General features: G+C 41.3%; 3 protein-coding genes, 1 non-coding gene and 2 pseudogenes across 4 annotated transcripts; 3 read left to right on the top strand and 3 right to left on the bottom strand.

The window, feature by feature from the left end:
- Positions 1-9,489: 9,489 nt before the first annotated feature.
- On the top strand, positions 9,490-154,356 carry PIAS1 (protein inhibitor of activated STAT 1). The gene is made up of 14 exons (XM_066272878.1): positions 9,490-9,542; positions 52,702-53,146; positions 103,178-103,262; positions 103,512-103,559; positions 104,602-104,692; positions 105,612-105,746; positions 112,117-112,222; positions 124,952-125,025; positions 139,146-139,306; positions 142,211-142,341; positions 143,382-143,562; positions 147,894-148,036; positions 149,739-149,776; positions 150,364-154,356. Exons 1-14 carry the CDS (start codon positions 9,519-9,521, stop codon positions 150,655-150,657), a joined length of 1,956 nt encoding a protein of 651 aa, XP_066128975.1. The 5' UTR covers positions 9,490-9,518; the 3' UTR covers positions 150,658-154,356.
- On the top strand, positions 28,319-30,466 carry LOC136333875 (small ribosomal subunit protein eS1-like; annotated as a pseudogene).
- On the bottom strand, positions 121,436-121,550 carry LOC136336721 (U6atac minor spliceosomal RNA; annotated as a pseudogene).
- A 715-nt stretch (positions 154,357-155,071) lies between the features above and the next one.
- Positions 155,072-165,970, bottom strand: CALML4 (calmodulin like 4). Its single transcript, XM_066272879.1, is given in 6 exon segments — positions 155,072-157,342; positions 160,380-160,568; positions 162,518-162,658; positions 165,690-165,720; positions 165,822-165,889; positions 165,892-165,970. Coding segments are annotated over 6 exon segments (591 nt in total). The 5' UTR covers positions 165,956-165,970; the 3' UTR covers positions 155,072-157,244.
- A 3,813-nt stretch (positions 165,971-169,783) lies between these two features.
- CLN6 (CLN6 transmembrane ER protein) lies at positions 169,784-188,932 on the bottom strand. Its single transcript, XM_066276103.1, has 7 exons — positions 188,760-188,932; positions 179,930-180,044; positions 176,535-176,633; positions 175,291-175,479; positions 174,933-174,988; positions 173,136-173,258; positions 169,784-171,413 (listed from the first exon to the last, which is right to left on the bottom strand). Exons 1-7 carry the CDS (start codon positions 188,834-188,836, stop codon positions 171,143-171,145), a joined length of 930 nt encoding a protein of 309 aa, XP_066132200.1. The 5' UTR covers positions 188,837-188,932; the 3' UTR covers positions 169,784-171,142.
- On the top strand, positions 176,871-177,006 carry LOC136336650 (small nucleolar RNA SNORA42/SNORA80 family). Its single transcript, XR_010731486.1, has one exon. It is a non-coding gene; the product is annotated as a small nucleolar RNA SNORA42/SNORA80 family (small nucleolar RNA).
- Positions 188,933-221,763: the final 32,831 nt, after the last annotated feature.

Here is a 221,763-nt window from a genome sequence, read left to right as displayed (position 1 = left end):
TTTTCTATATTTATAATTATGTTATTTCATTAATATAACATAAATGGAATCATGCAATTAGGATTCTTTGGGGATTTTTTTTTTCATTCACCATAATTTCCATGAGTTTTATCTAAGTTGTGTGCATTAACAGGTGTTTTTTTTTTTCTTTTACAGAGACAGAGAGAGAGAGAGTCAGAGAGAGGGATAGACAGGCAGGAATGAAGAGACAAGAAGCATCAATCATTAGTTTTTCATTGCACGTTGCAACACCTTAGTTGTTCATTGATTGCTTTCTCATATGTGCCTTGACCACGGGCCTTCAGCAGACGGAGTAACCCCTTGCTTGAGCCAGCGACCTTGGGCTCAAGCTGGTGAGCTTTTTGCTCAAACTAGATGAGCCCGCCCTCAAGTTGGTGACCTCGGGGTCTCGAACCTGGGTCTTCCGCATCCCAGTCCAATGCTTTACCCACTGCGTCATCGCCTGGTCAGGCCAGTTTTTGTTTTTTTTAATTGCTGGGTCCATGGTATGGATATATTATGTAGCTTGTTTAGCTACTTACCCGTTAAAGGAGATTTAGATAGTTTACAGTTTGAGGAATTTATAAAAGACTCTTATATAAACTCCTGCATGAAAATATTTTCATTGCTCTGTGGTCAATGCTCAAGGATGCAATTGTTGGTTGCATGATAAATACATTTTTTAATTTTCAAAGGAACTGCCTAATTATTTTCCAAAGTGGCTATACCATTCCTAACAACAATGTATGTGTGATCCATATCTAAAATAACTATGCCTAACCCAAAGAGATTTACTCCTAAGTTTTCTTCTATGAGTTTTATAGTTTTAATTCATATTTAGGTCTATGATTCATTTGAATTAATTTTTACGTGTTGGGTGAGGACCACAATAGTATTAGGGTCCCACAAAAATGTTTTAAATCTTTTTTTTTTTTTTTTTTTCATTTTTCTGAAGCTGGAAACAGGGAGAGACAGTCAGACAGACTCCCGCATGCGCCCGACCGGGATCCACCCGGCACGCCCACCAGGTGCGACGCTCTGCCCACCAGGGGGCGATGCTCTGCCCATCCTGGGCGTCGCCATGTTGCGACCAGAGCCACTCTAGCACCTGGGGCAGAGGCCACAGAGCCATCCCCAGCGCCCGGGCCATCTTTGCTCCAATGGAGCCTTGGCTGCGGGAGGGGAAGAGAGAGACAGAGAGGAAAGCGCGGCGGAGGGGTGGAGAAGCAAATGGGCGCTTCTCCTGTGTGCCCTGGCCAGGAATCGAACCCGGGTCCTCCGCACGCTAGGCCGACGCTCTACCGCTGAGCCAACCGGCCAGGGCATGTTTTAAATCTTTAGTCAGAAAAAAAAGTATATTTGGATTACATTAATCTTTATACCAAAGCAAATGTAAAATATAACTTTAATATTTATTTAAAATTTTTTATTTATTGATTTTAAAGAGAGAGGGAGAGAAAGAGAAGGAACAAGATCTTAGTTGCTTCACTTTAGCTTTTTGTTGATTATTTCTCACATGTGCCTTGACTGGGCAAGCCTAGCGTTTTGAACTGGTGACCTCAGTGTTCCAGGTTGATGCTCTATCCACTGTGCCACCACAGGATAAGCTATATACATTTTTTAATCTTTAATTTTTTTTTAAGGAAGAAGGGGTCTCTGAGGTTCTTTCTGACATGAAATATGTGGTGTCTTTAAACACCACTTCTTCAACACCAACTGGGTATCCAACAATTCTATTTATTTTCTTCTTGTTCCAAATGAGAGGAGGGGAGAGAGACAGACTCCCGCATGTGCCCAGACCAGGATCCACCCAGCAACCTCTCTGAGGCCAATGATCTGTTTATCTGGGGCCATGCTTGCAAATGAGCTATTTTTAGTGCCTGAGGTGGAGGCTTCATGGAACCACCTCAGCACCCGGGACTAATGCACTCGAACCAATTGAACCATGGCTGCAGGAGGTGAAGAGAGAGAGAGAGAGACAGAGAGAAAGAAAGTGAGAAGAGGTGGGGGAGGGGTGGAAAAGCAGATGGTTGCTTCTCTTGGGTGCCTTGACTGGGAATTGAACCTGGGACATCCACATGACAGGCTGACGCTCTAACACTGAGTCAACTGGCCAGGGCCCCAACAATTCAATTTTGACACTGACTCTAGGAGTAAGCTCAGAACCCACAGGTTAAGGGCTTAGTCCCATAAAACTGCCCCTGTTTCACATACCACTTGTCAGCACCATGGGCCACTGGTAGTTCTGACTGACTAAATTTTGAAACTGGAAAATATATTGGAGTTCATTTTGCCCGTCACCAATTCAGATACAAAGATTGAATCTTTATGGGCACTTTATTCAGATGGCCAGCAATCTGAGGAGATGGGAGTTACATTCCCAAATCATCTCCACTCCTTTTCCCCAGCCAACCTTTTTTATAAGGGGAAGAAAAAGGTAGGTAAGAGTTTTGTGATTTCAAGGGAAAGTTAATCAGATCATACTGCAAGTTAATCGGATCATACATAGTCTGTGGGTGTTTTGTCCTTGGAGTACAAAGGTTTTGCTTGCAGTCTCCTAGGGCACAAAGATGGGCTGCTCACAGATCTCCTGGGTCACAGAAGAGTTTTGCTTGCAACCCCTGTGGCATAAAGGTGGATCACTCACAGATCATGCTAAGTCATGTAGTCCTGTTCAGGTATCCTAGTCCTTGGAACAAAGCTTTTACTTGCATTAACCATTATGCACACTGACTATAACCAAAGCCGCCATTATTCAAGCTAAAATTTAAAGTCTTGATTCCCCCTATCAATTTAAGGATTCCCACAACCCTCTCCTTAGATATGATAATTCACTGGAACAACTCACAGAAGTCACTTTACTAAGGTGACCAACTTTTTTACAATGAAAAGGAGGACAAAAATAAATTGAAGAAAACAATATAGTAAATAAAAGAAACATTTTATTTATTGCAACAGTAATACACTATAATATGATAAATGCATAATAAAAACATTTGTAACATTTTATATTGTAATTATGCTTACATGCCTATTAATTTTTAATAATAATTGTAAGAAAAAAGTACTCATTTAGTAAAACTAAATATCAAACAAAACCACTAATTTGGAGTGTGATATTCGGGTGTATTTATCATTTTCTAATTAAAAACATTGTTTTATGCAACTATTTAATCAAAATGCATTATTAATAGATATAGTTTGAGGTTAGATTTCCACTTTAAAACTCGAATTTTGGAAAAATACTTGTAAATAAAATTATACATATTTGAAAATTATTAAATAGATAATGAATTAATAAAACGTGAATTTTGCTTAACTGTCTATGATTGAATATTCACTGAGAAAGAAATAATCGTAAGCCTACAATGTTGTATGTGCTGTTGTGTTTCAGTAAGAAGTACACAAAGCCATTTGCGTGTTGGATATATTGTGTGCTATTTCAAAGTCTCCCGTGTGGAGCACTTGTGTCTCATAATTGCGTCTCAGCACACTGTACTGATCCTTGATGAATTGTCCTGTCAAATACAAATACATCACATCACATGCAATGGATTGATTCTGCATCGATTGAATATGGACATTTATAGATTAGTCTTCCAATATCAAAAAGGAGGACATGTAGGAGGACACCTTTTGAGGGAGGATGGAACTTATGAAAGAAGGACTGTCCTCCCTAAGGAGGATGATTGGTCTCCTTAACTTTACTTAATGTTTATCAATTTATTATAAAGGAAACAACTCAAGAACAGCCAAATGGAAGAGATGCATAGGGCAAGATAATGGGGGAGGAAATGCAGATTTTTCATGCTCTCTCCTGGTACCCTACCTCCCAGTACTTCCATACATTCACTAACCTCTCTGTATCCAACTGTTTGGTCTTCCCAGTGACAGCTCCCATCAGGAAGTCACCTAGGAGCCCCACCCTGATTCATTCACCTTATTAGCATAAACTCAAGCAAGTTAGCACAGGGCTTATTATGAATAACAAAAGACAATCTTATTGGGAAATTTCAAGGGTGTTAGAAGCTTTCATAAGGGGAACTAGGGACAAAGTCAAATAATAATTTTTATTATTCCACAGTCTCTAGAAAGCAAAAGTACCTAAGGCTACAGAAATCTTAATGTGGCCCTGTCAGTTGAATAGCCTTCCCAGCAGCCCATTTGTGAAACTATAGCAGCTTCGAATAGGCTGGTGGTAGTGGAGATCCAGTGAAATTGATATGTTTTAGAGCAGTGGTCCCCAACCTTTTTTGGGCCACAGACCGGTTTAATGTCAGAAAATATTTTCATGGACCAGCCTTTAGGGACGGATAAATGTATCACGTGACCAAGACAAGCGTCAAGAGTGAGTCTTAGATGAATGTAACAGAGGGAATCTGGTCATTTTTTAAAAATAAAACATTGAGCCCTGGCCGGTTGGCTCAGTGGTAGAGCGTCGGCCTGGCGTGCAGGAGTCCTGGGTTCAATTCCCAGCCAGGGCACACAGGAGAGGCACCCATCTGTTTCTCCACCCCTCCACCTCTCCTTCCTCTCTGTCTCTCTCTTCCCTTCCCGCAGCCAAGGTTCCATTAGAGCAAAGATGGCCCGGGCGCTGAGGATAGCTCCACGGCCTCTGCCTCAGGTGTTAGAGTGGCTCTGGTCGCAACAGAGCGATGCCCCGGATGGGCAGAGCATCGCCCCCTGGTGGGTGTGCCGGGTGGATCCTGGTCGGGTAATGCGGGAGTCTGTCTGACTGCCTCCCCATTTCCAACTTCAGAAAAATACAAAAAAAATAAATAAATAAAAAATTAAAATAAAACATTGTTCAGACTTAAATATAAATAAAACGGAAATAATGTAAGTTATTTATTCTTTCTCTGTGGACCAGTACCAAATGGACCACAGACCGATACCAGTCCATGGCCTGAGGGTTGGGGACCACTATTTTAGAGGCAGAGTCAGCTAGACTGGCTGATGGACTGGATGTGAGAGGTGAATGAAAGGAAACAAGAATGAGTTCCAGAATTTTGATTTGAACAACTAGGTGGATGATAGGAAAGGAGTAGGACTGAAGGTAAAATCAAGGCTGTCTTTGACATGAGTTCCAGATGACTGAGTCATGAAGTGGAGAAAGTAAGCATCAAATTGAATCTGTGAGTGTGGGTTTTGGTGGAGAGGTCTGTGCTGGACAGAAGTTGGAAAGTTGTTGTAAAGCCATAGCCATGGCCACCATCACAGCCACCTGGCCCATGCAGGTTCACATTAGATTCAGACAGACGGTAATGAAACAACGGAGCCACGAACTGGTGAGCAATTAGCTTTAATCCTAGCTTGCACCCGACAGGCAAGAAATACACACAGTGGGAAAACACTTCCCTTCCCATTCAGGGCTCCCAAAGCCACTGACTTATCCGAGTTTCCTAGAATCAAAGTTTCTAGCTCACCAGCCTTATCCACCTCTGTTCCCCATCTCCTTCTCTCTGCACAAACTCTGCACAAACTAGCTTCTCCCTCAGCACTCCACCATCTTGGCTGCTTCTCCTGGCCTCCTCCACATGGCCTTTCTCTGCTCTCCTCCAGCATGGGCTTCTCCTAGAATGTAATCACTCTTCCCCGGAACAACGTGATCTCTCTTCCTTTTAAAACCTTTTGGTGCAAAAGCCCTCCCCCAGCACATACTAACATAATTACGCCCATCCCAAGCAAGAAGGGCAACTAATATTATCGCCGGGGTGACGGGCTTCCACATGGGCAGCGCCATCTTAAACAAAGTGAGCATAATATATTTTATCTGCCCTACAGTTGTCACTTTATAAACTGTTGGTCAAATACATTTATAAATATGATGTATATGTTTGCTCGCTTGTTTGCATTGGGGGCTGGGCGAACCAGATATAGTGGTCTATGAGGTTGCAGGTTGCCTTCTTGATTGGGAGGGGCCATTGCCTTGCTAATGGTTACTGGAAAAGAGATTCTGCCTCCACCACCAAGAGGTGCAGTGTAGGAGACAATACAGGAGATTTCTTTTTTTCTCTCCTCCCTGATTCCTTGCCCTCCATGGGAAATTTTCCCTTGGCTTTTCTTGTGGCTTGCCTGTCTTGGTGAGACACCAATAACAGAATGGCCCACCATCTTCCGACTCCACTGTTTCTTTACCATCTGCCCAAATTCAATGAGAACCTTCATGTGAATGGTCACAGTAGGGGCAGTGGCTCCTGGCCTTACCTAAACTTAAAGTCAAGGAGTTGGATGACATCATCTAGGGAGAGTAAAATAGAGAAAAGAAGAGGGTAAAGACTGAGCTCTGGAACACAGCAACATTTAAAGATTGAGCCAAAGGGGAGAAATCAAGGATTCTGAAAAGGAGACATAGTGAGGTAACAGGAAAATCCCAGCAGTGAGACACTGAGGGAAGTTGGCAGTGGTGGGGTGGTTTTTAAAATAAGGAAGCTTTGAATAGAGCATCAAACTGGGATGCAGAGGACCCCAAGGTTGCCAGCTTGAGCGCGGGATCATCTGGTTTGAGCAAAAGCCCACCAGTTTGAACCCAAGGTTGCTGGCTCCAGCAAGGGGTTACTCAGTTTGCTGAAGGCTCTCGGTCAAGGCACATATGAGAAAGCAATCAATGAACAACTAAGGTGTTGCAATGCACAATGAAAAACTAATGATTGATGCTTCTCATCTCTCTCCGTTCCTGTCTGTCTGTCTCTGTCTATCCCTCTCTCTGACTCACTCTCTGTCTCTGTAAAAAATAAATAAATTAAAAAAAATAAGGAAGCTTGTTACTCATTTGTACAATAGTTCTGCTGAGAGGTCAATTTAAATAATAGAGCATTGACAATTGGCTTTGGAAGCATGGAGCTCATTAGTAATCTCCATAAGCGATCTAAGTCAAAACTGGATCAGAGTAGACTGAGAAGTGAATGTGAAGTGAGGAAGTGGGAACAAGCAATGTAGAGAAAGCTTGAAGAGCCTTTCTGAGCATTTATGCAGTGAGGAGAGCAGAGAAATAGGGCAGTTCTGGAGGGGATTTTGGAGTTAAAGGAAGTTTGATTTAGGTGGGAGAAATTTCAGTGTGTTTATATGCTGAATAGGAGTAATTGTGGGTCAAATAAGTTTGTAAATATGATATATATGTTTGCTCGCTTATAGTTTGCATTGGGTGTGGGGGACAGGCTGTAAGCAGGAAGGTCATTATAGCCTAAGGCTTAGTTTTAAGACTAAGCCTTTCCCACCCTTTTAATACTAAGATCTTCTCAACACTAAGTTTGTCCCCGCACCCTTGACTGTTGCTTGATGTGGGGTGGTGCACTCTTATGAGGAATCCCAATTATGCCTCAGATAAGTGACTTTTTATCAGAGACTTTCTTGTTTGTATATTGGATTAAAAGTTTTGATTTCTACACTATAAAATGGGGCAGAGGAGCCTATGCTGGTGGAGAGCAGAGAAAGGCCATGTGGAGGAGAGGAGAAGTAGCTGAGATGGTGGAGTGCTGAGGAGAAGCCAGTTTGTGTAGTTTGTGCAGAAAGAAGGAGATGGGGAACAGAGGTGAATGAGACTGGTGAGGAACAAACCTTTGATTCTAGGAAATTCAGGTAAGTCAGTGTCTTTGGGAGCCCTGAATGGAAAGGGAAGTGTTTTTCCACTGTGTGTATTTCTGCCCGCTGGGTGCAAACTAGGATTAAAGCTAATGGCTCACCAGTTCTTGGCTCCGTTGTTTCATTACCGTCTGTTGGTCAAATGAGTTTGTAAATATGATATATGTGTTTGCTCGCTTGTGGTTTGTGTTGGGTATGGGGGATGGACTGTGGGCAGGCGGGGTCATTGTAGCCTAGGGTTTGGTTTTGAGATTGGGCTTTTCCCCACACCCTTGACTGATTGTATGATCTGGGTGGTGCATTCTCATGAGGAATCCAATTATGCCTCTGATAAGTGGCTTTGTATCAGAGACTTCCTTGTTTTGTATATTGGATTAGGGGTTTTTGGTTTTCTACACTATAAAGTGGGACAGACCAGGAGCTGGCTCACACAGTTCCTGCGATCACAATTGCAGGGGCTTCCCTGATCTCTTGCCCTTCATGGGAAAAGCTGGTTTTCTGCTTTTCCCTTGTCTTCTTTTGTGGTTTGCTTGTCTTGGTGAGACACCAATAAATAGGATGGCCCACCATCCTCCGACTCCACCATTTCTTTATCGTCTGCCCGAATCCAATGGGAACCTGCATGTGGATGGCCACGATGGCGGTTCCTGGCCTTACACCGTCTGTTCAAATCAAATGCAAACCTGCATGGGCCAGGTGGCTGTGATGGTGGCCATGGCTACTGGCTTTACAGTAATCTAATAGAAAACAGGAAAAGTAATGATGCTGGAAGGCACAGTAATTAATTGTAGGGGTAAAATCCCTAGGAATGTGGGAGGGAAGGAAACCAAGCCCTGGTGGAGTCTACATAGGAACAGGAACACTTCACTCAGAGTTGTTTTGACAGTGAGATAAGGGTGTTTTGTTTTTGCTTGAGGTATGGAGGCAAGGTGGAGCAGCAAAAGGTAGAGTTTGGGTAGGAGGTATAGGAAACTTTTAGTAGAGGAAGAGGTGTGAAATCTTTCATCTTGTCTACTTAAATGTTTAGTGGGGAAAACCCTCCCAGGATTAAATATTCCCCTCTTTTACTCTCGCTGGATCATTTGTTCTTTTCTGGTACACATCACCGGTTGTAGAATCTTTATTGGTTCAGTTATCTGTTCCCCCATTAGAAAGTTACAATTGGGCAGGGACTTTGTGGTATTTAATTTCTCAATATATATATAACCCTCAAAAAACAGGGCCTGCACAAAGCCACTAAATAATTCTTGCTGAAACATAGTAGTTAATGAATGAATGTCTTCAGAATTTTGTCTTAGACCACCCCTGTTAAGTGCTGGTTTGGGCTAGTCACTTTTCCTCTCTGAGCTTCCATTTTTCAATACAGTACATATGTATATACAATGGGAATTGTAATCTCTTTCCTGCATACTTTTCTTGGTTTGGTATGAGGAGGATCTGAGCTAATAAACCTGGAGATGCTTCAAGTGATCTTTAAACGCAACGGATTGTTATTTGTAGCCCACAAATACCCTTGCAAGTAGCAGGTGCCGATTGAAGGAGGGGAGCATTATCGTTTCCTGCGACTGAAGCCATAGAAGCTTTGCAGAAGGGTTCCACAAACCGTGTAGGGGCGGGGCTCAGGCCAGCAGCCCTTTCGCTAAGGTCTGTCCCTGGAGGCACTAGCTCGGCCAGGATGGGGGGCAGGGAGACCGAGGGGGTAGTAACTGTCAAACCTCCCTGCTTGGCGCCATTATTTAAATAGTACGTGCCTGTTTCGCAGCTGTACGTGCCCTGGGCGGAGCTCCGAGCCCCAGGAGCGGGGCGGAGACCAGGGGCGGGCCGGAGAGGTGGAGGGGAGAGAAGGGACGGGCTCGGGCGGGGCCAGTCTGGCTAGAGGGGCGGGTCTAGCCGCGGCCCCGGGCGAGGTTCAGTGCGCTTGCGCTGACAGACGCAAGATGGCGGACAGTGCGGAACTAAAGGTAAAGCGCAGCTCGAATTCACTTCCAATATTCGGCCGCGGAGACGGCGCCACTGGTGCCGAGGGGGATGGGTCTGACCCTGGGGGGCCGCTCGGGCCTACCTCTACCCGGGTCTGGAGTTGTAGGGAGGAGCGGCGCGCCCGGCCCCAGTTGAGGGGGCCCGGCAGCGGCGGCCCGCGGGCCCCGGGTGCCTCGGGGGCGCTGACGGGTCGTCGCCGGCGTGTTATTGTTGTGGGCGCCCCTGGCGGGGGTGGCGGGGGAAGAGATCGGGAGTCGGAGGTGTAGGCTGCGGCTATCCCTGAGGCTTGGTTTTCTCCGCGTCCAGTCAGCCTCCCCGCCCCCCCCCTTTGAGGTGCGGGGGCCGGGGTAGGGTGTCCATGTCGGGGGGATTGGGAAAGCTGCCCGCCTCGGTTTCCTCTCCCTTCTTTGCAGTCCCGGGCTTCTGTCAGGCGCTCTTCTCAGACCCCCGGGAACTTGGCTCCGGCCGCCCCGCCCCTCCGTGGCTCCCTGCCGCCCCCGCCCCCGACTCGGCTCTCCCCAGCTGCCGGCTTGTCAGGAGGCTCCTGGGGTGACCCGCTCGTGGGCAGCACGATCCTGGGGTGATGGGGTGGGGATGGAAGCTCCAGTAAAGTTTAGTGAGCTCCGGGCCGGCGTTGGGGTTTGGCTGAGGGGTAACGGGGAGGTCTGCCTGGGCGGGACGTTACTCACTCTCTCTGCTTTTGGGCAACCAGGGGGAGAAACCCCCAATTTGGAAGCAGTGATGGGTGGTCGGAAGCGCCTTCTCTTCCTTTGGCTGGTGTGGAGGGTGAGAGGAGCCTTTGGGGGGGTCTCTGCACACACCATGATGGCGATGCTATAGCTGATGGAGGTGAATGGTTCGTGTTTATATCCCCCCGATGCCTTTTGTTTGTAGGGACATCTTGCTGGCCATGTTGATTTGAACGAAATTCTTCCCTCATCCTACTTCAGCCCCCAACAAATAGAACGTTCCTCCGTTCCTCTCAACTGTACAGATTACTCACGCCTCGCGAAATCGGATGAAAGGGTGCCCCCTTTGCCCCGCTTTTTCTCCCACCCCAATCTTTACCTGATGATGGCTTCTTTACCGAAGCAAATACACCACTACACAAGCAGTTGAGGGAGGAGGGTGGAACCCTCCTGATTGGATTGTGACAAATGGGGTTCCGCTCGAATAATTTTGGTTTAGTACCAAGCAGTTTTTAACTAACGCGTATTATTTCGAGGCTCGGAACGCGATATTCCCCTCTCCGTGGCTTCCTATCTGAGAACCAAACAGCTGGTTATATCCTGACCCAGAGAACTGACATCTCTATTAGTGGATATACAGTTGTAAATCTTTGACGCGTCCTCTTTTTATAATTCATGAAAGTCATAATTTTATTTTATTTTCTTGCATTATAATGAAACGACAACTTATAAACCACGCACTAGGTTAGTTTCTGGAGAGTTTTTCTGTAGAAAGCTTCGCTAAAAGATCGTTTTCCGCAATAATTTTGCAATCAATATTCTGAAATTTGTATATTCAAGCACTGTCTTAGAATGCTATTCTTTTTAAATTTACTTCTAATTACAAATTAAGGGAGAGCAGATTTAGTGGTTGTTGTTTTTTTCAGTTTCAAACTATTGACTGAAATGAAAAAGCCTCAGGAATTTGAATATTTGGAGATAATTAACTCTTGAACTAGAGTACACAGCTTTAGTTTATGTTTTCTATTGTTTTAAAATGTAGTCACTGAGTTATCTTTGCTTTCTAATATTTGTTTTGTTGGGAATCCTTTCGAATATAACTAATCAGTTCTGTTATACGTGGACCACAGAGTAAAACTGAAAATCTTGTGCTGGCTTATATGTATTGTCACTCTTGATGCTGTCCAAAGAAACTGGTATGGAAAGCACATGCTGGGAGATTTCCTCCTTTGTTCTTTCTCATTTTCAGAAAGTACCTTTGGGGATAGATAAATCAGATCCCTGGTGTGAGTTGTGTTAGGTAGTTTCTCTTTATAGAAAAGAGCCTGTATCAGATAAATGCTTAACACTTGGGGGGAAAACATTTTTCTAAAATTGATCTTTTTTGCTCTCTCCAAAATCTACTTAAGTTTTTCCAGAGGAGTTGTTTTCTACTTCTGTGGTCCTATTGTTTTATCAAACTACAGTGACTGTTTTGACATACTGGTCTATCATTGCATGTGCCCAATACTTTGAGGAGCTGTGATAAATTGCTTAGCTTGTAGCTATATCAAGTCTCGTTTATACCTGATTGGGATTAGATTTTTTGTTATTCTTATTTTTGGAAGGGAGAGATGATCTTAGGAATGCCTATCGTAGTTATTTTAGACTGCGTGTATATGTTCTGTGCAGTGATACTCTTTTTGGAAATTATATTTTCTGATTTTGTGTGTGTGTGTGTATGTATTTTTGGAGGTAAATAGCACTTATTCCTAGTAAGGTAGTCAAAGTCAAAAGTAAGAATTAAGAAAAACCCAGATTTTTTTTTCAAAGAGCTAGGTGAAAATACAGTACTTCCAATGGATTTCCAACTATGAGGCTTTGAGTAAATGCAGTGACTTTTTTGTTATCTTAGTTTACAGCCCACATTTCATTTTGCCATGGGTTCTGTTCACAACTATTTCTTCATGGCCCATTTTTGTGAGTCCTTTTAAATCTATAACAAATCTGAAAGGATCAGATGGGAAAAATGGGTAGATCTGTATCCCCTGTGTGAGCTGCAACACTTAAAGATATTGCCAATAAAAATTGGATTGTGAGCCATACATATCAAAAAAGTTTTCTGCACATTTGTTTGTGAAAGGTTTAATTTTTCATTAGGGGAGTACCCATAAATTATACTTGTGAGAATGTAGAGAGTGAACTTAAAAGCAGGAGGGTGTGATGGCTAAGATGATCTTGGAAGTTAATTTGACAGCTTCATGTGTCCCTTCTTAAAGTACTGTAAAAGAAATTACACGTTTTTTGCATTAAAACTTAAATGAAATTATATTGCCATTTTAGCTGACAAGAGGAACAGTAGGGTGGAAGAAGTTCATTATCATTTTAGTGAAGTAAATAGTGGAATTCAATGGGAAGACAAACCGCACTTTTAAAACTGGTGGGATAGCTCAGTTGGTTAGAACATCTTCCCCATATCCCAAGGTTGTGGGTTGGATCCCTGGTCAGGGCACACAAGAATCAACCAATAAATGCATAAATAAGTGAAACAGATTGGTGTTTCTCTCTCCCTCTCTTTTTCTCTAAAAATCAATAAATGGAAAAAAGTAGTATAAACATTTTGGTAAATTCTTTTGTCTTATTTTGCCTCTTTATTTTCAAGAAATAGCCACTTAATTTTTATCTCTGTGGTGTAATTTCTTATTATTTCAGATAGAAGCAAGTAAATCTGACAATTCATGGATTTGATTTAAATCTCTGTAACTTGATTTTTCTCAAAAAGTGCCTTCATTTAGGTGACTTTTGTTTTAGATCACTATTTTTATGAATGTTATTTAAGAACAATTTATAGTCACTTTAGTTTTTAAGTATTTCATATAATTGTTTTGAAATACTGCCTTTTCCTTCACTGTTTTCTCTGGGGTGATTGTATTGTCTTTATCTTCAAAGAGTCTCTTGTAATCCCTGTTGATTGCTGTAGTGCTTAGTGTTGAGTCCATAGCTGATTAACCTTGGGTTTCTCGTAGTGAACTCCATCAACATGCTGCTCCATGGTTCTTGCTGAGGCTTTTGAGTTCAGTGTAATTTGTACCCTCTCCTGCTGGTAGCTAGGGATTAAAAAAAAAAAAAGATTGTTAGTGGGAACTGGGAAGAAGTCTCTAAGTTCCTGAAAAACTGGGTGTTTATGATGAGATGGAGGATTTAAAAATAAACAAAACCCCTGTTTCATTATAGAATTGATTATAGTGTTTCCTGAAGTATTCTGCTCAGGCATTAAACTAAACACCTTGTTTTATTTTAGTTTTTATTTATTTTATTTTTAGAGAGAGGAAGGGAAAGAGAAATATTGATTCATTGTTTCACTTATTCATGCTGTCCTTGGTTGATTCTGGTATCTGCCCTGATCAGGGATTGAACCTGCAGGTACTCTCTTTTATTGATAGTGAGCCCTGAAAAGGTAAATGATTAGCCCTAGGTCTTACAAATGAAAGTGGCAAGGACTTGAACCTAGGTTTTGTAGGCTGCCTTAAAAGTGTCAGGTTGCCCTGGCCGGTTGGCTCAGTGGTAGAGCGTTGGCCTGGCATGCGGAAGTCCCAGGTTCGATTCCCGGCCAGCGCCCACCTGCTTCTCCACCCCTCCCCCTCTCCTTTCTCTCCGTCTCTCTCTTCCCCTCCCTCAGCGAGGCTCCATTGGAGCAAAGATGGCCCGGGCGCTGGGGATGGCTCCTTGGCCTCTGCCTCAGGCGCTGGAGTGGCTCTGGTCGCAACAGAGTGATGCCCCGGAGGGGCAGAGCGTCGCCCCCTGGTGGGCGTGCCGGGTGGATCCCGGTCGGGCGCATGCGGGAGTCTGACTGTCTCTCCCCGTTTCCAGCTTCAGAAAAATACAAAAAAAAAAAAAAGTGTCAGGTTAGGCCCTGGCCGATTTGCTCAGTGGTAGAGCCTCGGCCTGGCGTGCAGAAGTCCCGGGTTCGATTCCCCGCCAGGGCACACAGGAGAGGCTCCCATTTGCTTCTCCACCCCTCCCCCTCTCCTTCCTCTCTCTCTCTTCCCCTCCAGCAGCCGAGGCTCCATTGGAGCAAAGATGGCCTGGGTGCTGGGGATGGCTCCATGGCCTCTGCCTTAGGCACTAGAGTGGCTCTGGTCGCAACAGAGCGACGCCCTGGATGGGCAGAGCATCTCCCCCTGGTGGGCATGCTGGGTGGATCCCGGTCGGGTGCATGCGGGAGTCTGTCTGACTGCATCCCCGTTTCCAGCTTCAGAAAAATACAAAAAAATAAAAAAGTGTCAGGTTAGTCTAAGAATTTTAATGTAGTGGCTGGTACTTTCCCTCTTGTTCTTTTCCAGGGTATTTGGGGATGTAACTTTTTTTTTTGTTTTTTGTTTTGTTTTTTTTGCATTTTTCTGAAGCTGGAAACAGGGAGAGACAGTCAGACAGACTCCCGCATGCGACCCACCGGGATCCACCCGGCACGCCCACCAGGGGCAACGCTCTGCCCACCAGGGGGGGATGCTCTGCCCATCCTGGGCGTCGCCATGTTGCGACCAGAGCCACTCTAGCGCCTGAGGCAGAGGCCACAGAGCCATCCCCAGCGCCCGGGCCATCTTTGCTCCAGTGGAGCCTTGGCTGCGGGAGGGGAAGAGAGAGACAGAGAGGAAAGCGCGGCGGAGGGGTGGAGAAGCAAATGGGCGCTTCTCCTGTGTGCCCTGGCCGGGAATCGAACCCGGGTCCTCCGCACGCTAGGCCGACGCTCTACCGCTGAGCCAACCGGCCAGGGCTGGGGTTTTTTTGCAATGAAGATTTTGAAGTTTGTTAGTTGCAGTCATAGATGTTAATTCTTTTGTATTTTTACGAAGTGAAAAGCAGGTAGGCAGAGAGACAGACTCCCGCATGTGCCCCACCGATCTGGATCCACCCGGCATGCCCACCAGGGGGTGATGCTCTGCCCATCTGGGGCGTTGCTTTGTTGGAACCAGAGCCATTCCAGCACCTGAGGCAGGGGCCATGGAGCTATCCTCAGAGCCTGGGTCAACTTTTGCTCCAGTGGAGCCTCGGCTGCGGGAGGGGAAGAGACAGAGAGGAAGGAGAGGGGGAGGGGTGAAGAAGCAGATGGGCGCGACTCCTGTGTGCCCTGGCCGGGAATCGAACCCGGGACTTCTGCACACGCCAGGCTGACGCTCTACCACTGAGCCAACCGGCCAGGGCCTATTTTGTATCTTTCTGAAGCTGGAAATGGGGAGGCAGTCAGACAGACTCCTGCATGCGCCCGACCGGGATCCACCCAGCACACCCACCAGGGGGCGATGCTCTGCCCATCTGGGGCATCGCTCTGTTGCGACCAGAGCCACTCTAGCGCCTGAGGCAAGGGCCGTGGAGCCATCCCCAGCGCCCGGGCCATCTTTGCTCCAATGGAGCCTCGGCTGGGAGGGGGGGAGGGAAAGAAAGAGAGAGAGAGAGAGAGAAAGGAGAGGGAGAGGGATGGAGAAGCAGATGGGTGCTTCTCCTGTGTGCTCTGGCCGGGAATCGAACCTGGGACTTCTGCACGCCAGGCCGACGCTCTACCACTGAGCCTACCGGCCAGGGCCCACTTTCTTGCATTTTTAAACAATGTCTTGACAGACAGCACAATGTAAAAGTTTGCAGATGTTTTGTTCTAACTAAATATATTAATATGACAGAACTTTTGGTGCTTTAGGAAGCAAATGGTATTTTGAGATGAAATGTGAGTGAAATAAGTAATTCTTGATTTGTTCATTATCTATCCCTCTATTTGTGCTTCTATAAACCTATTAGATAAGATTATTAATTGATGGCAGAGGTAGATTTTATGCAATGTAAGTGAACATTTCTTCTCAGTCAAAACATTTGATAAAAGTACAAAATGGATTATGAAACAGTATGTATAATTTCAAATATGTTTGATTTTGGAAAATTATATTACAATAATCAGAGATTGCAAGATTATGTACCTTGTTTAGATGCTCATCTCTTTTTTTTCTTTTTTTAATTTTCCATTGATTAAGAGAAGGGAGGGAGGGAGGAAGGAGGAGAAAGAGACACACATGCGCGCGCACACACACACGCATCAACTCAGTGCTCTACTTAGTTCCATTTAGTTTTGTACTTACTGATTGCTTCTTGTATGTGCCCAGACTGGCGATCGAACCCGTGACCTCGGGGTACTGGGACGACACTTTATCCACTTAGCCACCCAGCCAGGGCCTCATCTTTTTTAACTGCATTTTAAAAAGCAGTGCTGAACATTAATCTAGAGAAAGTGGAAATAAGAATTTGCCATATCATTTTTTATTTCAGAGAAGTTTTACTGTAGTGTTAGATTGGTAGGTAACATTGTTTCCCAGAGGCTATTATACGTACAGTAGAAAGGAGATTACATAGGCAATGAAAACATTTTTCTGTTTTATGAATGAACTTTTATGGGTTAAATCAGTTAATAAATGCATATGTGAATTAAGATTATTTGTGTAACATCTGAGATATACTGCACTGTAGAAGGAACACTTGGTAAAATTAAGGATGTGAAATTGATCATACTCTAAATTTGATGTCAGATTTGGTCCTTATCTAAACCTGCATTTATGTAACAAATTTTATCATTAGAATTTTTTTTGAAATAGGTGGTAGAGAAATATAAAAGTACATATTTAGTTTTATAGTAGTAATAATTGCCATGCAGTTTTTGCTACTCTGACTACAAAATCTTTACTGTACTTCTCCTTCCATGTTAAAACTTGTGGAACTCTCATTGATTTTGATTCCCTCTACTTTTCGTTTCATTGCTATCACGTGTAAAGATGGCTCCCAATATCCTTTCTCCCTTCTGAATTTTCTGGTAAACTTTCATTCTTTGCCATGCACTTCTAAAATTCATCGAAATTAAGAAACTAGCATTTTTTTTTCTTTTCTGTTTAACCTTACATCACACAAACATAAACTCTTTGAACATTAATTAGTAACTTTGAAATATCACTAACACTCACAGGACTGTTATAAATATTCCTGTTTTTAAATTTTTCATCACTTTCTTATGTTTCCTGCTATTCTCTGCTCTCAGTTTCCCGCCTTTGGTTGCCAGGTTAATTTCCCCAAAACACTTCTTTCATCCTGTCACTCCATTGACTTTCCATCAAAAACAGAATAAAGTTTTAAGCTCTTATTTTGGTATTCAAGATTTTCTATAGGCTGATCCCAGTCTACTTTGTTGTGTTGTTTTATCTCCCCCACAGTATAGCAAAAGTCCTTAACTTAAAGCCAGAGCTGTTAGTTTGCTTCTTTTTCTTGACCAGTATTCTGTTCTGTATATCATTACCCATCCATTCCCTGTGAACACAGTAGATGCTTAAGATATAGTTGTCAAATGAACAAATTATGTTCAAGATTTCTGTTAGTGAAGGGGGCTGATGGATATGTTTGTCAGTCTAATTGTAAATGTTCTGAGATGGGGTTATAGCTTCACGATTTTTTTAAATGGCTTCTTCTTAGGTGAACTTGAATAACAATAAATCCACTATAATTTATGAAAGGCTAATTTAGGTTTATTTATGTATCTTTACTTGATATAAATAATAAATGAATACATTTCTCATTGTAATGATTAGTAAATAGTGTGAAATTTTCATGGTATTCATCATCCTTCCCCTCAACCACTTTAGTATCTATTCTTTATTAGGTGGGTAGAATTTCTCAACAGCTTTATTGAGACAATTTACATACCATACATTTCATCCATTTAAAGTGCACAGTTAAATGGTTTTTAATATATTTACAAGTTGTACAACCATCACCACAGTCAGTTTTAGAATATTTTTCTTATTCCCCAAAGAAATCACCCTTTAGCTATCACTTCCATTGCCCACATCTCACCTTACTCTCAAACCGATAATCTACTTTCTGTTTCTGTAGATATGCCTATTTCAGACATTTTATACAAATGGAATCATATAATATATAGCCTTTTGTGTTGTTGTTCATTTTTCTTCGTGGGCATTTAATGTGTGTCTGTATAATATTTGTAATTTATTGTATGTGTACATGTCTAGATCCAGAACAAACTAGGCACATAGAAGAAACTCAGTAAGTGTTTATTAAATCAATGTACTTACACCTATTTCCTAAAAACATAAATGGGATTATACTATACATAGTATCCTTTGACTTTTCACTTAGCAGCATATATTGAAGATCTTTCCATGACATTGTCCCAGAATGATGGTCTCATTCTTTTAACAGTGTAAATATTTCATATGCATACTTATAGAGGTTTACCTCTTGAACATATCAATGTATGTCTAAAAGTTCTTAACTTGTGTTGATGGTTTTGTTATACTGTTTTTTTTAAAACAGTTCCTGCATTTAATGTGATTTCTATAGTATTAATATTGGAATTTCACTTAAAAATAGGAACGAAAACTAACAGGTAAGGCTTGTTTGTCTTGAGTAGAAACGGAGTATAGGCTCTTCATGGGGTTCTGGCAGGACCCAGCTAAAACAGTTCATTTTGTATTTGGGTTTCTGAATGTAAGCATGCCTGTTTTTATCTTCATGGCATAGTGCTTAAAATAGAACTTAAAATGCTATCTTGTGCTTTGGTGAATTTTAAGACTTTTTCTTGCAGTCATGTAGGTGTGATTTTAAAAAAGATCTGAAGGATTTCAGGATAAATAATTTTCTCATTTTAAAAATCATCATTCTGGTTTATGGGCCTCTGTAAATTATCCATGAAAGGGACTTTAGATGCACCTAGCTCAGAGCCTAGCTTATGATAAGTGTTTGGTAATTATTTGTTATTTACTCAAGATGTATTTATTAGACTCAATCATTATTTGTTTGAATTCTGACAGCGTGTGAGGTACAGGGCTATCAGTTTGAGTGTATGTATCACCAAGTATGTATGTGTATTTAAACACTTGTTATTAGGGAATATTTACTAAAAGATCTTTTTTTTTTTTTTTTTTTTTAAATCATACAAGTAGTGTATCAGCTTTTAAAGTGGTTCTCCAAATCTGGTTCCCAGTTTACTGGTGATTCTCCAAACTCTTTCTGGGAGTCTCTAGGTCGAAACTATTTTTCTTTTTTTTTTTAACATTCTAAATTTTATTTAAAAAATTAACTCTTAACTTTAAACTGTTTTCCTAATAACAATAAGGCATTATTTTCTATATTGACATTTGCAAACTCGACAGTGGGTAAGATTGTGGATGCCTTAGCCAGGACTAAGGCAATGGTACTAAACTATACAGTTCTTTTTTATTTATTGATTTTAAAGAGAGAGGAAAGGAAATAGAGGAAGAGGGAGAAACATTGATTTGTTTTTCCACTTATTGATGCATTCATTGGTTAATTCTCCTGTGTGCCTTGACCAGGGATTGAACCTTGGTGTATTGGGATGATGCTCTGACCAACTGAGTGAGCTACAGGGCCCCTGTACAAATTTATCAGCTTGCACTTGGAATTAAATATATAAATGCCAGTTACACCAAATGTTTTTGGTTTGTTTTATTTTTGGTTTGTTTTTTTTTTACAGAGAGAGAGAGAGGGATAGATAGGGATAGACAGAGAGGAATGGAGAGAGATGAGAAGCATCAATCATTAGTTTTTCGTTGCGACACCTTAGTTGTTCATTGATTGCTTTCTCATATGTGCCTTGACTGTGGGCTACAGCAGACCGAGGAAGCCCTTGCTCAAGCCAGTGTCCTTGGGTCCAAGCTGCTGAGCTTTGCTCAAACCAGATGAGCCCGTGCTCAAGCTGGCGACCTTGGGGTCTTGAACCTGGGTTTTCCGCATCCCAGTCCAACGCTCTATCCACTGCGCCACTGCCTGGTCAGGCTACACTTAATGTTTTATTATTATTATTATTTATTTTATTTTTTTTGTACTTTTCCGAAGCTGGGAACGGGGAGACAGTCAGACAGACTCCCGCATGCGCCCGACCGGGTTCCACCCAGCACGCCCACCAGGGGGTGATGCTCTGCCCATCCGGGGCATCGCTCTGTTGTGACCAGAGCCACTCTAGCGCCTGAGGCAGAGGCCACGGAGCCATCCCCAGCGCCCGGGCCATCTTTGCTCCAGTGGAGCCTTGGCTGCAGGAGGGGAAGAGAGAGACAGAGAGGAAGGAGAGGGGGAGGGGTGGAGAAGCAGGTGGGCGCTTCTCCTGTGTGCCCTGGCCGGGAATTGAACCCGGGACTTCTGCATGCCAGGCTGACGCTCTACCACTGAGCCAACCAGCCAGGGCCTATACTTAATGTTTTTGATGCAACAATAAAACATACTAATTATGTTTCAGTCTTTGAATACATTTTAAAATATATTTTGTGTGATAAAATAGAAAGTACTTGTAAAGCACTTTTACTGAATACCAAATCCTATGATTGACTCAAGGGAAAGAACCTGTGCAATTGTTAGAGTTGCGTGCTGAACTAGCTGCTTTTTTCGTGGACTACCATTATTACTTGATATGATTGTATATATGAAGTTCAATAAAAGAAAGTTTTTACTGACTGCTTTTTTTTCTGGCTATGTTATTTTATTTAGTTATCATTGAAAAGAAGTTTGTCATGTGGAGGAGAGGATTGTTTAAAATGATCAGAACTGTCACAACCTGGAGGAGCCTTAGACCATGACAACTAAATGCAGTGTGTTATTGTGGAACAGGGTGGGAAAAAGGAAATCTGAATAAATTAGACTTTGATAATAAGGTATTAACATTGGTTCATCACTTGTAACAAGTATATCATGTTAATGTAAAATCTTAATTGGGGAAACTGGGTGTGGAGTATATGGGAGCTCTCAATGTCTAGAAATCTAAAACAGTTTTAAAATTAAAACATTACTAAAAAAACACAAAACAACCCCAGCAGATCAGCTTCAGAATAAAATATTCTGGGTACATCATTGCTTAATATAACCAGAACCTCAGTTTTGTAATTTTCCAACCCTAAGGTCTTCTACAGTCCCTTCTAGGGACTATCTTCATGCCTTCCCTGTAGTTCTCAGATCCCTCTTTAGGCCATCAGCTTTTGAGTTATGACTTTTCTTACTCTTTTCTGAATTTCTTTCCTGTAGTCCAGTTGTTAACAAAGTGTGTTTTGTAGACCCCTGCTGTGCCCTAAAACTATTCTAAGGTGTGAGGTCTTTCCAAACAATTTTCATAACGGTACCAATTTGCAGTTTCCCCTAGATTGCCATTTGCACTGGTGGTACAAAAGCAGTAAGGGGTAAAGCTGCTGGCACATTAGCACGAGTTAAGGCAGTGTGGCACCAAACTGTACTGGTAATCATTGCATTCCTTACCACTCTGCACTCTTTTTTTTTTTTTAAACAGATTCATTTAGAATGTCCTTGATGAATAAAAGTATTAATTTTATTAAATCTTGACTTGTGAATGCATGTCATTTTAATACTTATCTTGTATGATGAAAATGTAAAGTATGAGGAAGGATATTTCTCACAATCATTGAAGATCAATGGTTGTCTTGAGGAGAAGCATTTGTGCATTTGTTTTGAGTTACAAACTGAATTCCCCACTTTTTTCCTGAAATACCATTTTTACTTGAAAGAACTCAAGACTGACAAAATGTGGTTTATTCAGACTTGGGTATTCAGCAGATGTTTTCTCAAAACTAAAGTGAGCCTGTCAATTGCAAGAAAAACTACTGACTGTATTTGTTACTAATGATAAAATTCAAGCTTTCAAGCAAAAATAGAATTTTAGAAGACTTATATTTGCTAATGTGAGCTTGACAGCTTCCCAGTACTTGGCTTATTTATTTATTTTTAATTTTTTTTTTATAAAAATCAATGGTGGTAATAATGTGATATATTGAGGTTGTATAGTGAAAGTGTCAACATTCTGAAACAACCTGTCACTCAGTGAACCAATATTTTCTAACTAACCAGTGAATGGCACAAAACTATGTATGCATGGGTAAAAAGAGCCATTGGAAATGGAAGATAGATCAGTGGATTTCAATATATCAGTGTAGGAAATGTTCATAGATAGGGTTTCAGATTACATATTGCTGCAATAGCCTTTAAAAAACTGCTACTTGTTGAGTTTTGGTGCAAGATCAAAGAATATCCACAGTTATCTGAAACGGCGGCTATTGAAATACTCTTTTTCTAATTGTTGATCTGTAGGCGGCTAAATTTTCTTCATACAGAACTTCAATCTGAACAACCTACTGTAACAGATTGACTGCAAAAGTGGATATGAAAGTCAGACATTAAAGAGATTGCAAAGCCCTGGCCGGTTGGCTCAGCGGTAGAGCGTCGGCCTAGCGTGCGGAGGACCCGGGTTCGATTCCCGGCCAGGGCACACAGGAGAAGCGCCCATTTGCTTCTCCACCCCTCCGCTGCGCTTTCCTCTCTGTCTCTCTCTTCCCCTCCCGCAGCCAAGGCTCTATTGGAGCAAAGATGGCCCAGGCGCTGGGGATGGCTCTGTGGCCTCTGCCTCAGGCGCTAGAGTGGCTCTGGTCGCAACATGGCGACACCCAGGATGGGCAGAGCATCGCCCCCTGGTGGGCAGAGCGTAGCCCCTGGTGGGCGTGCCGGGTGGATCCCGGTCGGGCGCATGCGGGAGTCTGTCTGACTGTCTCTCCCTGTTTCCAGCTTCAGAAAAATGGAAAAAAAAAAAAAAAGATTGCAAAAATGTAAAACAGTAACAACCTTCCTATTTTTTGGTCTTGTTTTGGAATATAGTTTTTCAAATTTAATTTGTAATTTATGTTAACAGGTAATGAATTTATTTTTAAATGATAATCTTCAAAAATTTCTCAGTTTTCTAACAGCAAATATGGATAAATTTAATCAATAATGTTTTTGGGATCCTCCATTTTCTTTCTTTTTTTAATAGATTTTATTTATTGATTTTATAGAGAGAGGCGAGTGGAGGGACAAGATATAGTTGCTTCACTTTAGCTATTGGTTTCTTGTCTATATGGCTTGATAAGGCAAGCCCAAAGTTTTGAACCAGTGACCTCAGCATTCCAGGTCAGTACATTAGCCACTGTACCACCATAGTTCAGGTGGGATCCATCCTCCATTTTCAAGACTAGAAGATTCCAGAGAGCAAAACCTTTGAGAACCTGAGCAGTCTTTTTATATAAGATTCACAGTACAGGAGACTAGTTTAAAGTGGGAATCTTTTTCACCTTCTCATTCAAGGTATTTTTTATAATTTAAAAGAAAAAAATACTTTGCTTATAGATGATAGTGATTCATTCACAAGGCAGGTTTGCTAAGCAGTAATTAGTTGCTTGTGTTGCATTGAATGAATGAGATCCAAATACTTCAAATTAATAATGGAATGGGAATTGTATAACTTTATTTTTCAAGGTTATGTCTCAGTCTTTAATTGCCTTTTTTTTTTTGTAGGAGATGCAAGTAGCTAGGATAAATGAAAAATCCATACAGGTGTTCCCTAATCTAATTTTAGTCAATAATTTCCTCTTCAGATATTTTAAGATGATTGATTTTTATTCAGCCTATTTTGTTTTCTTTTCCCTCTTGTGGGATTAACATGGAACATAGAGATTATAAGATCTAGAGATTATAAGACTCTAAATGTTTTTCCGTTCCTTTCTGCCTTTCTTTAGAGTTGTATTTGAAAAATACCACCTCTGTATTTCTTTTTTTTTATAAATAAATTTTTATTTTAATGGGGTGACATCAATAAATCAGGGTACTTATATTCAAAGAAAACATTTCCAGGTTATCTTGTCATTTAGCGCCTCTGTGTTTCTTAAGCATCTTTCCTCAGAGTATCAAAGTAAGCCTGGAAAAGGAAGATTTTTGTTGCAAACGTTCCAATACGTGATTTCTAAATAAACTAGCATCTTAAACATGATAGATCTTTTTTAGGAAAACTGTGGTATTCTGTGTCTAAACAAATCTTAGTGAAAAGAATATGATTGCTGTTTTCAATCCTGAATTTTAGTTAGTAATCCCAGGAATGGTTCAGACTAAGGAAGAACAGTGAAAATTAATAACTCTTAATTTTATACTATTTTTAAAAAATTACTTCTTGGTATATGTGGCAACTCTTTTAAAAAGTTCTCCCAAGTGGCAACTCTGCTGTGCCTAATGGAAAAGAGACTAGAGAAGATTTGTAATTAGCATTTGCAAGTAAGCAAAATGTGCTTTAACTAGTGTATAGTTTGTTCTGTTGAGTAGGTTCAACTTTGCTACTTACATATTTTGGTTGATAATTGTTTCGAACATATTTGCTTGTAAGTAAACACTTCATACTCCACTGAGTTACTACTTTTCTGGAATCGGTTGATTTAACTGTTAAGTGTAGAGCATGATACTGAACATTTTGTTTTGCAAATAGATTTCAGTTTTACTTGTAGCTTTAGTAAAAAGTGGCCCTTGCTTTGTGGTTGTTCAGATATCTGTCATTTTAACTGCATAATCTATTTGAAGGAATGGGGTCTGAGGGTGGGGTGTGTGTGTGTGTGTGAATGTATGCTGTGAATGCTATTAGAATTCAAAGGGGTGACTGACTGGTTGGCTCAGTAGTAGAGTGTCACCAGCATATGGATATCCGTGTTCGATTTCTGGTCGGGGCACACAGGAGAAATGACCATATGCTTCTCTACCCCTCCCCCTCGCCTCTCTCCCCTCTCCTTTCTCTGTACCTCTATCTTCACCTCCCACAGCTATGGCTTGGTTGGAGCAAGTTGGCCTTGGGTGCTGAGGATGGCTCCATTGCCTCATCTCAGGCACTAAAATAGCTTGGTTGCCAAGCAACAGAACAACAGCCCCAGATGAGCGGGCACCTCCCAGTAGCCAGCTAGATCCCTTTTGGGGCACATGTAAGTCTGTCTCTCTGCCTCCCCGCTTCTCACGTAATTAAAAAAAAAAGGAAAGGCCCTGGCTGGTTGGCTCAGCGGTAGAGCGTCGGCCTGGCGTGTGGGGGACCCGGGTTCGATTCCCGGCCAGAGCACATAGGAGAGGCGCCCATTTGCTTCTCCACCCCCCCCTTCCTCTCTGTCTCTCTCTTCTCCTCCCGCAGCCAAGGCTCCATTGGAGCAAAGATGGCCACACACACACACACACACACACACACACACACACACACGTGCGCGCGGGCGAATTCAAAGAGGCCCTGGCCAGATATCGCTGGTGGTTAGAGCATTGTCCCATTATGTAAAAGGTTGTGGGTTCTATCCGTGGTCAGGGCACATATAGGAACAGATAAATGTTTCTGTTTATCTCTCTCTTCGTCCCTCCCTCCCTCCATTTCTCCCTCTCTCCCTTTCTCTTTCTCCCTTCCTCTAAGTAAATAAAAATAAATAAATTTTAAAAAAATTCAAAGGATTTGACCTCCATCCAATTCTACAAGTAAAAGTAACCAAGGGGAAAAGTGACATGGATGTGAAGTGCAAATAGTTAACTTGAGCTCTTAAGTACAAATAATTAGCTGTAGATTTAGGGTATTTGAAGTAGTAAATAATACCTTACTAAAATGAAAATAATTTCGTTTGATTTAAAAATGATATGATCCTTTAATATTTTCCCTTTAATAGTCTTAGCTCATTAAAAACTAGGTAATGAAGAGAAGAACCTTTTTCACTTTCTATATAATTAGGCCTTTTCATGCACTCATTTATGCAGTAAATATTTGAATATATACTGTTAGCTGATATTGTGTTATTCATCAGTATACAAAGATAGTTAAAACAATTCCTGACAGGAAGAAATTCAGTCTGGTGGACAGATAGATACATACTATCTTTCATCATAATTATCTGCTTAATACCAACAGTAATATGGGTAGTTGGTAAGTACTTTTTGCTTAACTTTGAATCTCTATATTCCTGACTTGTATTTAAGAAAATTAACTGTTTCTCTTCAGCTTTCACATATGAACATTTTATATTGATGAAAAAAATTAGTTATCATAACTTATTTATTTTTGTGACAGAGACAGAGAGAGGGACGGATAGGAACAGACAGGAAGGGAGAGAGTTGAGAGGCATCAACTCTTCGTTGTGGCACCTTAGCTGTTCATTGACTACTTTCTCATATGTGCCTTGACCAGGGGCTACAGCAGATTGAGTGACCCCTTGCTCAAGCCAACGACCTTGAGCTCAACCTGATGAGCCTTGCTCAAACCAGATGAGCCCATGCTCAAGCCAGCAACCTTGGGGTTTCGAACTTGGGTCCTCCGTGTCCCAGTCTGACGCGCTATCCACTGCGCCACCGCCTGGTCAGGCTATCATAACTTACTCTTTTGAAAAACTTATATAAAGTCTATTCTGAGATTCTTGTGTGTCTCCTATCCAGCTACCTGCCCTTTCCTTCCCTTTATGCCCCATGGTTTTAAGAAAAGTATCATTCATTTTTAAGTTACTTTGCCAAACTCAAAGTAACCAAAATCTATTGGGAACAAAAGGAGTTTAAATAAAATTAACACAGAGCACAGAACTTTAATAATTTTACTCAAAGTTGGTTTAACTGTTCGATTTTTATTTATTTATTTATTTGTATTTTTCTGAAGCTGGAAACAGGGAGAGACAGTCAGACAGACTCCCGCATGCGCCCGACTGGGATCCACCTGGCACGCCCACCAGGGGGCAATGCTCTGCCCCTCTGGGGCGTCGCTCTGTTGCGACCAGAGCCACTCTAGCGCCTGGGGCAGAGGCCAAGGAGCCATCCCCAGGGCCCGGGCCATCTTTGCTCCAGTGGAGCCTCGCTGCAGGAGGGGAAGAGAGAGACAGAGGAAGGAGAGGGGGAGGGGTGGAGAAGCAGATGGGCGCGTCTCCTGTGTGCCCTGGCCGGGATTTGAACCCGGGACTTCTGCACACCAGGCCGACGCTCTACCACTGAGCCAACCGGCCAGGGCAACTGTTCAATTTTTTAAAAACAGACAGGAATATAGGACTGTTCCTGTATGTGCCCTAACTGGGAATTGAACCTGGCATCTTCGCTTCAGGACAAAACTAACCAACTGAGCTATCTGGGCAAGGTTAACTGTTCAATTTTTGATAAATCTTAGCTTTTTAGAACAATTTTTTTTGAAGTTAGTCTTATCACTTATATGAAACTCTAGACCAGGGGTCCCCAAACTACGGCCCGCAGGCGGCATGCGGCCCCCTGAGGCCATTTATCCGGCCCCTGCCACACTTCTGGAAGGGACACCTCTTTCATTGGTGGTCAATGAGAGGAGCATAGTTCCCATTGAAATACTGGTCAGTTTGTTGATTTAAATTTACTTGGTCTTTATTTTTTTTTTATTTTTTTTTTTTTTTGGTCTTTATTTTAAATATTGTATTTGTTCCCGTTTTGTTTTTTTACTTTAAAATAAGATATATGCAGTGTGTGTAGGGATTTGTTCATAGTTTTTTTTATAGTCCGGCCCTCCAACGGTCTGAGGGACAGTGAACTGGCCCCCTGTGTAAAAAGTTTGGGGACCCCTGCTCTAGACAATTCCAAGTACTGTATGGTATAATTTTGAACGGAACAGACATTTTCTCTACTTATATTTTTTTCTTTTTTTTTTTTTTTTTTTTTTTGTTTTTTTGTAAACTAAAGATGATTTCCATGTTGTACAGGGTATATAGTGCCATTTCAGTTTTGAACCTTTACATGTAACCTGTCTGGATTTGGGATCTTTATTCCTGGTTTACTCAAACTTTAGGATGAAATGCTTTGATGTGGGTATTTTTATCACTGTGGTAAGGTACTTGGTGGCCCAGACACATGTCCTTTATTTCTAGGAAGTTTTCTGTCTTAATCTGTTAGTAATTTAGTATTTCCCTTTCATTTTCTCTTATTAGAGGATTGGACCTCTGCCTTTACTCTCCCCCCCTCTTATAATTAGTCAGTTTTTGTCTTTTGTTCTTTGTCCTCGTGAATTAATTTTTCTTTCTTTACTGTCTTTGTGTTTACTTTTAGGGAGGAAATATGGTTGATGTTTGTGTATGGTCAGGTTTTATTTAACTGATGGACATTGAAAACTTTTTTGAAGCTCATAATACAAACTATATTAATATATGATAACCATTCATAAGTAGTTACCAGAGTTGAAATAAAATTTATATGGAGCCCTTCTAACTCTGAGCAGCACCATGGTGGTGGGCAGAACACAAGTGCCTTATGAAAGGCAGCCAAAGGGAGCCAAGAAGAAAGTAGTTAATGCATTTTCTAAGAAAGATTGGTATGATGTGAAAGCACCAGCTGTGTTCAATATAAGAAAGAAATATTGGAAAAATACTAGTCACGAGACAAAATTGCTTCTGATGGTCTTAAGGGTTGTGGTTTTATTTTTTTGTATTTTTCTGGAGTTGGAAACGAGGAGGCAGTCAGATAGACTCCCACATGCGCCCGACCGGGATCCACCCAGCATGCCCACCAGGGGGCGATGCTCTGCCCATCTGGGGCTTCGCTCTGCCGCAATCAGAGCCATTCTAGCGCCTGAGGCAGAGGCCACAGAGCCATCCTCAGCGCCCGGCCAACTTTGCTCTAGTGGAGCCTTGGCTGCGGGAGGGGAAGAGAGAGACAGAGAGGAAGGAGAGGGGGAGGGGTGAAGAAACAGATAGGCGCTTCTTCTGTGTGCCCTGGCCGGGAATTGAACCCGGGACTCCTGGATGCCAGGCTGACGCTCTACCACTGAGCCAACTGGCCAGGGCCTAAGGGTTGTGTTTTTAAAGTGAGCCTAACTGATCTGCAGAATGATGAAGCTGCATTTCGAAAATTCAAGCTAATTATTGAGGATGTTCAGAACAAAACTACCTAATTTCCATGACATGGATCTTACACATGACAGAATATGCTCCATTGTCAAAAAATGGTAGACATTGATCCTGGTTAGGTAGTTCAGTTATTAGAGCATTGTCCTGATTTGCCAAAGTTACATAGTCAATCTCTGGTCAGGGCACATATAAGAATCAACCAATGAATGCATAAATAAATAGAATAATAAATCAGTTTTCTCTGCCTCTTTCTAAAATCAATCAGTAAGTAAAAAATAAAATAAAATGTGTTGAGTCCTGGCTGGATAGCTCAGTTGGTTAGGGTTGTTTTGATATGCCATGTTGTGTGTTCCATCCCTGGTCAGAGCACATTTGAGGGGGGAAAAAATGGCAGACCATGACTGGAGCTCATATTGATGTCAAGACTGCTGACAGTTATTTGCTTTGACTATTCTGTGTTGGTTTTACTAAAAAAATGCAACAGATTCAGAAGATCTTTTATGCTCAGAATCAACAGGTCCTCCAAATCCAGAGGAAGATGATGTAAATCATGACCCTGAAGGTATAGACAAATGACTTGAAAGAAGTGGTCATGGTTTGCTCGTTTGCTCAGTCGATAGAACATTGGCCTGGTGTATGGATGTCCCAGGTTCGATCCATGGTCAAAGCACACATGAGAAGTGACCATCTGCTTCTCTTCCCCTCCCTCTCCCTCTTCTCTCTCTTCCCCCCTTTTTTTCTTTTTCTTTTTTTTTTTTTTTTAACAGAGACAGAGAGAGGGATAGATAGGGACAGACAGGAACGGAGAGAGAATAGAAGTATCAATCATCAGTTTTTCGTTGCGACACCTTAGTTGTTCATTTATGGCTTTCTCATATGTGCCTTGACCGTGAGGCTACAGCAGACCGAGTAACCCCTTGGTCGAGCCAGCACCTTGGGTCCAAGCTGGTGATCTTTACTTAAACCAGATGAGCTCGCTCTCAAGCTGGCAACCTTGGGGTCTTGAACCTGGGTCCTGAGCATCCCAGTCTGACGCTCTGTCCACTGCACCACCTCCTGGTCAGGCTCTCTCTTCCCCTCTTGCAGCCAGTAGTTCAATTGGGTGAAGCATCAGGAGGATAGTTTGGTTGGTTTGAGCTCCAGCCTCAGGTACTGAGGCTAGCTCTGTTGATTCGGCCTCAGATGGGGGTTGCTGGGTAAATCCCAGTCCGGGTGCATGCAGGAGTTTGTCTATCTCCTATCCTCTCACTTAAAAATTTTTTTAAAAAAGCCAGAAGTGGTCAATAAATTGATTCCAGATAACATTGGAAAAGACATATATAGAAAAAGCTTGCCAATCTGTTTATCTGCTCTGTGATATTTTTGTTAGAAAAGTTAAAATGCTGAGGGAAGCCCAAGTTTAAATTGGGAAAACTCTTGGAGCTTCATGGTGAAATAGCAGTTCTGGAAAAGCTACTTGGGGAGAGACAGGTGCTAGTTAAATGAGCTGATGGATATGAGCCCCCAGTCCAAGAATTGGTTTAAAATTCAGAATTTAATGGTGACAAATAAAACATCCTATTTGTACTTAAAAGAGATTTATATTTGATGATAAAAGAAGTTGTGTTCTGAGACAAAGCTAGGTTGCTTTTAAAAATAAATGTACAGCCCTGGCCGGTTGGCTCAGCGGTAGAGCGTCGGCCTAGCGTGCGGAGGACCTGGGTTCGATTCCCGGCCAGGGCACATAGGGGAGGCGCCCATTTGCTTCTCCACCCCTCCGCCGCGCCTTCCTCTCTGTCTCTCTCTTCCCCTCCCGCAGCCAAGGCTCCATTGGAGCAAAGATGGCCCGGGCGCTGGGGATGGCCCTGTGGCCTCTGCCCCAGGTGCTAGAGTGGCTCTGGTCGCAACATGGCGACGCCCAGGAGGGTCGGAACATGGCGACGCCCAGGATGGGCAGAGCATCGCCCCCTGGTGGGCGTGCCGGGTGGATCCTGGTCGGGCGCATGCGGGAATCTGTCTGACTGTCTCTCCCTGTTTCCAGCTTCAGAAAAATGCAAAAAATAAAAATTAAAAATAAAAAAAATAAATGTACAGTATATGTATAATTTTTTAGAAGAATGTATAACTTAAAGAAGACTAGTAAACATAAACTTAATAGAATATTCCAAAACTTTGAGGCCTATAGTTGTGCACACTCATTTTGTCTCTCTTCCCCACTTCCTCTCAGGTAACTTGTATTTAATATGTTACTACTAAAATCAGAACTGATAGTGAAATACTAGTTTGTATATTATTTAGTTGTATGGTTGTTATTAAGCCATTCTAATTAAGCCATTTAACCATATCATAGTGTTGTAAATTACCAAATTTGATATACCATTCTTTGAAGAGGAGGATTTCATAGGTAGAGGTGGAGAGGAAAGTTTTGGAGACCTTATTTTGAAAATATGCATAACTGGCAAATATACACGCCCATAAAATCTAGCAATAATGCCTAATGATTTTGGGAAGAAGGGGCTAAATAAAGTTAATTGCTACAGTGATCCACATTTGGTTAAGTCTTGAAAAGTGCTTAGATTTATATGTGTCTATGATGTAATAAAGAAGTTGAATCAGAGTTATGAGAAAAATCTAGCTTTTTAAGCATAAACCATTAAAATCTGTTAAACTATATATTTTTGTCCATTATTTTGTTTGATACATTAAAAGAGTTATATGTAGAGTAAAAAGAATTATTTCTTTACTGGGCTATGTATATTTTTGGCTAACTCTTGAAAACAAGCACTTACTCCTCCCCATTCTTTTTGCTTATTTCATGTTGGGCCTTTCATATCACAGTTACTTAAAGCAGAGTTTATACTCATTCTGGAAGAAAAAAAGGAGGGCTGATTTTTGTGCCAGATACTGTGATAGATGTTCTATAGTTACTTGGGAATGAAGCAGATTGAGTTTTTGCCCTTGTGAAACTTATATTCTGGTATTCCGATAAGTATATATATAAAGAATAGTTTGGTTCTTGGCCCTGGCCAGTGTTATGATTTTCAGGGGCTAGTCTGAAGGCCAGTGATTGAAAACTACTGGGTTAGTGTCATGGGGAGACAGCAAAGTTTTGGGTTTCATCCTGGGTCAGGGCACATACTGAAAGTGACTCGTTAATTCAAAACTAAGTGAAACAGAAATAAATGTGTGCTCTCTTCCCCCCCCCCTTTCCCCCTCCCTCTCTTCCCCCCCTCTTTTCTCTTCCTTCCCTCTTTTCTCTTCCTCCCTCCCTCTTTCCCCCTCTTCCTTTCCCTCCCTCTCACCCTCCCTCATTTTCTCCTCCCTCCTTTCCTTCCTTCCCTCCCTTCCCTTCCCTTCCTTCTTTTCCTCCCTTTTTCTCTCTAAGGTCAATCAATTAAAAAAGTAGATGGCATCTGTATCTGAATTTTTAAAAAGATCCCATGGTTTTGTTTTTTTTTTAGATTTTTTAATTCATTTTAGAGAGAGAGAGAGAGAAAGAGAGAAAGAAAGGGGGGAGGAGCAAGAATCATCAACTCCCATATGTGCCTTGACCAGGCAAGCCCAGGGTTTTGAACTGGCGACCTCAGTGTTCCAGGTCGATGCTTTTATCTGCTACACCACCACAGGTCAGGCCCCATGTTTTTATAATTAGCAAAAAACCACTGTTTAAAAATTTTTTGAATGTCAAAAACACTCAAGTTTATGTTGAGTGTTTTATCTATGCTTTAAAAAATTATTTTTTTTGAGAGAGGAAGAGAGACAGAAACATTGATTTCTTTCACTTAACTTATGCTGTCATTGGTTGATTTTTTTTTTTTTTTAACAGAGACAGAGAGTCAGAGAGAGGGATAGATTGGGACAGACAGACAGGAATGGAGAGAGATGAGAAGCATCAGTTTTTCGTTGCAACACCTTAGCTGTTCATTGATTGCTTTCTTGTATGTGCCTTGTCCCCGGGAAGGGGGTGGGGGTGGGGGGTCTACAGCTGACCGTGTAACCCCTGGCTCAAGCCAGCGACCTCGGGTCCAAGCTGGTGAGCTTTACACAAAGCCGATGAGCCCGCGCTCAAGCTGGCGACCACGGGGTCTCGAACCTGGGTCCTCCGCATCCCAGTCCAGTCCAACGCTCTACCCACTGCGCCACCGCCTAGTCAGGCTGGTTGATTCATGTATGTGCCCTGACTGGGGATCAAACTGCAACCTCTGCATGTCAGGACAGTGCTCTAACCAACAGATCTACCTGGCCAGAGCCTGTGTATACTTTTTTTTTATATAAGATTTTGTTTATTGATATTTTAGGAGGGAAGCGAGAAGTATAGTTGCTTCACTTCAGTTGTTCATTGCTTGCTTGTTGCTTGTCATATATGCCTTGACTGGATAAGCCCAGGGTTTCAAACCTGCAACTTCAACATTCCAGGTCCATGCTTTATTCACTGCACCACCACAGTCTCTAGGTCCTGTGTATGCTTTCTAGAAATAGTTTTTGAGGAAAGAGGTGTGGGAAGAACAAGAAAAATATCTGAAATAATAATTGTAGAAATTTTGATTGCCAGTTTATTGGAAAATCTAGTGGGATGCCTGTGCCTATGAGATGAATGACTATGGATGTATAGTAACATCTGCCTGCATGTATTTATTCCTCTGTCTGCCTATGTTATAAAGTTGGAACCATTTGAATGTGGCAGGCATAGAGGAGGAAGGGAATTTTGTAAAGGAATATTCAGTGATCTATCATGAAGTCTTACTAAGCTGAACCTGAGGAGGGGGGCTGTTGGATAGAATGATAGCATTAATGAATTGGAGATATTCATAAAGTTGAATTGTTTCAGTAGAGGTACTTAAATAAGTGAAGATAGGAGATTGTATGTAGTTGGAGAATGGAGTGTACGAATTAGTGATTTTGGAAGTAGTGGGAAGGTCCAAGGTGTGGCCATGGGAGTGAGTGGCTGAGGATGAAGAGTAATGAGGAGGAGTTAAGAAATATAACCCAATGTATTGGGGTAGAGCCTGATAATTGAGGCAGGTGCTAAAACCTTCAGTGAATGACAGGGATGTTGTTTAAGAGCTGCACTTTCTAATACTGTAGCCACTAGTCTGCTTATATATAGCTGTTGAGTTTTTGAAATGTGGTTAGTTGGAATTGAAACGTGCTGTGAGTCTAAAATACAACACTGGTGCTCTGTCTGGGTAGTTCAGTTAGAGTGCCCTCCCAGTATGCCAGAGTTGTGGGTTGATCTCAGGTGGGGACACAAACAAGAATCAACCAATGCAGGAGGAGTAGATGGATGGAGCAACAGTGGATCTCTCTCCCACTCCCTCTCTCCCTCACTCCATCTCTCCCTCCCTCCCCCCCTTGCCTTCCTCCCTAAAAATAAATGAATTAAGTTTAAATATATATATACTGGATTTCAAAAGTATACTATGAAAAAAAGAATGGCCCTGACTAGTTGGCTCAGCGGTAGAGTGTCACCCGGCTTGTGGAAGTCCCAGGTTCAATTCTGGGTCAGAGCACACAGGAAAAGCAACCATCTGTTTCTCTACCCCCCCACCCCCCACCCCCACAGCCATGGCTCAAGCTGTTTGAGTGAGTTGGCCCTGGGTGCTGAGGATGGCTCCATGGCCTCTGCCTTAGGTGCTAAAAAAATGGCTCGGTTGCAAGCAATGGAGCAACTGCCCCAGATGGGTAGAGCATCGCCCCCTAGTGAGCTTGCCAGGTGGATATTGGTTGGGGTACATGCAGGAGTCTGTCTCTGCCTCTCACGTTTAAAAGGAAAAAATATATATATATATAAATATATATATACACATATACATACATATTATAATTGTTTATATTGATTATATGTTAAAATGAGAATATCTTGTATATATTGGGTTGAGTAAAATTTATTATTAATTTTACTTTTTGCTTTGTTTTGAAAAAGAGGGAGAGATGAGAAGCATCAATTCTTAGTTGCCTCACTTTAGTTCATTCATTGCTTCTCATACATGCCTTGATGTGTGTGGGGGGATGCATGCTCAAGTGGAGCCACTGACCCCTTGTTCAAGCCAGTGACCTTGGGCTTTAAGTTAGCAGCCTTTTGGCTTAAGCCAGCAAACCCAGGCTCAAGTTGGATGAGCCCACGCTCAAGGTTACATCCTTGGAATTTTGAAACTGGTACTCAACCATCTCAGGTCATTGCTTGATCCACTGTACCACCACCAGTTAGACATGTACATTTCTTTTTATTTTTTATAATATGGCTAGAAGAAAATTTAAAATTACATGTGTAGTTCGTATTTGCAACTTCCTTTATATTTCTTTGGGGCATTGATTTTATAGAAATATTGCCAATAGGGAGTATGAGGATTATGAGGAAAGATATATGTAGGGGTCTGTTGAATTCAGTATAAGAACCCTTTGGGAGAGGTAGTAGACATTTCTCAGACTTTCACTGAGTTCTCTGGTGCTTTCTTTTCTGTTCTTTGTGCTTGGAGTTTCCTTCTATGCAGCCCCTTCACACCTAACTTTGTTCCCTGTGCTCCAGAGCTGACCTCAAGGACCATGTCTTCTTGTAGGGGAGAGAAATGACTAGAACAACTGTAATAGGAAGCATTTTAAAAGAGTAATTGTGTAAATGGTTAACAAAGTATTCATTAGAAGAAAAAATACTTTTGGCTAAGTTTATTTCAAACTGGGCCTTAGAAGATTTTTGATAGTTCATGATTACAAGGACGTTATTTCAAGCATGAGCAAAGATAATGAGAGAAAGTATTGCGGTATATTTATAGATCTATGTGTGGAGATATGTAAGAGAGTAATGCAAATTCTGGGAAGTTGGGGACAAATTGTTATCAGAACTTTAAATAATGGAATTATGAGAGTCTGAAACTGTACTAAGTTCTATAAAGGAAAAGGACAAATTCTATGAGCACATATAACAAGGAGACCTGACCTAATTTGAGGGCTTAAGAAGGTTTCCTTATTTCCGAACCATGTGAACTACAAACTTCCTACACATCTAGACCTTGTCAAATCTTTCTTAATGTTATGCCCTCCTTTCCTTCCCAAGTACCACCCTCATTATTTCACACTCTCATTGTTTCTTATTGCTATTAACCAACAACCTCTAAATTGCTCTCATATCTTACTTTCTCTTTTCAATTCATTGACTCTTCAGTCAGGTTGACTTTTTCATTGTCATTCTCTTCCCTACTCTTACATTTCCTGCAATTTGAAAAGTTTTTGTATTTGTGGGAGTAATATTTCTAGTATATTAGCCCTTAATGGTTCATAAAAGAGATGCCATACTATCATTACTCATTCATTGATTATGAATAAGACATAGTATAGACAAAGCTTATAGTTTGATAGAGAACAAGTAAACAAGTAAAAATCCTCTCACATATAGCATAAGGTTTGTATTGGATTAAACTGGGGAGTATATAAAGGGTAAATTTACTAATGTTGGGGGGTAGGCGAAGGAAGGCATCCCAAAAATGATGACATTTGAGACCTGAAGTAGTTGGTGTTAGCTAGAAAAAGGTAGGGATGGGAAAGACGAGTAGTTATTTGCTGAAAGAACAGTATATTTATAAAAATCCCAGAGGATGGAGAGGTGGTTAAAGGGGTTAGTGGCAATGGCTGAGACTGGATCATGAAGTATATCTTAGGTCATACTAAGAAGTTTGACCTAGACCTGTGGTAGCACAGTGGGATAGAGCGACGACCTGGAACACTGAGGTTGCCGGTTCGAGACCTTGGGCTTGCCTGGTCAAGGCACATATGGGAGTTGATGCTTCCAGCTCCTCCCCCTTCTCTCTCTCTCTCTCCCCTCTCTCTAAAAATCAATAAGAAGTTTGACCTATATACTTAGCGCAATTGAGTAATCACGAAAGGTTAAGCAGTGATGTGATCAGACATATATTTTAGAAAGATCACTAGTAACTATGGAGAAAGAGAAAGCAGTTGAATCCCTTACAGAGATTTAGGAAAGAGTTCATGATAGTCTGAATTAAAGTGGTAGTAGGGATTTAGACATTTTAAGGTGGTAGGATTGACATGATTTGGTCAGTAGTTGTGAATGAAGGAGGAAGTGGTATAGAAATTTCTGGCTTGGACAGCTGGTTAGGTGGATGGAAGGTTTAAGAGAAGTTTGATGTGTTAGGTTTGGATGTATTGAGTAGTTCTGGGACATAGAAGTGTTTAGCAGACATGCAATTGTAAATCATGAGACAAAGACTAGGCTGGAAATAAAGATTTGAGAATTAACTTGGAAATGGCATTTTGAAGTCCTGGGATGAATGAGGTCACCCAGGAAGACTGCGCTGAGTGAAAATAGTCAAGAATTCCAAGGAACTCTCACAATTAAGGCCTGGAATAATTTTTTATAATGCGTTTTTAAACTAAATGTCTTTTATGGACTGCTTTAATCTTTTTAAGAGTTGTTCTTTCCTTACAGTTAGATACAACATAACTCTTCTTAAAATTATGCAATAACAGGTATCTTTTACTGTCTAAATCTCTTTGTGAATTCAGTTAGCAGGAATTCAGTAGTCCAGAGCATTTTGAAACTATATGTAGGATTGCTAGTAGAAAATTCTTTCAGAAGTTTGGGAAAATAGATAATGATTAATCATCATCTATATATCATTTTAACTGCATACAGTAACATTTGGTAAAGATAGCTCACATGTTTTATAATACGTGTTTAGTTTTAGAATATTAATTTTAGGGTGACTATATAATCTATCATCTAAACTGGGACACTTTTTTTTTTGTATTTTTCTGAAGTGAGAAGTGGGGAGGCAGAGACCAGGAGCCACCCGATATACCCACCAGGGGGCGATGCTCTGCCCATCTGGGTTGTTGTTCTGTTGCGACCGGAGCCATTCTGGTGCCTAAGGCAGAGGCCATGGAGGCATCCTCAGTGCCTGGGCCAACTTTGCTCCAGTGGAGCCTTGGCTGTGGGTGGGGAAGAGAGAGGGAGAGAGAAAGGAGAGGAAGAGGGGTGGAGAAGCAGATGGGCACTTCTCCTGTATGCCCTGGCCAGGAATTGAACCTGGGACTTCCACACTCCAGGCCGAGGCTCTTACCACTGAGCCAGCTGGCCAGGGCCCAAACTGGGACACTTTTAAGAGTGGGAGCACTTTTTAATAGTTTTCCTAGAACAATAGGCATAAAATGAAACTCCTGGAAAACTTGAAAATCTTGTAATTTTTTACAGAATTTTTTTGTGAAGTGCTATTTGATGATTAATAGATTAAACAGTGATAATAAAGGTTTTGTGGCCAAGTATGTTAGATGTAAAGTTAACATTTTTTTTCTGCTGGACTTTGGACCGTTATATGTTAATATGATTTGAGAGAAGGGAGGGCATAGTGGGAAATGATAGAATCTTGAATTTCATAATTCATTTTGCCACAGAACCCTATTTCTCTGATTTTCTATTAACATTATGAACCTAGTTGAAAAATGTTAATTTAGAGCGTCCTATCTTTTAAATTGGAGCTCTTTCGTGTGAGGCTCAGTCAGATTGCTTCTTAGTTGTAAGTTTTATTTTGGGATTTTGAATAGTGATGTCTAGGAAGCTAACTATATTAAAATAAGCAAAATTTGAAGTTTAAAAAAATATAACTTCATCCTGGCTGGTTGGCTTAGCAGTAGAGTGTCAGCCCGGTGTGTGGAAGTCCTGGGTTTGATTCCCAGTCAGGGCACACAGGAGAAGTGACCATCTGCTTCTCCAACCCCTCTTTTCCTCCCAAAGCCATGGCTCCGTGGAATCGCCTTAGGCACTGAAGTAGCTCAGTTGCTGAGCAATGGAGCAGGGGCCCCAGATGGGCAGAGCATCACCCTGTAGGGGACTTGCTGGGTGGATCCTGGTCAGGGTGCATGTGGGAGTGTGTCTGCCTCCCTGCCTCTGAGTAAAAGAAAATATGTATGTATGGATAGATATATATAACTTCAATTACATTTTTCTGAAAAATATTGCAGTTTTGTTATTAGGGGAACTTTGAGAATTGAATACTAGTTGATTGAAGAGATTTTTCAAAAGGCCTTTATGGTTTTGTTTCTTCCTATTTAACATTTTAGACGTAGAATTCAGTTATAGATATATTGTTTCTGTCTCCATATTTATGGATACTCAAATGCCTTTGATTTAGGAAATAAAGAATTAAATTTCTACTTTTAAGAACATTGCCTTGAGTATTTGGAGAAATGTTCTGGAATTTGATTAGTTATGTGTTTAAGGAATGACATTAAGAGTAAGTTTCTATTTAATGTTTGTTTTGATTGATTATAAGCTCATATTTTATTTCACCTTTTTTTTGACAGAGAGAGACACACAGATAGGGACAGACAGGAAAAAAAGAGATGTGAAGCATCGATTCTTCATTGCAGCATCTTAGTTGTTTGTTGATTGCTTTTTCATTGATTGCTTCCACAAATGTGCCTTGACAGGGGTCAGGGGCAGGGGTGCAGGCGGGGGGGGGGGCAGAGCTAGTGACCCCTTGCTCAAGCCAGTGACCTTGGGCTTCAAGCTAGCAACCTTTGGGCTCATTTCAGTGACCATGGAGTCATGTCTATGATCCCACGCTCAAGCCAGCAACCCTACACTCAAGCTGATGAGCCTGTGCTCAAGCCAGGGACCTCAAGGTTTCGAACCTGGGTCCTTGTCCCAGTCTGTTGCTCTATCCACTGTGCCACCACCTGGTTAGGCTTATTTCACTTTTTTAATGGGAAGAAAAACTAAAATACCCTGTTAGCACAACCATAGTGCATTTCTTAGTTTTGTTGGCTAATTTATAAATTGTCCTTTAGACACAACAATTAAACATGTCTTAGCTACTTTTGTGCTTTAAAAAAATTACTGTTTGTCAGTACCTTTGGCATTGTCCTCCCTCCCTTCCACCCTCTCTCCCTCCTTTACCTTCACCTTCACCTTCACCTTCACCTTCACCTTCACCTTCACCTTCACCTTTTCTCTTTTCCCTTTCCCCTTTCCCTTTCTCCTTCCCTTTCCCCTTCCCTCTCTCCCTGTAAAAAATTGATGCTGTTAGAGTTTTCGGCACCAAAGGTTTATGAGTAGCTCATTTTTCCTTCATAAAGTTTCAGGAAGAGTTTGTAGTGTGTTTTTATGGCTCTCATCTTGAAATTTATTTTTATGTCCATTAAATGGAGTTTTTCTAAAGAGAATATGAGCATTTCTTAAACTTGCTTTCATTACTCTAAAAACTTTTCATGCAAATATTAATCATAATCTGTTCTGGAGATTATGATCTGTGATTTGTGGTAGGTTAGCAATTTTACTTTATGTAGAATAAAGCATTTTGTTGTGAAGTTGTTTCTCTTATTCATAACTAGTAGAATAATTGGATGAACATGTTCCATTCTGTGTAGGAAAGGAAGGAGGAATATTATCATTAATAGGTTTCTGATGGAATTTAAAAGAATACCTAGGCAAGCTGTCATTGCAGGGCTTGAACAACTTTTTCCTGAAACCTATTTTTAATAATTTTTTTTTGTAGTTTGTGAAGAATTATTCTTAGGACTTTTTAGAACATTTATGTACATCTAATTCTAAACTTACTTTTCTTTGAAATCTATAAATCAAGATTGAAATGTGATCATTTTAATTATTTTTTTGTGTGTATACCCTAGACAGTGTTTAAAGATTGGGGTATCCTGGGGAAAGTCATCTGAATACTAAGTAATTAACAATCTTATTTGTAACCTTAAACTTTATTGTTAAGTGGAGGGAAATCTCTTATGATGTGCCACAGGGCTGTATAATCTTGACCCTGTTATATTCCAAGTTTTAAGAATGGCCTGTATGAATATTTAAGAGGCAAAACTCTTAAGATTTTGTAGCTGGTGGAAAACTGGGAAGCATATGTTAGATGACAGAATCTAGAGAAGTAAGTTTATCATCATCCCTTGGGTATTTGCTAGATGTCATGTACTATACTTAGCACAGGTGATAGAGAGATAAATGCTTGCCCTTGAAAAGCTCAAAGTCTGGCGGGAGGACATAGAGTAGAAAACCAACGGTTTACAACACTCTGTGATTGAGTGCTGCAATCAAGGGTGTAGGGTTCAGTTCTTCAGGTTTTGAAAGTAAATGATAATTCAAGTAAATGATGAACTGAGAAAAATGTTTAACAGTACTGAAGTTCTACTTTTAATTAAAATTTTATTGGAGAATGAGGAGGTTTAACCTAATAGAGTTCATGTGAAAAAAATAGAATAAAGATTTTAGTTTATTCAAAGTTTATACAAGCTTTTTATGAGCAACAATATGATGTGGATGCTACCCCCACTCCTGCTGAAACATACCACATCCTTCCCTTTGCCCCTAGATGAGACAAATCAATCTAGCCTAAAATGTGAATGCCTTATTAGGTTACATAGGTAGAGATACTGTTTTCATAATAAGAGAGGTAGTAATACTGTTGTATTTATTGCTGTATTAGACCACTCTCTGTGGATTATTTCATTCACTGTGTCAGATGGACTGCACAATAATGTTCAGGAAACAGTGATCAAGGTGGGAAAGAGGTCTAAAACCAGGCCAGTTGAAGAAAAAAAGCCATCTTAACACATTTTTAAAATAGACTTGTGGTACACAAATAGGAAAACCTTTTAGAATCATTGAGTGGAAATGAAAGGAATATTCATAGGTTTTTCAGTAATGTAGGTGCTGTAATATTAGTCTGTGAACTCTTAGAAGTGTTTCAGAAGAGGCTGGGATACCATCAATTGAGGTTACAGATGGAGAGTTGGACAAGAAAATTTCTAAGGTTCTGTTTTCTGTCATGATCCTATTATTTTTTAAAAAATCGTTTTTCAAATTATCTAATAGTGTCTGTCATTGTCAGTACTCTGCGACATTGCGTGCACTTTGGCATCTGAGTCTGAGCTGCACTACTTGCTAGCTCTGTAACCTTGAGTAGGTTACACCTGTTACTCTGAAATAGTTTTTTTGATACTTTCCCTCTTGGGCTTTACCTTAATCTTTATCAGGGACCCAGTTTGAAGGCTTTGATTTAAAGACTTTAACTGTAAAATGCCTTTTCCCACTCACTTTTTGTTTTGTTAATATTTTGTCTCTTCCTCCTTTTTGGCTTAACTTTCACAAAGGGCACACTATTTCTTTCATTGCTCCTTCTGTTGACACTAACTGCAAATGCAGAATTCTGTTTGGTTTTGGGGCGTCTTGGGAAAGAATACTCATCTTTTTTTTTTTTTAATTTCAGAGAGAAAAGAGGAAGTGAGAATGAGAGAGAGAGAGAGAGAGAAGCAGTCATTTGTTGTTGCATTTAGTTATTCATTCATTGGTTGCTTCCCATGTATGCCCTGACCAGGTATTGAACCTGCAAGCTTGATGTTGTGGGACAATGCTTTGACTAACTGAGCTAACTGGTCAGGGCCAAGAATACTCAATCTTTTATAATTTGATAGACAAAAAATTTTTATAGAATCTTTAAAATATTTATTTAATTTTTCATTGATTATTATTATTATTATTTTTTAGAGAGAGGGGAAGTGGGGGGTAGATAAACATCAGTTTGTTGCTCCACCCATTCATGCATTCATTGGTTAACTTATATGTGCCCTAACCAGGGATCAAACTGCAACTTGGGCATGTTGGGAGGATGCTCCAGCAACTGAGCTATCTGGTCAGGGCTGACTTAAAATTTCTTAAAGCCCTGCTTATTATATTTTTAACTAGATTTTATTTGAAAAGTAAATGAGTTTTCTTATCCATATGTCAATTTTTTACATCCATACAATGGAAATAATAGTGATCTGTCTCGGTTTTTTGTGAGCTTTAAATAAGGTAATTATATTTACTATAATTAGTATGTAATTGCCATATTGTAAGCATTTAACATATATTGGGTTTATCATTATTTTTACTCTATTAACCCAAGTAAATGACACTTAAAATTTTGATTGAAGCCTGACCAGGTGGTTGCACAGTGGATAGAGCTTCAGCCTAGGTTCAAAACTCCTAGGTCGCTGGCTTGCTCATCTGGCTTGAGTGTGGGGTCGCTGGCTTGAGCCCAGAGGTCACGGGCTTGAGTCTGAGGTCGCTGGCTTGAGCAAGGGGTTGCTTGCTGTGCTGGAGCCCCCCAGTCAAGGCACATATGAGAAAGCAATCAATGAACAACTAAGGTGCCTTAATGAGGAATTGATGCTTCTCAGCTCTCTCCCTCCCTGTCTGTCTCTCTAGCAAAAATAATTTTTTTCATTATTTGAATTGTTTGTATTTCTTTATCTATGAAGAGTAGAAAACTGAGAAGAGTTCATTTAATAGAGTTACAGCATTAGAGAATTTTGAAATTTTAAAGGAATGGTGGAGAGCCTCTAGTTAATTTCTCATTTTCTGAAGTGAGAAAACAGATCCTGGATTATGATTTAGTCAGTTAGTGGCCATCAGTACTAGATTACAGATTTTATATGTACTAGTATATTATATATTATACATAGCACATAGTAGGAGTTCAGTAACTTGAGAATTGAATTACTCTGATGATTATGTGTTTCTGTCTCTGAAGATTAGCATATCTTTATGTGTTCATTGTTCCTATATTTCCTTTTTCTGCATACTCATTTAGGACCTATGCCTTGATCCAAAAAACATTTATTGAACATCTGTTTGCAGAGCAGCTTTTTACTGAAATAAAAGTCATATTTTTCTCCCTCTGTGTGAGAAGTTTGGCAATGTGATAGAATTTTAAACTCTAAAATTTAGAAAGTTAAACTTTGTTTTTTATTAAAAAATACTTTTCCAAATTTTAAAATGCTTTGAGTTGGGCTTGTTACTTTTAGTTTTTAAATTATCACCTAGAAGGAGTTTTTTGAAGGGATATATCTATATGTTTCATGAGATGTGATAGTTTATGAGGGGAGGTAGTATTTAAATTATCAAAAAATTGAGGCCATGGTACACCATTTCAGCAGAATGTTAGATTTGTACTTTGCTTGAAGGAGAATGCAGTCTCCATATTGTCATATGTAAGAACTACAAGCCACCAGTATGATGGAATAGACTAACAGATGAGGAGGATGATCAGCTAGTGAGTGGGGTTGAAACAACAGGTTATTTTTCAGTCATCTTATATTGAAGAAAAAATAAAAGAGAAATTGGGTGGAACAAGATTATGGAGAAGTATGTAACCAACTTGATTTGCTACTTTAGTAGAAACTGTCTAACTAGGTTTTCTGGTTGAACTGGCCAATGTTGAGAAATCACTCACTAATCTAACAGCTGCTTGTTAACTATTTTAAATAGAATTTGAACTGATCTAGAAGTCAGTTTCATTGACTGAAGAATCTGACTTTGAAAATAATGAGTTAAATATGTTTGTTGTACTGTAGTACAGGCTTTAGTGTATGAAATTGTAGAATTTTTTGACAGTTTCTTTGCTTTTGTAGATAGAAAGTAAAAGTGAAATATTATGACATTGTTAGATACCTGTTTTGTCTATCTTTAGGATTCATTTTGGTTTATAATTGGCTATAAATTGAAACCAGATAAAGATTCAGAATATAAAGTCTGTTTTATAACTTATCCTTTAAATCACTGCAGTGGGATGTGTGAATTAGAGTAATTATGTTGTTTTACAGGAAGTACCTGATTCTTACTTAAAATTTCGATAAGACCTTTGCTAATGTAAGCTCATAGTTAATGAGACAATAAAACCAGTACTTTAATTGCAGAAGTACTCTGTCTACAATACTTGCTAATATTGCTTGAATATTGATTTGTAGTTACCATCTCAGAATGTGTTTCCTGCCTCTGTAGTTGGAATAGAGTTCTCATATGTGTATAAATATACATATGTGTGTAATTGTAAAATTTTACATATATGAAAAGGAGATTAAATGAAATGTCTTATTGAATTATAACCATCTCCTATTCACCTACTCTGCCCTGAGAACATTGGGAACCAGCCTTATACTGCCAAAAAAGGTGATCAGAGTATACCTTTCTGTCAAAAGTGATCAGACAAATGAAATAAAGGAATCCTCAAAATAGCTAGGTTCCTGCCTGATTTTTGTAGAATGAGGTACCGTGATCTGCTCACTTACACAGATCTTCTAATCAGCTTTTTATTGTCTTACTCTTAAATAGTATAAAATGTACAGCCAAGGATTCTCTCTCATTTGGGGAAAGACATCAAGCATGAAAGGTAGAGACCAAAGCAAATAGCAAAAAAGAAGGTTAAGAGAGTGCAGGGAGCAGAAAACAACAAAAACGTCAAACACCTAATTTATAGCCTCAGAGAGAAAAGAGAGTACATTCTATGAAAAATAAGAACAAGATGCAGGGAAAAGAGAAAAGAAAAATATGCGGCAAACTGAAAAGAGCTCATAGAAATGAAAAATTAATAGAAGAGTTAGAAGATAAAGTTGAGATCTTCCAGAAAATAGAGGTAAAAGAGCTATAAAATGCAAGGGGAAAAAATAGAGTAAAGGAAAATTAGAAAATCAGTCTAGGAAGGCCATCTACATACAGATGGTTCCTGACTTAGGATGCTTCGACTTATGAGCATTTTTTTTTAAGTGATAAAAGGGGAGATAGATTCCCAGATGCATCCCATCAGGGATCCTTCTAGCCACAGCGACCCTTAAGGCCCATGCTCACAACCAAGCTATTTTTAGCACCTGAAGCAAGGCTCCATTGAGCATGCTCAGCACCCAGAGCCAATGCTCTGAAATCAATGGAGCCATGGCTGCAGGAGGAGAAGAGAAAGAGAGAGAGAGAATAGGGAGGGGGAGAGGTAGAGAAGCAGACGGTCATTTCTCCTTTGTGCCTTGATTGGGAATCAAACCCAGGACTTCTACATGCCTGGTTGATGCTTTACCACTGAGCCAACTGGCCACTGATCATAGTTAAGGTAGTTTGGGCTAAGCTATGATGTTCAGTAGATTAGGTGTATTGAATGCATTTTTGACTTAAAATATTTTCAATTTATGATGAGTTTATCAAGAGTTAAGTCAAGGAGCCTTATAATAGACACAGGAGAAAGTAGAAAAAGGTCTAAGGAAGATTATTCTAAACAGTCTTCTCAGAACTGAAGGACATGAATCTCTAAAGGACTCAGCAATTATCATTTCAAACTATTGAAATACAAAAACAAAATAACCATCAGAGCACATAAAGAGAAGCTTCTGTAAGCTTCCTGAGGGAGATATACAGGTAGCCATGAAGGATTGGGGATCAGAGTCGTGCTAAGCTTCTTAACAGCAACACTGGAAGTTAGAGGACAATGCAGAAAGCCCTTCAGAATTTGGGCAGGACATGTTTTCCTGCCTAGAATTCTATACTGAGTCAATTTCAGTTATCAAGTGTTGGTAAGTGGAGAAGATATTTTTAGACAATGTAAGGAATAAAGAAAATTTTACTTCCCATACCCCACTCTCAGGAACTAGGCAGAAAACCCTACTAAAAGGAGAGAACCAATAAAGAAGTGAGATCAAAGTAAGAAGGGGATCCACTGTGGGAGAGAGACAAGGGAATTAACAGGGTAAGTTAAAGGGAACTTCTGTGACTATAGTTGTGTACCAGGCTTAGAAAGCAAGCTGTCCAAGTGGAAGCTAATGGAGGGGTACAGGAGGTATATAAGAAAAAAATTAAAACAGAGATTTACCTGGATATATTTGAATATGTTGAGAAGAAAGTTATACTTTCAGCAAGAATTTGCAGATGAATTAGAAAACCAAATGCAGAAATAGTGCAGTTATTACCTATAAGGAAAATAGGTTCATACAAATAACATATGAAGAGTAATGATGATAAACTTTTGGCTTAGCTGCGAATATTATTTACAGCTATAGTAATGTAAACACTGACAATCTAACATCTCAAATATGTTTAGATTTCCTCTGTGTTGTCATCACTTTACATTTGACTACTTCACGTTTCTCAGAAATTCAATGGCGTGATGCTTCAGATGTTTGTGTTACCCCACTCCCTTTTATTTAGTTTTTAAAAATACTGCATGCTTATTATAGTCCTTAAGAGTATGCAACAACTGCTCCAGTAATAACAATAGCTAGCACCTCATATTTCAGTATACCTGATTATAAGTTGCAATGGCTAATTTTGAATCTAGTTGCATTCTTTTCTTAACCACCAATTCATTTATTTATTTGTATTTTTCTGAAGTAAGAAGCAGGGAGGCAGGGAGGCAGGGAGACAGACTCCTGTATGCGCCCAACCAGCATCCACCTGGCATGCCCACCAGGGGGTGATGCCTGCACATCTGGGGCTTTGCTCCATTGCAGCCAGAGCCATTCTGGCACCTGAGGTGGAGGCCATGAAGCCATCCTCAGGACCTGGGCCAACTTTTGCTCCAATGGAGCCTTGGCTGTGGCAGGGGAAGAGAGAGATAGAAAGTAGAGGGGGAAGGGTGGAGGAGCAGATGGAGCCTTGGCTGTGGCAGGGGAAGAGAGAGATAGAAAGCAGAGGGGGAAGGGTGGAGGAGCAGATGGGCGCTTCTCCTGTGTGCAGTGGCCAGGAATCGAACCCTGGACTTCCACATGCTGGGTCAAGACTTTACCGTTAAGTTAGCTGGCCAGGGCACCACCAATTTTTTTAAAGGCCAAAACATTGAAGCTTGAAATGGATATTGAATGTTTTTTTGTTTCTGTTGTTTTTTTTTTAAATTGAGAGGTGGGAAGGCAGAGAGAGACAGACTCCCACATATGCTCCGACCAGGATCCACCTGGCAAGTCCCCTACCTGGGGGATGCTCTGCCCATCTGGGGCCACTGCTCTGTTGCTCAGCAACTGAGCTATTTTAGCGCCTGAAGCAAGGCTATGTAGCCATCCTCAGGGCCCAGGGCCAGCTTGCTTGAACCATTTGAGCCATGGCTGTGGGAGGAGGGGGGGGGAGAGAAGGGGTAGGGGTGGAAATGGTCACTTCTTCTGTGTGCCCTGACTGGGAATCAAACCCAGGACTTCCATACACCCGCTGATGCTCTACTGCTGAGCCAACCGGAGATTGAATGTTAAATAAATTAGTCTTGTTAAAAGGTTTTTCTGTTCCCTAATTAGAAGGCATGTGGTTTGTTTCCTCTAAAAAACAGTATCATAGTATGAAAGTAGAACTAGTTTTGCAACATTCAACAAATTTATTTTTTTTTAGATTATTGCAGTTTCTTTATTTTTTTTTAATTTTATTTTTTTAATGGGGCGACATCAATAAATCAGGATACATATATTCAAAGATAACAAGTCCAGGTTATCTTGTCGTTCAATTATGTTGCATACCCATCACCCAAAGTCAGATTGTCCTCTGTCACCTTCTATCTAGTTTTCTTTGTGCCCCTCCCCCTCCCCCTTTCCCTCTCCATTTCCCCCCTCCCCCCCGTAACCACCACACTCTTATCAATGTCTCTTAGTTTCACTTTTATGTCCCACCTATGTATGGAATAATGCAGTTCCTGTTTTTTTCTGATTTACTTATTTCACTTCGTATCATGTTATCAAGATCCCACCATTTTGCTGTAAATGATCCGATGTCATCATTTCTTATGGCTGAGTAGTATTCCATAGTGTATATGTGCCACATCTTCTTTATCCAGTTATCTATTCACTGGCTTTTTGGTTGTTTCCATGTCCTGGCCACTGTGAACAATGCTGCAATGAACAAGGGGCTGCATGTGTCTTTACGTATCAATGTTTCTGAGTTTTTGGGGTATATACCCAGTAGAGGGATTGCTGGGTCATAAGGTAGTTCTATTTTCAGTTTTTTGAGGAACCACCATACTTTCTTCCATAATGGTTGTACTACTTTACATTCCCACCAACAGTGTATGAGGGTTCCTTTTTCTCCACAGTCTCTCCAACATTTGCAATTACCTGTCTTGTTAATAATAGCTAATCTAACAGGTGTGAGGTGGTATCTCATTGCAGTTTTGATTTGCATTTCTCTAATAACTAAAGAAGATGAGCATCTTTTCATATATCTGTTGGCCATTTGTATTTCTTCCTGGGAGAAGTGTCTGTTCATGTCCTCTTCCCATTTTTTTATTGGATTGTTTGTTTGTTTGTTGAGTTTTATGAGTTCTTTGTATATTTTGGATATTAGGCCCTTATCTGAGCTGTTGTTTGAAAATATCATTTCCCATTTAGTTCGCTTTCTTCAACAAATTTCTTAACCTTCCCTAGGCCTCAGCTTTCCCATCTGGGAAATGAGGACAATATCTACCTCAAAATTATGATGCTTAATTATGCATACTGTGAAAACAAAAACTATACTTCTGTAATTAACATTTTTTGACTGTCAAACGAGATTTTATGTGAATTGTCAGTGTGTTCTTCCATAAAAGTAGAACAATAATATACATGTCCTGCATTTAAATCCTATATACCAACAGAATAAGGACAAAAGCTGTCATCAACGAAGAGTTTAAGATAGTTCACTGAATTTCAGTTTTTGTTTGACTTAGGAGAGGGGATGCAGTTGAACTGAAATGGCGAGATACTCTTTCTAAAATTAATGGTTTTCCCTGTAAAAAGAAGTACATTTGACCAATGCCAAGGTAAACTTATTTTTAACCTATAATCTTCGCAGCATAATTCATGTTACAGCTTCTTTAAAAGCAGAGACTAGTCCTGGCAAGTTGGCTCAGTGGTAGAGTGTTGGCCTGGTGTGTGGATGTTCTGGGTTTGATTCCCAGTCACAGCACACAGGAGAAGCACCCGTCTGCTTCTCCACTCCTCCCCCTCTCGCTTCTTTCTCTCTCTTTCTCTTTTCTCCTTCTGCAGCCATGGCTTGATTGGAGTGACTTGGCCCCAGGCACTGAAGATGGCTCCTTGGCTTCTACTTCAGGCACTAAAAAATGGCTCCTGTTGCAATGGAGCAAGGACCCCAGATGGACAGAGCATCTCTCCCTAGTGGGCTTGCCAGGTGGATCCCGGTTGGGTCACATGCAGGAGTCTTGTCTCTGCCTCTCCTTCTCTTACTAAATAAAAATAAAATAAAATAAAAGCAGAGACTTACTTATTAATATATTGCCCTTCTGTGGAAGTCCCTGTTCATTTTAAAATAAAGAATAAAAATCTTTACACTATTTTGTACTTGACATTGAATATATAGTTTTGAAAAATTGATACTTTGCTGACATATTAATAATTTGATTTCTGATGACATCTTAAAAGAGAAACACAGGCATTGGGTAGACTTTGGTTATAAATACACCCCAAATCTACACTCTATCTTTGCATGCTTTCTAGAACATAAGGGTTTGGGAGTATATTTGCATTTATGTTACAGTTACATGTAAAACTTATTGCTGTAGATTCTACTCCCATCCTTTATTTTGATTTGACTTCCTCCCCATTCCTTCCCCCTCTTTCTCCCTTCCCTGTCCCTTCCTTCCCAGTCCTCCAAGGTGTTTAAAGAGTTTCTACTGTTGTTGGTCCTAGTCTTAGATGTTGAGGATTACATTACCTTGTTGCCCTAGCAGACCTCAGTCTGGTCATGGTATCACTTGTTTAAACAGAAAATTATAATACAGCAAGATAAGCGCTAAAATAAATATAGGAAAATGGTCAGTAAAAGTAACAAGGAGAGAGTCATTAATTCTGCCAGGCCTAATGGACAGAAGCTGGACTTGGAAGAAACAAAAGCATTTTCCAGGCCAGAGAAATAGGAGAAAGGCTCATATTTCTTTGATTAAACAGCCATATTGCTTATAAAGCCCTTTATATACTCTTTTTGTCAGTACTTTATTTTTTACTTTGTTTTGCAATCCGTAAAGAACTTCTAGAGCAGTGGTTCTCAACCCTTCTAATGCTGTGACCCCGCAATACAAGTTCCTCATGTTGCAGTGACCCCAGACCAAAAAATAATTTTGGTGGCTACTTCATAACTGTAATTTTGCTACAGTTATGATTCGGAATGTAAATACCTGATATGCATTATGTATTTTCCGATGGCTTTAGGCGACCCCGCTGGGGTCGCGACCCACAGGTTGAGAACCGCTGTTCTAGAGGATTGGTTGAGGAGGCTATCCTCTCGGGGAGAGGTGGGTAATTAAGGAAGGCAGTTTAGCTTTTGTGTATTGGTATTTAGTATGAGTTGAGGCTATAAAATAGTTGGGGAGGCAGCAAACAGTAAGCTTGCATGTGTCTTCCCTCCTAAACCTCCCTGTCAGTGGTGGTAAAGTCAGGATTTTGCTCTTAATAGATATATGATAATTGGGTAAGCCATTTCTTCTTTTTGGATTCCATTTTCCTCCACATTAAAATGAGAGGGTTTGTATAGATGGACATATCTTGTTGACAGTCTCTTAGCAGTTAGCGGATAAGGAGAAACAATAACCAAATCAGTTTGGGAACACAGGGTTAAAACAAAGTTAGATCGATTTCTTTACTGTATGTAGCCTTACACATTATGGCATGTGGATTGAACACCTGGACTTTCTAGCCTGGCCTTGCCAGTGGTGTGCCTCAGCAATGTTTCTAGCTCCATCCTTTTCCTAGTGGTTTAGTGGAAAGAGCATGGGCTTTAGAATCATACATAACTGTGTTTGAATACTGACTGCTACTTAGTGGCTCTGAGCCTTAGATAAGTTATTTAACTTATTTAGCCTTTTTTTTTTTTTTGTGGTATTTCTTAAGTGAGAAGTGGGAAGGCAGAGAGACAGGCTCCCCCATGTGCCCAACCAGGATTCAGTGGGCAAACCCACTAGGGGGCGATGCTCTACCCATCTGCGGTGTTGCTCGGTTGCAACTGGATCCGCTTTCGCGCTTGAGGCAGAGGCCATGGAGCCATCATTACCCGGGCCAACTGCTTCAGTGGAGCCTTGGCTGCTGGAGGGGAAGAGAGAGATAGAAGGGAGAGGGGAAGGGTGGAGAAGCAGATGGGCACATCTTCTGTGTTCCCTGACTGGGAATCAAACCCAGGACATCCACAAACTGGACCGATGCTCAGACGCTCTACCACTGAGCAAACCAGCCAGGGCCTATTTAACGTTTCTTAACTAGTTACTTCATATGTAAAGAACACCTTGTGGAGTTGAAAAGATTTAGTGACAGCCTATGTGGCATATAATGTATTTGGCATACAATAGGTCAAAAAAGCTGTAGTTTTTAAGTCCTACAAATTCCAGAATTAATATAGAGTGTAATACTTGATGATATGTTATTTATATCCTGCATACATCTGGTGTTTGAAGAAGGGCTGTTTATATGTTTCATATATACGAACTTACATAATTTTCTCCAAGAAAACAAATGCTCTTGAGGATTCATAAGTATCTTTTGTCATCCACGCAACACTCAGCATTCTCCTGGAGACCCAGTAATTGCTTGATAAATACCTGACAGTTTCATCAAGACAGTAGGATGAGTTGAGATATGGTTAATCTTAAGATCTTTCATAACCCTGTGTAGAAGTCAGTGAATTTATGAATATTAATTCTTTTTTAATATTTCATTTATTAATTTTAGAGAGGGGAGGGGGAAGAATGGGACGCATCAACTTGTTGCTTCTCATATGTGCCTTGACTAGGCAAACCCAGGGTTTCAAATTGGGGGCCTCAGCATTCCAGCTTGACACTTTATCCATTGTGCCACCACAGGTCAGGCTGAATATTAATTTTCTTTGGTTACTTACGTTAAGTGATTAAACTAAGTATGAAATAACTAGAATTGACTGTAAATGAATTGTTTTCTAAACAAATGATAAGGAGAAAGCATTATAATAAAGTATTGTTTAATATTGTTAATTATATTCTTAGAGTACATACTAATGTTTTACATTTTGTTTTGTCTCTAAGCAAATGGTTATGAGCCTTAGAGTTTCTGAACTTCAAGTACTATTGGGCTACGCTGGGAGAAACAAGCACGGACGCAAACACGAACTTCTCACAAAAGCCCTACATTTGCTAAAGGCTGGCTGCAGTCCCGCTGTACAAATGAAAATTAAAGAACTCTATAGGCGGAGGTTCCCCCAGAAAATCATGACGCCCGCGGACTTGTCCATCCCCAGTGTACATTCAGGTCCTATGCCAGCAACTTTGTCTCCATCTACCATTCCACAACTCACTTACGATGGTCACCCTGCATCATCACCGTTGCTTCCTGTTTCTCTTCTGGGACCTAAACATGAACTGGAACTCCCACACCTTACATCAGCTCTTCATCCAGTCCATCCGGATATAAAACTTCAAAAATTACCATTTTATGATTTACTGGATGAACTGATAAAACCCACAAGTCTAGGTAAGATTATTCTATAATGGTTATTTGGTTACTTTTGGGGAATACATTTTCATTTTAGAGTTTGGATTTGACCCAGTTGATTATTCATAATAAATCTACATTTGGTAATAACATCCAGATGATAAGAATCTTTCAATTTTAGACTCAAATGTATAAAAGCTATCTTTTAGACAAAAGTATAGTCAAATTTTAGTGGTGGTTGCTGACAGTGAATATTAAAACATTTTCAAGACTCTAAACTTGGGATGCATATTTTAGATTGTTAATTAATATTTTATTATAACCCTTACAGATTAAAAAATTAAAATCCAGTAATTATTACCAGCCTCTGAATTCAGTTCTTAATTTTCAAGTGTTGATGACATCTAAAACTAATGACTTGCTAGTTTGGATTATTTAAATGAGTCTGAGTCAATGGTTTTATTTATTATAAAAGGAGATTTGAACTTTGATGTGTAGTATTTCAGTTTCAGCTGACTTTTGAAGGTGTATATATGTGCTCTGCAGGTGTATACATGATCATGGTTATATAATCCAAATATTTGAAATTTTATTTACTGTGTTTTATCATCATTTGCTTAATGTCTAGTATATTAATAGAATTTAATTTATTAACTTATAATTTTAATTGCTATAGTGCAACCTTTATTTAATGAAGAACAAAATTGACCCTATTGTGACCTTTGGTGTAATTTATTTAAATGTTAGATTTCTAGATGCATGCTTGTTATAAATCAGTGGTTGGTAAACTATAGTCAGAAAGGCAAATAAAACCTGCTGCCCTTTTTTTTTGTAGATCTGAATTAAGAATTAAAAAATATATATATTTCTAAAGAGTTATTAAAAAGAAAAAAGAGAATATGCAACAGAGACCATGTATTTCTTCAAAACCTAAAATATTTGCTGTCTAGCCTTTACAGAAAAAGTTTGCTGACCCCTGTTACAAATAATTAAACATTTCAGTTTGGAGGATTGTTGAGTGTTGAATTTTGAGAACATTTACCGAAATTCTTTGAACTGGGAAATGCTTGTTTTTAATTATGCTTTGTAGAATTTACCTGAATAAATCAAGATTATAGGAATCATTTTTCTAGGTCATTTAAAAAACTTTTTCCATTGATTTGAGAGAGAGAGAGAGAGAGGAAGTAGAGGGGGAGGGAGGGAGAGAGAGAGAGAGAGAGAGAAGCATCAGGTCATTGTCATATTTAGTTGTTCCCATTTAGTTGTATATTCATTTATTGCTTCCAGTCGTTTTCAGACAACATGAATTTTATATCACATTTTATTTTTAAAATGGCCGTAACAAGAAAACTTAATAGTTTTTTGAGAACTTCTTGTATACTTACAAAATTTATACGTGCTCATTATAAAACATGAAAGTGCCAAAGTCCCTTCCTCATTAGCAGTTTAGAAGATATAGAGAAACAAATTATGTTTCTTGTTTTTCAAGAAGGAATCATACATAGTATTCTGGGGCATGTCTTTTCCCCCCGTAATCATAGGCATCTCTTTTTGTTTTTCTCATATATAAGGCCATATATATACACACATTTATGTATGGTGTGTATATGTACATATGTGAGCATGTATATACTAGCTCATTTCTTTTTTTTGCATTTTTCCGAAGCTGGAAACCGGGAGGCAGACAGACGCCCGCATGCGCCTGACTGGGATCCACCCAGCATGCCCACCAGGGGGCGATGCTCTGCCCCTCCGGGGCTTCGCTCTGTTGCATCCAGAGCCATTCTAGCACCTGAGGCAGAGGCCACAGAGCCATCCTCAGCGCCGGGACCATCTTTGCTCCAATGGAGCCTTGGAGGGGAAGAGAGAGACAGAGAGGGAGGAGGGGGGGAGGGGTGGAAGCAGATGAGCGCTTCTCCTGTGTGCCCTGGCCAGGAATCGAACCCAGGACTCCTGCACGCCAGGCCAACGCTCTACCACTGAGCAAACCAGTCAGGGCCTAGCTCATTTCTTATTGAAGACTGTATATTATTCCATGATTTAAAGAAGTCCTTTATTAAAAGACAAAAATTTCCATTGGGTTGCTGCCAAAAACATGTTGCAATGAAATCATGTATTTAAAGGAAAAAAATGTTGGTGGCGTTTATTTGGCTTGATTCCTAGCTCTCAAATTTTTTGCTAGTCTTAATATAGCTTGCTATTTTCATTTTCACGAATTTAATTTACAAGTACCAGTATAAATGGATGTTGTTTACATATGTGTCTAAATTTTGTTATGGAGAGTAGAAATATAGACTGGATACACGTTATGGTTATGTTGAATAATATTCTTAATTAAACTTAAGAAAATTTTAAATTATTTTTATTTTACTGGGGTACCTTGCTTGAATATGTTTATTTCTAATTGTCTCTTCAGGTGTTGTAATTTAGTATATCATAATTTATATCTTATTTCTTTGATACTGCAGGCTATATCTATCTTTATGAACTTTTTAATGTGTAATAGTAATGGGTAAACATCTTGATTTTTCCCTTAAAATGATATTAGAAGCAAATAGTTCATAACGGATTATGATTATCACTCAAGTCTAGAATGTGACGGGTAAATTTAATTTTTCATTTTTTCCCTTCCATTTTGGCATTAAGTACTAGATTTAAACATTTTAGATGATCTGATGTAAGCTGAATGTTATGCGTGGTTCATATTTCTAAAAAAATCAAAATAATTGTTTTTTATTTCCCATTTTATTAGATACTTTTTATCCATTCTTATACTCATTTTATTTTTATTTCTTTAATTTCAAAGTACTTTTAAGGTCTTTATTTGTTTTGGAACCACATATTAAAGAGAATTTTTTTCATTGTCCATAGTTAACTGGAAAAATTAGGAGATAAGAAGTAAAGGTTGTTGTAAAGTAAAATGCTTGATTTACTGTGTATTTTTGCCTATTGGTATTGAAATCTGTTTATGAGCCCCATTTCAAATGCTCCTTAAAACCGTTACCGTTAATCTTTCTAAGATTACCTACTTTTTCTGTCTATTCCTCCCTCATCCAGAATCGATTTCACTTTCCTGAGTCCTCTTATAACATTGTTAGTTTCTCAAAATGGTAAGGGCTCTGCTGTATTCATTTGTATATTCCCATAATAGCTAGTTATGAATCTGTTACATGGTAGTTGTTCAGTAAACATTTATTAGCTCTCCAATTCATTTAAATACAATATTCTTTTGCTATAATTTAGTTAATTTTAACCATTTTATCATCTAAATACAACTGAGGCATACTATATCAAACAGTAGCTTATGATAAGGATGGAAAATAGAGTAGGGAAAAAAGTTATATCTTTTCCTTTATTGTTTCCATCCCCACTCTGATATATATGGTTAGTTGATGACTTGGGTATTTAATATATTCTATTTTAAAATAATTTCTGTAATTATAAAGATATATATTTAATATAGAATCCATAGACACTACATTAGAGAAAAAATTTTAGAATGTATCTATTATGTTCCTCTAGTCATTCATTATTGTGTGTGTGTGTGTGTGTGTGTGTGTGTGTGTGTGTGTGTGTATTTCTGCTTTTGTTTTAATGAGGAAGAGACTCTCAAATACTGACTTAACCCAGCAGGATCTTAGTTAGGGGATATTTTATAGCTTCATATTTATTTTAAATATCCCCTAATTTTTGTGAGAAGTATATTATTGACTCATATAAATAGTGGGGCACAGAAAAATTTTAATCTTCCAGTATATTGAGCACCATGTGTTAAAATGTATTTTGAAATATCATTTACATAGGCCCCATGAGAGTTGCAACCTGGGGAGCGATGGACAAGCAGCAGCTAGTCCCAGGCTAACCCCCTGAACTTGTCAACAAGGCCCCTTTTCTCTGACAGCAGCCTCACTTTTGGTGCTGGTGAGCTATGGAATTATGAAACTCAAATGGATAATAATTTTGGATTAAAATATTTTCTTAATGTCCATTTGGCAGCAGGATATTTCATCTCAATTCTTTAATACATTATTTAGAATAATGAAATTGTTTAGAATTTTACTGTTTAAGTTGACTTGTGTTATACAGCATAATGATAATAAAATATTTTTATAATGACTAAGAGAATAATAATTTTTTAGGATGTAGTATTTGATTTGATTCAGAATTGAAAAACCAAATCCATTAATACTCAGTTTTATATTTGTTACAAGTATAGTTATTTCTGTCTTCCTAGAATCGGGTAAATTTTCAAAGAGAAAATACATTTTTAACATTGTTCTTTTAAGTATTTTTAATATTTATAATTATTTCAAATATTTGATAATTATTTCAAAGACTAATATGTAGAGAAAAGACAGCTTTGTATTCAGTTGGAGTTTGGTTAGTCATCTTCAGGTTTGTTTTATATCAAATTTAAAACAACTTCTGTCTTCTCAAGAGATGTCTTTTCAGGTTTTTAAGTAGTATATCTGAGTAAGTCCACATTATCCATGGATTAGAGATTCCTCATAATTGCATTGAGGAATAATAATTGTTGACTTTGAGTGTTATTTCTCATGTTCTACATTGTGTTCCTCTAATTAATTACTAAAGGATACAATATTCCCTCTTTTTGGAACTAGTAGTTAAATGATAAGAATGATGAATAAAATTGACACATAATAACGTAAATATCTTTAATGTAAAACATGTTAATGTACTTTCACTTGCCAATCTTTTGATGTAGGTCAAGGCCTTTCCTTTGAGACTGCTGATTTCGCAATTTTAGATTTCTTAACACAGAGAACTGGAGGAAAAATCATTTCTGTCATTCACCTAATTCAATTGCATTTTATTTAAAGCAACTTGCTTTTATTGGGTCTTTGTAGAGCATTCAACTTAGTTTTTTAAAGACAGCACTTTTATTTAATCGGTTTTGTAATATTTCCATTTTGTAATTACAAGTGCAACTGGCATAAATAGGTTTGAGAATAAAACACCTGGTTCTTGGTAAGCATCAGTTAGTTAATCCATTTAAGAGGTTAGCTAAGAGGGCTTTACTGATTTTATTTTGTACCTTTCTTATTTAACTCTTCAAAGACAATAAAATTAGAAGTGTATTTGTTCTTTTGCATGTGAGAATAACTTAAGTGGTTTCTTTGGAGGAACAACATGGATCATAATTTGTATGGTTGAGTTTTTTTGTTTGATTTTCTATTTTTAAAGCATTTAGCTGTCACCTTTTGGAAGGATTTAATGGGAGGGGGAGATTGAGAGAAGTAGGGAGGTAAAGAAATTACTTTTATGTTTGTAGTATTTCTTTTAGAACTTATTACAGTTTAATTTTTTCTCATTGGGGACAGTGAGTGTAAATAATGAGGATAAAATAATTCACAAGGCTCTTTAAAAACTTTTTTTTTTTTAGTAAAAATGGTCATAAAAATTGGAAATTATCTGTAAAGATCATCTCTTATTTTTTTCTCCTATTTTAAAAATGTCCTAACATTTTTTGGGGAAAGTATTTGGATGCTACAGACTGAAGAACCTGGAGCACTGAGACATTTTAATTGATCACATGGGTGTCATTCTTCAATTTGTGATTAAACAGATCACTTCTTTAACTTTTCTTTTTTTTAAGTCTTGGAAGGTGATTTCTAGTTGCAAACAATCTTTTCTGTAAAACACCATAAATATATTTTGTCTGGGTTATATACAGTATTTGCATTCCTGAGCTTTGTTACAAGTAGTTCTAATTTGATGCGAGACAGTATACAGATACTTCTAGGGAAGACCGACCGACATCTTAGGTGTACTGGTTTTATAGTCTCGGTATTTTAGGAAGTTGGTTGATTACTATTATTTTATATATATATATATATATATTTTTTTTTTTCTTTTCTTTTTCTTTTTCTTTTTCTGAAGCTGGAAACGGGGAGAGACAGCCAGACAGACTCCCGCATGCGCCCGACCGGGATCCACCCGGCACTCCCACCAGGGGGCGACGCTCTGCCCCTCGGGGCGTCACTCTGCCACGACCAGAGCCACTCCAGCACCCGGGCCATCTTTGCTCCAATGGAGCCTTGGCTGCGGGAGGGGAAGAGAGAGACAGAGAGGAAGGAGGGGGTGGGGGTGGAGAAGCAAGTGGCGCTTCTCCTATGTGCCCTGGCCGGAAATTGAACCCGGGTCCCGCACGCCAGGCCGACGCTCTACCGCTGAGCCAACCGGCCAGGGCCTGGTTGATTATTTTTAAGTAGACTATTTCTATATTTTTAAAAAATCACAATTATCTTAGGCTTGGAGGATGTATGAATAATTTTTAGAAAAGGTTTGAATTTCAAAAAAATATGCATATAACCAGAGTTTTGCCATTGGAAAAAGCCACAGATGCTTCAGTACTTCTAAATAGTTAAATGATGCATCTTGTTTTGTACAGTGTGGGTGAGGTTTCTGCTACATCTTAATAATATTGGTAACCAGTGTTTTCTGCCAAGGGCTCCTTTGACACTGGATTATGTTTCATAGTTTCCTTCTCCTCTCATTTTTAATAATTGAATTTGCTTTCCTCCACTTGCCTAGTAGCTAGTGCTTGGAGATCAGGTGATGCAAATTCAAGGACTCAGTCTCTGATAAGTATTAGAAAGGGCATTCAAAGGTTTTATGATTTATTCTACTCTGCTTTTAGAAAATTTGTGTTCTAACAATTCAACAGAAGTTACAATCTTCTATACTTGACTTTTGGGAAGTCAAAAGCCATAATTTTTTCTGTAGGCATGTTGTTTACCTAGAAATTTTTTTTTCTAACTTCTTGGCAACACTGGTTTCTGACATTCAAGAAAAAATCTAAGCTATCCATTCTTTATAAATCTACATTTATTTTTGTAGATAATATTCTTTTTTTTTTTTTTTGTATTTTTCTGAAGCTATAAACGGGGAGAGACAGACAGACTCCCACATGCGCCCCACCGGGATCCACCCGGCACGCCCACCAGGGGCGATGCTCTGCCCACCAGGGGGCGTTGCTCTGCCGCGACCAGAGCCACTCTATCGCCACTCTATCGCCTGGGGCAGAGGCCAAGGAGCCATCCCCAGTGCCCAGGCCATCTTTGCTCCAATGGAGCCTTGGCCGATAATATTCTTTTTATCTGCTGAGTTTAAAGTTTTTATTACTGTTTATATGTATATAGTGACCCAGAGTCCAAAGGATTTTAGTGTTTTTAATAAATGGGAGCCTGTATCCTTGAGTGTTATCTTGGAAACCAAGAATGATAGACATTTTGGTTGGAAAGGAATCTTGACAGAATCAGTAAAGAACCCTTCGGTGGCCCTGGCCGGCTGGCTCAGTGGTAGAGCATTGGACTGGCGTGCAAGAGTCCTGGGTTCGATTCCTGGCCATGGCACACAGGAGAAGTGCCCATCTGCTTCTCCACCCCTCCCCCTCTCCTTCCTCTCTGTCTCTCTCTTCCCCTCCCGCAGCCAAGGCTCCATTGGAGCAAAGATGGCCCAGGCGCTGGGGATGGCTCTATGGCCTCTGCCTCAGGCGCTAGAATGGCTCTGGCTTATCAGAGCATCGGCCCCTGGTGGGCATGCGGAGTGGATCCCGGTCAGGCGCATGCGGGAGTCTGTCTGACTGCCTCCCTGTTTCCAACTTCAGAAAAATACAAAAAAAGAAAAAAAAAGAGCCCTTCGGTGTAACTATAAATATAAAATTAAAAAATTTTAATTGTGAGTTTAATGAGAAAGTTTAAAGATTCAGAAGCAAGTAAGTACAGTTTAACAAAGAAATCCAACATATGCCCTAGCTGGTTAGCTCAGTTGGTTAGAGTGTTGTCCCCATATACCCAAGTTGCATGTTTGATCCCTGGTCAGAGCACATATAAAAATCAACCCAGGAATGCATAAATAAGTAGAACAAATTGATTTCTCTCTCTCAAATCAATAAATAAAAATTAAAAAAAAAATCTCAGCATGTAAGATTTTACTGTTATAGAATTTAAAGATAAATGAATAGTGTATGTAGTATTGAGATGTGCATTTCAAAGTTTGCCAGTGGGTTCTGTACTGCTTTGGCTTAGTCTTCTACCAGAATTGAATTACCATAGGAGTTGCAGACTGGCTAGCTGGAGGACTTGGTTGTGGTGATCATGGGGCAGGTAGAGTGGTACAAGAAAGGGAAAATTCAATTTTGGCAATCAGTTTCTTTAAGAAATTTTGTTGATACCTAGGCCATTCCCCTTTTAAATATTTTTTATTTCTCCATTGATTTGAGATAGAGAGAGAGAGAGAAGCATGAATTCACATTCCACTTAGTTCCATTTAGTTGCATACTCACTTATTGCTTCTCATATGTGCACTGACCAGGGATCAAACCCAAAACCTCAGTGCCTAGAGGGGATGATGATTATCCACTGAGCCACCTGGCCAGGGCCCATTCCCTTTCTGTAGCCGGACTGCTTCAGTACTGCAGTGCTTGCAGAGGACCCTAGTAGTTTTCAGTGGAGATTAATCATTCTAATTCTTTCACACTATTGCTGCTAAATTTATTAAAATTAAAATGTAAATAAGCTTTAGATATTCCAAGGATGAGGATATTGCAGTGCAAAAGAAGCGGGTGTTAAATGTGGTATTAAAATTAAGTTAACTTTAAGGTAAGTAAAAATAAAAAGGCTGGATTGTATTTTAAGTAACAAATTTAATTTATAATCTCTACTTGTTCTCTGTAGTTCCTAGAATTTTGTTTCAGTGTTTAGTTTGGAGGTATATTTTTTAATATTTCTGCTCTTAAATTTTAATTTTAAAATTGACATTACTATATAATATAGTTTAGAGGGGAAATCACTTATCTATAACATACTCAATAGCGTTTTGTGCTTCTTTTCACCACTAGGTGAAGTTTAAATGTAAAGTTGGCAATTTACATTTATATACAGTTTCAGAAATCATAAAGGAAATGATGGATACACTTACATAAATATGTTAGACCTCTAGACATCAGGTTTTTGGTTTGTTTTTTAAAGCCTGAGTATAAAAGTAAAGTTGAACAGTGAAGAAGACTGATCGGAAAAAAATTGATTCATTTAAAGTATGGTGTTGGAGGAGAGCTGTATGTATAGATACTCTGGACCACCAGAAAAGATTAACAAGTGCGTCCTTGAGCACATTAATCCTGTAACATTGCTGGAGGCAAAAATGATGAAATTGAAGCTATCATACATCAGGGACATCATGAAAAGGCAGTTTAGAGGGGAAATCACTTAAAGGCAGGGTTTCTTTGAAAAAGACAATACTGTTGAGAAAAATAGAAAGAGTAGAAAAGGTGAAACTCAAATATGTATATATTTTGTTAAAATTATAGACTTCGGCTCTGTCTGGTTGGCTCAGTAGAGTGTCGGCCCAGCATGTGGCAGTCCCATGTTCAATTCCCAGTCAGGGCACACAGGAGAAGCGCCCATCTGCTTCTCCACCCCTCCCCCTCTCCTTCCTCTCTGTCACTCTCTTCCTCTCCCGCAGCCAAGGCTCCATTGGAGCAAAGTTGGCTGGGGTGCCTAGGATGGCTCCTTGGCCACCTCCTCAGGCTCTAGAATGGCTCTGGTTGCAACAGAGCAATGCTCCAGATGGGTAAAGCATCGACCCCTGGTGGGCATGGAGGGTGTATCCTGGTCGGGCGCATGCGGGAGTCTGTATCTCTCCCCCCTGCTTTTCACTTCAGAAAAATACAGTAAAAAAAAAAAAAAAAAAAAATCACATGCTTTTCATAACTCCTAAACAGTTTAAAGAAAAAGTAATTTTTTTCAGTACAGTCTTGATTTCAGGTTTCTGTAAAGATTTATTCTGCTTAAATGACATTTATGTGTAGTTAATCTAAAAAATCTTCCTGATGGTTTTCTAATATTTTGGGGGGAGCAAGACCATTTTTGCCTTAAAAATATAATGTACAATATTTTCTAAGATGTAGAGAGACCTTAAAAAATAAGGTGAAGCCTGACCAGGCGGTGGTGCAGTGGATAGTGTTGGACTAGGATAAGGGGGGCCGGGTTTGAAACCCCGAGGTTGCTGGCTAGAGCGTGGGCTCATTTGGTTTGAGCAAGGCTTACCAGCTTGAGCCCAAGGCCCCTAGCTTGAGCAAAGGGTCACTCCCTCTGCTGTAGCCCTCCCACTCAAGGCACACACGAGAAAGTAACTAAGGTGCTGCAATGCAGAATTGATGCTTCTCATCTTTCTCCCATCCTGTCTGTCTGTCCCTTTCTCTCTGTCTCTGTCACCAAAAAGAAAAAGAAAAAAGAAAAAGAAAATTGTAAGTCTCCTTAAAAATAGTAGGGAAGGAGGCAAGAACATACAGTGGGGTAAAAACCTATTTAATAAATGATTTTGGGGAAATTGAACAGACATATGCAAAAACAGTGAAACTAGACCACCTTCTTACACTATATATAAGAATAAACTCAAAATAGATTAAAGACTTAGCATATTTCCCTATGTGTAAGATGCTCCCATATATAAGATGCACCTTAATTTTGGGGCCAGAAATTTGGAGGAAAAAAAAAAGTATTACATAAAGTTATTGAACTCAATTTGGGTTTTTTTTGTTTGTTTTTGTTTTTTTTTGTATTTTTTCTGAAATGAGAAACGGGGTTGGGGGGCGAGCAGACGGACTCCCGTATGCGCCTGCCTGGGATCCACCTGACATGCCCACCAGGGGGCGATGATCAGCCTCTCTGGAGCATTGCTCCACTGCAACAGGAGCCATTCCGGCGCCTGAGGCAGAGGCCATGGAGCCATCCTCAGCGCCTGGGCCAACTTTGCTCCAATGGAGCCTTGGCTGGGGGAGGGGAAGAGAGAGACAGAGAATAAGGAGAGGGGGAGGGGTGGAGAAGCAGATGGGCGCCTCTCCTGTTGCCCTGGCTGGAATTGAATCCGGGACTTCCACACCAGGCCGACGCCTACAACCACGTTATAAGATGCACCCAGTTTTTACACCCCAAATTTTCAAAAGATAATACGTCTTATACATGGGGAAATACGGTAAATGTAAGACTCAAAACCATAAAACTCCTAGAAGAAAACACAGGCAATAAAATCTGACATTTGAGATCTTAGCAATATTTTTTTGTGATACATCTGGAAAGGAAAACAAGAAAAATAAACGTGGGACTACATCAAACGAAAATCAACAATTAAAAGGCAACCTACTGAATGGGAGGAGCTATTCACCAATGATCCACCTGATAAGGGCTTCTTATCCAAAATTTAGAAAGAACTCATCCAACTGAACACCAGAAAAAAAAAAAAAATTAAAATATGGGCAGAGGACTTTGAATAAACACTTCTCCAAAGAGGACATGCAGATGGCCAATAGATATAAAAAGATGCTTGAAATCGGTGAAATGCAAATTAAAACCACAATGAGATACCACTCATACCTGTCAGAACAGCTATCATCAGTAAATCAGCAAACATGTTGGTGAAGATTTAGAGAAAAGGGAACCATCTGCACTGTTGGGAATACAGATTGATGCAGCCATTATGGAAAACGGTGTGTAGTTTACTGAGAATATTAATAAAGGGAACTGTCTTATGACCCAGCAATTCCACTCTGGATATATATCTGAAGAAAGCCAAAGCACCAGTTCAAAAGAATATCTGCACCCCTGTGTTCATTGCAGTGATATTTACAATAGCTGAGATATGAAGGCAACCCAAGTGCCTACCAGTAGGTGAGTGGATAAAAAAGTGGTGGTACATATAAACAATGGACTATTACTTGGCCATAAAAAAAGAATGAAATCTTACCAGTTGTGACAGCATGGACCTAGAGGATATTATGCTACTCCTATGTGGTATCTAAGTAGCATATGATATACTTATATGTGGTATCTAAAGAGCAAAATAAATGAACAAACAAAACAGAAACAGACTCAGATACAAAAAAACAGATTGATGGTTGCCAAAAGAGGGTGGGGTTGGGAGGCTGGGTATAGAAGGTAAAGGGAATAAGAAATATAAATAGGTAGTCACAAAGTAGTCCCAGGGATTTAATGTACTGCATAGGGAATGTAGGCAGTAATACTGTAATCACTATGTACAGTGCCAGGTGGGTACTTGAAATATTACTTTGTAAAGTGATAAAAGGGGAAACACTTTGTAAAGTATATGTTGTCTAACCACTATGCTGTATACCTGAAACTAATACAAATTAATATTGAATGTAAACTGCAATTGAAAAATAAAGTTTTTTGAAAAAGATAAAATTAAGTAAAATTTTAAAGTTCTTTTAAAATTGCTTGAATAAAAGAGATATAAAATAGAGGATTTATCATTTATTTTATTATTTTCTTCCTTAGCTTGTTCCTGTTTTGCTGATTTTTATCCTTTCCATATGGATCAAGCCACTGTAAAACATTCCAAAAGAACAAAGATCTTAGAAAAGCATGTTTTAATTTTTATGTAAATAATCCATGGTCATGGAAGTAGAATCTTCTTCATCCTTTTCTGCTAAGAGATTTGTGACTTTGTAAACAACATATATTGTATATAAAAATAATGTACTTTTTGAATATGTTCATTCAACCAATATATATTAAGTGCATTTTTTTGTGCCAACACCGTTCTAGTTGGCAGAAAAGAACAAGACATGCAGGGAGTTCCTGATCAGGTGGAGGAATCAAACATACACTAGTTCATCTTAGAAAACACAAGGCAAAGTAAACCAGAAGGCATAACCTAGGGCAGTGGTCAGCAAACTCATTAGTCAGCAGAGCCAAATATCAACAGTACAACGATTGAAATTTCTTTTGAGAGCCAAACTTTTTAAACTTAAACTATATAGGTAGGTACATTGTTATTAACTTAATTGGGCACTCCTAAACTGGCCTTTTCTAAAAACTCAAGGGGCCAAAGAGCTGCATGTGGCTCACGAGCCGCAGTTTGCCGACCACTGACCTAAGGTAAAAATTAAAGGGATTGTATTTACCAAGGAGCACGAATTTAACATTTTTGTCTATGGAATAATCTAATCTGAATTACTGAGGGTTTTTATTGAAAATAGAGGTTTTCCCACATCCAAGATCTTCTGAATTGTATTTAAAATCCTAGGATATTATACACACCTTCCCTAGTATATCACTTCATTTCTTTGAATCCCTACAGAATGTATCATATATAATCCTTTCCATGAACATACAGGTTGTAATCATTTTTTGCTAATATACCAGTGAGCATTTTTACATATAAGAATATTTATTTTTGTACTTATGTATTTCTTTAAGTGCAAGGTAGTTTTCCTAGGTCAAAGGCTATACATACTTCTAAGTGGCTATTAAATTGCTTCCTCCATACCCTTCCAAAAATGTTTACACTCCTACCAGTGTTTTTATGAGTGTTATTACCCACAGTTCTATCAGTCACTTAAAATTTTTATAAACTGATAAAATGAAAATAGTATCTTTTAACTTGCATACCTTTGCTTACTGCTGAAGTTGGGCATTTTTATGATTATTAACCATTTGTAGTCTGTGAATTGCTCATTCATATTCTGTGCTCATTTTCCTAGTCCTTTTTTTTTCTCTTGGTTAATACTTTATATAATGCATACTAGTCAGCGCTCTTATGTTGTAAATATTTTATCCTGGCCTGTCACTTATTGTGTAATTTATAATATCTTTATTACATAATAGTTGGAATTTGTCACCCAGATCTGAGTTATTTTATGGTGTTTGAACCTTTTTTAAAAATTATTTTTATTATTTATTTTTCAGGAGAGAGATAAAGAGATAGATAGATAAATAGAGAGAGAGAGAGAGAAAGAGAGAGAGAGAGAGAGAAAAGGGGAGGAGCAGGAAGCATCAACTCCTATATGTGCCTTGACCAGGCAAGCCCAGAGTTTCGAAGCGGCATACTCAATGTTCCAGGTCAATGCTTGATCCACTGCGCCACCACAGGTCAGGTCGGTGTTTGGACTTTTAAAACAGCTTCATTGAGATAGAATTCATGTACTTTTAAATTCACCTTGTACAGTTCAGTGGTTTTTAGTATATTCATGGAGTGGTTCTTCCATCACCACTGTTGTTTTGTTGTTGTTGTTTTTATACAGAGAGAGAGTCAGAGAGAGGGATAGATAGGGACAGACAGACAGGAACGGAGAGAAACGTGAAGCATCAATCATTAGTTTTTCATTGCGACACTTTATTTGTTCATTGATTGCTTTCTCATATGTGCCTTGACTGCGGGCCTTCAGCAGACTGAGTAACCCCTTGCTGGAGCCAGCGACCTTGGGTCCAAGCTGGTGAGCTTTGCTCAAGCTGGCGACCTCAGGGTCTCAAACCCGTGTCCTCCACATCCCAGTTCGACGCTTTATCCACTGCGCCACCGCCTGGTCAGGACCATCACCACTGTTTTAACTCAAAATCTTTCTTGCCTGACCAAGTGGCAGAGTGGAGAGTGCCGACCTGGAATGCCGAAGACCCAGGCTCGAAACCCGTGGTCGCTTGCTTGAGCGTGGGATCATAAACATGACCCCATGGTTGCTGGCTTGACCCAAAGTTTGCTGTTTGAGCCAAAGGTTGCTGCCTTGAATAAGGGGTCACTGGCTCAGCTAGAGGTCACCTCCCCCCCTCCTGTCAAGGCACATACAAGAAGCAATCGGTGAATAACTAAAAAGTGCTGCAACTATGAGTTGATGCTTCTCATCTCTCTCCCTACCTGTCTGTCTCTCGCAAAAAAAAGTTTATCACCCCTAAAGAAACACTACTGATTAGTAGTCACTCTCATTTCCCCTTCCTCCCAGCCCCTAAAAACCACTAATTATCTTTCTGTCTCTATGGATTTGCCTATTCTGGATATTATATAAATGGAATCCTATAGTACATGGCCTTTTTTGTCTGGCTTCTTTTCATTTAGCATAATGTTTTTAGGGTTTATTCATGTTATAGCATGCAGCAGTGCTTTATTTTTTTAGTGGGTGAGTATAATTATTTTTAATGGGAGTGTCTAATTTCCTTTTTAGAATTTTTAATTGTGGGCAAAAAATTTACCCTCTTAATCATTTTTAAGTGTACTGTTCAGTGGTGTTAAATATATTCACATTGTTGTACAATAGACCTCTAGAACATTTTATCTTGCAAAACTGAAACTTTCCTCCTAGCCACTAGTAACCACCATTGTACTTTCTGTTTCTAAGAATTTGACTATTTTAGGTACCTCATATAAGTGGAATCATACAGTACTAACTTGTCTTTTTGTTACTGGCTTATTTCACTTGCACAATCCCGTCAAGGTTCATCTATATATATTGTAGAATGTGACAGGATTTCCTTTCCACTTTGGGCTGATTGCTATTCAATTGTATGCATGTGCCAACTACATTTGGGTAACCTTTCATCTATAGATGGACATTTAGGGTTGCTTCCATTGCTTGGCTCTGTGAGATCCTGCTTTCATTTATTTTGGATATAGATCCAAAAGTGGGAGTGCTGGATCACATATGGTAGTTCTATTTTTAATTTTTTGAGGAACCACCTTATTCTTTTCCAAAGCAGCTGAACTATTTTACATTCCCACTAAAAGTGCACACGGATTCCAGCTTTTCTGCAATCTCTCTTTTTTTTTTTTTAGTGGCCATCTTAATGAGTCTGAAGTGTGCTATCTCATTGTAGTTTTGATTTGTATTTTTTTGATGACTCATGATGTTGAACATCTATTCATTAATGTGGTTGTTGGCCTTTGTATTGTATATCTGTTCTGGAAAAATGTCTCTTCAATTCCTTTGCCACTATTTTAATTGGGTTGTTTGTATTGTAATGGTTGAATTATATAAGAGTTGTTTTTTTATTACAGGAGTTGTTTAAATACTCTGAATATTAACCCCTGATTAGATACATGAATTCCAAAAATTTCCTGCCATTTTCTAGGTTTCTGTATTGCTCTGTAAATTGTTTCTTTGATGCACAAAAACTTTTAAGTTTGGCGTAGTCCCCAGTGTCTTATTTTTGCTTTTGTTGCCTGTGCTTTTGGTGTCATAACTAAGAAGTCATGGACAGATTCAGTATTTTCTTCTAGAAGTTTTATAGTTTCAGGTCTTTAATTTATTTTGAGCTAATTTTTGTATATGCTACAAGGGAAGAGTCCCTGTTTACTATTTTGTATGTGGATATCCAGTTTCCTCAACACCATTTGTTTGAGACTGTTCTTCCCCCTTGTTGTCTTGGCACCATTATCAAAGATCTTTGGACCTTATGTATAAAGGTTTATTTCTGAGCTCTTTCTGTTCTATTGGTCTATATGGTTTTATTTATTGATTTTTTTTTTTTTTTTAAGAGAGAGGAGCGATTGGTAGTGGTGGGGGGAATGGGAAGCCTAGACAAGGCAAGCCCAGGATTTTGAACTGGCGACCTCAGCATTCCAAGTTGATGCTTTATCCACTGCATCACCACAGATTAGGTGCCATTAGTCTATGTTTTTATGCCGGTGCCACACTATTTTGGTTAATATACCTTTATTATGTGTTTTCACATTAGGAAACATTAGGCCTCTGACTTTGTTCTTTTTTTCAAGATTGTCTTGTCTACTCTTTCATATGAATTTTAAGATTTTTTTTAATTTTGCAGAACTTGATATTAGGATTTTTTTGTGTATGTGTGTTTGTGACAGAGACAGAGAGGGACAGATAGGGACAGACAGACAGGAAAGGAGAGAGATGAGAAGCATCAATTCTTCATTATAGCATCTTAGTTCAGTGGTCCCCAACCTTTTTTGGGCCATGGACCAGTTTAATGTCAGAAAATATTTTCACAGACCGACCTTTAGGGTGGGATGGGTAAATGTATCACGTGACCGAGACAAGCTTCAAGAGTGAGTCTTAGACGAATGTAACAGAGGGAATCTGGTCATTTTAAAAAAATAAAACATCATTCAGACTTAAATATAAATAAAACGGAAATAATGTAAGTTATTTATTCTTTCTCTGCGGACCAATACCAAATGGCCCACGGACCAGTACCAGTCTGCGACCCAGGGGTTGAGGACCAGTGCCTTAGTTGTTCATTGATTGCTTTCTCATATGTGCCTTGACTGGGGGCTAGACCAGACAGAGTGACCCTTTGCTCAGGCCAGCTACCTTGGGCTCACTCAAGCTGGTGAGCCTTGCTCAAACCAGATGAGCCTGTGCTCAAGCCGGTGAGCTAGGGTTTCGAACCTGGGTCCACTGGTCCTCCATGTCCCAGTCCAACTCTCTATCCACTGCGCCACTGCCTGGTCAGGTGATATTGGGATTTTGATAGGGTTTGCATTGATTCTGTAGTTTACTTTGGAAATATGGACAGTTTAATAAATCTTCCAATTTATGGCACTGGATGTGTTTTTATTTGCTTGTGTTAATTTTTTCAGCAATGCTTTGTAATTTTCAGCATACAGGTTTTTGCCTCCTTGGTTCAATATTCCTAAGTGTTTTACCTTCTTTTTTTTAAGAGGGTAGGAGGACAGACAGGAGGAAGAGAGATGAGAAGCATCAACTCATAGTTGCGACACCTTAGTTGTTCATTGATTGCTTTCTCATATGTGCCTTGACTGGGGGTTCCAATGGAGATAGTGACCCCTTGCTCAAACCGATGAATTTGGGCTTCAAGCCAGCGACCTTTGGGCTCAAGCCAGCAGCAACCATGGGATCATGTCTGTGATCCCAGGCTCAAGATGATGACACTGCACTTAAGCCAGCAATCTCAGGGTTTCGAACCTGGGTCCTCAGTGTCACTGCCACTGCCTGGTTAGGCTATCTTTTTTAATGCTATGAAAAATGGGATTGTTTTCTTAATTTCTTTCTTCATTGTTAGGGTATAGAAATGCAAATTATTTTTGTGTTGATTTTATGTTCTGCAGCTTTCCTGAATTTGTTTACTGTAATAGTTTTTTTGTGGAATTTTTAGGGTTTTCTACATATAAGTCTTGTCATCTGTGAAGAGAATTTTATTTCCTTTTAAATTAGGGTGCCATTTATTTCTTTTTCTTACCTAATTGCTCTGGCTAGGACTTCTAGTATGATTTTGAATAGAAAATTCCCTTGTTCCTGGTCTTAGGATATGCTTTCAAGTCTTTTACCATTGAGTGTGATGTTAGCTGTGTGTTTTTTATGTATATTCTTTATTATATTGAGATAGTTGCCTTCTAGTCCTAGATATTGGAGTATTTTTAATTATGAAAGAATGTTGAATTTTGTCATGCTTTTTCTGCATCAGTTTTGATGATCATGTGGTTTTCTTTGATTCTATTAATGTGGTATATTATATTTACTAATTTTCATATTTTGAACCACCCCTGTGTTCCAAAAATCCTAGTTGGTAATGCCGTATAAGCCTTTTCTTTTTCTGTTTTTCTTTTCTGAAGCTGGAAACGGGGAAAGACAGTCAGACAGACTCCCGCATGTGCCCGACCGGGATCCACCCGGCACGCCCACCAGGGGCGATGCTCTGCCCACCAGGGGGCGATGCTCTGCCCCTCCGGGCGTCGCTCTGCCACGACCAGAGCCACTCTAGCGCCTGGGGCAGAGGCCAAGGAGCCATCCCCAGCGCCCGGACCATCTTTGCTCCAATGGAGCCTTGGCTGCTGGAGGGGAAGAGAGAGACAGAGAGGAAGGAGGGAGGGGGGTGGAGAAGCAAATGGGCATTTCTCCTATGTGCCTTGGCTGGGAATCGAACCCGGGTCCCCTGCACGCCAGGCCGACACTCTACCGCTGAGCCAACCAGCCAGGGCCAAGCCTTTTCATATGCTGTTGTATCTTGCTCTTTAGAGGGAAAGCATCTAGTCCTTTACCATTGAATATGATGTTAGTAGTAGATTTTTATTATAGAGGCACTTAAGTCATTAAGGTGTTTTGGAATTTATTTAAATGCTTTTTCTCTACCTGTTGAGATAATCCCATGGTTCTTATTTTTAATTCTATTAATATGGCTTGTTGTATTGCTTTTCATATATTAAACAGTGGTTTTTGGATTTTGCCTGACTTTTGATGCCTTATCTTCAGGATGAGTAAATTAATAGTCTCTCTACATTTTTTATTTCTGACATTTTGTGGGGTTTTAAGAATCAATTCTGGATTTCATTATTATAATTTTTTTTAATATGAGAGTCAATTTCTCCCAAATGTTTTTTTTTATTTATTTTTTATTTTTTTATTTATTCATTTTAGAGAGGAGAGGGAGAGACAGGAGAGACAGAGAGAGAGAAGGGGGGGAGGAGCTGGAAGCATCAACTCCCATATGTGCCTTGACCAGGCAAGCCCAGGGTTTCGAACCGGCGACCTCAGCACTTCCAGGTCGACGCTTTATCCCACTGCACCACCACAGGTCAGGCCTCCCAAATGTTTTTTGAATGGATATTTTTCTGGATCTTATTCTGTTCCAATTACTGTTTGTATATTTCTCCACTAACATGGAATTATTGTATTTAGTTTTTTGGTTGACTTAAAAAGTTTGAATTGGCAATATTCATTTGATACAGAAATCTAAAGTTACAAAAAGAGTTTATAATGAAAAGGCAGTCCCTCTCCTCCCTTTATCTCAGCCACTGGTGGTGCTTTCAGTTCCTTTTATGTCTTTCCAGAGAGTTCTGCATAATACAAACATTGGCCTCATTATATTTTTAGCAACTACTTAGTGTGTGATTCATTGGACTATGCTTTATTAAATATTCTCTTATTGATTGACATTTAGATATCTTGCTGCTTCTGAAAACAGTTCTACAGAGAATGTTCCGTAATATATATCACTATACACATGTCAAAATATATTCAATATTTTAAAAGATAAATTCCTAGAAGTGGAATGTGCATTTAAAATTTTGATAGATGTTGACAAATTTCTCTCCAGAGGTCTGTGTTAATTTATAATCCTACTGGCTATGCAAAGTGTGTTTTTCCTCTATGCCTTCACAGTACTGTATGTTGTTAAACTTTTTGATCATTGCAAATAGGTGAATATTTATCACTCATTATAGTTTTAACTTATATTTCTCTTAATAAAGGTGGAGGGTTTTTTTATATATGCTTGAGATAATTGTATTTCTTTGAACTTTTCATGAACTTTGCCTATTTAAAAATTGGCTTATTGTGCTTTTCCCTCTGATATGTAGAATTAAGGAGTTTAGCACTTTATGGTATAAATTACCATAATTTTTTCAATATAATATCTTTTGACTCTATGGGGTTGGAAATTTACCATTAATTTCTTTTTATTGCTAAGTAGTATTTCATGGTATGGGCTGAATCATAGTTTTCTCTGTCTTTTTACTTATTGAAGGGCATTTTGCTTGTTTCCAACTGTCTTATCACAAATAATGTTATAAGTATTCATGGATAAGTTTTTTTAAGGACATAATTCTGGATGTGTACCCAGAATGCATGCTTTGAAAAAGCACCAAACTATTTTCCAAAGTCTCTATCATTTTTCATTTCCACTGGTGGTGTATGAGAAATTCATATTTTCTGCATTCTTGGCAGCATATTGTTACTTTTTTATTGTAGATATTTAAGTAGGTATATAGGGATATCTCACTGTGTTCTTAATTTGCATTTCCTTAATGGCTAATGATGTTGAGCATCTTTCTATGTGCATATTTGCCGTCTCTGTATTCTCCTTGGTGAAATATCTGTGCACATCATTCACATATTTTAATTTTATTTTGTTTTTATTATGTTGAATTTTGGAAGTTGCCTTATATATTATAAATACTAGTCCTTAGATATGTTGTTTGCATATATTTTCTTCGGGTCCTTAGGTTTTGTTTCTTTTTTTAAAACTTTTGATTTTGAAATAATTACAAGTTTATAAGAAGTTATGATGGAGTACTTCCATATAAATGAAAGAATGTCCTGTGTACTCCTTACTTACCTTCCCCATTGTTAGCAACTTTCCTAACTGCAGTGAAATATCAAAACCAGGAAATTGATGTTGGTACTATTCACAGAGCTTATTCAAATTTTACGAGTTATTTTTTGTACTCATTTGTGTGTATATAGCTCTGTGCAGTTTTATTATATGTGTAGCTTCATGTAACCACCACCACCACAATCAAAATACTTCCATGCCCTGGCCGATTACTCAGTCAAAGTGTTGACCAGAAACACCAAGGTTGTTAGTTTGATCCCTGGTTAAGGCACATAGGGAAGCAACCAATGAACGCACAAATAAATGGAACAACAAATGAATGTTTCTCTCCCCCCCTTCTTCCTCTCTCTGTCAGTCTAAAATCAGTTAAAATTAAATATATATATATATATTTAGACCCTGGACAGTTGGCTCAGTGGTAGAGCGTCGGCCTAGCGATGTGGGAGTCCCGGGTTCGATTCCTGGCCAGGGCACACAGGAGAAGCACCCATATGTTTCTCCACCCTTCCCCCTCTCCTATCTCTCTGTCTCTTTCTTCCCCTCCCACAGTTAAGGCTCCATTGGAGCAAAGTTGGCTTGGGCACTGAGAATGGTTCCATGGCCTCTGCCTCAGGTGCTAGAATGGCTCTAGTTACAACTGAGCAATGCCCCAGATGGGCAGAGCATTGCCCCCTGATGGGCATGCAGGGTGGATCCTGGTTGGGTGCATGTGGGAATCTGTCTGTCTGCCTCCCTGCTTCTCACTTGAGGGGGTGGGAATATATATTGGGGCACTTTTTGGTTGTTCCACTACCGCCCACCATGAAAGCTGGAACGCCCACTAGTGGGCGGGAGGGACCAGGTTGACCAGCACTACAAAAGTGGGCAGTTTTTATAAAATGGTTCACCATCATGACTTTAGCACTTTTGTCAAAAATCAGTTATCCATACTTATGTGGGTCTATTTCTGTGTCCTTTATTCTATTTTGCTGATCTATCTGTTGCCCATCTATATCACTTGATGTCAATTACTATAGCTATGTAAGAAATTGTTTCTCTAACTTATTTTGTTTAAAATGTTTTTGTTTTTTTTTTTTTAGCTATTCTAGTTCCTTTGTCTTTCCATACAAATTTTAGAATTATTTTGTCTAGCTCTACAAAGAATCTTACTGGAATTTTAAAATTTCATTTATTTTTTTAATTTTAGTGAAAGGAAGGGAAGTAGAGACAGACTCCCACATGTGCCCTGACCAGGATCCACCTGGCAAGCCCACTAGGGGGCGATGCTCTGCTCCTCTGGGGCCCTTGCTCCATTGCAACTGGAGCCATTTTTTAGCTCCTGAGTCAGAGGCCGTGGAGCCTTCCTCAGTGCCTGGTGCCAACTTGTTCTAATAGAGCCATGGCTGTGGGAGGGGGGAGGAGAAGAGAGAGAGAGAGAAGTGAGAAGCGAGAGGGGAAAGGGGTGGAGAAGCAGAGGGATGCTTCTCCTATGTGCCCTGGCCAGGAATCAAACACAGGACTTTCATTCAGACACTGGGGAGATGCTCTACCACAGAGCAGACTGACCAGGGCCTTATTGAAATTTTTGATAGGAATTACATAAAACCTGCATATTGATTTAGGAATAATTAATAGTTTTTAAATATTGAGTCTTCCAATATATGAACATAGTATGACTCTCCAATTGTTTAGATAATTTGTTTAGATAAATACTATCTTTAGTGCTTTACTTCAGATTATTTGAGAGACTAGTGCATAGCATTCAAAAGCTAAGAAATTCAACTCAAGGTGGGTGGAATGGGGATAAGAAAGTGTGATGAATACTTTGAGAAATGAGTTAAAACTCAACCAGGATATAACAATATTTAAAATATCAAATTGCAGTTTTAAACATCTGGCAGATTAGGAAATTCAGATTTTCAAATTCACCCAGGATGTGTATTAACTTCCTTTCTAGTAAAAATAACACATTATTGTTTTATCAGATAGCCTTGATATTATAACATATTTTTACTTAAGTTTGAAGTTTCTGTAGAATTGGTATCATAGTTACATTTATTATTTATTCATTTTCATGGTTACTTTTAGATAAAGTAAATCATGCCTTATATTTGTATTTAGTTTACATATGTGTGTATAATTTGTTTATGCTATGTAGATTATGGAATGCTTTTGAAGTCAATTTTATTTTTGAAATTTTTATTTTTAAGACGATTAATTTTGTTTTTGTTTTTTTAGGTTTTTTTTTTTTAATTTTATTTTTTTAATGGGGCGACATCAATAAATCAGGATACATATATTCAAAGATAACAAGTCCAGGTTATCTTGTCTTTCAATTTGTTGCATACCCATCACCCAAAGTCAGATTGTCCTCTGTCACCTTCTATCTAGTTTTCTTTGTGCCCCTCCCCCTCCCCCCTTCCCCCTCCCCCTGTAACCATCACACTCTTATCAATGTCTCTTAGTTTCACTTTTATGTCCCACCTACGTATGGAGTAATGCAGTTCCTGTTTTTTTTCTGATTTACTTATTTCACTTTGTATCATGTTATCAAGATCCCACCATTTTGCTGTAAATGATCCGATGTCATCATTTCTTATGGCTGAGTAGTATTCCATAGTGTATATGTGCCACATCTTCTTTATCCAGTCATCTATTGACGGGTTTTTTGGTTGTTTCCATGTCCTGGCCACTGTGAACAATGCTGCAATGAACATGGGGCTGCATGTGTCTTTACGTATCAATGTTTCTGAGTTTTTGGGGTATATACCCAGTAGAGGGATTGCTGGGTCATAAGGTAGTTCTATTTTCAGTTTTTTGAGGAACCACCATACTTTCTTCCATAATGGTTGTACTACTTTACATTCCCACCAACAGTGTATGAGGGTTCCTTTTTCTCCACAGCCTCTCCAACATTTGCTATTACCTGTCTTGTTAATAATAGCTAATCTAACAGGTGTGAGGTGGTATCTCATTGCAGTTTTGATTTGCATTTCTCTAATAACTAAAGAAGATGAGCATCTTTTCATATATCTGTTGGCCATTTGTACTTCCTCCTGAGAGAAGTGTCTGTTCATGTCCTCTTCCCATTTTTTATTGGATTGTTTGTTTGTTTGTTGTTGAGTTTTATGAGTTCTTTGTATATTTTGGATATTAGGCCCTTATCTGAGCTGTTGTTTGAAAATATCATTTCCCATTTAGTTGGCTTTCTGCTTATTTTATCAGTTTCTCTTGCTGAGCAAAAACTTCTTAGTCTGATGTAGTCCCATTCATTAATTTTTGCCTTCACTTCTCTTGCCATTGGAGTCAAATTCATAAAATGCTCTTTAAAACCCAGGTCCATGAGTTGAGTACCTATGTCTTCTTCTATGTACTTTATTGTTTCAGGTCTTATGTTTAGATCTTTGATCCATTTTGAGTTAATTTTAGTACAGGGGGACAAACTGTAGTCCAGTTTCATTCCTTTGCATGTGGCTTTCCAGTTTTCCCAGCACCATCTATTGAAGAGGCTTTCTTTTCTCCATTGTATGTTCTTGGCCCCTTTAAAACGATTAATTTTGGAGAGGAGAGAGAGAGGTTTGGGAGGAGCAGGAAGCATCAACTCCCATATGTGCCTTGATCAGGCAAGCCTAGGGTTTTAAACCGGTGACCACAGCATTCCAGATCGACGTTTTATCCCCTGCACCACCACAGGTCAAGCTGAAGTCAATTTAAAAAAAAATTATTGACTGGTCCTGGCCAGTTGGCTCAGTGGTAGAGCATCGACCTGGCATGTGGAAGTCCCGGGTACGATTCCTGGCCAGGGTACACAGGAGAAGCTCCCATCTGCTTCTCCACCCCTCCCCCCTCCTTCCTCTCTGTCTCTCTCTTCCCTTCCCGCAGCCAAGGCTCCATTGGAGCAAAGATGGCCCGGGCACTGATAATGGCTCCATGGCCTCTGCCTCAGGCGCTAGAGTGGCTCTGGTCGCAACAGAGCGATGCCCCGGATGGGCAGAGCATCGCCCCTGGTGGGCGTGTCGGGTGGGCGCATGCGGGAGTCTGTTTGCCTCCCCGTTTCCAGCTTCAGAAAAAAAATTTTTTAATAAAATAAAAAAAAATTATTGACTGATTGACTTTTTTTTTTTTTTTTTGACTGATTGACTTTTAAAGAGAGAGAAACATCAATTTGTTCCACTTCTTTGTGCATTCATTAGTTGCTTCTGGTACATGTCCTGACTGGGGATGGAACCAGCAACCTTGGCATATCAGAATGACACTCTAACCAACTGAGCTGCCTGGCCAGAACCTGAAGTCAATTTTAAGTCCAGATTATATTTATGTATAACATATATTTATGTTTTTCATGTTAATTTTCATCTTCCCATCATAAGATAAATTTGCTAAATCAAAATATTTAGAGGAAAAGGATGCTTAACTTAGTATGACTAGCATAAACTTAGTATGACATCCATGAGCTTTTATACTTCATGGATAATCTATATTAGCCTTCCTAAGTATGCAGCTTCCTTTTTGCTTTGCTTCCCAGTTTAGCATTTTTTTATCTTTGGTTTTACCTTCCTACCCTTTTAGTGTAACTTCTGAAATGTGTTTTAACTTTTTATGTAAAATGAAATTGCAGTTAGTAATGATGGTGGTTTGTTTTATCTCTTATTGCCCTACATAGATTAACTTTCTGTATAAAATTAGAGGATTGCCACTAATATTTTTTGATACTAGGAAATCACCTCACATAGTTAAAGATTTTATTTAAAAAATGGTAATTACCACTTTAATTCAGTTCTTCAACTGAGGAGTATTTGCTAAGTATACTTCTTGTTCTTTATGGCAAACTAATTTAGATACTCATTCAATTAAAGATGATTTGTTTTCCCAGTTGATTTTTATATACTCTAGTTTGTATATACATGCATTTCCTACATTAATATGTGTATATAAGACATAGTACATTCATCTGTACCCAGCAACCTTGGCATATCAGGACAACTTTTTATAAAAGTAGCTGGGAGTTCTGGCTACTCTACCACTCTAGATGAGCAAGGGAATTTATTTTAAATGCTTCACTATCTACCCTACAGAACTGAATGAAATGAAATGACTTTGCACTTAGTTTTTTCTTAAATGTACATTTTCTTTTCCTAAGTATAAACATTAACTATGATCAACCTTTTTTTCTTGTTTATAAATGTTGGCCACTTGATCTTTCATCAAACAGTATTGGTTGGATAACTGTCATTTAGATATCTAGAGTTGAGAGAAAGAGAAAGAAATGAGGATATATATATATATATTAGATATATTGAACTATTTGTATAGCCCTTTCTCCCTTATCAAGACTAAAAAATATGGTTAAACACCTGTCTGTGCTCATGAAGAAAGTAATCTATGCTTCTAGATTTTATACATTTTCTGGGGCGCTTTGTAGTACCTGAAGGTGACCTTCAGGATTAGGAAGAAGTTATTCTTTTACCTGTGTACAAAACTGGTCCAGTCCAAGTTTCATTGGGAAGTTGTTTTTGGCATCTTGCCATTTGTCTTTATACATGCTTCTCCCACCTCATACTGGCCTCTTAGGTGTCCACTGTCTTTAGCTCCTCACTGTGGTATTTTCTCCGGGCCTGCGGATGGAACCTCCTGTTAAACCACACAAAACCCGTCCATTTTCCTTCTAATTTTCTCTGTAAAACAGAAGAAAACAGTCTGATCTATAGAATGAAGGGAGTTGGTTTTGAAAGTCAAAATATTAATCTGACTGCTGAAAATTACTGAAATTGTCTATTCCAATAATTGTGCGGCGTTTAAATCGATATACAGCACAGTAAGCTGAAGCATTGGGTCAGATTGCTGATTCTTTGGCTGAACACAGATGAAGTTGACTTATATTTAGGGACATGTTGTGTGAAAAAAAGTATTACTGGATCTCTAAAAACTAGTATCAAATTCAGCATGGTGAGATGTTTTTGTTACGAGAGGTACAGAGAAATTTACTGAGAGAACCTATACTCTTCTCCTCACCTGGGGACTGTGGTAAAACAATGGCATTTTTTGTGGTTGTCACCATAAAGAACAATGAGCTCAATCTAAGAAGCTAACTTCTGTTTGAACGTTCTCCTATCTCAGCTCCATTAAATTAATTTTAATATTCATAACATTTATATTTTTGAAACTGAAAAGTTCTCTGTTTAGGGATGGGAGTTTGGGATAGTAGTAGCTGTTTGTACATGTTTGCTATAATTAGATGTTTGTCAGGGATTATCCATTAATTTACAGTTATTTTCTCTCTGATCATAGCAAGTATGCTTGGGTATGGGCTTATTTGCTACCACCTTCAACCTCATGAGTCCTTTTAATCCTTATCAGAAGGGAATTGCATCTGTTCTTGGGGGAAAGTAAATATACTAGTTGGTAAGGTTGAATTCTTTTAAACAGTATATTTCAGAAGTTTAAATCAGTATTTACTCAAATGCTTGGAATTTCTAGTTTGTTATAAATGTAAAATCAGTTATGGGTAAATGTTATTAAATGCCTGATATTTATACTTGATAATAATAGTTTTTGGAGCCTTTTCTAGGTTCATGATTTTAAGCTGCTACTCAAATTTTAATATTTTATCTTTATATTTCATTTAAGAAAGAGGGTAAAATGGACTTGAAAATGACTATTAGATGTCTAAATGGCAGTTATCCAACCAATATTGTTTGATGAAAGATCAAGTGGCCAACATTTATAAAGAAAAAAAGGTTGATCGTAGTTAATGTTTATACTTAGGTAAATAAAATGTACATTTAAGAAAAAACTAAGTGCATAGTCATTTCATTTCATTCAGTTCTGTTGGGTAGATAGTGAAGCATTTAAAATAAATTCCCTTGCTCATCTAGAGTGGTAGAATAGACAGAACTCCCAGCTACTTTTATAAAAGAACTCTTGTAGAGAAAAATTACTAGAAAACCAACTGTGAGGAAATATCAGTATTTTTTTAAAAAAACTGTGAATAATAGAAAAATCCACCTAAAACTGGCATAAACATAAAAGCTGAAATAAATTAGATTATATAAGCAAAGATGAAAGGCTTGATACTGAACACAATGAACATTACCAATATCCTTTCTTGACCTTCCACTTTTCCTGCCAGCTTCTACCCCACTGCTTTGCTCCATGTTGTGGCAAAATTCCATGAGCAAATCTTCTGTAACCTCTGTTTTACAGTTTCTCAACTTTCATTCTCCTAAAAGTCCACTCCAGTCAGGCTTTTGCTCCAGTCACTCCCCTGAACCCTCCTTTGTCAAGAAGATCTGTGATGCCAAAGCCACTGGTCCTTCTCTATCCCCAGCTTACCCAAACTATTAGGAGCATTTGTCACAATTAATCAAGTTCTCCTGCCTGCAGTGCTGTGTCACTTTCAGGGCACTACTCTCTTTCTCTTGATTTTCCTTTTATCTCACTGGTCATTTCTTCTTACACTTCTTTGCTTGTTCTTCTCTTTTCCCAGACCTCTTTTTTGTGTATATTTACTTCCTTGGTGAGTTTAGTCTCAAAGCTTTCAATAGTAATTAAATGACCTTAAATTTATATCTCTAGCTGAGATCTCTCTTATAGTTCCAGAGTCTCATCCTACTCCCTATAAAAAAATATAAAAAAAATCTCCTTTCAGATCTATTGCAAATATGTCCAGAAGTAAAGATTTGTTCTTTCTTCCAAAAAGAAATTATACCCACAGTCTTCTTTTTGATTAAGAGTATCTTCATTCTAGTGAGGCTAAAATTTTTATAGTCATCTTGGATTTTTCTCTTATGTCAAAATCCAATTAGTTTGGAAATTCTGTTAGGCTTTACCTTTAAAATATATCCAAAATTTAACCACCTCTCATAACTTCTGCTGCAGCTACTCTGATCTGAGCCACAGTCACCTCTCCTGAGTTGTTACATTGATCTCTGCTTCTACCTTTGCTCGCCCCACCCCTTTACAGTATTATCAGTGTAACAGCCAGAGTGATTCTTTTAAATGTAAGGTAATTATGTTACTTCTCTGCTTAATTAAAACTCTCCCTTGGCTTCCATTGTGACTCATAGTAACATCCAGAATTTTTATGAACTAGCCCTCTCTTCATTACCTGTCTGATATCATCATCTACTAGTATTCTTTTTGTTAACTTGACTGTTAACCACACTGGCTTTCTTGTTCTCTCAAGTATACTGTATCCTAAGGTCTGAGCATGGGTATTTTCATTACCTGAAATGCTCTTACTGCAGATATTCACATGGCTATCTCCTTCACCTCCTTTAACTCAAGATACTGATTTTTTTTTTTTTTTTTTGTATTTTTCTGAAGTTGGAAACAGGGAGGCAGTCAGACAAACTCCCGCATGCGCCTGACTGGGATCCACTCAGCATGCCCACCAGGGGGGTGATGCTCTGCCCATCTGGGGCATTGCCCTATTGTGACCAGAGCCATTCTAGCACCTGAGGCAGAGGAGACATGGAGCCATCCTCAGCGCCCAGGCCAACTTTGCTCCAATGGAGCCTTGGAGGGGAAGAGAGAGACAGAGAGGAAGGAGGGGGGAGTGGAGAAGCAGATGGGTGCTTCTCCTATGTGCCCTGGCCGGGAATCAAACCTGGGACTCCTGCACGCCAGGCCGATGCTCTACCACTGAGCCAACAGGCCAGGGCCGATACTGATCTTTTTTTAAGCCTTACCTGGACTACTCTATTTAAAATTCTGACTCTTTCTTTTAAGTCCCTATTACCCTGCCCTATTTTTTCCACAATGTTTATCACTTTCTAACGTACTTTATTATTATATTGTTTCTTATCTTTTCCAATTAGAATGTAAGGGCCATAAGGACAGAGGTTTTTGGTCTCTTGTTCATTAATTATCCCAAGAACCTAGAAATATAATAGCTTATATATATTAGGTGATCAATGAATTTTTGTTGAGTAACTATAACAAATTTATTTCATGTTCTTCATTTGTGTCTCTACTTCCTTAATGGTAGTCTAAGTTTTTTAGATGTTATATAGTTCCCAGCAGTTCCTGGAATCCTTCCAGATTCAAATTAGCCAAAAAAGGGAAAAGTTTTTGTCCCAGCATTTCCAGGAAAAGTCCTGAGCTTCACTATGATGGCACTACTTTAAAAGCCATAAGACCTTGACTAAGTAATCAATCCTGGCAAGGGAATGCAATGCACTTTTCAGCCTAGACTTAGGCCATATGCTTCATTCTGAGACTGGAAGTAAAGCCACAAACAATGACTGTTGGAGGAATAGAAAGTGCTGAATAAGTATATAGGAAATGCTTACTAGCTATATACCACTGTTTACAAAATGTGATCCTTGGATACTGGTTCAGTAGCATCCCAGCAGGTGTTCTTTGACTATTTCCCATTACATTCAAGAACTTAAATAACTTTTTCTATTGCAGAATTTCTCAGAATTTTAAATATGCTTTATGCAACAACTTTCCAAAATTCTTTGAACAGGGAACCCTTTCCCTTTAGATCATCTCAAAGTATTTTCTCAATGGACCATACTATGAGACATATTGATATGTTTGCTAAGAACTAGTTAGAAATTTGAAGAAAAATCTCATGTAACAATAAAAAATAAAATACAGAAGAATACTCCTCAAATATATAGGGCTTGTTGGAAGAAAAAAGAAATGTTTACAAACCCTCAAAACTTTAATATATAAAGACATAGTCTTTTGAAAGGTGTTTGTTCTCAGTAAATTTAGTATAGTTATAATTAAAAATCCAATTTGGTAGAGAGGGAGGTGAAGGGAGGAGTAGGAGAACTCGATCAAATTCTAATATTCCTTTGGATTATAGGCTTTTTTGATTGCAAGGAAGTCTAATACATCAGGTCACCTAAGAAAAGTTAATTGTAAGAAATTATGGGAATTAAAACCAGAATTGGAAAGCTATGATTATTATGTACTTTTTCTGACAGGTTATGTGCATTTTCTCTCTCTATGGCACCTCGATCTTTCTAAGCATCTGTTTTGTTTGTTTCTGTACAAAGAGCACTTAAAATACTCTATGTCCCACACTCCAAATTCCGGAAGAAAGTTGTTTGAATTGATTTTAGTTACTGTGTTGTTAATAGATGGATCCCTTGGGGTCTAGTCATTTAATGGGTTGCCCAGAAGTCAGTGGCTAAGCCACCCCTGGGAAAATTGTGCTCCCTGGTCCTACCAATGTGTGTTCAATACAGAAAACAGCCTGGAGTTGCTTCCCTGGTAGGAGATAGGGGCTGGAAAGGTTTAGCTAGAAGGGGAATTTAGATGCAGTGGGGGTACCATGACCAAAATGTCCAGTAGCAAGACTAGACAGAAATTCTGAAAGAGGCGTGTATGTATGCAGTACCACATATAAAATATACTATATCTATACTATATGGCAAATTGCAGTAGTTGAAACTGTGAAACTGATGCTTGAATAAGGACTTAGAGAAGTAAAAATACAATTTGAAAATAGCATAAAAGTGAACTTTCTAATTAGTGGCATGGATTAAACATTAAGTTGTTTTAGGAGTACCTAATTAAACATTAATAGGTAAGATTCCTACCATGTAATTAATCAGAATAATATGAAAACTATTTAAAGATTTAAATGCTTAAACTTGGCCTATGGTAGCACAATGGATAGAACGTTGACCTGGAGCACTGAGGTTGCCTGGTCAAGGCAAATATGACAAGCAGTCAGTGAACAGCTAGAATGAAGCAACTACTTCTTTTTACTCCCAATCACCTCTGTAAAATCAGTAAGTAAAATATTAAAAAAAATTTTAAATGCTTAAAATGAGACTAAAACAATATCAGGAAATATAGATTACATTTAAATAAATGCCTCAATAATGGATTAAAATGCATAAATAAAATTTGAATGATATTGGGGTGAGGAAGGAATTTACCCTAAGAAAGGAAGCGATATAATTTTGTGAGGACTCAAAAAAAGAAAAACACACTTTTATTACATTTAATGGCAAAATAAATAAACCAAGGGAAAAATATATGACCACATTACATATCTTTAACGTAGAAATAATTTGTGTGTGAATAAGAGTGCTTATTCCTACCCAGCCATCAGATAGTGTTGCCTAGTTCGCATATTCTCTTTGCTAGGTGACTATTTCACATCTTATTCCCACATGACATGCTATTCTCTCACAACCGTTCTTCACTGTGTTGTTGACTTAGCTTCTTATTTCTTCTGCAATGAGAATCTAGAATGAATCAAAAGTTAACTTCTGGAAGTTCCCACCATCAAAAATGCCAGTACCTACCACCTACCTACCTACCTACCTACCTACTAATCACATCTCTGACAGTATGCTATATACATTGTCTTCTGTGACCCTGGATGAATTCTTTGGACTCTGGGCTAAGGCCAGTTCTTAGGCTCATGTGTATTGGATCCCATTCGCATGCTTATTCATGGACCTTGCTTAGTAATTCTTTCCTCTCTCTTCCATATCATCAGTTATTTGCCTTTTTACCTGATGGTTCCCATTAATGTGCAACTTTAGGCTAACTTTCTCATTTTAAAAAGATTACTTTTAATTTCCCTCTAGCTGTACCTTCATTTTCTTTTCCTTTACCACATAATTCCTCGCCAGGGGTGTGTTGATTCACTGTTTCTGACTTCTTTCCTCACTTTCTCTCATGAACCTTTTCCAAGTAGGTTTGTACCTACCCTATGCTAAAGGAACTGCTATTATTTAGGTCTTTAAAGTCATTAAAAGCAGTAATCATTTCTCAGTTTTGAAGCATCAAAAGAAAAAATTAAGAGATGACTAATATAGCAGAATAGAGTAATTCACAACACAAAACCAGTAAGGGTATGAAAAATAGTCAACTTATAAAGTAGTCAAAGAAATGAAAAGTTAAGACTTAAGATATTTTTTATCTACTGCCTAGTGTTGGCAAGGAACTCTAGAACTTTAATATATATACCAGTTATGCAAAGTGAAGAACATTTTTGCAGTTTGTACAAAAGTTTAAAAAATGTGTATATCTTTGCCTGACCAGGCAGTGGCACAGTGGATAGAGTGTTGGACTGGGATGTGGAGGACCCCAGCTAGAAACCCCAAGGTCGCCGGCTTGAGCCCAAAGATCACTGGCTTAAGCCCAAGGTCGCTGGGCTTGAGCAAGGAGTAACTCGGTCAGCTGTAGCCCCCCGTCAAGGCACATATGAGAATGTAATCAATGAACAACTAAGGAGCTGCAACGAAGAATTGATGTTTCTCATTTCTCTCCCTTCCTGTCTCTCTCTCTCTTTCACACACACACACACACAAATATATATATATCTTGACCCACCCATTTTTTTTTCCTAAGAGGATATCCTAAGGAAATAAAGATTATAGAAAAACATACCCACCACACTCCTAGGGAGGGAGGACAAAGATTCATCAAGGCATTGGTTCTAGAGGGAAATATTGACAGTAACCTTAATGTCCAGAAAGAAGAAATTCATTAAATTATAGCACATCTGTATTATAGAATACCATGTAGCCACTTAAAATGGTGACAAAGATATGCTATTGACATGGAAAGTTTTTTATTATACTTAAAATTTTATTTATAGATTGATTTTAGCAATAGAAGAAGGGAGAGGGACAGAGAGAGAGAGAGAGAAAGAGAGAGAGAGAGACAGGAACACCAATCTGTTCCTGTAGGTGCCCCGATCAGGGGTCGAACAGGTAACCTCTGTGCTTCAGAAGTATGACCGAGCTATCTGGTCAGGGCTTATTATACGTTTATTTTTTATTTTTTGCATTTTTCTGAAGCTGGAAACAGGGAGAGACAGTCAGACAGACTCCCGCATGCGCCCGACCGGGATCCACCCGGCACGCCCACCAGAGGGCGATGCTCTGCCCACCAGGGGCGAAGCTCTGCCCACCAGGGGGCGATGTTCTGCCCATCCTGGGCGTCGCCATGTTGCGACCAGAGCCACTCTAGCGCCTGAGGCAGAGGCCACAGAGCCATCCCCAGTGCCCGGGCCATCTTTGCTCCAATGGAGCCTTGGCTGCGGGAGGGGAAGAGAGAGACAGAGAGGAAGGCGCGGCGGAGGGGTGGAGAAGCGCTTTTCCTGTGTGCCCTGGCCGGGAATCGAACCCGGGTCCTCCGCACGCTAGGCGCGGCGGAGGGGTGGAGAAGCGCTTCTCCTGTGTGCCCTGGCCGGGAATCGAACCCGGGTCCTCCGCACGCTAGGCCGACACTCTACCGCTGAGCCAACTGGCCAGGGCCTTATTATACGTTTTTAAGTGACAAAGTATCCAGTGCAGTTTAGTGGGAAATAATGTATGTATTACACTTGTGATGTATCAGAAAATGCCTGAAAGAATATATATCAAAATGCTTTTTAGCTGCTATCATCAGGTAACAGAATTTTAGTGTTTTTTTTCTAACTTGGAATGGTTGTATTACCTGCATCAAAATAAAGATGAGGCCCTGGCCAGTTGGCTCAGCGGTAGAGCGTTGGCCTGGCGTGCGGGGGACCCGGGTTCGATTTCCGGCCAGGGCACATAGGAGAAGCGCCCATTTGCTTCTTCACCCCCCCCCCCTTCCTCTCTGTCTCTCTCTTCCCCTCCCGCAGCCAAGGCTCCATTGGAGCAAAGATGGCCGGGCGCTGGGGATGGCTCCTTGGCCTCTGCCCCAGGCGCTAGAGTGGCTCTGGTTGCGGCAGAGCGACGCCCCAGAGGGGCAGAGCATCGCCCCCTGGTGGGCAGAGCTTGCCCCTGGTGGGCGTGCCAGGTGGATCCCGGTCGGGCGCATGCGGGAGTCTGTCTGACTGTCTCTCCCCGTTTCCAGCTTCAGAAAAATACAAAAATAAAAAAAATAAAGATGAAAATGAAAAGATATTTTTGCAAAAGAAAGAGAAAACTTCCCAATTATAATCAGTTTCCTTCTGTTTCTGCGTTGAAACATTTATCATCAGACTTAGTTCATACCTGGCTGGCTTGGTTTGACCTAGTGCTATGTCTTAACCCCGCTGGACTTAAAATAGATGGATAGCCTGCCAGCTTTGAGAGAATAGATGGGCCAGATAAAATATTTACCATACTTTTAGCTTTAAAGTTGCCAAGGAGTCTGTATAGGCTCATTCGATTAAGTCTATCAGGAGACCAGCTACTAAACCCGTAAACTGAGACATAATATAAAGACAAAGTACATAGAACAGGTAGAATTAAACTCCAGAGGAGTAAGATGATAAAAAAGCATAGACAAGTTTATTGAAAATGAGTTTAGTAACCTGCAACTAAACTGTAAAATAAAATCTAAGGGTTTTATAGAACTAGGGTCCAGAAGTATCATATATGACAGTTGTTTCTTGTTTCTTGGTATTGGTATGTTTGTTCTGTATGAGTGGAAAAATTCATGTGTGATTTTTGTTGTACTCTAAAAACTTTAGTGACATTTTATTGTGAAATATTGGCCACCATGAAAATTCTCAGAATTTAGCTGCATATTTAATGTGAGTGATAGTATTGTGGTTTTTTTAAAGATATGTAAAACAATAAAGCAATATGTCTCAATGTGAAAAAATTTTAAAGTAATTACAAAGAAATCAATTTTTGCTGCCTCTTTTTGGTCTTTTAAGGCATATATACTGCTCACAAAAATTAGGAGATATTTCAAAATGAATATGAAGGTATAAAATATCCCCTAATTTTTGTGAGCAGTTGTATATAAATGTACTTAGGTTGTACATTTCAAGTTTATATCTTGTCTTTTTTTCCCTTAATGTATTATGAGTGTTCTTATGTCATCAATATTGTTTGCTTTAAAAAGTTCCCATTTTAAAAATTGAAGTAGTTAAAACAGTGTAAATTTGTTAACAATTCAATATATGCCTTTTATTGAAAGAAATTTTCTGCAAGCTTCTGTCTTAATGATTGTTAGCAACCTAGTTGATGAAACTATCATTCAGCTATGTTTTTTAAAATTACATTGTTATCCAGGTTTTTGTTCGTGTGAATAAACCAGACCTTATTAAAGATTTTAAGGCTGACATTTGTAGATAGGTATTTTATTTTCATTTTCCCCAAGACAGCAAGAAATATTCTGTAATAGAAAAGATGACTATTTTTAGCTTTTCTTTCTGCTGGTGAGGTGGAATAGCAAATATTTTTAGAGCAGTTGAAAGTACAGCCACTTAGATTAGCTCACTGTTTCTATCATCAGAATATCAATAACCTTGTTTATTTTATGTATCTAGGTTTTACCGTCCAGTGTTTTTAATTTATGTAAATTGCAACATGATTCCTGTTTCTGTTTTTAATCTAGTGCATCTTTCTATGAGCAATATGTAAAAGGAAATTTCAAAAAACTTAACTCCCTCTGCATATTTTGTGTCTTTGAATTATAATTATGTCCTGGATATTGTGGGCAATGCTTTTCTTTCTTACAAATGAAACATTAGTAATAAATGTTTACAAGGGGTATGGTTGTTTCAAATCTCTCCCATGAACACAATAAGCCCTTAATATTCACAAGAGAATTATTTTAAACTAAGTATGATCTTTGTAAGTATACTGAATTATGAACACTACTAGAACATTTTATCTTTCCTCTAACTTGGAGCATAGAATAAGTGACAATGTGAGTGACTTCTATTTTTACCCTCAGTGAGAACTGTTGGTAAGTATACAGTTCAGGTCACATTGAGGGGCTGAGATACTTACTACTTGAGGGACACTCATCCTGCTTCCCCAAAACAGACAATATTTGAACTCCTATATTAACAAAATTTTAAATTATTGTATATTATAAAACTTTGGAGACATTCAGGATTGGTTACAGTGATTCGAACAGTATGTTAATTCACAAATCTGAGATTTTCGTGTACTTTGCTATTGCAGATAGGAAAACAGTTAAAGATCTAATATTATATTTAAGTGTCAAAATCAAGCAATGACTTAACATGACATTCACACCTGAACTTGTTGCAGTCTGGCTTTTGTTCCTACCATGCCACTGAAACATGTCCTGCTAAGATCACTTGTGACTTGCTGGTTGTTAAATCCAGCTCTCAATCCATACCATAACTGACCTCTGAGCATTTAACGCTGTCCACTCTTGCTTCGAAATTCTCTATTTTCTTGGTATCAAGAATACCATTGCCCTCTGCTTTTTTTTCTGAAATTTTAGCTAATTCTTTTTTGGCTTGAACCTTAAATGTTAGTACCAATTCACCATGGTTCTATTGTTCAGCCCTTTTCTACCTCTGCCCTTTTTTGCCATTGTTTTAGTTAAACTGTTTTTTTGGTTTTTTTTGGTATTTTTTTCCGAAGCCAGAACGGAGAGGGAGTCAGACAGACTCCCGCATGCACCCAACCTGGATCCACCTGGCATGCCCACCAGGGGGCGATGCTCTGCCCATCTTGGGGCGTTGCTCTGCCGCAATCAGAGCCATTCTAGCACCTGAGGCAGAGGCCACAGAGCCATCCTCAGCACTCGGGCAAACTTTGCTCCAATGGAGCCTTGGCTGCGGGAGGGGAAGAGAGAGACAGAGAGAAAGGAGAGAGGGAGGGGTGGAGAAGCAGATGGGTGCTTCTCCTGTGTGCCCTGGCCAGAATCGAACCTGGGACTCCTGCACGCCAGGCCGACGCTCTACCACTGAGCCAAACGGCCAGGGCCAAACTGTTTTTTGTTGTTGTTGTTGTTGTTTTGGGAGAGAGATAGACAGAGGGACAGACAGACAGGAAGGGAGGGAGAAGAGAAACATCAATTCTTTATTGTGGCACCTTAGTTGTTCATTCATTGCTTTCTTATGTGTGCCTTGCCTGGGGGGCGGCCTGCAGCAGAGAGAGTGACCCCTTTCTTGAGTCAGCGACCTTGGGCTCAAGCTATCAGCCATGGGTCATGTCTCTGATTCTATGCTCAAGCCAGTGACCCTGTGATCATGATGGTGAGCCCACGCTCAAGCCAGCGACCTCAGGGTTTCAAACTTGGGTCCTCTTCATGCCAATCTGACGCTCTATCCACTGTGCCACTGCCTGATTAGGCTGAAGTGTACAGTTTAATACATGTTGACTATGTGACATCATTACCACAATAAAAATAATGAATGTATCCATCACTACCCAGTGTCTCTTCATCCCATTAGTAATCCCTCCCTGTTATTTCTTCCATTCCCACCTAGTCCCTAGATTTGATGTATTTTCTGTCACTACAAATTAGTTTGCATTTTCTAGAATTTTATATAATGAAATCGTGGGAGTATACAGTGGTACCTTGAGATACGAGCAGACCAACATACGAATTTCTTAAGATATGAGCTGCGACTTGGTCTGTATTTTTGTTCAAGATCTGAGTGAAATTCCGATATATGAGTTGTGATTCGGCAAGCTGCCGCTAATTGGTGCATTGGCTCACGGGTCCAGTATCAGCAGCACAACACCAGCATCTTGTTCTTTCTCACATGTTACCCGCAGAATCAAGTCGAATCTCCTGCACTGTACTTGTTCTTACATCATTTTTGCATTTTTTACTAACTTTTTGTGTGTGCTGTCATGAGACCGAAGAAAGTGAGTGTAAAGGACAGTGGTGAGAAGAAGAGAATGATGTAGATAGAAGTAAAGCAAGAAATAATAGAAAAACATGAGCATGGTGTACAAGTGATTGAACTAGCATAACTGTACTACACCTACAATTTGTACCATCCTTAAATGAAAGGATGCCATCAAAAGCACAAATTCAGTGAAAGGATCTACAATTCTGTCCCAATTAAGGACAAATATCCATGAAGAAATGGAGAAGCTTCTGCTGGTGTGGGTGAAAGAGAAAGAGCTGGCAGGAGATACAGTGACGGAGACTGTAATATGCAAAAAGACACATATTATTTACGGCTACTTGAAGAAGAAAGAAACATCCACCTCAAAAGAGGCAGCAGAAGATATGTTTAAGGCAAGTCACAGCTGGTTTGAAAATTTCAAGAAGAGATCTGGCATCCACTCGGTGCTGAGGCATGGTGAAGCTGTGAGTGCTGACGTTAAGGCAGCTGAGGAGTACATCACACATTTTGCTGCGCTTATTGCAAAGGAAGGCTACATTCCCCAATAAGTATTCAACTGTGATGAAACAGGATTGTTTTGGAAAAAAATGCCCCGGAAGACCTTCATCAACGCAGAGGAGTAGAAGCTGCCAGGCCATAAACCAATGAAGGACCGTCTGACTCTTGAACTGTGTGCAAATGCTAGCAGTGACTGTAAAGCAGGGGTCGGGAACCTTTTTGGCTGAAAGAGCCATGAACGCCACGTATTTTAAAATGTAATTCCGTGAGAGCCATACAACGACCCGTGTACTTTATACATTATCCAATAAAAATTTGGTATTGTCCCTGAGGACAGCTGTGATTGGCTCCAGCCACCCACAACCATGAACATGAGTGGTAGGAAATGAATCGATTGTAATACATGAGAATGTTTTATATTTTTAATGTTACTTTTTTTTTTTTTAAGATTTCTCTGCAAGTCAGATGCAGCCCTCAAAAGAGCCACATCTGGCTTACGAGACATAGGTTCCCGACCCCTGCTATAAAGTAAAGCCGCTGCTAGTGTATCATTCTGAAAATCCTCGAGCCTTTAAGACTCACAAGATTCTTAAAAACTGCATGTTATGTGGCGCGGCAATGCTAGGGCATGGGTTACATAGCAGTTTTTTATTGGATGGGTAAATCTCATCTTTGGTTCTGCAGTGAAGAAATAGCTTCAAGAAAATAAACTCCTGATGAAAATATTACTATTCCTTGATAATGCTCCAGCCCGCCCACCTGGTCTTGAAGATGACATTCTCAGTGAGTTCAAATTTGTGAAAGTCCTCTACCTCCCACCCAACACAACTTCAATCTTGCAATCTATGGATCGGCAGGTCATTTCCAACTTTAAAAAGGTTTACACAAAGTACTTGTTCCGCCGCTGCTTTTGAGGTGACTGAGAATACAGTTCTAACCCTTAGAGAGCTTTGAAAAGATCACTACAACATCGTGATATGTTTACACATTATTGACTTGGCACGACAATAGGTTACAAGAAGAACCTTGAACTCAGCATGGAAAAAGTTATGGCCTGATGTTGTTGCAGACAGGGACTTCAAAGGATTCGAACCAGAAACCGAGACCGAGGTAGAAGCGTTGGAGGAGATTGTGGTCTGGAGGTAGATGAGGGTGACATAAACGAGCTCGTCGAGGAACATGAGGAGGAACTCTCAACTGAGGAGTTGAAGGAGCTACAGATGATGCAATATACGGAGCTTCTGCAAGAGATTAGTAGTGTTGGTAGAGGTAGTAGAGGTAGAGTTGGAGGAAGTGATTCCTACAAGTGAAGTTAAAGACATGCTGGCAATGTGGGAGAAGCTTTCAAGTTTCACTGAAAAGAAACACCCAGAAAAAGTTTCAACTGGTCTGCTTCAGCACTTTTTAATAACACTTGTTTGTCACATTTCTGTAACATTTTAAAAGGCAGGCTAAAGCAGGCCTTTTTGGATAGATTTTTATTCAAAAGTCCTGCAAGTGAAAGTGCCGAAAGTACAGCTAAAAAGGCAAAAACAGGTGATGATTAAATGAAAAATACATAATGTTAAGCTTAGGTTAAGTTTAAAGTTAAAGTGCATTTCTTTACAATTAAGTTTTTGTGGTTTCATTTTAAGTAAAGAAAGTGCAGTTTTAGTTTTGTTTAAAATAAAATGCAGCTTTAGTTTACATTTAGTGTTAAGAAAGTACAGTTTTAGTTTCCGTGTCTACAGTGCCTGCATCCCTTCCTCCCTCCCTCCTCCTCTGCCATTCACCTCCGTTAGCCTCACTCGTCTGTCTCCAAGGTAAGAACACAGTACTAAATAACACTTTTTTCTTTTATTTCATATATTTTGTTTTGCATTGGTAAAGTATACATGTGTGTTTCTTAATTAAAAACATGTTTTTCATAATTTAGGATGGTTTGGGGATGTTTCACAGGGCTGGAACGGATTAAATCTATTTCAGTTTTTTTAAATGTGAGAAATTTGTTTGATATATGAGTTGACTGACTTACGAGCTCGGTTATAGAGTGAATTAAACTTACATCTCTAGGTCCACTGTATACGCTTTGGGAGTGGAAGGAGATCTAGCTTCTTTTACATAAAATTATAATCTAAGATTTATCTGTTATGTGTGTATTTATTCCTTTTTATTGCTGTATTTTATTTTATGGCTATAACACTATTCATTCACCTATTGATACACATTTGGGTTGTTTCCAGTTTTAGGGTATTGAAAACAAAGCTGTTATGAAAATGTAGGCCCACACCTATGTATGGTGTGATTATTGTTTTTCTTGGATAAATTACTTAGGAATACAGTAAGTGTCATATGTGATACATGCAGGTTTAACTTTTCTAAGCAACTAATAACTATTTTTGACAGTGTTGGGCCTTTCCTACCACCACTAGATACACATTCTAGTCGGTGTGTATCTCATTGTAGTTTTTATTTACATATTTTATAGACTAAGAATATGGAACATCTTTTAATGTGCTTTTTTCTGTCATTCATATATTTATCTTTGTTGAGGTATCTGTTCAAATCTTTGCCCATTTTAAATTTTATTAAATTGTTTGCTCTTTTTATTAGTAACTTGCAAGGGTTTTTATATATTCTGGCTGTAAGTCTTTTAATGAATATGTGATTTGCAAATATTTTCTCCCAATCTATGGCTTCTCTTATTCCTTTACAGTGTCTTTCCAAGATTATAAGTTCTTAGTTTTTATGAAGTTCAGTTTATCAATTTAAAAATTGATTGTGCTTTTGGTATTAAGAAATTTTACCTAACCAAAGGTCACAAAGATTTCTTTCATGTGTTCTTTGAAAACTTCTATAGTTTTAGATTTTACACTTAGGTCTATGACCTATTTTATTAATCTTTTTATTGTGGTAAAAAAAAATATATATGGTAATAAAAATGAAATTTGCCATTTTATCATTTTAAATGTACATTTCTGTATTAATTGCATTCACAGTGTTGTTCAGCCATTATCACTATTTCTGAAAAGTTCTGCATCGCCCCAAAGAATTTTTTTTTTTTTTGGTATTTTTCTGAAGTTGGAAACAGGGAGACAGTCAATAAAAATGAAATTTGCCATTTTATCATTTTAAATGTACATTTCTGTATTAATTGCAATCATAGTGTTGTTCAGCCATTATCACTATTTCTGAAAAGTTCTACATCGCCCCAAAGAATTTTTTTTTGTGTGTGTATTTTTCTGAAGTTGGAAACAGGGAAGCAGTCAGACAGACTACCGCATGCGCCCAACCGGGATCCACCCAGCATGCCCACCAGGGGGCGATGCTCTGCCCATCTGGGGTGTTGCTCTGTTGCGACCAGAGCACCAGAGCCATTCTAGTGCCTGAGGCTGAGGCCATAGAGCCACCCCCAGCATCGGGGCCAACTCTGCTCCAATGGAGCCTTGGCTGTGGGAGGAGAAGAGAGAGACAGAGGAAGGAGAGGGGGAGGGGTGGAGAAACAGATGGGTGCTTCTCCTGTGTGCCCTGGCTGGGAATCGAACCTGGGACTCCTGCACTCCAGGCCGATGCTCTACCACTGAGCCAACCAGCCAGGGCCTAAAGAATAATTTTATAGCCTGACCTGTGGTGGCGCAATGGATAAAGCATCGACCTGGAATGCTGAGGTCACCGGTTCAAAAAAAAAAACCCAGGGCTTGCCTGGTCAAGGCACATATGGGAGTTGAAGTTTCCTGTTTCTCTCTCTCCTCTCTAAAATGAATAAATAAAGTCTTAAAAAAAAACATTAGTTAAAAAATAAAAGAATAATTTTATACCTATTGAGCAATAACTACTCATTCCCCCCTTCCCATCAGCCTCTAGTAACCATTCATGTACTTTTTGTCTCTCTGAATTTGCCTATTCTAAATACTTAAAATAATGGAATCATATCATATTTGCCTTGCTGTGTCTGTCTTATTTCACTTAGCATAATATTTCCAAGTTTTTCCATGTTGCAGCACATATCAGGACTTTATTCTTTTTTATGGCAGAGAAATATATTTCATTGAATGGATATACATTTTGTTTATCCATTCATCTACTGATGGACACTTGGGCTAGCACTAGTTGATTTCAAGACTTAGTATAAAGCTATAACACTATATATAGTATGATGTTGGTGTCAAGAAAGAAAATAGATAATTCGTTCTGTTGATTAATATCTGTTGTAAGAATAATCTTAATGGGAACTGTGTAACTAATCTATATGATAAAAATGACAAAACCTTGAAATGATTAAATGGCCACAGGTACAGCGCTTGAGAATGGGAAAATTAAAGATATAAAGATGTCAGTTCAAAATAATTCATAGGTGTATTGTAATTCTACTAAAAATACCATTGGGATTTAAAAATCATAGCGAAAGTTTTCAGAATTCATCTAGATGAATATTTGAGTCAACATTAAAGTTCTGATTAAAAAAAAAAAGACTGGATGGAGTGAAACCTAGCTATAAGATATTAGAACAACCCTGACTGGATAGCTCAGTTGGTTAGAGCATTGTCCTAAAGCACAAAGGTTGCCAGTTCAACCTCTGGTTAGGGCACATACATGAACAGCTCGATGTTCTTGTTTTTCTCTCTCTCTACCTTCCTCTATTGCTGAAATCAATAAATAAAAATTACCTTAAAAATATTTAAACATAATCAAGCCATAAAAATTAAAAACTAGAGTGCCAGCACTAGGATAAAAAAAGACCCCTGGGAAAATAGCCAGGAAATAGAACATGTTGGATTTAAGGATTTAATATATGCTAAAGGAAGTGCATATATCCATAGGGAAGGGAAGGATTATTTAACAAATAATGTGTTAGTATAACTGTAAGCAATTTATAGTAACAAATTTAGAGATAACACATACTAAAATAAGTTCCAAATGGATTAATAATTACATAGAAACAATAGGCCAAAGAACTTAAGGGAGACAACTAGAATTTATAAAGATAGTTGATAGATTAGATACATTAAAATTTAACTTTTATATCATCCAAAAATGTAACCAAAATGAAAAAATATAGCCAGTTGGGGAAAATATTTTAAGCAAATTTCCAATGGTTAATATTTTTATGTATCAAATCCTTATGCAAATATAAAATTGGGTGCTGGACAAGATTAAACAATTAAATAGGAAATTAAAAATGGGGGAAATTCTTAATGCAAATGAAACTATTAAGGCGTTATAGGACCCACCCATTAAATTAGCAACAACTCCAGGCAGGCCAGAGTAGGATGCAATTAATAGATGCATAAATTGCTAATGGTCTTATGTAAACTGTTACAACCATTTGAAAATCACTCTTGTGTTTTGTCAAGGTTCATAAAAATCTCTGTACTTTTTGACCCAGAAATTTCACATCTGGGATTGATTAAAAGAAAACACTAAGTTGCTCTCCCTTCCAAAAAAACCAAAAATAAGCGCAAAGATGTTAACAGAATTGTTTCAAGTAATGAGAAGTTAGAAGCAACCTAAAAGACTAATCAAGGGAGTAATTAAGATTTGCATATACCCTGTAGATAAAATATAATATAATAATTAAAATATGGAAATAGATATTGTAATTGAAAAATGTAGTTATGAGGAGGGTAATTTTTTTAAAGCGAGCTTTCAAATTGTATATACAAGTTGATAAAATGAATGGAAGGAAATATGTGAACATTATAAGCAGTTATGAGGAGGGGTGATGGGTAGTTCTTTTCCTATTTTTATGATTTATATAATGCTAGTCTGCAGTAATAGAAGTATAACACCTATGTTAGGGGGCTAATGATCTATGTTATGAGAAGAACATGGGCTTTGGAGATTTGTAGATCGTGAGTTTCAATTCTGGTTCTACTTACCTAGTATGAAGCTTAACAGTTATGTAACTACTTGAACCTCAATTTCTAAATCTAAATAAGGAGCAGATACCTTTCCTTCATGATTGTTGCATGGATTAACAATATTAAATGGTGGTTGTTGATAAAAAATACTGTTCTAGTCATATTCTATCTAGAATAATATAAAAAAAGTCAGCTTACAAGCAACCATAAATCTCAGTGGCAAACAGCTAGGATTTATTTCTCACTCATGTTATGGCTGTGGAACTATCCTCTCCTTTTTTTTTTTTTTTAAATTTATTCATTTTAGAGAGGAAAGGGAGAGACAGAGAGAGAGAAAGGAGAGGCAGAGAGAGAGAAGGGGGGAGGAGCTGGAAGCATCAACTCCCATATGTGCCTTGACCAGGCAAGCCCAGAGTTTGGAACCAGCGACTTCAGCATTTCCAGGTCGACACTTTATCCACTGCGCCACCACAGGTCAGGCCGAAACTATCCTCTCTTCACTCTAGAATCAGAGTCAGAGCAGACTGGAAAGGAAGATGGTAAAACCAAAGGATAGCTCTTAAAATTCCTGCTTGGAAGTAATACACTTCCACTCACATTTCATTGGGCAGGGCTAATATCAGTGGCACTGGAGGTATAATCCTCCCATGGGGATGGGCCGTTACAGAGGGGCTGCAAATATTTTGAATAAATAATATAGGATATACAGAATGTGTCTAGTTCCGGTTGTCACTTTATAGTGTGACAACCAGGGATTTGTTTAGAGGAAAAAGATTTGCATGGTGAGTAATTTTGAAATCTTGTCTGAAACATAGTGGGAAGACTCGGTGGAGGGAGAGAAAGGCACATTAACGTTGTCTGAAATATTTGAAGAATGGCTGTCAGTGGCTATGCTGTATGACATCAATGGGCGAAAATTACAGCCTTATATATTTTGATTCAGTATAAGAGCATAAGGAGGAAAGGGAACAGAAAAGGAAATTGTTTTTTTTAATATCTTGCTGCGTTTATATTTTTCAAAATAACCCTATTAGGGTTTGTGTGTATATATATATGTATTTGTTTATATATTGAAGGAAACAGAGTGGATAAGTACCTAAGGTCATATGGCAAATATGTGGCAAAACCAGTTTGGAATCTAGTCTATGTGATCTCATCTCTTTCCACTAAACTTTTCTAACAATTAAACTGTTCATCACCAGTCATCTTCTGCCTGACAAGGGAATGGGCCCTCTTCCTCACCTCTAAAAGGGTTCAAAATGCGAATGGAAGGGTTGAAAGTAAGGTTGTATTCTAGGTCAATAGTCTACAAGCTTATTTGATCACACAGACCTCCCAGCAAAATAATTTAGCATGCACCATACACACACACACACACACACACACACACACACACACACACACACATTAAACTATTAATGTTTGTTATAGAACATAAAAATAAAAGTGAAAAGTTTTCATATAAAATTTAGGTAGCTTTGTAAATTAGGTTTTAGATTTTTATGTAAAATCTGTTTTTATTTTTTTGTTTTTATTTTTTTTAATTAAGTTTAATGGGGTGACTGATCAATCAGGGTACATAGGTTCAGAGAAAACATCTCCAGGTTATTTTGACATTTGATTATGTTGCATACTCATCACCCAAAGTCATATATACTCTTCTGTCACCTTCTATCTGGTTTTCTTAAAATCTCTACTTTTAGCCTGACTAGGCAGTAGCACAGTGGATAGAGCATCAACCTGGGACACTAAGGACACAATTTCGAAACTTCAAGGTTGCCAATTTGAGCACAGGCTCGTCCGGCTTGAGTGTGGGCTCACAGCTTGAGCGCAGGGTTGGTTGCCAGCTTGAGTGTGGGATCATAGACCTGACCCCATGGTCTCTGGCTTGAGCCCAACGTCTCTTGACTTGAGCAAGAGGCACTGGATCAGCTGGAGCCCCCCCCCCCCCCAGTCAAGGCACATATGAGAAAGCAATCAATGAACAACTAAGATGCCACAACAAAGAACTGATGATTCTCATCTCTCTCTCCTCTCTGTCCCTATCTGTCTGTCTGTCTCTCTTTATTGCTAATAATAAAATAAAAAATCTCAACTTTTAAAAACTCCTGTTTTACAGGTATTTTTTCCTGTATCCCTATGGATTGTTCTGTGTACACTTTGAGATGCATACCCCAAACATTGGAAGTCATTGTTTTGGAAAAGACTCCATTCTTTAGTATGAAGATTTTACAATTCTATTTAGCTTGAATTTTTCTGAAAGGAATAATATTAACTTACTTCACTTAGAAAAGTTTTTAGATAGTCTGTTATCTAAGACCCAAAGGATAAATTCTCCACTGGTGTGTTCATAGCGGAAATCAAGACTGAAAACGACATAGTATAAAAAGATGCTTTTCGCCTGACCAGGCAGTGGCACAGTGGATAGATTGTTGGACTGGGACTCAGAGGACCCAGATTCGAAACCTTGAGGTTGCCAGTTTGAGCGTGTGCTCGTCTGGTTTGAGCAACGCTCACCAGCTTAAACCCAAGGTTGCTGGCTTGAGCGAGGGGTCACTTGGTCTGCTGTAGCCCCCCAGTCAAGGCACATATGAGAAAGCAATCACTGAGAAACAAGGTGCCGGAACAAAGAATTGATGCTTCTCATCTCTCTCCCTTCCTATCTGTTCCTCTCTCTGTCTGTCTCTGTCACACACAAAAAAAGGTGCTTTTCCAGATAAGTAGTAATAATTCTATGAGCATTATAATATATATAAAATAGGATGTAAATAGTGATTATTATTAAGTAATAAACCTGATTCTATGTATGGCACAAGAAACAGCCTTATTATTAGTCATAACTATCGAAATCTGTATGTGCATATCCAAAACTAACTGTACTCATATATTCTAAAATGAAACTGAAATTTTACCTAGTGAGTAATATGAATATTTGTATTTGAGAAATTACTTTCACACTGTTTTAAAATGGAGCCAGAAATCTAAATTAGGCTAAACCTATGGGACTGAATTTAATCTTTATAGCGGCATATTCTTTAAGAAGCAAAGGAGTTAACTTGCATTGTGCCTGACACAGGAAACTGTCTAGTCCCTGGTTGTTGACCATCTACTAGGTTGATACTTTACAATTAAGATAACTTTCTGGGCCCTGGCCGGCTCAGTGGTAGAGCATTGGCCTGGCATGCAGAAGTCCCCGGTTTGATTCCCCGCCAGGACACACAGGAGAAGCCCCCATCTGCTTCTCCACCCCTCCCCCTCTCCTTCCTCTCTGTCTCTCTCTTCCCCTCCCGCAGCGAGGCTCCATTGGAACAAAGATGGCCCGGGCGCTGGGGATGGCTCCTTGGCCTCTGCCCCAGGCACTAAAGTGGCTCTGATCGCGGCAGAGCGACGCCCCCCCCCCCCCCCCCGCAGGCAGAGCGTCGCCCCCTGGTGGGCGTGCCGGGTGGATCCCGGTCGGGCGCATGTGGGAGTCTGTCTCTCCCCGTTTCTAGCTTCAGGAAAAAAAAAAAAAAAGATAACTTTCTGGTTGATAACTATTTCTTGGAGATAGTCTTTAAGAAGAAACCTTCCCACCTCACCGAAAGGAGAAACACTAAATCTAGCTTTTAAAAGATACTCCTATATTGCCCGACCAGTGGTGGCACAGTGGATAGAACATCAACCTGGGATGCTGAAGTTTCAGGTACAAAGCCCTGAGGTCTCCAGCTTTAGCATGGGCTCATCAACAAGTCCCTAAAGGTCACTTGCTTGAGCAAGGAGTCACTGGCTTGGCTTGAGTCTCTGGTCAAGGCACATACAAGAAGCAGTCATTGAGCAACTAAATGTGATACATCTACAAGTTGATGCTTCTCTCTCCATATTTCTCCCTTCCTGTCTCTCTCTCTTTCTCTCTCTCTCTCTCTCTCTCAAAAAAAAAAAAAAAGATATTCCTATATTGAGATCAAAGAGCAGCAGTGCTCTTTTCCACCCCACCCCCCATAGTTATATGTTCATGCATATTTCTTAGCATGACATAACTGCAGTTTGGTAGTAGTTGTGGAGGAAGTATTGCTTGCAAGTAGGATCAAATCAAATTAAGCAAGAGTGGCCAAGTTCAGCTACTTTATCTACACAGCTTTAAGTGGCCCACAGGCCAGAAATAATAACTTCTAGGGATCTTTTAGTTCTAGAAAATTACTCTGGAAAAGTACAGTTGAAATAGTTTAATCTGGTGTTTCTTAATTTTTGTATTCTGTTATTCATTCAACCAAGGCATTTGTTGCCTCTTTGTGCTAGGCACTGAGGAAACATTAGTGAACAAGGCAGGGTATTGACCATTGAATTTTTTCATCTATATAACATGTATTAAAAGCTAATAGAACTGTTGTTCATAGCAGCATGCTGTAGGAATCCCTGCTCTACACTGACCTGTTCTTGCTTGTCTGCTCTCTTGTCATTTCTCTCTCCCCACCCTCTCTTCTTTATTCCCTTCCTTTCTTCTTTTCTATCTTTGAGATAGTGACCACAGGCAGATTTTGAAGTGAAGTCATCTGAGCATAGGAGAAACTATGTATGATATTTATTGGATAAAACTTGTGTGATATAATTAAGAGATGGTAAAATTCTTAACTTGCCTTAAAGACTAAATGTCATCTCAAAGTGAGAATGTTTTTACTTAGCTAAAACCATGTAACATCTCGTCAAATGAGTTTATGTTCTATTTTAAGTAAAATCAATATCAGTGTATTTTATTTACAAGTATGCTTTTTAGATGACATTTATATTAGATAATTTTTATGAGTGTTTCTTTGATTATGTATTATCTGAATCCTGATATATCTTCTGGAATTAGCCATTTTGTTCCTGTTTCTGTTCTATTACAACTGGCATATTTTTTTGTTGTTGTTATTTTTTTGTATTTTTCTGAAGTTGGAAACGGGGAGGCAGTCAGACAGACTCCCACATGCGCCCGACCGGGATCCACCCAGCATGCCCACCAGGGGCAATGCTCTTCCCATCTGGGGCACTGCTCTGTTGCAACCAGAGCCATTCTAGCACCTGAGGCAGAGGCCGTAGAGCCATCCTCAGCGCCCGGGCCAACTTTGCTCCAATGGAGCCTTGGCTGCGGGAAGGGAAGAGAGAGACCGAGAGGAAGGAGAGGGGGGAGTGTGGAGAAGCAGATGGGTGCTTCTCCTGTGTGCCCTGGCCGGGAATCGAACTCAGGACTCCTGCACGCCAGGCCGATGCTCTACCATTGAGCCAACCGGCCAGGGCCTATTTTTCAGTGCTTTAATTGCTTTGTTATCTAAACTCTAGACTATATCCTAGTTAATTAAAGGCATATGATTGGTTATTTTTGTTGTCTTTATTGATTAATTTGAAGGAAATAAAAGATATATATATTTTTTGTCTTTAGCATCAGATAACAGCCAGCGCTTTCGAGAAACCTGTTTTGCATTTGCATTGACACCACAACAAGTGCAGCAAATCAGCAGTTCAATGTAAGTTGTCTTCAGGTGTAACTTGTAGTTTGGCTTTAAATCCAGTTTTGTCTATAATAAGTGATTTTTTAAAACAGTGTATTGGGTAATGTAAATATTAGTATTGAAAATATTATTATAGTGTTATTTACTTTAAAAACAGTTGTATCTCTGATAATTTGAAAAACTTTCTGGAGTAATAGTATCCTTGAATCAGCTTTCATATGCATATTTTTAAAGTAATTATAGTTCTTGTTCTGTCTTTTCCAGGGATATTTCTGGGACCAAATGTGACTTCACAGTGCAGGTCCAGTTAAGGTACAGTGTTGACTATAACATATATCCAAAGTTTTAAAGTTCATATTTCTTAAAGATTTTAAAATTTCACTTAATTTTCAGTAAGTATATTGAAAATACTGGGTTTAGATGTTTGAGTGAGGGAAAACCTTCTCCTGTGAAATCTGATTTTTATCCAATTTAGATTTTAATATAGCAATTCATGTATCCTATATGTAACCACATTTCTCCATTTTGGTTGCCCTCAGTAGATAAGCTCCAGCTAATGATATGTTTAAATATAGTGGTCAGCTCTTTAGAAATACCAAGTTTTATGAGAGAAAAGGCCTCATCTTCATGAATGGCAAACTACTGTAGATAAGGAACTAGTACCTAGTACTTAGGTTATGTCTACAGTGCTGCATGGGTACAGAAAAACTAAAGTAGTCTAAGGTAGAAAGGTGGGATGAGCCTCAGCTGTATGTGGGGAATAAGGAAGTAATTAAGAACATGTATTAAATAGTAAATTAGCGTAATTTTAGCTATATAAGAGTGAGAATTTACAAATTATATAGTTGTACTTGGTTTTCCCAAAAGGTTATGCATTTAATTTAGAAATAAATATTTTCATGAGTTTTTAAAATAGTGTTCTAAATACATCTGGATATAATACAAGTAATGTCAACATCTTCTGTTCTCAGGAAATAATAGAGTACCTTGATTAGTGGATAGAATTAGGTCCAGGGGATGGACATACAGCATTTTGCTAAAAACCCAGAAAAATGTTTCACAGGCATATAAAATTGGGAAATACTGTATATCTCCCCTATCCTTTCAGAACATGCTTAAATAAATGATTGGAAATGTTATTTGGACTATAGGTTGCTAATTATGATCATTAAAACTCTACATTAATAGAATTATTGATTATAAACCTGTGTAATATGCTTATTCATCATGTGAAATGTATAGTTTGATAGTTTTTTTTAATTTAAGCTTGGCAGTCTTTTAGATTAGCTGTTGAACAAAAATATTGATGAGGTCATATTAGTAAAGGAGACTAAACTTGTTCTTTATTGTTTAGGTTTTGTTTATCAGAAACCAGTTGTCCACAAGAAGATCACTTCCCACCAAATCTTTGTGTGAAAGTGAATACAAAACCTTGCAGCCTTCCAGTAAGTCCTCAAAGCTAGTTTTAAAAATTTATTGCCAACACAGGTAGTAAATAAGTCATCACAACTATAAATCATAGTTGTTGTTTTTTTTACGAGAATATCTTTATGGCCGGACCAGTGTATAGAGCATTGACCTAGAACACTAAGGTCCCCAGGTTGAAACCTCAGGGTGGCAGCCTTGATTGCAGGCTTGCCAGCTTGAGTGTGGGATCATCAGTATGGTCCCGAGGTCGCTGGCTTGAGCAAGGGATCAATCACTGACTTGGTCTCCAACATATCAAGGCATGTGTGAGAAGCATTCAAGGAACAACTAAAGTGAAGCAACTACGAGTTGGTCTTCTCATCTCTCTCTCTCAAAAAAAGAAAGAGAGAGAGGAAGAGAAAAGAAAACATTTATTTTAGATATATATTCACTAAGTGAAACACATGTACCAACTATGTACAGTTAACAGCTGTGACATTAGCTATGGAGACAAAAATCTAGGACTTGAAGTTGGGTGTGGTAGCTTTAGTATTGTACTGGGTTTTGGGGAAAAGAATTATTTCAACAAAACCTCAACTGTATTCATGTGCATCTGGCAGCCTGTGGTAAAATTAGAAGAATGCTGTGCCTTAAACAGGATGAGAGAAGGGGCTATTAGTCAACTTTCAAATATTCCTTATATATATACTTACCTGAGCTCTTTATGAATTTATTTTGATTCATTAATTTAAAAAAATTTTAATTCTATCATCAATATTTTCTCAGGCTTACTGTAATGAGACTTACAGGGTTGTTTAGAGAAACTCATAAATGTTTACTTTTCTACTTTTAATGGAAATATATACATATTCTAGTACCTTATATATAGGGGCTTTTTAAAATGGAAATTGAAGTGATTGTAGAGATAAGTAGAAATAAATTATATTTCATCCTTAGGGTTATCTTCCACCAACTAAAAATGGTGTGGAACCAAAGCGACCTAGTCGACCAATTAATATCACCTCACTTGTCCGATTGTCCACAACAGTACCAAACACCATTGTTGTTTCTTGGACTGCAGAAATTGGAAGAGTAAGTAAACGTTTTTTCTACTTGGTTTTCGTATTATAAGGAAGGGTTAATCTTCATGGCTACCTGAGTTTATATGCAAATGATATTATAGAATGAGTTGCAAAGGGACTTATTTTTTTCTCATAATGAATTTTCAACATTTTCCCATTTAAAAAATGGGATTGTGAAGTATCTGCTGTTTTATAACATGGTACTTTCCCTCAGTAATTTATCATAAATGTCTTCCTCTGTCATTACATATTCATCTACATGATTTTAAATGGCTAAATTATATTCCAATATGAGTATGCTATAATTTAGCCTATTCCCTATTGTTGAGCACTTATTTTATTTACTGATTGATTCATTGCTAGTTAAAAGAACATTTTGAAAGCCATATTAGTAGCTATAGTTTTGCATAAGGACGTGATAATTTCCTTAGAGTAAATTTCCAGAAGTGGAACTGCTGAGTTTAAGAACATGCAGAATTTTAAGAAATATTGTGTACATTGACAAATTGCCTTACCAAAAGATGTTCTACAAATTCTTTCAGTGTTTATTCACAAGCCTATTGACTTATATACCCTGTCAACACTGAGTTTTATCTCTTTAAAAATCTTTACTTATTTTAATAGGTAAATAATGGTGCCACATTGCTTTAATCTGTATTTTTTTATTATTACCAACATTTAACATTTTAATATTTGTGATTATTTACATTTTAAAATTATATTCATATCTTTCTTTGTTGGTTTCTTTTATTATTGATTTATGAGTTCTTAATATCTTAAGACTTAACCTTCTTTCACATGTTGTAAATATTTGTTTCTAATTTGTTTGCTTTTTATTTTTATTTATGTGGATATTTAACGAGTAGATATTTAACTTATTATGGAGCCAGTTTTTTTCCTGTATAGTCTTTCCTCCCAGCTCCCATCAATGCTTAGTTTATCTGCCCTTCCCAAGGTTACATAATATATTTGTTTATATTTTCTTCTAGACTTTTGAGGTTTCTTATTTAACCTTTAAATATGTAATCCATTATAAATTTGTGTGGTGGATTTAAAAATTTACTTTCATTTTTTAGTCAGACAGTTCTAATATAAATACGTGATGGTTCAGAAGCCACAATTATTATATATTTGATTTTTACTTGTGTTTCTGAATTTTAAAAATATTGTTTCTTAGTGTAGCATTCTTATTCTGGAACAATTTCAGAATTTTTTTGATTATTTCAGTTTTATGATATGAGCTCCTAGCTCTTGACTAATCATTTGAAATTTATTGAATGCTTACTGTGTGCCAGGTACTATACTGTTGTACCATAGCAAGAACAAAAAATTAATTGCTCTTTTGGAGCCTGAGATCCAGGGCCAAGGTAATCACACACAAAATTTTGAATTTATTATTGTAAATACTATAAAGGAGAGCTATGTGGTGACTTTAGACTACATTAAAGGGTAATTTGAGCTAGAGAGAGGTCAGGCAGGGCTTCTCTGACAAAGTAGTTACTGAGCCAAGAGCTGATAATAGGGTAGAAGGAATCAGGCAAGTTTCAGAGGAAACAACCTGCACAACAGCCCTGTGGCAGTGATGAGCACATCTCTTTCCAAGGAGCTGGAAGGTAGCCGTTGTGGCTAGAATGTAGAGAATGGGGAGAGCAGTAAACAAGATGAGGCTGGAGAGGTAAGAAAGGGCCAGACTGTGCAGAGTGGGATGAGAAGCCAAGGGGAAAGTTTCAAAGAGAAAAGAGATGATGAGCAGTATTGAATAGATGCTGAGAAGTCAAGTACGGTGAAGTCTAAAAAATACCTTTTGGATTAGGACCCGAAGGTGACTTTATTTAGCATGAGCTCTTTTGGTGGATGGTGGGAGGGGAAGCCAGATGGTGACCAGGTGGAGGTGAGGCAGTAGAGCTAATGAGTTACAGGTGTGTGGCTGGAGGGAAATGTGCTCAGTTATTTTGTGTTTTATGGGAGAACCTTTAACATGTGTTAAAGATGATGGCTGGTACACTTTTGAGATGAAGAGGTTAAGTATAGAAGAGAAAGAGAAGGGTAATCAATAGTGAAGTACATAATGCAGCATAGTCAGGAGGGACAGCTTTATTTAATGAAAGAATTAAAGGACAGGATACGTGTATATGACTGATGCGGGTAAGATGAGTGAGTTCTGATCTGATGACTTTTATGTTTGGGAGATAGGAAGTAAGATAAGTCTGCTGAGAGTGAGGGAATACATAGGGACTTTAATGAGAGTGGACATGTTGGAAAAGTAGTTGCAGAGAATGAGACCTGTATTATTCCTCAAAATCTTATTTATTGTTGATTTATTTAAAAGCCAGTTATTAAATGTTTAATACCTAAATTCATATTTTGGTTCTAGTAGCTTTTTAGTTGGTTTCTTGTTATTTCCAGGTAGGTAATTTTGAGTTTGAGATGCATCATTATACAAATAATAATAATCCTAATACTGCCATATATTCTTGTTCTGTTATGCTCGCTAGAACCTTCAAAACAATGTTAAATAACATGAGTGCTAGTGGACATTCTTCACTTGTTCCTTATGTTAATGAGAATACTACTAGTGTTACAACATCAAGTGTTAGAATAACTTAATTTTGGATAAAACTTAAATTATATCAATGATGTATTCTTATATTCCTCTTACTGGATAGCTTTGTGAGAAATGGATTTTGAATTTTATCAGAATCTTTTTTAACATCTGTCAAGGTTATATTTGTTTTGTTTGCCTATCAGGTTTTCTGAGTCTTTTTTTATGTTTCACCTCTAGTGTACCAAGATTCTGCCTTTTTTTTTTTTTTTCTTTTCTGAAGTTGGAAACGGGGAGGCAGTCAGACAGACTCCCGCATGCGCCCGACCGGGATCCACCCGGCATGCCCACTGGGGGCGATGCTCTGCCCATCTGAGGTATTGCTCTTTTGCAACCAGAGCCATTCAATCACCTGAGGCAGAGGCCATAGAGCCATCCTCAGCACCCGGGCCAACTTTGCTCCAATGGAGCCTTGGCTGTGGGAGGGGAAGAGAGAGACAGAGAGGAAGGAGAGGGGGAAGGGTGGAGAAGCAGATGGGCGCTTCTCCTGTGTGCCCTGGCCGACGCTGTACCACTGAGCCAACCAGCCAGGGCAGGTTCTGCTTTTTGGTCCCCCTTTTTGTAGATGGTGTTGAAATGTTTATTTTTTGTCTGTGTGAAAAATCTAGCCTACTAGGGAAATGTGGTAAACACCAAGGTGTTTACAGTAGACTGAGAACAAGACTGAAACTGGGAGAGGAGGGAAATATGGGTGCTGACATATAGCACTAGAGGGGGAGGTTCTCTTTCCATATCCCTGGGGAAGCCTTCCATACCCCTGAAAGAAGACAGTTTATTCAATGATTTGAGGGTCTAACGTGTAAGGTAAGATCTTTGTGTAGATCCCCATCTACATGTTGGAGACCTTCTTTTTGAAGTAAAACATTAGAAGAAAATTATTCTTTTTCAAAGCCTAGAAGGTAACTTACTAGGTTGTTTTTCAATCACTAGTTTTAATTCAACTTGTAAAGATAGCTTATTGTAACTTCTTATCCTACCTCATCAGGTAGTCACTGCATTTAGCATTTCTTAAATGCTTATTGTAGAAAAATTATTTAGATACTGGTATAAAGAGCACTCAATGAGTAGATGATATCTTAATTATAGAGAAAATGTCCTGTGAACTTGATAGACAGTTTTGAAGACTTTGACAAAAACATCAGTGAACTGTAATTATATATCAATAGTTGGAGTTAGGTAGTACTTTGAATGGCTAGTGGCAACAATATAATGTCATCTACCTAGAAGAGATATTAATGTCACTGTTACATGTTGGGGGTTTTGCTACTGAATCTCTTTTATGATATGAAATGTAATTCCATATTATCAGTACAAGTGGCATTTGTTAATACCCAGTGTTCTTTGTGCTATTGCCTTTTTTTCATTTTTCTTATTTGTACATGCTTTAACTAGAATGAGCATGTCTTTTTACTGAACTTGTAACTGTGGTTTCTACTTGATCTTTCTTTAAAATTTTATATAAAGCCTTAGGGTAATTCCTAGTTCTGAAGATTCAAGCTCCCTTACATAATTTCATGTTAATTAGCATTTCTCCAGTTTTTATCATATTTGAAACAATTAAATAATAAAGGTGAATAATACATTTTTTTCTAAAAAGCTTTTTAGTTTAATATTAGTATGTCATATGCTCTAAACTTTAAGCAAGTTTTAAGGTTATTTGCTCCTCAATTATTAAATTTATTAATGAAAGTAAATTAGCTTTTATACTTCATTTCCCCCCCATAACATGTGTAACATGTGAACATGGATAGGTTTCTGAATTCTAAATGAAAAACTGACCTTTCAGAGGGTATTGTAGGGTATTTTTCTTGTTGCAAAAAGAGGGGAAAGCATTTTTTAAATTGTGAAAGTAACTGAAAATTGAAGTGTTTGTTGGACAAACTGGGTTAAGAGAGTCAAAGTAAACAGGGTGTATGAAAGCAAGAACTGTGGAGAACTATACCAGCTGTGGCCAGTTAAGTCCATTCTCCTGATGTTCCTACTCTTCTTGGCTTTTAGTGCTGGCTTTATCACCAAGCACATGCATGATCATGAGCAGATTACTTACGTTTTTGTGCTTCTGTTTCATCAACCATTCACTTAGAAAAATACTTATCCTACTGATTTCTTTTCTTTTCTTTTTTTCCAGAGACAGAGAGTCAGAGAGAGGGATAGATAGGGACAGACAGACAGGAACGGAGAGAGATGAGAAGAATCAATCATCAGTTTTTTGTTGGGACACTTTAGCTGTTCATTGATTACTTTCTCATATGTGCCTTAACCGCAGGCCTTCAGCAGACCAAGTAACCCCTTGCTCGAGCCAGCGACCTTGAGTTCAAGCTGGTGAGCTTTTACTCAAGCCAGATGAGCCTGCGCTCAAGCTGGTGACCTTGGGGTCTTGAACCTGGGTCTTCGGCATCCCAGTCCAATGCTCTATCCACTGTGCCACCGCCTGGTCAGGCTCCTACTGATTTCTTATAGGCCTTCTGTGAGGTTTAAATAAAGTAGACAGCATATGTCAAGTGCTTCAAAAACTGTATGTAAGTGTAAGATAGAAGATGCCAGTGACTTTTTTCTTTGGCTTCTTTTCAAATCTCTTGATGTTCCTCTTGATTCCAGTACCAGATGGGAAGTGGGGTTTCTCATTTTGTTCTCTCTTACTCTTCATAAGCCTCAGCCCTTTTTTCTTCTTATCCAACCACATACCCTTCACTCTGCCTTGACTTATTGATTAACTATTTTCTTTGCCCCCTTTTCCTTCTTTATCTCTGGGTAGTCTCTCTGCTAAGAATGCATATTCATCTATTCATTTGCTAAACTAGCAGTTTCTCATTGCAAACCTTTAATATTCCCTTTGCTTGTTGTTATAATGGAACAGGTAGGGTCTTTTAAGAACTACTTAAAGGCATAGAGATAAAATTAGGTGTAGTTAAGTAGGCACTCTAATTTGTAATTTTTAAGTAACTATTTTACATATATCTATTACCTCCTAATTATGATTCATGACAACTTTGGCTTATTAGCATTAGTTTATATTTAGTTGTTATAGTGTTCTTTTATTTATTTTTTTGTTTGCTAGTTTATTTTGTTAAGTGAGGGGCAGGAGGTAGAGAGACAAACTCTTGCATGTACCCCAACTGAGATTCACCTCTCAAGCCCCCTATGGGGCAATGCTTTGCCCATCTAAGGCTGCTGCTCTGTTGCTCAGCAACTGAGCTAATTTTAGTGCCTGAGGTGAGGCCATGGACCTATCCTCAGTGCCCAGGGCCAACTTGCTCAAACCATTCAAGCCATGACTGCAGAGGGAAAGCGAGAGAAAGAGAGAGAGAAGGGGGGGGGTAGGGAAGCAGATATTCACTTCTCCTGTGTGCCCTGACTAGGAATCGAACCTGGGACTTCCACGTGGGGCTGACACTTTATTGTTGAGCCAACTGACCAGGGCCAATAGTGTTCTTTTATATAAGTGTTTTAAATTGATTAGCTTCAAGCATAGGTAACCAGGTAATAGAGAAGCATGAGAGACCTGGCTTTATCACTTGGAAGTTGCAAAATTAGGGCAAGTTCTTTTACTTTTCTATACTTCACTTTCCTCATCCATCAAAGTAGGTTTATGACCGCCTCAGCAGCTTTTGGGGTAGGATTAAATTAATTTCTGTTCATGAAAACACCTAAGATAGTGCTTGGCACGTAGTAGGTGTTTTGACAGGTGTTAATTTTCTTTCCCTAACACTGTGGGATTGAAATAGATGTACTATTTACTTACATGTGTTGTTTGTTTTCTACATCTCTTTTTTTCCAGAACTATTCCATGGCAGTATATCTTGTAAAACAGTTGTCCTCAACAGTTCTTCTTCAGAGGTTACGAGCAAAGGGAATAAGGAATCCGGATCATTCTAGAGCTTTAAGTACGTATGCTAAACTTATTTCATTTGTGTAGCTGAACTGTTTTGGTAAAGCTTACAGAGTAGTACTTTCTCAGCTCAAGAAATTTTAGGTGGTTTTTTTTTTTTAGAGTTTATCATAGAAGATTAAAAACACTGAAAACTTTGTTTTATGAGCTACAGTAGATCAAGACTTGAGTAATTTCTTTGTCATGACCTAAATTTAATAATCTGCATTTTGCTGATCTTAAAATTAACTGTGTAAAAAAATAGTACATGAATATAGAAGTGTATTTTACTAAAGCTTCATAAAGTAAATGTTTAAGAAATTCTAGGAGATAGGAAGGAAATCTTCACATATATTTCATGAGAATTATATTTAAGGTTTACTCTGGAAAAATATACAGGGATATGGGATGACTACATCCCTACATTAACAAAGTATAAAGAGAGTGGGTTGGTAGAAATAATAATGAAGTAGGTTTTGCTGCCACTCAATTATATGGTCTTGGACAAGTCACTCATATTCCTCGTCTCTAACAAGAGATTTGTACCATATGGTTTCTTAACCCCCCCTCCTCCCCCCCGCAAAGTCTGGGTTTATAGGTATGAGTAACTGGGTCGTTCATTTTGTCATGTTGAATTTGAGGTATAGTAAGGTCTGCAAGTTGACTGTCTGGCCTCAGTTTTTGAGGATTAATGCCAGAGTTTAGCAGCCTTTCCGAAGAGGTGTACTAAGGAAAGGCTGTTCTTTTCTGTTCTCTGTGAGAGATCTTCATGGATGGACTTGGAAATGGGGCTAGGTGCTTAGGGAACAAAACGTTTACAGGCACGAGTTAGCTAGCTATTCAAGGATTCTTGATGTGAATTGATTGATGAAACCCACTATCAGATTTGTGGTAGAAACACTCTGGTAGAAAAAGGTAAAGGCTAACTTCTCTCTTATTTTCCTTTGTGGCATAGATTTTATCTTTTTTCTAATCTGCTTCTAGGCCAGAATAAAAGAACCTACTACCTCTGAATATCAGTATATCCACAGTAGTTCATTGAAGGATTTTTCTGTATTAAAGGGGATTTTTAAAAAGGCAAATAATTCTGCCTAACTAGTGGTGGTGCAGTGAAGAGAGCATCAGCCTGAGTTGCTGAGGTCCCAGGTTCAAAACCCTGAGGTCACCTGCTTGAGCAAGGGTCACTGGCTTGGCAGGTGCCACCCCCCCTAACCCCCTGGTCAAGGCACATATGAGAAGCAATTACTGTGAATAACTAAAGTGACACAACTATGAGTTAATGCTTCTCATCTCTTTCTCTTCCTGTCTGTCTGTTTCTCTCACTTAAAAAACAAAACCAGCCCTGGCCGGTTGGCTCAGTGGTAGAGCATCCGCCTGGCGTGCAGGGGTCCCAGGTTTGATTCCCGGCCGGGGCACACAGGAGAGGCGTCCATCTGCTTCTCCACCCCTCCCCCTCTCCTTCCTCTCTGTCTCTTCCTCTCCCATAGCCAAGGCTCCATTGGAGCAGAGTTGGCCCGGGTGCTGAGAATGGCTCTATGGCCTCTGCTTCAGGCGCTAGAATGGCTCTGGTTGCAGCAGAGTGACACCCCAGATGGGCAGAGCATCGCCCCCTGGTGGGCGTGCCGGGTGGATCCCGGTCGGGCGCATGCAGGAGTCTGTCTGACTGCCTCCCCATTTCCAACTTCAGAAAAATACAAAAAACAAAGCAAAACAAAAAAACAAAACAAAAAGGCAAATAATTCTGAGTCAAGAGGAGCACACTTTTGGCTAATGCCTCAGTAGGCATTCCTTGACAGACAGTGGAGAGCTGGAGTGACAGCAATGGCTTGGGGTCTAGGGGCATGGAGGCACCTTTTGGCAGGGACAAGAAGATGGTGGAGGATCCAGAGAAGAGAAGGATCAGACATCGGCTTTGAAGGAGAGTGCAAAAGAAGAATTTTTTTTTCATACTCTTGCTAAAATCCATTTCTGGTTATTCTTAGTTTTTGCCACATAGTGCTAGAATCTCATCTAGTCAGAAAGACTTCTGGATTTAGGTGAGCCTGTGTGGAAGACGTAATACCAAGAAATAAGGCAGATCAAGCTGTTATATTTAATAGTAATAAAAAATCAAGCTTTGTTTGCTCAAGCTCCTAACTTTTTTCCACTTGTAGCTGTAGCACCATCTGGAGGTAGTATAGGAAGGTTAGCCTAAAATTTATTTTCTGGAAGTAACTACTGTTAGCCCTTATTAAGCAGCAAAAGCTGCTTAAATTCTTTTTTTTCCCCTCAGGTGAGAGGATGGGAGATAGTGAGGCAGACTCCCACATGTGCCCCAATTGGGATCTACCCAGCAATCCCATGTTGGGCCAATGCTCATGTACCAAGCTACTGTTAGTGCCTGAGGCTGTCACGCTCCAAAGGAGCTATGCTGGAACCAATCGAGCCACTAGCTGGGGGGGGGGGCTGATGGTTGCTTCTCCTTTGTGCCCTGACTGAGAATCGAACCGGGACACCAATACACCAGGCTGACTCTCTATCCACTGAGCCACTGGCCAAGGCCTAAAGCTGCTTAAATTCCAAAGCTATTTTTTTCATCTCTGATACTGTGCTGGAGGTGAAGGATACTTGCAAATTGGGTAGAATTTTTGTGGCAAGTAATATCTTATCTTACTGGTCTGAGGAACAAAAAACATTAATTTAGATTTCACCAATAAGACATTTGTTGTAACTAACTAAAGAATAGATTAAGGGTCCCCAAACTACAGCCCGCGGGCCGCATGTGGCCCCCTGAGGCCATTTATCTGGCCCCCGCCGCACTTCCAGAAGGGGCACCTCTTTCATTGGTGGTCAGTGAGAGGAGCACTGTATGTGGTAGCCCTCCAACGGTCTGAGGGACAGTGAACTGGCCCCCTGTGTAAAAAGTTTGGAGACCCCTGGAATAGATTGTTTGCCTTTTAACAATGTATAAAGAAATCACTTTCCTAACAAATTATATAATTAAAAGATTATGTTAACTTGACAGAAGAAAATGCAGGTTTCTCAAATATTTTTGAAGAATCAAATCTATAAATAAGAGTCACTTTTAACCTTATCAATAAATTCTACTGAGAAAGTTTTAGTAGTCATTTTGGTAACTATTACGTCTTGAAAGAATAAAGTAGATAGTATGGAATCATGTCTATGATCCTGCTCAAGCCAGCGACCTCGGGGTTTCAAACCTGTGTTCTGTGTGTCCCAGTCTGACACTTTGTCCACTGCACCACCGCCTGGTCAGGCTGATTTAATAGATTTTTATACTGTGGTTTCAATCTTGTGTTGAGTTATCCCTCACAACTATCACAGAGACAGTCCTTCACTAACTTTTGGTCAGGTTCTTGTTTCTTCTCCCTCCTTTCAAAGTTATTTTAAACCTTGGCCATACTTTACTCAAACACTACTCTTCCTCTCAGCACACTGCCAGTGCAAGAAAATTAGGGTTACAAGATGTGAATTCTCTAAACTGCCCATTTTGTCTTTAATCTTAGTGCCACCATAACTAATTCGTGTATCTGCACCTGTACCCAACCTAACTTTATTTTCTTCAGTCTCAAGAGGAATGTCTCTTTTCCTGCTCAAAGTTAAATCTTTTATTCATTTATTATTCTCACTCAAGAAATTATATTGAGAGTACTATTTTTCATGCACAGGGGAATTTAGCATTAAACAAGATACCCAGAACCTCTGCATCTCCCAGAAGTTTGCAGTCTGGAGCAAAGACAGAATTAAATGATTGCACAAGTCACTAATGAATTACAGTTGTGACATGTGCCTTAAAGCAGTGGTCCCCAACCTTTTTAGGGCCACGGACTGGTTTAATGTCAGAAAATATTTTCACGGACTGGCCTTTAGGGTGGGATGGATAAATGCACAAAATAAAATTAGGCGACCGGAGTAAAAACTGGCATTTTTAAATATAATTGTCGAACTTACGAGACAAGTGTCAAGAGTGAGTCTTAGATGTAACAGAGGGAATCTGGTCATTTTAAAAAAATAAAACATCGTTCAGACTTAAATATAAATAAAATGGAAATAATGTAATTTATTTATTCTTTCTCTGTGGACCGGTACCAAATGGCCAACGAACCGGTACTGGTCCGCGGCCCAGGGGTTGAGGACCACTACCTTAAAGTAGAAAGACAGGGAACTTTGGAGGTAACACAAGATTATAAGGATGAGGAGTTAAGTTCCAAGAGGAAGGGGGATATGCCAACAGACAAGGCCAGTGGCACTGGAGTGGAGAGAACAAAGGGGGAGAGTGGCCAGAGAGATAACTATAGGGTAAAGTCATATAGGCAATAGAAGATAGAAAACCCTTAGAAAGACAGATGATAGAAAACCCTTAAAGGACTTTTAAGCAGAGTGACACGATCAGACTGGGCAAAGAAAGGTCATTTCAATGACTGAATTGAGGAGGTGTGGTGAGGCTGATGCAATGAGGCCAGTTAGGAGCCTATTGCACAGAAAAGAGATGATGGTATCATGAAACTGAGGTAATAATGATGGGAGTAGAGAAAAGTTGACATTTTGAGAAGTGCTGAAGGGTGGAAATGGTGGTGGATTGCATGTGAGGAGGAAGAAAAAGAAGAGGTCATGGAGGAGATCTAGGCTTCGTAAGCACCAGGTTTCGTGGTACTGTAGTGCTATTTACTGAAATGGAAAACTGGAAAAGATCAAGTCGCAGGAGAAGGGTTAGAGTGTGTTCTTTTTTTTCTTTCTTTTATTGAATTTATTGGGGTGACACTGGTTAACAAAATTAGACAGGTTTCAGGTGCATAATTCCACAATACATCATCTGTACACTGTATTGTGTGTTCACTATCCTGTCAAGTCTTCTTCCATCACCATTTATCCCCCTTTGCCCTCCTCTAGCTCCCCCACTCCCTCTTCCCTATGGCAATCACCACAGTAATGTCTAGTCTATGAGTTTCTCTCTCTCTGTCTTTCTATTCTGCTCAATCTCTCCAGAGTGCATTCTTAGACTTCGGTATTTGAGATGTCCATGAGACATCCAGAACGAGATGCTCAGAAACAGGATTAAGAGACCTGACTTCATCATTTAACTGCTCTCTGCCCTGTATTTTCAGTTCCTCCCTCTAGACAGGCTTTTTCTGTCAACTGTCCCTGTCAGGTTTTTTCATACTTTAAAATATACAAAAATAAGTCACTCTCTAGGTAGTGCTCTGGGTTCCTCCTATTGTTCTCATTCTAGTTTCTTTGAAGAGTAGCCTATACTTGCTCTTTCTGCCTCCTCACTACAACCCATTGTGATCTTTCTTTTTTTTTTTTTTTTTTTTTTTTTTTTTACAGAGCCAGAGAGAGGGATAGACAGGTACAGACAGGAATGGAGAGATGAGAAGCATCAATCATTAGTTTTTTGTTGCGCATTGCAACACCTTAGTTGTTCATTGATTGCTTTCTCATGTGTGCCTTGACCGCAGGCCTTCAGCAGACTGAGTAACCCCTTGCCCGAGCCAGCGATCTTGTGTCCAAGCTGGTGAGCTCTTGCTCTAACCAGATGAGCCCGCCCTCAAGTTGGCAACCTCGGGGTCTCAAACCTGGCTCCTCCGCATCCCAGTCCGACGCTCTATCCACTGCGCCACCGCCTCGTCAGGCCATTGTGATCTTTTAACTCCATTGTTTCACTAAAACTGTTCTTGTAGATGTCACAAAGCAACAGTCTGATCCCCAAATTTAAAGTTTATCTTTTCAGTTTTCATCTTGGATATTTTTGCTTTGTTTTATACCAACCACATTCTCCTTGAAATCCTCTTCTGTATTACTTCTCAGTATTTGCCTTCAGTGGATTCTCTTAAGGGAAGCATGCTAAATGTTTGCTTTCCCTGGGGTTTCATTCTTGGGCCACTTTGTGCATACTTTCCATTGAGATAATCACATTCACTTTTGTGTTTTAAACTAGCACCAATTCTCAAATACATATCTTCACCCTGGGCCCCCTCCCCCTAAATTACAGCTCTAGATATGTATAGCTAACTGCCTTCATTGAAACATTCCACTGGTTTCCAAATTTAAGTATTTAAAACTGAACTCTCCAAGTTCTATCAAACTTACACCCTAAATATTTCTCAAAGCTGTCCTTTCTCTCTCCCTACCATCACTGTTCTTGTTTAAGCTCTTATGTCCTGCCTTTATTTTAAAAACCTTTTCTTAAATAACATATTTCTCTCCTTTCCTGGCTCCTCTCTTCATATCTCCTCTGGTAGTACCCTAACTGATTAACACAGATCTCATCTTACCTCCCCTTGCAATCCATGCATTCTTAACACCAGTGGAATGAAAACTCCCCAACTTCGTTAGAGTGACATGTGCAGCCTTCCATGATGTGTCACCTGCTTACTACTTTTCAATATCATCTGTATTTACTCTTCTTCTCAAACTTTATACTTCAAAAATAATGAATTCTCTTCTTTTTCTCCAGTACTTTACCAGTATTGTTCTCAATGCCTCAGAACTTCCCTGTGGCCTCCTGTGCCTAACTCCGGTTATCCTTCAGGTTTTACTTTTTCCACAGGTTACTTAAGAACCCAGACTAAGATAAGTTGACTTTCAGCTGGCTTCTGGAACATACTCTTGTCAGCATCTTTATTCCCTACTAGACTGGGAGTCCCTTTGGGCAGAAATTTAATCTTATTTTTCTTTGAATTCCTAGTGCTTAGTCCAGTGCCCAACACATAGTAGATCTTAAGATTTTTGTTGCAATAAATTGTGAAAAGAGACTTAGAGTAAAAATCAGGTCTCTACCTTGGTTTCCTTGCCTAGAGAATGAACTTTTGGGCCCTGGCTGGGTGGCTCAGTGACCAAAGTGTTGCCCTGGTACGCCAGAGGCTGCAGGTTTGACCCTAGTCAAGGCAGAGATGAGTAGCCATGGAGTATACAGCCAAGTGGTACAACTAAACGAAACAACAAGCTGATGCTACTCTCTTGATTTTTCTCTCTCTCTAATGCGCGCGCTCTCTCTCAAAGCAATAAAAAAACAACTAAATAAATAAATGAAATATTGGACTTAATACGTTTCAGCTTTAATTCTAAAAGGCTGGATACAAAATAATCTAATGTTAAGAAAGGATAGAGTGGCCCTGGCCGGTTGGCTCAGTGGTAGAGTGTCGGCCTGGCGTGCAGAAGTCCTGGGTTCAATTCCCGGCCAGGGCACACAGGAGAAGCGCCCATCTGCTTCTCCACCCCTCCCCTTCTCCTTCCTCTCTGTCTCTCTCTTCCCCTACCGCAGCGAGGCTCCATTGGAGCAAAGATGACCCGGGCCCTGGGGATGGCTCCTTAGCCTCTGCCCCAGGCGCTAGAGTAGCTCTGGTCGTGACAGAGCGACACCCCGGAGGGGCAGAGCATCGCCCCCTGGTGGGCAGAGCGACGCCTCCTGGTGGATCCCGGTCGGGTGCATGCAGGAGTCTGTCTGACTGTCTATCCCCGTTTCCAGCTTCAGAAAAATACAAAAAAGAAAAAAAAAAAAAAGAAAGAAAGGATAGAACCTGTCCAGGCGGTGGCGCAGTGGATAGAGCATCAGACTGGGATGCCAAGGACCCAGGTTCAAGACCCCGAGGTTGCCAGCTTGAGTGCGGGCTTATCTGGTTTGAGCAAAGCTTACCAGCTTGGACCCAAGGTCAAGGCACATGTGAGAAAGCAATCAATGAACAACCAAGGTGTCGCAACAAAAAACTAATGATTGATGCTTTTCATCTCTCTGTTTTGTCTGTCTATCCCTGTCTATCCCTCTCTCTGTCTCTGTAAAAAAAAAAAGAAAGAAAGAAAGAAAAAGAAAAAGAAAAGATAGAAATTATTTTTAGAAAACAAACTTAGAACAGCACTGCCTAATAGAACAATCTGTGATGCTGGAAATGTTCTACATTTGTGCTGTCCCATATGGTAGCCACCAGCAACATGTAGCTATTGAGCACTTAAATATGGCTAGTGCAACTGAGGAACTGAGTTTTAAATTTTAGTTAATTTAAATTTAAATGTAGCCTCATGTGACTAGCAGTTAACTCTTACAGTTTGTGACAACAGGACTTTTTAAAAGATTAATTTTAAATGTGTCTAGATGTAATATTATTATAGGTCATATAATAAAATACTGTTACCACTGCAATTCAAATGGCATAAGAAAACTTTAACTTCCAGAAGACTTCTCATGTTTTGGTTGATGCAACAGAATGAATATTATGTCTTGTTATAAAATTGTATTCCCTTGCCTACAAAGAATAAGTATTTACTTTATATTTCTTCCATACTTTTTTGTGATTAAATTAAATGTAGTAATTTTTTCTTTTTTTCAGCTATATTTATTAAAGTATAGTTTACAAGCAATAAAAATTGACTTTTTTAAGTGTACAGTTTGATGAGTTTGACAGGTATATGAAATCATGAACCACTGTCATAATCAAAATATAGAACATCCTTCACCCCAGGGCTCTTTGCAGTCCATCTCATTCTTTTACCTCCCGTTCCCATAATCATTGATAGGATTCCGGTGTCTGTAGTTTTGTCTTTTACAGAATGTCAGATATTTGAAATGCTATAGAGCATGTACCCTCTTCTGTCTGGCTTATTTTACTTAGTATAATGCCTTTATATTTTATTTTTATTTTTCATTGATTTGAGAGAGAGAGAAAGAGAAAGAGAAGCATTAATTCATTGTTCCACTTAGTTATTCCTTTTAGTTGTGCACTTACATGTTGCTTTCCATATGTGCCCTGACTGAGGATCGAACCCACGACCTCGGCACTCTGGGATGATACCCTATCAACTGAGCCACCTGGCCAGGGTATCACTTAGTATAATGCTTTTGAAGTTCATCCATGTAGTTCATTCCTCTTGTTACTGAGTAGTATTCCATTTATCCATACCATAATTTGTTCACCCATTTATCAGTTGACATACATTTAGATTGTTTCCAGTTTTGTGCTGTCATGAATGAAGCTGCTTAAAAAACATTTACATTTTGAATATGGATATCCCAATTTTATAGACATTTTCATGTCTCTTGGGTAAATATTTAGGATAGCAGTTATTGGCTCACATGATAAGTGTATGGTAGTGCCACATGATAACTGATTAGTAGTGTCTTCTAAAGTGCATATACTATTTTCTCCTTCCCACCAACGATGCATGAGATTTTGAATTGTTCCCCATCCTCACTAGCACTTTGTATTGTCAGACTGTTTTGATTTTGGCCATTCTGGTCAGTTTGTAGTGGTATCTCATTATAGTTTTGACTGTATGCATGTCCTTAGGCCTGAGAACCTCTTCCATCCTTGTCAAGGGAAGTGCTGACCTCCTCTCCTTTCATATAACACTCATTGTAGTTTTAATTTGCATTTTACTGATGATTAATAATGTTAAGCATCTGTTCACATGCTAAATTGAACCATCCTTCTAGCTTTTTTGGAGAAAACTTTCAGAGCTTTTCTCCATTTCTTTTTTATACTTTGTACTTTTTAAATTAATGTTAGTATATAATGCAGTAAGGTTAGAGATTCATGGTTCCCCATATAGATACTCAGTTGTTCCAATGTTTGTTGAAAAAACTTATCTTTTCTTCCATTTAATTAGCTTGGCTCATTTCTCCAAAACCAGTTGACCATAGTTGTATGTTATTTATGGACCCCTTTTTTTTGATGACAGAGATAGAGAGAGGGACAGATAAAAAGGAAGGGAGAGAGATGAGAAGCATCAATTCTTTGTTGTGACACTTTAGTTGTTCATTGATTGCTTTCTCGTATGTGCCTTGACTCTGGGGAGCTACAGCAGACCGAGTGACCCCTTGCTTAAACCAGTGACCTTGGACTCAAACTGGTGAGCCTTGCTCAAACCAGATGAGCCCGTGCTCAAGCCGATGACCTCAGGGTCTCAAACCTGGGTCCTCTGCCTCCCTGTCTGACTCTCTATCCATTGCGCCACTGCCTGGTCAGGCCTATATATCTATTCTTAGCCAACAGCATAGTCTTGATTACTATAGCTTGATAGTAAGTCTTGGAATTGGTCTTCCAACTTTGCTGTTTTCTTTTCCAGAATTGTTTTGACAAAATAAAACTTATTCCAGGAATATTAGGTTGATACAACATTTTAAAATCAGTTGGTATAATTCACCTTCTCAAGAAACTCAAAAAGAAAAAGATCATATGACCATCTGCATAGATGCAGGAAAGACATTTGAAATTCAATATTCGTCCATGATAAAACTCTCAGAAAAATAGAGATGAGAACAGTCTCTGTGTAATAAAGGGTATTTATAAAAAGCCTTTAGGCCCTGGCCGGCTGGCTCAGCAGTAGAGCGTCAGCCTGGCGTGCGGGGGACCCGGGTTCGATTCCCGGCCAGGGCACACAGGAGAAGCGCCCATTTGCTTCTCCACCCCCCCCCTTCCTCTCTGTCTCTCTCTTCCCCTCCCGCAGCGGAGGCTCCATTGGAGCAAAGATGGCCCGGGCGCTGGGGATGGCTCCTTGGCCTCTGCCTCAGGCGCTAGAGTGGCTCTGGTTGCAGCAGAGCGACACCCCGGAGGGGCAGAGCATCGCCCCCTGGTGGGCAGAGCGTCGCCCCTAGTGGGCGTGCCGGGTGGATCCCGGTCGGGCGCATGTGGGAGTCTGTCTGACTGTCTCTCCCCATTTCCAGCTTCAGAAAAATACAAAAAAAAAAAGCCTTTAGCTAATATTATAGTTAATGGTGAAATACTTGAATGCTTTACCCCTAAGTTTGGAAATAAAGCTTTCTACCACCTCAGATTGCCTTTCCAGTTTCAGTTTCCCTAACCATTGAACTTTGTTTTACAGAAGGCTTATATTATGATCGATTGTATTTCTTCATTAAGTGGCAGTTCAAACAGACAAAATCTAAAGTCAGTTACTGTTCCTGTTGTTGTGTGTAGGGTAGGTGCTTGACTAATGTTTGGTGAAGGCATATAGAATACTTGGTAATCACAGTAGAATTCTGTTTGCACATGACCAGGCAGTGGTGCAGTGAATATAGCATCAACCTGGGATAGTTAGGTCCCAGGTTCAAAATCCTGAGGTTGCTGGCTTGAGCATTGATTGGGTCACTGACTCAGCTGGAGCCCCCTGGTCAAGGCATGTATGAGAAAGCAAGCAATGTACAACTAAGGAGCTGCAATGAAGAATTGATGCTTCTCATCTCTCTCCTTGTCTGTCTGTCTCTCAAAATAGTAATAATAACAGAATGATTCTTAAAAATATATTATTTGTTAAATGTGTCTTTATGAGAGTTGACTAAGATTGGGTCTATAATAGCAAAAGCATATCTTTTATAATTTACATGATATTAGCATAAGTGGTATGACAACTGTATTTTCCAAACTACAACCTAGGGATTTTATGCCTTTTCAGCTGTGAGGCAGCCTGTAAGTTATATAGATTTAAAAATTTGGAATTTCCAGGCCCTGAAATAACTTTTTAGTTTACCATCAGAATCACATCAGCAGCTTTTTAAAAACTACCCATTGGTGTCCCTCTTCTCCTTTTTGATTCAGAGGGAAGTTAAAAATTAGAAAACTTTATCGGTAATTCTGATGTACATCTTAGTTGAAATTCACTGATTTATGAAGACATTTGGGTGGAATATATAACATATGGATCATCTCAAAAAATATAGACTATATAATGATCATGTTTAATAAAGGCAGGATACTTAATTCCCATAAATGGTTGTCATCATGTAGACGTCTTCTCTAAAATCATTCTTCTTTGTCTGAGTACTTTTTTCCTCTCCCCATTTTCTTCACTATATATATGTTTATGTGGACACACTTAATTGTGCTCTAAATTCTGTGATTTGCTATGTACACAGCCCTTCTATGTGGGGTACCCCCCTTCCACAAAAAGACTTTAGTTATTGTGGACCAGTTCTAAAGTTATTAGAATATTATATTTAGGCATTTGCAGTCTCACTTTTTATGTTGAAGTTCTAAGTTACAGTTTTTAGGAGTAACAGATGACTCAGGTTTCCAGGTGAGAAGTATAATGGTCCTTGGTATATTGGAGTAACAGAATAGCTATTAAAAGTGAAATTGCTGGTGACTTGTTTCTTAAGATCCACTGGAATTTTGAACTGAAAAGATTTAGAGATTATCTAGTGTGGGTTCTTATTTTGCTAGAAATAACATTGAGCTCAGAGAGGAGGGTTGATTTACCCAAGGTATAACATAATTAATTTATGGATAAATAAAAGTATGGCTCAAATAATTATGTGGTAAAAAAGCAACTGAAATTTCTTTTTATAATTTGAATTAATGTGTTTGTAAATAAAATTTTGGTATCTGAACTTTGGGGAAATTTGTAAATGTTACTTTTATAGTCACTATTTATTAATTTCTTTTAAAATAATATTGATAATAGTTTAAAAGAGTTATAAAAGAAAACGGATCTGCCATCAGTTAAATATGTCAACCTGCTATAGAAGTTTCCTTTATGTTATTGTAATGCAGTTTTTGCTGTGTGGATGAGAAACAGGAAACTTACAGGAAATGTAGTCAGTCTATAGATATACAGTTGTTTTCCTTTCTTTGTTCATTGTAGAAATTATAAACCCTATAATTTTTATCTTTTCATTGAGTTGATTGAAAAATAATTGAAAAGATTATTTTTTAGTTCTTTTTTAAGGTTCCTAATTTTAAGTTCGTTCTTTTTCTTGCATTAGTGATGTATCTTTCATAAACTTGTTTTTGTTTTTTTCTTCAATGAATGTCAGTTAAAGAGAAATTGACTGCAGATCCAGACAGTGAAATAGCCACAACCAGCCTAAGAGTTTCTCTACTATGTCCAGTAAGTGTTAACTAATATTTGCTTTCCAGAAGATAAAACATATGTATTTTCTTTTTATTAAGTATTTTTTCGGTATTTGAGAAAATGTGTTTACTTTTGAAATGTGCCTACCTTTGTTACAATTTATGAAGGTGTAAAGACATTATTTAGTCATGGGATTTGTAATCTAAACAGATAAGTCTATAAAAATTTTCTACTCTAAGTAAAACATTTAAATATTGCTTGTGATTAATACCTGTCTCTCAGACTCAAGTGTAAAATCTCCAAATAAGGAATGTTTATCTCAGTGTAGTTATGAAAATTCATTTTTTAAAAATAGTATTGTAGATGTCTGAAAAAAAATCTGACCATGATTACCAATTTAACCATTTTGTCAACAATGACATTATAAGAATCCAGTTAAAAACTATTCTATTTAGCCTAAATAATTGAATTGGTTATGCATATAAAATAACCTAGATATATTTTTAAACCAGAAAATGAAATAAAAAATCAATTATTTGTACAAAATAAATATGAGGCATACCAAATAATTACTTTGAAAAGTTTCTCAAAAATTTTGTTAAAGTTTATTTTATAACTACTTTGATGTTTGGTTCACTAAGAGTAGGAGTAGTAGATGAATGTGGTTTTTATCTAAAAAATATGTGAATATCTAAGAGTAAATTACTTTGACATTTTGATTATCTTTCATTGTAAAATGAATCGTGTAAATTGAGGAGAAAGTATGAAGAATGAGAGGACACAGATGTTTCCTCATTTGCCTGGATTGTTTGGGCAGGCCTGATATTGAAAATTTTTAACACTGAAATCCCGCTTATTTAAGATGAAGAAACGACAAATTTAAACAGAAATTAAATGTTATTTGTTCTGCATCTTAATATTTTGTAATTTATAAAGCCTTAAACAATATGAAAAAGTTATTAGCTAGCTCATGAATTAGTTTATAATATTGTACATAGTTCATTTTTTAAAAAACTTTTGTTATGTAATACTAAGAACACCTGTTCATTTTTAAACTTTTGTAAATTATAGAAAAATTCAATTACATTAATAAAACCCACAAAATTCTATAATTTTGTATATATCCTTCTATCCTTTTATTCCTTACTCTAGTCATTTCTTACAGGAAATATTTTGACTCCAAGCCTTTTATGTTATTAATAACAATATTTTACCAAATATGTGATGCAATCATTGACAAAAAATGAAGGGCAAAACAGACAGCAATACAACAGTAGTAGTTTGATAACTCACTTTCAGTTATGGATACAACTAGACAAAAGATCATTCTTAAACAACACTAGGCCTGGCTAGTTGGCTGAGTGGTAGAGAATTGGCCCAGCATGTGGATGTCCCAGGTTTAATTCCCAGTCAGAGCACACAGGAGAAGCAACCTTCTGCTCCCCGCCCCCCTTCCTCTCTTGTAGCCATGGCTCGATTTGATTTGAGTACATTGGCCCCAGGCACTGAGGATGGCTCCATGGAGCCTCCACCTCAGGCACTAAAAATAGCTCAGTTGCAAGCATGGCCCCAGATGGGCAGAGCATCAGCCCCAAACAGGGGTTGCTGGGTGGATCCCGGTTGGGACAATGTGTTTGTCTCTCTATCTCCCCTCCTCTCACTTAGGAAAAGAAGGAAAAATAATAATAATAAACAATACTATATGTCAGTTAGACCTAATTTACACAGAATATTCCAACAACAGCAGATTACACATTCTTCTCAAGTATATGCTGAACATTTTCCAAGATAGACCACATGTTCAGCCACAAAACAAGTCTTAACCAATTTTAAACTTAAAAGCATACAAAGTATCTTCTCTTATCACAGTGGATGAAACTATAACCATTAGCAGAAAGAAAATAGGAAAATCCACAAATATGTGGAAATTAAACAAGGTACTCTTAAACAACCAATGCCTTAAAGAAGAAATCACAAGGGAATGTAGAAAATAATCTGGAGAACGCCTGACCTGTGGTGGTGCAGTGGATCGAGCATTGACCTGAAATATGAAGTCACGGGTTCAAAACCCTGGGATTGCTGGGTCAAGGCTCATATGAGAAGCTACTATGAGATGATGCTTCCTGCTCTTCCCCCTTTCTCTTTCTCTTTCTCTCTCTTTTCTCTCTTTCCCCTCTCTCTAAAATCCATAAATAAAATCTTTTAAAAAAGAAAAAAAAGAATCTGGACTCAAATGAAAACAAAACCTAGTGGACCAAAACTTATGCAATACAGCAAAAATACTAGGAGAAGGAAAGTTTGTAGTATGAAATGCTTACATTAAAAAGGAAAGGAGATCTGGCCCTGGCTGGTTGGCTCAGCGGTAGAGCGTCGGCCTGGTGTGTGGGGGACCCGGGTTTGATTCCCGGCCAGGGCACATAGGAGAAGCGCCCATTTGCTTCTCCACCCCCCCTCCTTCCTCCCTGTCTCTCTCTTCCCCTCCCGCAGAGCGATGCTTCAGAGGGGCAGAGCATCGCCCCCTGGTGGGCAGAGTGTCGCCCCTGGTGGGCGTGCCGGGTGGATCCCGGTCGGGCGCATGCGGAAGTCTGTCTGACTGTCTCTCCCCGTTTCCAGCTTCGGAAAAATACAAAAAAAAAAAAAAGGAAAGGAGATCTCAAATCAACACATTAACTTACCTCAAGAAACTAGGAAAAAGAAAACCCAAACTCAGCAGAAGGAAGGAGATAGCAAAGATTAGAGTAGAGATGAATTAAAGGGAATAGAAAAACAATAGAATAAAATAAATCAGTGAGTCTAATAGTTGGTTTTTGAAAACATCAGCAAAAATGACAAACCCTAAGCTAGACTAAGAAAAAAGAAGACAGACTCAGGTAGCTGAAATTAGAAATGAAAGGAAACATTACATCTGGTGTCACAAATAAAAAGGATTGATTAAGAGACTACTATGAACAATTATATGCCAACAAATTTGATAACCTAGAAGAAATGGATAAATTTCTGCAAACATATAACCTACTAAGACTGAATTGAAGAAATAAGGAGTTTGAACAAACCTCTAACTAGTGTGAGGAGATTGAAGCAATGATCAAAAGCCACCCAACAGCCTGACCAGGCGATGGCACAGTAGATAGAGCGTCAGCTTGTGATGCAGAGGACCCAGGTTTGAACCCCAAGGTCACCAGCTTGAGCGCTGCTGGTTCACCAGCTTGAGCGTGGGATCATGGACATGACCCCATGGGTCACTGGCTTGAGCCCAAAGGTTGCTGGCTTGAGCAAGGGGTCACTCTCTCTGCTGTAGCCCCCCAGTCAAGACACATATTAAAAAGCAATCAATGAACAACTAAGGTGCCACAATGAAGAATTGATGCTTCTTATCTTTCTCCCTGCCTGCCTGTCTGTCCCTATCTGTCCTTCTCTCTGTCTTTCCCTCTGTCTCTGTTTCTCATGTTAAAAAAACAAACAAAAAACTACCCAACAAAGAAAAGCCCAGGACCTGATGGCAGCACTGCAGAATGTTGCCAAACATTTAAAGAAGAATTAATACCAATTTTTTCACTCTTCCAAAGAATTGAAGAAGGAATACTCTCAGACTCATTCTGTGAAGCCACTACTATCCTGATCCCCAAATCAGACAAAGACAAACAAGGGGGGAAAGAAACCCTGCATACTACTATCCCTGATGAATACTGATGCAAACAAATCCTTAACAAAATACTAGTAATCTGAATTCACCAGCACATTAAAAGTATTATCTTCCAAGACCAGGTGGGATTTATAACTGAAATGTATGGGTGGTTCAGCAAACAAAAAACAATTAATGTAATATACCACATTAACAAAATGAAGGACAGGCCCAAGTAGGATAGCTCAATTGCTTGGAGCACCATCCTGATAGGCTACGGTTGAGGTTTTAAGCCCTCGTCAGGGCACATACAAGAATCATGTACAAATAAATGGAACAACAAATTGATGTTTTTCTCTCTCCTTCCTCTCTCTCTAAAAAATTAATAAATAAAAATTTAAAAAACCAAAAACCAAACGAAGGACAAAATACAAAGTATATACATGATTATCTCAATAAATGCAGAAAAAACATTTGGCTCAACATTTTTTTTTCTTTTTTTGAGAGAGACAGGAAGGGAGAGAGAGGACAAGAAGCACCAACTGATAGTTGCATTCACTTTTTTTATTTTATTTGTTTTTTAGGGGAAGGGAGAGAGGCAGGCTCCTGCACATGCGCCCCAATTGCAATCCACCCAACAACTCCATCAAGGGCTGATGCTCAAGTACAGAGCTATTTTTAGGGCCTGCAATTGATAGACACCAATGGAGTTATCCTCAGCGCCTAGGGCCTGCTCAAACTAGTTTATCCACTGCCTATGGGAGAGGAAGAGGGACAGAAGGAGAAAGGGTGAGGGGAAAAAGCAGATGGTCGCTTCTCCTGTGTGGCCTGACCAGGAATCAAACCTGGGATGTCCATACACTGGGCCAATGCTCTATCCCAGGGGTCAGGAACCCTTTTGGCTGAGAGAGCCATGAATGCCACAAATTTTAAAATGTAATTCCATGAGAGCCATATAACAACCTGTGTACGTTACGCATTATCCAATAAAAATTTGGTGTTGTCATGGAGGACAGCTATGATTGGCTCCAGCCACCCGCAACCATGAACATGAACGGTAGGAAATGAATGGATTGTAATACATGAGAATGTTTTATATTTTTAACATTATTTTTTTATTAAAGATTTGTCTGCAAGCCAGATGCAGCCATCAAAAGAGCCACATCTGGCTCGTGAGCCATAGGTTTCTGACCCCTGCTCTGTCCACTGAGCCACTGGCCAGGGCCTGCATTCAGTTTAGGTATAAATTGATTGCTTCTTATATATGCCTTGATTGAGGCTGCTAAAGCCAATGACCTTGGGCTTTTTATGCCAGCGACCTTTGGGATCATGCAAACCATTTCCCCACTCAGAGCCAGCAACCTTGGAGCTTCGAACCAGTGACCTCAGTGTTCCAGGTTGAGCACTTGATCCACTGTGCCACCACTGGTCAGGCTCAACATCTTCACACTTAACAAACTAGACTAGAAGAAAGCTTCCTGAATATAATAATAGCCATATATGCCAAAGCCCATAGTGAGCATCATACTCAGTGTGGAAAGACTGAAATTTCTTTCTCTAGAGGATTAAGGCAAGGATACCCACTCTTGCCACTATTATTCAGCATAGTACTGGGAATTTTAGCCAGAGCAATTAGACAAGAAAAGGAATTAAGACATACAAATTGGAAAGGAAGAAGTAAAATGACCTGTTCGCATATGACATTATCTTTTATGTGGAAAACCCTATAGATTACACAAAAACTGTTGGTATTAATAAATTAATACAAAAAGTCTCAGGATACAAATCAGCAGTCAAAAATTAGTTATATTTCAATACACTTAACAATGACTAATCTGAAAAGGAAATTAAGAAAAAAATTCTATTTACTATAGCATAAAAATGATAAAATATTTAGGAATGAACAACCAAGGAGATGAAAGACTACACTGACAACTACAAAACATTACCAAAAGTTCAAAGAAAATACAAATGAGTGGAAGGACATTCTGGATCCATGGATTTGGAAGACTTAATGTTGCTTAAATGGCTATAGTACTCAACGTGATCTACAGATTCAGTATAATCCCTATCAAAATCCCAATGGCATTTTTTGCAAAAATAGAAGGGAAAAAATACAATCCTATAATTCCTATGGAATCTCAGAGGGCTCCAAAAACCGAAAATATCTTTTAATGAGAACAAAGTTGGAGGCCTTATTCTTCCTGATTTCAAAACAGTACAAAGCAATGGCAATTAAGATGATGAAAATAAACCAGTGGAACAAAATAGCCTAGAAACACTTTTACATATATCCAAATGACTTTTTTAAAATACATATTCACATAAACTTTTTTTTAAAGATTTTATTGATTTTACAGAGGGGAGTGAGAAGTGTAGTTGCTTCACCCTAGTTGTTCATTGCTTGCCTGTTGCTTGTCTTATGCGCCTTGACCAGGCAAGCCCAGAGTTTTGAACCTTAAACCTCAGTGTTCCAGATCAACCCTCTATCCACTGTACCACCACAGGCTAGGCCACATAAACTTTTAGTTTACACTCAGTTATCCAATGACAATAGTTTTTCCTTTTACTGTCTCATCTGTATTATTTTGTAACACTTAACTCAAAACTAAACGCAGACACAAAAATGGTAGAAATACATTTACCTACTTGTACATATATTCTAAGAAAATCTGAACATTAAACAGTCATTACTTGAATAGCATCTACATAAAGAACATTCCACATATGACATAGTTGGTAAACTAATCATGATAATTTTTCCTTTTTTTAAAGTTAAATTTATTGAGGTGACTTTGGTTAATAGGATCATATAGGTTTCATTTCAGGTGTACATTTCTGTGATACAAGTAACTTTCAACAAGGGTACTAGGACTATACAGTGGAGAAGAGACAGTCTATTCAATAAATGGCATTAGGCCTGACCAGGCAGTGGCGCAGTGGATAGAGCGTTGGACTGGGATGTGGAGGACCCAGGTTCGAGACCCCAAGGTCGCCAGCTTAAGCGCGGGCTCATCTGGTTTGAGCAAAGCTCAGCAGCTTGGACCCAAGGTCACTGGCTCAAGCAAGGGGATACTCAGTCTGCTGTAGCCCCACGGTCAAGGCACATATGAGAAAGCAATCAATGAACAACTAATGTGCCACAATGAAAAACTGATGATTAATGCTTCTCATCTCTCTCCATTCCTGTCTGTCTGTCCCTATCTATCCCTCTCTCTGACTCTGTCTCTGTTAAAAAAAAAAATCAATAAATGGCATTAGGAAAACTGTTTGTTCACATGCAATATAATGAAGCTGGAACTTTACTTTGTAGTTTATGCAAAAATTAACTTAAAATGGATTAAAGACCTACCTACAACATAAGACATTAAAATACAGGTATTAAAATATTAGAAGAAGACAGGGAAATGTTTTGAATTTAGCAGTCATATCTTGGATATAACTCCAAAGCACAGGCCATAAAAACAAAGACAGACAAATAGAACTGCACCACATATAAAAATATTCTGCATGTCAAAGGAAATAGTCAACAGAGTGAAAAGAAAACTTGTGGAATGGAAGAAAATAATTACAAATCATATATTTGATAAGAGATTTACAAACATTTCTCCAAAGAAGATAGAAAAATAGTCATTAAACAAATGAAAAGATGTTTACCATCACTAATCATTAATGAAATACAAATGAAAACCACATGAGATATCACTGCACATCTATCAGGATGGCCACTATCAGAAGAACAAAAGATACGAAGTGCTGGCAAAGATGTGGAGATGCTGGAACCCTTGTGCATTGTTGGTGGGAAATTAAACGCTGCAGGCATTATGAAAAACAATATGGTGGTTTCTCAAAAAACTAAAAATAGAATTACCATGTGATCCAGCATTCCTCTTCTGGGTATATATCCAAAAGAATTCAAAGCAGGATCTTGAAGAGGTCATTTATACTCCCATGTTTATCACAATAACCAAGATGTGGAAGCAACCCAAATGTCCATTGAGAGATGAATGGATCAAGAAAATGTGGTATATACAAACAACAAAATATCATGCATGCAGCTTTGAAAAGGAAGGAAATCCTGTCATATGCTACAACTTGGATGAACCTTGAGAACATTAAGATATGCAAAGTAAGCCAATCACAAAAACAAATACTGTGTCATTCCACTCACTTGAAGTATATGAAATTATCAAAAATCATAGAAATGAAAAGTAGGTTGTTACCAAGGACTGGAGGGAGGGGGGATTAGTGTTTAGCAACAATAGATCTGTTGCATAACAATAGAAATATACTTAATACCTAACTGAACTGAACACTTAAAATGGTTAAGGTGGTGGATTTAGTGTGTGTGTGTGTGTGTGTGTATTTTTTTTTTTACCACAATAAAAAATAATGGCCAGGGGTGTGTGGGATAACTAGATAAATGTTATAGCTGACTATGGTTAAAAGCAGGGGTCCCCAAACTTTTTACACAGGGAGCCAGTTCACTGTTCCTCAGACTGTTGGAGGGCCGGACTATAAAAAAACTATGAACAAATCCCTATGCACACTACACATATCTTATTTTAAAGTAAAAAAACAAAATGGGAACAAATACAATATTTAAAATATAGAACAAGTAAATTTAAATCAACAAACTGACCAGTATTTCGGGGGCCGCAGTTTGGGGACCCCTGGTTAAAAGAAATCTGGTATAAAAATTTGTTTTTAATTTATTTTAGAGAAAGGAAGGGGGCTGAGAGAGAGACATCAATTTCTTGTTCCACTTATTTATGTGTTCATTAGTTGATTCTTGTATGTGCCCTGATCAAACCTGCAACATTGCCATATTGGGATAATGCTCTAACCAACTGAGATACCCGGCCAAGGCACATCTGTATTTTTTTTTAACATGGAAAGAAGACAAAGATTAAAAAAAAAAAAAAGATACATACTTATCTTATCCTCTTCACCCAAGTTCTGATTTATCCACCCTCCCCCTTCTCGTGATTTCTTGCCACCCCATTCCATAATAAAATACCAGTATAGAGAATATGAGAAATTTGGAAAAGTGCATAAGCTTCATCTTCCATTTAAATTACTAGAAGAAATCTTGTTTTTCTGCAGTTTCATTTTTAAAGTGTTATTCTAATATATATTACGTTTTTGTCATTTAACATAGCACTACTGTATAAGTCTCTATTTGTAGCACTAGTGTTGGGTTTTATAATTTAGGTGATCTTTGCTAGATTATTAGAAACTGTTAATCACATTTTACTCCTTGAACCTATCTTAGTGGGCCAACTTTTAATTGTTCATTCCATATTCCCCTTGCTCCTCCATTTTTAGTCTCAGCACTTTTAGTAATTTATTTTAAATTGACATCTGCTTTCAAGTTTCATATTATAGAAGAACTTATATATAAACCATAATTATAATAATTTTATGGCTTTCTATTTGGCTAAAGGGACAATCCCTTTACAATTATTCTAGAATAGTAAGGCACAGTATATTTTAGATATGTTATTCTTCTAAAAAAGTAAAACTTAGTAATAACAGCTTGTCTATATATCAAATTTATAGAATAATAAGAGATTTGTTCCCTTTGAAATATGTAAATATGATATCACATTGTGCATTTGAATTGCCCTTGTGAAATACACAGCTCAAAATAAATGAGTTTGTATTGTTTGCCATTTAGCTAAAGGCAATGAAAATAATTTAAAATATTTTTGCTCTTTCTCTCTTTCCCTCCTCCCTCCCTCCCTCCCTCCCTCCCTCCCTCCTTTCTTTCTTTCTCTCTCTCTCTCTCTCTCTCTCTTTCTTTTCTTCCCTCCCTCCCTCCCTTCCTCCCTCCTTTCCTTCCTCCCTCCCCTCCCTTCCCCTCCCCTCCCCTCCCCTCCCTACCCCTCCCCTCCCCTCCCCTCCTTCCTGTTTTCTTTTTAATTCATTGAGAGGAAGGGATGCAGAGAGACAGACTACTGCATCTGCCCCCATCAGGATCTACCTTTCAAGCCCTCTGTGGAGGGTGGTGCTCAGATCATCTGGGGCCTCTGCTCTGTTGCTCAGCAATTGAGCTAGACCATGGAGCCATCCTCAGTGCCTGGGGCCAGCTTGCTCCAATGGAGCCATGGGTGCAGGAGGAAAGAGAGAAAGAGAGAGAAAGCATGCGAAGTGAGAAGAAAAGGGGTGGAGAAGCAGATGGGCACTTCTCCTGTGTGCCCTGGCTTGGAATCGAACCTGGGACTTCCACACACCAGGCAGACACTCTACCACTGAGCCAACCAGCTAGGGCCATGATTTCTTTTAAAAATCAGAAAAGGCCTGACCAGGCTGTGGTGCAGTGGATAGAGCGTCGAACTGGGATGCCGAGGACCCAGGTTCGAGACCTCGAGGTCACCAGCTTGAGTGCAGGCTCATCTGGTTTGAGCAAAAGCTCACCAGCTTGGACCCAAGGTCGCTGGCTTGAGCAAGGGGTCACTCAGTCTGCTGAAGGCCCGTGGTCAGGGCACATACGAGAAAGCAATCAATGAACAACTAAGGTGTCGCAATGCGCTACAAAAAGCTAATTATTGATGTTTCTCATCTCTCCATTCCCGTATGTCTGTCCCTGTCTATCCCTCTCTCTGACTCTCTCTCTGTCTATGTAAAAAAATAAAAAAATCAATAAACATTAAAAATCAGAAAATTGGGCATGGCGTTTTAGTTCAGTCGGTTACGAGCATGGTCCTGAAACAACAAGGTTATGGGTTCAATCCCCAGTCAGGGCACACAAGGGAAGCAAACAATGAGTGCATGACTGAGTAGAACAACAAATGAATGCTTTTCTTCCCCCTCCCCACCTCTCCTTTTCTTTCTCTATTTCTCTAAAAATTAGTCAATTAAAAAATTAAGTCCTGATCAGAGAGCTTGGTTGGTTGAAGTGTCCTCCTAGAACCTGGAGATTGCCCATTCGATTCCCTGGTCAGGGCACATACAAGAGTAGCTTGATGCTCCTGTCTCTCTATCCCTGCCTCACTCAAAAAATAATAATAAATAATAATTATTTATTTACTTTATTTTTTTAAAGGAAAATGCCATGGCCGAATAGCTCAGTTGGAGAGACGGCCCGATAAGCCAGGGTTGTTGGTTCAGTTCCCAGTTGGGGCACGTACAAGAGTCAACCAGTGAATGCGTGGATGGTTGGGACAACAAAGCAATGTGTCTTTCTGTCTCTCTAAAATCAACTTAAAAGTTTAAAAAAATATAAAAAGCAAGAACATGAGGAGGATTATTATATAATACTTTTTGCTTCTTTGAAGCAAGGCATTTGTGTGATAGCTAATAAACAATTTACTCAGAAGTGAACCATTTCTTTTCTATACCTGTTTATAAATGTTATTCTTGTGCCACTTATGTAGCAGTGCTCCATATAAACTCTATAGCAGGGGTCAGGAAACTTTTTGGCTGAGAGAGCCATGAACGCCACAGATTTTAAAATGTTAATTCCATGAGAGCCATACAACGGCCTGTGTACGTTACACATTATCCAATAAAAATTTGGTGTTGTCCTGGAGGACAGCTGTGATTGGCTCCAGCCACAACCATGAACATGAGCGGTAGGAAATGAATAGATTGTAATACATGAGAATTTTATATTTTTAATGTTATTATTATTTTTATTAAAGATTTGTCTGCAAGCCAGATGCAGCCATCAAAAGAGCCACATCTGGCTCGCAAGCCATAGGTTCCCGACCCCTGCTCTACAGGGTAAACTTGTCAGTGTGGCCAATCATAAAGGTTTGAGATCAGAAGACCTTATATTCTTATCCATTGTCTTCATAAATTATCAGAAGTAGCCTACTAGTTGTGCAGTACATGAACTTGTCTACCATTACTACGTCAGTCTAGGATCTTAGTCTCTGATTTCTTTACTTAGTATTAAGGCAATAACAAAAATACCTACTCAGTAGGAATTTCCACTTCACAGGTAAGTTAAAGTCTAAGGATATAAAAATTAATTTAGCACTACCAACCAGATTCTTATTTGGAAAATGTCTTTAGACTAATGCTTTTTCTTTTATAAGTGCTAGTTTATTCTTCTTGTCTTTTTATTAGGTGCTTATGTAAATCAAATTATAAAAATTGAATAGAGTATAGAAACAGTAATGAAGTTAAATACTTGTGTAAGCATAGAATGAAGAATGAACTGAGGTTTGGGTGGGTCTCTTACATTTGTAAAGTGATTTGAAGCAAATATATTCCTGTACTTTACTAATGGCTCACAGATACTGACTACTTACCATGTTTCAGGCACTATGCAATAAACAATTTAAACTCCATAGTCTGGCCCTGGCCAGTTGGCTCAGGGGTAGAGTGTCAGCCTGGCATGTGGATGTCCCAGGTTTGATTCCCTGTCAGGACACACAGGAGAGGTGACCATCTGCTTTTCCACACCTTTCCCCCTCTCTTCCCCTCCCAGAGCCATGGTTCAGTTGGTTATAGCCAGTTGGCCTCAGGCGCTAAGGATGGCTTGGTGACCTCCACCTCAGGCACTATAAAAATGCATCAATTGCTCAGCAACAGAGCAAGGGCCCAAGATGGGCAGAGCATCGCCCCCTAGTGGGCTTGCCAGGTGGGGGAGTCTGTCTCTCTGCCTCCCCTCCTCTCACTAAAATAAAAAAGAAAACAAAAGCCATGATCTTATGAAATAGATGCTATGTTTAACCCCATTTTACCAAATTGAGGCTCACAGAGATTAACAATTCAGAATTCACAAGTCAGTAGTGGGGCTAGGATTCAAACCTAGGTAGTCTAACTGCAGATTCTCGTGCAGTGCTGCGTACAGCCTGTACATACTCCCTAACTAGCGCCTCCTAAAATTGCTCTCCCTGCACAGCTGATGTCTTATCAGTCTACCAGACCATCTTCCTGCTGTAAGCAGGTACATTTCCAAATGCCACGGATATGGAGCTGAGTCCAATGTGCTTCTAGTAGAAGGGGACACACACGTAAATAAATAGTATAGTCATGCAGCGTAGAGTTAGAAGCACAGAGAGAATAGCTGTCAGTTTTCTCTGCCTCTCTTCTGTTCATCTCATACTGTAAATTGGCATTGCTCCCTTTTCATAAGTTTATAGCACATTCCGTGTCCTTTTTTTTCTTCTTCGTCTCTACATCCTGTTGAAGTAAAGAGGAAATGGTGTTGCTTTAGAGATAGAAAAAAGAGGCCAGAAAGGTTAAGGGCCTTTCCTAGAGGCACAGTAAATCATTGGTACCAGAACAATAATTTAGGGCCCCAAATGACAGTTAATTTCCTTGGTAGAGTAGGAAATTGCACATTTCCCTGAAATTCTCTAAACCGGGAATCTTTTCCTCTTTATTTTCCTCATTTAGCTCATAATCCTTTTCAAGCCTTTACATTTTCTAAGCTCTCAGATATGTGGAAAGCCTTTTCCTGGTATTCACCAAATAATGTGGTTATTGAAAATAGGTATACTACAGGCATACTTCAGAGATATTGCATGTTCAGTTCCAAACTACCATAGTAAAGCAAGTAGTAATCTTTTTGCTGGTGGATGATTTTGTCTTAATTTGTAGAAAAACGCACATTTGTGAAACACGCAATAAAGCAAAGTGCATTAAAACAAGGTATGCCTGTATATGGCCATTGTGGCCTCTGGGGACCCCGCAATGGTGATGCAATTGTACAGAACAAGGTGTTCTAAAGGGAAGGGGGTGGTGATTGGCAGCTCCCTGTGGAAGGTCGCTGGATAACTTCTCTGCCTTGAGCCAAAGCTAGCACCTCTGGGACCAGATGAAGCAAGTTTTATTGTACATAGGACAGACTCAACCTGTGTCAGCTTAAGCAACGTTTGCAGAACGAGAAGATAAAGTCTCATAAAATGCTGGAGGGTGCTAGAGGTCCAGAGGTATTTGCTGACTTGCCTGTGATGGTGCCCAGTGAGAGAGGAAATAGCATGCACACACTTTGCTTCCTTCTCAGAGCTTTCATTTGACAATTAAGTCGCACATTGTAGGGAATGCTTGTCCATTTTATTTTGACTTGTGAACTACTACTATCATTCAGATGTCAGGTTGATAGTAAATGTCCTTGTATCTGTCTACTGCAGTAATTTATAAGACATTCTTTTTTTCTTTCTCAAATCCCTAGTGAAATTATTTTTAACTGTTTTATATCAGAAATTACTTTTAAGAATTTGGTAGAAGCACTTTCTCCAGAAAAATGCACATACTTAGGAATTTTTACATATTATCTCAAGGAGTTCATGCCCCCCACCCCAGAAGTCTTATCTATGGGCTATAGAATGAGGGTAAATAACCCTTGCTATAGATTTCTCATCGTCTGTGTTTAGTATCTAAAGAAACTAATTTTTTAACCTATAGATATTTCACATGAAAATGTGTTCAGTATTCTCTCATATTGATGAAAAGTAAACAGTATACATATTTTAAGTCAGAACACATATATATTGTGCTTCAGGAAATTCTTATTAAAACTTAAATTTTGAGTAACAGTTGCCTGACAATTTACTTTTGTCTCCCTTTTTTAAAGCTTGGTAAAATGCGGCTGACAATTCCATGTCGGGCCCTTACATGTTCTCATCTGCAGTGTTTCGATGCAACTCTTTATATTCAGATGAATGAGAAAAAACCAACGTGGGTTTGTCCTGTCTGTGATAAGAAGGCTCCATATGAACACCTTATTATTGATGGGTATGTCAATTCAAAAGTTTTTCTTATACCTTGAAATGGGTTTGTTATCTATCAGTTCATGTTTTCTGAGTTACATATTTTTAGGATTTTCATGATTCTAGAAATCAATGTTTTTCAAAGTAAGTAATAGTGTGAATATTTTACCTTCTTAGTGTGGTGCCCTCTTGTTTTGTAAATGCTTGCTTGACTGTCAGTGCCTCCTGACATTTACTAAGCACAGTGGTTCCAAGCAGGTTCTGCTTACACCTTTTCCTCACATGCAGACCTCTATCCCCAGACATGCAGACCATATTAAAGAAAGAATGAGGCCCTGGCCGGTTGGCTCAGCGGTAGAGCGTCGGCCTGGAGTGCAGGGGACCCAGGTTCGATTCCCGGCCAGGGCACATAGGAGAAGTGCCCATTTGCTTCTCCACTCCCCCCTCCTTCCTCTCTGTCTCCCCCCCCCCCCCCCCCCCCCCCCCCCCCGGCAGCCAAGGCTCCATTGGAGCAAAGATGGCCCGGGCGCTGGGGATGGCTCCTTGGCCTCTGCCCCAGGCGCTAGAGCGGCTCTGGTCGCGGCAGAGCGACGCCCCAGGAGGCAGAGCATCGCCTCCTGGTGGGCAGAGCGTCACCCCTGGTGGGCGTGCCGGGTGGATCCCGGTCGGGCGCATGCGGGAGTCTGTCTGACTGTCTCTCCCCATTTCTGGCTTCAGAAAAAAAAAAGAAAGAAAGAATGAAAAAACTGTGAAACTGTGGTTAATGTAAGCTCGCCAAAAATTGAGCTTCTTAGAAGTTAGCCTGTTTGGGAGATATTTCACATCCTTTTCCCTCCTGTAAGGGCTCCTAAAACTGATCAACATGCTGAATGAATAGCAGCTTACTTTATTTTTCTATCTCCTCTGAAATACATGTCTTTGTCTTTCTGGTCCCCCTTCAGCATCATAAAAATTTATTTTTTCAATACTCCATGTTTTATCTGCCCTACCAGACATCTTGGAATGTTCCTCTAAATTTTTCCCTATTCTCTAGCCTCTTTTTTTTCCAGTGAACAAAAAGAAATTGTGAAAAAGAGAATCTTGATATTTCCTGAATACTCTAGCAATACACGTAAGGCAACTTTATCTATAGTATTTAAGGAGACCTAGGAGTCTGAAGGTGTAACATGAGGAATGGAATCCATTTAGTAATACAAGGGTATCCCAGAGCTTGAAAGATATTAGATCAATCCTAGAGAGAAGTAAACTTATAATTTAATGTTTATGTTTAATTTTCCATAGATAACAATGATCACTAATAAATCTGAATTGAATAATAATATTCTACCAACTGTATATTATATTTAGATCCCCCCATCGAGATATTTCTTTGTTATTCTTAAAGCCATATACATATATACACGCACTTAAAGAAAAATTGGAAAATTAAAATATTTTGTGGTATGTTATTTTCACAGTTGTGATTGTACAGTATTAATATTTTTTGATTGATTTTTAGAGAGACAGAGAGAGGAAGAGACAGGGGAGGAAGGGAGAGAAAGAGAAGCATTCATTTGTTGTTCCACTTAGTTGTACACTCATTGGTTGCCTCCCGTAAGTGCCCTGACTGGGGATCGAACACACAACCTTATTGTTTCAGGACAATGCTCTAACCAGCTAGGGCCTGTCATTAATTTTTTTTATCCAGTTTCATTTGACATTATAACCTAAGAATTTGACCATTAATTTTACACATTTTGCCCTGGCCAGATAGCTTGGGTGTTTGGAGCATCATCCTGAAGGACAGAGGTTGCCAGTTCGATCCCCAGTCAGGGCACATACAGGAACAGACAGTGTGCCTGTCTCTCTCTTGCTCTTGCTCCCCTCCTTCCTCTAAAATCAATAAAATAAACATTAAAAAAATTTTACACCTGACCCAGACGGTGGTGCAGTGGATAGAGCATTGGACTGGGATGCGGAGGACCCAGGTTCGAGACCGTGAGGTCGCCAGCTTGAACGTGAGTTCATCTGGTTTGAGCAAAGCTCAGCAGCTTGGACCCAAGGTCGCTGGCTTGAGCAAGGGGTCACTCGGTCTGTTGTCCCCCCCAGTTAAGGCACATACATATGAGAACAACTAAGGTGCCACATCAAAGAATTGATGCTTCTCATCTCTCTCCCTTCCTGTCTTTCCCTATCTGTCCCTCTCTCTGACTCTCTCTATCACTAAATATATATATTAGTGACAGATATATACACACACACACATACTCGTTGTTTACAATTCTCATTTTTTTTAAATATCTGCATGATATTTATCAGGAGACTTAACGTTCAATACATGTTTTTGTATTGCTTTAGTATATTAAATAAGATGTACTTATTAAAGGCAATTTGGACAATGTAAAAAAGGTATAAAGAAAAAAATATCTGGAGTATTACCACTCAGAACTAACTTATTTGTGTAACACACACAGAATTTTATTTTTTAAATGTAGGGTTTTATTTTCTTGGCCTCTTTCCACTTTTCCCATGTTAAAAATAAAAGTTTAGCCTGACCTGGACTGCGGAGGACACCCATTTGAAACCCCAGGCTTGTCCAGTCAAGGCACATACGAGAATAACTACTATTGTAGTTGATGCTTCCTGCTTGTCCCCTATCACTTTCTCTCTCTCTCTCTCTCTCTCTCTCAAATCAATAAAATCTTTTTTAAAATGTTTAGAATCCTCATTTTTCATAGTTACAGAGTATTTCCTTGCATAAAGGTACCATACTTTAAATAACTATTTTCTTTTTAGCCCTAGATTTTGAGAACAGATATAACTTATTTGGCCCACGTTTTTCCTCATTTATACTTGTACAAAACATAGAGGGTCTGAATGTTTTTTGAACGGTAATAATTCTAATCTTCATTTAAAATGTGATTTTCAAAGGACAAATTGTTTTTTACAGCTTGTTTATGGAAATCCTAAAATACTGTACAGATTGTGATGAAATACAGTTTAAGGAAGATGGCTCTTGGGCGCCTATGAGATCAAAAAAGGAAGTACAGGAAGTCTCTTCCTCTTACAATGGAGTGGATGGTGAGTGTTGGTTTTCCAAAGGGCAGGGCAGTCTTCCTGCTGTTGTAAGGCCTTGGTTTTTAATATTAAAATGCTCAAGTTTTATAAAAAACATCAATTTATGGATAGCTCAATAACTCTTATTAAGTTATTGATTAAATGTTCAGAAATAGTAAAGCTTTTAAACTTGATTTTGAAATTTTGTGGTATAAGATTTCAAAGTAACATAATATAATAAGTCTTTGTAAAGTCATGCTTTTGAAATGGTATCCTTTTAAATTTTTAACAGATTTGGTACAGATTCATGAACATTCTTTTATTTACATTTTTTTCCCCTGGCTTTTAATATGTTTTTGCTGGAGAGAGGCTATGACTTTTAAAAACTGTTACCATAACATTTCTTAAGTATATCAGGCACTATACAGGTAAACATATGTAATATATAGTCTTTGCTCTCAAACTGCTTTTATCCTGAAGTGGATGTACATTTTGATTGTCCTGGTTCAGAATTGTTTTTCTTTTTCCTCCCCGTTTTCTAAGTGACAGGAGGTGAGATATACAGATTCCCACATGCTCCCCAACTGGGATCTACCCAGCAACCCCCATCTGGGGCCAATCTTCAAATCAGTCAACTAAGCTGTCAGCACCTGAGGCCAATGCTCGGACCAACTGAGCTATTCTCAGTGCTTGGTGCTTGAGCTTGAACCATTTGAGCCACTGGTTACGGAAGGAGAAGGGGGAGAGAAGCAGATGGTTGCTTCTCTTGTGTGCCCTGATTGGGAATCGAACCCAGGATGTCCATATGCTGGGCCAATGCTTTATCCACTGAGCCACTGGCCAGGGCCAGAATTGTTTTTTATAAAGAAAGAAAAAAAAATCTCTAAAAACCAATAAGAAATAGTAATTTTAAGTTTAGGGAGAACCACTATTGGTTTTCTACTCTCTGACCCCAGCAATATTGTAAGTCTACTGTAACTGATAAATTAATTTAAAAGCACACTGGGGGGGAAAATGATGTTATAGGGGTTTTTTTGCCTTGTGTTTTAATCTTTTCCACACAGGATGCTTGAGCTCCACACTGGATCATCAGGTAGCTTCTCACCACCAGTCCTCAAATAAAAATAAGAAAGTTGAGGTGATTGACCTAACCATAGACAGTTCATCTGATGAAGAGGAGGAGGAGCCATCTGCCAAGAGGACCTGTCCTTCCCTATCTCCCACATCACCACTAAATAATAAGGGGTAAGTGCTGAGACCTTTAAAAAGGTCATTGTAAAAGTTTTGCAAATAGGACTAAAAGATTTGCCAAATAAAATGATTATACATTATTGAAAAACTTACCTTAGCAATCAAAAAATAAGTTGAATTTTTCCCAGATGTGTGATATTCTTAAGGGGTTGGGATAATGCATTTAAGGTATCATTTGGATATAGTATTCATCATAACAAAAAATGGGCCTAGTACAGTGATTCTCAAACTTCAGAGTCACCTAAAGCAGTGGTCCCCAACCCCCGGGCCGTGGACCAGTACCGGTCCATGGGCCATTTGGTACCAGTCCACAGAGAAAGAATAAATAACTTACATTATTTTCGTTTTATTTATATTTAAGTCTGAACGATGTTTTATTTTTTAAAAATGACCAGATTCCCTCTGTTACATTCGTCTAAGACTCACTCTTGAGGCTTGTCTCGGTCACGTGATACATTTATCCGCCCCACCCTAAAGGCCGGTCCATGAAAATATTTTCTGACATTAAACTGGTCTGTGGCCCAAAAAAGTTTGGGGACCACTGACCTAGAGTGCTTATTAAAACACACATTGCTTCCATGCCCTCCCCATGTCTGATTTAGGTATAGGGACTGAGACATTTTATATTGATAAATAAGTTTCCAAGTGATTCTTTTGCTGCTCAGAGGATTTTTTGTTATTTTGAGAGAGAGAGTGAGAGAAGGAGGAAGGGAGAGAGACATTGGTTTGTTGTTCCACTTATATATGCATGCATTGGTTGATTCTTGTGTGTGCCCCAACCAGAGATTGAACCCTCAACCTAGGCGTATCAGGATGATGCTCTAACCAGCTGAGCTACCTGGCCAGGGCCATAGGATTTAGAACATTTACTCAATCTGGAAAGTGTATGCTCTAAATCTAACCCTAACTAGGATTTTTCAAGAAGAAAGCAGAGCAAGGAAGACATGATAAATGCTTTCAATCTGCCTCAGAATGTTAAGGCTGGCAATGAAAGAAGTCTAAGACTTCAAAACTGAATTACCTTTGGTTGTGCTTCAGTTCAGTTCATGCAATACTGTTACCTACTTTATGTAAGACACCCTGTGCTGAGTAAACGTGCGTGATAATAAAATGAGTAAGTACAGTCCTAACCTTAAAGGGTTTAAGATTTTGTAGAAGATAGTAAGACAAATAGTTAACTAGTTGTACTTGAGACACATTGGGGATTCTCAGCAAAAAGACTTCATGCTTTGCCTAAAGCACAGTTGTAGCTCACTAAAGGTTATAAATAGACGTGCCCCCTGTTGAATATACAGTATATCAGGAGAATTGCATAGCCTGTTTTAACTAAAAAAATCTCCTTCCAACAAATAGTAGTGCCTGAAGAAAGAATGTAAGTGAAAGAAGGAAAATCCCCAGAAGGCATTGTTGCATATTTCAGGGTTTAAGACAGAAGTTAACACCTGATCAAGAGCAGTTTTTTCTGTGCTTGGAGTCAGTTTATTTTCAGGTTTGGTATTATTTGATAAGATAAAATTATCTTCTATTTGAATATATTTGTAGTTACTTGAAAGATAAAGTTGTAACAGTAAAAGTATAATCATCATAAATGTAGCTCCTCATTTGTTAGAGGATGTTTACTATTTCAGAAATCTTCATAAATTAAGCATAACATAGGTTGATATTTTCACTCTAGAGTAGCTTACCTCAGCATATAGACAGAAATAAAGACATTAAAAGCAGTATTATTAGGCCCTGGCCGGTTGGCTCAGTGGTAGAGTGTTGGCCTGGCATGCAGGAGTCCCGGGTTTGATTCCCGACCAGGGCACACAGGAGAAGCGCCCATTTGCTTCTCCACCCCTCCCCTTCTCCTTCCTCTCTGTCTCTCTCTTCCCCTCCCAGAGCCGAGGCTCCATTGGAGCAAAGTTGGCCCGGGCGCTGAGGATGACTCTATGGCCTCTGCCTCAGGCGCTAGGCAACAGAGCAACCCCCTAGATGGGCAGAGCATCGCCCCCTGGTGGGCATGCTGGGTGGATCCTAGCCAGGCGCATGCGGGAGTCTGTCTGCCTGCCTCCCCGTTTCCAACTTCAGAAGAAAAAAAAAAGCATCATTAGTTTAAATAAAATGAGTATTTAAACACTATTTTAAACCCTATTTTATGAACATTTTTTATCTCTGATTATATGGAAACTTATACAATAATTTTATTGTCTGAATATATTTTTTTCCTTAAAGGAAACTTTTTTGAGTATTTAGAAAGCTAATATTTTTTTGAATATTTACTTTGCTGTTTCTTCAAAAATAGCTTTGTTTATTATATTTAGAAAATTACGTTAGATGCATTAACTGAGCTTCCCAGTGCATAATTGAACCCAGACATAGTATTTTCCAATGCTAGATCTTTCTCTATTTTCAAGATAAAACAAGCAACCTGAAAGTTTATGACATTGTGAGAATAATATCATATTCAACGCTAGTGGCCATTTAGCAATAATTACTAGCCAGTAAATAGAAGCCTAAAGCCAGCACATTTCATTTGTTATTGTGTTTTATAGAGAGGGGAATGCATTTCAGAATGTTATCACAAAATTGAAAGAAAAGGAGCCAGGCAGGAATTAGAGGGGGGAAAAACAGTAAATATACCACACTTGGCTGTCTTCAGCTAGTGAGTGTTTGGTATTCATCCAGAAATTTCCTTTGCTATTTGGTATACCAAGAGATTTTCAAAGCCTAGCATTTCATCTGCCTTCTTCTTTCTTGTGATCCCTTAGGCATTGTCAGAGGAGACAGCTAGTGGAAACTGGTACTTTTTATAGATGTAAGAGGTTTAATTGTTTCCATTAAATGGAACATTTTTTTATGAACAGGTGAAAGTGTATTTTATGCTTCTGTCCTATTCATGTGGTAGGTGGTCATAACTAGAACTCCATTCCTGGAAATCCAACCCTAGCATATTTTGAAATATTCTGTACCATTGAAATTGCATCTCCACACCCCACATACTTTACAGGAAGTTTTAAGAGCAAATGATAGTCTCTTTATGCCTTTTCCCCCCCTATAATTTATATATGCACCTATTGGCCCCCTAATATGATCCTTGTGTTTGCACTCAGGGCAGTTAGAATTCTTTCTTTTTTCAGAATCATTTCAGTTCTGAGAGTGGCAGTGTTAAGCAAAAGGGAAGAAAGAAAAAACTCACAAAGACTACCATGGTGATTGTTGGGGATTTAGGAGTGTATAGGGGGATAGTGATGAAGGAGACTTGCCTGGGGGGGGCATGGACACACAATACAGTGTACAGCTGATGTACTGTGCAGTTGTGCACCTGATACCTGTATAATTTTGTTACCTAGTGCTCCCTAATATATTTAATAAAAAGAAAAAAATTATCTCAATTCTTCTTTTTCCCTCCTTTCTGTTTTTTTACCCAATTTTTGCTAAGAAAAACTTATTTGACTATTCAACTACTTAAACATTTTATTCTTATTTCAGAATCCTACTTTTTGTTCTTTTTCCTTTTTCCATTTAATACTGTTCTCCCTTTAAAAACTCACCACACCTATTCATCTTGGAACATCTCTTTTCCTTGTCTTGCTGTCTTTGTTCATTCAGCAGGTGTTTTATATAGTATATACTGTGCTGGTGACTGTGCCAGGCACTGGATATACCAAGATAAATAGTGTCTAGTTTTTGTTCCCATAAAGCTTACAAAACTTAGGGCAGTTGTTAACTCTTCACTGCTCAGATTGCTACATCCCCCAGTCTTGTCTGTATGTATTTTTTGTGCAAGGACTTAAGTATGCTTTTTACTAGTCAGCACTCCAGCGTTAATTTTTAAAAGGTTTCAGAATCTCCTCTACTGTAAATACCTTTCACTCATAGCCCGTTGAAGTAACTCCACCATGCCTTCCCCCTCCGTTCTGAAAGTGATGATGGTCCTAAGACAGCATATGATTTATGAATATTGGATACCACTGCAGCCATTCGTTTCTCCCAGTAATCTCTACAAAGGGCTATCAAGTATACAGACTATTTCCTAATACAGTCAGCCCTCTGTATTGCAGGTTCCGCATCCACAGTCTGGTTGGTTGAATTCACGGATGCGGGACCTGTGGATATGGAGAGCCAACTAAAGCGCTTGAGCATTCCCCTGGAACCAATCGATCCCTTGTGGATACCAAGGAACAACTGTAATTATATATAACAGTCTAACTTATATATTGCTTTTCTTTTGTTTTTATTTCTAGCATAAAAGCTAGAACTCATTGTGAGATGTAGCCCCTTTGTTTGTTAAACTTAAAAGTTCAAATGACTCATGAAAATTATGCTAACCTTTCCTTTTCTAGTATTTTAAGTCTTCCACATCAAGCATCTCCTGTATCCCGCACCCCAAGCCTCCCTGCTGTAGACACAAGCTACATTAACACATCCCTCATCCAAGACTACAGGCATCCTTTCCACATGACACCCATGCCTTACGACTTACAAGGTGAGTCACTGGTTCTTCTATACTGTCACATTGCATTACGAATGCCTTTGATTTATATAGTCTTCTTCTGGGTACATGTAAGAAAGAATAAAAATGTTGGGAAAACGCCGTTGGACCTGTGGAGCTGTTCATAAATACAAACCCAGTTCCTTGTTGGTGCTCTCATCAGCAGCCAGTGTTGTGGCACAGTGGTGAAGCCGATGCAGTGATCGTTAGGTTTGGTAACTTCAAAGTAGTCTACAAGTTGTTTTTGGATGACTTCTTATATGCTGACTAGAATTTTGATATTTATTAAATTATTTTTTGATCCTTGAGTCCAGGGAATGATGCAAGAGGCATTGTGGGTAACTATGTTGTATTATCTTTTAGATAATGCAGAATTGAGACAATGCAAGGTTTTCATTTTTGTTCCAGTTAAAGTAGTTTGAAGTGTCATTATACTCATTTGTACAATGTATTTTGTTCATAATCATTTACATTAACAAAAAATTACTGTTCTCATATATCTTCATAATTTAATAATTTATGTATTAGTCATATAATTAAGAACATTTTTCTTTTATATTACAAAAAGCTGTATAGATTCATTGTAGAAAATTTACTACAAAAACACAAAGTGGGAGCTTCCCTTTATCCCTCCCATCAGCAAAACTCAGGCCACTAGCAAGGATTCTTGGGAGCTGATGTAGTTTAGTGGATTCTTAGTGATTGTAATGAAAACCCTATTTCCGCTTCATCCCACAGAACTTCCTGCACTGAGAGAAGTGTTGTACTACTGCCCAGTGCGGTAGATCCTAGCCACACGGTTACTGGGCATTTGGAAGGTGGCTAGTATGACTGAAGAACTGAATTTCTGTTTTATTTAATATTAGTATATTTAATAGCCATACCATGTGGTTAGTGGCTACTCTTACAGCAAAGGGCAGCCCTGTTTTTCACTTAGCCTACTGCAGGTCTCCGTAGTATTCTAGTATAGTCAGTATGTGGGTCCCCAAAGGACTTATATTGCTGTCATTTTTTAAAATCTATATTTGCTTGCACTTTTCCCCAAGTTTACATTTCATAACGAGGTCGTTTTTCTTTGTTGTACTCGTTGGGCAGTCTGGGCAAGCATGTGACTTGGAAGGGGCGGGCTTGTGATGACCCCGTGGCAGCCAGGGACCAGAGGTGCACCTCTTTAGTAGGCACCCCCCATCATACCCCTGGAGACTCTGGGTCAGAGTCTGGTAGATAGCGGCAAGGGAGCAGATTTGAGAAAGAGAAAGAAAATCTATGCTCCGACTTGCTTAACTTCTCCCAACTTCAGACTTTCTCATTCACAAAAATGAGGGCAGCAATCCTTACAGACCTCCTGGGTGCCTCATGGGGAGATTGAAACTTACTGAAGAGTAGTCAGTGAGGGCATTTGGTGAAAAGTGATGGTCAGTGTAAGGGGTCACTGCTAGATAACAGCAGCAGTGGCCCAAGTCCCACAGAATAAAGCACAGCGAGGATAAGTCATGGCTAAAGCTTGGACTTCAGGCTTCGAGTCTCGAGATGGGAGGGATGTAAAACATTCAGCCCAACTCTTCATGTTTAAATAAGATTCTAAGTGAATTAGAATTAGCAATTAAGATTTGTATTTGTTTTTGAAGTATTGGGGAATTAGGAGAGTTTTTTGGTTTTGTTTTTTAAAATTGAAATAATTTTTTTTCTCCCACAGGATTAGATTTCTTTCCTTTCTTATCAGGAGACAATCAGGTATGTTGTATGAAAACAAATACTGCTATTGTTTTATATTAAAATGTTTAAAAGTATAGCATGTAGCCAAGTGAAAGAAATTTCCTTAGAAAGTTCAGAGCTGTCATACCCACTCCTGTATTGTTAGGGTTTTGAGAATTTAGATGAAAATCCCTTTGTGAGGTCTGTGCCTGAGTTTATAGCAATAATAGTATCTATTTGGTGGTTTCCAGTTCTGTTATAGAAAGAAACGTGGCAGTGAATCATGTTGACTGAGAAATTCTTGGCCAGATGTCTCCATAAGAGAAACAGGGTAGACTGTCCTCTTCGGCTTCTTCTAAGCAGATGCCAATTTAGAAATAGAATTTTGAAAAATGGTTGCAATACAAATTAAAACAAAAAATAAAAACATTTTTATGTTTCAGGTTCAAAAATGTCTCTTAGGATCAATAATGTTATCTCATAAGGCCATTTGATTTTGCAAAATGTTTCATTAAATATTTCAGAAACACCTGATCCTCAGAATATGTTAAAGCTAGGACTGTTCTGCTGAGAAGAAAGCTTATGGTGTATAAGTGTAACTGACCTTCGTGTCTTTCCCCGCCTAGCATTACAGCACCTCCCTCCTGGCCGCTGCAGCCGCAGCAGTTTCAGATGATCAAGACCTCTTACACTCGTCTCGGTTTTTTCCGTATACCTCCTCACAGATGTTTCTCGATCAGTTAAGTGCAGGAGGCAGTACTTCTCTGCCAACCACCAATGGAAGCAGTAGTGGCAGTAACAGCAGCCTCGTGTCCTCCAACAGCCTAAGGGAGAGCCATAGCCACGCCGTCGCAAACAGGAGCAGCACGGACACAGCGTCCATTTTTGGCATCATACCAGACATTATTTCATTGGACTGATTTCCTGGGCTCTGCTGCTCTCATCCACACCCCAGATTAAATGGACTTGGCAGAAAGAAAAGAACTTTGTGCTATGTTCTACCTTATTCTGTTTAGAAAAGTACACAAGCGTGTGTTTTTTTTCCTTTTTTTAGGGAAAAAAAATTAAAAGAAATGTACAGAGAACAAAACTATATTTTCAGTTTTACTTTTGTATATAAATCTAAGACTGCCTGTCTGATAAAACACTTGTAAAAAAAATAAACCAAAAAAAAGGAAAGAAAAGGAAAAAAAAGACAAAAAAACAAGTACCCACAAACCACCTTCAGTTCAATTTTTCTGGATTCTGAAGATTTTTTTCACCATTTGTCCTATGGTTTTGGTTTTATTTTACTTCAATGGCATTATTTTATTTGCAATAACAGAAAAGGAATTGCATGTATGAAGTTTTAAATTGTGGGCTTTTCTTTGTTGTGGGAGGGGCTAAGGGGATAGTTTTAATTTCCATTTTCTAAAAATGACAGACTTGGATTCTGTTTGTGTGTGTGCATACTTTATCCAGCCTTAAGTTATAAATCTCATCTATCCCACTGCATTCCCTGTGTATTTTCAGGACATAGCTCGTGGGTGTGTGTGTTCGGTGTGTGTGTCTGTATTCTTTCGTCGTTACTGTTCCTTCTCCCAAGTTTGCATTCAGTTGATAACAGTTGCCTGCTTTTTTCAAAGTGCTTTGAAGGTCTTGAACTCATGTAGGAGCATCTTTATTGCCTATCCCAATTGCATGTTTTACCTTATTCCATCACAGATTCTCTTATTTGCTAGATACCCTGAGAATATGTTTCTAGAGATTGGAGTAAAGCTGTCTGGGTAAGGAGTAGGCTTAGCAGACCTGTGAATAATACACTTTAGTCTAGTTCTTTATTCTAAATCTGGATTGCCAGTATTAAGTACTTAAACCAAGTCTGTGAACACCTGCTTTTTTAGCCACAGGGTAACAAGTTTTCATGTAAGATCTTCATACCAAAGTAGGAAGTAAAAATAGCTTAGGAAGCCCTGTTGGGTGCCTTGTGCAGCTGACTGAGGTAAGGTTACATCACCTCAAAAAAGAAGAAGAAAGTCAATTATCCTAAAAGTATATTCTGTTCAGAAAATACAGTGTACCACACATGTCAGTCTGTAGAGATCTGCTATCTGATCAACAGCTGGAATTCCAAATGAGCTTGATTCTTACTCATTTTACTCTCTGGTAAATGGTTCTGAGTGTACTTATTTTCTTAGCTATCTTACTTGTTTAATTTTTTTCTTTATCTTTTAAAGACGAGCATGACATAGGAAAGTCAATTTCTTTTTCAGAATTCATAGATCAGTCTGATCTAATTAATAATGGAACATGTAAATATATTGAGAACTGTTTACCAGGAGATGAGGGTTGGAGGGAAGGAAAAGTGGCTCTCCTGTGTTCCAAAATCTTCATCAGAGAAGGGATTGCATTCTCAAGTTAATAACTGAAAGTATGGGAAATTCTTTTTAGCTTGATTGAGAGGTTTAGCAGGTTTTAACACAAAAGATAAAGAAGGGGCAATAACGATCACCAGTTTTCCAAAAGACTGGGTTTTTGTATTACAATTGTTAACGTTCTCAGAGTTGATGAAGGACAACCTTTGTGTATAAAATTGTCATTTGAAACCTTACAGTGGTAACAAAATGACCTACTATAATCCGGGTAGACTTCAAGATGGCTGTATCTTTGGTTATATGATAAAATTAATGGTTCACATGGCTATGTGGCATCTAAAAATAATGTTTCTTACAGCATCTCTCTGCCACTAAATTGTTGACTTGAATTTTGAAAAACAAGTTGGTGTTGATATGTATATGTGTGTGTGTATATATGTATTTATAGACAGGTGTGTGCGTGTGTGTGTGAGAGAGACAGACAAGTGAGTTCCATAGTCTTCCCTGACGCATGTGTATTCCACACATATGGCTGAGTTAGTCACTAAATTCACAATAAAAAAAGACTTATTGGTTAAAACAGGAAACAGTTTTTTTAATGAATCTAGTGTTATGGTGAGTAAATACTTTTAAGAACTCTCACTGCCATATTAACCTAGGCTAATATGTAGTGGTATCATAATTTGTGTCTAAATTTGGGACAGAAATTACTTAAATTATGGGGAGTAACTTCTTATTTCACATTGCAATAGGAAACATTTCTATTAATTCAACTACCTAAGATAACAATGAATAGTCTTTTCAATTTCTGGTTTTTGTTTTTTTCCTGACATTGTTAGTGGTCTCAGAATTCTGATCAATAACTTTGTGTTGATGCTGAATTACAAACCCTTTGAATGATCCAGTTGGAAACCCATCCCTCTACTTTGTTCAGCCCAGTTTCAGAGAGGGTTAATTTCCCCTCAGTGTCCTGCATTCTACCAACCCACGGGAAGCATAGGTCATAGGGAGAAACAAATGTCTAGCTAGTAGCTTTGGTCTTATTTCCCCAGGAGAAACTAACCATTCATTTGTCTCTTTATTTTAGTCCATTCTACTCTGAGTTTGTTCCCTTTATTTGTTGACTTTTCAGAATGTTGGCATTAGTAGTAGCCATTATTCTGTTGTTCTCATGGCCAATATTATTAGACTTTCATGATCTGTAGTAATGATTAGTAGTCGTGCACTGCATCTTTATCTTCTAAGTTTTTTTGGAAGCACATAGTCGTTTTATCTCTTTATTCCTTAGCCCAAGGTCCCCCCCTCCCCCGTGACAACAGTGACATGCTGTTTGTGGACAGTGATTCTCAGACTCTTCAGGCAGGTTGTCGCCATCCCTCTTGCCTTGGCCTCTCATAATTGGTGTGCGTATGTCTGTGTTTCTGTACAGTACTGTGTGTGTATCACACAGGTTTGCTAAAATAGCTATTTGACTAGCAGGGTTGAAGTGGCTTTTAGTTATTTTGTGGGCATTATTGGACACATCTTTTTCAAACAATCTGACCTTTAACCATGCCACACTTGGTTGACTAATTTATTTTGAACATTAAAGTTTTTCTACTATATTAATTTAGACATCACAATTCTGTATCATTATCAACTTAGGAAATAGTCACTTAAGCTTCTGAAGAATGTGATATCTTGGTAGATTTTTCTTTGAGTCAAATGTCTGAAACGGAATGAAAATATATCCCTATTTTAATTTCTAATTGTTGAAGGAACATTCTTTTTAAACAGTTCCAGTTTTCAATCTATAAAACACTTCAGGACTTTAGAGCACATTTGAAATTATTTTAGTAAGTTTTTTTTATCAATATATGTTGAATTCTGTTTTTGTTTTTGTTTTTTAACTTAAAAAAACAAACCACAAAGCTTCGATTTCAGAAAGCGGGAGGGAGAATAGCTGATGGTCCCAGAGTGTGCTGCTGTTAATTGTTTAATTAACAAAGGGGAAAATGTATATAAACAGATATAAAAGTTACCATAAATTCCATAAACTTAAATCTGTGATTCATTGCCTTAAGACTTTCTCTCTTAGAATTTCCATACCGCATGCCAAACCAGTAAAATGGCTTTTAAAAGTGTATAGTAGACCAATGTCAGTTTGTATAAAAGTACCAAGTGAAGATATTTATTACATGCATTGGAAAAAAATTGTTTACCTATTGAATGTTACCTGTTTATGTAGAGCTCTTTAGATGTAATAAAAGAAAAGCCTTCAGTTAATTTGTCTTCTGTAAACTACACTGCTGGGTATACAAGGGGACAGTCGCTATGAGAAAAGCGATACGCTTTGTGCTTCCAAAGCACCTTTCATCCAGAGATTTCAAAGCATGACAAGTAATTCTTTTGCAACATGCTTTGAGGTAAGTAATGAATGTACAGCCATCCTTCCCCTTTCTTGTTGAAATATGACTAGCTTTGTAATGAACCACAGCATCTGTTTAGTTTTAAATCTGTTTAATAATCTGCAATTTTTGAGAGCTATGAGCAGAGTCGCCTTTTTTGTAAACAATACTAGGTGCTGGGTAAACCAGCTGGAATTTCAGGAATGAGCATAATGCCTGAACATGGGGTGATGGAAAAGCCTTTCCTGGGATAGAGGTTTAAATCAGACACCTCACAGGATTTTAGAATTCTAGTCAGTGGACACCCTTAGTTAGGGACACTGAGTCAGTGGAGAGGAGCCCCACGTTCTCAGGACCACTCCAGGCACATAATGTGTTTTTAGCAAGCTATACTTTAGACTCCAGTTAGGTGAGTGAAATTAATAAAAGTTTTTTTATAAAAAACCCCACCAGGGTCCTGGCCTGATCGCTTGGTTGGTTAGAGCATCGTTCTGAAGCACAGGTTGCCGGTTCAATCCCCAGTCAGGGCACATAGAGGGGTAGATTGATGTTCCTTTCTCACTCTTCCTCTCTCTCTAAAGTCACTTTCTCTAAAATTAAAAAAAACCATACTGGGGCCATTCAGTGATAAAGACATAAAGGCTTTAAGGCAGAGGTCCCCAGACTTTTTACACAGGGGGCCAGTTCACTGTCCCTCAGACCATTGGAGGGCCGCCACATACAGTGCTCCTCTCGCCACCAATGAAAGAGGTGCCCCTTCCGGGAGTGCAGCGGGGGGCCGGATAAATGGCCTCAGGGGGCCACATGCGGCCCGCGGGCCGTTGTTTTGGGACGCCTGCTTTAAGGGAAGGTACCCTCAGTTAATACAACCCAGGCCTTCTTTGCCATGTCCCACCTTACTCAGAGGTATATACTGTCTAATCCTTGGTTATTTCACATAGGCTATGCGGGATTTGCTTCCTAACATCCATGATGAATTAAAAAGAGATGGGCTAGGACCTTTGAACCTTGCCTGAAAGTGAGATAAAGCATTTCTCCACGGGGTGCCAACATCTAACCAGCCCTCGAAGGAATGGACCTTGATGGTAATGAAGTTTAAGTGCCTGGGCCCCTCATTGGCTCTGGCCTCTCCGTGGGTCGTGGGAGCGGTCCTCCTGCCAAACCATACAGCATCAGAGCCCTCAGCCAGGTTCTGCCCCTCCACAGTGTGAATTTCTGCTCACAAGTTCATGTGGTTGGTTGGGCCCTTTACTGCCTGTCCTCCACGAAACCCTTCTCTACAGCTCCTAGGAATTTCTACTCCCATTGGCAATTACATTGTTGGGAAAATGAAAGATCATCTTTCTCAGGACCTCAGCTTGGTCTGCAGCCTCGCAGCGTTGTGAGATAGTCGCACTGAGACTGACTGCTTTGTCCCCCCAGTTTCCCTGGTGCTTGGCTCTTAGATTTGTGTATAGTACCACCTCCCAAAAGACATACCTCCCTCAGTTTGGTTTTCTTTTGCTTGAGCCACTGAGCACCATTAGACAAAGCCACAGCCCAGAGGGCCCAATTTTGATACATATAAGGACGAAAATCTCTGTACTTAGAGCTCTGCCCTGTCTCCCAGCCTCCAACATGCCAGTGTGACTCCAACCCTTTTAAGGGCAGTTCTGACACTACCAGTGGATCCACAAATTTGATGATCACACAGGCAGCGCCAGCCTGGCACCTCCTGGCTACATAACTCAGCTGCTTGGCCTGGAATTGCTCCGATGGGGCCAGTACCCTGACTGCTGTGTCCCAGAGCTCTTGCTGTATCATGGCCACAGCCTGTTACCTCCCCTTGTTCCTTTCCATGAGTCATGGGGAAATGGCTTGAAGCCGTGATCAGCTGGACTTACTTGAGCAGACCCATTCTAGTCTCATGAACCTCTGATAACAAGCCAAGAGTGAGCTGGACATTCTGACAGGGTCATCAGAGAGGGCCTCCCAAGCTCTGCAAGACCTGTGCCACATCTGCTTTCCTTCGGTCTCCTTGGTGGGGGCTGTGCAGTAGATCACTTCCCACTGTGCAGCTGAGCCTGCCTTGTTTTGCAGTGCATGTCTCCCGCTATGCTCTGTGTCTAGGAATGAATATCCTGAATCATGCCACTGTGTGTGGAGATGGGGATGAGAATTTGTAAGTGGTCCTGTGGTGCTCTAGTTTTTGTTTTAGCTCTGCTTGTTGCTCTTCCTCCGCTAGCACTGGCTTTGTCTTGGGAATGTGGAGGATGGTTCCAGCATCCAAATATAGAATCCAGTCTTTTGGTTGATTGCCCTTAGGAGCAGCACTACCATGGTAACTCAGAGTTGCACAGTGCTCAAAGTTGGCAAAGACATTTTCAAGTCATTAACTCAGACCATCTTCAACAGGCTCCATGAGGTAAGAAATAGGAATCTAACTTAACAAAGATCCTGAGGCTTTGAGGGGTGAAATGATTTGCCCAGAGTCAGGCGGCTGGGAAAGGGCAGAGTCAGGATTGGAACCCAGGCCCAACTCCAAACCATGGGCTCCCTTCCATGCTGCAAAGGGCTGGACTACTGGCAGTTTTTAAAATTAAAATCTCTTATTAAAGGCATGCTAATACCATAGTCGAATTCATTTATTTTCATCGCTAAGTTATCCTCTGCTATGGTCAGGTAATGTCATCTTGATGCTGTGCCGTCTCCCTAGACTGAAAGGAACACCTTTTAAAAATTCATTCATCTGATCTTCCAGGCCCGGGAGGCTCTGCTGCCTTCTCTTCAGTAGTCCCGCACGGGAATGGCGATCTTGTGGATAAATTCATCATACTTTACTTTGCCATTTGGTTCGATATTTGCTTCCCTGAAAAGCTCATCCACTGCAATAAATCACATTAATTTTTCAGTTCAGTTTTACTGCTATGTTATATAGGACATCAGGTTTCTGGGGACTGGGGCTCCCCAAAGGTCTTCCCTGTGTGTCCAGTTCACTGTTCACATAGATCAGGAAATAAGCCAGCAAACAGAATAGGACAACCCACCTCATAGCCCTTAGGAACCACTGATACGATTCTGAGTTCACCGGTTTTCTGCAGGGGCTAGTGAGGTTTCAGTTGCTGAACCCGCCTTGTGGTTTTTTTCTTTTTAAGAAAATGGCCTTTATTTCCTGTATCTATATTTCCAGAAACCTTTGGCCTGGGTTTTACCTTCACAGCCTACCCTCCCATTCTCCCAGCTAAACAGGCATCCCCGGCAGCAGCTGTATCCTGGGCCACCTGGCCCTGGTCTGCCTGCCTTCCCTTCCAAAGTGGCCTGCCCCACCCAGGAGAGGACGTGGTAACCAGTGGTGTCTGCCACCATCACCCCTTTTTTAAAAAGTTTGTGTTTTGGGGGGCTGGGGACAGGACGAGAGAATAAATTCAACTGTGTCTAAAGCTGAAAGGGTACAAAACTGCCATTGTTGTCTATGACATTGCTCCCCCCCCCCAAAATCACTTCATTTACTTGTTCCTTCTGGTTCTGGATTCCTTGCACAAAATACTAGCTTGTCCCAGATCTTGGCAAGAAGGGCCATTTCAGCTTACATTTTTCCACAGTGGCCTCTTGGGGCCAACCTACCTCTGGCTCTTTGAAAAATCCTGACCCTCTTGCAAAAACCATCTCACTGCCCTTTGTCCCCTTCCTGGGCCCTAGATGTCCCCAACACGTATTTCTGGACAATTGGAAAATACCCTGTGATTCCCTGCTTAACCAGGAATTATATTCCACTAAAATATAATTACTGTGCTCTGTGCCTGAGCTGATAGAAGTACTGCATATGTTTAGAATGTGAAGGAGACTAAATTATCTTCATGGAGAAGCTTCTGCCCACCAGCCACTTGGTTCAAACCATCCCAGTGGACAGGTCCAACACCAGTGCCGCACCAACCACTGAGCCTCTTCCTGTCCAGAAATGGGGCCCCACCTGATAGCCAGGTGCTAGGGTCTGCCTGCTGGGTAGTGTGCTGGTTCACTCTGAATCCAGAAAGAGCCAGGGTGCTGAAGTCAGCCTGTCCCAGGCCTTAGAAGGGAGTCCTCTCTGACTGCCTTCTCCAGCTGCTCCAAGGATGCTTCTTAATAAAATTGAAGATATTCTTTCAGTCACCCAGAGTAAAGGATCATCCTTCCTGCCTCCTCCAGCCAAAGGAAGGGAAATCGGTCTCCTAGCTTGTTGGGAACACACTGACATTTTCTTTGAAATGTTTCTTGACTGGTTAAACAAAAGAGAAATGTGGATGCGTTTGGGGCCCGTGAGATACAGAGATCATGAACCATAAGAATTAAGGCCTCACCATAAGGATAACTTGGTTGGTCCAAATGTCAGCCTCAGGTGCTAAAAATAGCTCAGTTGATTCAAGCATCAGCCCCAAATAGGGTTACCGGGTGGATCCCTATCAGGGCACATGCGAGAGTCTGTCTCACTATCTTCCCTCCTCTGAAAAAAAAAAAAAAAAGAACTAAGGCCCCAGCCTGACCTGTGGTGACACAGAGGATAAAGTGTTGACCTGGAATGCTGAAGTTGCTGATTCAAAACTTCAGGCTTGCCTGGTCAAGGCACATGCGAGGTACTACAGGTTGATGCTTCCCACTCCTCCCCCCTTTTCTCTCTCTCCCCTTTCTCTAAAATCAATAAATAAAATCTTTAAAAAAGAAGAATTAAGGCCCCAGCTGGCCAAGCTTCAGAGCCTGGCCCTGTTCACATTAAAACAGCCACAATAAGAGATGAGATTGTGATAGCTGGCAGCCTGGGGGGGGGGGGGGCTGGGGAGGGCTGGATCTGCCTTCTGTAGCACTATTTTTAAATGCTTTGTGCTGCGCCTTTGTGACTGCAGATACAATCTAAGCAGTCTGCCTTATAGAATATTAGCTCTTGGAGGGACTAGAGGGATTGTCTATTGTAACCTCATTTTCCAACAAGGATGCTGAGAAGAGTGAGAGAGATTAAGAAACCAGGATTCAAATCTAATTCCAAACACAACCTCCATTGGTTTGTTGTGATTTAACCAAAGACTACAGGCCTGATGTTATTGAAGCCTCTTTTCCTCTACCGTGTCCTAGCTGAACCCTCCCATCACAACCACCAGCAAGCCCAGCAGCCTGAGTAGAAATCCGGGCCTCTGGGTCTGGTGGGTGTGGACGCTGGTGGTGACAAAATGGCTGCTGTGGCAGGACTGAGGCACTGGCCAGGCAGACCGGAAGAACGTTGGCACAAGACTCAGCATTGGGGTCACCCTTGACCACATGCGAAGGGCTTTCCCTGAAGACCCAGCCCCTTGTCCCACTCTGAGGCAGGAAGGCATGCTGGATTGCTGGACGTATGAGGCAAGCGCCTCCTAGAGCCCAGCAAAGGCGACCACAGACCACCCTCTGGAAGAGCTGGTCGAGCTGGCTGGGTTATGAGGAGAGGGAGTAAAGCTGCATCTCAGTTTGCAAACCTGGATCAGCAGCAACATCAGAAGACAGACAGTTGGGCGTGGGGGACTAATGAGTGTCGAACAGGTCTACGTGCAACTCCCCACTGGGCCGCTGCAAACCACTCAATAAAGGGCACTAGTGCTCCTCGGGCTGTCACAACTCTAAATAAAGACCACAGTGAAAGCTTAAGCTCAGGGTAAGGCCCTGGTAGATCCTAGCTAATTTTCCACAGGCCGGCCCTTGGCCCGGTTGGACTTCTCCCTGTAATCCTCGGTCCCCTGGCTCTTCCCCTGGGCTCCAGTCCTCAGCCTCACCTACCCGGGCATCTAGTTGCAGCCTTCTGGGGCATGCATGAAATGCAATGCCTGTACAATCCATGGTGACATGGACTGAGCTTTAGTGTCCTCCCCCCCACTCCCTAACCCTCCCCCGCTGTTGGGGGAGAGGGAACCAGGCCATTACCTTCCTTGTGGGTGAGCTTCTCCCCCAGTTTCGTGAGTTTTGACCGCAGCTCGGATGCCATAATGTAGCCTTTCTTCTCCTTGTCCGTCATCAACATGGCCAAAAGAATCTCTTTCTTTGGGTCCTCTTGTTTTATTTGCATGTGCATAATAGTCAGGAAGGTGGAGAAATCCAGCTCTCCATTTCTGTCTAGGAAACACCCAAACACAGCAGAGTGAGCAGGGAGCGAAAGGCTTGCACTGGGGAAGCCAGCTCTCCTCCCACTCAAGCCTTTGTGGCCAGCTCAAGGGCCACCTAATTCAGGAAGTACCGTGATGGCGGCAGTGGTCGTGATGAAGAGGATTCAGCCCCTTCTACTGAGTTCCCACCATAGATAGGCCTCATTTAATCCTCCCAGCATCCCTCAGGGACTGTGGTTGTTGTCATCCCGTTTTGCCCACTAAAGGAGACAGAAGCTCTGAATGGGTAATCACCTCACAGAGCAGTGGCAGGATCAGGATGGAGCACCACCTCCTCTGCTCCCTTCTGGGTGCTTCTCTCAGCTGCTTCTCTCTACATGTCCACCCCTGGTTAGTGGCCACCACTGCATGTGCACAAAGATGGACAGGTGACCCTGCCTAGGGCCTCAAGCTCCAGTCCCGCCCAGGCTGGCTGCTCGCCTTTCCCCTCACTGCCATCCTCTGAGCCTGCCTCGGGGCCTTGGCCAGACTCCATCTGCAGGAAATTGGAGCTTCCCTGACCACAGCTTCCTGTTTGGAGGAGACAGAAACCAAAGGAAACCACTACTCCTTGGAGGTAGAAACGGGGTCTCAGTCACCGAGTGCTGCATCACTGGGCTCCCAGCCTTCTGCGGCCGGCCTTGGGCACAGCCTGGCGCCCTTGGGCAGGCTCCCGGGGCTGCTGCTGTCACAGTCTGAGAGGGTCTCCAGGGACCCCAGCAGATGGCGGGAACCCACCTGAGAGACGAGGAACCTGAGGTCCAGACGGGCTCCAGGGCAAGTGGTCTTTCCAGGCCACCCCCTTTCTCTGGGCCAGTCATGCCTTCCTCAGTGTCCAGCTACCAAGGCAAACCGCCACCCAGCCTTCGACACACCACTTGTTTTCTTTTTAAAAACCAACTTGTTTTGGCCCTGGCTGGTTGGCTCAGTGGTAGAGCGTCAGCCTGGCGTGCAGAAGTCCCGGGTTCGATTCCCGGCCAGGGCACACAGGAGGGGCGCCCATCTGCTTCTCCACTCCACCCCTCCCATTTTCCTTCCTCTCTGTCTCTCTCTTCCCCTCCCGCAGCCAAGGCTCCATTGGAGCAAGGTTGGCCCAGGAACTGAGGATGGCTCTGTGGCCTCTGCCTCAGGTGCTAGAATGGCTCTGGTTGCGGCAGAGCGACGCCCCAGATGGGCAGAGTATCGCCCCCTGGTGGGCATGCCGGGTGGATCCCGGTCGGGCGCATGCGGGAGTCTGTCTGACTGCCTCCCCGTTTCCAACTTCAGAAAAATACAAAAAAAAACCACCCAACTTGTTTCTGGTTATAAAAGTCCTATATGCTCCCATTATCAAAAATACAGGAAATAATAATAAAGGGAAAGAAAATCATTCATAATCCAGGGAGAACCACTGGGCGATGCGATGTTTGGCTGGGTTTTCTTCCACCTTTTTGTTTCACCTCATATTGCATGGTTTTTAGAAATCAGAAGAACTGGATTCCAACTCTGATTCCACCACTGGCTTAAGCACTTGGACGAGTGACCCAATGGCTCTGAACCTTGATCTTTACCTGTAAGCCAGTGCCTTTTTCACAGGATTGTTTGAGCTAAGCACCTGGTGAATACTGAATAAAAGGAAATTGTTCTGTCAAAGCAATTTTGGATCACTGTTAGCACTGCCTTGACTGCAGAGCTGTGATAACCTTATTGGGCAGCTTAGATCCCAGGATCCTCGGTCAGATGAAGGGGTCACCAGAGGCTGTGAGGGTTCAGGGAAGCCTGTGCGATGCACAGCCTGCCTGGCCAGTGTCTCCACAGTTCTCAGTGGGTGACCTCTGCTGTCCACACCTCCACCATCTGCACCCACCTACTGGGCCCCTCCCGAGGACTGCAGCTGCAGGGCTCAGGGCCCACCCAGCAGCCCTGGCCCAGCCCACTCACCTATCTTATGAGTCTGCAGGTGCCGCTGCACCTCTCCAGGGGTCGGGCTGGCCCCCAGGCACCTCATCACCACCATGAGGTCAGTGGCTTTTATCTTCCCTCGCTGCTGCTTGTCATACAGGGAGAAGCATTCCTTGTACTCTGTGCACAGCCCAGAAGGGAGAATCAGGGGCAATCCTTCACCCTCTACCCCTTGCCCTCTATATCCATCCTCCCCCTTTCTCTTCCCTCCCCCTCTTTGTGCCCACTCCCTCTGTCCCTCTTCCCATCACAAATAAAAATACAGGACTCCCACATTCATTTTAATTTACAATAAACAATGAACACATTTTTAGTATAAGTAAATCCCAAATTTTTGCATGAGATATACCTATACTAAAAAGTTTTTGTTGTTTATCTGACATTCAAGTTTAACTGAGTGGCCCTGGCCAGTGGCTCAGTTGTAGAGCAGCAGCCTAGTGTGTGGATATCCAAGGTTCGATTCCCAGTCAGGGCACACAGGAGAAGCGACCATCTGCTTCTCTACCCCTCCCCCTCTCCTCTCTATCTCTCTCTTCCTCTCCCACAGCCATGGCTTAGTTGGAGCAAGTTGGCCCCAGGTGCTGAGGATGGCTCCATGGCCTCGCCTCAGGGGCTAAAATAGCTTGGTTGCTGAGCAACAGAGCAATGGCTCCAGATGGGCAGAGCAGCACCCCATAGAGGGCTTGCCGGGTGGATCCTGGTCAAGGTGCATGCAGGAGTCTGTCTCTCTACCTCCCCACTTCTCAATTAAGAAAAAAATTTTAAACTGAGTGTTCTGTTCTTTTTCTGGCAACCCTATCCTCTGCCTCTTCTGACTCGCCTTCCTCCTGCCCCCTTCCTCCTCCCTTCCTTTACCTTCCTCTGCTCCCCCTTTTCTACTCTCCTACAATGGACTCAGACCACAGGGAGGCTCCCCTGCCCTCTAGGGCCAGTCCAGGGAGACCAGGAGCCCACAGCATGGCATCCAGACACCAGGGACCTTTGCAAAGACAACTTATGTGGGGTAATATAACGGGGGATAATAATGCCTCTGGTTACTGAGAGGACCAGAAACCTCCCCTGGGAAGGCCAGGCAAACAGTCGCTCTCACATGTGGTGACAATTATTATTACAATTATGGGCACTTCTGAGTCCACTGCTCCAGACCCCTGCCTCCAGGCTGCCAAAGTCTCAAGCTGCCCTCTGACACAGGTCCTGGTCCTGTTCTTAAAGACTTTAAGGGATGCTGCCAGGATGTTCCTATGGGCTCTGACTAGATCTGGCTTGAAGCTCTCTTTGAACCCTTTTTCCCTTGTTGGAGATGAAATGGCCACAGGAACTAAGGGTCTCTAGGGTCACAGTCTCACAGCAGTGGAGCAGGGGACCCACCTTCCCCTCTTTGCCCAACTTCCAGCTCTGGAGAAACAATGAGACCAGCTGGCAGCTAGGGAAGACCCCTGGCCCCTCCCACAGAGATTCTGATTCAAGACCTGGGAGGGGACCACCATCAGACTTGATCAAAAGCTCCCCAGATAGAGCCTCTGCTTAGAGGGTGGGCATGGGGACTGATTTGACAGGTGAGGTTGCATGTCAATGATGCAACTTCTTTTCAATAATGTGTTATTATTCAATCTGATAAGTGATCTACTATTAAACTACTATTTCTTACCCTTGTACAAATTAAATCCATTAAACTCTTCCAAATTTTTAGCACTACAGATTACAATAGGGCCATCTTTTAAATTTTTTTTTATACAAATGCAGGGGTTGGAACATTGTTTGATCTTACGCTATTTAATAGTGGCCAATTTTAACAATCAGCTTGCAAACTTTCTAAAATGGTGCCAGCCAGCTCATGCTAGTTAGAGCAAACTGGCCCAGCACACATCTGGTTAACACCCAGGTGGCACCAGGTCCGGCGTCAGGTGCATGACTGACATTATTCTCTCTGTCCCTGGCTCACAGCAGCCTGGGGAGATAGTGTCATTATTCCCACTGCGCAGGTGAGAAAACTGAGGCTCAGAGGCACTAGAACCCCAGGTCTGCAACCTCCAAAGCTCCTGTTCTTATTCCAGCAGGCCACCCCTGTTCAGCCTGTCATTCATTCACTAAACATTCATGGTCATTTTCTTGATGTCAGACCTGGGGATACAAAGGGAAGTTTGCCTTCTTTCTTTTGGGAGCTTCAGAGGCCCCAGAACGAGCATCAGTGAGCCTTAGAACCAGATGTGGGTGGAGGGACATGGAGGCTGACCACTAGACTCTACAGTCTTGCTTTGAGACCTGGGCATGCCAGGCCCCTGCCCTGGGCCTCTGCTTTAAAACTCCTGGCTCTGGCCCTCCTTTTGGGCTGAGAATATCAAGGGGTCTATGGGGAGTTGCCCACCTGGAGCCTGCAACCCACCAACCCACTGTTCCTTCTAGACCAAGCTCTGGGTAGCCAGAATTCTGGAGCTCCTTCCCAGGTAACCCTAAGCCCACCCCCAGAGCCCGCAGGGCCCTACTGGGCTATGCTGTGCCTCCCCTAGTCCGGGTCTGTGCCCCTGAGTTCTGTGTGACCCCACAGTTCCCTTTGGCCTTGTGGAAACAGAACTAGGCATGCGCGAAACTGAAGTGGACTTGGGACCCAGCAGGCGGGGGGACTTGGAGACAAGTACTCCTAATATCAAAACTGGGCTTAGCATTAGGGTAGAGAGGACCTCACAGACCTCCCACCTTACAGACGGGGCAACTGAGGCCCCGAGAGTAGAAGCGTCCTGCCTGAGAGAGTGCAGACCTGGGTTCTTCCTCCGCCGCAGCCAAGTACAAAGCCCCCTTCTCTTGCTGCGCCCTCCGCCCTAGCCAGTTACCTGTGTCTCTCTCTCCGCCCCTTTCCCCCACCCTCCCATATCCAACTCTCAGTTTCTGGAGGAAAATCAAGCAAGCGCTCTCTCCTATCCCCACCCCCCTTGTAATCACACCGACAGATGTAACACCAACATTTCCACCCGTGAGCCTTCCGCCCTCCTTCCCGGAACAGCCCCTTGCCTGTAGCAGTGGCCTTTACCCCATGGGGGGGCCCAAGCCTCCCCCACCCAGCACCCTTTTCTCACCAACAAAAACTGAGCGGAGCAAATTGCTTGAGACCCATATTATGCTATGAGTTGCTAATTAAAGAGCAAACCCAACCTACCGTTAATTTGGTCCTGGGAAAGAAACTTGGCCTGCAGCAGACAGAGGAACACAGTCAGGGAGGGACTCCACGGACACGCCGCCCCGCCTTCCAGTCCTGCCAGCCCAGCAGGTGACAAAGACCCTCGCTTACCATTTCGGGGCCTCGGGCTGCACCCCTGGGCTCCCTGCTCCCAGGACTGCCTTCTTGGTTTCCTTCCTCCCTGCTTCAAGTCGAAAGTCCGCCAAGCTGGGTGGAGGCCCCTGTAATAAAGCCGCAGCTGCCATGGAGACCAGGCCCGGTGCCAGGGGTCGGGTTCCAGCTGGCCTGCACAGCTGATGCCCAGCGAGGCCTGGGCAGAGCAGCAGGTTGGGTTTTGAGAAAACAGGGCTACAGAAGGGCTCCCTAGGGCCTCGGGCCTGCTCCAGGAAGCTGATGCTCTGGAGCAAATGGACAAACAAATGTCCCTTCCTGGGGCCCCTCCCTGGACACCGACAAGTGTTCAGTGACACACAAAATGTGGGACCTGGATGGGGCTGTCCTGGGCCTGCCTCGGTGGTCTTTTCTTTCTCTCTCCTGGGACTCAGTGGGGTCCTTAGCAAACTGTCTAATGTAAGAGTCATCACACACTAACTTGTAGGCAGGGAGGAGACCCCACCACGGTGGCCTCTGCCGCCACCCAAGCCTTAGGGTGCAGGAGAAGGACCCAGGTTTGGTGCTCGCAGGTTGAATTAGATTCTTCCCTTCGTGCCCCTTTACTAGTGACCTTGGCATGTCATTGCATTGCTCTGTGCCTCAGTTTCCTCACTGGGCCTCATCACAGGATTGTTGAGAGAATCAAATGGCCAGCGCATAGCCAATTCTCAATGTGTCAGTTCCCATCCCTCCTTTTAGGGACCCCAGGGATGGGGATGGGGACGGGTACCAGCTCTGGGATCTAGGCCCCATGGGGGCTCAGAGGAAGGCCTCTTAGGGGACCTTCCCAGACAGGAAGCTCCTCCTTTTCTTCCTTTCCCTTCTCTCCCCTCCGCAGCCTCCACTCCTTCCGGCAGAAGCTGCTGACTCTCCCCATTTCCTCTGTGGTTTGTGCTGCTCCCAACCCCCACTGTACAGGCACGCGTGCGTGCACACACAGACACACACACACACACACACACACACTGAGGAAGTGAGGGCAGGGTGGGGTGTTCCCTAGAGCTGCTGAGCTGAGTACAGCTGGGTTCTCACCCTCCAGCTCCTTGTCCATGGCTGGCGGCCGCCCTGTCTGTGGGACTCCAACTCCAGGGCTCCATGCACTTGGTCAGGACCCAGATGTAGGGGCACACAGGTTGGCCCAGAAGACAAGTGGCTCCCAGTGAGGCACTGCGCATGCCCAGAGGAAGAGGAACTACTGGCTAATTTGTACGAGGCTCATGGACAAGTGGGCCTGCCTCTGGTCCCTTCCCCTTTCTCCTTCCCTGACCACCTCCCACCTGGAAGGTTCTCTTTTCCCCCAAATCGTGTGATGAGTCGCACCTCTTCACACCTGTTTCTAGACCCAGACAAGTTTGACGGGAGGATTGTGACTCCTCCCTGGGAGGGGGGGTGCTGAGAAGCAGCTGGCAGGGTGCAGGAGTGGGGAACTTCTTGCTCGCGGCTGTGTGGGGGAGAAGAGGCGGAGGAAAGTCAGGCAAGGCCGTGGAAGGGTGGGAGAATGGGCTGAGGCTTGGGGGGAAATCTCGAGGGGCCAGGCCGAAGCACACACTGGGAGTCACCCTGCACTGGGGCAGGGGCTCAAGAGGCAGCGCTTCCCTTGGGTTTTGTTAGTGTATGCTGGGGTTTGGGGCCGCGTGCCCCCAAAGGCATCCCCATGGACACACCCTTGCCAAGTCCTTCCTGAGGTTTTCAGGTGTTTTCAAGGGGTGTCTCTCATATGATGGAAAAACCTGCATGAGGGTTGTGGCTACATGAGGGTCACTATAAAAATTCATCAAGCTGTATGCTGGCCTGTTGTGCATATGCTACACTTCAACCCAACAGGAGGAAATAGAAGCCCCTCCATATCACTTGGGAGCTGAGATTCTGCTCACCTGAAGGGTCCCAGCACCAGGCTGCTGACTCAGCAGGTGGACGGCAGCAACAACTTGCATTTTCCTTTGCCATCCTCACACTGCCGCGGCCGGTCAGGGGTACACTGAGAGGGACTGTTGGTCTAGTCTTCCAGATGGAGTGCAGCCAGGTGGCAATTAAGAAGTATTTCTAGGTAAACACTTCCAGTGAACTGCCCAGAGACCTCTGTCAGAAGGGGCATCAGCTCCTAAGCCTCTAATAATTTGCTGTGATTTCTTTTCCATTCTAAATATGTTGACTCTTTTTTTTTTTTTTTTACAGAGACAGAGAGAGAGTCAGAGTGAGGGATAGACAGGGACAAACAGACAGGAACAGAGAGATGAGAAGCATCAATCATCAGTTTTTCGTTGCGCATTGCGACACCTTAGTTGTTCATTGATTGCCCTCTCATATGTGCCCTGACCACGGGCCTTCAGTGGACCGAGCAACCCCTTGCTTGAGCCAAGGACCTTGGGTCCAAGCTGGTGAATTTTTGCTCAAACCAGATGAGCCCTCACTCAAGCTGGCGACCTCGGGGTCTCGAACCTGGGTCCTCCGCATCCCAGTCTGACGCTCCATCCACTGCGCCACCGCCTGGTCAGGCATATGTTGACTCTTGAACAAGGGTTTGAACTGCAAAGATCTACTTCTATGTAGACTTTTTCCAATAAATACAGCTAATGTATTTCCTCTTTCTTTTGATTTTAACATTGTCTTTTCTCTAGCTTACTTTATTGTAAAAAGATAGTACTTCATATATTAACACTATCGATATTTATCAGCTAGGCTTTTAGTCAACAGTAAGCTATTAGCATAGTTAGCCTTCCGCATCAGTGGATTTTTAGTTGCAGATTGAAAATATTGTTTGGATCCATGGATCTAAAACCCAAGGATATAAAAGACTGACTGTACTTGAGTTTTAGGGGAGTTAAAAGGTGAATGTGATTTTTATTATTTTTTGTTTTGAGAGAGAGAAAGGGACAGGAAGGGAGATGAGAAGCATCAACTCATAGTTGTGGCATATTAGTTACTCATTGATTGCTTTCTCATATGTGCCTTGACTGGGAGGCTCCAGCCGAGGCAATGATCCCTTGCTTAAACCAGTAACAATGGGGTCCTATGATCCCACACTCAAGTCAATGACCCCGCACTCAAGCTGGACGAGCCTGTACTCAGCCAGCAGCCTCGGGGTTTTGAACCTGGGTCCTCAGCATCCCAGGCTGTATGTGAACTTTTGACTCTGTAGGGGGTCAGCACCCCTACCCGCCATGTTGTTCAAGGATCAATTTCCCTTACTTTTTATTTATTTTACTGTTTTCTTATGAAGGGCCCACACAAGCAGGCCTGTGCCTGCTCAGCTGTCTAAAGAGGTCCTTCTGTGAATATGCCCCAGGGGTTTGGAGGGGCAGTGTCCTGCAGATAGGGAAGGGAGCAAATGAGTTGCTGGGCAGGTAGGGACACTGGGGCTTAATGGTGCGCAAAGCCTGCTGCCCAGCTGCCCCTCCCCTCTACTGATAAGTGTCCCATTAAGGTCCCGGTGACAGTGACGTGATGGCCTGCCTGGACAGGCTGAGACCTTTGGAGGTCAAGAGCTGAGGCCCCAAGAGATCAAGTGATTGGCCCAAGGCTGAGTCCCAACCTCCAACAAACCAGCCTCCCCACTTTCCCCCGAGGGGCACCCTCTCCGCTTCAGCCTCTTGTCTGGGCTGGCAGCATGTGACATCCCTGGAGGCTCCATGTGACATCTCTAGAGATGCCTTATTCTGGCCCCACCTCCATACTCCTCTGAAGGGGGCTGGAACTGACTGAGGCCCTTATTGACCCCAGATCTCCCCAACCCGGGGATCCTACAAAGTGGCAGGGAGGGCCAGGGGCAGCAACTGCTCTCAGCCAGATGGGGCTGAGGGGGCTCTTGGGGTCTGCTCAGCATTCCTGCCTGGGCCCCAGACCAGCCACTGTCTTCCCTGCCCTAGGGGCCTACCTCCTTCCTGCTTCCCAAATTCATAAAGCAGCAGTCTCAGCCAGGCTTGGCTTCACACTGCCTTTATTCACACCTGATGCTGCCAGCAGACAGGGACTAACCGGAGGCTGGGGGGCCTCTAAGGGGGCTGCAGAGGGACCCCAACATGGAAGGAGAATCTGAGGCATGGGGCTCCCTGAGAACACCGGAGAGGCAGGGCCTAGGGAAGGCCAGGGAGGCCTCCTGAGACCCCCGAACAAACGAGCAAATGTGGGCCGGTGCTGGCTGGAAATGAGGCTGTGATGCCTGCAGCTGTGTGAAGAGACCTGTTTGCAGGGCCTGGGAGAAGGGGGGAGGGGAAGCGTCCTGCTGGGAATGAGGCCTCCCTTTTCTGGGAGCAGGGCCCTGGCAGAAGGCTTGAGATTCACACAGAGACAACACCGAGTGGAGAGAGCTAAACACACGCCCTCCAAAGAGCTGGGAGAACAGTGCACGTGTTTGAGAACTCGGCCATCAGCTGCAGCTCAGACACTTGCAGCCAGGCTGACACGGAGTGGGCGCCACCATTCTTTGGGAGGGCAAGGAGGGCGGACAGAGCTCCTGGCAGGGGAAGCTGGTTGGAGAGCTACCACTGCCAGATCCCAAGATCAGGCTGGTGGTTAGGGGGAGGGCTGCCTGCGGATCCTTGGGGCTGGGTGGCTCAATACCCCACGCAACCTGAGGTGGGGTGAGAGTCTGGGGAGCACATACCCCTTTCAGATAAACTACTTGTCTATCCCCAGGTGGCCCCAGGAAGACTGTGACTAGCTCACTAACCCACTCTGGGACCCTGGGCCGATCTAGTGGAAATGAAGCCCAGAGAAGGGACATGCTTTGCTCAGTAATACACAGAAAGTTCATGTACCCTATGTAAGCTGGCTTCCGGGGTCAGGGTGGGTCTGCGGAGTGGGCCAGGTGGTGGGCGACACGCCAAATCACCTGCCCCTGCCCCCCTCCCCCGCAGGTCTCTCCTCTATGGGTACCAGAAGCCTTTCTAGGCAGAAGGGATCGGCCCTGGGCAGTGAGAGTCAGATGGACCTGACTCTAGTCGGGTGCACAGGAAGGCAGCACCCAGATCTTGGCCTGGACACACTGTCTGGAACTAAATTCCATCCTGGAGAGATCCAAGCCAAACAGAAACTTGACCAAAACAATCAAGGCTCCTGGTAATGCGCTCCACGCATGCTCATGCACACACACACACACACACACACACACACACACACACACAAACACACCGATCTGTGTGCACAATGTGTACTCTCACTCATGTTCTTAGTTACACACATGGGTGGACACACACACACACACACTCATACACTCATGCTAAGACACCCCCTGTGGCCCATCTCCTGCCCGACGAGCAACACTGGCTGATGCCAGGGACTCAGTGTCGGCTGCTGATGTGGAGGGTGTAGAAGGCCCAGGGCTCAGGGATGTAGATGACGCCAGGGTACTTCTTCCTGAGTACAGGGTCATTCCATAGCCAGGCGACCCAGAGCGCCACGAGCAGGAGAGTGAGGGCAAAGGAGTAGAAGAGGAACAGGCCGTTGCTGTCCAGGAAGAGGCGCTTGCGCTTCTGGTGCAGGACGAGGGCCAGCATGGCGAAGAAGGTGAAGATGAAGAGGATGAAAATCTGGCCCTCGGTGACGAGGTACCTAAAGAAACCAGTGGGTGAGGTGAGGCGGCTGTGAGACACTCCTATCCTGCTGGGTACCCCGCCTGCCCCCCAGGTACCAGGCTGCCCCAGTCCGCCAGAGCAGCTCATCTCACGAGGGGACTCACGGAGCCACCCCATTCTGAGCCACGTTCATATACAGCATGTGGACTTGGCGTGGATAGCTGCTATTTTCTTAAATGTTGAGTTTGTCCTTTAAATGTGCCTTGATTCTTACTCATGGGTGACTGGACAACCCAAATGATTTAAGCTAATGGTAGTCAATGCAAATTATAAAAAAGAAAAAGAAAAATAATGTTGAGTTTGTTACCAACATTTAAATAACAAAGTACCTGAAAATGTGGATTTCTGGTTTCTCAGAAACCAGAAATATTAGACTTGTATTCACATATGACAATAACCAATTAGAGGGTCAAACAGTTGGCCTTGTTAGAGTGTTATTCTATAGTTTGCCAGAATCCCCACCATTCCCTTTTGCCTCACTTGACATCTGTTTGATGCATTTCTGTTACTGGCTTGGTTCCAATAAGCATTTGAGCTTGGAAATGCAGCTTCAATTTATAGGGGTTGTTATTACTGTTTCCTCAAATGCTGGGACACAGTCAGCTCTCCCAGAGTTCCCTGAGGCTATGAAGGCAGCAACTAGCATGTGGCCAGGAAATCAGGGACACTGCTGGAGGGTTTCTGAGAGGTTATCCTGTCTACTCCGAGGCCTCTAGAGAGAACCCCAATGCTGACCATTACACTCAAGGAACCATAACTCTGTAGCTGTGTGACCTTGGGGAATTTACATGATATTTTAAAGCCTGTTTTCTTACCATAAAGGGGGCATAAATGGCCCTATCTCTCAAGGTTACTGACAAGAGCTATGTACATCTCCCACTTGGAACAGCATATTGTTCAACAAATGATTGCTGCCACTTCTGTAGCTATCACTGTACTGATATTCTATGGCTACAAATTGAGCAGGAAGCTCATCCCCATGTCTAACCTCTTTCCCTCTTACTGTAGTTGATTTCCATTTTTTTAATCCTGTCCCCAGGGGGCATACAGCTTCACCGTGGCGGACCCTCTCAGCCAGTCGGGACAGACCCTCAGGTGGGCTGCAGCTGGCCCCTCCCATTTTGATGAAAGTTTTGCATTAGAGAAGGACCAGTCCTTCCTGTGATGTCCGCAATCCCTGGGGGAGCCTGGGTCCTCTGTAATGAGAGGAGAGCTGGAGGGAAAAAGATACCAGGCAGGAGCTTCTGGGGCCCTGGAACCCCCTTATCTGCCTCTGTCATCACCATGGTGCTTTAAAGTTTATAAAGCCCCTTTCTCTCTCCCTGGATTCTCACCATTTCCTGCCAGGGAGACAAGCAGATATTTGCCCCATTTCACAGGGAAGGAAGCTGAGACCCACAGGGCTCTACAAGGCTTGGTGTTAGAGATGCAGTCTATTGGCCTTAAGGTAGCACTGGGGTTCTTGGAGGGGAGGCATGGATAGAGGGGCATAAGGGTGGAGAGAGAACACTCGGGCCTAGTTTCCTGGCAGCAGACAGGCCACCGCATGCCATTGTCACAGTCCCCGCTAGAAGAGGAAGCAGGGGCTCTAATAGGGAGGGTCGGTCTCAGTTGGGGTCACAGAGAAGTCTGCAATCAAGAGCACATTTTTACTGCCTGGCTCACTGAATGACCCCTCTCAGGTCTAATGTCCACTCACCAGTAGTACAGTCCACTGGGCACCACCAGGAACAGGGCTGCCCCTGGCATTGAGCTCTCGGCTTCGGTGGGAGTGAAACAGCCACTGAAGTACATGAAGAGGATGAGGAAGAAGGGGACGTACCTGCAACAGGGACGCCGGTGCCTCAGAGGCCTGCCCAGCGGCACCCCCACCCGCCTTCCCCCAGGCCCTCTTCCCAAGGGCCCTTGTAGTGCGTTCTTGCGACATTCCATGTAGTGTCACTTCATGTTTGTGAAATTCCTGGCTTGGGGGAGGCACTCAGTCCCTGCCGGAGGGTGCTGGGGGACAGGCTGGGATAGGAAGGAAGCAGGAAGATGGCCCCTCTCTGGGCACGTGCAAATCAGAGGCCCACAGGCTGGTGGGGCGTGGGGCATTCCTCCCACACTGCTCTGGCCACCTGTACTCCACGTGTGTGGGAGGGGGCTGCAGCCTCCCTAGCCCAGCCCCCCACTGGCCTGGGGACCGGGGCACGCAGTAGGGCTGAGGGGAGAGAGGCCTGACGTCCAGGTAAACACCTGCTGGGGGCCCCCAAGCTTTGTGAAGCCCCTGCACTCACACTCAGCCCACTGCCTCCCCCCCCCCACACACACAGGCTGCTTTTCTCACGCACTGCTTTGTTCCTCTCACGTCCCATCCTGTCTCCTTACCTGCCCGCCTCATTCCTCCCTCAGGGGCCCCCATACACTCCCACATTCTCTTCTGCTATGTCAGGTCTCTGCTCCTCTCTTCTCTCCCCTTCTCCAACCTTCTTCCCTGGGAAGGATCTTCTGGCGAAGGTCAGGGAGAGCTGGCAAGAGGCCTGCCCAGGCCCCTGTGAGCCAGGAGGAGCGTTTGCATGCATGCTTTGAAACAGACCGTGGGAACACAGTGTAGGGCCTGTGTGACATGAGAGCTCACCTTACCCAGGGTGAGGTCTCCCAGGTCCAGGGCTGGCTCTGAACCAGCTCAATCCACACTCAAACCTTGCACTGGCCTGTTCATCCCGTGTAGTGTGTGTGTGCTCGCACGCGTGCACAGAACGTGCACGGGGAGGCGGGAATGGGAGGTGAGTCAGAACAGATGACTACTCCAGCTTGGGCCCTGAATCTCCCATGGCTGAGCCCACTTTTGTGTGGGGTAAAGGGGTCGGGAACTCTCCTGAGAGTTCTGAGCACAAACAGCACCTCTCACCTGGTCTAGCTGGCCCTCCTCAGCTTCTCCCCTTGCTCTATCCCCAAAGGCCACGGCCTGATGTGGTAGGGGTCCTCATCGCCATATCCCCATTTGGGGTGGGGGTGCTTCTTTTTTTTTTTAATTTTTCCATTGATGAAAAGCATCAATTCGTTGTTCCACTTAGTTCCATTTAGCTGTGTACTCCTTGATTGCTTCTCCTACGTGACCTGACCGGGGTCTGACCCCTCGCGGGTTAACGCTTTACCCACTGAGCGACCGGGCAGGGGCGGGATGGCGATGTTTTATCAGCGTGAAGGCCTTTTCCTCCCCAATCTGCTGCAGGCTCCCGGCTGGGCGAGGGCGGGACGGCCGCTTGCTGCCCTCTAGTGGCCACCGCCGCCACCGCCGACCCGAAGGCGGAGGGAAGCCAGGGCCCTGGCGTCTCCCCAGAGCAGAGCTCACCGCGCCCCCGCAGTAAAAGAGAACCTATTCCAGCCGCCATGCTCGACACCTGGAGTACTGAAGCCCAAAGAGTCTTGTCCAATGTCCCTGAGACTGGTGGCAGAGCTGGTGGGGGTGGGGAGGCGAGGGCCCCTGGGTAGACAGTACCAGCCCCTTACTCACCACATGGAGTGGCCCAAGTACTCGTCATAGTAGTAAAGCAGCTCGAAGGAGTCGATCTGAGGGCACAGGGGCAACAGGGTTAGTGGGAGGTGCTTCAGGGAGGGTACACAGCCCTCTGGTCACCTACCCTGCCCAGGCCTCCCTGAAACTGTCCTGACTCCCTGCCTTCCAGTGGGACGGGTCCCAGGTGGAAGCCAACATGCATTTTCCAGTAACACACGGTTTGCTTGGCCACAGCCTCCTGTATAGCAGACTGCCTTCAGCAGAAGGCTGCGCACAGTGCTGGGCTGGGACATCTCTGGCCTCCAGAACAGACTGTGCCCACAGGGTTTACAAGCTGTGGGGAAGGTGGCCTCACCAGGGTCTCTGGCTTGAGATTCTTGATGATGGGGTTCTCCCGGACTGACAGGTGGTGCTGGTAGCCACTGAAGAGCAGGCGGTGGTTCACGGAGTCACCCACCAGGTGGATGCTGGCACCCATGATGAAGGTGATGATGCTGATGTAGATCATGGAGCGTGGCAAGGTGCGGGGCGATCGCTCGATGAGCTGAGGTCAGAGGGAGGCCCAACAGTAAGACCCGGCCTCTCTGCATCCCACCCTCGCACCTGGTGTGGGATGGGTGCCACCAGCTGGAAAGTCGCTCACAAATTGGTGGGTCCTTTCAGTGGTCCAGCCCTGCCTCCAGACTCTCATGTGATCCCTGTGAACCCAGCAGGATCGAGGGAACAGCACCTCCTTTCCCCAGAGAGGAAACAGAGGGGCCGGCTCATTGCCCAAGGTCACACACAGCCACAAACGGGTGGTGACAGCCAGGCCTTCAGCACCAGGTTAGCCTTCCCACCGTCCCAGTTGTGCCGCTGGGTGGCTGGGCTGGCCTCTTTAAGAGACCTTCTCATTTCTGAGCAGTTGGTCCATAGCAGACACAAAGAAAATGACAGGGATGGGGGCAGGTGCTTCTGAAATTAAATTATTTAACTGAGGACTCCTCTGAATTCTGCAATTAAACATTTCTGACTTCTGGAGATTTGAATTATCTTTCTAAAACCAAAACGATGGGGAATAGTAGATGGTGATAATTGTTTTAAGAGCCTTTATGCGTCAAAGAACAAAGCCAGCAGCCCTGGCTAGCTCTGTGCTCCCAGTGACATCTCAAAGTCTGGGATCTCCAGGCCAAAGGAGAGCGTTCACCCTCCATTGCTGTCATTCCTGTCACCTGGCCCTTACTGGTCTCTGACCTCTTCCAGGGCAACCCAGCCACTTCTGCCTCAGCCTTGCAAAATGTATTATGGTTTCCCAAGCACGGCCTTGTCTTCAGGTCCTTCTGCCTGAATGCCTCTCCTACTTCACCCCTGGGCGCAGCAGGCTGACTTCCAAATCAAATACCTTTCCTCGGGGAGGCCTTCTCCATCCCTCCCAGCCAGAGGCAGCTCTGCCTGCCCCGGGGCTCCCAGGCCCTAAGTGTCTCTCCATCACCATCTTCATCTTCCAGACTCAGGCATGGGAAGCCAGATTCAGGGCCCTCCCAGTGTTGGCACCAGCTCCCTGCTGGCTGGAGGTGCCAGTGAGAGTGGGAAGGGGCGGCAGGTAGCCGGGGACTATACCTTGAGCAGGAGAAAGGGTGTAATGATGTTGTAGGCCATGTGGAAGTAGTCCCCCACGCTGGGCTTGTTGAGTGGAAACCATTCCAGAGGGAACACCAGCTGGGAGGCAAGAGGAGGAATAATGTTCACCAGGCGTAGCCCCATGAGGCCCTCAGGGAGTCAGCCCCACCTCCTTCACATACTCTTAATTCTTTCTGTGATCTCTGGGGTCCTCTTGGCAGCCCCAGGGCAAAGATATTTCCTGACTGAGAAACTGAGTCACAGAGAAGGTAAATGGACTTGTCCCCAGGCATACTGTAGATGCAAATCCAGGCCTTACCCTGTGCCCCTCTGCCAGTGGGTACTAAATAAGAGTCCCTGGGTCCGTCCCCCTGGGTCGCTCATAGTGCCCCATGCCAGAGCAAACTGTGGCTCTGAACCATTGCCTGGCCTCTGCCCATAGGCTGCTGGCACTGAAGTGGGCTGCACAGTGTGTGTGTGGGGGGGTGTCCCTAGATACTGGCCTGGTAGATGGGATTCAGTGGTGCCACCAACTTTCTTGGTGACCCTGGGCAAATCCTTCCCCTTGCTAAGGTTTCCCCATCTGTAACACAAGAAATGTGGCCCAGGTGGTCTACACGGACGCTTAGGGATCTGGCACTCTAGGTCCTATCAAGACGACAAGCTCTTCTGGCCACTAGGCCCCGCTGTGGGAAAATGGCCGATCCACTGAGCTTCCAAATCAGGTCAAGGGTATACATTAGGAAACAAAGGAGAAAAGAAGTGAGTTCTCCACAGCAGCCTCAGTTCTTCCTTTCCTGCCTTCCCTGAGGGGGAAGACAGGCCAGAGACAGTTCTTACTGGTCACCCCAGGGAGTCCTGGCCCTGTGGGAGTCAGTGGGAAATCCCTTATTCGACACACATACTGCCAAACTACACTTCCAGTATCTATTGATTGAGAACATATGGAATGACCAGAAATTTCAATAAAAATTTAAATTCTTTTCATTTAAAAATGCCACATTAAATAAAATTAATCTGCAGAAACACAACTCCCAGGACACAGAAATCTCAATCTCTTTCTTACTTGTGTGTTTATCTCTACATCTGTATCTATAGCAAGCTATATACGATGACAGAAGTACTCTTTGTGATAGCAAAATACCAGAAATAGGCCAACTCTTCAACCAAACATAACTAGTTGACTATATTAGAGAACATATTTACTATAGAAGGTTCAGTAGCCATGAACAGAAATGACATTTTATATGTGCTGACATGGAGAGATCTCCATGATAAAGTAAAACAGGTATATTGTAGAATAAGGTATAAAGTAAACTCTCATTCTGGTTAGGAGAAGAAAAACTATGTGTATGTATGTCTGTTCAAGCGGAGAAAGGAGTGGAAGGATGTGTCCCAAACTGGCAGTGATGGGACTGGAAAGGGAGAGTCTCACTTTTTATACACCTGGGCATGAATCGACTTGTTACAACTATTACACATTACTTTTATAACTGGTAAAAAGTTTTTATTCTGTGGTTATTAGAAGCTTGGGACTAGCATAGATACATTTGGAAAACTCCAGTGTATACATGACCTTTCAAATGCATATTCTCCCCACCGGCCCCCTTGGGGTTAGAACGACCACAGAAACTCTGGGCAGGATGAGACCGAGTCCCCGTGAGTGAGGAGAGCAACGAGCCTGCTCCAGGCCTCAGCTCTCCCTTCTCCAGAGCACCAGTCTGATGGGCAGCTCCTTTGTGTCTAACATGTGAGGCCTTTATGTTGGAAGGGGGCTTAGAGCAGCTAGTTTGCCAGTGTTCTTACAGATGAGAGACCCAAATCTCAGAGAACTGCCCACGGTCACCCAAAACCTGACCAGGTGTCCTGACTCCTGGCTCAGTCCTTTATCTTTCTCCAACATTAAAAAAACGTATCTGCAGAAAGGAGAACCAACATCCGCCATAACTCCTCCCTGATGCACTGCCAGGAAAGCTTTCCTTCATCCCCTTCGTCTTGGAGCCACGTATACAAGATGGTTAGGATCGTAACTGACTGGTAACCAGTCGGTATGCATGCCACTTAGGCGCCTCTTTTCTCCTTAAACATTCCAAGTTGCTCTATAGTATCCATAATTCCTGCTTACTGGCCAGGTAACATTCTCTATACTGGATAGAGCGAAGTTGATTGACCCAGTCCCTACTGCTGGACACTAAAATCAAGTTTTGGCTATTCTAAGCAGTGCTGCAATGAACATCTTTGGGTAGAGAGGGTGTTGTCTCTGGCTGATTGCATTTTCAGCACAGATTCTTGAAAGGGTTCTTACTGGGTCAGAAGGTTGACCCTATCAGGGTTCTGTAGATATACATGATGGGGAGGGAGTAGGCTCTGGGGCCAGGGTGCTTGGGCGCAGATACTGGACCCTCCACATGCTAGTTGGGTAAGCTTGAGCCAGTTACCTGCTCTCCTCAAGTCTTCTCATCTATAAAGTTAAGATTAATAATAGTGTTGCTGTGAGAACTAAATAAGTTTAACCACATAAAGAACTTAGAACAGAGCAAGCACTTAATGCATGTTAGGTGCTATTTCTACCTTACTGTTATTATTATTCATTCATTAAAAATGTATTGAGCACTTCTCATGCTAGGTAGGCACTATTCTAGGTACTAGTTATCACCTTGACAAACTGCTTTCCAGAAGGGCTTTGCTAGTTTGCATAATCACTAGTATGTACAAGGTATCAGTTTCAGTGGTGGCTATTGTTATTTTTACCACCTCCATACAAAAAATTAACTTCTTGGTCCATGGTGGTACCTCACCCAGGTGTTTTTTTTTCACATTCCATTACCTATCTATCTGTCTGTTACAAGTGAGGGGTTTTGGTGCTCTTCCAGTATTAATCTTCTCTGTGGCGGCTGCCACCGTACACTGATGCATGAAGTAGCCTTGGAGGGAAGGAGATGGTTTCACCAGATGGCACAAAAATTACCCGAGGCTTAGAACCATATATAAAATGTAAAATCAGCCTATATTGTTCACCTCCAGGAGAATACTATTCCAAGGCTGTAGGGATGGCCACTGGGGATGTATCACTTTCTTTCTCCTACTCCTCTAGCTTGGGAATCTGTAGGCCAGATATGGGGGTTGCACAGGATGACCGCCCGGAGCCACCAGTTCCAATACAGGAGTCAGGTACGATATGATTGTTCGGGCTCCCAAACCCCTCCCCCACCTTGCTGGCAGTTGCCTTACTGGTCACAGCCACAGAGTCAAAGGACAGGAAATCACCTAGGGCTGGGCCTATTCTTGCAGTTTACCAGTAGGAGAAGTGACTTGTCTAAGGTCACTCAGCTAATTCAGATCACACTAAATCTCCTCACTGCTGGCTGGAGCTCTTTCTACAGCTTCACACTCACCATGGCAATGGGGCGGCCGAAGTCCAGAATCCAGTTCTGCAGGGTGAAGTAGAACCAGAGGTCGAGGTGGAAGGGCGCTGTGCCGGCAGCCTCATCAGCCTTGATGGAGGTGTGCCTGCCAAGGAACCAGACAGGAGGGGTCAGAACTTTCCCCGCCCCCACCAGTGAGCCACAGAAAGGGCTGGCGACTTGGGGGCAGAAGGAAACACATAATGAAGTTCTAGGAAAAGGATTTTTCAGGAAAGACTGGGGTCTGGGCCTGCGGCCAAGGGGAAGGTATTCTGGGAGTGAACTTGGGCTGCCCCGACTTGACTTCTCTGTGATTCAGGAAGGAGGCTGCCAAATGCATAACTGTCGGGGTTTCTCACCTACAGAATGGTGAGGAAATGGGGCACAGGATGCAAATGCAGCTGAATAACATGAACATGACGGATGATAGAGCTAACCTTTATTGAACACTTACCATATTCCAGACACTATTATAGCTGCTTACATGTATTACTCATTCAACTGTTTTAGTCTTCACAGAAATCCTTTGAAATTAGAGTATTACCCCTATTTTACAAGTGAAAAAAGTGGAGGCCCAACATGTTAAGTAACTTATCCAGTTATGTTGCTGAATATGTGAACCTAAATGCTTAGGCTTCAGAGTTTATAATTTTAACCTCTGTCCCATCATTGTGTCCACAATGATTGGTCTGTGGGATGGGTATGTGACTTGAGCTGGATCAGTGAGAGCCCTGTAGTGAAATTTGCCTCACAAACTGTAGAGTGGGAAGAACAGGGCCTCCCTCCCTTTGGTTCCTGAACTATGAGAAGGTATGTGTAGGGCTGCTGGTATCCCTCTTCTCACCAGTTCATAGTGAAAATGAAGAAGGAAGCCAGTAGGGACAAGCTGATGTGAGAGCCACTGCAGGAAGTGGAGCACCATCTGACAATACATCTTTGGGTGCCTGTCCCTCTTGCAAAGCAGTTGTGAGCTCAAGTACAAGGACCAGTGCATGTGCCACCTCCTCCAGAAAGGCTTCCCTGATGAAGCTTTCTCCAAAGCTCCACCAGTCCCACTACAAGGAGTGCATGATCTCTGACACCCAGCGTAGCCATGACATCACAGGGAGTCATGTGATGTGTTCCTCTTGACCCTCAAGAAGAGGAGTGACCATGAGGTGTCTCTCATCACCCACCTCCCCATCAGAGTCCCGATCCTCTTCAAAGCATCCCTGCCAACTCCAGTGACAAGCAGCCACTCTCTAAGATGACTGAGGCATGAGTTTTATTGTCCCATTTCTGCCAAGGACAGAAATTGTGACGCGGATTTGTATTTTCCAGAGTTTTCAGTTCAGTACCTGGTTTAGGCTCAGTGATTAAATGGCTGATTGGAAACAATCTGTTATTGGTCACTCATGCTTCTTAGTGACAAACGTTCGCTTAAAGGCGCCACAGAAGCCTTCCTGCCAAGGCTGCCATTGCCTCCATGACCGTCCAGGATCCTTTTCAGCCGAGTCTAAGAATGGCGCACACAGGGCTGTGGAGCACCGTGAGACTGGGAAGGCAAGCTTCTGGGATCTCATCAGCCTCTGGTTGCAGGAAAGACAGGTGGAGTGGGCCTTTCCCAGAGTAGCTAAGTCTTCCTGTCCCCTCTATGCAGAGCCCCCACCACTGGTGGAGTCTGTGCTACGCTACGAGTGTCACCTGCACCGTCTCTTATCTTCACAGCAATACCAGGAAGCAGGGCTTTTACTCTCGTGTTTTATAGATGAGGAGACTGAAGCTTACAGGTAAAGGTCACCCTGCTGTGGTAAGGCGGTGGAGTGTCTATTCCTCTGGTCAGTCTATTTCCTACTCCCTGCTTCTTCTGCTAAGAGGTGACGTTTCCTTAGCCATTGGGAGGGCCCGTAACAAAGGCCGGACCAAGTAGGACTTTTCTAACTACAGTTCATGGAACGTGCTTCTTCCTTTCTGGTGCTGGAGGAGCTAAGATGCAAACCGAGAATTGCCTGTGGCCAAGGCTTCAGCTTCAAGAGACAGGCCAGTGAGAATGAAGCAGCCCTGTTGAAAGCGTCAGGAAAAAAAGAAGGCCCGAGAGTGTTCACATTCCTGGCTCCAGGCATCCCCGGGGCCAGGGATTTGACCGCAGGAGGCCAATACATTCCCCTTTGCTCGGGGTGCTGCAGTTCCTGCTGGCTTTCTCTCATGCGCAACCCAGGAGTCCCGACCAGCACAGAATTCACACCTGGTTCTACATGGATTTAAGACCCGGGCTCTGAAACAACCAAACTGTCCCTTGATAGAGGAATGAACAAAGAAGATGTGGTACATATTTATATATACAATGAAATACTATTTGGCCTTAAGAAATGATATAGTATCATTTATGACAACACGGATGGACTTCGAGAACATTATACTAAGTGAAATAAGTCAATCCGCAAAAGCTAAGAACTATGTTTTCACACACAGGTAGGATATAAACCTGAGTGAGACTCATAGACATAGATAAAAGTGAAGTGGTTACCAGGAGGAGAGGAGTGGGGGGAAGGAGAGTAAAGAGGGACAAATTTATGGTGACGGAAAATGATTTGACTTTGGGCGATGACCACACAACATAATTAACAGTTCAAATGCTATAGAGATGTTCATCTGAAACCTATGTAATCTTATTAATCAATGTCATCCCATTAAATTAATTTTAAAAATTTTTAATTAATTCATTAATTTTAGAGAGGGAGGGGGAGAGAAAGGAGGAGGAGCAGGAAGCATCAACTCCCATGTGTGCCTTGACCAGGCAAGCCCGGGCTTCTGAACTGGCGACCTCAGCATTCCAGGATGACCACAGGTCAGGCTAAATTTAATTTCTAAATTAAAAAGAAACAAAAAAAGACCTATGCTTTTTTTTTTTCATTTTTTATTCTTTACCTTTAAATTTAATTAATTAATTAATTTATTTATTTTTTTGTATTTTTCTGAAGCTGGAAATGGGGAGGCAGTCAGACAGACTCCCGCATGCGCCCGACCGGGATCCACCCAGCACGCTCACCAGGGGCGATGCTCTGCCCATCCGGGGCGTTGCTCTGTCGCGACCAGAGCCACTCTAGCGCCTGGGGCAGAGGCCAAGGAGTCATCCTCAGTGCCCGGGCCATCTTTTGATCCAATGGAGTCTCGGCTGCGGGAGGGGAAGAGAGAGACAGAGAGGAAGGAGAGGGGGAGGGGTGGAGAAGCAGATGGGCGCCTCTCCTGTGTGCCCTGGCCGGGAATCGAACCTGGGATTTCCGCACGCCAGGCCGATGCTCTACCACTGAGCCAACTGGCCAGGGCCCTTTTTTTTTTTTTAAGTGAGTGAGTGAGAGAGAAAGATAGACAGGAACTGAGAGAGATGAGAAGCATCAACTCATAGTTGTGGCACTTTAGTTGTCCATTGATTGCTTTTTCATACAAGCCTTGATGGGAGGAGGGGGTACAGCAGAGCCAGTGACCCCTTGCTCAAGCCAGCAACCTTGGGCTCAAGCCAGCGACCATGGGGTCATGTCTATTATCCCATGCTCAAGCTGGCAACCCCACATTCAAGCTGGTGACCTTGGGGTTTCAAACCTGGATCCATCACATCCCAGTCTGATGCTCTATCCACTGCGCCACCGCCTGGTCAGGCAAGACTTAAGCTCTTAATTGCTATTGTTTCTGTTTATTAGAATAAACTATGCAGCATATCACAAGATCAAGTTTGAGAGGGATCAGTACACAAAGTACAGAAGGAAGGGAGCCTCAGAGCATGGGTGGGTGGATTTAACCAGGCAGAAAGCAGCAGGAGAGCAGGATCAAAGGCCTGGAGGTGCATGGAACTCTCATGAGAAGCTTGGCTTATGGAGAGGAACTGAAGGGAGGGGCTGGCTGGGCCTTCGGATTGGGTAGATACTCAGAATCTAACTGCAAGGACTGCCCAGGGATCTGAGCCCAGTGACTGGTACAGAGGTCACACCCTTCCCCTCTCCCTTAGTGACCAACGGGGAAGGCCTCAAAAAGCAGAGTGATACTGCCTGGCCTAAAGAACTTGGATGGAGGAGGAGGAGAGTCCTGTGTTTTGCTCCAGAAACCTCCAAACCGGGCAAAGAGAAGGAGGTTTGGTACAGGGAATAAAGGCATTTTGAAAGTCAGGAAAAGCACACAGATGTGGGTCTCAGAAAGCTGTGACCATACAAGCTCAGTAACTGTTTCCTCCTCCACCTCGGGAGGCACATCCATCAGTCAATGGGGACGGCTGCCGTTGGTCCAGCCTGGCTTAGCAGGGCGAGAAAAAGGGGCAGGTGCAGGGCAGACACCCAACCTGGGAATCATCAATCAGCATCTGGTTTTTTTCTGTTGGCTCTCTGACTGTGGGAGGCAGATCATGGAGGATAAAGTCATCCTCTCCCCCATCCCATCCTCAGGATGATTAAGTTTGTCCCAAGTTGCTAAATCCACAGACTCCATACGATGACAGCCTCCAGCCCCAGCCTAGGCCAGCTCTAGGTCTCAATCATCAGAACTGGCTGCTGAGAGCCGTGGAGAAAGCACAATGGCAGGTAACCTGAAACAAGGCTGGCCTTCTCTCTCCTCCACAGCTTTCCAAGTCTACCATATGGGGAAACTGATACCACAACAGTTGGGAAGCGCATACCATACAGCTGAAACATTTAAAGCAGTCAGCAGCATCTGCAAGCCTGCCTAGCAGAAAAGGATGGGTCACGGCCACGGCGGCGTCAAGCAGGGACCGTGAACAGGGACTCCAGAGAGACTAAGTTTGGTTCTCTATAAAGAATGGTGAAACACCTGACTTGATGCAAAGTCTGAACAACAAAAAATAAGTTAAAAAGAGGAAATAAAGGCAAATAATGATTAAAACAACAACAACAACAACAAAAAACCCCAAAGGCAAGCAGAAACTCCAGGAGGAAAAAAAGCAATATAAGAAAGCAAACGTAACTGTTAAATATTACTTGGCTCGTAGAGAACGCTATTTACATGGCTTAACTAATGTAAATATTATACATATATATTGATATTCAACATTTAGAATCAATCCACAGATAAAACATTGAAGACAATATGATTAAAAAAGAGGAGGAAAGAAAGAAAAAAAAATACACCCCAAAAACATAGTAAAAAAAAGAAAAAAAAAACCCAGCAGGTAAATATTGTCAACCTTGACAACGTGAAAGTAAAACTATATACGACAGGAGTTGGACAGCTGTAGGTAGGGGCCTGATGCTGCCTACAGTTGACCAAAAAGGAAATAATGGTATAGGCCAGGGTAGTCAACCTTTTTATACCTACCGCCCACTTTTGTATCTCTGTTAGTAGTAAAATTTTCTAACCACCCACAGGTTCCACAGTCATGGTGATTTATAAAGTAGGGAATTAACTTTACTTTATAAAATTTATAAAGCAGAGTTACAGCAAGTTAAAGCATATAATAATAATTATTTACCAGGTACTTTATGTCGGATTTTCGCTAAGTTTGGCAGAATAAATATTTATAAAACAACTTACTATAGTTAAATCTCTCTTTTTATTTATACTTTGGTTGCTCTGCTACCGCCCACCAGGAAAGCTGGAACGCCCACTAGTGGGCGGTAGGGACCAGGTTGACCACCACCGGTATACGCAATTCCCTAAGGCTACAGAGTAACAAAGAGAACCCCTAAAAATAGTGATAAAAACACCATCTTGTAAAGATGAGGATGGTATAGATAAGCCAAACCATAATAGAAAGAAATCAATTGGTAAACATTAGCTTAGAGGGTAAAATTGATAAACCAAGAAATAGCAGCTGAACATAACTTTTAAGTGTGTAGACTTTGAAGACCACATCCCAGGTCTGTCACTAACCAGATCTTGAGCAAGTTACCTACCTCCTAGACTTCAAAGTTTCCATTGTAAAATAGGGGATAACAGTAGCTCCTACTTCAAAAGTTGTGGTTGAATTAATATCTATATGAGCAAAAACTTAGAGCAGGCCCTGGTCCACAGAAACTGCTACATAGTGTTTGTTATCATTTAAAAACATGAATTTAGCCTGACTGGTGATGTTGCAGTGGATGTTGACCTGGGACACTGAGGACCCAGGAATGAAACCGAGTCTGCTGGCTTGAATGCAGGCGCATCTGGCTTGAGCACGAGCTTACCGGCCTGAGCATGGAATCAGCATGATCCCATGGTCACTGGCTTGAGCCCAAAGGTTGCTGGCTTGAAGCCCAAGGTCTCTGGCTTGAGGAAGGGGTCACTGGCTCAGCTGGAGCTCCCCCCAGGTCAAGACATGAATGAGAAGCAATTAATGAACGACTAAAGTGCCACAACTACAAGTTGATGCTTCTCATCGCTCTCCCTTCCTGCATGTCTCCTAGGTGAGCGCGCACGTGCACACACACACACACACAGGAAAAAGAAATATGAACTTAACATGTAGAAACAGCTAAGTGAAGCTAACATGGTTGTCTCTGGAGCCAGAAAGAGTGGTAGAACATGGGACCATTGCTTTGTCCTCTGTGCTATATATATTTTTTGAGAGAGAGAAAAAGAGAGATGAAAAGCATCAACTCGTAGTTGTGGCACTTAGTTGTTCATTGATTGTTTCTCATCCCTGCCTTGACCTGGGGGGGGGGGTGCTCCAGCTGAGCCAGCTTCCCCTTGCTCAAGCCATTGATCTTTGGGTTCAAGGCAGCAACCATGGGATCATGTCGATGATCCCATGCTCAAGCCGGTGACCCCAGGCTCAAGCTGGTCAGCATCCCAGGTGGATGCTCTATCCATTGCACCACTACTAGTCAGGTCCTCTGTGCTATCTTATTTAATTATGGGCATGTATACTTTGATTACAATAAAAAAAACTGTCAACAGAGCAGGTATGGACTACCTTGAAAGGTAATGAGCTCCTTGTCATTAGAGGTGTGTACAGATGCAGCAGAAGAAACCCAAGCATCTAGGAATCAGGATGATTCTACCTGCTGTCAAGAGCCGCAATAATACTGAGAACAGGCCCAGAGCCACCCAGTGAGAGGAGCAGAAACACCCCGAGAAAAAGTCAGCCCCTCCCCCCCATCCCCAGGGAGCATCCTGTCTGATAGGGAGCTCATGCAGGAGTAAAGAGGGACAGCATTCCTTAGCAGCCAAAGTGGACTAGTAAGAGCAGAAGCCAGAAGTCAGAATCCCCAGGTTTAGTCCCTGGTTCTTGCCAGAAAATGATGTAAACTCTTTGGGCCTCAGTTTCCCCCTATGCCAAATACAAAAAGACTAAGACGCTGCACGTGGAAGCCCCACACATGAGATAAAGTGGTGCCCATATTGGATACCCACTGACTGATCTAACTGAATACCACAGTTCAGGGCAATCAGACTCTCAACTTGAAAGGGATCCTGATCAGAAATGTTCCTCAGGCCGGACTTGTGGTGGCACAGCAGGTTGAGCATTGCCAGTTCAAAACCCCAGTCCTGCTCAGTTCAGGCACACGCAAGAAGTAACTACTACTACACATTGTGCGTCCCGCCCCTCCCGCCCCCCCCCCCCCCATCTCAAATCAATCAATAAAATCTTTCAAAAAAGAAGAAAAAAAGAAATGTTCCTCAGTAGCAGGAGAAAGAGCTACCCTCAGCCAAGCCTCTCACACTTCTCCCTTCATCCCAAATCATACCACAAACTTCCTAGAATTGACTCTGAACACTCTAGTGCTCAAGAGCCTTCCATGGCTCTCCTGTACTTACAGAATAAAGGCTGCATCCTTACCCTTTCAGTTAAAGCAGGAACTAGGGTGAGGCAAGTGAGGCACATAGGGCCTAGCTTTTAAGTAGGCCCTCACTCTCAGGGTTGTACCGTATCCCAAGGGTGTCTCCTTAAATTTTGAACTCTTGCCATGAAAGGTCCTTCGCAACCAGTCTGCATTCTCCTGCCACTGTACATGTGGAAAGCTCCAGGGCCATCTCACTCTGTATTTCCCCAAACTCTCTCCCTCTTTGGAACAGCCATTCCTCCCCGTGTCATCTACCGAGTCCTTTGTGATTCAGCTCAAGTGCCACTTCCTCCACGAAGCCCTCTAAGATGACCTCCTAGCTCCTTCCATACTGTGAGCCCCTCACAGCTTCAACCTGCCCACTCTCATGGTGCCCGGCAAAGCGCTGGGCACACTAGAGATGCTCAATTCATGCCTGCTGAACGCAAGCAATGTTTCTAGTCTGTAAAACGGGATGAAAATAGAATGGAGGAAAAGATTAAAAGGCAGCTTCCGTGCCTCTTCCTCAGCCCTGCCTGGTTCCAACTACATCAACCAATAACGTCTTCCCCTCGGTGAGAGAAGCGAGCCGGTGAGGACAGCCCTTCCTTTTTCTTTCTCTGGAGAGGAGCGTCCACACTTTTCTGTGTCTCTTTCATTTACATTCTCACAGTTTTGGGTTTCCCCGGGCAAGGAGTGAGCTTCCTGATTAATAGCAGAATCCAAGTCCTAGTCAGGGTTGGAGGGACCCCGAGAACTTGGGAGGTGGCGCCCGGGCTTGCAGGTGCGCTGGGGCCCGAGTGAGCCGAGTCCTTTGGGCCGGCCGCCCCCACCGGAGTTTCTTAGGCCTCTGGAGAGGTCTTCCCAGCTGAACCGCTGTCTCAGCGCCCGCCGGGCGCGGGGCTCGGGGCGCCCCCAGGAAGAACACGAAACGGGAGGCGGGGCTCCGGCGAGGGAGCCGCTGCAAGGACGGCGCAGGGGAGCCCGACCTGCAGGCAGCCGCCTCCGACCCTCCGGGGCCTCGGCTCCAGCCCGGCCCGCACCCGTCACGTGGCAGGGACGCGACCCGCCGCCCCCAGCCAGAGCGCGCCCACCTGGCCTGCAGGAAGGAGACGCCCGGCTGCACGCCCGCCGCTCCCGGGAGCTGCCGCCTCCTCGCCGCTGCCTCCATGGCTGCCCCGCCGCCGGCCTGCCCCTCGGCCCCGCCGGCCCGAGTCAGAGAAGGACTCGGCTGGCCTGGCGGCAGAGACAACAAATCCCGCGCGGGGGCGGGCCGGGGCGGGCGCGGGCGGGAGACCGGGGCCCAGGGGCGGGGCTGGCGGCCGAGGTTAGAGGAGGGAGGGACCCGGCTCGGGACCCAGGGAGCGAGGAAGGCGGGGCGGGCTCCGCGGGAGGCGGGAGGGGCGCCGAGATCCTGGAGTCGAGCGAGGAGCCGGGGCGGAGGACTTCGCGGGCAGCGCGTGTGGCCAGGGGGCGCGAGGCTGGGGTTTACTGGGGTCGCCTACGTTGCGGGAGCGGGAAGCTCTAGGCCGGCGGAGGCCCGGATATCGGCCTCGAGTTGGGTAGGGGCCTGCGGGAAGACTACCCTGACCCACACGTTCCCCTGGCGAGGAGGGCAGGCGGGTTTCCCTTGGTCGTGGCGACAGGAAGGCGTTGAAGAATCTTTGTATTTAATTTCTCAAATGGAAGATGTCGCTTCTTATAACGTCAGCTCTGTGTCCTTCCACGCTAGAAATTAAATAATCGGTGGGATAGGAGGGTAGTATGCAGAGGAGCCGCGAAGTCTTTGCAAGTTGGGGTGGGTGTGATGCAGGTTACAATTCTGGCTTTGTCACTCTTGGGTTTCATGGCTTGGGAAAAGTCACTTTCGCTTTCTCCTATTTGAATATGTACTAACTCCTTGCTGTGAACAGGCTGGAATGTACGAACTTCACGCTGGTAGAGCTTGGGGGTGGGGAAGGGAATGGGCAAGTAGTATGATGGGGAAAGTACTAAATATTGTGGCGAGCAGAGACTTGGAGGGGATGGGATCAGACGGGCTTCTGGAGGATGGACACCCCAGCTGTGACTTTGGGTTTATGAGCTGATAGTGAAGTCTAAGCAGGGGTCAGCGGTCCACACAGCATATAGAAGAGTGTTCCAGGTGGTGGGAACAGCCAGGCAGAAGCCCTGGCATCCGAAGAGACTGCTGGTGTTTGGAGCAACAGAAACAAGTTCAGTGAGAGTGGCAAGAGTGCTGGGTAGAGGAGCAACAGTTGACTGGGGGAAGGGACCCTGCCTTTATCCTGAGAACAATGGGAAGCAGTTTAAGGGTATAGGACTGGGGCATGGCACAATCATGTGGCATTTTAGACTCCCCACCACCACAGCCTGGGGATGGAGGAGAGGAGGCAGGGAGACTGGGGAGGGGAGCATAAGAGGTACAGTTCCAGTGAGGGGCCTGTACTGCTACCAGCAACAGTGGGAAGACAGTTGATGACATCGAGTGGTGTGGGAAGTACCCTGGCTGTGACTTGAATGTCAGAGGTGGGAAAATAAAAAGTAGGTTTGGGGTGGTAAATGATCCTTGTCCACATTAATCTTGAGGTGGGTCAGGAAGGCTGCTGTACTTTATACCTGTGGGTCTGAAGCTTAGGCTAGACCTAGGAGCTGGGCAGACAGACTTGTGTGTCAAGGGAATATAGATGACAGGAAGAACCTAAGAGTCTGCTTGGGGAGACAGGGGTGAGGAGAGAAACAAATGGCAAAGGCTGACAGCAGTCTGCAAGGAGGATGGCATGGGTTTCACTCCAGGCACTATTCCTCACTAGCTGTGACAGCAAATTGCTCAACCCCTCTCAGCCTCAGTTTACTCATCTGTAACAAGGAGAAGCCTGTGGCATCTCTTGCACTCAGGTTGTGATGATGAAATGAAGTAACACATCAGAAGCATTAACCCAGTCTGACCCTGGGGGACTTGTTATTCACAATAGTCTCCCAGACCTGAAGTTCTCTCCATGATGTGAGGGGTTTGAGCTATGCCTCTCTGCAGTCTATTTTCTTCCCTGCCTTTTTTTTTAAGACTCTTGTATCCGACGTTTTTCTTCTCCTTTTGATCAGAGCCCAAATGTCGTATCTCAGCTGTGAAAGTTGCCTGCATCCGATCATGGTCCATGGGCCTCATCCTGGGCTCTACAGACCACACCCCCTTGCCCAGAGTTAGCAGTCCAGGCGGCTCCCTAGAATGACTGTGCCCCACCTGCTCCACTGACGGGTGTGTTTGCTTTATAGCTTCTTTCCCTCTCATTTGTTTCTCACCAGTCATAAGCAGAGCCAGTGATGTCCCTGTTTTGAAGCAGAGAAAATCAGTGTCCTGAGCTGAAGTTGTGTGCCCAAGGTCAGCCAATGACAATGCTCAGACCAGATCCCAGGTTTAATTTTAGTGAATCTGATCTTCCATCTGCAGATTGATCTATGTGTACATCAGAGAAGAGGGATTGAGGCTTCCCATGCTGACCCCAATCTCTCATTCTTGGCTGGCTTCGAAAGCCCGCTGGGCTCCAAAGGAAGGGACATGAGGCGCCCGTGATGTAATCATGGTTTTAATAACACCCAGGAGTGGGCTTCCAGCCATTAGAGGAGGAAGCTGTATGGAGGGGGCCTCTCTGGCCCATTTAATCCTCCAATCCCTTAAGTACCAACAAATCTGTGTCCTGCCAGGAGCCGGCAGCTGGCCCTTGAGTGGAGGGGAGTCCAGGCTGATGGGGTGTGGGGGGCAGGCCTTCCTGAAAGAACAAGATGAAAACTCCCCCCAGCATGGTAGGATATGAGTCCTCTTCTTTCCCATCCCATCAGAAATCTCTAAAAACACCATCCGCATTAACTCTCAAATTGCATGGAACTTCTGGGGGCAGAGGGGTGAAGTTGGCACCAACTCTTCAGCACTGAGGGTACACATTTCCAGGGATATTGCTTGTAATCTCTGGGGACACGGTGCATACACACCAGAAGGGCAAATGACCTCAGCTCTCAGCTGCCATGTCAGTTAACAGCATCAAGGAACTTTTTAGCTGGAAAGGTCCTTGGGGATTATCCATCCCAGCAGTTTTAACTTTTATTTTAGCAGATGTTCTCTTTTTCAATTTTTCAGTACCAGATACTTTTTAAAAAAAATTAATTTTAATGGGGTGACATTGATAAATTAGGGTACATATGTTCAGAGAAAACATCTCTAGGTTGTTTTGACATTTGATTATGCTGCATTCCCAGTACCAGATACTTTTAATGCAGCACCTTAGCGCCTCTCGGCCACACCTGTCTGCCAGGTCCTTGCCACTTGTTTCATTCCAGCACAAGCCAACCACACCCCACGCCCTCTGAAATTCTGGCCTCAGAAGTGCAGGAGTGTTGGACACTCCATGGAGTGAACTTTTGACCAAGAGACGGGTTGGCAGATACATTCTCTTCCTTCTACAGGAACTGCCCTAAGCTTCACACAGCCTCTTTAAAGAAGGTCCCACAAGCTCCCGCAGCGGCTGATGCTCACGGTGCCCGCTCAGCAGAAGGTCGTGTGCTCTCCCTCCTCTGTCTCCCCCTTTTCCTCACTTCAGCTCTCCTAGCACTGCACTCCCTCGTACAATATTAGCACGTACGCTTCTGCCTCAATCTCTGCTTCTTAGGGAATCTGGGCTAAGACAGCATCTGACAAAGATGCTCAGTGTATAAAACAGATAAAAGTAGGGCTGCTGTGAAGAGAAATGGGGCCCCACGTGCCACTTCTTTTTCCTATGTTTGTCAAGGTGATGACTTCAGCAGGGCTCCCTGGTACGCTTTTTTTTTTTTTTTGTATTTTTCTGAAGCTAGAAACGGGGAGAGACAGTCAGACAGACTCCCGCCTGCGCCCAACTGGGATCCACCCGGCACTCCCACCAGGAGGCGATGCTCTGCCCTTCCGGGGTGTCGCTCTGTTGCGACCAGAGCCACTCTAGCGCCTGGAGCAGAGGCCAAGGAGCCATCCCCAGCGCCCGGGCCATCTTTGCTCCAATGGAGCCTTGGCTGCGGGAGGGGAAGAGAGAGACAGAGAGGAAGGAGAGGGGGAGGGGTGGAGAAGCAGATGGGTGCTTCTCCTGTGTGCCCTGGCCGGGAATCGAACCCGGGACCTCCGCACGCCAGGCCAACGCTCCACCACTGAGCCAACCGGCCAGGGCCCCTGGTACGCTTTTGGTCTCATCCAATTCTGTCATTCTGCAGCTGAAGAAACTGAAGTCGCATGCATGTTAGAAGCAAAGCCAGAACCAGAATCCAGACTCCTTACTCCTACTCCAGTGCTCTCCATCAAGTCAGTTTAAGAACTTAAAAAACTTCTTTCTTTTCCCAAAACATCTTGCACTGGACCAGGGGTCTCAAACTCAATTCAGCATGTGGGCCGCAGAGCAAAATCACAGCCGTTGGGCGGGCCGCACTAGGTCTACAAAAGGCAACTGTTACGCAACACTTTTCTCACTGCAGTTGAAAACAAAAAAAAATCAGTACAACAAGCACAATCGTACATGCAGTTTACTCAGTGTCACAAAACGACCAGAAACTGTAGTTCGCATCACAACTGCTGTTAACTAAGCTAATATCTAGCTAGGATGCTAGAGAAATGAAAAATACAAGTAGGCCCCTAGGCTTACTTAATTTTATCCAAAATATTTTGAACTTCGTGGATTAGTCTGTGGGCTGCACAAAATTGTTCGGCGGGCCGCATGCGGCCCGCGGGCCGTGAGTTTGAGACCCCTGCACTGGACTGTCCCCGAAGACTTTGAAGGTCCCTGTGAGACTGCAGCCACCACCTGGAAGACATGCCACATTGACCCCTGAACTCAGACATTGGCTCAAGAGGGCAGACAAAGAGGAAATGGGACAAGGAAGGGTCAGTTATGCCTGATGTAGGTATACTTCTGTGTGGGAAGCAGGAATTCTGCATGGTTAGAAGGCTACATGAAGAGGCACCCCAGGCGACTACAGGAAGAATGAGGGGACATAGAAGGAGATGGAGACAGACTTTCCCTGTCAGCTGAAGTCGCCCTTTAGGAAGCTGGGAGGGTGCCCAGAGGTCACACTACAGGGAGAGGGAAGGCAGTGTGTGCCTCCCTTTGCTTTCACTAAGATTCTCGTGGTTGTGACTGCCAGAACCAGGACCAGTTGAGGACAAAACGGGATTTTCTAGTATAAGGATGCAGGGACATCTTAAGGAATCTGAGCACAAGGATGCAGCTGAGCCTTGGGTACAGACAAGAAACAGTGGGATTTAGAGAACCCAGAAAGTCACCTCCCTCCAACTCTCTGTTTCATTCTTCTCTCTCCCTGGAGACTGATTTTTCCTGCATCCTGGGGAGCATGGCAGCAAGTGGCATCAGCGGACAGCTTCCAAGTTTGTTTCTCTTCTATCCAAGAGATGAGCAGAATGAGCCTGAATTCCCATGGGGGGATTCTGGTTGGCTCAGCTTGAGGCAGGTGTTCACCTGGGCCAGTGAGTGGGGCCAGGTGGTGTATAATCATGGCTGCTCCCTCAGACCAGACAGGCGAGGGAGGAGGGGACAGCTTACTACCGTGGGCTTGCACACTTGAGCAAAAGCCCTGAGATGAGCTTCTGTGCTCTTTCTTCCCTCTTTAATGGAAGGATCACTCCTACACACGGGTTTGAGCTCAACCCTTATCCAGAAGCCTGCCTCCCCATGCAGCCCAGAGCAGATGCGCTTCCAGGGCCCGCCACCCTCCCAGTGTCACATCCCTAGACCTTAAGTGAATATACTAGCAATGTTTACTCAAGTCTGTTCTTACACTCATTTTTCAGGCAGGTCAGTGGGCCTCAGAAGAATTCCTAAGGACCTGCTTCTGAGCCTGTGGTGGGAAAGGCTGATGCAGGGTTCTAAAACTAGAATTTACATGGTGTTTTATGTTTCAGGAGTTGATAGGTTCAAAGCTCAGAAAGGAATTCAGCGTTCTTTTCTCTCTTATCAACTAACATTTACTGCACAATTGCTGTGTGCTGTGTGCTGGTCTTTATGTGGTTTACAGTATCTCATTTAACCCTAACACAACCCTAGGGGTAGGATAACTTTTGCCTTGCTTACAAGTGAGGGAGGGCACTCAAGTAAAGAAAGGCTGAATCATCCACCCAAGGCCACACAGCCTGTCCACGGTGTGACCGGAAGTGGACCGAGGCAGCCTGCCTCTGGGACCTGGACGCTTCAGAAACTACCCACAAACAGCCTTAACGGTCAGGCCATACAGGCTTAAGGGAGTTTTTTCCATGGCCATAGCAAATAATGAGTAATGACTATTTGCTTTTAAAAACTGTTTAGGCCTGACCTGTGGTGGCGCAGTGGATAAAGCGTCGACCTGGAAATGCTGAGGTCGCCAGTTCAAAACCCTGGGCTTGCCTGGTCAAGGCACATATGGGAGTTGATGCTTCCTGCTCCTCCCCCCTTCTCTCTCTCTCTCCTCTCTCTCCTTTCTAAAAAAATGAATAAAAAAATAAAATAAATTTAATTAAAAACTGTTTAAGAATTTATTACTATTATTATTTTTTTTTTCTTTCAGAGAGTCAGGGAGAGAGAGAGACAGAAACATATTAGAGCTGCTCCTTTATGTGCCCCGGCCAAGGAGTCCAACCAGCAACCCTTGGCTCCAGGAGGATGTTCCAACCGACTGTGCTCTCCGGCCAAGGCTTAATTCCTTTTTTATTTTCAGAGAGACAGAGAGGAAGAGCGAGAGGGGAGAGGAAAAGGAAGCATTTATTTGCTATTCCACTCAGTCATGCACTCATTGGCTATTTCCCGTGTGAACCCTGACCCAAGATCGAACATGCAACTTTGTTTCAGGATGACACTCTTAACCAACTGGGCTAACCGGCCAGGGCCAGAAATTTTTATTATTATTTAGAAATTAAATTTAATAGGGTGACATTGGCCAATATGAATACATAGGTCTCAGGTAAACATCTTATTAATCCCCAAATCTGGGTAGACTTTGAAATTTAATCAACCTTTGGAGTGCTACAGGGACACTGAGCTATTAGTCCTTAGAAAATCTTGCCTTTTCCTGGAGGCACCGTTAGAGGTGCCTAACCCTGTAAAAGTAGGAGAGCCATTCACTTGAGTGAACAGTCGTGCTGCCAAAAGCGAGGGCTTTGAAGAGGGAAGCTTTAGTTAGGATCTGGGCCTGTCCAGGTTGATTCAGGGCTGTGTAATACTGGAAAAGCCACCCAGGCTCCCTGAGTCTTGGTTTCTTTACCTGTAAAATGAGGATGATCACAACAGCCCCCTTCCAAGGTTATTGGGAGGCTCAGAGAGGGTAGTAGAAGTTGACAACTCCTGATCATCTTCCTGGTGGCAAGAAATGTGTTTCCCAGGGGGAAGCTCTGGGAAGGCAATGCTCCAGAGGAGGTGCGAAGACGCGAAGGTCAGCACCAACTTGGGGTCATCTGATGGATGGGGGTGACCTGGGTCCTCCGTGATCACACCAGGTGGTTCCGTCTCCTGTTCCACATCATCAGAGTGACTCTGAATTCCTTCCTTGGCTTTGAACCTATGGATCCCCCAAGCAGAAAACAGCATGCAAGTTCTAGCTTTAGAGCCCTTATCTGCCTTTCCCACTACAGGCTCAGAGTCAGATCCTTAGGAATTCTGAGGCCCAGACTTCAGTAAACTTTACTAGTCTCAGGTTTTATCGAGAAACATGAGAGCTTTATTTTTATAAAAAATCAGCTTTATTGAAATACAATTTACACATAATAAAATTATTTAAAGTATATTCAATGACTTTTGACAAAGGTACATTCTCATAGAACCACCCCACAGTCCTAACACAGAACAATTCCATCACTTCGAAAATTTTCCTTGTGCCCCTTTGCAGTCACTTCTGCCACCCCCAGCCCTGACAACCACACCTTCTTTATGGAGTTTTGTCTTTTTAAAAATTTCATATAAGTGGAATCATTTAGCTTTTTCTGTCTGGGTTTCTTCACTTAAGAGAATGCTTTTGACATTCATTTGTGTTGAATGTATCAAGAGGTCCGTTCTTTTATTACTGAGTAGAATTCTTTTTTTTTTTTTTTTTTTTTCATTTTTCTGAAGCTGGAAACAGGGAGAGACAGACAGACTCCCGCATGTGCCCGACTGGGATCCACCCGGCACGCCCACCATGGGGCGACGCTCTGCCCACCAGGGGGCGATGCTCTGCCCATCCTGGGCATCGCCATGTTGCGACCAGAGCCACTCTAGCGCCTGAGGCAGAGGCCACAGAGCCATCCCCAGCGCCCGGGCCATCTTTGCTCCAATGGAGCCCTGGCTGCGGGAGGGGAAGAGAGAAACAGAGAGGAAAGCGCGGCAGAGGGGTGGAGAAGCAAATGGGCACTTCTCCTGTGTGCCCTGGCCGGGAATCGAACCCGGGTCCTCCACACTGAGTAGAATTCTTTTGTCTAGATGTACCACCGTTTCTTAATTCCTGTGCCAGTGGAAGAACATTTGAGTTATTTCCAGTTTGGGTGATTGTGATAAAACTGCTAGGAATGTTCATGTACAAACTTTGTGTGGACAGATGTTTCATTTCTCTTCGGTACATACCTCTTAGGTAAATGGGATTGCTAGATCATGGTAAATATACATATGACTTTATAAGAAACTGCAGACTGTCTTCCAAAGTAGCTGAACCAGCCCTGGCCGGGTAGCTCAGTTGGTTAGAGCATCTTCCCAATGTACAAAGGTTGCTGGTTTGGTCCCTAGTTACAGCACATACAGGAACAGATTAATGTTGCTTGGTCTCTCCCTATCTGTCTAAAAATCAATAAATAAAAATTAAAAAACAAAAACAAAGCTGAACCATTCCAAGTGATCTTTAATCTTAAAAACTTCCAATGCTCTGCATCACACAATAGGAGTCAAGAAAGATTACCTTCTGGATGGCAGTAGAAATAGCCACACCACCCTGATGACAAATGAACTCCGATGGCCTTGGAGGTTCCTTATCCCTGCAATGTGAGAGGGAAGCTCTAAACCGGGTCATTCACCCTCACCCCATCTCTGATCTTCCCCTGTGCTTCCGTGATCTTCCTGTACTGGGCTCAGGTCAAGGCAGTCTATACATAATGTATGGGTTGTCTGGGAATTAAGTTTCCACCCAAAGCATAAAGCCCTACTTGCTTGACTTTAAATTAACTATTTATTTGTTTGGCTACAAGATTTGCCATCGAACAATGGGCAAGTCATAATTACAAATGGATCCAGCAGACGAAGCCGGATCCCTTTTCCTAGCTACACAATAAACCAGAGCCAGTTTTCAGTTACCCATTCAGTCAATGAGCATTTGCTGAACTGCACCACAAGATGAATACTATTTCTTGCAACCTTACTGTCATTGCCACACCGTTATGTAGATAGTGTCATTGCTCCTTGACAGATGATTAAACAGGAACGCGGAGGTGTAAACTAACCTGCCCAAAGCTATCAAACAGAAGCCAGAATGGACTCCCACTTCTTTCTGCTATGCCAGTCCTTCCCTGGGGAAAATGTAGGGTAGCTGAGTGGCCCAGATGAACGTGCATGAAATAAGAGAATCCCGTTTTTCACTCAGGACGTTCCTGAAAATGGCTGAAAACACTGACCATTGCATAAAACTATTTCCCCCATAAGCACGGTTTGAGTCCTGCATACGTAAGCAGGAGAGAAAACCCCAAAGAGGATGTGACTTTGCTTCTGCTGGAAGCCAAGATGCCTACCGACCATGGGCAATGTTAGCTTCTATCAGTCACGGTCTCACTGGGAAAGTGGAAGCCACACACTATGTATTCCAAGTATATTCACTTGTGTGAATGTAAGGCGAACAGTCAGCTGCCCCTCGGCACAGCTTACCTGTGCCCCAGACAGTTGCTTCTTGCCCTTCCAGAGACTGAGGACAAGCAATCAGGAGACAGATATAAACAGGGAATGTTTAATATAAGGAATTATTAAACTATGTTAAAAGAACTATAAGATATATAAAGAACTACAGGGCTGGAAGACAGACTTTGAAGGAGGGCTCCTGCCCCAAAGCTGGGGTTCAGACCATATTGGAGAAAATGTGGTTGTATCCCACTGGATGACAGAGAACTTTTCAAGGTGGCTTGGGGCAGAGCCTAGTGGGACCCCATAAAGCAGAGGATTCTGGAAAATGTGCTTTCTGCTATTCTGTAAGGCAAACAGACCTCAGAAATGAGGGTGTGTGTGTGTGACAATACATAATCCCCTAGAGACCTCATTTAAGATGGAGTCTAGAGTCAGATTCCCACATTGCCCCTGGCCCAAGGGCAGGCCTCCCAGCAGCAGCTGAAATGAACATTGGCCTTGGGGCCACCCAACCTTTCCTTTGCTTCCAATCAGGGCTTCCTCCTTCAGTCTCAGGCCCATTATTTTTTGTGTGATTTTAGTGATAAGGGACCTTGGAAATCTCTCCTTCTTCCTACAACCCAACAATACATTAAAAATATTTTCAAGGGGTCTCTGGCTTGGTTTGAGCTGGAGGTCTGATTCCCGGTCAAGGCACATATGAGAAGTGATCAAGGCACAACTAAAGTGAAGCAACTACTGGTTGATGCTTCTCACTCTCCTTCACTCCTTCTCTCTCTCTCTCTCTCTCTCAAAAAAATATATATACAGACACACACACACACACACACACACACACACATACATACAGAGGGTCCTCGGGTTATGACACAGTTCTGTTCCTATGACAGTGACATAACCTGAATTTTGGTGTAAGCAGAAACACACCCTAGCCTAAGTCACTTACCTATCCTAACACAGTTGTAAAATCATACTCTAGAACATAGAAACACAACTAAGCCACAGAAAAAAGAAAAGAATATAAATATACTGTACTGTACACTGTACTGTGTATTCTTCTGCCATGTGCAACCAAGCTAGTTCCCCATGTAGTCTGTAAGTATGATGCTAACTGCCTAAGCCAAAACACTCATGTCTCAAGTTTTTTGTTTTTATGGGAGTGAGCATCATAAACTTGAAATGTTGTTATGTCGAGACTGTGGTAACCCAAGGACCCCGTGTGTGTGTGTGTGTGTGTGTGTGTGTGTGTGTCTATATATATATTTCCTCCCACCAAGGATCCAGTTGTTTTACATGGAGGCTCCCTCCAAGGTCAGTAGGCATCTTGGCTTCCAGCAGAAGCAAAGGCACATCCTCTTTGTGGTTTCCTCTCCTGCTTGGGACCTCAGGACTCGTTTATTCACTGAACAGAGAATTGTTGAATACTCATTATTATAGTTACTGTTCTAGGTGATGGGGATACAGCAAAACAAAAATTGTACCTTACACTTTCATAGAAATGTATTCTCAAACACAGAAGGAAATAAGCCATCATGAATAGAAGACAAATAAAAAGAGACACATTTAGACTCTTAATGTTTTTAGTTATGACAGTTATCAGACAGAAGTTATAAAATAGGAAATGAAGATAGAAGATATAAAATAGGACATAAGATAGGAAATGTTTAAAGAAATAAAAGGTGGGGTCACAGAAATAAACAAGGAATCAAAAAGACAAACAATAACAAGTGTTGGGGAAGATGTGAAGAAATTGGAACTATTATAGCTTGTCAGTGGGATTGCAAAATGCATGGGGTACATGCCCTTTGGAAAACAATCTGGCAGTTCCTCAAAGTGTTAAACAGAGTTACCACGGGACCCAGCAATTCCACTTCTAGGTATGTAACCACAAGAAATAAAAATATATGGCCACACAAAAACTTGTACACAAATGTTGATAGCAGCATTATTCATAATATCCAAAAAGTGAGAACAACACAAATGCCCATCAACTGGCAAATAAATAAATAAAATGTTGATTTATTAAACAATGGACTATTATTTAGCCACAAGAAGGAAAGAAGACCAATACTTGCTACAACATGGATGAACCTTATGCTAAAGAAGAGAAGCCATTTACAAAAGGCTGTATACTGTATGAGTCCATTTATGTGAAATGTCCAGAATAGACAAATCTGTAGAGGTAGAAAATAGATTAGTGGTTTTTTGTGTTTTTTGGGGGGATAGAGGTAGAAGGAAACTGGTAGAGACTGCTAATGGGTATAGGGTTGCTTTGGGGGGTGATAGAAATGTTTTAGAATTAGATAGTGGGCACTGGTTCTATGAATATACTAAAAAACCAATGAACGGTACACTTTCAAAGGGTAAATATTATTGTTTGTGAATTATATCTCAATAAAGCTGATATTAAAACAATAGGCAAGGCAAAGAGACTATTGCAAATGACTGAGCATATCTGAAAAAAAAAGCAAATAAAACTTAATAATTTGTTGAGATCAAAATTTAATGAACTGCCCTGGCCAGTTGGCTCAGTGATAGATCATCGACACGGTGTGTGGATGTCCTGGGTTCAATTCCTGGTCAGAGCACACAGGAGAAGTGACCATCTGCTTCTCCACCCCTCCCCTTTACCCCTTCTCTCTCTTTCCTTCCCACAGCCATAGCTCAACTGGTTTGAGCACATTGGTCCCAGGAGCCAAGGGTGGCTCCACAGAGGCACTAAAAATAACCTGGTTGTGAGCGTGGCCCTAGATGGGCAGAGCATCAGCCCCAGGTGGGGGTTGCTGAACGAATCCTGGACGGGGAGCATGCGGGAGTCTGTCTCTGTATTTCCTATACTCTCACTTAAAAAAGTAAATAAATAAAATTCAATGAACAGGTTAAACAACAGATTAAATACAGCTGAATAGTGAATTAGGTAAAAGACAGATCTGAGAAAATTATCCAGACTGCTGAGAGTCAAGGAGATTAAAAATATGAATGAGGGGTGAAAGAGAAGGGAGTATGGAATGAGCAGGTCTAAAAAATATCCAGTCAGAATCCCAGAAGGAGAGAGAATAAAGGAGAAGCAATATTTTATTTTTTTTTTAATTTTTAAATTTTTTTTATTTTTTTTTACGGGGACAGAGAGAGAGAGAGAGTCAGATAGAGGGATAGATAGGGACAGACAGGAACGGAGAGAGATGAGAAGCATCAATCACCAGTTTTTCGTTGCGACACCTTAGTTGTTCATTGATTGCTCTCTCATATGTGCCATGACTGCGGGCCTTCAGCAGACTGAGTAACCCCTTGCTCGAGCCAGCGACCTTGGATACAAGCTGGTGAGCTTTTTGCTCAAGCCAGATGAGCCCACTCTCAAGCTGGCAACCTCGGGGTCTCGAACCTGGGTCCTTCCGCATCCCAGTCCAACGCTCTATCCACTGCGCCACCAAGAAGCAATATTTTTAAAACTAATGATTGCTAAGAATTTACAGAACTGATGAAAAACATAATTCCATGGATAGAAAAAAACACAACATACATCAAGCAGGTTAAACAAGAAAGAAACCCACACCTGAGGAACCACAGAGCACTAAAGGCAAAGATCTTTTTTTTTTTTTTTTTATTTTTTTATTTTTTGCATTTTTCTGAAGCTGGAAACAGGGAGAGACAGTCAGACAGACTCCCGCATGCGCCCGACCGGGATCCACCCGGCACGTAAAGGCAAAGATCTTAAAAGCATCTAGAGAGAAAGGAAAAATTATTATATTTACAAAGAAACAACAATTAGATAGTGATGGAAATAGCAACAATGAATCTATAGACAGAAAAATATCTTCAAAGAGAAAAAACTGTTAACCCAAAATTGTGTGCCCAGCAAAACTATTTTTTAAGAATAAGAGTAAAATAGAAATAGAAAAATAGGGACAATTTTAGGAAAAACACAGATTTTTATTACTAACAGACTTCACTAAAACAACTTCTAGAAGATACAGTTCAGGAGGGGAAAATGATCCCAGAAGGAAGGACTAGAGATGAAATGGTGAGCAAAGAAATTAGTAAATATGTAATTCCAAACATTGTAAAAAAAAATTACTAATAAAAGCTGATAATGGCATACAATTTATGGGGTTGAAAACGACAGGAAAAAATACTAGACACTGATCATTTCTAGGTGGCAGAAAAGTGGTGAGGCTGGTGAGAGGAGTTGGAGTGTTCCAAGTTCTCTGTATTCTTCCTGAGAAGGTTCAGGTATTGATTCACTTTAGACTGTTAAATGTGCATGGTAAAAATTTAAGGGTAATCACTAAAGACAGAGAAAGTGTAACTCACACAAGTAGAGAAGAAAATAGAATAAGAAGACAAAAACAGAAATTCAATTTAGAAAAAAAAAAGGAGAAAATGTTTGGAAAAGGAGAACAAATAGTAAAAAGGAAGATGGTAGAAATCTAAATATTATCAATAATTACAATAAGTATAAATGAGCTAAACAATCAAAGAACAGATTCTCATCATAAATATATAATAAGTTCTAAAGTTGTAGGTACCCACTAAAATAGCATATAAATACATAAAATAAAAACAGAACTACAGAGAAAAATTAACTAACCCACTAACATAGGAGATTTCAATACAATGCTCTCAATTATTGATGGGTCAAGACAGATTTGAATAACAATTAGCCAGCTTGATTCAGTGGATATTTATAAATTACATCGAATAATCAAGGAATAGACATTCTTTCCAAGTGAATGTAACATTTCCAAAAACTGACCATATAAAACGGCTATAAAATCAGTTTTTATTTTATTTATTTATTTATTTATTTATTTTTACAGAGGCAAAGATAGACAGGGACAGACAGACAGGAACGGAGAGAGATGAGAAGCATCAATCATCAGTTTCTCGTTGTGCGTTGCGACTTCTTAGTTGTTCATTGATTGCTTTCTCACATGTGCCTTGACCGTGGGCCTTCAGCAGACCGAGTAACCCCCTGCTGGAGCCAGTGACCTTGGGTCCAAGCTGGTGAGCTCTTTGCTCAAGCCAGATGAGCCCGCGCTCAAGCTGGCAACCTCGGGGTCTCGAACCTGGGTCCTTCCACATCCCAGTCCGACGCTCTATCCACTGCGCCACCACCTGGTCAGGCTTAACAAATTTTAAACAACCTGATTCACACAAACCACATATTATGACCTATGATCATAGATATAATTCATACAATTAAATTAGAAGTCTATAACAAAAAGATAAATTACACACATCCTAAGATTTGGAAATTAGAAAGTACACTTCTAAATAATTTGTGACTCAAGTAAGAAATCATAAGAGAAATGGAAAGTTTCATAGAAACAACTCTAGGATATGTGATAAAAATTCTATATCACAAGACTAGTGGATGCAGAAAAATGGTAATTACAGGGACTTTTTTTTTTTTTTTTTGACAGAGAGAGTGAGAGAGAGAGAGAGAGAGAGAGAGAAGGGGAGAGGAGCAGGAAGCATCAACTCCCATGTGCCTTGACCAGGCAAGCCCAGGGTTTCAAACCGGCAACCTCAGAGTTCCAGGTCGACGCTTCATCCACTGCGCCACCACAGGTCAGGCATACAGGGACATTTTTAGCTTTAGATGTTTGTATTAGAAAGATAAAGTGCTGAAAATTAATAAGCTATACTTCACTCTAAGAGGAAAAGAAAACAATGGAATAAACCCAAATAAAATATAAGGAAAATATAAAGATAAGAGCAAAAATTAATGAAATGGAAAACAAACATACAACAGAGGTAATCAACAAACCAAGGCCAGATAAAATAGACAAACCTTTAGCAAGATTCATTTTAAAGGGAGGGAGGCAGGTAGCACCATGCACAAATAAACAATAATGGGAATAAAGAACAGAATAAAGCTACAAATACAAAAGAGATTAAAAAGATGAGCATGCCATGAATAACATTCTGTCAATAATTTGAAAATTAATTAGGAAGGGAAACACTTCTAGAAAATTATATCTTATCAAAGCTGTATCAAGAGCCTGACCTGTGGTACCAAAGCAGATAAAGCATCGATCGGGGATGCTGAGGTTGGCAATTCAAAACCCTGGGCTTGCTTGGTCAAGGCACATAGGAGAAGCAACTACTATGAGTTGATGCTTCCTGTCTCCCCCTTCTCTCTCTCCTTTCCCTAAAATCAATAAATAAAATCTTAAAGAAAAGAAAAGAAAAAAGTTGTATCAAGAAAGCCTGTGTTTCCAATGGTGTTAAAAAATGGAATCAGTGGCTTTTTTAAAAGTTTATTTACTGATTTTAGACAGAGAGGAAGAGTGAGAAAGAGAGAGACAGAGACAGGAACATCAATGTGTTTCTGAATGTACCCTGACTTGGATTGAACTAGCAATCTCTGTGTATCTGTATGATGCTTTAACCAATCAAGCTATCAGGTCAGGGCTAGAATCACTGGCTTTTAAAAAATCAAATACAGCTGGTTTGGGGGCAACTCCTAGCAGATTTTCATAGAACAAGTTATTCTGATTTTATACAAACTCTTACAAAGAATATCAAAAAAAGCAATACTTCCCAACTCATTATCTGAGGTTAGTATAACCTTGAAATACAATCAATCCAGGACTATTAGAAAGAAAAAACAGAATCCCTCATGAACACACATAGGGAAATTATAAACAACATACTAGCAAATCAAATCCATCAGTATATAACAAACACAATTCATCACGAGTAAGCTGGATTTATCCCAAGAATATTAGAATGACTTAACATGAAATATTTGTACCTTTACACTTCTCCTCCCTAACCAGAGGGTAAAAATAGCTTTAAGTCATGCTACTCAGGGAGATAGATAACAAAAATTCAGTTAGTGCCATTTGTGCCAACCACCCCCAAGGATGGATGACATCAGGGGAATAAATCTCATTTTGATGCATCAGCATGAAGCTGATAACTATTCTATTGCAATCCTCCCTTGGACTCCCAGCCTTTAAACCCTCAAGACAAAGGACCCATGCAAGCTCTCCCTCATAGGAAGGAGCATGCTTGGGCCTTTCCCCCCCCCCCCCACATGACTACCTTTGCCTTTCGCTCTCCTAAGTTCCAAGGGCCCTTCTTTTGCCTCTGTAACTTGTTTCCTGAGCCAAAGCAGCCCAGCTGACTTGCTTCTACTACCTCTGTAGCCTTCTAAATAAACTTTCTCTGAAAATTTGAAAACAAAAAAACAAAAAACCCCTGTATCTTTAATTCATCACATTAAGGCAGTGGTTTTCAAAGTGTGTGCCAGGGCGCACTGGTGCACCCTAGAAGATTTCCAGGTATGCCCTATGGCAGGGGTCCCCAAACTATGGCCCGTGGGCCACATGCGGCCCCCTGAGGCCATTTATCCGGCCCCGTCGCACTTCCGGAAGGGGCACCTCTTTCATTGGTGGTCAGTGAGAGGAACACATTGACCATCTCATTAGCCAAAAGCAGGTCCATAGTTCCCATTGAAATACTGGTCAGTTTGTTGATTTAAATTTATTCTTTATTTTAAATATTGTATTTGTTCCTGTTTTTTTTTTTTTGTTTTTTTTTTACTTTAATTTAAGATATGTGCAGTATGCATAGGGATTTGTTCATAGTTTTTTTTATAGTCCGGCCCTCCAACGGTCTGAGGGACAGTGAACTGGCCCCCTGTGTCAAAAGTTTGGGGGCCCCTGCCCTATGGTATTCCAGAGAAATATGTGCTTGTCGGGGACCAAAAAACCAACAGGGTTTTTGGAGTTTAGATTTTTGGAGGACAGAGGTATGGGGAATTGGCTGTAAGCTGACAGTCTGCCCAAACCCCTACCTCACTTGCCTGATTAGGTTGCAAAAGGCTGTTAAACTGTGGTGCTGGATTGTTTACACTACCCCCCATGTTCCCTGGAAAGACTGGAGGCAAGTTTCTTCTATCCTTTATTTGGTGTAAAGTTAAGATGATATGTATGGTGGGGGTTTTGGATTGATGATTAAACATAAGGAATTGTCTCTTGAAGCCTTTTGGATTTCTATAAAAGAAGAATATGTGGCAGTATCTAAAAAAGCTTTGGATATTTTACTACAATTTTCAACATCCTATTTATGTGAATTAGGATTTTCTACCCTCAACACAATTAAGAGTAAAAAGAGGAATTCTTCAATGTATTGATGAGGAAATGAGAGTTTGCCTTTCAAATATATGCCCAAACATTGAGGAAATCGCTAGAACACATCAGGCTCATATTTCTCATAAACACAAGAATAAAAAAACTTAACACATTCGCTCCGGGACCTGCCGAATTTACTAAGTCTTACTAAGAATGTATCTATATATATAAAAAGATAACTTTTTTGTCATTTTTTTAACCCTCTTTTTTACAAATTCTAAAAAGCATAACTCAAAAATATAACATAAAAATATTTTTTAGTGTCAGAATAAATTTAATTTTGTTGTATTTATTTCATTTAATTACCATAAAAGCATGCTTGAACTTTATATATTTTTTCTTTAATATTTGACTTAATTATTATAACATATTTCTCAGAAATTTGCATATAACTTGCCTACAATTATTTGTAGGATTTTAAATGTGCCCTGACTTCAAAAAGTTAACTGCATTAATGGGTTAACCCTTTCTGCTCAATAAGGCAAAGATAAGACAGATATAAGGAGAAAGAAACAACGCTGTCATTATTTGCAGCTAATATAATTTTATACATAAAGACCCCAAAAGAATCTACAGACAAATTATTAGAATTAAGAAGAAAGCCCAATGTCAACCCATTAAATTTAATTACTAAATTAAGAATAAAAAATGAAGAGTCCAGCAAGGTTGTTAAATACAAAACCTGGGAGAAGGTATTTGTAACATATGTAATTGACAAAAAATTAACATCCAGATCAAGATGTTAATCTTAAAATAAGAAAAAAAAAGTAGTAAAAAAAAAGGGCAAAAACATTAATAGGCACTTTACAAAAAAGAAACAAATTGCCAACAAAAACCGAAAATATGTTCAACCTCATTGACAATCGGGTAAATATACATTAGAGGCACAATAAGATACCATTTCCCACCTGACCATGCGGTGGCGCAGTGGATAGAGCGTTGGACTGGGAAGTGGAGGACCCAGGTTTGAGACCCTGAGGTTGCCAGTTTGAGTGCGGGCTCATTGGCTTGAGCAAAGCTCACCAGCTTGGACCCAAGGTCCCTGGCTCCAGCAAGGGGTTACCCGGTCTGCTGAAGGCCCCTGTGGCCAAGGCACATATGAGAAAGCAATCAATGAACAACTAAAGTGTCAAAACAAAAAACTGATGATTGATGCTTCTCATCTCTCTTCATTCCTGTCTGTCTGTCTCTATCTATCCCTCTCTCTGACTCTATCTCTGTCCCTGTATAAAAATAAATAAATAAATAAATAAATAAAATAAAATACCGTTTCCCACCAACTGTATTGGCAAAAATTAAGAAATTTAGTAACACCAGTGCTGGTGGGGCGGAGGATTAGTGGGACCTTTTATGTACCACACGTGGACTGCAAATTGGTACAACTTTGAAAAATACTTTGCCAAAAAAAAAAAAGAAAAAAAAAGAAAAACAAGTTGCCAATATTTTGTAAAATTGAACTAGATATGTTACAGAGAACTTCTTGCACACACATAAGAATATTCATTGCAGTATAATTAAAATACAAAATATTATAGGCTACCAAATGTCTACTGATAAGAGAATGGATAAATAGCTGTTCATGCAGTGAATGAACTACAGCTACACACGTAACCTGATCAAATAATGGATGAAAAAGGAAAGTTGTGGAAAACTACATAAAGTCATGATATTACTTTTATAAATATCAATCAAATAAATAAGCTAAATATTTTGTTTAGAAGTGCAAACACTAGCGTGCGGAGGACCCGGGTTCGATTCCCGGCCAGGGCACACAGGAGAAGCGCCCATTTGCTTCTCCACCCCTCCGCCGCGCTTTCCTCTCTGTCTCTCTCGTCCCCTCCCGCAGCCAAGGCTCCATTGGAGCAAAGATGGCCCGGGCGCTGGGGATGGCTCTGTGGCCTCTGCCCCAGGCGCTAGAGTGGCTCTGGTCGCAACATGGCGACACCCAGGATGGGCAGAGCATCGCCCCCTGGTGGGCAGAGCTTCGCCCCTGGTGGGCGTGCCGGGTGGATCCCGGTCGGGCGCATGCGGGAGTCTGTCTGACTGTCTCTCCCTGTTTCCAGCTTCAGAAAAATGGAAAAAAAAAAAAAAAAAAGAAGTGCAAACACATGTGATAAAACTACATTATTTTAAAAAATCAAGAAATGGCATCAACATACAATTCAAGCTAGTATTACCTCTGATGGGAAGGCAGAATAAGATAGGAAAGAATTATATTATTATACATAAATACATAACAGCTGGATGTGTCAATACGTAACGTTCCAGTTCTTAAGTTGGATGGTGGGTTTACAGGATTTATTTTATGTTGCATTTACTCTTTTGATGTAGCAGACACTAGACATTAAACATTTTAAAAGTAGCCTGTAGCTTCCCTCTTTCACCACTACATGGCAGGCTAGTCCACCAGTAAAGTAACTCCTCGAAGGGAAAGGCTGATAAAAATGGAAACGTACCTCATGGCTGCATTCTAGTAGCATTCCATTTCTCCCATAAGAACACATATGAAACGGGGCTTTGTGTTCTTGGAGTGTTTAGATGCATAACCAGGGCAGCTCAGGTGTATATTACTGACATGGATCTTGAAGCCATGTAGCCAGGTTTTGTTTTTTTCCTTTTTTTTTTTTTTTTTCCTCCCTGGTTACATAATCATTTATTTATTTATTCATTTTTAGAGAGGAGAGAGAGGGGGAGAGAGAAAGACAGAGAGGGAGAGAGAGGAGAGAGGAAGAGCTGGAAGCATCAACTACCATATGTGCCTTGACCAGGCAAGCCCAGGGTTTCGAACCGGCATAATCATTTTTGCAAAGGGTATCTGCTTGAATGCTGATTTTTTCTTTATTATTAATTTTAATGGGGTGACATTGATTAATTAGAGAATTTATTTAGGTACATAAATTCAGAGAAAACATCTCCAGGTTATTTTGACATTTTATTACATCAGGGGTAGTCAACCATTTTATACCTACTGCCCACTTTTGTATCTCTGTTAGTAGTAAAATTTTCTAACTGCCCACCGGTTCCATAGTAATGGTGATTTATAAGGTAGGAAAGTAACTTTACTCTATAAAATTTATAAAGCAGAGTTATAGCAAGTTAAAGCATATAATAATAATTACTTACCAAGTACTTTATGTTGGATTTTCACAACGTTTGGCAGAATAAATCTTTATAAAACAACTTACTATAGTTAAATCTATCTTTTTATACTTTGGTTGCTCTGCTACCACCCACCATGAAAGCTGGAACATCCACTAGTGGGTGGTAGGGACCAGGTTGACTACCACTGGATTATGTTGTATACCCATCACCCAAAGTCAAATTGTCTTCTGTCACCTTCTATCTGGTTTTCTTTGTATCCCTCCCCTCCCCCTTCCTCTCCTTCCCCCCTTCCCCCTCCCCCGTAACCACCACACTCTTGTCCATGTCCCTGAGTCTCATTTTTGTGTCCTACCTATGTATGGAATCATAGTTCTTAGTTTTTTCTGATTTACTTATTTCCCCCAGTATAATGTTATCAAGGTCCATCTATGTTGTAAATGATCCAATGTCATTTCTTACGGCTGAGTAGTATTCCATAGTATATATGTATCACATCTTCTTTATCCAATCTTCTATTGAAGGGCTTTTTGCTGCAATGAACATGGGGCTGCATGTGTCTTTATGTACCAGTGTTTTTGAGTTTTGGGGGTATATACCCAGTAGAGGGATTGCTGGGTCATATGGTAGCTCTATTTTTAATTTTTTGAGGAACCACCATATTTTCTTCCATAATGGTTGTACTACTTTACATTCACACCAATAGTGGATGAGGGTTCCTTTTTCTCCACAGCCTCTCCAACACTTGTTATTACCTGTCTTGTTGATAATAGCTAATCTAACAGGTGTGAGGTGGTATCTCATTGTAGTTTTGATTTGCATTTCTCTAATAGCTAATGAAAATGAGCATCTTTTCATATATCTGTTGGCCATCTGTATTTCTTCCTGGGAGAAGTCTCTGTTCATGTCCTCTTCCCATTTTTTTATTGGATTGTTTGCTTGTTTGTTGTTGAGTTTTATGAGTTCTTTGTATATTTTGGATATTAGGCCCTTATCTGAGCTGTTGTTTGAAAATATCATCTCCCATTTAGTTGGCTGTCTGTTTGTTTTATTATCAGTTTCTCTTGCTGAGCAAAAACTTCTTAGTCTGATGTAGTCCCATTGTAGTCACATTTATTTATCTTTGCTTTCACTTCCCTTGTCTTTGGAGTCAAATTCATAAAGTGCTCTTTATAACCAAGGTCCATGAGTTTAGTACCTATGTTTTCTTCTATATAATTTATTGTTTCAGGTCTTATATTTAGGTCTTTAATCCATTTTGAATTACTTTTAGTACAAGGGGACAAACTGTAGTCAAGTTTCATTCTTTTGCATGTGGCTTTCCAGTTTTCCCAGCACCATTTATTGAAGAGACTTTCTTTTCTCAATTGTGTGTTGTTGGTCCCTTTATCAAAGATTATTTTACCATAAATATGTTGTTTTATTTCTGGGCTCTCTATTCTGTTCCACTGGTCTGAGTGTTTATTTTTCTGCCAATACCATGCTGTTTTGATTATAGTGGCTCTATAATATAATTTGATATCAGGTATTGTAATGCCCCCATGAATGTTGATTTTTATTTCTCAGAATCTTCCCACATTTCCCAAGGTTATCATTCCTTAAATTAACAGCATGTAGCATGAGGTTGGTTACTTGGCTTCCCTCATGGAAACTGACACATCTATCTAATTTGCCCTTCTATGTTCATTGACTTGGGGCTATGCTTTTCAGCATTAGCATTATAACCACTGTTTAATGAATGTTTGGCTGCCACTGTTACAATATATAAAGGAATATTTATTTATTTATTTAGTAGGGGTGGGGAGACAGTTGTTCATTGATTGCTTCTCATATGTGCCTTGACAGGAGAGGCTCCAGCTGACCCAGTGACCCCTTGCTCAAGCCAGTGACCATGCATGCTCAAACCCCTGACACAGCGCTCAAGCTGGTGACCTCAGAGTTTTGGACCTGGGACCTTAGCGTCCCAGGTTGATGCTCTATCCACTGCACCACCACTGGTCAAGCAAGGCATATAAAGAACATTTTAAACTGAATAACATTTATATTAAAATAGCAACACAAAGTCATCAAAATCAGTCACAGAAATGCTGGGGCCAAGTTTCTTATTAACATAATTAAATTGACAAATGTTGGTATTTCTATTTTAGCAGCTAATGTTAAGCCACCAAGTAGCAATGGCACAAACAGTACTCCAGCCACCCACTTCCGTTCTTGTTTCTAGACCTGCCCTGTCTACTGCACTAGCCACTAGCCACAAGTGGACATTGCCTTGGAATGAGATGTGCTGTAAGTGTAAAAAACACACTGGATATTTAAGTCTTAGTACGAAAAAGAAAGGTAAAATGTCTCAACAATCGTTAAGATTGATTACATGTTAAAATAATAACATTTTAATATGTTAAATATATTAACATTAACTTCACCTGTTTCTTTTTACTTTTTTTTTTTTTACAAGAAAAATGTAAATGACAGATGAGGCTCGCCTGTGTGGCTCATACGTATTTTATTTCTGTCGGGCAGCATTGCTCTCTGGATGTTATCAATACATGGGATACCCACTTTGGGGCTGGCTGGCTTCATGGGCCAGTGCAGTCTCAGGAGGGCCTCGCGTTTGGTTTCATGCTCCGCTGTGATTGTCTTGACATTTTTTATCTTATCTTTGAATTTGAATCTTAGAGGTGAATTCTCCTAAGGCAAGAGCATGCGTCAGGGGCTAGAAACCTTGGCCCATGCGCTGTCCCGCCTCCGAGGGATGGCTCGGGTGCTTTCTGGAGACCCTGGCACCTATCCGCGACTCCTACTTTCGGTCCCCGGCAGGGGGCTGGGCGCGGTCTAGGGGAGGGTTAGTGCAGGCTGTAGTGGTGGTCCTCCCTCCCCCGGCCTGGCAGCGCAGGGTCTCTCGCCCACCCAGATCTCGGTGGGGAGAGCGACCAGCGCCGAGCTGGCAATACCGTCGGGGGGTTTCCAGTCCGCCCTGCTTTGGCCCGCGGACCGGACCGTCGGGCAGGAGGGACACCTACTGCCGGAACGCGTCACAGTGGTCCTCGGCGGGCGGCAGCCAGAACCCAGGAGCGCGCAGACCTGAGCGCACTCTCGCTCACCCACCGTGGAGGGGTCCCCGCCGGTTGGGGTGGGGGCGCTACGAGTGGCGGGCTACGGCAAGGGGTTGCATTCGCCCTGAGACTGTCCACGGGTCAAGAGGAGCGCGCTCTAGCCAAGCTCCAAGCTTGAGAAGGGGTGATGGAGATCTTCTCTTCTTCCTTTCAGCCTTCCTCAGTCTTTCTTGTCTTTTCTGGATAGCCCAAGGCAACCTCTGGGGGACAAGATATAGTACACAAAAGGTGCAATCTGGGCCTGACCAGGCGATGGCACAGTGGATAGAGCGTCGAATTGGGATGCTGAAGACCCAGGTTTGAGACCCCGAGGTCGCCAGCTTGAGTGCAGGCTCATCTGGTTTGAGCAAAGCTCACCTGCTTGGACCCAAGGTCGCTGGCTCGAACAAGGGGTTCCTCCGTCTGCTGAAGGCCTGTGGTCAAGGCACATATGAGAAATCAATCAATGAACAACTAAGGTGTCGCAAGGAAAAACTGATTGATGCTTCTCATCTTTCTCCCTTCCCGTCTGTCTCTGTAAAAAGAAAATAATAATAAAAATAAATAAATTCAAAAAAATATTTTTTAAAAGGTGTAATTTGGTTATTCCACATGCTAGTAAAATACTATGATAATTGTATTTAAAATAGAAATTGCACAATATAAGTGATAAAATTCATGCTAATAACTAAAACATTTTAATTTTTATTTATTTATTTATTTATTTATTTTTTAGTGAAAGAGAGAGAAGACAGGAAGGGAGGGAGATGAGAACCACTTAAGTTGTTCATTGATTGTTTCTCATATGGGAGGCTCCAGCCAAGCCATTGACCCCTTGCTCAAGCCAGCAACCTTGGGCTTCAAGCCAGCAACTATGGGATCATGTTTATGATCCTCCACCCAAGCCAGCAACGCCATGCTCAAGCTGGTAAGTCTGCGCGTAAGTCGGATGATCCTGTGCTCAAACTGGCAAGGTTGGGGTTTTAAACCTGGGTCCTCAGCATCCCTGAGCGATGCTCTATCCACTGTGCCATTACTGATCAGGCAGAACTTTTTTTTCCCTCCCTGACAGAGACAAAATCAGAGGGAGGGACAGACAGGAAGGGAGAGATGAGAAGCACCAATTCTTCGTTGAGGCACCTCAGTTGTTCATTGATTGCTTTCTCATATGTGCCTTGACTAGGGGGCTCTAGCAGAGAGAGTGACCCCTTGCTCAAGCCAGTGATCATGGGGTCATGTGTATGATTTTATGCTCACGCCCGAGACCCAACGCTCAATCTGGTGAGCCCGTGTTCAAGCTGGATGAGCCCACGCTCAAGCTGGCAACCTTGGGACTTCGAACCTTGGTCTTCCGTGTCCTAGTATGATGATGCTCTATCCACTGCACCACTGCCTGGTCAGGCTTGTTGTTTTGATGCGTGTGTGACTGCAACAGATGTAGAAGGGTGTTCCAAAACTAGTTACTGTCAAAGGACCTGCTTCAGAGGCGGATTAAGATTAGTTGAGGCCCCGAGCACAGAAGAAAATATTGGGCCCCTGTTGGAGGAAAGCCAAAACACTGAGTGACTTTCTGTTCCCATCCTGAGGAAGTGAAGGTCGAGACCAAGCATACATGACTGAAAGCAGTCGCATCCAGGGAAGGCCCAAGGACACGGGTGTTTGGCCCTGCTGGAGCTTTCCGCAGGTCAGGAATCAGACAGCAGATGGTGTGGTGGTATGTCTGGAAGGGGGTCTGGAGGTTCCTCCCTGTACTCCTAAGTCAGCTCCAGAGTTGCCGCGACTCGGAACACCTGGCCTGAAACCCTCCATTTGAAGCCATCGGAACATTTCTTAATTTTTATTTAGACATCATGTAGCAAATAGACCACAGTAAATCAAGAGAAATCACTGGAAGAAAACAAAAGCTTTTTCCTGCTCTTTGAACAAGGGGCCCTGATTTTGATTTCGCACTGGGTCAGTGAATTATGTCGTCCCTCTCTTCCCATAATCTTGATTTCAAGCATCCCAGGCTCTGACCACTCCTTCTAGCTATCCAGCTCATTCCATCCTGCACCTGAAGTCCAACAGCTGATTCCAGTGGGACCTAAATGGATTGTTCTTACCACCTTCTCTCTGTCCTTTGTTTCCTACCTTCCTGCCTTCCCTCCTTACCCAGCTTTAATGATACTGTCCGGTTATAGTCACTCCCATGAATATACCCTGAACTCTCTTGTCTCCCCTTCCTGATTCTTATCTGTGAAAACAAATTCTAAAGAAACCCAACTCTCTGCCTTATGTGATCCCTCATGTTCCACTGACTAGGCAGCCTTGGCTTCTGGGCTTGGGAGTCTCCAGATTCCAGAGAGCAGTGGGAAAGTAAGACCCAGAGTGCAAGCACTTTTTGTGTCCCTGCTTTAGTCATATTTGCTAAGCTGCCCTTGGCCACAGCAAGTCACATTGCCAAGCCCATACTCAAAGGGTGGAGAAGTAGACTCCACCGCTTGATAGAAGTTGCAAAGTCACATTGCAAACGGTCTCTTGTACAAGTATGGGAAAAATTTGTGGCCATTTTTTCTAATTTGCCATAACCCTTAAAAGGGAAGAAAGCAGATAGATCTTAATCTTTCACTTTCTAGGAGGCATCTTAATTTCTGCAAATCTGACTAGGCAACTTTGTTATTAAATTATCCAGAATTATGATTATCTGATCACCAAATATAACTAAAAGGGACTACTTTAAAAATAAAAACATTTATTGTGTACAAGTTTTGTTTTGTTTTATTTGACAGAGGCAGAGAAAGAGAGTCAGAGAGAGGGACAGATAGGGAAAGACAGGAAGGGAGAGAGATGAGAAGCATAAATTCTTTGTTGTGGCTCCTTAGTTGTTCATTGATTGCTTTCTCATATGTGCCTTGATGGGTGGCGGGGTTGGGAGGGTGAGGTGGGGGCTACTGCAGAGCGAGTGACCTCTTGCTCAAGCCAGCGACCTTTGGGCTCAAGCCAGAAACCATGAAGTCATGTCTATGATCCCATGCTCAAGCCAGTGACCCGCACTCAAGTTGGTGAGCCTGCACTCAAGCCGGATGAGGCTCTCCTTAAGCTAGCGAGCTTGGAGTTTTGAACCTGGGTCCTCTGTATCCCAGTTTGGCGCTCTATCCACTGCACCACTGCCTGGTCAGGCTTGACTACAAGTTTTAATGGATTTATAATACTTGTTTCCCATAACGACATTACAAGATGGGTAATATAAAGACCATTTAAAAGATGAGGAAATAGAGGCACAAAATAGTTAAAACATTTGTACAAACTCACACAGCTACACAGTGGCAGAATTCACACTGGAACTCAGGTCTCTTTAAAGCAGGAGCAGGGAACCTCCTTGCTACACTGTCTCCTAACTTAAGTGGTTCTTTCTAAAATAAGAAAGACTTGTTTCAGGTAAAGCAAACATGGTTGATAACCACTGTTTTGCAAGAAATTTATGTTCTATAACTTAATTACATATCAGCTACATACTAATTTAACAAAAACTCTAAAATTAACATATTAAAACTCCATGAAGTCAGAGAAAAATGCTATGTAATGTAATAACATGGTAATGTTAAACCCTGGATTAGATGTTAAAGGTCGTAAATTTGTATACCAACACTTAATTTACTTTTTAATATTCAAAGAAAGATTACTTTAAACTGTATATTTTGGCCCTGGCTGGGAAACTCAGTTGGTTAGAGCATTAGTCTGATATGTCAAGGTTGAAGGTTTGATCCCTGGTCAGGGCACATATAAAAATCAACCAATGGCCTGACCAGGCGGTGGCGCAGTGGATAGAGCGTCAGACTGGGATGCGGAAGACCCAGGTTCGAGACCCCGAGGTTGCCAGTTTGATCACGAGCTCATCTGGCTTGAGCAAAAAGCTCGCCAGCTTGGACCCAAGGTTGCTGGCTCGAGCAAGGGGTTATTCGGTCTGCTGAAGGCCCACGGTCAAGGCACATATGAGAAAAGCAATCAATGAACAACTAAGGTATCGCAATGCGCAATGAAAAACTAATGATTGATGTTTCTCATCTCTCCATTCCTGTCTGTCTGTCCCTGTCTATCCCTCACTCTGACTCTCTCTCTGTCTCTGTGAAAAAATTAAAAAAAAATAAAATAAAATTAAAAAAAATCAACCAATGAATGCATAAATAAGCGGAACAACACATTAATATTCCTCTCTCTTTAAAATTAATAAATTAAAATAATTTTTAAATAAAATAATTTTGGATAGGTAAGATGTGCACAGAGTATACAATTAAAAAGGTATTATGACAATGGAGAACAGTTTAGTGATTTTCCTCAATAAGTTAAGCATAGAATTACCATATGGCTCACCAATTCCACTCCTAGGTGTATACCCAAAATAATTAAAAACAGAAGTTCAAACAAAAAATTGTACATGACTGTTCATAGCAGCTTTGTTTGCAACAGCCAAAACAGATGACTGGATAAGCAATTGTGGTATATCTATACAATGTAATATTATTTAATTATAAAAAGTAATAAAGTGCCTGACCTGTGGTGGCACAGTGGACAAAGCGTCGACCTGGAATGCTGAGGTTGCCGATTTGAAACCCTGGGCTTGCCCAGTCAAGGCACATATGGGAGTTGATGCTTCCTGTTCCTCCCCCTTCTCTCTCCTCTCTCTAAAATGAATAAATAATTTTTTTTAAAAGTAATGAAGTATTGATACCTAGTACAACATAGATGAATCTTGAAAACATGCTAAATGAAAGAAGCCAGCCACAAAAGACCACCTATCACGTGCTTTCATTTGTATGAAATAACCAGAATAGACAGATCCATAAAATAGAAAGCAGGGTAGTGGTTTCCAGTGGCTAGGGGGCAGGGGGAGTGGGGGAGTGACTGCTGAACGGGTATGGGGTTTCCATTTAGGGTGATAAAAAGTTTTGGAACTAGAGTGTTGAGGTTGTACAACATTGCGAGTATACTTAATGCCCTGAATTGTACACTTTAAAATTATTACAATGTCAAATTTAATGTTATGTGCGTTTTACCACAAAATAGTCCCCAAAAGATATACAAGAACGTACAGTGAAAAGTAAATCTCCCTCATGTCTGTTTTCCAACACCTAGTTTCACTCTCCAGAAGCCACTATTGTCATCAGCTTCTTCTGTATTTGTACTAAGAAATTCTAAGCATCTACAAGCATATACATTTGTATTTAGTTTAATACTCTAAATCAGCGGTTACAAAACTATGACCCCTGAACCAAATCTATTCCAACACCTATTTTTGTATGGCCTACAAGTTTTTAACTTTAATTTTGGTAAAATATACATAACATAAAATTTACCATCTTAACCATTTTAAGTGTAAAGCTCAACAGCATTCAATGTATTCACATTGTTGTACAACCAATACCCAGAACATTTTCATTTTGCAAAATAAAAAACCATACTCATTATAACCAACTCCCAATTCTTTCCTCTCCCTAGTCCCTGGTAACCACCATTGTACCTCTTGTTTCTATGAGTTTGACTGATATCGTACAGTATTTGTCTTTTTGTGACTGGCTATTTCACCCAGCATAATGTTCCCAAGGTTCATCAATGTTGTAGCATGTGAAAGAATTTCTTTCCTTGTTAAGATTGAATAATATGCCTGACAAAGCAGTGGCGCAGTGGATAGAGTGTCAGACTGGGATGAGGAGGACCCAGTTTTGAGACCCCGAGGTTGCCAGCCTGAGCGCAGGCTCATCTGGTTTGAGCAAAGCTCACCAGCTTGAGCTCAAGGTTGCTGGCTCTAGCAAGGGGTTACTCGGTTTGCTGCAGCCCCCCCCCCCATCAAGGCACACACAAGAAAGCAATCAATGAACAACTAAGGTGTCGCAACGAAAAACTGATGATTAATGCTTCTCATCTCTCTCCGTTCCTGTCTGTCTGTCCCTATCTCTCTCTCTCTCTGACTCTCTCTCTGTCTCTGTAAAAAAAAAAAAAGATTGAATAATATTCCATAATATGTGTGTAACAAATTTTGCTTTCCCATTCATCCATTGAGGGACATTTGGCTATTGTGAATAATGCTGCTAAGGACATGGGTGTACACATATCTCTTTCAATTTTTTTCCAAAAATAAACAAGGCTGCAATTAATATTTTTGTACATATGCCACTTTGTATATGAGTGTATCTGTAGGATAAATTTCTAAAACTAAATTGTTGGGTCAAAGAGAATGTGTATTCTATAATTTGTTTTCTATTGCCAAAATGTGGTTCATAGAATTTGAACCATTTTTCACAGTCTCATCAATAGTGTAGGCTTTCAAACTTTTTGGTCTTTGAAAATATGATAGATTAAAAATAGCATTTCCATCAACAAGAATAAATGGAAACATATGAAATTTGTTTAAATCCATGAGTTTGTAATGATACAATAAAAACTCTCCAAAATCTTCAATGTTTGTTTCTTTAGAGGATGCTAAAGAAACAATTTACTATTTTGAAAATAAACAAACTGGAAACAAAAGAGGAAAGAATCAAGTATGACCTGCCTTTTCTATTTAGCTGTATCTCAGCATAGCCAAATAGTTGATGAGAGAGAGTTTCTCTCTATAAAATTATTCTTGTTGTTAAAGAAGGAATAGAGCAACCACTAAGGAAATCATGAGTGTTGGCAATGATCATCAATGGTTACAAAAGAGAGACACAGTTAAAGTGAAAAAGACACTATGTGTCTTCCTCATAGACTATTGCACCACCCTTGAACTGTTCTCTCTCAAACATGCAAACCTAGATCTAACAGCAAACTACCAAGTTACAAAAAATATAGGGATGAGAAGAACATGTTAAACAAAATATCAAGGTGATGCAACCAGCAAAATTCAGACTGTAGAACACTGCAGGACAAGTGAACTAATTTCTTCAATATCTTAAAAGAAAAAATAGAGAAGGGACTGTGAATCTCTAAAATAAAGTTAGGGTATATAGCAACCAAATGTAATATATGTACCTTATTTAAATCTTGATTCAAACAAAAAGACATGTACTATTATTTATGAGACAGTTGGGAATTAGATCTCTGACTGGATATTTAACAATATGAAGGAATTAGTGTTAATTTTTAAAGATATTACGTTATGATGTTTATATTTTAGATACTGTGGCATTTTTTATTTTTATTTTTGTATTTTTCTGAAGCTGGAAATGGGGAGGCAGTCAGACAGACTCCCCCATGCGCCCGACCGGGATCTACCCGGCACACCCACCAGGGGGCGATGTTCTGCTCATCGGGGCCCCGCTCTATAGCGACCAGAGCCACTCTAGCGCCTGGGGCAGAGGCCAAGGAGCTATCCCCAGCTCCCGGGCCATCTTTTGCTCCAATGGAGCCTTGGCTGCGGGAGGGGAAGAGAGAGACAGAGAGGAAGGAGAGGGGGAGGGGTGGAGAAGCAGATGGGCGCTTCTCCTGTGTGCCCTGGCCGGAATCGAACCCGGGACTTCCTCACGCCAGGCCAACGCTCTACCACCAAGCCAACCGACCAGGGCCTGTGGTATTATTTTTTAGCTTTATAGTATTATGATTAGGTTAAAAAACTTATCTTTAAAGATATATACTAAAATAATTATTGATCAAATAATAAAATGTCAGAGATTTACTACAAATAATACAATGGGAGTGTGCATGGGATGGGGTCTAGATGAGCTAAAATTGATCTGAGTTTATCAGTGGTGCATACCCTACAATTCTCTCTGCTTTCATTTATGGTTTAAATTTTTGTAGTAAAAAAGTTCATTAAAAAAAAAAAAGACTAAGCCCTGGCCGGTTGGCTCATCAGTAGAGCATCGGCCCGGTGTGTGGAAGTCCTAGGTTCAATTCCTGGCCAGGGCACACAGGAGAAGTGCCCATCTGCTTCTCCACCCCTCCCACTCTCCCTTCTCTCTCTCTCTCTCTCTGTCTCTCTCCCTCTCTCTCCCCCTTCTGCAGCCGTGGCTAGTGGCTCATTGGAGCAAGTTGGCCCGGGGCATTGTGGATGGTTCCCTGGCCTCACCTCAGGTGCTAAATAGCTTGAACAACAGAGCAATGGCCCCAGACGGGCAAAGCATTATTACCCCATAGGGGGCTTGCCAGGTGGATCCCTGTCCGGCACATGCGGGAGTCTGTCTCTCTGCCTCCCAGCTTTTTACTTAAGGGGGAAAAGAAAAGAATAACTTCCTCTGGGTCTCCTTCTAGTCAATACCCTCTGCAAAGGTAATATCTTTTCTAACTACTGTCATCAAAGATTTATTTTGCTTTCTTTTGAACTTCATACAAATGGAGTCATACAACAGTCACTCTTTTTTTTTAAAGATTTTATTTATTCATTTTTCGAGAAGGGGGGAGAAAGAGAGAGAGAGAGAGAGAAAAGGGGGAGAGAAGGGGGGAGGAGCAGGAAGCATCAACTCCCATATGTGCCTTGACTGGGCAAGCCCTGGGTTTCGAACCGGCGACCTCAGCATTCCAGGTCAACGCTTTATCCACTACGCCACCACAGGTCAGGCTACAGTCACTCTTTTGTGTGGCTTCTTTTGCTCATATATGTATCTGAGAAGAAGGGAGAGAAGAGAAAAATTTTGAGAGCTTTATTGTGCCCATCTGTGCAGACAAGAAACTATGAAGTGAGCAGTGTGATTTATTAATTCTCTGCACCTGAGGACCTGAGTACCAATTATAAAACAAACAAATAATTTCAAAAATTAAATAGAACTAGGAAATAAATACATTTTAAAATCCTAACACTTTTAGGAGTGCAACAAATATCAAGTCATATTAACAATGAGATATCAGTTACAGTATCAAATTAGCAAATATTTAAAATACACTGCTCACAAAAATTAGGGGATATTTTATCACTTCATATTCATTTTGAAATGTCCCCTAATTTTTGTGAGCAGTATATATTAA

This window comes from Saccopteryx bilineata, chromosome 4 (genome assembly GCF_036850765.1).
Source record: "Saccopteryx bilineata isolate mSacBil1 chromosome 4, mSacBil1_pri_phased_curated, whole genome shotgun sequence".
NCBI lineage: Eukaryota > Metazoa > Chordata > Mammalia > Chiroptera > Emballonuridae > Saccopteryx > Saccopteryx bilineata.
The sequence above is the reverse complement of the archived record's forward strand: the minus strand, read 5'-3'. Positions and strand labels throughout refer to the sequence as shown.

What these genes read in the sequence shown, in the direction of transcription:
- PIAS1 (XM_066272878.1), top strand. Translation starts at nt 9,519, where the DNA reads ATGGCGGACAGTGCGGAACTAAAG. An exon ending in CAGCAAATCAGCAGTTCAAT is followed by an intron (nt 103,263 to 103,511) that starts GTAAGTTGTCTT and finishes TGTCTTTTCCAG; the next exon opens with GGATATTTCTGGGACCAAAT. An exon ending in GGACTGCAGAAATTGGAAGA is followed by an intron (nt 105,747 to 112,116) that starts GTAAGTAAACGT and finishes CTTTTTTTCCAG; the next exon opens with AACTATTCCATGGCAGTATA.
- CLN6 (XM_066276103.1), bottom strand. Translation starts at nt 188,836, where the DNA reads ATGGAGGCAGCGGCGAGGAGGCGGCAGCTCCCGGGAGCGGCGGGCGTG. An exon ending in GTCTCCTTCCTGCAGGCCAG is followed by an intron (nt 180,045 to 188,759) that starts GTGGGCGCGCTC and finishes GTTCCTTGGCAG; the next exon opens with GCACACCTCCATCAAGGCTG. An exon ending in CACCCTTTCTCCTGCTCAAG is followed by an intron (nt 175,480 to 176,534) that starts GTATAGTCCCCG and finishes CTCTGACCTCAG; the next exon opens with CTCATCGAGCGATCGCCCCG.